The sequence below is a fragment of the Dama dama genome, chromosome 32 (genome assembly GCF_033118175.1).
Source record: "Dama dama isolate Ldn47 chromosome 32, ASM3311817v1, whole genome shotgun sequence".
Classification (NCBI taxonomy): Eukaryota; Metazoa; Chordata; class Mammalia; order Artiodactyla; family Cervidae; genus Dama; species Dama dama.
This window is the reverse complement of record NC_083712.1, coordinates 42,889,694-43,144,246: the sequence shown is the minus strand read 5'-3', so window position 1 is coordinate 43,144,246 and position 254,553 is coordinate 42,889,694. Positions and strand designations below refer to the sequence as shown.

The window sequence follows — 254,553 nt, the reverse complement described above, 5'->3', positions numbered from 1 at the left end:
TGGGCACTCTGGTGTCTGGCTTCTTTCACTCAGCAAAATCATTCTGAGGTTCACCCACGGTCAGCATGTATCAGAGCTGGCTCCTATTTGTAGCTGAGTGTGTTCCACTGTAGGCATGCACACCAGCTTGCTAGCTCGCTCATCTGTTGCGGGCCATGTGGTGTGTCTCCAGTTTTTCTCAATGACGAATGAAGCAATGTGACTCTGCTTTGGCACGGTTTTTTTTTGTTTTGTTTTGTTTTTTAAATTAATTTATTAGGCTGCGCTAGGTCTGAATTGCAGCATGTGGGATCTAGTTCCCTGATCAGGGATCGAACCCAGACCCCTTGCAATGCGAGTGCGGAGTCTTAGCCACGGACCACTAGGGAAGTCTCTGGGATGTTTTATATACTTGGATTTGTGTGCTGTTTGGTTGGAAAAAGCATTTGGCTTCTAAAAAAAAAAAAGAAAGAAAGAAAGAGTAGAGAGAGGGAAGGAGAAAGGAAGAGAGAGGGGAGGGAAAGGTGGGGAGGGAAAGAAGGATCCCACAGGTGAAACAGAGAAAGCTTCGTCTTTGAATCCACAGACAGAGCTGGGCTTGGAAGCTGGCTTTATTCTAGCTGCATCAGCCCGAGTGAGTGACTGTGACTTTTAGTCGAAGGGAGCTGTCCGCTGTATAATTTGTAAAACGAGGACACCGCCCCGCAGCGTTACTGAGGGGCTCCACTCCAGGGAGCACACAGCTGGTGCTTCTGCCGGAAGAAGGAGAAGGCCGCTGGCTGGAAGAGCCCTCTGGCCTGCTCAGCTCCGCAGACCAGATGTGCGTGTGCAATTCCCATCCAGCGTCCCTTTGAGGGCTGCCTGTGCCTTTAGATGAATTTAGCCCAAGTGACTTTTTTCTGCTTGCAACCAGAGTCCGCAGACTTTTGGTCATTCCTAATCAAGCGCTAAATAACTCTTTTTAAATTGATTAACTATTCGCAGCCCTCGAGTATACTGAGTTAGCTTTATCCTTGTAGGGGATGTTAGATAAAATGAAGAGCATTTGAATGCTGCTTGCTTAGTAAGGGAAAGTTCCCACCAGCTAACTGCTAGGAAGTTTCTAGAAAAACAGTCTCATCAGACGCTGGGGCCAAGTTAGTGAACTTCGCTCAGCTCTGGGAAAGGCCAGCAGCTTTGTCTAAGCTTGTGCGGCAGGATCTAAAGAGCTGTGCTGTCAACTCTATGGGAATCAGAGAAAACACGGTGCTGAAACACGCAGGCACTTGACAAATAACCACCTGGGAGGACGGAGATTAGAAAGGTCACGTCAGGTCTGATGGGGATGGAGACCCAGGCTGAGTGAGAAGATGGGACGTGCAGTGATGCCGCCTCTGGTTCTTGCAAATCCCGCTGAGGGGATGGTTTCTTCATCTGTAATGAAGGGCTTACACGGGGCAGCTTCCAGCCCTGACATCCTATAATCTTGGGATACTGATTAATCCATGGACGTGAGGTGCTGGGAACCTGGCGACTCCATCAAGTTTCTGACGCTCACCAAGCCCCGGATGAGGTTAACTCTTACGAAAGTGCGAGCTGCTGAGGCTGGGGCGGGTGTGGGGCTGGGGAGTAAGTAGTTCAGTTTTTGATCTGCTGTGACCCAGGTAACTGTCAGCATTGCCATCTGCATTCTTGAAGGAACCTGGGACGGTCACAGCCTGAGGGAGGGTCAGGGGTCATGGGCAAGTCAGTTTCAACAGGTATTTGTTGAGCTCTGAGGGGTGCAAATGTTCTTCCATTCAATCGACAAGCATTTATTTAGCATCTATTATGTGCCCAGCTCCCCACTCTGCAGGGTGGGAGGGTCTAAAAGGAGACATAGTCTCCCATCAAATTCAGCAGAACAGGGAGCTGTGGGCCAGTGGGAAGATCTGTGGATTTGGGGTTCACCTCTGAGATCCCAGTGTTTCATCTGTCAAATGGAGAGTTCATTGGAAAGACCGATATCTTCAAGTACGTAAAAGGCTTCATAAAAGCCTAAATGACAAAGTATATAACAGGCTTCATAAACACACGGAGCCTGCTCTACACAAAGTCAGGTCCGTGTCGTCAATGACGTCATCAGGCCAGCCAAGAGCAGTGAGCCTGCCCCCCTCCGCCCCCAGATTGTTCCACCCCGGGGAAAGGTCGCCAAGAGAGCAGCCAGGTGAACACAGAAGGAGGAATATTTTGATTTAGGACCCGAGTGAGTTTTATTCCTAAACCAGGAGCTGGGGCTTTCTGACCCTTCCCATCTTTTAAAAAAATTTTATTTATTTTTAATGGAAGGATAATCACTTTACACTAGCGTGTTGGTTTCTGCCATACACCCACACGAATCAGCCATAGGCATACATATGTCCGCTCCCTCTTGACCCTCCCTCCCACGTCCCACCCCATCCCACCCCCTAGGTTGTCACAGAGCCCCGGTTTGAGCTCCCCGAGTTGTATAGCAAATCCCCACTGGCTATCTATTTTACAGATGGTGGTGTATGTGTTTCCATACTACTCTCTCCATTCGTCCCACCCTCTCCTTTCCACCTCTGGGTCCACGAGTCTGCTCTCTCGGTCTGCGTCTCCATGACCTTTCTCGTCTTTCAGCTGCTTCATACCCCGGGTACTCATGCCCCGGGCCACCGAGCGCTGTGCCCTTCACCTGGAGGGAGCGGGGACAATGAGCTGTCTGCATCGGGCTTAGGACCTCGTCACTGGAACACCACGCATCGCGAACACAGGATGTGACTTTTCAGCTAGTGCGGAGGGAGGGAGAGTGGTGTGTGGGGAGGTGCCCTCCCCCTGTCCCGGGCCAGTGTCAGGGCCAGGCCGGGGGACAGGAAATGACCGGCCACTTCCCAGGGTGCCGGAGAGGGCAGAGCAGGCAGGGGGGTGGGCAAGGCTCGAGCCATCCTGGAAAGGAGGCTGCCCTCATTCTCCAGACTGTACTGGAGAGACGCAGAGCCTCCCTGGAGACTCAGCCATAGAGGTGAGGACGTGTTTGCAAATGGACCGTGGGCTGGAAGGCTTGCAGCAGGGAAGCAGGGGTCCTGGCAGGGCGCGCGCTCCTCTGGGGAGTCCTGTGTGTGCAGACGTCCCAAAGAGATCTCTGAGTCCATCTCAACAGGCACTTGAGGAAGAGCCAGTCCTTCGTCCCCTTGCCCTTGTGATTTTGATGTGGAAGATCACAAGCCACCCCAGAAGCAGGCTCTGTTGCCTTTGGGCCCCTCCCAGAACCCTGACTCTAGTGCAACTAAAGCAACACACTCCCTCTGTGCTCTTTTTTTAAAAAAAACTTTTTATTTTATATCGAAGTACAGTTGATTAACAGTGTTGTGATTCCCTGGTGGCTCAGTTGGTGAAGAATCTGCCTGCAATGTGGGAGACCTGGGTTTGATCCCTAGGTTGGGAAGATGCCCTGGAGGAGGGCCTGGCAACCCACTCCAGTATTCTTGCCTGGAGAATCCCCATGGACAGAGGAGCCTGGTGGGCTAGAGTCCTTGGGGTCACAATGACTCGGATACCACTGGGCGACTAAGTGCAGCATGTAGCTGATGAACAGTGTGGTGATGGTTTAAGGTGTACGGGAAATTGATTCAGTTATGCATTTATATGTATCTGTTCTTTGTCAAATTCTTTTCCTATTTAGGTTGTTGCTTAATATTGAGCAGAGTTCCCTGTGTTAACAGTAGGTCCTTGCAGGTTATCCGTCCAGGATCTCAGAAAAAGAAGAGAGGTGCAGAGTGTAAGAAATGTTTAGCAAAGCCCTAGAAGAACTAAGCAACAAGCAGAGATGAGCCACGCAGTAACTGAAATGGAAAATGCACTAGAAGGAATCAATAGCAGGGTAACGGAAGCAGCAGGATAGATGAGTGACCTAGAAGACAGAAGGGTGGAACTCACCGCCACGGAACAGAATAAAGAAAAAAGGAATGAAGTGAAATGAAGGCAGTCTTTTAATGGGTCTCATGGGGCAGGGCACACCAGCTGTGTCTCCTCTGCTCCTTGTCCCTTTACTGGTAGAAGTTTGAGGTTTGGAGATTTTTTTTTTTTTTTAAAGAGAGATGTATTCAAATTAAGAGCAGCACTATTTACAACAGCTGAGACACGGAAGTAGATGAATGGATAAAAAAGAGGTGGTACATATATACATACGTATATACAGATGAATGGATAAAGAAGAAGAGGTAGGTATATACAATGGAATATTACTCAGCTGTAAAAAGGAATGAAACAATGCTATTCTCAGGAACATGGATGAACCTAGAGATTTATCATACAAAGTGAAGTTAAGTCAAAGACAAATATGATATCCCATATGTGGAATCTAAAATATGACACAAAGGAACTTAATTACAAAACGGAAACAGACTCACAGACATAGAAAGCAAACATGGCTACTAAAGGGGAAATGAGAGGGGAAGGATAAATTAAGAGTTTGGGATTAAAAGATTTTATATACAATTAAAACTATTATATGTAAAATAAACAGCAAGGATTTACTGTATAGCACAGGGAACTATGGAATATCTTGTAAAAAATCATAGTGGAAAAGACTCTGATAAAGAATATATACGTATGAATCACTTTGCTCTACACCTGAAACTAATGCAACATTGTAAATCTTCAATAAAAAGATACAATAAAATGAATAAGTTAGTTAAGTGAAGTCGCTCAGTCCTGTCCAACTCTTTGACATCCCATGGACTGTAGCCTACCAGGCTCCTCAGTCCATGGAATTTTCCAGGCAAGAATATTGGAGTGGGTTGCCATTTCCTTTTCCAGGGGATCTTCCCAACCCAGGGGATCGAACCTGCATTGCAGACAGATGCCTTACCGTCTGAACCACCAGGGAAGCCCCTTATAAAATGAATAAATGAATAAAAATAAGGGCTGCCAATGGAGCCTCCTCTTTTCCCAGCTCTTCTAGGAACTACCTTTGAAAAAAGACTCAGAATGGATTTACTTATTGAGTACTTACAGCGTGTGAAATGCCATGCCAAGCATCATTAGAAGGTTACAGAAATGAAGATGATTTTGGTGATGCTTGTAATCTGGTAAAGGAGACAGACTTAGACATTAATCAGCCCCATTAGGCAGACAGCAGTCATACTACCATGGAGGAGACAAAGAGACTTCTTCCTCCCGGGAGGATGAAGCAGGTTGGAGTGGATGGTGGGGCCATGGGTGTTGGCGGCAGGGGCTTCCACCTGGAGCCAAGCTCAGAGGAGGGGAACTGTAAGAAACTGAATATGTGGGTGTGGTTGGGGTCATCCTTGAGCGGAGGTTGTGGTGGAAGGGGAGAGAGGTAGTTTTGGGTCGCAGGCTGACTGTTTGGACTTGGTTCTCTGTGAAAGAAGGAGCAGGGAATGTTTTCTAAAATGGGAACAAGGCTGTCGGAATGGAGTGGGCCCGGAGCAGGGAGGCCCGTTGGGGGTCACCGCGAGTCCAGGAGGGAGGGGAGGTGACTCTGATCCCGGGGGAGCGTGTCCTCCGGGTCCTGGTTGCTCCACATCCCTCTAAGTGGGGCCTCTGGGAGCCGAGCGTGTCCACGTGGAGACACGGAGGCTCTGTCCATGCCGACGGGACCACTGGGCTCGGCGCATCCAAAGACACACGGGTGGTCACATGACACACGGTCTTCTGGGTTTGTGCTGCTTACTACCTGGGGTCTGCAGTCACGCCCCTTTCTTCTGGATGCTTCAGTTAAGGGGGAGAGCAGGACCAGAGAATAAGCCAGACCCAAGGGTTGATGGTGGGGGTGCCTTCCCTGATGGCTCCATCGGTAAAGAATCCGCCTGCGATGCAGGAGACCCAGGTTCAGTCCCTGGGTCGGGAGGATCCCTGGGAGAAGGAAATGGCAACTCACTTCAGTATTTTTGCCTGGGAAATCCCATGGACAGAGGAGCCTGGCTGGCTACAGTCCATGGGGTTGCAAAGAGTCGGACGTGACTTAGTGACTAAACCAACCAACACTCCAGAAGCCCACCTGAGCAGTGGTGCAGCCTGGGCGTTTTAGATTTGATGAATGTCCGTTCTGTGCTGAGCTGGATATGCTCCACCTTCCCCCTCCCATGCCCTGTTAAGTGCCCAAGATGGGAGGGTGACTCTTGTTCCCCGCTCTAGAGTTGGGCTTGACCTGCTTCTAAGGAATCGGACCTCAGACCCCTGCCCACAGGCTGTACCAAGTCTCTTCACTCATGTCCTCTGGGCACGATAAATTCTAGTCAGTGTACCATCTGCTTCCTGCCAGGACCCTGGCACAGGTGCTATCCATCCTCTCTACGTGCTGCTCATCCTCAGGACCGCCCTGGGAGGCATTAGTTCCATTTGGCAGATCAAGAAAGTGAGGCTCAGGAAGGCTACTGGACCACACCTGTTCGAGGGGCAATTGTGGAGGCTTCAGGTTGGGAGGCGTGATCATCCTGGTGACCTTGGCCACCACAGGGAGGCCGGCTTCCTTGGACCCACAGCCAAGCCTGCGTGAGCGAAAAATAAACTCCTACGTGTCAGCCAGGAGATGGGCTAGCACACGACTCGTCCTGAGCACCAGGCTTCTCTACGGTCACTTAGCCAGTAAATGGCAGGACCAGGTTACAAACAGGATATGGACAGGATGCAGGAATTAATTAGGAGGAAGAAAGCCCCACGCAGCGCTCGGTCGAGTGAAACCAGAGCCCCGGGGAATTTTCTGTTGCTCACTTTTCCCACAGCTGTTCTACCCTTACTAACGCCACCATCCATAACGTTAGGACCTTCTTACACTTCTCGAGGGCTTCTTGTTTGCCAAAAAATGCGCTAAAGCCTTTGCCTTATCTGGACCTCTGCTGAGATGTGCACTGTTATTATCCACGCTTTTCATTTGGGGCAGCTGAACTCAGAGATGTTAAGCAATTTTCCAAGTTCACATGGGTGGTAAGCATCAACCCTGAGGTTTTCACTCCGGCCATGTGACGTTACTTTCTACTGCCTCCCAAGACCACGGCCAATATCAACAAGGAAAGGTGGTGTGAAAATGCAAACACACAGAAACACCGAACCGCTTGTGATGGAAGGGAGCGGATCCAGTGAACCCTGGATGTTGGAAACATCCCCCCAAGCTCCGGCCACGGCATCCGAGCATGTGCTCTCACCAGCCAAGACGAAGTTTTCCGTCAATGGCTTTGAGCCGCTCTGAAAAACCCCATTCCTGCTCCTACACTTGACTTGGTTTCTGTTTTGCAAGCCCAGTGGGGGAACTAGCTTGTTGAAGCTTGCTCACCACAGCGGCCTCCTCAGTCCCAGCAACCACAATATCTTCATTGTGGTGGGACAATCACATACCAGCCGATGTAAGTGTGTTGGGCAAACCATTCTTCTGGGAGACAATTAAACCTGGCTAAGAGTGGGCCCGACCTGGTTGGTGTCCAGCATCCAAGGGCCCATCCCTCACAGGAGTGACATTAACCACAGCGCCCACCCCAGCTCACCCTCATCCTCTGCGGTACCATTTTCCCTCTAGGATCCTCTTTACATCTGAATCAGTCTTCCATTTGGTGCATATGATTACACGCATGCTAGCAAGAAATTTACATTAGGGAAGCAAGGATGTATAATTGTTTAATGAGATTGTTTAAGATTAAGCTCCCTGAATAGAATGCAACCTTTTTTAGGCATTCCCCTGTCCCCGCGTCTGAGTTTGTGGCATCATCCAAGATATAAACGACATTCATATCTCCAGGGACATTCGCTTCAAGGCTTTTTTTTTTTTTTTTTTTTTTTTAGCAGTGTGTTGGGGGGAACTGGCTTGGTACTATTTCTTTTCCTACCAAAAGTTCCCCTCCCTCCCAGGGAAAAAGATTTTGAATATGGGAGGAAGCTTCCTTTTTTAACATATGGTATGGTGGAGTGCATGTGCATGTGCGCGTGCGTGTGTGTGCGTGCGTGTGCACGTGTGTGTGTGTGTGTGTGTGTTCAGTTGTGTCTGACTCTTTTGCAACCCCATGGACTGTAGCCCGCCAGGCTCCTCTGTCCATGGGATTCTCCAGACAAGAGTACTGGAATGGGTTGCCATTTCCTTCTCCAGGGGAATCTTCCTGACCCAGGGATTGAACCCACATCTCCTGTGTTGGCAGGCAGATCCTTTACCCCTGAGCCACCTGGCAATCCCACAGCTGACGTACAACACTGTTTAAAGTATACAGCAAAATGATCTGATTTATATGTGCTGCATGTTGATTACCAAGTACGTTTATTTAACATCCATTTTCTCATATAGTTGCCAAAAAATTTTTTTCTTTCTTCTGATGAGAATTCTTAGGATTTACTCTCTTAGCAGCTTTCAAGTAAACCACACAGCCATCATGTTAACCATTGCATCCAAGTACTTATTCATCTTTTAACTTGAATTTTGTACATTTTGGTCACCTTCATCCAGTTCTACCTCCCTCCACAGCCTGCCCCTAGTGACCACAAATGTGACCTCTTTTTCTGAGTTTTGGCTTTTGTTTTTATTTTAGATTCCACATATAAGGGAGATCATAATGTTATTTGTCTCTCTGTCTGACATTTCACTGGGAATGATGCCTTCGAGGTCCATCTATGTCATCACAAATGGCAGTATTTCCTTCTTTTTGGTGGCTGAACGATATTCCACTGTTTAATTACCACATTTTGTTTACCAGTGCATCTGTCAAGAGACATCTTGTTTCCATATCTTGACTATTACAAATAATCTTGCCAGTGACTTTACTTTTGAGAAAGCAAGGGAAATTCTTGGCAGTCAAAATGAAGAGAGCCCAGGAAAGCACAGGTTCAGGCATCTTCTATGCATAGACCCCAGGAAGGTATTTACGGCCTCGGTTTCTGAGAGCTGTGGATATGAGTGGCCCCATGGAGTAAAGAACCTGATGCTGGGAAAGATTGAAGGCGGGAGGAGAAGGGGATGACAGAGGATGAGATGATTGGATGGCATCACCGACTCGATGGACATGAGTTTGAGTAAACTCTGGGAGTTGGTGATGGACAGGGAGGCTTGGCGTGCTGCAGTCCATGGGGTCGCAAAGAGTTGGACATGACTGAGTGACTGAACTGAACTGAACGGATGGAGTAAAGAGACAAGACCTTGGGCCCGTGCAGGTTGGGAAGTTGGAAATAAGACTCCTCACATATATATGCCACCCTCAGCATAAAGATGGACCTGAACGGCTCTGTACCAGCAAAGACACGACAAAGAAACTCATCTGCTTTGACCCTGACTCTAGATAAGGGGGGAAAGTCCTCTGAAAGAGTATAGCCACGGCCTTCCCTCAGTGGGTTTAAGGAATGAATGTGAGCCATCTGGGCTGTCCAGAAACTCCAGGACTGGGAACTTTAACTTCCAGAGGTCTTGGGTTGAGGGCCCCTGGAAGAATGAAAGGTAAAACCTTTTTGGAGGTTTGCACACTCAGCCAAAGCTGCGTGTGATTCTGCAAATTCAGCTCGGTAAGTAGGACACAAGTTCATAGCCCCAGTCACAAAACGCAGAAGGAGAAAGCCTCAGAGCCGGAGAGAGCAGGACCAGCAATGAGAGGGCAGACCCCCAGATACTGGCAAGTCCCCGGGAGAACTGAAAGTGGGCATTTCACAGCATTTAAAGAAGCAAAGGGCTTCCTGGGGGCTCAGTGGTAAAGAACTCTCCTGCCAAGCAGGAGACGCAGGTTCAATCCCTGGGTTGGGAAGATCCCCTGGAGAAGGGCATGGCAACCCACTCCAGTATTCTTACCTGGGAAATCCCATGGACAGAGGAGCCTGGTGGGCTAGAGTCCACGGGGTCACAGAAAAGTTAAACATGACCTAGCAACTAAACAGCAGCAACAATAACATAGAAGTAAAAGAGGGAATCAAAAAAAGAAGCAAGAAATAAAATACTACCACACAGACCAGACAGATGTGAAAAAAAGACCAGCACTTTAAAAACAAAATAAAACCATGATAGTAACAGAAATTAAAACTCAATGGATAGGTTAAAAGGTAGTTCAGTCAAAGCTGGAAGAATTGGAAGATTCTTAGATAAAAGATTATTTAATCTTTTCTTGGCCCTGGATAATTCAGTCTTCTATTTTTTTAATTGAAGTATAGTTGAATTGCAATGTTGTGTTAAGCACTGCTGTGTAGCAAAGTGACTCAGTTATAAATATATATACAGTCTTCTGTCCTTGTGTATGTATAAGCATCCAACCTGATCTGACTCCTCTTGAGGCTGGAGTCCTAGAGAGATCCGATGTCATGTGGGACAGAGGACATCCAGTCTTTACACCAGGGTCAAAAGAACAACTCCCAACCTAGTGTTTCCACTGACCACACTGTGGCCTGTAGGTCACAGCCAAAGAAGGAAAGAAGGCACGGACTTTTCAATTAAAGTTTTCTTTTGTAAAGCTACTACGAATTAAGGTTTTCAGAAGCCAGTCACACAATTTTCTACTTAGGAGATAATATTTTCTCCCTAACTGTGCAAAGTCATTTTGGTGTATCTTTGGGGATTTAACCTTATTAACAAATGAACAGCTGAAATTTGATGTATGTGCAACTGTTTAATGCTGAAATCTGCTCAAGGGTATGAGTGCGTTTGTGTAAAAAACTTAAGACTTTATTGTGCTTCAATAAGATGCTTCATTTTGTTGCAAACACAAGAGACAGAAAGAGTTGTGAACAGAGGAATACCCAGAGATCTCCAGAATGCAACACAGAAAGACAAAGAAATGAAAAGCATGTGAGAGAAAGAAGGAAAGACAATAAAGGACAGAATGTGTGTGTGTTCAGTTGCTCCGTCATGTCTGACTGTTTGTGACCCCATGGACTGTAGCCCACCAGGCTCCTCTGTCTATGGGATTCTCCAGGCAAGAATACTAGAGTGGGTTGCCATTTCCTGCTCCAGAAAGGACAGAATGATAAGGTTTAAATCTCAGCGAACTGGAATTCCATAAAAAGAAGAAGAAAAATCAGACATCAAAAGGCAAGAAATTTTCCTGAGTTGATGAAAGATGGTGAGTCTTGTTTAAGACGTGAAGCAGAGGGATTCCACGGTGATGGTGATCCCCCAAACTGTATGTTAAAACATTTACACAAGCATATCTGGATTCATTGTTGGTGCCATTTTCTTGTTTCTCTCTGATGTGGACGTGAGGCTGGGTTCTCTCGACATCAGAAAAGGGAAGAAGTTAGTGACAGAGGTAACAGGACAGAGAGGTGACTCTATGGATGTCAGGTCCCCGGGAAAGATGCTATGAAAGGTCTCAGAGGGGGTACCAAGCCAAAGGTATGTTCATCTGGGTTGACAGATGAGGTAACAGGTGGGGTTCAGTGAGAGGGAGGAACTCCAGGACTATAATTTAGTAAGAGTTTTCTGAAACCCCGTGCTAGAGTGGATTAAGTAGTTATGGCCTCGTGGCAAGTTCATGGGAACGAGCCAGAGGGAAAATTAACTTGTATTTGACATGAAACACATACTCTCTGGGTATTCATCAGAGTAAATTATACGCACTGGAGAAGTTTAAAAGCACTTCCTTCCCCCCGCCCCCCTTAATGAATATGTACTGTTGGATCACACTGGACTGCCCTCCTGGTTTTAGTAAACAGTCAACAACTTCTGATGCCTATAATCTAGTGTTTAGCTGCCTCTACTTATGATTAAATGGAAGGGGGATACACATTACCATAATCCCCAGGAATTGCACAATATTCCCACCGACGCTTGGTTCCCTGCTCCTCAGCACAATGCGGGATTCCAGCCAGGCTGGCTGGCGAGGCCGTGGGAGAGCCGCGGTGGGAAGTAGGCTTGACCTTGGGGGAGCCAAGGAGTCGTGTGAGCCGTCAGGCTGCCCAGCGGGAATGGAAGTGGCCAGCTGCCTGGAAAGGTGTGGGCGTGCTGGGCGGAGACGCTGAGGCGGGCATCGTTCCTCTTACGCGGCCCTGAAAACACAGGATGGAGTCTGCCCACAGCACCTGGGATGATGCGCTAAGCCCCCAGCTCACCGGGGCATGCTGGGGACCCACGGCCGCTAAAGGGGGGTGGCTCGGGCTGGAGGCACTGCGGGGAGAAGCCTGGCCTTGGCTTCCTCCTTTCCTCCCGAGTCCACCTTCACATTTCCTCCAGCCCTTCAGGCAGCAACAACACATAAAACCCTAAGGCAAGGCCTATATTTGCACAATGAAAAGAGCCAGAAGGTACCAAGAGGGCTTTTTAATGTCTGTGTGTGTTGGGGGGTAGGGAGCACTGCCATATACTCTGCTTACCCTCACAGCACACCTGGGAGACAGGTAGAGTGGGTGCAATTGTCCACATTTCAGAAAAAGGCCCTGGAGAGGTGAGATCACCTACTGAAGGTCAGTGGCCAAGCAGGGGCCAGGTTCCAGGTCTCCTGACTCTTGGTCAGGGAGTCAGTCCGTCCAGACCTCGAAGCATCCTACTTAGCACAGGGGAGTTAATGAAGATCTGGAGGCAGGGATCTGACGTTAGCTTCTACCCCCTTGACTGTGCTTGGATAAGCCAGTATTCATAGGTGACTCCCTAATCCAAGTGATGATAGAAAAGAGTCATGTTAATGTCCCGATTTTGACTAGTTCGGTCCTAAAGCTCTAACCAGGTGGTTTCTGAAGGCATTTCCCATTCTGTGTGCACGGACTTGCAGAGTGGGTAGTGGTCCTCAAAATGCCATCCATTCTGCTGATGCAAGAGTATCTGACAGCGCCAGGTGACCAGTATCATCACAAAGGTAGGCGCATCATTTTATGACCCTGAAACCCTCCAGGTGTTTTGGTCCCAAGTCTGAACTAAAGAGACACGAGTTTGGGAAAGTCAGAGCAAGATGGAGAGACCCAGGGCAGCAGGCGGTACCACAGACCCTTTTCCCATCACCTGGTTCTTACTTCTCCGTGTCCACGTGCACTACTGGCTTCTGCTTCTGCTAGAAGTTTGGAGAGGAGACAAAAAGGCCAGCCTCTCACCCTGGGACTGTGGGGCGTCTAGGACAGCACTGTGTCACCTTCCTACCCGAGTCAGGTTTGAAGGGAAGGTGCCCTCCACCTCCCGCTGGCCCAAGCATCCTTTCCATCTATCCCTACCCCATCTGAAATGCCTGCTAGCAGAGGTACTAATGTAGGCTCAGATTGCAGGGGGTGAGGGAGTGGGTAGAGAGAAAGAACCGTTGAGAATAAACTTAATAGGGGGAGTTATTGTAATTTGCTAATTATCTTCTTAGAAGGTAGAAAGTAATCAAACAAGTTTTTAATGAATTTCTGCCATAGACTCAGTGCCATGGTGGGCACTGACGGGCCACAGAAACCCCTGGAAGGGGCTGAGGTCCAGTTAGAGTGTGACTATTACAGTTCCCTTCAGTGGATAACCCCAAACCACATGCAGCAGCTTCCCTGGTGGCTCAGACGGTTAAGAGTCTGCCTGCAATGCAGGAGACCTAGGTTCAATCCCTGGGTCGGGAAGATTCCCCTGGAGAAGGAAATGGCAACCCACTTCGGTATTCTTGCTTGGAGAATTCCATGGACAGAGGAGCCTGGCAGGCTACAGTCCATGGGGTCTCAAAGAGTCGGGACATGACTGAGCAATTAACACTTCAAACCACATGCAACAAAGCACTAGGATGTGCAGTGGAGATCGAAGCTGACTTCCCAGTACCCTGGGATGTCTTCATGGAAATGTTTCTGAGACACTGAAGTGTCACGTCTTCCGCTAGACTGGAGGGCAGGGACCAACAGGGCAATGGGCAGGTCACTGGGAGTTGGTGGGATGCTCTGCATTTGTCCAGAGTCAGTCTTGCCTGCCTCCATCTGACTTAGTTAGGGCTGGAAGGGGGCAGTCTGGATGAATCTGCCTGGGTGAATCCTGAAGAGGCAAGGACCCTGAACTTTTTGCCCTAAACACATACACACACACACACACACACAGACATGCATACCCACCTTCAGACTCTTTGGAAGTCCAGTGATGGTGACCTTTCCTCGTCTGCTTGCCTGTCTTGTATGATGCATGGATGCACTGGACCTGACTCACGGGCCTCTTGGTAAATGAGAACTGAAGCTAGGTGGGGCTTCACCACCTCAGTGCTGACCTTGGGGCCAGGCCATCTTTGCCGTGGGGTCTGCAGGATGCTTAGCATCATCCCTGGCCTCTGCCTGCTCCCCGCTCCTAGCACCACCCTCCCCCTCCCTCCCAACCCCCCTCCCTTCACCCCCCTCCCCCCCACCCCCAATCAGGACAATCATCTGTGTCCCCAGCCTTGCGGGATGTCTGCCCTCTCCAGAGAATGGGACCCCACCCTAGGGGGCCACAGTAGGGTGTCCACAGCACGTGGCTGTCCCTTCTCATCATTCATTGCCTTGAATCCCTGGACAAAGCCACTTGATCTCATCAGGTGGTATTTCTTGAAACCTGAAGGGAACTTAGAGTTGATCAAAATCTAGGCTCTCCTTTAGAGACAAAGGCCCAGCAGGGAGCTTCATCTTCAGGGTGCTGGACCTCTATGAACCCTTCAGCATGTTCACTGTGTGGTCATTTAGATCTCTGGCCAATAGCCTGGCCAGCCAGCCCTCCCAAGGCTGAAGTTTACCACGTGGTAAGAAGTAGTACTCAGGTGACTTCCCTGGCAGTCCAGTGGTTAAGACTCTGGGCTTCCAGTGCAGAGGACATGGGTTCAATCCCTAGTGGGGGAAGTAAGATCTCATATGCCACCTCCCCCCCAAATACAATTTTGTTAAAGTAGAGCTTGGAGCCCACCTTCCCTGAGGGTATCCAACAGGCCCTTGTTGGGAGTGGGTTATCAGATTGGGCATTCTGTGTTGGACATAGACCCAGAAAACTAAACTCAGATCATTTATTCCAAGTAAGAGGGGAGGAAAAGCTAGCAGTTAGGATGCAGCTAGGCAGGAATGGTTCTGGCCGAGGGGAAGCGTGGAAACCCTGGTGGCCAGGACTCTGTGGGTGTGTGGAGTGCCCACTCCTGGCCTCTGTGGGACGTGTTTGTCGAGTGGAGCCGCGGGGCAGGGAGCAGGCTGAACAGCCTTCGGTGCTGTCCTGATGGCCTTGAATTTACTCCTGTAGGCGACGAGGAGGACAGGGTCCAGGAGAGCCAGTTCAAGGCAGGAGGATTAGCTGGGATGGCTCTGCAGTGGGGGCAGGGGCACATGGAGAGGCTCAGGAAACACACTTGAGGGTCTCAGCAAGGGGCAAGGACAACGCTCAGTGTCCAGGGGGCCTTCCAGATGTGGGGGGGCACATCCAGGTTGGAGAATGGGGTTGGAACCCGTGCATCGGGAGGAGGCAGCAGGTACCTGTCACTGGGATTGGGTGGCATTGCTGGGGGAGCATGGGTCAGAGAAGGGGGTGTGGTGGGGCTCCACGTTTACACACCAGTGAATCAAAAGGAAACCTCTCTCCAGAAACCACCTTCTTGGGCAGTCCAGCCATTGCACTGGAAGTCCTCAACCCCTTCCAGTCCATGATGGGTTCCTTTGTGAAACAGGAACAGTGGGCGGAGTTGCCCAGGCAACTTATAAACTTTTTTTCTCAACTGCCCAAACCGTTCACAGACTTTTATTTCCCACCACCAGAGACTCTCCGAAAGGCACCAGAATGCTGGCTGGCATGCTGGCCCGGGTTCCAGGATCCTTCTAATGAACTGTGAACCTAACATTTGTGGACAGCATTGTGCAACTTCTAAGGTCTGTGGTCTGAGGGTTTCATCCACAGCTTAATCGTCTGTGTAGACCCTTAAGATCTAGATTATAGCTTTCAGAGGTTGTTGGCGGTTTATTGAAAGTCAAAGGAGAGTTCCCTTTTGCCATGGATTTGCAGTTCTGTGTATTTGCATTGGGGAAGGAGGTTTGCTTTGAATCGCCCCCTCTGCATGTAATTTCCTCTGATGAGTACCTATAGTGTCTGTGTTTCACATGAAACATGACTTGATATTTCCCCCTGGCTGTTTCCCATGAACTTGACCCTCTTGTTACATGGAGACAGTAGTCCTGACTGGAGCCCTTCTCCGAGTCTTCTCGGCTCATCAGCCATTTCAGTCCTTTTGGCAGTAACCGCACCTCAGTCGCTCAGCTCTTTAATCCTGAATCAGATTCCTATCCCTTGGGGGAAAAGATGGTTAAACAATGAGCTTTTTCTAAAACCTTTGTGCTTTGTTTCATATTCCTATTTTCTTTTTTTTTGGGGATTTCAAGAAAAATTTATTTTATTGAAGTATTAACAATTAACAATAAAGTTAATAAATATTAAGATTAACAATGATGTGTTAATTTCTCCTGTACAGCAAAGTGAATCAGTTATACATATACATACATCATTTATCATCTTCTTTTCCATTATGGTGTATTGCAGAATACTGAAGATAGTTCCCTGTGCTATATAGTAAGAACTTGTTGTTTATCCATCCTGTATAGAATATTAATAGTTTGCAGCCACTAATCTCAAACTTCCAGTCTGTCCCTCCCCCACCCCTGATTGATTCCCTTGGTAACCACAAGTCTATCGTCTAGTCTGTCTGTGTTTCATAGATAAATTTTCTTGTGTCATTTTTTTAGATTCCACATACAAGTGTCTTTCTCCTTCTGACTTCCTGAGTGTGATAAATCCCTAGGTCCATCCATGTTGCTGCAAATGGCACTATTTCATTCTTTATGGCTGAGTAGAATTCTGTTGCAAAGATATATATTTAAAGAGTTGGACACGACTGAAGTGACTTAGCATGCGTGCACCACATCTTTATCCATTCATCTGTTGACGGATATTAGGTTCTTTCCATGTCTTGGCTGTTGTGAATAGTGCTGCTATGAACATTGGGGTGCACGTATCTTTTAAAATAGTTTTGTCTTGATATATACCCAAGAGTGGGATTGCTGACTCATATGCTAACTCTGTTTTTAGCTTTTTGAGGAACCTCTGTACTGTTCTCCATAGTGGTTGCACCAGTTTACATTCCTATGAACAGTGTGGAGCTGGTGGTTTAGTCACTAAGTCCTGTCTGACTCCTGTGACCCCATGGACTGCAGCCCACCAGGCTCTGCCGTCCCTGGGATTCTCCAGGCAAGAACACTGGAGTGGGTTGCCATGTCCTTCTCCAATGCATGAAAGTGAAAAGTGAAAGTGAAGTCGCTCAGTTATGTCTGACTCATAGCAACCCCATGGACTGCAGCCCACCAGGCCCCTCCGTCCATGGGATTTTCCAGGCAAGAGGACTGGAGCGGGGTGCCATTGCCTTCTCCGTGTTTTAGTGTAATATAGCTTTGATTTGCATTTCTTTGATAATTAGCGATATTGAGCACTGCTTCATGTGCCTATTGGCAGATTATGTCTTTTTTCAAGAAACATCTATTTAGATCTTCTGCCTATTTTTTGATTGGGTTATTTGTAAAAAATGTTCTATATAATTAATTATACAAGCCTGGAGGAAGGCTTGGAAAGATACACATCAGATTGTTAACTTTTATTACCTTGATGGGGATGCTGCGGGACTCTAGGGAAAAAGACTGGATTTTTTTTTGAAAAGCTCTTTCGTCCATGAGGCGTGTGGGACCTTAGTTCCTCGACCAGGAATTGAACCTGCAGCCTCTGAATCGACAGTGCAGAGTCTTAACCACTGGACTGCCAAGGAAGTCTCAAGACTGGATATTTTTAAAAGGAAGTTGTCTATAGTTAAAATTTAGCACATGCACACAGTTAAAAAGAAGCAAGAATGATCAGTAAGATTTTACTGGCATATCTGTCAGGTGGAGTGGGATTTCAGGTGAAAAGTAGAAAAACATATATATATATGTATATATGTATATTCACAATGGCCACCTATAGTACTCGTATTGGTGCCTTTTAGTATAATTTTTTGCTTCCTTCCTTAAGCTTTACATTATCTCTCTTATTGATGAAAAATTAGAGCTGAAGGCAGGACTCAGAGATTAGAAGGTGCCTTCGGGTGGTCGGGGAGTGGCAGTGGTCCCAGGCCCTGCTGGCCTCAGGCGGTACTCACTGGAGAAGGATGTAGTCACAGGATTATGACAACACAGAGATTTTCTGTTTAAGAATGAAACCTCCTTCTCTGTGCGTACTGGACAGGCATGCCTGTGTTGAGGGGGAGGGTATACCAGCGGGTGTTTCTCAAAGGTCAGCTTAGTAGGGTTCTGAAAACCTGGGTCTGTGTTTTATGAAATCCTTCCCAGTTTCCTACAGCAAAATACATCCTTGTGAGACTATCAGAGTGCTAAGCGCTACCGTTCACGATAATGTGGGAAAGGGTCTCAGCTAGGAGACTGAGGTTCTAACTTTGTTGTCGCTTAGTCGCTCAGTCGTGTCTGACTCTTGGCGACCCCATGGACTGTAACCCACCAGGCTCCTCTGTCCATGGGGTTCTGCAGGCGAGAATACTGGAGTGGGTTGCCATTCCCTTCTCCAGGGGACCTTGATCCAGGGATTGAATCTGTGTCTCCTGTATTGGCAGGCAGATTCTTGACCACTGAGCTACCATGGAAGCCCCTGGCAAGGAGACTGAGGTTCTAATTTTAGTTCTCTACCCATTAGCCCAGTAGGATCCTTGTAAATCATTCCTGGCCTTTGAGGTTCAATTTTCCAATCTATATAAACGGTTGAAGATTAGTGCTTCTCACACTGCAGGGTTTAGACATATCTTGCAAGCTCTGAGTTCTCTGTGAGAATTGTTTTTTAAAAGTCAAACTTGCAAAAAAGTCACAAGAGTAAGATAAGAACACACCCTTCATTTCCACTCACTGATTAATAGCCTTTGCTCTTCTATTAATTGTTTCACGTTGATGAAATTCACGTAAGGTTTTCCCTGGATCCTTCTGCTGCTCCTTCTAACCAAGGGCTGCCAGCCCTGAGCCTAGGTGTCTGTTCATGTTTATCTTTTCTTTGGGGACAGGCAGGACTGCTCTCATTTCCGGGGGGGTACCCAGAAAAGGACTGAAGAGGTCTCTACAACATCCACATCAAGTAAGGGCCAAATGATAACATGGGGCCTGCTGTAAGTGATGGTTGTCTGGTAATTTTCACCGAAAGAAGCGGGCCTGTCAGACCAAGGAAAGCCTTCTCCCTAGAGTTATTAGCATATTCACATCACCAGTAGCAATTTATTTCAAGCAAAACAACATTGTCTGGCAAACTAATGTTGTAAGTTAAATTGCATGGGCTTGGAAGTAATATTTTAATTGAATTGGTAAATCTGTTTTATTATAGTTCTTCAAGAGCTACAAGCATAAGGAATTTATCTCTAAAATAATGCTGGTGCAGACTACCAGAAAAACTAAACTGGGGACACAAAAGAATATGTTCCCAGGGCATATTACACATTAGTCTTGTTTGTAAACAGTGAGCTAGAAGGTTCGAGTTTAGAAGCTGTTCCTCCAGGGGTGCCTTGGGAAGAGGAGAGGGGGGAGAATAAGGCAGCTGAAGTAAGTGGGCTCCTTTATCCCATTTCGGTACATTGGAATTCTGGGTAAGATCTAGAAAAAAGGAGTTTGGGTACCACCGATCTAGATTATTCCTAAACATCCTTTGAGCTTTAGCAACCAAAACCCATTTATTTTCCTGACAAAGAAAATTATTGTCATTGTTTGGACTCCTGTTCATGTCTCACTGTCTTGAGTGTGTGTATGTGAAGTTTTATGGTGTGCATGTGTTACTCAGGGCTCTCCAGAGAAACAGAGCCAGAATGGAACATCCATTTTCCTGGGGACTTCCCTGATGGTCCAGGGGTTAAGAATCTGCCTTGCAATGCAGAGGACATAGGTTCTGTCCCTGGTCAGAGAACTAAGAGCCCGCATGCCGTGGAGCAGCTAAGCCTGCATGCCACAACTAGAGAGTCTATGCACCACCTCAAAAATCCCACCAGCCACAATTCACACCCAATGCAGCCAAATAAACAAAAAATAAAGCTAAAAAAAAAGTGAATTATTCACTCTGAATGTTGTATCTGGGTCTTAATCATTGCACTTAAAAAAAGATAAAAGAAAGACATTGCTTGCCACATCAGTAAACAAAGCATGTCGCAGCCATCAAGCCATTACATTACAGCCAGCCCAACGGTGAGCCCTAGGCAATCAGGATGGGAAAAAGTGCTGCAGCCACCCCAACAGTGCATCCCGAGGCCACTCAGGATGAGAAACCATGGGATGCTGGCCCCAGATAGCTTAGGCGCATACCAAGGAGGGATTTCAATGATCCCAGAATCTGCATCTTCCCATACATAGAAAAGCACCAAATTTATTAACTTGACATCTCTGGTTTTCTTTAATTAACAATGATCTTTTGATGTTCTGACTGTTTGATTTTTTGTTGCAAAATCCCCCATGTATCCTGGTATCCAACCCCACCCCCCACCCCCACCCCAGCCTCTTTGGAACAGTCTCTCAGCATTATCTGAGATGCTGTGTCCCAGGCATGAAGTCCTCAGAATGTCCGCTGAATAAAAGATAATTCTCAACTTTTAGATTATGCATTTTTTCAGTCAACATACACACAGGAGAGAGCATGGGGGAGATTTATTTTGAGGAATTAGCCCACATGATTATGAAGGGACATGTCCAGAATCTGCAGGGTAGACCAGCAGGCTAGAAACCCAAGAAGAGCTGATGTTGCAGTTCAAGTCTGATAGTTGTTTGTGGGCAAAATTCCCTCCTGCTTAAGTGAAGTCAGTTTTGTTCTGTCAACTGATTGGGTGAGGCCCACCCAAATTACATAGGCAAATTCATCATTGGGAGTGAGGTAATGAAGTCTCCAACTATTATTGTAAAACTCATTTGCCCCTTCCATTCTGCCTGTTTTTGCTTAATATATCTTGATCGTCTGCAATTAGTTTTGAAAATGTTTGTAATTGCTGTATCTTCTTGCTCTATTGAAACTTTCATTAATATATAATGTCTTTCTTTGTCTCCTGTAAACATTTATGATTCAATGTCTATTTTGTCTGATGTTACTATGGTCATTCCTGCTCTCTTTTGGTTACTATTTTCATGGAATATCTTTTTCCATCCTTCCCCTTTCAGCCTGTTTGTGTTTTGGGGTTTCATTTGTAGAATGACATATAGTTGGGCCTGTGTTTTTACCCATTCTACCCATCTCTGTCTTTTTCTGCTCACACTCAGGCATTTGCATAGATGGAATAAAAGGGGTATGCCACGAACCTGTACTATGACTTTCCAGGCCTCCTCAAAGAGCCCTGGTTCTAACTTGACCTGATTCCCACCTTCCTGCGTTGTTCATCTGCTGCTCGAGTGATTCCTTAGTGCCTTCCTGGGAATGCCTTCCCTCTCTGGGTAAGACCGTCTCTCTGCTCCCTCCAGAGGAGGGGCTATCACAACTTTCTCTTGGAGGATGGACAAGCTTTCTGATTTAAGTGTGAGCTGAAGATGGCATGCCCCCTTATGTTCCTTATGTACTTACCTTTGAACCGGTCAGAGTTCAACCCACGATAGTCTCATTCTATGATTAAAGGTCTTTATTCTGCTCCTCAGGGACTCTGTATAGTCTGTGCCCTCCAGTATCATCTCTTAACAAAGCAGTCTCGCACCCAAATAAGTCTCCACACAACACATTTCACAGCCCCTGTGTAAACTCAACACAGTTAAAAAAGATTTTTTTTTCAATCAGAAAAGCAAAGCATGCTCATTGGAAGAAATGTGAGACATAAACAAAAGGAGAGAAGAAAGCATCACTATTAATTTCACCACTGTTAACAGTTGAAATATTGTATCAAGTTTAAAAATTCAGAAAAATATGGAGTAACTAAGTCACTCCCTAAAATAGCACATATTAATAATTTGTCATAAAAAGATTACAGAGACCTTTCATTGGGGCTTCCCTGGTGGCTCAGACGGTAAAGAATCTGCCTGCAATACAGGGTTAGACCTGGGTTCAATCCCCGGGTCGGGAAGATCTCCTGGAGAAGGGAACAGCAACCCACTCTAGTGTTTATTGCCTGGAGAATCCTGTGGACAGAGGAGCCTGAAGGGCCACAGTTCACGGGGTCACAAACAGTAGGACATGACTGAGGGACTGATTTTCTTTTTTCATTTTATGAAAGAAATAGAAGATGGCAAATAAACCTGAAGTGACTTTTTGTCCTTCCCAGGTGGTGGTCCCTGCCCTCCCCAGAGGTAACTGCTCTGATGGGAGAAGGGGTGAGGGAACAGAAGGAGCACGGTAAACACAGGAGTTGTGCTCAGACATCCAGCCGGGAGGCCGAGCTTCGGGCTGCCTCTCCGCAGCGGGCTCAGCCAGCACTGCTCCAGACGGCGCCTGGGGAATCCGATTCGAGGTGCCTGTGTGAAGGCCAGGCCTTGAGTCGAAGCCTGGGGCCCCATTTCCCTTCTAACAGTGCTGTGTTTGTTTCCCAGGGCTTGGGATACAAGCCATTCGGGGAACAAAGGGGAGATTTGGGCTGGGGCTCGGCCCAGCAGGGAGCACACGAGCTGGCTGTGTTCCTGGGACAGGGGCAGCTCGCATCCAGGACTCCATGGGGTGGTTGCCATGGGCACGAACAGCCCCACATCAGAACTCCAGGGCACAGACGCCCTTCCCCAGATAGGAAGTGGCCCTCGGATCAGAGCGTGGCCACCTCTGGGTGAGGTTCACACGTGCTCCCCCATCCCCGGCTCACAGGACACTCCTCCCGGACCCCATTATCTGCAGGCCTGCTCCCTGCCAGGAGGCGCACCTTGTCTCTCCCAGGGGCGTTGGAGGGGAGAGGCGTTGCTTGGAAACTGGGTAGCGCCTGCATCTCCTAGGAGGAAACAGGCTGTGAGGGACCACGGGGCCACCACATTCTTCTACTGGGCAGCCTTGTCCAGCTCCAATTTGTGACGCTTCCGTTTATGAAACAGGGCAGATTAGCCTCAGCACTCGGCCTCCGCGGAGCGTGGTGGTGAGTGGTCAGCACTGCCTCTGCCAAATGCCAGGTGTTTTGGGAAAAAAACAAGTCCATTGCAGCTGGAAGCTGGAAGTTATCAGCTCCTGGCGAAGATGTCAAAAGGCCGCATTTCTTACTATGGAGTTATCATCTAATTGGCTTCCCTGGTCACTCAGTCAGTAAAGAATCTGCTTGCAATGTGGGAGACGAGGATTCGATCCCTGGGTCTGGAAGATCCCCTGGAGAAGGGAATGGTGACCGACTCCAGTATTCTTGCCTGGAGAATTCCATGGACAGAGGAGCCTGGCTGGCTACAGTCCATGGGGGTCACAAAGAGTCAGACACGACTGAGTGACTAACAAGTTCCCTCTGCTAGACTGTCATCTCACTCAAGGAAATCAGAGAGTGGAGAGCTAACGGGAGTGGGCAGAGGCAAGGAAAAGTAATTCCCAGGAATATCCAGAGGGGTTTGGATATTTTCAGCTAAAAGAAAAGGTAAATTCTCATTCAAACGGCTTAAGCCGTAGAAAAAATAAGAGCTCCCTAGTGAGAACTCTATAGAGATTGGGCAGTGGCAGGGCTGGTTTATAAAACAATAATGTCATCAAGGGCCAAACTGCCTGTCTCTTTATGTTCTGTCATTGTCCACACTCTGATTTGTTCACTAGGCTGATTCTCCTCATGGGTCCCAAGTGGCTGCAGTGATTCCGGGCTTCGTATATCAACAACATCCAGGCAGAAAGAGAGAATCAACCCTGTCTTATATCCCATTTGAAGACTGAGGTGACCTTTCCAGGGTCTTCAGAAGATTTCTCAAGTCTCATGGGCTCACAAGCACATTGAAACCACTGATTTAGTGAGGGGAACGAGAGCACCATGTTGGGTTAGACAAAACTAAGGTGTCCCCTTGGGGTCAGAGAGGGCCCTACAACCCTACACAGCTGTGAAGGTCAAGGCCACTCAGAGGAGGGAAAAACAAAACCGGGGCTCTGCTAGAGTAAGGAAGATGGGGTGTGTACAGAGTTGGACTGTAGAAGCTAGAGGTGGAGCCAGAATGAGAATTGGTGTGAATAAATGAGAAAAGCGCAGGCAATTCAAATAGCATTGTGCTCATGACCAATTTTATTGGATTGGGAGGTATGTGATAAGTGGCATGCAGAGGCATAGGTGAGCACAGTAATTCTCAAACATTTGGTATTTAGTCATTAAAAATAATAGATAACACAGTGGCATGTGTTTGTGTTTTGGTTGTGCTGGGTCTTCGCTGCTTTTGCACCGGCTTTCTCTAGTTGCGGCGAGTGGGGGCACTGTTTCCATTGCGGTGCGCAGGCTTATTGCAGTGACTTCCCTTGTTGCGGAGCACGGGCTCTAGGTGCCTGGTTTTCAGGAGTTGCGGCTCACAGGCTCAGCAGTTGTGACCCCAGGGCTCTAGGGCACAGGGTCTTCATTAGTTGTGGCTCACAGGCTCCGTATTTGCAGCTTGTGGGCTTAGCTCCTCCTCGGCCTGTGGAATCTTCTGGGACCAGGGATTGAACCTGTGTCCCCTGCACTGGCAGGAGGATTCCCAGCCACTGCGCCACCAGAGAGGTCCCACAATGGCATTTCTTAAGCTGCATTTTAAACTATATTTTCCACAACAGAAGAAAATTTAGTTGTTCTACATTTTGCAAATCTCTTTCATGTCTTGAATTATTATAATAAAACACTGCTCTCATCTCTGCTTCTGTATTCAGTCTGCTGTGTTGGCTGAAGTATATGAAGAAGATCTAGCTTCACACAGATAAACAAGAAAGGGAGGAGAATTTTCCATTTTTTTCCAGATGATTATGGATATTCCCTTTTGATACTACACCAAATAATAGTATTGAAAGTTTACTTACAAAGTGGAATCAGGACCACACTAATGAAACCTTCATACCATTTTTTTTTTCTTCATACCATTTTAATGGTTACATTCAAATCCATGAGTCTGTGTGGCACTTTGGATGGATATTTTACTCATAAATATCTCTATAACTGGTAGTCTACCAGTCTCCTCTGTCCATGGGATTCTCCAGGCAAGAATACTGGAGTGGGTTGCCATTTCCTTCTCCAGGGGATCTTCCCGACCCAGGGATCAAACCTGGGTCTCCCACGTGGGAGGCAGATGCTTTAACCTCTGAGCCACCAGGGAAGCCCAACTCTATAACAACACACATTTTTTCATTTGGAAAATATTGGTTTACTGAGTTATGCAGATCTTCTAAGCGTTGACATAACTCATATGATACAAAAGAATTCACTGAAGTTGCCATCTATCCTATAAAATATTGGGAAGCTGTCAAACGTGATGGTGAATTCAGGTTTTACAGTATGCTGCTGCTGCGGCTAAGTCACTTCACTCGTGTCCGACTCTGTGAGACCCCATAGACAGCAGCCCACCAGGCTCCCCCGTCCCTGGGATTCTCCAGGCAAGAACGCTGGAGTGGGTTGCCATTTCCTTCTCCAATGCATGAAAGTGAAAAGTGAAAGGGAAGTCTCTCAGTCGTGTCCAACTCTTCGCGACCCCATGGACTGCAGCCTACCAGGCTCCTCCGTCCGTGGGATTCTCCAGGCAAGAGTATTGGAGTGGGGTGCCATTGCCTTCTCCGTTTTACAGTATGGTGAAGTGGTAAAGAATCTGTCTGCCAATGCAGGAGACATAAGAGATGCAGGTTCAATTCCTGGGTCAGGAAGATCCTCTGGAGGAGGAAATGGCTACCTATTCTGGTATTCTTGCTTGGAAAGTTCCATGGACAGAGGAGGACTATAGCTCATGGTGTCACAAGGAATCAGACATGACTGAGTGACGGAGCATAATTTTCTCCTGAAAGTTCAGTCTTAATCATAGCAAAAAAACAAAACAAAAAAAACAGTTGCTTTCCTTGGAATAAAGGGCTCACTCTGTTAATTTCCAACACAATGTCAGCCAAATACCCACGTCTGAATAATCATGATTTGTCTCTCTGCTGTTTTTTTTTAAGTGAAAGTGGTGGTGTTCCATGACAAAAGTAGCTTGTTTAACTCACGACTGAAACACCTGCCAGGAGTTTTGAGACAAACATCAAATTTCAGCCTGCAACGCAAATGCTTCCACTTCGTCAGGGAGAAACACCAGTACCGTCATGACGTGTACTCAAGGAGTTGAGATCTAATGAGACCAACAAATTTTACAGGTTTGTCAAGGACACTGCTAAGTGAAACGGATTCGTGTTTTCTTTTTTAACTTCACAGTGACGAATCCAAAGCCTGGGTCCACTTTAATGCCACTTCCTCGATTCATGCTAAAGTGCCACCCATTTGACTCACTTTGGCTTTTGTATCATCCATGCAAATGTCAACAGCCTTGTTCCAGGATAAACTGTGAGCCTCAAAAAAGTCATTCAACACGTTGTGTTTCTTGCCAAGCAAGGAGTTTGTTGTCAGAAACGGTCTTTGGATCTTCAGTGTTTGTTGTCGGGTGTTCCTGTGAAAGATCTCCGATGTTTATTAGTTGGGGCTGGTAGCGGATTAAAAAACAGCAAACTTAGCCACCTCGATAGATTTGTCCCTTGGTAAAGGAAAAGTGCAATTCTGCACATGAGTCCATTTGGCACCTCTGTGGCCTAAACTTTAATGCAACAAGTTAGTGTTACTGGGAAGCAGCACTGTGGTGATTTCCCTGAAGACTTCATCCAGCAAGCATTCAGCATTGTCAACTGTAAAGATAGCTCTTCAGCTATGTTGTGCATTTCTTCAGCCAACCTAATAAGATAACTTATGCTGTGAGTCATCCTGGAGGTTTCCTCATTCCTATCTGAAAATCTGTAACAAATAACTTTTTGGTTTTAAGGAGTTCATCACACCTATATTTAAAATATTAAATTCCTTTTTTGGCAAATGCTGAGTGACTGGTCTCCAAGTGATACCACAACTTAATTGGCATCACAATACTCTTTCTTTTAATTAATGAACATTAGCTTGTAGTGTGATTTTAGGTCCACAGCAAACTTGAGCAGAATTTACAGAGAATTCCCATATACCCACACCCACTCAACCTCCCCCACCATCTTGAACTATCTGACTCTTTGCAACCCCATGGACTGTAGTCTACCAGGCTTCTCTGTCCATGGGATTTTCCAGGCAAGAATACTGGAGTGGGTTGCCATTTCCTTCTCCAGATCTTCCTCTTCCTCTTCCTGACCCAGAGATTGAATTCAGGTCTCCCGCATTGTAGGCAGATGCTTTACTGTCTAAGGCACCAGGGAAGTCCTCACATCTTGAACTAAAGTGGTACATTCATTGCAACTGATGACTCATCATTATCACCCAAAGCCCATAGTTTGCATTAGGGTTTACTCTTGGTCCTGTACAATGTGTGGGTTTTGATAAATATAAATGACACGTGTCCACCACTGTAGTATCATACAGAATTGTTTCACTGTCCTAAAAAATGCTGTGTGCCCTGCTATTTCATCCCTCCTCTCCCCTTCATTCCTGGTAGCCTCTCTTCTTTTTACCAAGTCCATAGTTTTGCCCTTTCCAGAAAGTCATATAATTGGAATCATATAGCTTGAAGACTTTTCAGACTGATGTAGACTTTTCAGATTGGTTTCTTTCACTTAGTAATATGCATTTAGGTTTCTCCTGTGTCTTTTCTTCACCTGATAGCTCATTTCTTTTTAGCCCTGAATAACACTCTTTTGTCTGGATGTACCACAATTTATTAATCCATTCACCCACTGAGGGACATTTTGGATGCTTCCAAGTTTTGGCACTCATGAATAAACCTGCTATAAACATCCGTGTGAAGGTTTTCCTGTGGACATAAGTTTTCAGTTCATTAGGATAAATACCAACGGGTGCCACTTGGATTTTATGCTTAGAGTATGTTTAGTTTCATAAGAAACTGCCAAACTGTCTTCCAAAGTGAGTGTACCATTTTGCATTTCCACCAGCAACAAAGGAGAGTTCCTGTTGCTCGACATCTTTGCCAGCATTTTCTGTCCTTTTGGATTTTGGCCATGATAACAGGTTCATAGTGATATCTTGTTGTTTTAATTTGCAATTCCCTAGTAACATATGATGTTGAATATTTTCATATGCTTACTTGCCATCGGTATATCTTCTATAGTGAGGTGTTTGTTCAAGTCTTCTGCCCATTTTTAAATTGGTTGTTTGTTTTCTTATTGTTGAGTTTTAAAAGTTCTTTGTATATTTTGGAGAGCAGTCCTTTATCAGAGGTGTCATTTGCAAATATATCTTTCTGGCTTGTGTCTTGTCTCCTCATTCTCTTAACAGTGTCTTTCAGAAAACAGAAGTTTTTAACTTTGATGAAGTGCAGGTTATCAATTATTTCTGTCATAAATCAAATCTTTGATGTCGTCTCAAAAAAGTCATCACTATACCCAAAGTCATTAGGTTTTCTTCTATGACATTGTCTAGGAGTTTTTAATAGTTTTATATTATACATTCAGGACTATGCTCCATTTTGACTTAATTTTTGGAAGGGGTGTGAGGTCTGTATCTAGACTAATTTTGTTTTGCATGTGAGTGTCCAATTGTTCCAGCATCATTTGTCAAAGAGACTATATTTGCTTCATTGTAATGCTTTGCTTCTTTGTCAAAGACAGTTGACTATGTTTTTGTGAATCTTCTTCTGGGCTGTTTATTCTATGCCACTGATTTATTTGCTTTCTCTTTCACCAGTATCACACTGTCTTGAATACTGTAGCTTTATAGGGAATCTTGAAATAATGTAGTGTCAGTCTGACTTTGTTGTTCTTCTCAGCTGTCTCAACTCTTCTTCTCAGAAGAGTTGGCTCTTCTGGGTCTTTTGTCTCTCGATAAAAACTTTAGAATCAGCTTGTTTATATCCACAAAAAAACCTTGCTGGAACTTTGATTGGGGTTGCACTGAATCTGTAGATCAAATTAAGATGAACTAATATCTTGACAACATTGAGTTTTGCTATCCATAAACACAGAATACCTCTCTGGTTTTTTTAGTTCATTTTTTATATCATTCATCAAAGTTTTGTAGTTTTCCTCAAGTAGATCTTGTATATATTTTACTAGATTTATACCTAAAATTTCATTTTTTGAGTGCTGATGTAAATGGTAATGTTTTTTATTTCAAATTCCACTTGTTCATTGATGGTATGTAGGAAATCAATTGGCTTTTCTATAGTAACCTTGTATCCTGTAAACTTGCTATAATCACTTATTAGTTCCAACAGGTTTTTGTTGATTCTTTCATACTGTTTAGATAGATGATCAAGTCATCTGTGGATAAAGATACTTTAATTTCTTCCTTCTCAATTTGTATATGTTTTATTTCCTTTTCTTGTCTTATTGCCTAGTAAGTTACACATTCTTCTCAAATTCACATGAACCATTCAGCAAGATAAACCACATTCTGGGCCATAAAAATCAAACCATAACACATTTAAAACAACAAAAATCATACACGTGTACTCTCAGACCACAGTGGAATTAAGCTAGAAATAAATAACAGGAAGAAAATGGAAAATCCCCAAACTTTTGGACACTAAACAGCATACTTCTAAATAAAACATGAGCAAAGATGAAATATCAGGAGACATTTTAAATTTTTGAACAAAATACAAATAAAACATTAAGATTTTAATAATATACTGCAAAAATAGTGCTTAAAGGGAATATTGTAACATTGAACACATATATTAGAAAAGAAGGGATTTCTAAAACCAATCACTCAAGCTTCTCTTTTAGGAAACCAGAAAAAGAAGAGGAAATCCAAGGTAAGCAGCAGAAAAGAAATAATAAAAATTAGAGCAGAAATTGATGAAATTGAAAACAAGAAATCAATAGAGAAAATCGATAAAACCTAAAGTTGGTTCTTTGGAAAAATCAATAAATTTGAAAAGCTTCTTGCCAGGCTAACTGAGGAAAAAAGTGAGGACACAAATTACTGTATCCGAAAGGGAAGGGAGGGTATTACTAAAGATCTCATGGACATCAAAAAAATAATAATAAAGGAATACTATGAATATCCCTGGTGCTTCTCAGTTCCTCTCCTCATCTTTGGGGGGACAGGATGGGTGGAAGGCGCTGGAGTTGGGCCTTTGTCTTCCCCACGTGGAAAGTACGGGGATCTGGGGCCAGGTCGTTCCCTTCCCCGAGATTATTAGGCTCCAATAAATCCCTGACAGGTTAGGCTCTGGGTAAATAGTTTCTCCTAAGGGAAGCCCTTGTTAAGAAAAACAGAATTCTCTGAATTGTCACAATGGTTATTTTTCCCTTCCTCCTGGCAAAAGCACAGGGATTTTTTTTTTTTTCCTGATATTCACTATGAGCTCTTGGAGGTAAACCTCTCAAAATCATGGGGACCCCCATGCCTGGATCTTGGAGTTTTTAACTCTCAGACGGTCCCCTCTGAGTCTCCAGCAACTCATCATTTATAGTTCAGGTTTCCCTGCCCAGGCACTGGTTCCCCCAGAATTTCCTACTTAAAAGTTTCATATCTAGTAGGTCATGATCCTCTCCACCTGTCTGTCTCTTTAATTTTTTGGACAGCTGCTTGCTCTGTGACTTCACTGCTCTAACGGCAGATCTAAGTTGTTGATTTTTGTTTTGTTCAGCTGTGTACTTGTTGGGATGGAGTGACCATGCCTAAGCTCCTTACATGCGGGACCAGAAACCAGAAATCACCCACCATGATACTTTCAGGAATAGTTATAAATTATTAACATGTATACAGCCAAGGAGAAGATAACCTTCTCCATATTTTTATTTCTTATTCATGATTTCACCCTTTTTCTTTGAAAGTTCCTCCCTTCTGAGCCAGAGAAATGACTGTATACGTAGATGGTGAAGCTGTGGGTTGAGAAAGTAACCAATCACCTTTAAAAATAAGAATAGGGGGCTTCCCTGGTGGCTCAGTGGTAAAGATTTCGCCTATAATGCAGGAGCCATAGGAAACACAGTTTCGATTTTTGGGTCCGGAAGATCCCGTGGAGGAGGGCATGGCAACCCACTCCAGTATTATTGCCTGGAGAATCCATGGACAGAGGAGCCTGGAGGGCTACAGTTCATAGGGTTGCAAACAGTTGGATGGAAGTGACTTAGCATGCACCCATGCATGATTGCAATAGAGCCAATATTTTATAACAACTATAAATGGAATATAACCTTTAAAAATTATGAATCACTATATTGTACGCCTGTAACTTATGTAATACTGTACATCAATTATACTTGAATTTTTAAAAATCTCCAAAAAATGATTGTAAATCAAAACAACAAAGTATGCTTACTTCTTTCCCAGGTAGGCTGGAGGCAAACTTTAGGATGTCAAAATAGCTATTTACTGAACAATAATGAGGTTAAGCAGATTATAGCAAAAATAGTTGAAGGTAGTACAAGCTCAGCAAAAGTACTAGAACAAACTTAATGTCTGAAAATGCACATATTTGTATTGTAAGTACACTTTCTTGGAAAATTGTGGAAAACCTTCCTGAGCAAATGAGAGCCAAAGGCAGATAATGTTGCAATATTATTGTAAGAATAGTTTCAACCTTGAAAACTTCCTGAAAGGGTCTTGCCATCTCACAGGGGTCCCCAGATCCCATTCTGAGAAGTGTTGTTATCAGCCCGGAGGTCTGCAGATGGACAAACAAGGTCAAACACGGCTCCAGGTCTGAGCACCAGTTACGGAGGGATGCGGTTGACCAGTTGTCTTTTACCCTGGTGCGTACAGTGGAACCGATGACTATCCCAGAGGCTCCTTTGAAGTGTTGAGACACTTTAGGTTAAAGAAGAAAGGACAGTCTAGGTGAGAAGAGAGGACACCACTCCCACATCCAAAGTCTTCAAGTTTAGGGACTTCCCAGGTGGTCCAGTAATTAAGAATCCCAGGCTTCCAACACAGGGGGCACGGGTTCCATCCCTGGTCAGGGAACTAAGATCTTACATGCTTTTCAGAGTGGCCACAAAAAAAAAAAAAAAAAAAGTCTTCGAGTTTAATTTGTCACTTTAAATTTATTTATTTATTTAACATTGTGGCTGTGCTGGGTCTGCACTGCTACTCGGGATTTTTCTCTAGTCATAGCAAGAAGGGTTACTGTCTAATTGTGGTGTGTGGGCTTCTCACTGTGGAGGCTTCTCTTGTTAAGAGCACAGACTCTACGGTTTTTGGTTTTCGGGCTTCAGTACTTGCAGCTTCTGGGCTCTAGAGCCCAGGCTCAGTAACTGTGGGCCTAGTTGCTCCGGGGCATGTGGGATCTTCCCAGACCAGGGATTGAACCCGTGTCTCCTGCGCTGGCAGGCAGATTCTTTACCACTGAGCCACCAGGGAAGCCCCTAACTCATCACTTTTTAAATTCAGTTTCTTCACCTCAGCCTTCTTCATCTGTACAATGAAAGCTTTAGACGAGATACCTGATCTCAAAACATCCCTTGCTGTTGCAGTCATTTCTAGTGAAGTCATGTGCTGAAAGTACAGTAATTCTTCCTCTCCCAGTGCGGCAAAGTTGCATCAGTTCACAAGAGGGCACGAAAATATGGCCTTAGCAGTGTCTACAGACACATAATCGCCCACACCAGTGGGGTCCCCGGAACAGATGACAGCACTGCTGGCTTGGAGAGTCCATGAGATCAAACTCCAATTCTAACCAAAAATATCTCCACTCTTTGGCCTGCAGGAAAAAAGGCATAAACAAAAGCCTTGATTTGACCAAAATACCAGCAGAGAAGGACACCATCTGTGACCTTGCTAAGGACTTTTAGAAGTGAGTGGCTAAGAGAGAAATCTGCAAGATGGCTGGAATATTAATTTACTGTTCTAAAGGCTGCCTAGGAAACTTAACCAAGAAACAGCAAAGCAACGATTAACCGGCCTGCAATGCTTCAGGTGGGTCTCACCTAAAAGCCCAGTGGAAAACGAAAGGTATAAATCACAGCTTATTGGAAAATATGGAAGAGAAGACAGACATTTCACCTTTCAGGGTAAGAACAAGTGGCTGCATCTTCACATCTGTCCTCCAAGCTCATGTGACAAAAATGTCTCCCTGGTCCCCCCTGGCAGGAAATATACACAACAGGGAATTGGGAAGCCCATGGTTCAGCCTAACCAACGTGAGACATTTCAAAACCACCGCCATTGGATGACTTGCAATAAAAATTTTCTATCCTGTCTTTGTTAGTTAAATCAAAATATCATAAATAACCTTTAGAGCAGCCGTCCCCAAACTTTTTTGGCATCAGGGACCTCATTGAAGACAATTTTTCTATGGATGGGGGCAGGGGCAGGGGATAGTTTGGGGATGATTCAAGTGCATTCCATTTACCGTGCACTTTATTTCTGTTATTATTACATCAGCTCCACCTCAGACAATCAGGCATTAGATGCAGGAGGCTGGGGACTGCTACTTTATAGCTGTCACAGAAGGCCTGGTTAAATAAATCATAATCTATAAATTGAAATACTGTACAGTCATTAAAAAGATTGATAAAGCTCTTGCTTTACTGATATAACACAATCTCTGAAACACTGTGTCTGTTGAAAAAGGGAGTTGAAGCAAGAGGGCTTTACTAAATGTATCTTTGTTTACTTACATATGCATAAAATATCTCTGAAATGATATGCAAGAAAGTATTGATGTCCATTGATTCCAGCAGGGAGAAATAGTGGTTTAGGGACAGAGGTACCAAGAAAATATCTTTTCACACCCTTTTAACTGTGAATTGTATGAATTAACCTATTTTTAAGTTAATTAAATTTTCAAAAGTAGACAAAATCAAAAGGGTGCTTACAGAATATTCAATGTGTACCCAGCATTGTGCTAGGTATTATCAGGCCCACAGGGATATCTCAGAATGCTCAAACCTGGAGCATCTCTTGCCCTGAAGGATATAAGCATTCTCCTGGGGTTTAAACGTTAGTGTCTTCTGGGGACCACTTTTTTTTCTCACTCCTTGGTAATCCCATCCACTCTAGTAGATCTTTTTGTTGTTCAGTCAGTAAGTCATGCCCAACTCTGTGACCCCATGGACTGCAGCACACAAGCCTCCTCTGTCCTCCACCATCTCCCAGAGTTTGCTCAAACTCATGTCCATCAAGTCAGTGACGCTATCTATCCATCTTCCTCTACTGCCCCCTTCTCTTTTTGCCATTTATCTTTCCCAGCATCAGGGTCTTTTTCTGAGTCAGCTCTTCCCATCCGGTGGCCAAAGTATTGGAGCTTCAGCTTCAGGATCAGTCCTTCCGGTGAATATTCAGGGTTGATTTCCTCTAGGACTGACTGTTTGATCTCCTTGCTGTCCAAGGGACTCTTGTCTTCTCCAGCACCACAATTCAAAAGCGTTCATCCTTTGGTGCCCAGCCTTCTTTATTGTCCAACTCTCACATCTGTACATGACTATTGGGAAAACAATAGCTTTGACTATATGACCTTTGTCAGTAAAGTTATGTCTCTGCTTTTCAATCCACTGTCTAGGTTTGTCATAGCTTTTCTTCTAAGGAGCAAATGTCTTTTAATTTTGTGTCAGCAGTGATTTTAGAGCTCCTAAAATAAAATCTGTCACTGTTTCCACTTTTTCCCCTTCTATTTGCCAGGAAGTAATGAAACTGGATGCCATGATCTTAGTTTTTTGAATGCTGAGTTTCAAGCCATCTTTTTTCACTTTCCTCTTTCAACTTCATCAAGAGGCTCTTTAGTTCCTCTCCACTCTCTGCCATAAGGGTGGTGTCATCTGTATATCTGAGGTTACTGATATTTCTTCAAACAATTTTGATCCTATCTTGTGCTTTATCCAGCCTGGCATTTTGCATTATGCACTCTGTATATAAGTTAAATAAGCAGAGTGACAATATACAGCCTTGAGGTACTCCTTTCCCGATTTTGAACCAGTCTGTTGTTCCATGTCTGTTTCTAACTGTTGCCTCTTGATCTGCATACAGGTTTCTTAGGAGATAGGTAAGTTGGTCTGGCATTCCCATCTCTTTAAGAATTTTCCAGTTTGTTGTGAGCCACACAGTCAAAGGTTTTAGCATAGGCTATGAAGCAGAAATAGATGTTTTTCTGGAATTCCCTTACTTTCTCCTTGATCCAGCGAATGTTGGCAATTTGATATCTGATTCCTCTGCATCTTCAAAATCCACCTTATCAACTAGAAGCTTTTGGTTCATGTACTGCTGAAACCTAGCTTGAAGGATTTTGAGCATAATCTTGCTAACATGGGTGCTTTCCAGGTGTTGCTAGTGGTAAAGAATCCACCTGCAATGCAGGAGATCCGGGTTTGATCCCTGGGTTGGAAGGATACCCTAGAGAAAGAAATGGCAACCCGCTCCAGTATTCTTACCTGGAAAATCCCATGGACAGAGGAGCCTGGTGGGCTGTAGTCCATGGGTTTGCAAAGAGTCGGACACAACTGTGCACACACATGTAGCAACTTGCTAGCGTGTGAAATGAGTGTAACTGTACAGGAGTTTGAATGTTATTTGGTATTGCCCTTTGGGATTGGAATGAAAACTACTCTTTTCCAGTCTTGTGGCCACTGCTGAGTTTTCCAAATTTGCTGATGTATTATATGCAACACTGTAATGGCATCATTTTTTTAGGATTTTAAATAGCTCAGCTGGAATTCAGTCACTTCCACTAGCTTTGTTCACAATAATGCTTCCTAAGGCCCACTTGACCTCACACTCTAGCTCTATGTAATTGACCACACCATTGTGGTTATCTGGGTCATTAAGACCTTTTTCATATAGTTGTTCTGTATATTCTTGCTACCTCTTCTTAATCTCTTCTGCTTCTGTTAGGTCCTTACCATTTCTTCCCTTATTGTGCCCATCCTTACATGAAATGTTCCCTTGATATCTCTGTTTTTCTTGAAGAGATCTCTAGTCTTTCCCATTCTGTTGTTTTCCTCTATTTCTTTGCATTGATCACTTAAGAGGCACTTTTGTCTCTCCCGGCTATTCTCTGGAACTCCACGTTCAGTTGGGTATATCTTTTCCTTTCTCCTTTGCCTTTTGCTTCTCTTCTTTCCTCAGCTATTTGCAAAGCCTCTTCAGACAACCACTTTGCCTTCTTGAATTTCTTTTTCTTTGGGATAGTTTTGGTTACTGCCTCCTGTACAATGTTACAAACCTCCATCCCTAGTTCTCCCAGACCTCTGCCTACCAGATCTAATCCTTTGAATCTACTTATCACCTCCACTGTATAGTCATAAGGAATTTTATTTCAGTCATACTTGAATAGCCTAGTGGTTTTCCCTACTTTCTTCAAATTAAGCCCGAATTTTTCAACATAGAGCTCATGAGCTGAGCCACGGTTAGCTCCAGGTCTTATTTTTGCTGACTGTATAGAACTTCTCCATCTTTGGCTACAAAGAACATAATCAATCTGGTTTCGGTATTGATCATCTGGTGATGTCCATGTGTAGAGTCATCTCTTGTGTTGTTGGTAAAGGGTGTTTGCTATGACCAGTGTGTTCTTTTGACAAAACTTTGTTAGCCTTTGCCCTGCTTCATTTTGTACTCCAAGGCCACACTTGCCTTTTACTCCAGGTATCTCTTGACTTCCTACTTTTGTATTGCAATCCCATATGATGAAAAGGACATCTGATGCTGAAGAAACTGAAGTTGACCAATTCTATGAAGACCTAGTAGATTTAACTATCATCTCTATGCTAAATTGTTCCAAACACGTGTCTCTAAACTTGGGATCACCACTCAGCTTTAGCCACACTGTATATATTTGTAGTTCATTTCGACAGAGTGGTTTCCACAAATACTAACACTCCCCAAAGCAAATCAACCATCTTCTCCACTCTCAAAGATAGCCCCTGGAAGCCCCAAACCGGATCCTACTCCCAAATTTCCCATCTTAAATGATTTTTCATTCTGCGCTTTATTGTTATTAAAATGAGAGTTAATTTGTACAAGTCTTTCTTATCTTCTGCTTTGGCTTGAATGCTAAGAAAAGCTTTTCCTATTCCTAAATCAGATAAAAATGTGTCCATGGCGCTGTTGATTAGTCGCTAAGCCGTGTCCAACTCTTGCGACCCCATGGACTGTAGCTGCCCAGCTTCCTCGTAGGATTTTCCAGGCAAGAATACTGGAGTGGGTTGCCATTTCCTTCTACAGGGGATCTATCCAACCCAGGGATGGAACATGGGTCTCCTGCATTGCAGACAGATTCTTTACCCTCTGAGCCACCAGGGAAGCCCCCATGTTTTCTTCTATTTCTTTTGTGGTTGAATTACATCTTTTTTCTTTCTGAAATGTATTTTGGTCTGAAGTAGCGATCTAACATCCCAACACCACTGATTGAAAAAAATTCATCTCTTATTTGCTTGAATAAGTTTTCAGCTGATTCTCTGGGGTTTTCCGGGTAGTTAATGTAACTAGTGAAAAGTTTTCTCTCCTTTCCAACAATTATACCACTTGTATTAGTCAGAACATTTTGATTACCTACAATAGAAATCCAACTGAAACTGTCTTAGGCAAGAAGTGAAAGTACCAGAATGGACAGAAGTTGCTTCCATCTTGGCTGAATTCAGGGACACATATGATGTCTTTTTTGTCTCTCTGACCCCCAGCTCTGCTTCTTTCTCTGTGGATCTACTCTTCAGATGGATTTATTAGAGCATGGTGCTCAGTCATCCACGGACCCTCACTTAACAGACTTTTCTTTTCCTGGAGACATAGCTTCATGGAGTCTTACTAGGCTGCCTGACAATGTTATTTTTAGTTGCTCAAGTTGCTGAAACCCAATACAGAAGTTGGCATCTTGTGCCAGGTTCAGGTAGCTCTTTGAATAACTGTACCAGTTAGCTAGACAGCTGGAGTTGGACCGCACCTTCTTGTCTTGTTGTAAACGTCTTAGTCCCAAGTTACAGAGAGGGGAAATGGACTGGGGAGGTTTCCATGGCATCAGCGTCCACTGATGCTGTTCTTCAAGCCGGTCATCCAGAGCAGCTGCTGAGGGATGCCCGTCCACCTGACTCAGCCGTGGGGTCTGGAGGGAAGCGCCCAGCCCCTCCCAGGAGTCTGGGTTTTCTCCCAATTCAGGGTCCGCCCACCTCCACCCCCACCCCCACCTCCATGGCAAACACCAGAGTCCAACTCACAGGGCTTAACCCTCCGCACTAGAGGTGAGAGCAAAGTACAGAACTTAGCTGCTGCAATTTGGCTTGATTATGAGACTGATTTCAGTATTTTCAAATATTTGGCTTTGTCTATTTTGTTTCCAGCCAAGCCACCTTGGTCTGGAATTTGTCACTTTGCTGGGACATTTTACTCAAGGCGTTCACTCTGATTTGAGCCTTAACTTCAGGGGGCCTGAGGGCTGAGACCCAAGGGCCCCCTTAGCTGACTACACAGATGACCGGCTTTCTGGCCTGGGGTGGGGTGACCCTCAGGAGCCCCAACTCCACTTTTTCCCAGAGGGTCTTTTACTTACAGACCCACTCGCTGTACCAATTTCTACCCCACTAGAGCCTTCTGTATTTGAAAGCCTACAGTCCTCCTCAGAAGTTTGTTTTCAAAATCTGAGTCTGTTTTATAAATAAGTTCATTTGTATCATTTAAAAAAAACAAGATAGGTTCCACATATGAATTTTAAAAAGCTAAAATCATATAGGCCACAGTTCTGCAGTCACGATACAATAATTTTTAAAATTAAAATAGAAATTTCAATTGAAAACAGTCAAAAACCTTTTCAGTTCAGTTCAGTTCAGTCGCTCAGTCATGTCCGACTCTTTGCAAAAACCTTTTAAGACACTCCAATTACAGAGTAAGGCCAAAATGGTATTTAAGAAAATTCATCACTTGAAATGACTTCATTACTCATTAGGAAAATGTTAAAATAAATACATCAAGAATTCTCTTAAAGAAATTAGTAAATAGCAAAACTATGTATTTTTTTAAATCTAAGGAAAGCAGAAGAAATTGAGAAAGATAAGAGCCAAAATAATGAATTTTAAAATGCAAAATGGTACAATTAAATAAATTCAAGAGCCATTTCTCTGAAAACAACAAGCAACAATCAAATAGACACACCTCTAGTAAGTCCAGTTATGAAAAATAAACATATAACATTAAATATTAGAAACCGATGCAGAAGAGATTTAATAAGTATAAGAAAAAGCCTTCTACAAATTAATATATTTGAAAAGTTGGAGAAAATGAATGATTTTTAGATAAATGATCAATATCAATGCTAAAAGAAATAGCAGAACTGAACAGAACAGTAAAGTTTAAAAGAGTTGAACTTATAATTAAAAAAGACTGCCAGTGAAACATGTGTATATCACAGCCAGCCCATCAGCTGAGCCTCTTCAAACTCTCTAGGAGTAGACGGTACAAATATTACTTAAAATCACACACAGAGGAAGATTAAAGATCTCCCATCCATTGTACCATGTTAACATAACTTTATATCTAAACTTCACACAGATAGACAATTAAGTCCAGTGTAGATGTTTCATACCTGGAGACAGCTCTCTTTCTAGGCGCGTGTTGAAGGGAAGTAGGTGAATTGATAATTTAATCCACATGGGGTTGGTTCCCTCCTTCAGGGTGGGGGCTGAGTGCAATTGTGTTTGTACTAAGAATTGAGTGTTTTGTAAACTTTTTAGTTGAATATCCATTTCTATATAAAAAGGAAAGTAAAGATCTCAAAACAACACATAGCCTTATCGGTAAAGATATCCTGATATTTTGTTATTCTAGTTCATTTTTTCCAGAGACAAGCAACACACTAAAGTAATCTTCTACCATTAACAGGTGGCAGTTTACAACTTGAAAAACGCCTGAGAAGTAGGGGTCCCCTTAGGAGGTGCCATCCGTGGAGCAAGGAGCATGTGTGGGCATGCGTGTGTGTGTGTGTGCATGGGCGTGTGTGTGTGAGACAGAGAGAGAGAGAACACACTTGTTCTCTGGAGGCTGTCATGTCACAGATATGTTCTGAATACGCGCTAAACTCACGACCCTCTCTCAGATAATGTCCTTCTTGTTCTCGGGTGTGGGACCTGTTGCCTTGGTCGCGGCCAATTGGACCAGAGCTGGAGCCTGAAACCAGCTGGATTGCAGCTCCTCAGACACTCATCATGGTTCCTTCACTGTATAAGCTAGTCTGAGAGAGTCTCTATGTGGTGGGGAGGGATGAATTAGGAGTTTGGTATTAACATATATACACACAAACATGTATATAATACATAAGGATCCAGGGTGCAGGGATCTATATTCAATATTCTGTAATAATTGATGTGGGAAAAGAATCTGAGAAAGAATGGATATATGTATAAGTGGGCTTCCCAGGTAGCTCAGATGATAAAGAATCTGCCTACAATGCAGAAGACCCAGGTTCAGTCCCTGGGTCGGGAAGATCCCCTGGAGGAGGGCATGGTAACCCACTGCAGTACTCTTGCCTGGAGAATCCCATGGACAGAGGAGCCTGGCGGGCTGCAGTCCACAGGGTTGCAAAGAGTCGAACATGACTGAATAACTAACACACACACACACACACATATATAAGTAGATCACTTACCTATGCACCTGAAACTAACATAACATTGCAAATCAACTCTATTCCAGTGTAAAAAATTAAGTTAAAAAATAATTTGAGAGGGTTTCTAAACTTGCCACCAAAGCAGCTCTCGTTGAATAAACATAGGAAACATCTCTAAGGTACAAAGTTTGATGTAGGCTTTTAAAATTCATTATATTGTCTTATCAAATATATTATTTGAATTTTCCATTTCAAGGGTTGGCCCATGATGGTCCACAAATTATGTCCAGCCTCTGGCTTGTTTTTTAAAAACCAATAAACCAGGAACAATTTTTACGTTTTTAAATGGTTGTAAAAAATATATGGAATCTGTGACAGAGACAGCATGTGGCCCACAAGGCCTAAAATACTTAATATCTGGCCCTTTATAGAAAAAAGTTTGCCTCTCCACAGTCTCAGTCAGCTCAGGCTATAGCAAATTCCATAGCCTGGATGACTTCAACAGCATTTATTTCTCACAGTTCTGGAGGCAGGAGGTATAAGATAAGGGGTCCAGCAAGGTCAGGTGCTTGGCAAGGGCCCTCAGGGAGTGATCCCGTGTCCCCCTCTTTTACAGGGGATCAGTCGTCATGACCTCATCTAACCCTACTCTCTTCCCCAAAGCCCCATGTCAACTCCCATTCGCTGGCGCTTAGAGTTTTGACATGTGAATTCGGTGGGGCACATGTTCAGGCCGAAGCACACAATAATCTAAGCTTCCAGCCTGTGAAAGAGCAAATTAAAGCCCAAAGCAAGCAGGAAGAAGGGAATATTAAAGATAAGATGTAAAAATAAATAAAGAAATAAATAAAGATAAGACGTGAGTTCAATAAAACAAGAACAGTAGAGAAATCATCTGGTTCTTTGACAGATTGAAAAAAGCAAAAAGAATTTGCTACACTGGCCAAGAAAAAAAGGGGAGTCAGAAAATAGCATTACCACGACAGAACATACAGATATTAAAAGGATAACAAGGAAACACTATTAAAAATTCTGTGCTCATGTATATGACCATTTAGATAAAATCAGCCAATTCTTTGAAAGATAAAAACTCACTTAAGAAGAAAATAGATGACCTGAAGTAGTTCTGTATCTATTGAATTTGTAGTATAAAACTAAAGCTTTCTCATAAAGAAAGCTTCACACCCAAAGGGTTTCACTGGCAAATTCTACCAAATGCTTGAGGAAGAAACAACTCTACACACTCTCTTCCAGAAAACAGAAGAGGAAGGAATATTTCCCAACTTGCATTGTGAGGCCAGCATTACTCTAAGACAAAAAGTAGACAAAGATATTACAAGAAAACTACAGATGCAGATCTCTCAGGAACACATAAAACAAAAACTCCTAGCAAAATGTTAGCAAATTGAACCCAGAAATACATAAAAATAATAATACACCACAACCAAGTGGGGCTCATCCCAGGAATGCAAAGCTATTTTAATACTTGAAAATCAATCAGTGTAATTTACCATATTCAGTTGAGTTCAGTTGCTCAGTCATGTCCGACTCTTTGCGACCCCATGAACCGCAGCACGCCAGGCCTCCCTGTCCATCACCAACCCCCGGAGTCCACCCAAACCCATGTCCATTGAGTTGGTGATGCCATCCAGCCATCTCATCCTCTGTCTTCCCCTTCTCCTCCTGCCCTCAATCTTTCCCAGCATCAGGGTTTTTTCAAATGAGTCCTCTGCAATATTGCTCTTTACAGCTTCGAACCTTGCTTCTATCACCAGTCCCATCCACAACTGGGTGTTGTTTTTGCTTTGGCTCCATCCCTTCATTCTTTCTGGAGTTGTTAATAGGCTACAGAAGAAAATATTTGTTAATTCAAAATGTGCCTGATGATATCTTGGTATAAGCCTTTAAAATAAATTTTGTCTTAAACTTGATGAATACTTTTAATTTGACTATGTAGGATTTCTTCACCTAGGAATAAAATTTTAATTTGCCTTTGATAATTCCTTCTGTTTGATTTTTTCTGATGTTTTCTGTAGGAATACCAGCTATCCATGTGTTGGATGTCCTTGTCCTCTAAATGCACATCCTCTGTGTTTCTCTGCTATCTCCCCTAAATTCTAGGATACACTCTCAAGTCTGTGTTATCAATTAACTACTGCTCTATGACAAACCACCTCAAACAAGATGACTTAAAACAATAGCCATGTATTACTCACAGGTCAGCAGCGTGGCTCTGCCCGTCTGAACTGGGCTCAGCTAATAGCTCAGCTTGGCTTACTTCGCCTGTGGTCAGTGGGAGGGATGACAGCCGTGGGCTGTGAGGCTATCTAGAGCTGGGATGACTTGACTTTGCCCCCCGTGGTTACTCACCTTCCACAAGGCTCGCCTAGGCACGGGCTCAAGGCAGATGGAAGAGAAGGTGGGCAGCCACAGGGCTTGAGCACTTGTGAATTCTCTATATGAGTCATGTTTGTTGCTGTCTCTTTGTCAAGTCAGACAGCGGAGCCCAAAGTCAGAGTGGAAGACACTCCAGAGCTATAGAGGAAGGGCGTGCAGAGGGGGAGACGATCACTTAGGGCCATTAATGTGGTCAGTCCACCACGTGCTTCCGTCACATTCCCTATTCGATTCTCTACACGATTCTGGTCCATAGATTAGATTTGGCTGTTTTGTTTTTGGTTTCCTTGTTTTCCCTTTTTAGCTCATCAAAGACCCATTTCCTCTTCCTCTATTTGTACTTGACGACTTTTCTGTTTTATCGTGACCATGTCTCTTCCTATACTGCTCAGTTTTTGAAAGTTTCTTCTGGTTGTTGGAGTTCCCGACAAAGCCTTCAGCATGCTGCTGATTTAAACTTTGTTGCAATGCATTTCTATAAGCCTCATTTGATTTCTTTTCAGAGAATTATAAAACGTCATTTATCAGTGTTTAGACTATACGGCCTCCCTCTGTCCATTTGAGGGATGATGTATTACCATGTGTAAAATAGACAGCTAGTGGGAAGCTCGGCTCGGGGCTCTGTGATGACCCAGAGGGGCGGGATGGGGTGGGAGGGAGGCTCAAGAGAGAGGGGATATCTGTGTACACGTGGCTGATTCACATTGTACAGCAGAAACTAACAACATTGTTAAGCAACTGTACTCAAAAAGAAAAGAAAATCCCATCACACGAACCTAGAGATGACCATCTAAGTGAAGTAAGCCAGGCAAAGACAAATATCATATGATATCACTTATATGTGGAATCTAAAAAAAAGGATACAAATGAACTTATTTACAAAACAGAAATAGACTCACAGGTGTAGAAAACAAATTAATGGTTACCAAAAGTGAAAGGGGTCAGGAGGGACAAACTAGGAGTTTGGGATTAGCAGATACAAACTGCTACATATAACAATAGATAAACAAGGTCCTACTGCATGGCACAGGGAACTATATTAACTATCTTATGAGAAACCACAATGGAAAAGAATATTTTTTTTAAAAAAAGAATGTATGTATGTATATAACTGAATCACTTTGCTATACAGCCGACATTAACACAACATTGTAAATTAATTTAAAAGAAAGAGAGAAAGAATTCATGTATTGCTTTTCAGGAAGTGGGAAGGATATTCTGAATTGCAGGCGGTTTCAATGGCTACCATGACTATGGATGGAGAAAATTCATGGAGGATGGGAATGTTCTTCTCCTCCTGGTCACCAAGTGACCCTGCAGGAGAGCAGGACAGACAAAAACACTGCCTTCCACAGGCCACTTTAGACACATTGGATTTCTTCTCTCCCACACCTTTGTAGGCCTGAATTCGGCACTGGTATTTTCCTTAATGAATGCTTTTTATGTAGCTTATGTAAGACACACATCATTGTATTTCGTCTACCGTCTACCCACCCTACAAATTAAATATTATTATCTTTAATAGTTGACTAAATGGAGACCCATTTAGTTACGTTAGACCCATTTCATGAGGTTAAGTATTATATCCAGGTTCATATAGTTGCATCTCTTCCGATGATTCAAGCAGTAAAGAATTTACCTGCAATGCAAGAGACTCAAGAGACCTGGGTTCGATTCCTGGGTCAGGAAGATCCCCTGTAGAAAGAAATGGCAACCCACTCCAGTTTTCTTGCCTGGAAAATCCCACTGACAGAAAATCCCAGGAGCCTGGGGGGCTACAGTCTGTGGGGTCACAAAGAGTCAGACTCGACATCACACATACAATCTGGAATCACATAGCTAATGAGATACAGACCGATAGACCTAGAATTGCAGTCACCATCCATTCACATACCCCACCCCCAGTCTCCACTGTCGCAGGAAAACATATTGATGTGTAAGAATTCATCTCCCTTTCCCGCTCCTAAAGCCTGAGGCAGTGTGCTTTAGTAGGAAATGTATGGATTCAGGAGCCAGAGGAGCTGGGTTTGGGTTTTTGTCTCTGTTACCTTTGGTGAGATGGTGCCGTGTGTCAATCCCTAGACTTTCCTGACTCTCCAGGGAGCACGAGTGGTAAAGAACCTGCCTGCCAAGAGACGCAGATTTGATCCCTGGGTTGCAAAGATCCCCTGGAGGAGGAAATGGCAACCCACTCCAGTATTCTTGTGTGGGAAATCCCCTGAACAGAGGAGCCTGGTGGGCTACAGTCCATGGAGTCGCAGAGTCAGACAGGACTGCGTGACAGAGCACACACACAGCTAAGTGTCTCATCCATACAGAGAAGTACAATAAAGTCAGCTGTCTCCAACACCGGATACAGGAGGATCACGCAGGAACGTGTGTATTAAAAGTCTCTGCGATAATCACAGCACCAGCTCACACCTGGAGAGTCCTTTGTAATTTTCCAAGGGCAATCACGTTCTGAAATAATCCTTGTTTTACAGAAGAAAACCAAGGCTAGGAGCACTTGGGTATTGCACAGCTCACACTCTGCAGAATCGGAACTGAAGCCCAGCTTTTATTACTCCAAATTCTATTATTTTCCCACACTCTAATGCAGCTACCTCATTTGCAAGAAGATTCTTTATTTCTCCAGCGATTAACAGTAGCATTTCATCACAGAGCTTAGTTCATTTTAAATTCTATTCTTAATTTGGTTTTTATACTACTTTTTGGGAGCTCACCTATTGCACTGAGGAGATACTAATAAGTAAATAATGTCAATTATTCATTATTCATTTACTATTTTAATATAGTAAATCATACCATCATGGCCAAAAAGTACGAAGCAGTTCTTTAAAGGTGCTTATGTTAAAACCAGTGAGGAAATTGGGCCTGACATGTCATAATCCCTGGTGCCCATGAATACCATTGCTAGTAGGGTGATATTTTCAATAGACTTGAATATTCTTTTTTTAATACCATTTTGGTATTGAACAGTATTGAAAAGTGAAATGATATTTTCAGTACCGTTGTTGGGTGATACTTTCAATAGAGTTAAGAGCTTGCCTGCACCCCAAGTACTTACTTTTTAAAAAAACATTCCAGCAGGTAACTATGTTTACATGGCTCTTTGGTCTTGGAATATATCACTGTCAAAGTAGCATAAACCCTCCAGCCTGCTCTCTGCACAGTCCCATTGGAGAAGACCACACAGACCCAAGGGCCCATTTGTCTAGATGGTGTCAGTGCAGCCTTCTCATGGATTAATGAGGAAACCAGCCAGCAAGCCTAGGACACAGGGCACAAAAAGAAAAGACAGCAGACTGGGGCTGAGCAAAAGCAGAGAGAGAGGCAGAAGGAGAGAGCAAAGTCAGAAAACTAGAGGCAAAGAAGAAAAAGGACTTTGTGTATCCTTGGCATTGGCGTCTCCCTGAGATGGGTAGATGTGCAGAAGAAAGGGTGCTAATTCATATTCAGGCTGCAGAAGCCAAAAGGAACAGTTTCTAAGAGCAAAGGCAGTTAACTCACTGCCCACACACAAGAGAAGCTAACCAGCCCCTCCTGACTGTCTACTGGTTGGACTGGTGAGCGGCATGGACTCGGCGGGTCTCATGACTGCCGGAACCAGCTGGTAGCCAGGCTTGACTTCCCCACACGCCCTGGGGCCTAGGTTGCTTTGCCCACAACCGAGGCCACAGTGAGCCCAGGGACCAGCTGAACTGCTCAGCTCATTCCCCAAGAGGAATTACCTTCAGCTTCAGGGTTTATGATTCCACTGCACTTCTATGTGAAACAAATCCCACACGCATCTATATTAAAATCAGAGTCCAGTTTGGAAAATGGTAGCCGAAGGGGGTATGACCTCATTGTTGAAACCATAAAAATATGAAACATATTTTTAAAAAATCATCCATAATCCCATAAATTCAGAGTAATTAAAGAGTAATTGATGTGTAACTAGGCTCTATATTTTCATAACAGTCATATAAAAAGTAACTGTCTGAAACCACCTCACCTTCCAGACAGGATCAAAGGATAATGACTCTGTTCTTACCTCTCTGTGTAGTATTTTCTTCCCCCTAAGTAATGCCTTTAACTTAGGCTACAGAATTCTAAACAATATTTTGTACAATAACAACATCATAAGCAAGCTGCTGCATGGGAGAGAGAAACCTTTGAATGTTCAGTATGACAGGCTCATTCCAGATTCACTCCTGATCTCTAGCCAACCTGCTTTGGGTTCTTATGTAGTGATAGCTTGGGTCTGCGTACCCTTTTGCAGTCTGTTTTGTTCACTGTATGTCATTTTCTGGACCCATGCCCCTAACTCATTTTTCCTTTGACATTGCAGGAGCCAGATTTATAGCCAGAGCTCCTGAAATTTTATTTTATTTTAAATTTTGGCGTATAGTTGCTTTATAATATCGTATTAGTTTCTAACGTAGACTGACTCATTTTCTAAGCTGCCATTCCCCCCTCTGCTCAGTTTTTAAAAACTATTTATATATATATATATATTTTAATTTATTTTGGGCTGTGGGTAGCCTTTCCCTTCTCCAGGGGGTCTTCCCAACCCAGGGATCAAACCCAGGTCTTTCGCATTGCAGGCAGATTTATTACCAGCTGAGCCACAAGGGAAGCCCTATTTATATATATCTGGGGGCGGGGGCGGGGCTGTACTGGGTCTTCATTGATGTGTGGGCTTTGCTCTAGTTGCAGCGAGCGGGGGCTACTCTCTAGTTGTGCTCCACGAGCTTCTCGTTGCAGTGGCTTCTCTCGTGGATCCTGGGCTCTAGGGTGCGGGGCTTCAGTAGTCGGGGCACCTGGACCAGTAGCTGTGGCTCCCGGCTCTAGAGCACCGACCCCATAGTGGTGGCGCCCGAGTTTAGATGCTCTGTGGCACGTGGGGTCTTCCTGGCCCAGGGAGCAAACCCGTGTCCCTTTTGCCCTGGCAGGCTGATTTCTTTCCCACTGAGCCACTGGGGAAGCTCTACATATTTATTTTTTAACAGCTGCAGCTGGAGCTGGAATTCTTTTTTAAAACTTTTATTGGAGTGTTGTTGCTTTACATTGTGTTAGTTGCCACTGCACAGCAGGTGAGTCAGCTATATGTAAAACGGCAGCCCACTCCAGTATTCTTGCTTGGAGGATTCCATGGACAGACAAGCCTGGTGGGCTAAGTCCACGGTGTCACAAAGAGTCGGACACGACTAAGTGACTAACTTTCATCAGAATTAGAGAATACTTTACGAACTTGTGTGTCATCCTTGCCCCGGGGTCATGCTATTCTCTATATTGTTCCAATTTTAGTATATGTGCCGCTGAAGCAGGCACTCCCCAATTCTGATTTTAGCCCCACACACCATCAGTTTTGTTCCGGCCATGTCACTGGTCTGCTTAGAATTTTTGCTTGGTTCTTTTTTGTCTTTAGAATCAAAGCCATGGACTTCTCTGATGGTACAGTGAATAAGAATCCACCTGCCAATGCAGGAGATACCGGTTCGATCCCTGGTCCGGGATGATCCCACATGCCCCAGAGCAACTAAGTCCATGAGCCATAATTATTGCGCTTGTGCTCTAGAACCTGAGAGCCACAACTACTGAGCTTGTGCTCTAGGACCCATTAGCCGCAACTACGGAAGCCCGTCCGCCCTAGAGCCTGTGATCTGCAACGAGAGAAGCCACCCAGTGCAATGAAAAGCCCAGGCACTGCAAGGAAGGTAGCCCCCGCTCACCAAAACTAGAGAAAGGCTGTGCCCTGCAGTGAAGGCACAGTCAGATAAAAAAAGAATCAAAGTCAAACATACGAATGCCTTCTGACCTGACCTCTTCACTTTGTCCCCCAGCTCTGGACGCAGAAAATTAATCAGACTTGATAAGCACCGCTGAGTTCTCTCAAGGATGGATGCCCACGCCAGAGCCCACAGCCCCACAGCCCTGCCCACCTTTGGCACTACCCAGCTTGCTGATCTTGCTGGTCTAACTGGTTCTAAACTGTGCATGGACCAGTGATGCTTGATGCTTTTGATTTTCTCTTCTGATCATTGTTTGCTCAGAAGCTTTATCATCTTCACTGGGATTTTCATTTTCTTCCTGATTTGCCTTAGATCTTTGTCGTCAGTTTAAGATACTGCAAAGCTCGCCTCTTAGATCTATCAGGATTTAATCCATATTGTCCTTCACTGAAGAGATATTCCCAGGAGCATTGAATGTTAATTCCCATATCTTTTGCCGGATTGTGTTTGTGAGTTTTAACACTCATTCTTCAAGATTATTCTACCACAATCTCCTATGTGAAATTAGTCATCACCTCCTCTAAGATCTTGAAAGACTTTATAATTCCTTTGTTTTATCCTCTTTTAAGAATGTCTTTTGATGGTCTGTTTCACTGTCTGAAGTCTGACCTCCTCAAGCGTAAGGACTGGGAGTTATTCACCTCTGAATCCCCAGCACATTCTGACTCACGGTAGTTCCGTGTTGGTGGAATGAGTAGAGGACCTGTGTTAGTGGTCGTGCAGTTAACTGTGTGGAATTAAAGGAAGTCTTTTCCTCTCGGCTCTACAACGCCTTAACAGAGGACCTTCTGCTCCTGTGGTCTCTTTTGCCCACAGTTATTTGGAATTGGAGCATCAGAGGATGGTCCCATGAGACCCTGAAGTAGGGCAGCCCTTCGGCGCGCGTGTCAGCCGCTCATTAAGGAGAGGGAGGTGGTCTGCAGAGGAGAGAGCTAGAGTCCAGAGGGCCAGGGGAGGGAGATGAGGTTTTCCTTGGTTCTCGCCAGGTTTTCTGCTTCTGATGTCTCATGAAGCTTTGATCATAAGGTACCCCCCTATTCCTTTAACTTGAGACCTCGTCAGTAAATGTTCCAGAGATACCTAGTTACCTGTTTTCTACTCAGTAACAGAATAACTGCAACTTTTATGTTTTCATTAGCGGTCATAGTAACTTACACAGTATTATGGCTAAGGCAATGTTTTATTCTTTTACCAGACATACAAAAGTCAACTCACCTTCAACTTTGTCATCAGATCTGATCTCTTTTTAACTGATTTCTCTTTTTATTCTTCAGTTGGGTACCACGATGCTTACTGCAACTGAAGTCACAAGTCCTCATTACAACTTGATTAATCTTTCTGAATTAACAACATTAGAGGGCTTCCCTGGTGGCTCAGATAGTAAAGAATCTGCCTGCAATGCAGGACATCCAGGTTCGATCCCTGGGTGGGGAAGATCCCCTGGAGAAGGGAATGGTTACACTTTCCAGTATTCTTGCCTAGAGAATTCCATGGACTGAGGAGCCTGGCAGGCTACAGTCCATGGGGTCACAAAGAGTTGGTTATGACTGAGCGAATAACACTTCACACTTAACAACACTGATTATGTAAACTCCGTTACTGTCTAGGATGACACGAATTCACTTTATATTCACAGTTCTTGGCATCCAAAATTTCCCACATGAAAGTGGAAAACACAGATAGCAATGTGGGGTATTGGTGGAAGGACCCAATAGAAAGGCAGGCATCAAGAGCCCTCATTTATTTTATGCTTTTAGGACTTGAATAAAAGCTGAACCAGTCCTCTATGATTTTACCTTTGTCGTAGTGCATATAGTAACTGAATTGAGTGGTGCAGTTCTTTGTGTGGTACAGTTCGTGGGATCCTAGTTCCCTAATCAGGGATAGAATCTGGGTCCTCAGCAGTAAGAGCATGGAGTCCTAACCACTGGACCGCCAGGGAATACCTTAAAAAAAATTTTTTTTTTAATTGCAGTATATTGATTTACAATGTTATGTTAGTTTCTGGGTTGTGTTGTGTTCAGGTTCAGCAAAGTAATTTATATACATATACCCATGCATATATATATAGTGGCTCAGTGGTAAAGAATCCTTCTGCCAAAGCAGGAGACGAAGGATACAAGTTTGATCCCTGGGTTGGGAAGATCCCCTGGAGTAGGAAATGGCAAGCCGCTCTAGCACTCTTATCTGGAGAATCCCACGGACAGAGGAGCGTGGCAGGCTACAGTCCATGGGGTCACAAAAGAGTCAGACACAACTTAGCAACTAAACAATAACAATACATATATATGGGTATTCTTTTTCATATTCTTTTCCATTATAGGCTATTACAAGATATTGATTATAGTTCCCTCTTGTATACAGTAGGTCCTTCTGTCCATTTTGTGTATAGTAGTGTGTATCTGTTAATCCCCAAAGCCTAGTTTAGCTCTCCCCCTCTCCCCTTTGGTAACAAAAGATTGTTTTCTATGCCTGTGAATATGTTTCTGTTTTGTAAATATATTTATTTTTGCCATCTTTTTAGATTCCACAAATAAGCAATGCCACATGATATTTGTCTTTCTCCGTCTGACTTACTTCTCTTAGTATAATAATCTTTTTGTCCATCGATGTTGCTGCAATGGCATTAGTTCATTCTTTTTTATGGTTGAGTAATAGTCCATTGAATATATATCTATATCTATATGCCACATCTTCTTTGCTTATTCTTCTGTTGATGGACTCTTAGGTTGCTTTCATTTCTTGGCTATGGAACTGAGTGAATTTTTGTTTAAAGAAATTGTATTGTATAATACAATACAGACCCCCAAATCCACACAAAACAAATGGATAGCTTAGTTAATAATTATAAGGCAGATACGTCCTTGTTATTACAACTCAGGTCAGGAAATAGAAATTGCCCTCTACCCCATGTGGCCATCACAATCACAGCTCCCTTCACATTAAGCTTTAATTATACAAATGACAAAAGGACTGTAGGCAATTATGCAAATAATTTTGCAAAGAAGAATATTTACATTTATCTGATTAATTTTAGCACTTAAAACATTTTAAAAACCCTACTTGCAGTAAAAAATTTGTCAACATATTAGATTAATCACTACTATATATAGTTTATTGTGTGCTCTCTCTATAGATAGATAGACATGTATATAGCTTTAATGTATTATCCTAGACAGATGGACAAACATATATTTTGTTTTAATATCTTATCCTCACTACACCCCTTCCAGGAGTTTAGTTAACAAACAAGGAAGCCAAAGATCAAAGCTAAAGAAGTTTGCTCAAGGGTTAAAGCTACAATTGAAATCAAGGACATCTAACACCTCTTTCCAGGATCTCCTGCTATGATAATTCTAAATCCTTCTTATTTGTTGTTAAACAGGTTTACCATAATCTATAAATGTTCTGTTGCTGTATGTTATAGAAAGTAAGAAACTTCATTATTTTTAAAATTATATCATACAACCATTTCACTCTTGAGAATAGTCTTTTTCCTTGATTCATTCTAGCATTCTAGCTTTGTTTTTAGTATAAAATATATAGGCTGGCTCAAAGTGAGTATACAGCGATTCTTATGGAATACATACTGTCAGACGCTACTATTGGGAATTGCATTTAACCCTGGAAACAGTTCTTTGAGGTGGGAGTTATTACCTCTGTTTTAGAGATGAAGGTACAGAGTGTTATGGTAAGAAAAAGAGCTGGGATGGAAAACACGTCTGTCTTGGACCATAGCTCACACCACTAGCCCCTGGAATGCCCGCCCACCACACATACCTACTGACCTTGTGTTCACTCAGTCACTGAAGGCTGCAGGAGCCTTCTTTTTAAAAAACTGTAATATTCTTGAGTAACTGAACTGGAACTGTAGCAGAAGGAGGTAATAGATAGAAGCAGAAGAACAAACCCCACACCCTATATGTGCTCCTAACCCTGTGCCTCTTGGCTCTTTTCTGGATCTACATGTCAGGAAATTAGAAGATGATTACTTCTTGTCAGGAAAGCTATGGCAAACCAAGACAGTGTGTTAAAAAGCAAAGACATCACTTTGCTGACAAAGATCCGTCTAGTCAAGGCTATGGTCTTTTCAGTAGTCATGTATGGATGCGAAAGCTGGACCATAAAGAAGGCAGAGCACTGAAGAATTGATGCTTTTGAACTGTGGTGCTAGAGAAGACTCTTGAGAGACCTTGGACTGCAAGATCAGCCAGTCAATCTTGAAGGAAATCAACCCTGAATACTCATTGGAAAGACTGATACTGAAGCTGAAGCTGCAATACTTTGGCCACTTGATGCCAACAACAGACTCACTGGAAAAGACCCTGATGCTGGGAAAGATTGAAGGCAGGAGGAGAAGAGGGCGACAGAGGATGAGATCGTTGGATGGCATCACCAATTCAATGGACATGAACTTGGTCAAACTCGAGGAGATGGTGAGGGACAGGGAAGCCTGGCATGCTGCAGTCCATGGGTTCGCGAAGGGTCGGACATGACTTGGTGACTGAACAACAATAAAATAAGTGCTTTGAAGCAAAAGGAAGAATTCAGCCCATCCTTAACAGAAAGCCCTGGTGCCTGCAGTTTCTTTGACTTACCAAAAGGATACACAGGAGAAGAGGTATGGAAACCTTTGCATCATACTTATTAGTTACCGTGGATGTTTTTTAAATTATCAAAGAGTGTTATGACAGAGTGGCAATGAAATAATAATGTTTTCCATGTGAACTGGAGTTATTTTGAATTTAGTTTGTGCAGCAATTTACGTAAGCCTGTCTGTCACTGTGAAAGGCCTTGTCTTCTTTTGTTTTCAAAGTCATAACTTAAATGACAAACAAATATGTTAAGTGGCTTTTGTGAACTGGCTACGAGCTTTGCGTGCCCAGACTTGTCTGGTACAAAGTGTACAAAATAGTCGTGTGATTTATAAACCATGGGGTAATTGAATGAATACAAAGAAAAAAAAGAATCCTCTATATTTTAGTATTTGGGAATGAGATTGTAAGAATACTGTAAGGAAATTTTGCTGCTATATGCTTGACTTTCCTTTGATCTCCAAGAGACTTGAATAAGGCTGATAAATCAGGCAAGCTAATTTATTCCCCAGCAATAATATCTGCGCTATTTTCCACTGGAAACAATGCTTGAACCTCCAGACCATTCCGTTTCTATCATGAGGATCATTGAAGCACAGAATGGCAAGGCTCTCAAGAGATAACATAATTCTGGTTTTTAACATTGAGACTTTCCCTAGTTTCCCTGGGCCCATATTTCTATCTGGAAAAAAATGGAGATATTATTATTACTTGAAGGATGACACAGAAGACTGAAGGTTTTGGTTTCTCTTAAAAGGCTTTTTTGATGCAGATCATTTGTTTAAAGTCTTTATAGAATTTGTTGTAATAATTGCTTCTGCTTTATGTTTTGATCTTTTTGGCTGCAAGTTACATGGGATCTTAGTTCCCCAACCAGAGATCAAACCCACAACCCTTGCACTGAAAGGCGAAGTCTTAGCCACTGGACTGCCAGGGAAGTCTCCTGAAGGGTTTTGGGTGTCGTCAAAGTTTGATGACTTGATTCCTGTACATTATAAGTTTTCCTGAGCTAGCTGCCTTTCCTGGGACTGCAGAGAAAGCTGAAGAATACATGCTTTTGTGGCCTGGAAGCATTAAGGACTCCATGCATGTCTGATTTTGCTCTTCCAAACTCTTAAGTGTAGAAATCGGTTACACAGTAAAAGAATATTGAACAACATCACCAAGGATTATTCCATTGCCATCCAAGGGGTTCAGGTGGTACATCGTTTAGGATGTGAACATCCCTGGGATAAATGCAGTCTTATTTCCACTTAACAGATGAACAAATTGAGGCCTGGTGAGGTTAGTAAGCTACTGTGGCTGCTGCTACTGCTGCCGCGTCGCTTCAGTCGTGTCCGACTCTGTGTGACCCCACAGACGGCAGCCCACCAGGCTCCGCCGTCCCTGTGATTCTCCAGGCAAGAACACTGGAGTGGGTTGCCATTTCCTTCTCCAATGCAGGAAAGTGAAAAGTGAAAGGGAAGTCACTCAGTCATGTCCAACTCTTTAGTAAGCTACACTCATATTCAAATAGAAACCACACAGATTGAAACAGGCTGAAGCTTGGGTTTCAAATTCTGTGTTCTGTTAACTAAACCATTACCTAGTCCATTTTCTCTCTTGGTTGGCACTTTCAAAATTGTCCCAAAACATATAGCAGTCAAGACTTGTCTTTGATTGCATTAAATGTGACTTGATACAAACTAAATCAAATTCAAATTATATTTTAACTTCTTAGGAGAAAGATGAATTAGATCCTTCTGATTGGCCAAAAATCAGAAGTTTATAATAGAGTTCAAAAGGAAACGGTTTGTTTGGACCACGAAGTGACTTCCCTCTATTCAGAATTGTTTCAAGCTAAATTTAAAATTTACTCTCAAACAGTTTGAGAAAGCAAACGTCATGTTCGGCCAGAGCTATCAGCTAACAGAACACCAAGTGTCTGGTTAATATGTGCAGTTCAAATTTCTCCACAGCTATAATTAAGGACCACTGTTTCCAAAAATTTTACAACTCCTTTGAAGCATGCTTGACTTGCCAAGGTCTTTTTTTTTTTTTTAATAAACAAAGAAAGCGTATATTTTACAAGTATTAAGTTAGCATAACTAATGCTGTTATTAATTCTATTTCACCGTGGCAACAGGCCTCAGGCTAAGAAGACGCATTAGAAGTAGCCAAAAATATCCAGAACATTAAGTAAAGCTAGCATGCAACCAAATAAGCCAATTTTGAGTAAGTAACCACTTCTCCAGCTACTTTGACTTATTTACCACTGGTAGATGAATGAAAATCTGTCCTTGGAACTGAGGTTTTTAAAACCCAGTCCCCAGTCTTCTGCAGAAAATATCGCAAGACTTGAACATGAATAGAGAAAATTGACACTGATGGTCAAATGTCTCAAGAAAAGGAGGAATTCTTTTCTCTAAAAGATTTGGTAGCAAAGCCTTGACACCTCGACACAGCTGTCTGAAGTCGGTCTGCAATCAGCCAGGCCAGCGTCCCCTCCCGCGGCCCAGACTGTTGACACAGTTCGCTTGGTTTCTGTCAACGACAAATTGGCACTTGTCACGGGCCCTTGCCACCCACCTCTACAAGGAATAGATCACGTGCTGTGGCTGCTGCCCTTCGACAGCCCCTGAAAGGAGTTCAGGGTGGAGAGCTGGGATGAGGCGCTCAGTGCTCTAGGAACGCTGGTAGGGCCGGTCTTCAGGGAGATGTTTTCAGGAGCTGATTTTATGAGCCCAACTCTTGTGTCGCCTCATATCCAAAAAAGCACTAAAATCCTTTACGGTGACGACTGCTCCTTGTGACGAGCAGAAACCTTCTGGAAAAATATGTGCTTGATTGCATGTACTCTCGCTTTCCCAAAATCACATACCGACCTTCCCCCCTGCCTTTGGAGCAGTTTCTCAGAGCTGTGTGGGCTGCTGTCTCCTGGGGCTGCCTTTCCTCGTTTTGCCCCAAATAAAAGTAACGTGAAACTTTCATGTTGTGCATTTTTTTAAGTAGACATTTCCAATCAATAGTGCTGTGTTGATTGAGGTTTTGCTGATATATGACAGTAATGTCATTAGATATTTAAAATTTTTATTTTATACGGGAGTAAAGTGGATTTACAGTGCTGTGTTCATTTCAGGTGTACGGCAAAATGATTCAGGTATACATATACATAAACATATACCCATTCTTTTTCAGATTCTTTCCCCATATAGGTTTTCCCACACAGGGTTCCCTGTGCTAACAGCAGGTCCTTTTTGATGACCTACTTTTACATATAATAGTATATATATGTTAGTATCAAACTCCTAATATATCCCTCTCCCCTAACCTTTCCCTTTGGTAATCTAACCATAAGTTTCTCAGTTTGTGAGTTTGCTTTTGTTTTGTAAATAAGTCCGTTTATATCATTTTTTTTTAAAGATTCCACATAATAAGTGACATCATGTATTTGTCTTTCGCTGTCTGACATATTTCGCTTAGTATGATAAACTCTAGATCCACTATATTTTGCTTAAGAATTATAAATTGCAGAAGATGGTGACAAGTTAATTCAAATTGTGATGCTGTTGTAATCTGCTAAATCTGAATGTAACCACAGAGAAATTAATTTGTAAAAGAAATCACCTGCACCATGACTACACTTTCAAGATAAAGATGGAATTGGTCCACTCAGGACTGTCTGAAACCAGCTGGCGAATCTGTAGTTTCCCTGCAACCCCGTCAGCCCCAAGCCATCTTCTTTCCCTTTGGAATTCAAAGAGCTTTGCATTTGCTGGCCTTTTCTATTAGGTGTAAATGAGTTTGTTGTTATTGTCTAGTCATATCTGACTCTTTGCGACTCCATGGACTGCAGCTCACCAGGCTCCTCTGTCCATGAGATTTCCCAGGCAGGAATACTGGAGTGGGTTGTCATTTTCCTCTCCAGGGGATCTTCATGACTCAGGGATTGAACTCAAGTCTCCTGCATTGCAGGTGAATTCTTTACCACTGAGCCACTAGGGAAGTCCTAAAATGAATGTAAGAAATCTCAAACCAGTGAAAATATGAATTCGGAAAGGCAAATGTGTAACAACACACACACAAAAGCTAACATTTTGGGATTGCTTGCTTTTTTTGATTTTCTAGGCCACCAGATTTATTGGTATGATGAACTAAAATTTAATTACTAATTTTTTGAAGAATAATTTTATATATATATATATATGTATATACACACACACATACATATATATATACACACATATGTATGTATGTATATGGGGTTCCCAGGTGGTGCTAGTGGTAAAGAACCTGCCTACCAAGGCAAGAGATGTAAGAGACACAGGTTTGATCCCTGGGTTGGAAGATCCCCTGGAGAAGGGCATGGCTACCTACTCCAGTATTCTTGCTTGGAAAATCCCCTGGACAGAGGAGCCTGGCAGGCTACAGTCCACGGGGTCGCAAAAGACTTGGACACAACTGAGCACACTTGCACACATTCAGGATTGGGAGAGTCAATCCCACTGTTCACTTTTCTTCATTTGTAAAATGGTAACAAAGGCGCATCTCTATCCCTACATCACTGAGATGCCCTGTTTTCATATGAAACTGTAGAATCACTCTCTTTATTTAGGAATCTAATGCATCTTATCATTTTGGTGGAGGAAGAGGTGATATTCTGATTGCTAGTGTTGGAACTAAGATGGTGAAAGTGAAAGTTTCTCAGTGTCCATCTCTTTTCGACCCCATGGACTATACAGTCCATGGGGCTCTCCAGGCCAGAATACTGGAGTGGGTAGCCTCTCCCTTCTTCAGGGGATCTCTCAACCCAGGTCTCCCACATTTCAGGTGGATTCTTTACCAACTGAGCTATCAGGGAAGCCCATGAAGATGATAAAAGAGGGCAGAATTGGATACAGGAGCCAAATAAATAGGTATTTAGTTAACTGCTTTCATGATATGATTTCAGAGGCCATAAACATACTTTTATCCCTAAGAATTAAACCTCTCTGTAATGTCTGAAAACTTCACTTCTTTCCAACTGGAGGCGCTCTGTTAAAAATGTAGAACAGACACCCCGTAAGAAGTTAACACTTTGACGGTGATCAGTTATTTATATTTTTGTGGAAGTGTGTTTTAGATTCTTTCCTGGAATAGACTTTGATAGGAAGCAGAAGGATTTTGGACACTGTGGGGAGAAATAGAGAAGAAATAAACATAACGTTGTCCAGACACCTGCTTTTCCGTTTGCCAATGATTCAGTTCAGTCTCTCAGTCGTGTCCGATTCTTTGCGACCCCATGGACTGCAGCACACCAGGCTTCCTTGTCCATCAGCAACTCCCGGAGCTTGCTCAAACTCAGGTCCATCGAGTCGGTGATGCCATCCAACCAGCTCATCCTCTGTCATCCCCTTCTCCTGCTGCCTTCAATCTTTCCCAGCAACAGAGTCTTTTCCAGTGAGTCAGTTCTTAGCATCAGGTGGCCAAATTATTGGAGAGTCAGCTTCAGTGATGATTGATATGGTACAAAAAATAGAATCTGGTTGACCAAGAAGTTGATTTACAAATGTTTTTCTATAACAAAGTAATTCCAAGCTTATATAAAAATGAAAACAGTACAAAGTGTTCTACATACTTGTCATTCCCTCTTGATAAGAGCCCCTACTTGCTCTGTCAATATCTTTCCCCAACTGATTATTCATTATGCCTAGAATTTGCTTAGATTTGAGTTTCCAGGTGATAGTACTTCTCTCTTTTTTTTTTTTTTCCCCAAAGAATTTTCTTTAGTATTTCTTGGTCGGCAGGTCGGCTGCTGCTAAAGCCTTTTGATTATCATTTACTTGAAAGTATTTTATTTATCCAAACATCTTTGTCATGACTACTTTGAAGTTCCTGTCTGCTAATTCAACATCCAGGTCATCTTGGAGTCAGTATGCTTTGACTATTTTTTCTCTTGACTATAGACCATATTGTCCCATTTCTTCTCCTGACTGTGGATCACATTTTCCTGCTCTTCTCATTCCTGTACTTCGTCATTATATGTTGGGCATTTTGGATGACATGGTATTAGAGACTCTAGGTTCTGTTAATTTCCTCTGAGAAGTGCTGGGGTTGTTCAAGCAGATAATTAAATTTGGCCAGATTCAAATTGTACCTGGCCAATGGTAAGCACCAGCTGAATGCCATCCTTAGTTCTTTCAGCTGTTTGATTTCTGCCAGGTTCCTTGGGGTCTCTCATGTAGATTCGGGGATCATCCAAGGACTTGGCAGAATTTATATGCAGATTTCAGGGTTCCTCCTTTTGGGGTTCACTTTTTTTCTGTGATTCACTTTTTTCTGTGATATTCTTCCTCACTTTTCAGTTTAGAAGTTCTGAACTCTATCCTGTTTGTCAAATCAGTTTCACTGTAGCTTTCTGCTTGAGTTCTAGTTATTCTCAACTGAGGACTAAGAAATACCTTCAGGCAAAAAACCCATATAGACACAAATCTCAACCACTGCGGTCCCTTCTTTCAAGGGTTATCTTCTTCCTTGTTTCTCTGTTTATGGCTTCTTTCAAATTGTTTTCATGTTTTGTTCTGAACTCATTATCTGTAAGAGAGTCTGACACAATTATTCCTCCATTACCAGAAGCAGAATTATTTTAAAAATACAAAAAATAAACATCAATTTTATAAGTTGATGTCAGTTCATTATTTCAGCAACTATCTACCAAGCATTTACTCTGGACTAGTTACTATTTATTAGAAAGCATTCCAGATATAAGATTTATATTAGCACATGCTGTGTGCTTAGTCGCTTAGTCGTGTCCAACTCTTTGCAACCCCACGGACAGCAGCCCGCCAGGCTCCTCTGTCCATGGGGATTCTCCAGGCAAGAATACTGGAGTAGGTTGCCATGCTCTCCTCCAGGAGATCTTCCCAACCCAGGGATCGAACCCAGGTCTCCCGAATTGCAGGTGGATTCTTTACCGCCTGAGCCACCCAGGAAGCCCATATTGGCATGTAGTCAACTTAAATGTGCCTGGTTTTTTAAATCTCAAAATAAAATGTTATTCAGAGACATAATCCCTCCCCCCCAAATAAATAAAATACCTTTACTTGTTATATCATAAATATTTCATGTGGGACTTTTTTTTTCAGATTTCTGAGGTCAAAGGGATTTGCAGTTGAGTTTAACAACATCAACATTAGTTGCAGTTAAAAATTCTCAGCTTTCTTCAGCTAGTTTGAAATCTGTCAAAATATTTCTTTCATGAAAATCCCCAGGATGGAGCCACTCTTTCGTAATAATGAGACCTCTGTTGCTTCTTGATTTGGAAGAGAAGAAAGCAGCTTTGGAATAAGAAACATCAAAAATAAAAGACACGAATAGCACAGTGGTCCTTCAGTATCACAGTTGGGACAGAGAAGCACCCAGTAACCCCAGACGGTTACTTGCTTCTGCTTTGACTTACCATCTTCCTCCCTTGGGTGTGGCTACTGCACAAACAGCTTTAGCTTTTTACTGTATGTAAATAAAAGTCAGCAGACTCCAGTGTTAAAGGTTGCTTGTTTATTTGAGGGTGAGAGGTCCAGGGTAGGAGAAAGATAACCTGTTGCTGGAAGCTTCCATGTAGGGCTCACCTCAGTTCTTGGGTTAATTCCTCATCCTCACTCTTAAATCCTTAATCAAGACTTAACGTCACCCATACAGACTGGAAAGAGGCTGAAGAGGGGCAAAAAGACAGGTGGGAGATGCTTCTTGCTTTGTAGTTTTGTCTGGCTCTGACTTTATTAGAAAATCGCGTGGGAAACATTAAGACTAAGCTCCAGTCACTCTTCTGTGAGTCTCGCTATTATGCACAAGGTTGGATATAAGTCAAATGTCCTTTTTATTTCCAGCTTTCCAGAATCCATATGTCAATCCCAAACTCTTAATTTATCCTTCCTCGTGACATTTCTCCTTTGGCTACCGTTTGCTTTCAAAATCTTTTTTTTTCGTTTTGTACATAAGTTCATTTGTATAATTTTTTTTAGATTCCACATATAAGTGATATCATGTTATTTTATATATGGTACTGCTACTGCTAAGTCACTTCAGTCATGTCCGACTCTGTGCGACCCCATCCCTGGGATTCTCCAGGCAAGAACACTGGAGTGGGTTGCCATTTCCTTCTCCAATGCATAAAAGTGAAAAGTGAAAGTGAAGTCGCTCAGTCATGAGCGAGACCCCACGGACTGCAGCCCACCAGGCTCCTCCATCCATGGGATTTTCCAGGCAAGAGTACTGGAATACATATATACATACGTACATTATATATAGTAGTGTCTAACTAAGATACACTTATTTTTAATAGCTGAAGTTACTTTCATTACTATTTTCTATCTTACTTTTACTGAATACTTGAAATATATTTCCAACATTACAGCCATCTTACCATAAACTCTGCATCTTCCTTTCTGGTGAATCCTCAAGAACTCTACCGGAAATGGTGTAAGGCTGAGAGCAAACATTTGTGCCCGTGGAGCAGCAGGCTGGCCCAGCTGTGCAGCCAGGGGAGCTGCCCCATCGCGCTAACCTCGCATCTTTCACGCAGTGAAGTGTTAGTGACCCGTTTATTAGTCATGTCACTTTTCTTCCAAAGAAAACAGCTCCGACGTGGACCCTTGATGGATTCCCGGGGGCGAGGGGGTGCAGAAGCAGGACAGTCAGCTGGTGTGGCTTTGAAGTGTGCCCGCAGGGCTTCCCCCTTTCCCCCACTCAGCTGTGGAAGCAGAGAAGAAACTTCAAAGCAGCCTCGCTGTGGACCCTGCTGGTAGGGGGTGTGACTCCCATCATCAGGCTTTAGAGAAAAACGAGGAGGAATCTTGCTCTCTCACTCGCCAGAGCCCAGTGTTCACCGTCTAGTGGGTGCAGATAAAAAGCCATCTGATCTGTCTACAGCACAGCTCAGTCGCTCAGTCGTGTCCTTTGCGACCCCATGGACCGCAGCACGCCAGGCTTCTCTGTCTATCACCAACTCCTGCAGCTTCCTCAAACTCACGTCCATCGAGTTGGTGATGCCATTACCATCTCATCCTCTGTCGTCCCCTTCTCCTGCTCTCGGTCTTTCCCACCATCAGGGTTTTTTCTAATGAGTCAGTTCTTCACATCAGGTGGCCAGAGTATTGGAGCTTCAGCTTGAGCATCAGTCCTTCTAATGAATATTCAGGACTGATTTCCTTTAGGATTGACTAGTTTGATCTCCTTGCAGTCCAAGGGACTCTCAGGAGTCCTCTCCAACACTACAGTTCAAAAGCACCAGTTCTTCGGTGCTCAGCTTTCTTTATGGTTCAACTCTGACACCCATACATGACCACTGGAAAAACCATAGCCTTGAATAGATGTACCTTTGTCAGCAAAGTAATCTCTCTGCTTTTTAATATGCTGTCTAGATTGATCATAGCTTTTCCTCCAAGAAGCAAACGTCTTTTGATTTCATGGCTAGTGGATACAAATAAAAAACCATCACCATCAATTTTGTTGTGATTTATATTTATTTAGGTACACAGTTTATTCAAATCAGCTGAGATAGCCAGTTTTCATAATTGATCCAGGTTTGTGCCTCACATCAGTGACAGCATGTGAACCACTCCCACTCCTGATTACGTAAGAGCAAAGTTTAAGAGACTGTTCTCGTCCTGCTCTGCTCACCCCAGGCCATAATTACCACTGTTTACAATCCTTCAGTCAATGTATTCATTCTGGGTACAGGTGGGGAATTCAAAGTCATCTGTGGGTTAAGAAAGAATTATTCCATTTGGTCAACAATCCACCTTGTAAAATATATACATTTTTGAATGACATACATTTTAAAGCAAGTGCAATTTCCCTGAAATGATTTCATTTGGCCTAAACTTTTTCATTTAAAACTAATATTCTTGGGACTTCCCTGGTGGTGCAGTAGTTAAGATTTTGTCTTCCAATCCAAGGGGTGCAGGTTTGATCCCTGTTTAGGGAGCTAAGAGCTCACATGTCTCCTGGCCAAAAAACCAAAACAGAAAAAACAGAAACAGTATTATAACAAATCCAACAAAGACTTTTAAAATGGTTCACCTTAAAAAAAAAAAAAAACCAAAATAATGCAATAACTTAAAAAAAAAAAACTTAAAAAAAACCCCAACAAAATAAAATTTATATTCTTTACTTCATAATTGTAAAGGAAAAGGCAATAACATTTAAAATATTAACTCTTTTAAAATTGCATTTTGATTCAAAAACAAATTCTTTCTCTTTTTTAATATTTATTTGGCTGCTCTGGGTCTCAGTTGCAGCATTTGAGATTTTTAGCTGTGGCATGTGGGATCCAGTTGCCTGACGGGGACTGAATCCCGGGCTCCCTGCATTGGCCACATGGAATCTAAGCCACTGGACCACCCTGGAAGTCCTGAAAACAAATTCTTGAACAGTTACATGGACAGTTAAATGTACCTGCTATTGTCTCCAATCAGTTTTTATTTAAATATGAAAAACTGGGCAAAAACATTTCAGTGTTTTCAGCATGAAGTTTTCCACACAAAAATGGTGCAAGATATGAAGTCTATAGGGAAGCTTATTACGGTTAAAAAAAAAAAAAAAAAGCCCAAGAAGCTAGACAGTTAAACATTTATAGTCATAAGATCCCAAATCAAGTAGCTAGCACCAGTTAGAGGTGCCCATGTCTTCAGCAGCACGGCCCTGGCATGGCTGGAAAAAGACTCTTCTGGGGGAAGGAACTTGTGGGAACACCATGAAGGGGAATGAACTTCAGCCCCAGGAAATTTCCACAACTAGCAGGGGGGTGTGCATCAGGATTTCACGGTGCAGAAAAGACAGTTTCCTGTGTGACTCCCGAAGAAGCAAAGATGGCTAATTCAATCTCAGGTAACAACAGCCACAAGAATACAGGTTAGTTAGTCCCTTATCCATTATGACATTTATCCCATGGCACAATTGAAGAGGAAGTTCTTTCAATGATCTGATTTTTATTTTTTAATTTTGCGAAAAAGTTCAAAAGTGGCCTCCAGACTCTTGTGCTTTTGCTCCTGATTGCATCCTGAAGGACTTGCAGGTCTTCACAAGGTAAGATCGCCATCTCTGGTGACCGTCTACCTTCCCTGACTCTCTGTGTTCAGGCCCTTGGAGGCATTTTCAATTTGTGGAACAAATGATTTGGAGATGAAATTTTAAAAAGCGAAACCAAACACACCAGAAAATTGGGGGGAAAGTCACAAACAAAATGATTTTATGGAGACAGAAGTTAAAAAAAAAAACACCCGAAAATGCTGGCCATGATTCAGTAGCGGGAGGAGACTGCACTCTTGGACAACAAGCATTTATGCCGCTGATTTTCTGAGATTTCATTCCAGCGAGAGCTGCACGCTGTCAGCTTGGCTCTGCGGCTGCTGATAGTCATACTTCCTGGCTATTAGGAAACAAACAAAACAAAAAACAAGAAAAAAGGAGATACAATGAATAAAGTCGCAAAATCATTATGAGCTCACATCATTAAATTACAGCCAAGTCATGATTCTCAGTAAAGAACCAGCTTAGAATTAAACAACTTTTTTTCACTAGAGGAAATTTATGATACTTTGTGATCCTCTAATTTCTCATCAGTGCTGATATCCATTTTCAAATGTTTATTATTATTGTTGTTTCGTACATTGGCTTATTCAGAACATTAAAATACAGAGTGTGTGCATGCTCAGCCATTTCAGTCATGTCTGACTCTTTGTGACCCCAGGGACTGTAGCCCCCCAGGCTCCCCTGTCCATGGGATTCTCCAGGCAAGAATACTAGAGTGGGTTGCCATGCCCTCCTCCAGGGAATCTTCCTGATCCAGGGGTGAAACCTGCGTCTCCCACGTCTCCTGCATTGGCAGGCTGGTTCTTTACCACTAGCACCATCTGGGAAGCCCAAAATATAGGGTAAACACTAATTAAGCTACTAAACTCAAAGTAACATTTTGTAATGTCCTTCTTTCTTATCCTCCATCTCCACCTCAAGATAAATGAAATAATGATTTTGCCCACATCATAAAGAATTTGACTATATATTAAATGACAAGCCTAAGACATTTACTGAACATTGTCATTAATATAAACAAGAAGAAAAAACAGACTTGCAATTCTGTACCGTTTTTGTTTTTCTGAGAAATAATTATTGAAGATCTTAACCTTCTTAACTTAGCCAAAGTCCTGTGAATGGTTTAGCTTTTGAAGCTTTTTAGTCTCTTCATTAAGTTTTTACCAGCCAAGAAAGAAATACTATTTGTTTATATACTCAGGGTGGATCCAGACTTTTGTGGCCTAAAGCTTATACAATTTGGGGGGAGGGGGGTCCTTTTTTAAGGAATCTGCCTGCAATGCAGGAGACCCCGGTTCGATTCCTGGGTCGGGAAGATCCCCTGGAGAAGGGATAGGCTACCCACTCCAGTATTCTTGGGCTTCCCTGGTGGCTCAGCTGGTAAAGAATCTGCCTGCAATGCAGAAGATCTGGGTTCAATCCCTGGGTTGGGAAGATCCCCTGGGGAAGGGAATAGCTACCCACTCCAGTATTCTGGCCTGGAGAATTCCACAGACTGTATAGTCCATGTGATCACAAAGAGTCAGACACGACTGAGCAGCTTTCACTTTCACTCTTTAAGGAAGAGAATTTTGTTTGCTTCTTTCTTGAACCTAGAGACTAAATCAGGATTAGATATGTCATCAACACTAAGAACGATGCGATGTGAGGGGACTCATTAAATGTGCAAACACTCACTATTTATAAGAACAACAGCTTCCAAAGATGTCCACATCCTAATCTCCATAATCAGTGAATATGTTACCTTCTAGGGCAGAAGGGACTTTAAAGATTTGATGAAGGACGTCGAGATGGGGGGATTACATAATCACCTGGATTATTTGGCCCAACCTGATCCCAGGGGCCCTGAAAATCAGAGAACCTCTACTGGCTGAGTTCAGAGACAGAGGGAGCTTATAAAAATGCAAGAATGATCAGAAAGACACGATGCCACTGGCTTTGAAGACGGGTGAATGAGGCCACAAACCAAGCAATGCGGTAGCTTCTAGAAGCTAGAAAAGGCAAAGAAACACACTCTCCTTCACAGCCTCCAGAAAGAAACAGAACTCTGCTGACACCGTGATTTTAGCCTAGTGAAACTGCTGTGGGACTTTTAACCTATAATTGTAAGATTTGTGCTGTGTCAGCCACTGAATTTGTGGTAATAGAGCAGCAGCAGAAAACTAACACACCTTACAAATACAGGCATTTGGACAAATTTCATTTTTATGCCATTCTCATTATAGAAGAAAAAGAACAGTACACTGGGTTTAAAATTGTATATGCTATGCTAGTAAATATTTTTGGGGGGGGGATGCAAGCTAACTTCTGGGGGTTTCTTGTTTGTTTTTGTATTTTGGCTGCGCTGCGCGACATTGCAGGATCTTAGATTTCCCCACCAGGGATCGAACTCTGGCTTCCGTAGTGAAAGCACTGAATCCTAACTGCTAGGCCACCAGGGCACTCCCACTAACCTCTGTTTTGAGTAGGCATCAAGGAAAGCCTAATGCTTTAATTTTCCATATAGGGCTTCTCGCTCTCTGTGTTTTTGTTTTTAATACTTAGGTTTTCTTGGGGATTTTTTATTTTTGAGGTAAAATACAAAAACGTTACAATTTGCCATTTGCACCCTTTTTCGGTGGCTCAGGGGCAGAAGCTCCTTTCACCCTGCTGCGCTGCCACCAGCCGCACCCATCTGCCCGCCGCCCCACGCTACCCTCTCCCCTCCGCACAGAGGAATTCCCCGCTCCCTGCTCCTCCAGCTCCTGGTGAGGACTCCACGCTCCGTCTCTGGGAATTTGCTTCACAGAAGTGAAATCGCATACGATTTATTTTGTGACTGGCTTCCTTCGCTTCCTGATAAGAGTAATTATGAAGCATCATGTCTTCGAGGTTCATGCCTGCTGTAGCACCCGTCAGAATTCCCTTCCCTTTAAAGGCTGGATGACACCCTGTGCATGTACAGACCACAGGCCGTGGACCCACCCAGGAGTCAAGGACACTTGGGGTATTTCCATCTTCTGGCTGCTATGAATAACACTGCTCTGTGAAATTCAGTTTTACTTCTTATTCTGAATTAGTAACACACAAATATGATACAAAATGCAAAAGGGACCCCAAGAGGAAACACTGAAAGTGTATCTTCCTCCCACCTGATCAGCCCTGCAGCCCCTTTCCACAGAGGAACTGCTGTCTACAGTTCTCAGTGTGAAATTTATGCTGAAGAATTTTTGGAAGTTCTACTCGTGTTATAAAAATTACATATATATATGTGTGTGTGTATTTTTCTACTTTTCACCTGAAATTCCAGTCTCCTGAGAGGTATAATAGTAATATCTTGCTGATCATTCTTTCTTGCTTCTTTTTATGCCCATGAGCACGCACACATTCACATTTAAGATTTTACTGCAGACATCTTTCTTTTAAAAATACTGTCTTTTCTCCTTGAGTTCCACAGCATCCCCATCAAGGTAACGAATGCTAATAATCTCACATGTATCTTTCCAAACTTTCCTCCAGGCTTGCATAATTATACAGAGCATTTTTACAAACAATCCTATCAAAAAATGGGCAGAAGACTTAAACAGACATTTCTCCAGAGAAGACATAACATATGGCCAACAAGCACATGAAAGGATGCTCAACGTCACTAATTATTAAAGAAAGGCAAATCCAAACTACAAGGAGGTACCACCTCACATTGATCAGAATGGCCAGCATCAAAGTCTGTAAGTAATAATGTGGAGAAAACAGAACCCTCCTACACTCTTGGTGGGGATGTAAACTGGTACAACCTTTGTGGAGAACAGGATGGACGCTCCTCAAAAAACTAAAGATATCCAATCCCGCAACCCCACTCCTGGACATATATCCAGAGAAAACCAGAGAGATGAAAAGGTACATGTACCCTAATGTTCATAGGTGCATGATTTATAACAGCCAGGCCAAGTTCACTATTTATAATAGCCAAGACAACAGAAGCAATCTAAACGTCCCTGTAAGTGAAGTCACAGAAAGAAATATCATCAATATTGCTTATATGTGACATCTTAAAAAAACAAAAAAGATATAAATGAACTTTTTTTACAAAACAGAAATAGACCCACAGACATAAAGGACTGGTGGAGGGATGAATTGGGAGGTTAAGATTAACATATGCACATGACTAAACATAAAAGATGACCAACAAGGACTTACTAAATAGCACGAGGAACTATACTCAATATTTTGTGGTGCTCTATAGGGGAAAAAGTCTGAAAAAGAATATATATATATATATAAAAACGTATAGCTGAATCACTGGGCTATATACGTGTAAACACAGGTATAACACAACATCGTAACTCAACTACACGTCGATAAGAAAAATGATATAGAACATTTTTACTCAACTACATGTTGCGGTCATTCAGTGTTAAAGGAGTGGCACCCTAGCACATATACAACTGCATCCTGCCCTTCCTCATTTAATGACACACCATGGAAGCCACACCTCGTTTTTTCAATGGTGGCATCAGAGGTTGTGGCTTGGATGTACAATTCACCCTGGCTCTGTGCCCTTTAACCTTTGCTTCTTCTCCACCACCTACACACCCAGTGTTCGGTGTCACAGGACATGTTAATAACCTCCGGCCTGGAAGCTGCTCCTATACACCCATAATGTGGCTGCGGTACGCCGTCATCTAATTGAAACTGAAGTGACTGCAAACTCTGTGAACACAAAATTCAAACCCAAACTAAAAGCAGCTTCAACTCAAAACCTCCCCTTAGCTGGATCCTCAAAGTGCTCGTGGCCACCTCAACGCCACTGCACATGAGGCAAGTCAGAGGAGGACCAGACAGCAGTCTCATCGGCTAGCAAAACATCTAACTTTTGCTGAAGTTTCAAAAATGTGATCACATGAACAGCTTGCTAGGGCTCCTTTCAGGGGGAGGGCTCCACGTGGGAGAAGGGTCCTGAATCACTCACTTCATGCAAACTGGGTACTATGCTTCTATTATCAGCTATTTAAAAAAAAATTTTTTTTTTTCACTGAAGTATGGTTGATTTAAAATGTTGTGCTAGTTCCCGGAGTATAGCGAAGTGATTCACATATACATATACATATACATATTCTTTCCCACTAAGGTTTGTTACAGGATATTGAATATAGTTCCTTGTGCCACTATCATTTTTTTCTGATAACCTTTGAAAACTAGACTCAAATAAAAAATGTATGTATTAAACATGCTTATGTATGTAATAAGGCTTCCTAGGTGGTGCAGTGAAAAACAATCTGCCTGCCAAGCAGGAGACGAAGGTTCGATCCCTAGGTTGGAAAGATTCCCTTGGAGAAGAAATGGCAACCCACTGCAGTATTCTTGTCCAGGAAACCTCATGGACAGAGGAGCCTGGTGGGCTACACTCCATGGGGTTGCAGAGAGTCAGACATGACTGAGCGACTGAACAACATGTATGTAATTAGGCACAGGGTATACTTACAAATGGAGTACATTTCTAGTTGCTGTCTTAAACGAATTTTGCTTATTGTGTCATAAAAGTTGGGCTCTGACAGAGTTTCTGCTGGAGGTGGCAAGCTGAATATCCTCATAATTTTCCTTTTATTCCTAAAACACAAAAACGATGCGGAAGAGAGATTTGTATTCACAGCTATAGGACTGTAACACTCGCACGATCGCAGTAACCAGAAGCTGCATTAAAAGGACATAAGTGGCCATGAGACCATCTTCGGTTTTGTCCCTTGGCTCAAGTATTCTCTCTTTCACTAAAGTAAGAAGTTGTACATGTATAGTCACAGAGTTACAAAAAAGGAAAAGTAGTGACTAAATACACCCACTTCATACAACGTGTCTCCCCTCACCTCCACAAAAAATGCCCTATTGTTTACAAGAATGCACAGACAAAAAAAAGTATGATTTTTTTCCTCCGTCATGTCATGCAAATAAAGCTCATTTACTGGGGGTAGTGAGTAAAGAGAAAGTGAGCAGACCTGAATTCTGGGAAACAATGAATAAAACAATTTCTTAAATAGAGTAGCATGGCCTTAGTGGGGTCATCTAGTTAAAGTGAACAGCAGCCTGTCTGTGCTTTTAAAACAGTGGGGTGGGGAGGAGGTGGCAGCTCTTTTTAGGGGACCGCTGTCACCTGCCAGCAGCCCTGGGGCGACCCCTGGGGGCTTGTCTCTCCCCGCCCCCAGCCTGGAGTCCAGGAGGCCAGCGGCTCAGGGTTCATGGGGCTGTGAGGGCGAGCCTGCGTGTCCCACGGGCAGTGTGAATCTGAACTATTTCCCAGGCCAGGCAGCAGTTACTCCTGGATGACTAACTACCCTGAACTGTCTGATGCCTCTGACCTTGGTACATGACGTCACAAAGCATGTGGCTGTGAGCAGAAGCAACTCAATCCAACTACTGCTGTTCTTCCTCTTCAAAGCAACACCTCCCTCCCGTTTTGTCCACTGTACTTAAAGGAGCCAGGGGGTGTGGAAAAGGACAGTTAAACTGCGCGACAGTGTCTGGAATGACAGCAGGAAGTATTTGTGAAGGATTTACACTAATGCGCCACTTCAGGGACACAAAGGTTAAATAAAAGTCCGTGTTCTGGGGGGACTGAGTGTTTGCGGGATGGACAGATAAGAAATCAGACCATACAACATCATTCACTAAGTTCTGGGACACACTCATGCATAAGGAACAGAAGGGAAAGCTTGAAACGTGCGAGGACAGAAGAGCTGAACATGTAGGAGTGAGTGTTTCAGGGACATGGGCCAAAAATATGTGCTCGTCTGAGGGCGACAGTGAACTGGCTGAGTGATAACTCTGAGCTGTATCAGAAGTGATAGAACGGGAGTACAGAGCAGCTGGCCTGGGAGCCCAGAGCTGCACTCACAGCCCGTCTTTTGGAGCAGCTGGGTTTTCCGAGCCAAGACCTGGGGTCTGGTACTTGAGGACAGGGCCGAGGAGAGAGAGCTTTCATAGTAGGAACCAAAATGCTGGTGAAATCGTTTTTGTGCATTGAATTTAGATCAAACCAACCAACCTGCAAAACTTGTAAATGCTCAGGATCTTATCATCAACCCAGAGAACCTCAAGCCTTTACCTCTTGGCATACATGAAGAGCCCGAAGCTGACAAGGATCACCACCAGGTACACGTTGGTAGCTTCATTCCAGGCCTCGTGGACGCTGTAGTCCATGGCCCCATCATCCCCCATCACTCCGTAGCCCCCAGGCATGGGCCTGGAAGACAGTAAAGAGGGCGGGTGATGGTGAAGGCGGGACAAAGGCGGGCAAACAGAGGGCCTGGGCCTGCTTGCCTCTGTGTGGCCCAGGAGCCAAAAATGGTGTTACATTTCCAACGGAGACATTCTAAATGGTTGAGAGTACTACCAGTATCTTCCGTTTTTACCTCACAGCCCTCAGAGCCTCAAATATTTACAATCTTATAAAACAGAAAACAGACTCACAGACTTAGAAAACAAATTTATAGTTATCAAAGGGGGAAGGGGAAGGGGGGTGGGGAGGGATAAATTAGGAGTTTGGGATTGAGACATATGCACCGCTACATAGTAAATAATCAACAAAGATCTACTGTGTAGCACTGGGAACGCTAATCAACACTGTAATAAACTATACTGGAAAACAATCTGAAAAACAATGGCTACATGTACAGGTATGATTGAGTCACTTGTGCTGTATATTTGACACTGACACTATATTGTAAACCACCACTCATACCCCAGGATATTAATTAATAAAATAAAAAATTAAGTTAAAAAAAGGCAAGAAAAAGTTGACCAACCCTGATCTAGATCACTAAGGCACGGAACGCATTTCCCCTTATTTCTGACTTTGAAACATCACAGCTCCTACATAAAAGTTCAAACTTGAAGATTAAAAAAAAATATTTCTAAAAGGATACGGGTTGAAATATCACTGCACATTTTCCAACCTGTAACTGTTACCCAGGCAGATGCACCTGAATACTAAGACACAGGCCCACACAACTGGCCTGGATGCTAAGAGAACAGAACAGTGTTGGACTGCTGACATTGGCTTTGAGGAGATGCGCTGGCCAGGAGCACGCTCTTCTGCAGGCCCCTGACGCACCTGGAAAACGAACATGTCTGCAGCTTTATCTGTGCAGCCTTGGCCTCCTGGCCAAATGTGGTTGAAAGAAGCTATAAAAAGTCACTTTTTGCTATTTACACAGCTGTGACTTCTATTCAAGGAAGTGCATTCTTTGGACATTCCCACAGAAAATAAGAGTGATAACAGCAAGTGTATCAAGTAGCGAGGGAAAGAGTTCTAGTTTCTCACTTGCCGTTGGGAAGTTCACTGAATTGTTCCTTAAAGAGAAAGTTCTTCCCTTGTGTTAAATCTCAACTAAGTCAGTATAAATGATTTAATATGTGGAAGAAATTCAGAAGTGTTGTTTTAGACACTCTATCAGGAGAATAACTGAACAAATGACAGGTGATAACTTACTGTAGTTTCTAATGATAGTCATTTTCTAATACCAAGAAAAAGGGTATGTGGAATGTCTAAGAAATCATTTTACAATTTTTTCTAGACATCCTAAAATAGTGAAAGCATTGCATAAATTCCTCCACTGAAATATCTGTCCTATGAGCCTCCAAAATGTTTTTTAATGTAGATTTGTCTCAGTTAATAAGTGCACATTAAGGGCAGTCTGTTTTCTTAGTTTGTCTCTGCCTAAAACGAAATTTCCCCAGGGTCTGCTCCCAGGTCAGGTGGCTTATTGGCCCCTTTCTTACACCTGCAATCTCTAGCAGAGGTTTGGGGACAGACTGGATTCATTTATAATAAAGTGAGTATCACTGAATGGCCATTTAACTTAAATTCTAGACACTGAGGGCAAGAGTAAAGTCTCTGAAACATCTATGTGTGTCTGATGAAAATAAAGATTGGTCTTAGGAAAATTAGTCAGAGATGAATAAAAACAATTTAAATGATAAAATTTAACAGTTGCAAGATGTAAAGACTACTAAATCATTAAACATACACAGTTGCTAGCTACTAAAGACAGGCGATGGATTTTTTTTTTTTTTTTAAAGAGAGTGGGAGGTGCAGAGGGATTTGACGTTATTCAGTTTCGATTCTTATGCCTTAAAACTGAACTCCAGAGTTTCTCTGAATGTAACATCATTCATGGTAAGTAATCAACCTACCTTAAAAGGGGAAACTTTTGGAAGATCAGAGACTACAACTGTCTTTATGGGTAAGGAATCTAGAATTTTTTTCTAGATTTTCGTTGGTGCCAAAATGTAAAATAACAATGACTGTTTTCAGCTGTTAAGAGACGACTTTAGGGCTTCCCTGGTGGCAATGGTAAAGAATCTGCCGGCCAAAGCAGGAGACGGGGGTTTGATTCCTGGTCCAGGAGGATCCCACATACCTAGGAGAAACTAAACCCTTGAGCTGGCGCTTTAGAGCCCAGTAACCACAACTGCTGAACCCATTTGCTGCAGTTACTGAGGCCCTTGCGCTCCAGAGAAGCTCCCCCCCCCGCCCCCCAGTGAGAGGCCGGTGCACTGCAACTAGAGTGCCCCGGCCCCCGCCCCTGCTCGCCACAACTAAAGAGACTGCACAACAATGAAGACCCAGTACAGCCAAAAATAAATAAAATTATTTTAAAAAGAGAGAGATGACTTTAGATGTCTGATTTGAGATGCTGTGGAAGGCTTGGCATTACCATGCCGTCCCTGAGTGGGGTAGGTTTCAGGACTGGGAGTTAATAAGAAATGAGAGAAGGAACGAGGAACATAGATATCTATGGCTACTGAGACATTTTGTAGGTGCCCTTTATCTGACACAACTGTGAAAGGGTCTCCTACCTGTGTTCTAACACCTGACTGTTCTGAGCCAGGTTAATTTCTTGCTTCAGCATTTCACAGAATTCTGTTCTTGCACCCCTCAGTAAATGGTGTGTTCCTACAGAGCTGTCTTCCTCCTGCTACAAATATGCCAGTCTCTCCTTATATTTGGAGAAGGATTCTAAAATACTGCTGACCACAAATGGTGAAATTTTACCAAGAGTTATACAACTTGATTGGTATGCAATGACAGTATGCAGTAACACTACTGTTCTGGGGACACGCACGAGTTATTTTTGTAGTGCAGTTGTGAAAGATTTGCACCAGGGGTAGGCCTGTCCTGCCCATTCCTCCCTCACAACCAATGAATGACATGACTCTGTAAGCCTGTCCAAAGTCACCGGACAGACGATGGCTCCCATGTGGCCTGAACTATGACCAGCCCCCTCCCAGCTCACCACAGGGTAACCAAGTGTACACACACAACCTCCCTCTTGAGGATAAAATGCCCGGGGGGTATGACAATGGTTCCTTCCTGGCAAGTTAATGGATATTTCAGCAAGCTCACCGTGCGCTTGGATTGTCATGCAGGGCTTTTCTGAGAAAACAGAACCTTTCCCACATATTCTTCCTGTAAATTAATGCTTGAACTATTTCAGCAAGGAGTCGCTGAAATAAGTAACCAGAACATAAGTGCCCAACATAAGTATCCAGAGATAAAGTTGGCAAAACAAGAAGTAGGGACAGATCTCAGTTTGACAAACTTTTACGTAGAGAACTAAAACTCTTCTTGGGATCAAGTGACTATCATAAACTAAATATATATATATATATATATATATATATATTTCTTTTTTTTTTTTTTTTTCTTTCCTGTTTGGGGTTCCTGATACTACCTCTGGGGGTGGTGGTTTGGTCGCTAAGTTGTGTCTGCCCCTTGCGACCCCATGGACTGTAGCCCACCAGGCTCCTCTGTCCGTGGATTTCTCCAGACAAGAAGACTGGAGTGGGTTGCCATGCCCTCCTCCAGGGGATCTTCAATTTTGAAGATCCCTTGTCATCACGTCTTAAATGTTACCAATTTCGCCTCTCACTTAAGAGCTTTGTTATTTTGAAACGAATCCAGATGAGAATCACAACAGTTCCACGAGTTCCTCACACAACACAATCCACCGCCACCATTGACTGGATTTTTTCTCTCCATCCTCCGAAGGGCTCAAGGTTTGGGGCTCCGGGAGCGGAAAGGGACAGTCACAGGCCTCCAACCGGCGGGCCGCTGAAGCATCGCATGGGCATCTGAGGGCGCCCGTGCCGGGCAGCCCACAGACTCGGTGAGTCCTCACCATCCGCGTGCTGGGCGCACTCGAGCTCCCACTTGGCAGGAGCCCCGGGGGTGACGGCGGCGGTGAGGGTGAGGGTTACACAACTCGCCCGGAGCCACCCCCAAGCGGGCGAGTCACGCACTTGCGCGCTCCCGACCCAACCCAGACGCGTGAGGCGCGCTCTTCCCGGAAAGCAAGAGTGGGCGGGCGGGCGGTGAAGCCCCGTCCCGGGGCGGGCAGCGCGCGGCCCCACCCCGCCAGCCCCGGCCTCCCCACCCGCGTCTCTGGGGCGCGGAGCCGGCGGCTCGCTCTGGCCCGGGCGCGGGCAGCGGGCCTGGGGGCGGCGCGGCGGGGCGGGGCGCGCGGCGGGGCGGGGCCGCGCGGGGCGCGGGGCGCGGGGCCACTCACGCGGCTCGCTCCGCCGGCGGCGCGCGGCCGGGCTGCTCCGCGGGGGCTCTGTGCGCCGCGCCGGCGGCCGGACGCGCGGACCCGGTTCCCGCGCGTACCGGACGGCGTCTGCTTCGTCACTTCCTGCCTGCCCGGCGGCTTCCGGAGGGAACGAGGAGCCAGGTCTTTCCCCCTCACCCACCCCGCCCCGCCCCGCTCCCCTGCCAGGGCGCGACCCGGGGAGACGCGGCGACCGCCCCGGGACCGCCCGCGGGCGCGTGAGTGCGGCCCGGCTCCCCTCCCCGACCCCGCGGCGCCGGCCCCTCCCCGCGGCCCCCGGGGCTCGGTGGCCCGCGTCCGGCCGCCCCGGCCTGGAGTCCACCTGCGTCCGGCCGCGACGCGCCCGAGCGCGCGGGCGAAGGGACGGGGGTCTCCCGGGCGCCGCGGCGCTGGCCCGGCGTGCGAGGAGGGCGTGTGCCTTGGCCGCCCCCGCCCCGGGTAGAGATTCAGCTTGGAAACGCGAAGATTTCCCCCCCCCCCCCCCCGTTCGTGATGTGGGCGTAGGGTTACTTTTCGTATTGACTTAGGAAGGCACGTGCTCTCCAAGCTGGCTTTTGCGCTGTCCCTGACATCGTCAGCGATTCCCTGTCATCGTAAATGATGCGTGGCCGAAGCGACTGAAATGTTTTAAAAGCCGGATGCGTTCAGGATGATGTCGTCTTGTCAGTTTAAGTGGCTTTGGGGTGTAATTTTGTGTGTGTGTGTAAGGACTTGCAAAAAAAAAATTCCGGCAAGAGACATGTAATAAATTTATGTAGGATTTCAGCGTCAGTATTGAAGTAATCAGATTTCAGTGGTTGGCGCAGCCTCGCAAGTAAATGGCCCCTTATCCACGAGGTTGAGGTCTTAACTGTTCCTTTTGAACGAGTTCTGTAGGATCAGCTGACTGCTGATTATAATTCGCACTAGACGACGTAGGGGCTGTGTCCTTAGTTGATAAGCAGAGATTAGAGCTAACATTTAACATTCTGCCCCGTAGCAAGTTTTCTCTGCTGCTTTTTGGATTATTCTGTTCAAATTAAACACCTCTGTCTAGATGAGTAGCATTGCTTGGTGCATAACATAAAAACATTATTTCTGGTAGTAACACGTATTAGCTTATATACATTATGTATACGTAATCATGCTTTACAACGGCTTAGTATGATTACAAAGTTGGAAAATTAGAAACAGTAATACTGGGCAAAGTTGAGTAGTGGTTGTTTGCCAGACTTGTTTCAAATCATCTACACGCTTTACCTCATTTAATCTTTGGGATAACTTTTTGCATAAACAGAGGTTACTCTGAAGTACTTGAGTACACGAGTTTGATTTGAATGTGTCCAAATGGTGAATATGTACATTAATTGCTTCTGTTTCTGTTTTTCGTAAAACAAGGGTGTTGGCAATATAAAATGACTCAGAGTAAATGTGTTTTTCAAGTTGGAAGGTGGCTTTTCAATTGCATGGAATTGCAGTTAGTCCCTTTATTGGAGTATTCAGTAGTTTCCAAAGCCCTGTGTCTCTTTTTTTTTTTTTTTTATCAAAGTTCCCATTACATGTCATTGTCACTCAATCAAGAGGCCGTGCTTGGACGTTCAGAAAAAGTAAATGTTGGGAAAGCCTTAATTGCTCCTGGTGAAAGGTCTCTTCTTACCCTGTTTAGTCTCTTAGTGACATTCCTAATTAAGAGGTTAACAAATGACATACAGGAAGGGTGATTTTCCAATACCAAACCAAGGGAATAAAAAGCAGTGGGTTGACTGTTACTTTGTTGATGAGTCTAACATTCATGGGTACATGAAGGTTAGGAATGTTATGTAATCTATGTTGTAGGGGTTCTAACCTCATTTTTTAGTTTGCCTTTGAATGTCTTAAACATATTTGAATCCAGTACTTTGTGCATTAAGAAATTTTTGACTGGATTTAATTGAGTAGTTTGGACATCCTTAAGTTTATTCTGGGTCTTCCCTGGCAGTCTAGTGGTTAAGACTGTACTTCCAGTGCAGGGGGCGTGGTTTCCATCACTGGGCAGGCAAGTTGTGCAGGGCAACCAAAAAAAAAAAAAAGAAGATTATTCTGTTTCCAGGGGCGATGGTGGGATCCAGCAGTGTGCATCCTATGAGAGTCGAAGCGGTTGAAAGGCCTGCAGAGGAGGAGGGAAGTGCTCAGAAACGTGTCTTATTTGTGATGAGAGCGTGTTGGACTTAACCCATCTTTGTATAGTGGTCCGCCATCAGTAAGGGATTTGAGAACGCTTTTGCCAGTCGATATGTATAAGAGGTTCCTTTACCCAAAGGCATTCTCTTCCGGGAGGAGATGAGTGGAGGTTTGTCATCAGTGGAAGGATGTAGAAGACAAAGATGCAAGTGTTAATCCTTCCGCCCATGGTGACTAACTGATTCCTGCCACCACATGCATCTTCAGGCACTTCCCTGGAGATGTTTGATGTCTGTGGGCAGGCGCTAGTAGAGGAGGGAAGGAAGGAAGAGGGTGGGAGGAGCCAGAGCCCGGGGCTTTATGAACGGGCTTTCGTTTGGACCTCCACGGCCTCTGAAAACCTTTCCAACAATACTGACTGTGTGTGTCTGTAAACCTCTTATATGTTATTTGTGTTCAGAAATAATAGAGAATGTCTCTTTAACGTGCTTCATAAACAGTGGAGCATACTGAGAGTACAGAACAGGAAAAGTTGTTAACTTCTGTGGGTTTGCCATTGTTGGAAGCCGGAGCAACCGTAATGCCAGCCTTGGCTCCTGTCTGTGAGGTGCTGAAGCGGTGTTGTGTTTCATCCGAGAGGAGAACACCCCTTCCTCCTTACTTCAGAACTCAGCTGTCACGTGGAGTGAGTGCCCTTTTAGGTCCTGCGGCGCTGGGGCCTTTTCTAGGTCCCTCATGGCCGTATCTCGGCCTGCGGAAGGTGAGCAGTGAATGTTTGTGGGATGAACAGGTATGCCAGAATCCGCTCTCTGTGCCCGCCTCTTGTGGAGGTTCCACTCGCCTCCAGGGGCAGGGCGGGCCACTGCAGGCTCGCCCTCTCCACGGCCCCAGCTCACAAGGAACCCTTGGCATTCAACCTTTTATGGCTTTATATTGTTGTAGGAGTGTTTTGTGTTTTGTTTCCCCACCCAAAATACAGGCTGTCTGAGGGTAGGGAATACATGTTTGTACAGGCCTGTGTGTGAGAACTTCCTTGTTCATCTGGTATAACAATCTATACCAAGTAGGTTCATTTTTACCTCTTGAGTGACTAGTAGGTGCCATGGGGGAATGTCAGAAAAACTCAAGATGTGGTCCCAGGCCTCAAGTGGGTAAACATTGAGCAAACATTGTGTACACATGTGGAACAGTATGAGAATTTGGAGTTACATAAAGCAAATAACAATAGCTACTATCGATGGAATGCCTAGAACGTGCTTTTGCATCTAAATTTATTTGACTCTCACAACAACCCTGTTGTCCCGTTATAGCCCCATTTTTTACATGGAGAAACTGAGGCACAGAGAGATTCAGCCACATACGAGAGATCACAATACGAGCAATAAGCCAGGGAGACGGGATGCGAACCGCAGGCAGCCTGGCTCTGGAATCAGGGTGGATTCTCCCCGGAGCTTTACTTTATCAAAGATAGAAGAGAGAGCTAGAACTTGACCCTAGTTTCTCAGCTGCACAAACTCTTTTACAATTTCAGAGTAGCACTCACAGTGGCAGTGACCCTCAGGTACAGAGGCTATGCCGGATTTTCCAGGCAGGAGAGGTTGGTAATGAAATGGTTGAGGGGACTCTATTTTGATGTGACTGGAAGCACCAAGAAGAGAAACCGGACTTTGCATTTCAAAGCTGAGTGAGCAGTAGAGCTCTTGCTTGGTTACTCCTGTTGAATTCTAGGACGGTGATTCACAAGGACAGAGGGCCGTGACTGTTTAGGATACTAATTCAGTGTCTACTCATGTGAAATAAAACAGTACTGAATGAACTCGTTACTACCTTTCTTTTTAAAAACACTTTTAACCCCCTAGTGAATGTAACTTACCAGGATGGGAGTGTCACGGAAGGCTTCCGGTGCCCATCTGTCCGGTTGCCTGGTCCTTACGTGAAATCTTGACTCACTTCTTCAGCTTGTCTTGGACAACCGAGCACACTTTTGGGGCCCGGAGGCCTCTTCCAACCAAGTTGTATTTCTCTGGTGGATTAAAAAAAAAAAGTAAAGCAGCACTGTTGGTTTGGTAACAGACCTGGAGTAAGGTCACTCGGAAGCCACATGGACTTGGATGAGGGCCCGCAAACAGAACGCAGCAAGATGAAGGAAAATGGTTTTCTTCGAAAGCCCAATTGTATGTCCCTTTAGTTGGGAGACGACAGTGTTATTTTGGGGGTGTTGGGCGCCAACAGAGTCCGCTGAACCCACATGACCCCGCCGATAGGGAGTACTACCATTGGCCCTGGAATCCGAGGAAGAGGTGCCCTGGAGCAGGCCCGGGCCTGGTTAGCAGCTCTGCAGGTACGTGTTCTGGGGGACACATCACTTCTGCTGGGGGGTCAGGGGGACAGCCTTGTAGTTTCAGTAAGAAATGACACAGTGCTGCTCTCCTTTTAACATCAGCTCATATTCTGGGATGGCCCCTCAGCAAAGGAGCTGATGGCTGTGAATATTGCCCACAGTTGTGTTCTATTTAATTATCCAAGGCTACAGTTGGGGCTAAAAGAATCTACATGGAAGTGTTTTTATCCAACTGGCACGTTAGCCTCAATCTTAGTTTCAGCTTCCTCTCTGAACAGGGATTTTTAGAGAAAGAGACAGTGATTCATTAGTCCTAAACCTGTCAAGCTGGGGTGATGGTGTCCCTCCTGCCCAGTTTTATGACTCTGAGGTTGGTAGAGTGGCACCCTGACCAGTATGGCGGTGGTTTAAGCACGAGTGTAGACAGAACGACCCAGGGCTGCTTATACAGTGACAGTGACAGATGCCTCCTCTTAATCCAGAGATTAGAGCTCCCTAGAGCCACAGCTGGGGGCGGGGTGGGCAGCTGTATTGAAATCCTCCTCAGGTGATCCTGGTACCCATCTCCACCTGTTGGAAGAACCAGCCCTGTGTTTTATAGATGGGAGAATCAGGGCAAAGTCAAATGGCTTGCCTACAGCTGGCTCACTGGTTTCAAGATTTTATCACCAGATAGTGTGCAATTTCAGAGTTTTATGGCTGGAAGAAATTTTCCAGGGCATCAATTCTGTAACTCACTTTATGGCTCCATATAAATGACACTTGTTCATACCATTTCCAAGTCAGATATGAACACAGAGAAATAGTGTTTTCTCAAAGCCTGTCTTCTGTTCTGGCCAAGGTAAAGATCAAAATGTCAGTCACCAAAATTTCTTTGTAATTTTAATGGATACTTTTTGTTAATTTCAGGAACAGCAAGTTATTTGCAGTATTTTTTATTATGTAACCTGTGATGCCCTGTAACATTTTTTTTTGAAACTATAGAATATTAAAAACTGAAGTGAAAGATTAAAGTTTTATATGCGTTACTTATTCAGTCTTAGAATTTTCACTACTTTATTAGAGTTTCTTTTGGAAATCTGGTTGATTTTTAACTTTTTGTTTGTTTGTTTGTTTGTTTTCTTTTCTTTTTAGGGTGTCTTACCTTGGAAACAGCACAGTTTGGCTTCCACGTCTTCTCTGAGCTTAGAGAGTCCTCTTTTCACCATGTCGTCAGTAGGGACAGAAAACCAGGTTTGTTCCTTCAAGATGTGTCCCAGTGCCTTGGAACAGCAGCATTCCCAGAAGTAATCATGTCAGATGCCTGTGAAAAGACCATAGGGCCAAGTGATCCGATATAATATTCATGGAAGAATGGTTTAAAAAAAACTGAAGAAAAGGCAAATTTCAAGAAGCAACCCAATGCGGTTTAGCACTTTTGAGCAGCTGAAAGAAGATAGTTCTGCAATTACAAAGTGGCATGACTCGTGTGTCTTACATTGTCTTTGTTAACCCATTGCTTTAGTGTGTAATACTGAGTAATTTTTTCCTCTACTGCTAAAGCTGGTAATCTGCTTACAATCAGAGTTTGCTTCTGTGTGGCTAGAAAAGTAGTAGATACAATAGGGGAAACGGGAGCTTGTAATAGGATGCTGGCCCCAGACATTGACTTTCACTGAAGAATTCCTCAAAGTGCCGGATGTCGAGGAATTGCTTCTTCTCAGTGATTGTTCAAAACTCTGTGACTCCAGGTTCATTTCCTTTATCTTCCTTCGGCCTGTGTATGTGCCTGCTTTTTTCTTGGCATGGATTTTTGGAAAAATCCGATGACTGTATTTTTTCAGCTTAAAAATAAGAATTATATGAATCATAGCTTCACGCAGACTTTCCTAGGATCAAGAGTAGAGTAATTGTCATTCTTTTTCCTTTCTTTTTTTTTTTTTACTGTTTTTATGTTCTTATTCGGTGTTTTGTTTTCTTCCTCTGTTTTCTAGAGGGAAATGAAGCATGATCACGACATTCTGTTTTTAGTTATGTAGGAGCCCAGAAGTAGAATTTACAGGAAATTTACATCTTTTCCCCATTATTGTTCTAACCTTGTTTTAAGCTTCCATCAGACTTGTTTGTAGCAATATTGATGTAAAGGCCACGTTCTTACTCTGCCCTTTCTTTTTTACTGCCATAGTAAGAAGCAGGGATTTCTCCACACACTTGATAAGCCCAAAAAGAGAAAAAGTGAGAGAGAGGAAGCTTTTGTGATCAACAAATGAAGCAGTTGATCATTAAGGTCATTAATGTGTGTGTACATGTGGTCAGTGTGAAAGTCAGTCTGTGGGTTAGAGCTAAGATGGTTAACAGACATGAATGAGTAAATTGGACTGTTTTCAGCTCTTCTAACTCTTGCTAAGTCAGTTGACCTCATCAATACCTTTTCTCCCCTGGAGATTGTGGAAACCATTGTTCTTAATCAAGTTTTACCCAACAGAGAAACAGAAACAAAACAGATTTTAAAATTTAATAAAGTGAAATTCCTGAAACCATTTGTCTTTTTTTTTTTTTAGTATTTCCTTTCACAGAGGCTTCTTTTACCTCATTCTTTTTTTTTTTTTTTTTTTTGCCTTTCTGCCCTGCCTAGTTATCACCTGGTCTCACTTTAGTGTTTATTTCTCATCTGTCCAGAATTTCTTGTTTGGTGTCTTTCCTTCCTGCCTTTTTCTATGACTCAGCCTCCCGTCAAGAATGCTCTCTGTTCTCTTTCCCCTCGGTTTCCTTGGGCGTACCCCTTCCCAGCCAGCCCCTGCGGTCTTTTCTTGTTATCACTTGTCGGCCCCGGTTTCCCGCCTAGCCCCGCTCGTTTCTGTCGCTCCCCCTTGGTGATGACTTCTGTACCACCTTGCCTCTTCTGTCTGTAGCGCTCCCTGGCCTGTCATGGGCTTCATCCAGCTCTGATTCCTGCTCAGCACACTGCATTTATTGTTGTTTTCTTCCTACGCCTTTTGTGTATTTGCTCCATGAGCCTTTTTCTATTTTCCTCATCCCTGGGTGGCAGGCATTACTAGATGAATTTGTTGGCTGTATTTGCATGGAACCCACGTCCTTGCTGTGTATTTCCTGGGTAGCCAGGATGAATCAGTTATTATTAACTTTTCTTGGAACATTGAGCTTCCTGTGTTTTCTGCTTCTAAGAATTAGATGGGTATTCTAGAAGACTAAACTTACTCCAAAGAGAGGGTAATCATACAATGCTGGCATTTTTAACTCTTTATTCAAGAGTTCTTATCTTTTCAGTTCACTGCCTTGCCTTGAAAGAGTAAAGACAGACATTCAAAGCAGGTTTGGGGTTAGGGGTGGGTGGAAAATGGGAAGAGAAAGGTAAATACCACAAAAGGACACATAGTTTCTAGAAGGGGAAGGAAAACTAAAACCACAAACAGCAGACACTTAAGATTTATTAGGTAAAAGGTCCCCTAAAAGGATAAAAAGTATCAGTAATTCTGTCACTGAATGTTAATACAAGGTCATCATTTTTTTTTTATACTTTCAAGTTCTAAGACTTGAATAACAAAACAAACAATCTTGTAAATATTTTATTTTGAGAGACTTGATGTCTCCTTAAGTATTAACCTGTGTCATTTTTTAACAGTCTCAAAGTGTCATTAGTAACCAACCCTGTTAGCTTCTTGCCTTGAAAAGCATATAAATTGTATACTCTTGCCCTTTTGGACTCTGGAGTCCTGATGAAAAGGTAGCTTTTTAGCAAAATGTTACCCTGTTGATGATTTACCTTGTCATATTTTTTCCTTCATTCTTGCATGTGTTATGAGTGTGGTGCTGTGTGAATAAACTACTGAAAGTAGACTAATGTGAGTACAGACGCAGCTTTATTAAACGTAGAAAGGAAAACCCTGTAAACCACAATAGTGTTAGTTGCACAGTCATCTCTGACTCTGTGACCCCCTGAACTGTAGCCCAGCAGGCTCCTCTCTCCATGGAATTCTCCAGGCAAGAATACTGAAGTGAGTAGCCTTTCCCTTCTCTAGGGGAACCTCCCCGACCCAGGGATTGAAGCTGGGTCTCCTGCATTGCAGGCAGATTCTTGACTGTCCGAGCCACCAGTGAAGGCCATACAATGTAGTATCTAAATACTGCTTTTAAGAACCACCCGGTGAATGGAAGCTGATCATACTGGATCTTCTTTCTGCCGGAGCTTGCCCTGATTCTGATGGTGGTTGTCAGGTATCTTGGAGCTGATTCTGTCACGTTCACCACTTGTGAGCAGATAGTAAAATCAACATCAGAACCACTGTTAGGTACTAACAGGAAATGCGTGCAGGTGTGCTGAGTGCAGCACTGTGGTCTGAGGTTCCAGAGATGGGCAGAGGGTGGGCTCTTCTCTCCAGAAGCTCATCACTGAGTAGGGAATTGTTGATGAGTGAACGATCACAGTGCAGTGGGGCAAATGCAAGAGTGTATTTACATAAGCAGCAGCTGTCACAGGAACAGATTAATTGAGAGAGTCAGAAAGTATAAGTCAGAAACCTCAGAATGTCAGATACAATGTGTAGATAATGGGTGTGTGTATGTTGTGATGATGAAGTCGTGGGTGGTCCCTCCCTTATTACCTGTGTGAGTTGGACAGCTTCCTTAAAGCACTCAGACACAGCGTCTCCACTTAAAATAGTGAAAATCGTCTAGTAATCTTGCATGGGTTAAGTGAGGTAATATGTGCAAGGGGCCATATGGTTTCCTTATGGGCTTCCCAGGTGGCTCTAGTGGACGGTCCCTTCTTCAATTATTGTTTAAAATTTGGAGAACGCGACACCCGGGAGAGAACGTGGCAGATGAATGTACTCTTACACCGTAGACAATGTTGCTGCCCGAAACAGGTGGAATTCCCGTTTCACATATGCTTTTATAGTTTTTAGGAAAACTTACCTTACTAAAAACCTTATAGTCAATCTCTCTCTTTTTTTTTAAAACCAGAAGTTTATTTCCCTTAGTCTACCTGCCAGATGTAGTTCTCAATGACAATTATTTCTTCCCGTAAGTCACATCCATTCTCAAATTTAAAATTTGCTCACTTAAGCATATGTGATAAAAATATGCCATTAGCTTTTAAAGTGTTTAGCTAGAGTGACATCACTGGGATGGGTTCTCGTAACAACTGCTTTCAGAAAAGTTGGAGGAAGACTTACTGGATACAGGTGCTTTGGAATGTGTTATAAAATCAGTCTTTGTGTAGTTATAATCTCAATGCCTGAATTTTATGTGAACCTGAATTTAGTTCCTGGATTGTATCTACGTTTTTGTTCTTTCAAAAGGTGTTTATATTAACTTCTTTCACCAGAACCAGACTGCACAATCTGCATTTTCTAGTGTAGTAGAAAAAAATTGACGGGCTTCCCTGGTGGCTCAGTGGTAAAGAATCCACCTGCCAATGCAGGAAACATGGGTTCGATCTCTGGATTGGGATGATCCCCTGGAGAAGGAAATAGCAACCTACTGCAGTTTGCTTGCCTGGGAAATTTGATGGACAGAAGACCCTGGCAGGCTACAGTGCATAGGGTAGCAAAAGAGTTGGACACGACTTAGCGCCTAAACAATGACAACAAGAAAAAATTGGCACAATGATTTAATATTATTTTGCTTATGGTTGGATTCATTTCTTCCTAAATTAGCAGGTCTTAAAATATGGGTCTGTCTTAGACCATATGATATATCAGGCTGGGTTAAGTTTTACCTGGAGACAAATGATTCTTCTGATCTGGGTTGTTTAGCTTTGTTACAAAAGTCCACTAATATCATGATTAGATTTGTCTATTCTCTTGTGATTTTGTGTACTATAAGGCTTATATTTGGGATAATTTTTAAACACCAGTATTGAGACAGAACTACCAGCCCTGAATTTTGATCAAAATATGTGTCTTGTCTAAAGCATCTTCAGTAAAGTTCATTGTTTGCAGTCCAGGGATTTGAATCAGTTTGGTTTGTGTTTTATGGCTGGTGTTAATTTGTATTGACATTCCATTCACAGGTAGGGAAAGTGTATTTCCATAGCAAGGGAGGCACTTGGTACATTACTGTTCCAAAGTTTAGTTTTAAGCTGGCTATGATTGGACAAGTGGCTTTCACTTAGTATTCTCAGCAGCAGTCCTGTGGGCACGTTAATGTGTTTAATCGCCCTAATGAATGTCTAGTTAGCAGAGGCTCTGGGACCTCGCAGCAGATGGCATGAGATGGGCTGAGCTGCTGATCTTGTCTCTGGGTGCTTCCTGTTAGAGTCTTTGAGACGTGAAATTTTTTTCTGATGGTGTTTGATTTTTTCTTGAATTTTTTTAATATTATTATTATTGATAACAATAACAATTGCCCTTATGGAACCTCAGTAGGGTCAGGCTCTTGACATATGAACTCTTTGCTACCACTCAGATAATTTCTAACAAAATTTGAGGTGATAAAATATATTTATGTGGTATATAAATACGTGTTTATATTGATAAATAGGCAAATAAATGTTAGGTCAGTTCTGCAGATCCAGAGGCTTGTTGTGTTACATTTTCCCCATTGTTAGAATGAGGGCAGAGGAGGGGATTGAACCGCCCAAGGTCACACCGACAGTAAATGGTGAAACTAGGGTTACACTCCAGGTCTGATTAAATTCCATGCTTTCCGTCACTTTTTAAATGTTTGCCCTTTTAAAATGTACTGCCTTTCGAAATGTTTCCTCTTGAAAAAGTTAAAGTTCAGCTGTTTTATAAGTGCATATTATTTTGAACTAAGATGGACTCTATATAAATTCTATGTTAGACACCTAATTTTTCCCCCAAATAAAATAACAGTGTTCTTGACTATGGAAATTAATGAGGCTCAATATTAAATGTAACCAGTGCTCAGTGGAGAGACAAAACCAACTACTCTAGAAAAGTACAGAAGAGACGGTGAAAATCGCTAGGTCGGTGATTTGATGTATGGTTGGTCTTTTGCCATATAGACTTTTTGGCATATAGATATATATGTGTATTTTTTAAGCAAAACTAGTTTTATAACATGTGCTATCTAGTGACTCATCTTTCATATATTACATATTGGCCACCATTCTGAAGCATCATGAGTTGATATATCTTCATTAAAATTTTCCTTTTTCCGTTTTTAAAACTAATCTTTTTATTTTAGGAGAGTTTGGGGTTTATAGAATACTGCAGAGCTAGGACTGAGAGCTCCCTGTTTCCCCTGTCGGTAACATCTCACCTTGGTGTGGTGTTTGTCAGAACTAATGAGCCAGTATTGATAGGTCGTCATTAGCCAAAGTCCCCGCTTCCTCAGACTCCCTTGGTTTTTATCTCTTGTCTTTTTCTGTTCCAGGACCCCAACCAAGACGCCAGGCTTCAGTCCTCACGTCTCCTCAGGCTCTTCTTGCCTGGGACAGTCTCTTAGACTTCTCTTGGTTTTTATGACTTGGACAGTCTGGGGGTGGGGGGCGTACGGTCAGATATTGTTGAGCGCCCCTCAACTGGGATCTGTCTGACGTTTTTCTCCTGGTTCAACTGGGGTTGTGTGTGTGGGGGAGAGAGACCGCTGGGGCAGAGTGTGGTTTTCATGGCATTGTTTCAGGGCGACCTCCTGTCTGCGTGACTGTAACCTTGGGGTCCTGGCGCTTGTGGGTGCTTGTCAAGTTCTCCCGCGAAGTTCCTCTTTGTGCCTTTTCCACCAGTGCTCTTGGGAAGAAGGCAGCCCCCACGCCAGGAGTGGGCGTCCTGCTCCACCTCCTTGGGGCGGGGCGGGGGATCTCCCCACTGTGTTTGGCACCTTCCGCAGACGGCGTTTGCTGTCCCAGTTATTCATTTATCCAGTCTTTGATTTATACCCATGCAGACTGATGGATAATCATACTGGTGTTATAATCAGATACAGTACAATCATATTGCTCTGACGGCTCCAGCTGTGGCCAATCAGAACAGCTCTCATTGGTTCCTGTCTCCCTTTGCTATACCCTGTTTTTGTAAGTTTTTTTTTTTTTTTTTTAATATGGACCATTTTTAAAGTCTTTACTGAATTTGTTAGAATGTTGTTATCTGTTGTATGTTTTGTTTTCTGGTCATAAGGCATGTAGGGTCTTAGCTCCCTGACCAGAGAGCAAACCCCAGCCCCCTGCATTGAAAGGTGAAGTCTTAACCAGGGGAAGTCCTCATACCCTGCCATTGTGGGTTAATATCTTCCTTTTTTCACACAGCTGCTCGGTATTCCACCGTAGGAGTATATGATAATATGTCTGATCCCTCTTTGGTATTCCATTGTACGAGTATCCCATAATGTATTTAATCCCTTTTTGATAATTTAGGTATCAGGTTTCTCGCCATTGTAAACAATGCTGTGATGAGCAGTCTTCAAAAAGTGCACTTATGAAAATGTTGCTTGGTCATCCTGGGGCAGTTGCTGTGTTAAAGGGACTGCCAGTGTTGTTTTCAGTGTCCCTGACTTTCTCTTAAGGCTCTCTTAAGCAGCTTTCTGAGGAGTGAGCATTTTCACCAGACCTACGAAAACAGTGGTGTGTTTATCTCTGTTGTCGCCTCCCTTTTTGCTTTTTTTTTTTTTCATGGGATCAGGGCTGGTGGTGCAGGTGGCACCAGAGGTCCTGAAAGCTGCTTTGAGAATTAATCTCCACGTCTCTGTCGCCCCGGCCTTATCTGTCAGCTTGTGACCAATCTTGTTTAAAATTTCCATCCACTCCCCCCACCCCCACCACTGTATTATTTGCATTGAATTTATGGATGGAGTGATGAAGGGCAGAAAGTTTCCTCTTACTTTTTCTAAGCCAGACTGAAGCCAAGCCTAACTGCATTACTATCTTTAAAACTGTTTTATTGCAGACAGATACTCACCTGCTCATCCTTGTGGTCATCCTATGCAGATTCCTGTCTTCCGCTAACCTCATTCAGACCATCTTGCCTGTCTTTTGACAAGATTGCAGACTTTCCCTTTTCTTTTGTGAATAGGCTTTGTTATAATCAGCTTTGTTTTCCTCTGTTTGTGGTATTTCTGAATTTTGGCTCACTTTTATCTCCTATTTTCATTCATCGAGCACCTTTTAAAGGGGTGTCACCCTTCTCATTTCTAAGCAGAAGTTTAAAGGTAAATAAGAAATAACCACAGTTTCGCATTCTTCTCTGGTCAAGTGCATCCAGTTATCTAGGGCTAATGTGTATCATGGGTTTTTAATTCTCAGAAGACACACTTTCAACCCAGTGTGCTGTGAATGTGGGCCTTTTTAAGATTTACATCTGTAGCATTTCACCTACTCTACCTATTTTAAACTACCTTTTAAACCCTTCTTGATGCAGAAATGGCTCTTCTTTTCTCCTTAAAATCCTCTTTGCTTTGAGATGGTCTTTTCTTAACTTTGATATCATTGCTCCGTGCCAGCTGTGTGCCCTTGGTTGCATTTCTTACCTTCTCTTTCTGTTTCCTCATCTGAAAGTGCGGTTCTTTAGCGGCAGCCACCTCACTGGACCGAGTGTTGACTGAACGAGATCCGCTGTAATGCCTGGGGTGCGATATTGCAGATATCCTCTGTAAGTATTCCCGCCATCTTTTCCCCTCCAGCTATCTGGCATACCTCCCTTTACTTGTCCATGAATGTAAAACTGTTAGTTGCTCAACTGTGACCAACTCTTTGTGACCCCAGGTCTTACAGACCCTGGCGGGACTGTAGCCCTCCAGGCTCCTCTTTCCTTCGGATTCTCCAGGCAAGAATACTGGATTGGGTAGCCATTCCCTTCTCCAGGGGATTTTCCTGACCCAAGGATCGAACATGGGTCTCCTGCACTGCAGGCAGATTCTTCTTTACCATCTGAGCCACCTGCGTTCCATTAGATTAAGAAAAATGGTTTATCATAAGTAAGTTTTATGTTTCCTTCAAACTCATTTTAAACTTTTTGTCTTGAAATGGTTACGGATTCACAGAAAGTTGTAAAAATACAGAGAGGTCCTGTGTATCCTTCACCCAGTTTCCCACAAAGGCAGCTAGTACGGGAGCAAAGATGGAAGACAGACCTTGGTGCAACCCACAGAGCTTACTCTGTTGTCTCCAGTTTTACACACACGCATTTGTGTGTGTATGTAGTTCTGTGTAGCTCCATCATGTGTGAAACTGAAATTCGCTCAGTCATGTCTGACTCTTTGCAACCCCATGGACTATATAGTCCATGGAATTCTCCAGGCCAGAATACTGGAGTGGGTAGCCTTTCCCTTCTCCAGGAGGTCTTCCCAACCCAGGGATTGAACTCAGGTCTCCCGCATTGCAGGCGGATTCTTTACCAATTGAGCCAGCAGGGAAGCCCAAGAATACTGGGTGGGTAGCCTGTCCCTTCTCCGTCAGATCCATCACGTGTAGATTCACGTAACCTACCACCACAATCAGGACATGGAACTGACGCATCAACCCAAGGCTTTCTGCCTGCTACTCCGTCATAACCCTCCCTCTGCCCACCAACCCTGGGTAACCACTAATCTGTTCTCCGGCTTTATAATTCTGTCATTTTGAGAATATTATATAAACGGAATTGTGCAGCATCTGACCTTTTGAGATTAGCTTTTTAAACTCCTCATGATGCCCCTGCGATGCCTTCTCGCTGTTGTGTATATCAGTAGTTCCATTTTACTGCCTAGTACTGGTCCGTGGTATGGGTGCATCACAGTTGAACCATTTGTCCTTTGGAAGCACATTTGGGTGGTTTGCTGTTCATTGCTATTACAAATAAAGCTGTTACGAGGATCCATGTGCAGGTGTTTTGTGTGGACCCGAGTTTTCATTTCACAAATGCCTAGGAATGCAGTTCCTTGATCAGAACTTTTTGGATGGGCTATTGAAAGCTTCTTTGAAAATACATGCTAATACATCCACACTTACATAGAAAGGCAAGTAAAGTAACATATATTGTCATTGTCCTTTGTTTTAAATTATCTGCTTGAATTGTGGCATGCGTCCAAAGTATAGAATCTTGTCTTCTTTGTACTGTAATGTAATGGGTACTAAATAAGTATTTCATTTGGCTAATGAATCCCCTTTCATATTTTATTAGCATGTTTTCTCGGGTATATTATTGTTCTCAGATACTAAATTTGAGTGGGACAGATATTTCATATAATGATTTTTCTGGTTTTCAATTTTCTGTGATGTGGTAGAGATTAATTTTTAAAAATACCTCTAGATTAGCACAAAAAATCAGCAAGTCCATCATTGACTAATGTCTGGCAACATTTCAGATAATCGGTAGGTCAGTGCTAATGCTTTTTGCTTTCCAACATCATGTTTGGGGGTCCTAAAATGTTTCATAAAATCATTGCCTCCAAAGTTTATAATAAATGATGAGTCATTATTCAGATGAAGCTACAAATACTCTTTTGACGTGTGAAGGGCTTCTATTGATGATAGCCATGGATTTAAACAACTTTATTAACACATTTGCACCAACCTAATAATTGGCATCAGAAGTCCACATAAGGATGATATGAATTTATAAACAGTGGACAGGATCAACTGATTTGATCAGTTTTGGCTTTCCCACATACGACTATCTTCTAGCCTTAATATAACCGATAAAATGTTCTTTGTCAAAAAAAAAAAAAAGGAAGAAAGGAAAGAGAGTGAAATGTAGAAAGCAGTGATTCTTAACTCTGTTCGAATTATCTCGTTAGCTTTAAGAATGAAACAAGTACCTACAACCAGGCCAATTAAATTAGAATCATTGAAAGTGCTGCCCAGGCACTGGTATTTTTAAAAAACTTCTATGTAATTCTGATGTTTAGCCAAGGTTGAGAACCCCTGAACCAACAGACAACAGTGTCTCTGCTCTTGTGTCTTCGCTTTAGAATGGGCTAGTGTTTGTGCTTCATGCACGCATCTCCCACATACTGGGCTCACGGATTCTGCATTCCTTTTATTCATGGCTCTGCCGAGATGGATATTTTCCTAAGGGGGAAAAAATCACACCTGTGGACTGTGGACACATTTAATCTACAAAACACAGCTTTCATAAGTATAACAGAAGAATGCCTGTGACAGTGAATCAAGTACCCAACAGTGAAAAACTCAGAATCACTGAAAAGTCAAAAGGAAGTTAGATTTGGTCCAAGGCATCCCATGGGTGGGAACCTTTTGGGGACATCAGAAAAGGTTTAGAAAACGTGCCTGAAGTGTTGGGGTGAGAGAGCTGAGTCTATTTATAGATCCTGTTGTCAACTTTATTTAGTTTCTTTTCTTTTTAAAATGTATTGCTTTGCAAAATCAGTATTTGCTTGTAACACGTGAATGTACACAAGGATGAACAACAACAAAATTCATTCCTCCCCATCCGTGTTCACGGATGTGAATTCTTCTACACCTTTTCCTATATTCAAAAAAGTATGTTTAATGACAATAAGATTTGTTAGGTTTTTTTTTTTTTTTTTTTTGCTTTTCAAATAGGATCATACTCAATACATTATTCTAAAGCTTTCTCTTCCTCCATAATAGATCATGGCTATTTCTCCAGATCAATAGATCAGATCTAACTCTTTGTTTTCAAAAAATGAATAACAGTTTCAACATATATAATTCATTCAGCCATTTCCCTGAGGATGGATATTCAAGATGGCCCCTCCTTTTTTCCACTATAAATAGTGTTGCAACACGTATCTTTGTATGCATAACTTTTGTATCTAAAGTATTCTTATAACCTGTGGTTTGGTTTTCCTCAGATTTCTTAGTTTCTCTATATCTTCTCTGGTAGAATTAGTGAATTAAGGTCCGTTGAGTTCCAATTAATTGGCTTCTTCAGGGTGTTGTTGGGCATTAGGTAGAGAATCAGTTATTTTAGAAATGGCTCTGAATGGATCCTAATGACCATAGATATTTTTCATAGCTTCTAGAATTTCTAAGTTTACCTCAACAGGCCAATGGATGGGCTTCATGGAGGTCCTGGAACCACCTGATCTTGATTGCAAAGCTGTGTACATGTGACATCACTTTGCCGACAGTGGTCCGTCTAGTCAAAGCTATGGCTTTTCCAGTAGTCGAGTACGGATGTGAGAGTTGGACCATAAAGAAGCCGAGCGCCAAAGAACTGATGCTTTCGAACTGTGGTGCTGGAGAAGACTCTTGAGAGTCCCTTGGACAGCAAGGAGATCAAACCAGTCAATCCTAAAGGAAATCAACCCTGAATATTCACTGAAAGGACTGATGCTGAAGCTGAAACTCCAATACTTTGGTCTCCTGATGCGAAGAGGCGACATGCTGGGAAAGATTTAAGACAGGAGGAGAAGGGGACAACAGAGGACAGATAAGATGGTTGGATGGCATCACCGACTAGATGGACATGAGTTTGAGCAAGCTCCAGGAGATAGCAAAGGACAGGGAAACCTGGCATGCTGCAGTCCATGGGGTCACAAAGAGTCGGACCCAACTGAGTGGCTGAATAACAAATCCTTGTGATGGCTTTCATCAGATTTTCAGCAGAGCTGTTGCCTCAAAAAAGGCTGAAAATGGATAAAATCAGATGGTAGTTCTGAGCCTTGAGATTCTATAAAGGGATCTTTGGGACCACAGGGAACTTTTGAGTTCCCGTTGATAGCATGTTTAAATCACAGTGTCCTCTTTCTGTAAAGACTGGATTGAGAGAAGTTTATCTAACTTTCCAGATGACATCCACCTAGGAGAGATGACTAATGCCATACAGAGCAGACTCTCGAATCAGAATCATCTGGATAGCTTGTGGCAGCATTCTAAATAAAATCAGCAAGAGGAAGCATCTGCAGGAGTCGAGAATTGGCTCACATACACCCAAGAAGATCAGCTAGGGTTTATTTGACCACAGGCTTCTGCAAGCTTCCCTGTGATTCAGCTGCTAAAAACAGGCGTTGGACCAACACCTGGGGGCTGTGTTGACGCCTGTGACCAATGCTTCGGTGAGACACCAGCAGAGCAGGGAGACGAGTGATGGGCTGAGAAGTGGAGTCACTGAGGATCCCCCGGGGGAGGAGTTTGTTTTTGGAGCAGGGGGAGAGGGTGTGAGAGAGCAGCGCGGATCAAGGACCGGCAGGACCGGAAAGGGGTTTGCAGAGCTTGTGCTGTGGATCTCAGGTGCTCGGTAAATATTTGATGAATGGAAATTACAAGGCAAAGGATTTTGACTCTATCTGAGCTCTAGCGAGGGCTTCCCTGGTGGCTCAGCCAGTTAAGAATCCACCTGGAATGCGGGAGACTTGAGTTCAATGCTTGGATCAGGAAGATTCCCCTGGAGGAGGGCATGGCAACCCACTCCAGTATTCTTGCCTGGAGAATCCCATGGACAGAGGAGCCTGGTGGGCTACAGCCCATGGGGTTTCAAAGAGTTGGACACGACTGAGCGACTGAGCACGGTACGCAGCACACACACCTAGTGAGAGGCCTCCGGTGATGGGGTGGGGCCCTGGAAGGTCATGACTGCAAGCCGAGTGACGGGTGACCAGGACCGGGGCTTTGGAAGGAATCCTGCTCTGAGGGAGAGCTTGTGCTCTAGGACTTCAATACCCTTTTCACTGGATCATCGTATTTCTTCTCTCGGGTACCTGAATTCTAGAACAGGAGAAAATTCTAGGATAATGTTGCAGGCTCTTTTAAAGTACTTTTTTGATGCTTTTAACTCAAAGGCTACGTGACTGCCAGTACAGGTATTTTTAAAGGTGCCGGAATGTTGAACTGTAACAGGTTTTTATCTGAAACGTGCAGTGCATAAATTATTCCACTGTTAAACCTGAAGTAACTAGTCTAGACTTGCAGTGTGTGGTTTAAGAGTTTATTTTTGTTTCTTTAGAGAGGAGAAAAGCCACATTCTTTTCATGCTACAAAAAGAGTAAAAAAGGAAATTTCACCACTTCCTGGCTTCGTTGTGGCCTCCGGGAACACAGGACACTTATCTCCATTGGGCTAATTGTTCTGAATCCTGACTCAGATGATAATAGCTCTGCACGGAATTTGTGTCATGTCTGTTGTCTACACAGGCCTGCACCTGAGTCTGCACACTGCCCTGCGAAAGTGTAGCTCTGATACTTCACCTGGTTGAGACGCAGGTATCTCTTATTGTCGCTCAAATAATTGAAATAATATCAGAATCCTTTAGATGGTGGAAATAAATACTGTCAAGTTTTTTTTTTATATAAAGTTTTGGAAGAGAAAAAAGAAGCCTGTATCTCACACTAGTGGTTTTAGAACAGGGTAGGAGCTGCTGCCACCTAGGACCATGGTCTGCACTCCTCTTTCTGGCGCCAGTGGTGTTGGGTCGGGGGCGGGCTGAGCCGCTGGCTGGCTCGGCAGCCGTGCTCTCCCGAGTCTTGTCCGCTCGTCTGTAGAGACGGGGGAGGGTGGCACTTAGACCTGCAGAGAGGCGCTCAGCATGCGCTGGGGCTCTGCCCGCGTTTAGGGGACTCCCCAGACATTCTACGGCTGTGTCTCCCACTGTCCCCTCCTTGAGCTCCTTCCTTTTTTCTACCCCCCACCCCCCCATTCAGCAGATAATGTCATTGCTATGTCTTGTACCGTCTTGAACATGGCATATCTAAAGGTAATGTTTGTGTTCCCTCCCCTGCCCCTTCTTCCTGCCCTACTTAACCTACTTCTGCCCCATGCTCCTGTCTCTCCTTTTGTAATGAATGGAGACCACTCACCAGGCATGCTGGGGGCTCTGGAGTCTTCCTATCTGGGATTGAATCCCCACTCCACCGCTTCACGCTGCCTGACCTTGGACAGGCTCCTTAATACGTCTCAATCTCAATTTCTTCAGTGATGAATAAGATGGCAGTTCATCTTCTAGGACTGGGAAGACTCACTGAGATGAATACACGTTACCGCTTAGTGACGTTCCTGACATTTAAGTAAGTTGATCACTTACGACTCTCAAGCTGGACATGGTGGCGTCAGCCTGAATCCCTCTGCCTTCCCTTCACCTGGGAGTCATCAATGCTGTTGATTCTACCTCAAGTGTCTCTCCTCTTTCTAGTCAATGCTTTTAGGGTCAGGATTTCCTCACTTGAATCCACTACTCAAAAGAGGTTCATAACCCCTCGAAGTTATTTGTACATTTTTTGACATATGTGCATTTTTCCTTAGGAAAAGGCTTTTAGCTTTTCTTTTTTTTAAGGCTTTTAACTTGTATCACTCACTTTCACGTAGGTCGGTGACCCAGAAAAGGTTAGTACTAACTACTGGCATAGACTCTCCTCTCTTTGTCCGTATTCAGGAACCTGTAAATGGACATTCCTACCCTGGTCTCTGTGCCTCTGACCTACTCTTTTATTTTTTAATTTTAGAATGTTATTTATTTATATTTTCATTTTTACTTTTTGGACTCACCCCATGGCCTGTGGGATCTAGTTCCCTGACCAGGAATTGAACCCAGGCGCTCTGTGCTGGAAGTGCGGCGTCTTAACCAGTGGACCACCAGGGAAGTCTCCCTGGTCTGCTCTGCACTCGATTGCTCAGTTCACTTTTTCCTTTTTTTTTTTTATTGTTCTTGCATCCTCATCCTGCTTGTTTGGTTGTGTTGACTCCCTGTTGCCTGTAGTGACTGTTCTTATCCCAACCACATGCTAGGATCACATGAGAAGACTTTTAAAAACACCAACGCCCAGTCCCCATCCTCGACCAATTAATTGATACTAGTAAATACCAGACATCAATTCTGTCTTAAAGTTTCCCAGGAGATTTTGATGTGTAGCCAGAGTTGAGAGCCTCAGGGTGGCGGGTCGGTGCGCTGATCAGAGTTCACATTGCCTGCAGGGACCTCAGTCATTGCCTTTTCCAGCCTAATCTTCTGCCTCTTCCCCCCCCCGTTCACATCCTGTCACTCACACTCCAGGCACATAGTTCTTGCTGTTCTCAGAACAGACTCTGAGCTTTTGCCTGTCCTGATCGCTCTGCTGTTTCTCTGCCTGGTCCTTTCCATCACAGACCCTCCCCTTGATGCCAGAGACAGCCGCAAGCCTCCTTGTGCAAACTCCTGTTAGTTACATAGGCCTTACGCTGTATTAGTTATCTCTGTGTCTGCCTGCCATACCGCACTGAACTCCTAGAAGGTAAGATCCTTATTTATTTCATCCTTCTTCGGCTTGGCACCAGCTTAAGAAGCTCCCTGAGAGTCTGACAAATAAGTAAATGAAACAGGAAAACAGCAGCCCACTCTGGGGATCAGGAAATTTATGGGGTTAGGGAGTGTACGTAAATATAGCCTAGCAGATGGGGTGAGGAAGGCTTGGCAGAAGTTTTATCCTCTAATATTGCTTTGAATTTACTACAACACTGCCTCTATTTGATGCTTTCGGGTTTTTTTTTTTGGCTGGGAAGCATGTGGCATCCCAGTTCCCAGACCAGGAATCAAACCTGCATCCCGCTCGTGGAAGGTGAAGTCTCAGGGGAAGGCCAGGGAAGTCCCCTGTACTGTTGCGTTTTCATACTTTTGTAAAAAAGATCCATGTATATGTGTTTCTCACGTGGGACTGGGAAAGTCGAGACCAGCTTTGAGAATAGCCCCAAACGCTGTTGAGTGCAAAGTCACGTCATATTTGTCTCCTGAGATGGTCCAGAGATTTCTGAATGAGAGATGGGAGTCAGCCGCTTCGATGATGGCAGCTGTTTATTTTGCCCAGTGGATGGTCCCGACTTAGTTACTGATTTAAAGATATCCTTATATGGACAGTCCTCCAGACATTATACGCTTCTAATTTTGATCTCACCTCTGGCCTCTGTGTTTTAGCTGCTGCCTTCGCTTGGCTGTCTTTAATACTTTTTTCCTCAGTGTGTCTCAGAATTGTCCAACACATTCTAAAGAATCATAACTTAAATTTGATTGATTCCCCCTTTTCTTCAGTGGCCAGAATTAGTTAAATTTTGAAAGAGATTACTTTTGGTAAATAATCTCAGAGAGACTCTTTTGGATATTGTGCGGGGGGATGTTTGAGGTTTTATCCGAATTATTTTACTGAACACTGGCCCACCACCCCACTCTTAGGAGAAGAGATGGCTTGTTTAACACTTATACAAAGAACAGTAAGTACTAGTCTGATGTCATGATTTGCATGTATTTCTGATATGCCATGTATGAACAACTAGCATACTCTTTGTCTAACTGGCTGTTTATTATCCTGTAATCCTGTATCATATCTTAGAGTTGAATAATGAGAACAAGGATTTTCTTATTCAAAATCGAAGTGTTGGCTGGAATTTATTAATATGCTTCTCTTTTATGCATCCATCATCTTATTTAAAAAGAGGGTTTTTTTTTTTTACTTTTTAAAATTAAAGTATAGTTGTACGATGTTTTATAAGTAACAGGTCTACAGCATAGCGATTCACAACTTTTAAAGGCTTTGTTCCCTTTATACTTATTATAAAATATTGGCTGTGTTCCCCATGTTAAGCCTTAAAGAATCTGGATTTATCAGGAACTCCTCCGTTCAGTGTCATTTACATGAAAAGATCTTAAGTAGTGAAACTGAAAAGATTAATTTTTAGTTATTTTCTAGGAGGCTATTTTAAAAAACAGATCTGACTCAAAGAATTGGGTGAAGTTCCCTCTCCTGGCAATTGGAGAGACAGGAATAGAATGTCAAGAAAAAGAACAGACCAAGTCTTACAATGTGAGCATTGAGGTCTAAAATGGGTAATTGTCTCCTGTTTCACAGTCTGCAGTAACCACAGATACCCCAGTCCTGCTCGTCCTCCCTTCCTTGTGTGAACCAGGGTCTCTCTGTAAAGAAGCTGGTCTCTGTGTTCCAGAGAACAGCCTCTTGGATTATTCTAATTACTGGGCTGTTACAGTTCTGAGAGCTGAGTTGTTAGTCCTTCTTTGCTTATTGCTGATATTTTGAAAAATGAGCCTTCATGGGAGCATTTGTTGAAATGAAATATACAGTGCTTGAGACTGAATCACGTACATCTATCTCAGGAGGCAGCCTCTGCTCCCCCTGTAGAAGCAGGTCCCTGCTGGATTCTTGCGGCCAAGTGAAGTGAGAATCTCTTACAAATATTTCAGCTGCTGTAATTTGAGGTTGATTTTGAACCACTTATTGCCAAAGTGACCACTTCTAGTGTGTCTGGTTGGGAACGGACTGCATCCGTTTACAACAAAAATATTAAAAATTAGAAAGTAAATTCTTGATTTCCCAATTCTCTTGGTAAACTGGTACCAAGTGTTGTGTTTCCCCACACACTTCGGCATTTTAGCGGCTTGGTGGCTTGAGAATAGAATATAGGAACCCTGAGAACTTACTTGAAATTATTATTAGTAAAACATTGTGGATTTGGACTGCTGTTAATGAGGGTCCTTTTAGCTTTACCTTGCAAATTTCCTCTAAAAACTTAGGAGTCCCAAAGTAGGATAGATCTCTACTATGTACAGGTGGTTCAAACACAATTTCCCATTCCTTATTATTTTATGTAGGTAAAATATATATTTTTAAGAATCTGCTAAGTACCGTTCTGAGTGTTATATGTGCATTAACTCATTTTTACAACAGTCTGTTAATTTGCCTGTGGTGGCTCAGTCAGCAGGTAGTGAAGTTGGGATTCAAATGAACCCAGAAGGGTAACTCTTACTAAGGAACTTGCTTGCAACCCTCTTTTCCTCAGAAAGTCTTAAATTTCAAGTTAGAAAGTAGGGTAACCCTTACTCTAAAAAAAGTTGTAGATGCTTCTGAAACAGATTTATTTGCTTGTGGATTGAAATAGAAATGAATATTAACTGACAATGTACCAAAAGATTTTGGAAGTTAGTAGCTTGTTGCCCGATTCTTAACAGTTTTGCCATAATTGGATGGAGTAAGCTGAGAAGGTGCCTGTGTCATTAAGGCGTTCAAGGTAACTTGTTAATTCAAACTCTCTTCACCAGTGCGGTTTGATTTGTGGCAGGTCAAGTTTTTACCTATACATTATCTGTGAAAAAGAGGTCTCTAAGCAGATAGTATAAGATGCGGGAAATGCTTACTTACTTCAATGTAGCAGAATATTTTCAAGTACTCTTAGTATGATCTGTCAACTATCTTTAGTTTCCCATTTTCATCTTAAAAATGGGAAATTCAGCTTCATATTTAGTAGATTCATGTAATAAAACTTTAGTTAAAATTTTTTCAGTTTGGATATATAACTACTTGAAGCCAAATTAGACTGGAATTAAGATTTTGTTAACCCACATTTTGAGTCACGTGGCTTAAAATCTTGTTTTTCAGGGCTTTTGTTTCCCCCCCTGAAATCTTAGATTGCAGTATATTTAAGGTTTCTTGTTTTGCATTAGCTTGAATGCTAATAAATTATAGAGGTTCAGATTGTACTTAATAAGCCTATGCTTGTTTTTCCATTGAAAGTGTTTTTATTACATGAGACATTAGCGCAGCTTTGTTTGAATCTGACAGCCATGCTATGTCTGTCTAGCAGTTTAGTAAGCCTGGCGTCTCCCAGGTAGAGTTGTTGCCTCAAGAGAAAGGGGAAGGCCAGTCTCCAATCTTTTAACTGAGTGGAGGCTAATATTGGGGCATATATGACCCTGTGTTCTAGTGCAGTGTCTGTGAACTTCAAAGGGAAGAAAAAAAAAAAAAATATATATATATATATGAATCTAGCATCTAGTACATACCAGGTTCTGTCCTTGATGATACAGCTATATCTATATTTCTATATTCATGCACATCTGTCTCCCTATCTTGCTATGTATGCATAAATGTGTGAGTTTGTTTATTTAACAAGGAGAAGGAAATGGCCACCCACTCCAGTACCCTTGCCTGGAAAATCCCATGGATGGAGGAGCCTGGTGGGCTATAGTCTGTGGGGTCATAAAGAGTCGGACATGACTCAGTGACTTCACTTATATATTAAGCAACAGGCACTGTTCTGCATTCTTTACAAATATAAACCCATCTAATCTTCATAGTCACCCTATGGAGTTTGTATGTTGTTATACCCATTTTAAAGATGATGAAACTGAGGCACAGAGAGAATTAATTGCCCAGAGTCAACAACTAGAAACTGGAAGAAGCCTGGGCAGTCTTGCTCTGGACTCCATACTCTCGAATTGAACACTTTGCAGCATTGATTTGGAGAAAGGAAGCAAGTTTATCAATGGTCTAAACAGCTGCTAAGTGACAGAGCTGAAATCTATTTCCCAGACATACATGGTACAGACATGCATCACAGCATTCCTTTTTCTCTGACTTTGCACGTTGTTGGTTCTGTATAATGTTCTTTCCACTTTGTTGAAAGCTTATCAGCAGGCAAATTCACATGTTATTTTCTCCAAGGTGCCTTTCTTGACTAACCCCACCAGAACATTCCTGTTGGAATGGATTTTTACCCTTTGGGATGCTTACTGATTACCCTCTTACATGGTAGAAAGTTTATATATATGCCGTCATGTCTTCTATCAGATTATAAGCCTCTTGAAGGCAGCACTGTCATTAACACCATGTTCTGCTACAATCTTGGGCATCCTGCCGTTTGTTCAAATCTTGTTAATGCTTGGGAGTTTTGGAATGGCAGGAAGCAGTTGTTTAGCAAGTGTCTGTTAAATGGATGACTCTTAAGAATGCATGGTGAGGATAAATTTTCCGCATGGACTTCTAGGATACTTAAAAAGATCAACTGTCTAAAATAAGTATTCAAACAGCAGCAGTAATAATGCTGCCTTTATTTTTATAGTCCTGATATAATTGTTACAAATTATGCAGAATTAGCTGTTTATCAAAGTCTTAAGAAAGAAGTGTCTTGAAGAACTGGCTGCTATGTGTATATCTTTTTAGCTTATAGAAGCGCAGAAGAAAAAGTGGTTTATTCTTTGAATCAGTCTTCTCTGCTCACGTGTGCGTAAATGGTACTCTTACCCATTTCTGAAGTATTAAGACGGACTGAACAGCCATGAACGTGGCTTGCTGCAGTCCATGGGGTCGCAAGGAGTCAGACAGGACTGAGCGACTGAACTGAACAGCCGTGAACTATACCCATGTAATCAGTCTGAAGGCCAGGATAGAGAATCATCTTCTTAAAAAAATTTATTTATTTAGTTATTTTTGGCTGCACTGGGTCTTCGTGGCTGCACACGGGCTTCCTCTAGTTGCGATGCGTGGCCTTCTCATTGTTGCTGAGTGTGAGCTTCAGGAGTTGCGGCTCCCACGCTCTAGGGCATCAGCAGGCTCAGCAGTTGCGGTGTGAGGACTCAGCTGCAGCTCGGCGTGTGGGATCTTCCCAGACCAGGGATCAAACCCGGGTCTCCTAAATTGGCAGGTAGATTTTTTTTTTTTTTTTTCCCACAGAGTCACCAGGGAAGCCCGAGAAATCATTCCTTTAGCAGAGAGTTGTAGTATTGAAGGCCACATAGATTAGTTTGGCCAAAAAGCTTGCTCGGGTTTCCCTATAAAAGGATACAGAAAAACCTGAACAATCTTTTTAACTAACCCAATATTTGTTTCTAATTATAGAACGAAACAAATAAAGCTTAAACTTAACCATTTTAGCAGTTTCACATGCAGACTGTATCACTGTTTCATTTTAGTTTGGTTAACCTGCTGGTGGATATGACAAAATAATTGTAGTAATCAGAATTGTGGGGTTTTTTTTTAAAGAGAATTGTGCGTTTTTAAGAGTAAGATAGACACAGATTAGTCTGAGAGGGTTTCATTTGAAAGTAAAGGGATGGACTGTTAGAGACCGTTTGAAGATTGTCTATCTGTGATCTTTTGCTGTGTAACAGGCCTCCTAATTCTAGCAGCTGGGAAAAGGAAGCCTGAAGTCTCACGGTTCTGTGGGTCACCTGGGTGACTCTTCTGCTTGGATGGAACTAGCCAGTTGGTCTCTGAAGTCAGCGGGCAGCCTGGCTAGGGCCGCCTGGCCTGGGGTCGCCTCTGAGCCTGTGGGGGCCATCGTCGGGCTGGCTGGGATGGGGCTTCAGTGCAGATGGCAAGTCTGTGCCCCACGTGGTCTTACCCTCAGAAGGCTAGGCGGGCGTCCAGTGGTGGCCTCGCTGCCCTGAAGTGCAGCTGGAGCGGGGCCGGCTCCCCCACCCCAGGCCTGCACTCAAGCCTCTGGGTTATGTTTGCTGTTGCCCTGCAGACCAAGCCCAGAGTCAGTGTGGGCAGGGACTCTCCTGGGGTGTGGGTCCAGGGTAGTGGGAGCTGATAGGGGGTTATTACCGCCCCATCGCCCGGACACAGAACTTGTACGAACGGTCGGTCAGTGTCCCTAGGCTCTGAGCCAGCCCTCGGCTCCCAGCACATGCTGCTGGAGTGGAGGAGACCTGAGCCGGCTGCCCAGGCCACGGTCTTCAGAGCCGAGTTTACAGGCCCTGGCTTCCCTGCAGTGCGTCGCGATTATTTGGAGCCCCTTTCAACCTTTTATTCTTTGAAGCTTTGAACTATCAAAGCAGGACGCCTCTCACCCTCCCTCGTAATGTCCCAGGTGGGGGCTGTTGGGCCTAAAGGTGGCAGTTTACTGGGAGCGCGTGCTTGGCGGGTGCCTGGTGACTGAAGTCCTTAGGGCCCCTCGATGTGTCATCGCCGCCCCTGTTTTACGGGGCGGGTGGGGAGGTGGACTTACACAGGTCAGCTGAATTGCCCAAGGTCAGAGTGGTGCCCAAGGTCAAGTGCATGGGTTAGGAGCTGCCTTTTGAACTCAGATCTTTCTGACTTTCTCCCCAGTGGACTGGTGAGGGTTTTTTGGTTTTTTGGTTTTTTTTTTTTGAGCACGAAGCCATTGATGGCCTTCATGCCATCCTCTGAAAAACTGGTGACCATGAAATGTGAATTTTCCCCTTTTCTGCTTCTTTCCCACCCGTTCCCTTCACTGGTTGGACTAAATCACCAGGTTTAACTTGAAGATGATGAATACCTCAGAGAGGAAACTTTCCTGCTGGTTCCAGATGTCCTTTTTAAAAGTATGTTAGAATAATTAGTCTATCTGTGACTCTTGGAGATTTCAAAATAAAATGCAGAATCCTGAGACAGCCTAAGACATATATTTAAAATTTTAGGGGAGAGGGATAAATCAGGACTTTGGGAGTATCATGTACATACCATATAAATATATACATATATATACAAAATAGATAACAGAGACCTACTGTATATTAGCACAGAGAACTATGCCCGATATCTTCTAATAGCCTATGTGGGAAGAGAATCTGAAAAAGAATATGTTATAACTGAATCACATTGCTGAACACCTGAAATGAACACACACTGTAAATCAACTATACTTGAATAAAAAAATTAATTTACATTCATGAAAAGTAACCGTCATTTAAAGATGAAACCGTGCCCCCCGTCTTGTGCGCTCCCCTAGGACGCGGTACATAGCTGCGTCTTCACGTTCACAAGAACCGCGTGTATGCCGGGTGGGGGGTGGCGGTCTGTCCGTCTTACTCAGACGTGCGCTCCTGGATGACGCAGAGACCTTGTCTTTCCTCTCTTCTGTGTCCTCAACACTAGGTCCCAGGGTGGGAAGGTTCCAGGGTTTGTTACACGATTCTGTACCTGGACTCCGTGCCCAGGGACAGACTCTGTTCTGCTTTTCACCTCTCCTCCATTTCATCCATCTGTCCTCTTTTTAGCCCTTTCTTTCTCTTCAAAGTCCTTTTCCTCCCATCTCAGTTTGTCTGAGTTCCTCAGCTTTCCCTTTCTCCTACCCTCTCATTGGCAGTTTGTATAGTCATTACCTGTTTTCTTTTTTATGTTTTATATTGGAGTATGGGCTTCCCAGGTAGCTCAGATGGTAAAGCGTCTGCCTACAATCTGGGAGACCTGGGTTCAATCCCTGGGTCGGGAAGATCCCCTGGAGAAGGAAATGGCAACCCACCCTAGTGTTCATGCCTGGAAAATCCGATGGACCAAGGAGCCTGGTAGGCTACTGTCCATGGGGTCGCAAAGAGTTGGACACAACTGAGTGACTTCACTTCACTTCATAATTGATTTACAGTGCTGTGTGTTAGTTTCAGGTGTGCTATCTTTATGACATGTTGAAATGATGGTATCTTGGATATATGGAGTTCAATAAAAAAAATTATTAAAATTAATTTCACCTGTTTATTTTTACTTTTTTAATGTGACTGGAAATTTTTGAATTACAGAAGTAGCTGCTCCAGAGGGTCCTTATCCAGGTCAGTCCATTAATGTGAGTTTTTGTTTTGATTTCTTGGGTCTGCTGGACTGGAGACCCACAGATCACCTCCCCTCACTGGAACAGCTCTGCCTCCCCGCCCCCACCCGCCCCACAGTGTGTGACCTCGAACAGGAAGGCTTTCCCTTGCTTTTAAATGATGCACAGAGATTTTTCTCTCCCATCATAGGTATGCCCAGGACAGAATACAGTTGACTCCTACATTCTTCTCGCTAATGAAAGGGAAGCAGCAGGGTGACTCATGGACACTGGAAGATAGACTATTTACTTTGGAATGTTTCAGTTCTTGGATCTTGGGACAGGTGTGGCCACTGTTGAAAGAAACAGTGTAGTCACACTCAGCATATTTGACATGTGAAGAACTGGAGCACTGCCTAGCGTCCCCTGCCTTCAGCGTCAGGGACGTGGGATCCACTGCCTTGTTTCTCTGTGATGCCAGATTCGATGCATAGGTGCTTATGGTATATTGGCTTTTTTGTTTGTTGAGGGAAGAAGTACTGTTTGGCTTAGAAACTCTTTGACTGCACTATGATGTAGTAAGTTAAGGATCACTGTATCGAAAATAGCCTTACAATGTCCTCCTTTGGTGTTGAGAATTCCAGAGTATGTTCGCTGTGGATCACAGAGAATTGATCGTATTCATCCAAGGTCAGACATCTTTGATAAGTACCAACTTCTTTCCTCTGGGCTTGGGGTGGGGTGCCCACTGCAGGGACTCGGGTTGGGGTGGTTGATGAGCGCAGTCAGCTACCATCTCATGAGGGCTGAGCAGCTCCTGGCTGCTGCTGCCTAAAGCTGAACTCGGGGGGTGGAAACACCCAGACTGGCAGCCCACAGTTTTTGTAAACAGCCAGGATGGGGATTGTGCTCATGCCAGTGAACACCAAGCTGTTCGCCACCTTGAGTGGCGTGTCACGCGTGCCGGAGCTGTTAGGACAGGGTCAAGTCTTCTGGTTCCACGTCATATGCCTGTACCACAGTTGACCTGGGATTTGGGGAGCTGAGCAGAATAAATCTCCTGAAATCTAAAATGACATATGACATTTTAAAATTAGAAAAACAAACAGCTCCGACAAGATTTGCAGGATTATAGCTAAATAGTTAATATGGAAGACATGCCATGGAGTGGTTAGGAGGCGGGCTGGAATAATCCCATGTTGATTTAGCGAAAAGCGTGGAACAAGCCGTTGAATTTCCCTGTTTGCTCAAATGTTTAAAAAACAAAATGGAAGAATGACATCTCCCAGAGATGTTCGGAGATTTGATTGACATTCATGCCTTGATATCTCTCATGAAGTACCCAATAAGAGCAACATATATTATAAGAACTAAAATATCCACAACAAACTAGTGTGAACCATCTTGAGTAGATATTAAGCAGTTTGGTGTCCTTGACCCAGCTTGTACTTACTAAGGCAGTTTGTATTTTTCAAAGAAAGTTCCGTGTCACCTCTAATTTTCTTTTGAATATCAGCTGTGTACATGGGGTCTTTGACTGTCAGCCTGAGCTTCAACAGGACTTATAGATGGTCTGTCACCAACTGTCAAAGGACGGTTGACCAGTTCTAGCCAGCCAGGCAATTAAATGCACTTCAAAACGCTTCTTGCCAAGGGTGATGCCTTTTGCGGATATTTGCGATGTTTATTCTCAGTTGCAGTCTATTAGTAAACCTGCATCCTCATAGCAACTCCTGGGGAGGTGCAGAAGACAAAGCCAGAGAGCAAATAAAGGAAATTAGTTCATTATGTAGCGAGAAAAAAAGCTTTCGTTTAAGGTCCTTTGTTGATAGACTTATTGGTCTTTGACGCCTGTTCAGTTTCCTACAGTATCAGATCTGGGCTTGCCTGGTGGCTCAATGGTAAAGAATCCGCCTGCTAACGCAGGAGATGCAGGTTCCATCTCTGGATGGGGAAGATCCCCTGGAGAAGGAAATGGCAACCCACTCCAGTATTCTTGCCTGGAGAATGCCATGGACAGAGGAGCCTGGCGGGCTGCAGCCCACGGGGGTCACAAAAGAGTCAAACACAACTTAAGCAGACCAAACAACAGGACGAGGTCTGATCGTGCTGTGTAAATAATCTGACTGAATGTCCCTTGACTTTTTTTTTTTTTCCTTGTGAAGAGCACACAGCACTGCCACCTTGTTGCCAAAGTTTTGTCTGATCTGAAAGAGCTGAAAAATCCAGAGAGTGCCTGTGCTGAAAAAGAGCTCGCCCTCCCCGTGGGCCGGCACTTGTGAAAACAGCGAGGAAGGAGATAGCACCCGGGGACCGCATTCAGTAATTAGCATAATCACGATGCTCTGTATTGTTCGCAGGGCACGCCCCTTGGCCGGAGCTCCCATTAAGAGGACACCGATGTTGTCCCAGTGAATAAATCCGGTGCGTCTGATGCAGATCAGCGAGTTCCTGCGGGCTGCGCCGGTGCGGTTAATTTTAGCCGGGGGTTTGTTCTATGAGTTGTAAAACTGTTTACCCGAGAAGTTAGTAAGCTGAAATGTGACTTCTCGGCCAGTGTGAGAGAAGCCTATTTTAGACTCAGACCGTGTTGGCGATCCGGAGAGCGGTCTCTGAAGGATTGCAGTCCCCATTTCCTTTGAAAGTTCTTGTAAGTACCGGCTGAATCTTTCAGATTTCTCCTTGTTCTTTTCGCCCTAGGTTCTCCCTCATGTTGCTATCCATTGTCATTTTTTTTTTTTTTTTTTAATCTCTTGGGAAAACGGAGAACTCTGGGCTGAGTGCTTTAGAGGCTTCTAAGAATGGTGGCCAGAGGTCTTTCCTTAAACGTATTTCACTGCAGGAAACCTGCCTCACTTGATTTTCCCAAGAGAAAGTATTTGATTCTTACTATTTTTATCTTTGCAAAAGCAATCTGCGCATTGTTGCATACTTTATCTGTTGAAATATTTGACTGATGGAATGGTGTGTCATTAGCTTTATTTTCAGTGGTGACCTAACTCTTAGAGGGGGAAATTGTTGAAATTGGACTCCTGTTATACCTACTGTGAGCTACAGGTTTATCTACAGATGTAATGGGAGTGTCAAATGTTATTTTGTGAAATGTGTAGATAGTTTTTGTTAAAGGAGAATTTGGTGCCTAAAAATAGACCCATGTCTAAAGAGAAGCCCTTTAAAAAATAAAATAAATTTAAGAGGAGGAAGCCTTTGGAAAAGTAATTGAAATTATCCTCTAGAAGATTGAGTTAGGGATCAGAATTAACCAAAGGTCAGGAAATTCCCTAATCTCAACTGCTCTTAACAAGTCATTGCCAACTTAAGTTTGGACTGAGGAAAACTAAAGATTTTAATGTAGAATCATTTTAATTACGTATGAATCACCTGGCTTGGTTCAAAGTGTGTTTTAATTCACAAGACGCTGACTTTATGCCAAACAACTTGCTTATAACACAGAGCCTGGCAGGAATTACTTTATCAATTAACATGTATATTCCCTCCCTCGCTCTGGGAATGTGGATTTTAATGAAACAGTTCTAATGCTCCCAGGCATCAGGGTTCCATCCTCTGGTCCCAGAGGAAGGCATCCCCTCAGATGCCTTTTTCCATTTGGAAAGCTTTATTTAAAGACTTCTTTGTTACTATGTATTGTCTGATTTTAAATCCCAACAACCCAAGGTGCCAACAATGAAAGGAAATGTTTCAGGGTACATTTAGTAGGAAAAGAATGTAAGAAGGGAAAATAGAACTGAGTTCTTGGTCTATTTTTGGAAGGAAACTTTTTTAAAAAAGCTGAAGTCTTTTTATTGAGCAGAAGAGAAACTTGCCATCCAGATTCATTGTAATTATAACAGAAAAGTCTGTAATGTCATCTTCAGCAGTTGAAGGGACTTCGTTCCAGGATTTCCTTTGGAATATATACTTTTATCCAAAGAAAGTAACTGTTCTTATTCTTTCTTTTAACTGTTAATGAAGTACCATCAGAATCTCAGTGGAGTGTTTTTAGAGGTATACTGTGATTGGGTGTTAGATTCTCCTCAAGCTATTATTCAGCCACTCAACTGTAGTTCAGTCCTGCAAAAAAAAAAAAGCCATGTAAGATTTGTCCATTTAAAAAAATTTAACAGAAGGATGTTTCCCAAGGTGTTTTTACTACGAGGAAGCATATGTTCTTTTAGGAGGAGTTGCTAAAATGCTCGTAAACACTTTCCGAGTGTTTGTTTTCGTGATTTATGTGCCGTGAGAGAGTGATCCAGGAGAGGAGGTGATGTCAGTGTTGGTGTGGGAATGTCGGGAGGGTTTGCTGAAGCAGAGACCCTCCTCCCGCGGCTCACCAGTGCCCGGGGAAAGGAAGGGGTCTCCCAGGAAGGGACGGGGGTCTCAGTGCCCTCCCGGGAAGAGACTCTGGACTGCTTGTGACCTTGACTGTGACCTTGGCCGTGACAAATCGCAGTGAGCTCAACTCACAGTCCCCAGAAGGATGTCCAGATGCTGAGAAACATGGGCAGCTCTGTGGCCTGGGGAAGGAACCTGGAGCCCGTGGCTCCGACCGTGTGTCACCGTGTGTCAGACACGCCTGCGCTGCCCACTACCCCCCTGCACTTGACTCTGCACGTGTGTCCTCCAGCCCTGCTTAAGCTGCTCTCCCTGGCTGCCTGCCCTCCTGTCCTCAGCCTCCCCCTCTTAAAATAGTCCTGGCCCCGCAGGCTCTGACAACTCCTGATCACAGGAGATTGCTTTTCCTGGGATTTCATTCCTAGAGAAGAGCCTTCTGCTCTGAAGCTTTGAGGGGTTTTTGGGAATGCAGAGAGGCACCTTCTCTCTGGGTCCCCTTTATCCTCTGTCGGCGTGGCCAGAAGGGAGCTGAAATGATCTAACAGGTTGCCCTTTGGTTGGGAGCCTAATGCAGGTGCTCAGTGATCACACTTCTAGAATGTTCCTTTCAGAAGGAAACCTTGCAGGAACAGGGCTTGATCCACTAAGTTTTCCACTGTTTCATCTGGCATGAAAGGAGCAGAGAGCAGAGGGTGTCTTCCGCACTGCAGGTCTCGGGCACAAGGGTATGGTAATAGGATCTGGGCCCCGACAGGAATGCCAAGAGCTCCTGGACGTGCTGAGAGGCTGTTGTTATTTAGCATGTATGAAGCACCCCCGGAGCCATACAATGCACAAAGAAGGCATAGTTCCTATACTCCAGGAGCCCACGTGCTCATGTTAGGCGGGATGCGGAGCACGGGCTCGACTTAACACTGAGTGAACTGGCAGAGCCAGGAAGAGAAGAAGAAAAGGAGAACATGTGAGGCGGGGGCGGGGGGGGGGGGGGCCCGTGGGCTGCTTTCGGTCCATCTGGGCTCTGGCCTCATAGGGGTCGGGCAGCCAGCAGTGCCGCCGGGCCCTGCTCCCCTGTCTCTCCCTGCAGCTGGGGAAGCGATGCAGGTGAGAGGCCCCCAGGGCCTGGTGCACGGCCCAGGGTCCCTGGGATGAGTCCCACACAGGGAAGGGGGTCAGGAGTTTCACCTGCACCTGGAAAGCACCTATTTTTCATCTGTAGGGGAGGCAGCTTGATACCATGCACATGCTCAGTCGCTCAGTCTTGTCCAACTCTTTGCAACCCCATAGACTGTAGCCTGCCAGGCTCCTCTGTCCATGGGATTTTTCAGGCTTCTGGAGTGGGTTGCCATTTTCTCCTCCAGGGGATCTTCCCAACCCAGGGATCGAACCTGCATCTCCTGCGTTTCCTGCATTGGCAGGTGGATTCCTTGCCACTGAGCCACCTGGAAGCCCCTGTCAGCTCCATTATTACCGCCAGAAACATCCAGCGCACCATCTAGCCTATGCATGAACCACCTACATGTTCAAATGTATTATAAATGTAAGAAGCATCTTTCTCCATACAGTGATATTTGGGTAGAAATCTGATATTTGGGTTCCAGACTTTCTCTCCCTCTTAAACCAATACACAATTGAACAGATTACTTTGCCCAGTTGGGGATGTTGGGTCAACTGTTACATTAGTTAGAGAAGGGCTCTGAGCTTCTTGGAAGAAAGGCGTTTCCGAAGGTCAGCCCGGCGTTACTGCAGCCCATAAAGGAGTCAGAATGGTGTGAATCAGAGGGCACTCATAAGGCAGGCGCGGGTGCTAGAGGTTAATACCCAGGAGATGTGGTATGAGTCATTTGCCCCTTGTGTTCAACCTCATCCCATCTCTGACTAAGGCTCCAGGCCTAGTTCACAGCCCCACAGCTAAAAGGGCTTCAGGGAGAGCTAGACAGAGAACCTCAGAAATGATTAAAGGGTTGAAAAACCATGCCTATAAAAGATGTTAGGAACTTCTATTATTTAGCCAGGAGGGGGTAAAAAATGACCAGGGGGGCTCTTGAATCGTTGTTCCGGCGTCTGTATTCCAGGGCCAGGGGACAGAGGCCAACTGGTGTCCAGTTCTCTTGAGAATGTAAGGGTTTGGTCCAGTGACGATTAGGGTAGAACCGTGGTTCTCGTGGTGCAGCCAGCTTTAGCCCCACCTGGGAGCTAGTGAAAAATGTACATTCTCAGGCTCCACCCAAGACCTGTTGATTCAGAAACTATGGGGGTGGGGAGGGCCTAGCAATCTGTGTTTTAACTCACTCCCCAGGTGAGCCGGATGAAGTTGGAGGGCCCCTGGTCAAGGTGCAGAGAGAGAAGAGTGTTATAAAATGGGGGATTGGGGTACGGGAAGAGAGAAGCTGTTTTCCTGAAGCCGTTGAAACCTGGGTCTTTGCAGGGTTTTAGTATTCCGTCTGAAGTCAGGAGTTAAATGACCTGTCGGAGTCCCTGCCGGCCTTCCTTCCTCTCTGCATTTCCTGTCACTTCGAGAAGACTAATAATGAACCAGGAGGATTTTGCAATTACTTTTGTGAGCTCAGTAGTTAGGACACTGCCCATGTCAGAGGAGGCGCAAACGAGAGGCCGATGCAGTCATGCTGTGTGGTCAGGTGTCGCCGTCTCTGCTCTGTACAGTGCGTCATTAAACAGACTGTCTCCTCTCCTCGGGGCTTTTCAGCAGCCACGGGTGGGCAAGTTTGAGCAGCGGTGAAAATGGGGGCCCCTTGGTGTTAGCCCGTGGCCCCTCCATGTCACAGGCTGCTGTGACAGTCCCCACATAAGGGGGGACTCGTCCCCCTTTCAGAGGCAGGGAGGCCGGGGGGGAGTGTGACCCTACCCCACTCCCCCATCTGTGTCCCTTGCGCTGCGGGAACACTGACCCTCATGCCTGCACGGGGATTTCCATCTGACTCCTGGAGACTGGAGACAGGGGCACCTCGATGTATTGTGTTAGTGGGTCTCCCCGGAGCCAGGGCAGGGGGGCCCGTTTACCCTGTTGTTTTACATCTGCAGCAAACAGCCAGCCAGGCACAGAGTAGGCGCTTCACGCAGATAAACAGTGAATCATTCCATCATAGTGTCCAAGGCCACAGGTGCCCTGCCGCCATCCATGTGATGAATGACCTGGAGTCTGGCGGCTCGCCATTCGGGCCTCCCAGTCCAGATGCTCCCTCCTAAGCGTCCCTCCCTGCCCTCCATCTTGCATGTAATACAGATGCATCTTAATTTCGTGGTCTTTGCCCTTTTGTACATTCTTCCTGTGTGATTTGCTGGAAGGAGTGGTCTGGGGTGGAAAGCAGAAACTCCGGAGAGTGTGGTCTCTCTGTCCGTTACACCCTGTATGGCGTTTGGGACAATCAGCGCTCTCTGTGATCCGAGTGAAGGAAGGGTTCCCTGAGGATGTGTTCTGACAGTGCTGCCTAGAAAGTGTCACGGTGGGGGTCTGCTGCTGTTCCCAGAGAGGCCATGTCCGGCCTAGGCCCGGCCCGGAGGCCCTCGGAGCTCGGCCCTGAGAACTGGATTGGGGGCATCCTCGGCGTTTGTTCTCTGTTACACGTTTGCAGAGGATTCAGCATTCCTTCAGGCGAGGGGAGTGTGGCACGGACTCCAGTGTGCCCTGTCCCGGGAGGCAGAGGGTGGAGGGGGCAGGTGCATTGTGCGAGGTGTCACCGAGTCCTCAGACCTCATTACGTTGGAGCAAGCTGACTTCTCAGACGTGAGGGCGTGTGCGCCATCCTGTCCTACGTCTGTGTCACACATACAGTATGTGAGGCCTGGTCCATGTTCTGGTTTCACCCCGGGAACACAGGTTTATCTCAGCAATGCAGAAGCAGAGACGGCCGACTTTGAACACCCTGGATCAGCCCCTGAATTGAACATACTGTCTTTTAAACTCCTGAACTCTCAGTAACTATATATCCAAGAGAGGAAATGCCCAGTGGCTAGTTGATTTGGTTCTTCAGGATAGCAGGCAAAGGCTATTTTCATCTCTATACAAAGAAAAGTGATGGAATAGTCTTTCTTTGGGTATTTCATCCTGGCAACAATAATTTTGTTTCTAAAGTAAGTCATATCTAGCCCACAGATGTGTCATTAAAAGTGAGAATGGTTAGGTCATTTGGGATTAGCTTTATCTCATGGCAGTTGCCGAGTCAAAAAAAATGTAACTACTTTGAAAGGAGAGAAAAGAAAAACTCCTTAGTTTGTTATTAGAAAGAATTACTGACCTAATAATTCAATCGAAGATCCCCAGAAACAACCTAATAAGGTACTTGGACCGTAGCCCGCCAGGCTCCTCTGTCCACGGGATTCTCCAGGCAAGAACACTGGAGTGGGTTGCCATTCTCTTCCCCAAGGGATCTTTCTGAACCAGGAATCAAACCCGGGTCTCCCACATCACAGGCAGATTCTTTACCATCTGAACCACCAGGGAAGCCAAATAATTTATGGTCCTGCCCCATAATGCAGCACGCTGCAGCCGTTTGAAATGATGGTGTTGGATGTATATGGAGTAAAACTAGCAGGTTACAAAAAAAACAAACGTATCAGCTCATTTCTTGAATGGAAGATATTTTTAAATGGGTATTCATAGCTTTAATTCCTTTTTTAAAAGGAAGGCATTTATATGCACATAAAAAAGAACGCAGTGCTCCAAATATAACGTCAGTTAGCTGTAGGGATGAGCTCATGTTTTCCCCTGGCTTTCTGGTTACCTGTATTTTAGGCTTTTTTCTTCAGCGAGCATATATTACTTGTGAAATAATGAAAACCTTTCTTTTCAAAACAGAACTGTTGTAATTCATTTTTATTTTGACTTTTTTATTTGATTCATCAGTGGCCTCTCAGTGGCTTACGTAATTAATACCTCCCCCTGTGGATAAAGCGAGTACACCCAAGTGTACACAGAAACAGTGGTCATTTTGCAGGAGTGGGCTAGGAGCTTTGTTCCTTGTTTTACTTTCTCCTTTTCTGTATGTCAGAGAAGGCAATGGCACCCCACTCCAGTGTTCTTGCCTGGAGAACCCCAGGGACGGGGGAGCCTGGTGGGCTGCCGTCTATGGGGTCGCACAGAGTCGGACACGACTGAAGCGACTTAGCAGCAGCAGCAGTTTCTGTATGTACCAAAATTACATTTATACGCATGCATGTTGGGCTTCCCAGGTGGCGCTAGTGGTAAAGAACCTGCTTACCAATGCAGGGAGACGTGGGTTCCATCCCCGGGTTGGGAAGATCTCCTGGAGAAGGAAATGGCAACCCACTCCAGTATTCTTGCCTGGGGCGTCCCATGGACAGCGGAGCCTGGCGGGCTGCGGTCCGTGGGGTCGCAGAGAGTCAGGCCCCACTGAGCACACATGTTCCAGGCGGAGGTGAAAGGCATCCGGCAAGGGTCTGCCGTGAGACCTCGGTGCTCCAGAGGGTCTCTGAACTCTCCCGTGAATCTCTGTTTGGCCAGGTTCAGTGTTATGTGGAGAGGGAAGGCAGGGAGCTGGCAAATAAAACATATTTTTAAAAGTCATTAACTTAGTACACCTAGTGTGAAGATTATCCACTTAGGCCCAGAATAGTGGAGGGTGGAACCATGGCCATGGGCTTTGGGTCATGTTTAGGCAGCACTTATCCGTGTGGCCTCTGCGTGCACCTCGGCAGCGTTAACCAAGGTGATGACGGCATAAGAGAGCATCTGTTGCTAGTTTGCTTCTGCCAGATGTTCCCGGCGTGTCCTTAGGGCCTTAATTGGAAGGGTATTTGGGGGAATTGTTTTGGTACTGGTGGTACTTGACAAGAAATTCTTGAGTCGTAACAGGAGGCCTCCCTTTCTACCCACTTTGTGTGGTGACATGAAAGAATAAATACTTTTGATGGCTGTGGCAAAGGTCTCCCTTTGAAGTCTGTTCAAACACTAAGCCTTGACCAGAATGAATGGATCCATCACCAGGTTCACTTGGGGACAGAGGTCTGGGTTGAGATTGAGTTGAATCCACTTTTAACAAGACTGATAACCTTAAACTTAAAGCAAAAGTGCCTTGGGAAGCCAGATGAATCACTCTATGGCCTAATCTTTGGTTCAGAGCCTTTGTTACTCATCAGGAGTCTCTCAGAGTCCTGGGAGGCCAGAGAGCTGGTTTTTCAGGTTTCCTTCTTACCGTTTTCATCCTTACAAGGAGCGTCTTTCTCCTCATCCTCTCCTTCCTTTCTTCATCATCTTCGCCTCTTTCTCCAGCAATGGTATGGTTGGAATAACCTCGTAATCCTTCTCCACACTCTCGCCTTCCCCAGGAAGAAAAGACACATCCCACGTGGGTTTATCATCTTTTCCTCTGGGCAGGGGGGTGGAAAGGAGCAGTGGGTGAACCATTTAACCCAAATAGATAGGTCAGTGGATGGAGCTCTGTTCCCAGTGAGGGTATGTTGATGGCGGCCACATCAGCGTATCCTCGCTGCCAAGAGGGTCCAAGTTCCGTTGAGTCACAGAGCCCTTCTTCATTCAGTGGGAGCACAGACTCGTATCTAGATGAGTAAGTCGGCAGTTACAGTTTGATTGACAGCAGGCTTTGCCAGTTGATTGGCACGAAGGAAGAGAGCACCTTTTTAGAAGAGGGAAAGCAGAAAAAGTATTTCCTGAGGCTCTAAGCTCCATGAAAAAAGGCAGGAAGCTGATGGCTGTCCAGGGAAAGGGTCACTGAATCTTGGTTTAAAAACTTGGACCGAGTTCATTTTCTCCCTTTTTGTTTTTTTTTTGTTTGTTCATCTGTTTTTGTTTTGTTTTGTTTCTGTCTTTTCTCTGAAGACTGAAATCGGAAGTGAGAAGGTATGGTTGTATTCAGCGTAGCAAGGTGGCTAGGAATGGTAAATGAACTCATCAACGAGTATGAAGGTTTTTAAAAGAAAGAGGGATTGCTTTCAACCTGACCTGAAATTGAAGCGGTGCGGGAGCAGGGATGGAGGCCGCTGGGATGTCCCGTCCCTTTGCGCCTCAGCCTGCCGAGCGGAGTCAAGACTCCCTGGCACCTGGCAGGCAGCGCGCCCACCTCACACCTCCTCTGTCAGGCCTGATTTTTGCCATCTCTACTTCTGTGGACATTTTTTCTGATATTCCCCCTATCTTTTAAGTCATAATGTCTTCAGGCTCTGTGAGCCTTGTCAGTAACAATTAAGGGAATCCAGAATTTTGACTCGAAGAAAAATGACTTGATGTCTAATCCAGAAGAGACTTCTTTGGCCAGGTAGAAAAGCTTGACATTATCACGCATTAGTTGTCGTGCATTATCATGCGAACTATTAAGTACTAGAAGGATCTGGTTTTTAGTTTGTATATGTGTTCTGAGATGAAATGATTCCAGTAGGCGATCGTATAATAAGAAAGATTTGGTGTTTGTCTCCTTTTAAGAACTCAAGTGATCAGTTGGATCTGACTCCAGGTGTAGAAGTTATCTTTTCTTAAAAGGCAAATCCAGTCGCTTAAAAATTTACATACAGCAAAATTCACTTTTTCTGGTGTACAGCTGAGTGAGGTTTTACACATGCTCAGGGTTTTATGGCCACCAGCACAGCCAGGATACAGAAAGGTCCCAGCTCCCCAGCGATTACCCTTGCGCTGCCCCTTTGCTTTCAGACGCTCCCTCCATCCCTTGCTCTCTGAGCTGTGGAAGTAGTCTCTAAGCCCCAGACGTCGTGGTAGAGACTGGAAATCTCACTAGCTAAGGGAGCTTAAGCACAACCTCTGACCAGTAAGTAGCTTATGCTGTCCCATGGGTGATTCCTAGCAAGCCAGACTAAAATGCAAAAATACGCGGGGATGTCTGAGCGGGCACAGCAACAGCCGTACGCTGTAGGCAACGGAGATGTCACCGAATTCGTTCAGCCAAGTAAACAGCCAAATAACAACAGACCTCCTGGGGGGTGGGAGTACCAGTAACCAGAGTTGCTACAATATAAGTTGTCCTTTATAAAATGTCCATTTTTCAAGAAAAAATTATGAGACATGTTAGAGGAACTGAAAGGTGTGATACATACACAGGGGAAATTAGCAGACAGGAGAGACTGCTTTTGAGGGGCCCATTTATTGAACTTAGCAGACAAAGACTTCAGAGCAGCTATTGTTATATTATCTTAGTTCAAAATCTAAAATAAACTATTCTGAAAGAATTCAAGGAAAATTGGTGGCAGTGACTCATCAAATAGAGACTATCCTTAAAAGAGATAGAAAGGATAAAAAAAAAAAAAAAGGAACCAAATGTAGTTATGACACCAAAAGCAAAAGTAAGGATAGATAAATTGGACTACAGCAAAATTAAAAGTTTCTGTATATCAAAGGACACAAGCAATAGAATGAAAAGCCAACCTACAGAATGGGGAAAAATATTTGTAAATCATGTATCTGATAAGGGGTTAGTATCCACAAGGCAAATATATGAAGAACTCCTACAACTTAAACAACAGAAAAATAAACTGATTCAAAACTGGGCAAAGGACTTAAATAGACATTTCTCCATACAGATGACCAGCAAGCACATAAAAAGATGCACCAACAGTAATCACTAGAAAAATGAAAATCAAACCCACAATGAGAAAATCAAACCCACCTCATTAGGATGACTTCTCCTGAAAAACAATAACATAGAAAATAACATGTGGAGAAACTGGGACCTTTGTGCACTGTTGGTGGGAATGTAAAGTGATCTAGCTGCTGTACAAAATAGTATGGTGGTTCCTGAAAAAATTAACAGATTTATCATCTGACCCAGCAGTTCTGCTTCTGGTTATATACCCAGAAGAACTGAAAGTAGCAACTCCAAGGGATATTTGTACACCGTTTTAATAGTATTATTCACAATAGCCAAAAAGTAGAAGCAACTCAGAAGTCCATCAGCAGATGAATGGATAAGTAAGATATGGTCCATACATACAATGGACTATTATTCAGCCTAAAAATAAAAGGGAATTCTGACATGTTGCAACAAGGATGAACTTTGAAGACATTATGCTAGGTGAAAGAAGACACTCACAAAAAGACAAATAGTGTATGATTTTACTCGTGTGATGCACTTAGAACAGTCAGATCCATAGAGACAGAAGGTAGAACTGTGGTGGCGAGGAAGACTGGAAAATTACTATCTAATGGGTACAGGGTTTCAGTTTTGTAAGATGAAAAGTTCTGTAGGTAAATGGTTGTGATTTTACACAGTGACGTGAATGTACTTCATGTCCCTGAACCGTACACTGGAAAATAGTTAAATGGTAAATTCTATGCTTATTTTCATCACAATTAAAACATTTTTTTTAAATGGAAATTTTGGAGTTGAAAAAGTACAGTAATCAAAATGAAAAACTCATCGAGGGGCTCCACAGTAGATTTGCATTTTCGGAAGAAAGAAGGAGCAAATTTGAAGACAGAGTGATAGAAGTTACGTAGTCTGAAGAACTGAAAGAAAAAAAAGGAATGAGGGGAAATGAACAGAATCTCAGAAAAATATGAAGTGCCCCAGCAGGAATATCAGAAGAAGAAGAGAGAGAAAGGGCAGAAAAAATCTGTCAAAGAAGTCATGGCTGACAACTCCCCAAAGCTGATGAGAGACCCTCATCTGCACACTCCAAGTGCTTAACAAATGCCAATTAGGATGAACACAAAGAGATCCACACCCAGACATGTTACAGTGAAAATGTTGAAAGATGAAGAGAAAATGGGAACGCAGAGAGGCAGACGTGACTCATGGCGTCTGAGGGAAGCCCAGGGATGCTCACAGCAGTGGAGGCCAGCCGGCAGTGAGGGGACCAGCGAAAGTGCTAAGAGAATCCTGTATCCTGGAGAGCTGTCTTTCTAAATAGGAGCATTTCCAAGAAAGTAAGAGCTGGGAGAATGCCGTGCTGGCAGGTCCACGAGAAATACTTAAATATTTGAGTTTCGTTCAATAGGCTGAGAGGAAGTGACACAAGACAGCAATTGGAATACATGCGGGAGCTCCAGTAAAGGTGATGAAGTAGGTGATGATAAAAGACAATATATCTGTCTTTCTATTGTCTTAACTGATTTCAAACATCACAGAAGAGCAGCTTGTATCTGGTGGCTTTCTGGTTATTATAAGAAAGCTCCTTATGTTCACATAGAAGCACCTTCCTAGCTCTAAGTTTTCTAAAAGAAACAGACGAAGGGAGCTAGTGACTTGCCCTAGAAAGTTTCTATCTTAATCATACATGAGGAATGAAGCAACAGGAGAACTCTCAGAATTGGGAAATAATTTTCAAAGAAATCTTATAAACTGTCTTTTTTTTTAAGCTTCTGTCTCCATGGTTTTTTGAAGGTGATATCAAGAAAATGCTTATGGTTTCTTAATTTAGTTGTGTTGTTTAGTCACTAAGTTGTGTCTGACTCTTTGGATTATAGCCTGCCAGACTCCTCTGTCCATCGAATTTCCCAGGCAAGACTACTGGAGTGGCTAGTCATTTCATTATCCAGCGGATCTTCCCAACCCAGGAGTTGAACCCATGTGTCCTGCTTTGGTGGGTGGATTCTTTACCGCTGAGCCACCAGGAAAGCCCCTCTAAATTTAGTAACAAGACTTTAATTTCATAGTCTCAGAGGTATGAAGAACTGCTAAATTTTCACCTGACTTACCAACCAAATTTATGGACTCACTGCCTTGTTTAGGCTGCTTTACATTACTATTTTGCACTTACTGGTGGAATTGAATCAAGTTTGAGGCCTTCTGATGAGGTATTTCAGAGACTTGAATGGACTTTGCTCCCTCACAGGGAGAAAAAGTCCAACTAAGTCATTTTAATATTTATTTATTTGTCCTCTCTTGCTTCTGCATAAGAACTATTGCTTAAGAACCTTTGGGATTAAAATAAGAAATACAGGGCTATAAACTGAGCATGGATAATAGTGAAGATAATAATCTTCCTCTATCAACTCTTCCATTTATATTAATGTTCCAGTAATAGAAATAATATGGAGTGGTAGCAGGAATCAATGTTTTTATATGTATCATTCACATTTTTATTGAACTTCCATTATACTCGGAACAAAACTGGCAAATAAATATGTAAGTACCAAGATGTCTATTTATATACATAGTTCCATTTTGAACCGTGGCTGAAAGGAAAGTATTTCCCTAATATAGCTCCTGGGACTTGGCCAAGCAGCCCAACACTTCAGGGCACAGAATAGGAACAAGTGATCCTTAGGTTTGCCAGTTGATAGAAAGGATATTAAGTGATTTGCTCCTGAAAGCAAATCTGTTTTTGGTTACAAGTGAAGAAAAACAGGTTACCTAGACTATTTGGAGGGAATCTGTGTCTATGGTACATACAGAAAGGGAAAGATGTTCAGAGACCATTTCTGTCTGGGAGTGGGCATAGATATATAAGGCTCAGCTGTTCTTGTCCTTGGGTTTCAAGCAACATTGCACCTAAAACACTATGGCAAGGTGGCCACAACCTGTTTTTTAAATCTCCACTGCAGGTAATTCCACATTTCCAGTGGGAGCTCATTTCACTGTGAGGCAACCCATTGAGTTACAAAGTTTTCTCCTCCTGTCTGAGTGTAGCTTTTCTTATTAATGATGAAAGACTGCTGTATCTCCAGTTAGATGAAGAGGGGCTGATAATGCATTTTCCCTCCCATGGACGGAGGAGCCTGGTAGGCTGCAGTCCGTGGGGTCACTAGGAGTTGGACTTGACTGAGCGACTTGACTTTCACTTTTCACTTTCATGCACTGGAGAAGGAAATGGCAACCCACTCCAGTGTTCTTGCCTGGAGAATCACAGGGATGGGGGAGCCTGGTGGGCTGCCGTCTATGGGGTCGCACAGAGTCGGACAAGACTGAAGTGACTTAGCAGCAGCAGCAGCCTTTTCATGACAAATAGATGAGGAAACAATGGAAACAGTGACAGACTTAATTTTCTTGGACTCCAAAATCACTGCAGATGGTAACTGCAGCCATGAAATTAAAAGACACTTGCTCCTTGGAAGAAAAGCTATGACCAACCTAGAAAGCATGGTAAAAAGTAGAGACATTACTTTGCCAACAAAGGTCCATCTGGTCAAAGCTATGGTTTTTCCAGTAGTCATGTATGGATGTGAGAGTTGGACCATAAAGAAAGCTGAGCACCGAAGAGTTGATGCTTTTGAACTGTGGTGTTGGAGAAGACTCTTGAGAGTCCCTTGGACTGCAAGGAGATCCAACCAGTCCATCCTAAAGGAGATCAGTCCTGGGTGTTCACTGGAAGGACTGATGCTGAAACTGAAACTGCAATCCTTTGGCCACCTGATGCGAAGAACAGAGTCATTTGAAAAGACCCTGATGCTTGGAAAGATTGAAGGCAGGAGAAGGGGGCGACAGAGGATGAGATGGTTGGATGGTATCACCAACTCGATGGACATGAGTTTGAGCAGGCTTGGGGAGTTGGTGATTCATAGGGAAACCTGGCGTGCTGCAGCCCATGGGGTCTCAATGAGTCAGACACGACTGAGCAGCTGAACTGAACTGAAATGAGCCTTTACATGGACTCACTGAATTATCCATTTAAAGTGGAAACAACAGATAAAAGCTTTCTTACTTTAACCCATCATTCAGTCAGTCAAATCCCATTTGAACACCACAAGGCACTCGCACTTACACCTCCTGAGGCGATCTTTCAGTTTTTAAGAAATATTTTTCAAGTAAGTCATGTAGGACCTCCTAGATCTTTCCTTCTTTAGGCCAGATCATCTCAACTCCTTTAACTCTATCTCATTTGAATGAATTTTGCTTTTATTTATCCTTTAGAAAAAACATATTCTTATTTACTAGATTTAGCCAGTGCCTTCCCAGAGCGCAAAAGGCTGTGTGGAAAACATCTAAATAGCACAAATGCTTTATGAGCCCAGAAGAAATTTAAATGTCAGAATGACAGGAATGCAGAGGGAGACTGACTGTACCAGTAATGAGGGCTGAGCCCACAGGCTCTGCAGTGGAAACTAGCTGGGAGACAAGAAGTAGGTTCACGTTCCACAAACTCATGAAGGCCGCTGACTGCACGGCTCGAGAGAGGGTCAGAGGTTTCCCCCCGCTCTCCCCACAGGACAATCCTGTGGTTCATGGTTCCAGGCTAAACTGCCTCTTCCCAGTCCTGTGGTCTCTGGATGATGTGCAGGACTCAAGACGTCATCGGACCTTGAGAACGTTCCAGGATGCAGGCTCTGCAGCATTCCTGGTTATCCGCTGTCTTTATCACCCTCTCGTCTTTCCCCATCGACTCTGCCCTCCCGTTCCCTGCGGAGGCCAGGACTTCAAGGCATCCCAGCTCCAGGGCAGGAGCCAGTGTCACTGAGAAGGTCTGATGGATGCCTCCCCAGGGCATCAACTTCCGCTGCTTTCCTCGGGGCACCTCGTGTGGAGTGAGTGGGTCATCACAACCTGCACGTCCAGTGAGGACAGTCACATCTTCAAAAGGACCAAAATCAGACTTCTAAAGTCCCTGGGTGTTCATTGGAAGGATTGATGTTGAAGCCGAAACTCTAATACTTTGGCCACCTGGTGCGAAGAGCTGACTCATTTGAAAAGACCCTGATGCTGGGAAAGATTGAGAGCAGGAGGAGAAGGGGGCGACAGAGGATGAGATGGTTGGATGGCATCACCGACTCAATGGACATGGGTTGGGTAAACTCCAGGAGTTGGTGATGGACAGGGAGGCCTGGGGTGCTGCGGTTCGTGGGGTCGCAAAGAGTCGGACACAACTGAGTGACTGAACTGAACTGAACTGAAAGTCCCTTCAGACTGAAATGTTCTCTACGTCTGTGAACCAAGATAGGCTAAAAGAGTTAATCATACAGGTTATTTCTTGTAGACATTACCCTCAAATACTGTGAAGTACTTGGACTGTCAGGACAGTTTCTTATTCTTATTCAGTCCTGGCGGCCAGAACCCCCAGAGACTCATCAGAAAGGTGAGGGAAGAAACCAGAGAGGGAGCAGGTGTGACCAAGGAGGGACCTTCAGACTCCCGTACACGGGAGGCCCCAAACCACACAGAGACCCGTGCCCCCAGGGCTCAGACAGGAGCGGAGAGACAGCCTTGAGAGTGAGAAAGAGAAATCAAGAGAACAGAACTGTTCAGTGCAGCTCAAGCTGTGGGTTGTAAGGAAGAAAGAAATCTCTGAGAGGCCGAGAACAGGCAGATTCATATGAATCATCTTGATTCATAAGAAATTTCATTTTCATGTGAAATTCATTTTGTTTACTAGGAAAAACTAAGCTTATTTTGGTGTTACATTCCTAACTTAGGGGGGAAAAATGTACTTTTCTTTGTAGTGTTTTGTAGGCATTTTTTTCAATAATACAAGTAGTAACTGCTCCTGGTAGAAAATTTTAGTAATATGAACAAGTATAAAGAACACCCGGAGAGAGTCACTCTAAACTTGGGCCTGTTTCTTTCGTCCCATGACTGCTGCATTCTTCAACACAGCTGCAAGATGGCCTCAGCCGTTTTGTGAACTCCTTTTTCACTCAGCATTATCACTATGTTCCATTGTCATGTAAAGCTCTCACATTACACCATTTCAGTGACTACATAAAGCTTCATCTTTAGAAGTCACCCATGTTTCCTCAGCCATTCTCCTGTCTGGCTGAGGAGAGTTAGGTGGTTTCCTCTTTTCTCACGATGATAATAGATGACACCAGAATAAACATCTTTGTACGTGAGTGTTTATTCACATTTCATATTATTGGTTTTTTTTAGCTGTTGAGAGTCACGTCATAAAGAACACCCGTTCCCCGCCTGCCTCCTCCTCGTTCACGGTAGAGGACCTGGCTGGCCCTGCCTCTGGCCCAGCCTGGCAAGTGTACGAGCAGCATTCTGCATACGAAAATAAACACCGTCACTCGGAACTGTGTAAATCACTTCTGACTGTACTCACGGGGGATGACATTACAGGACTGACTTTAGAATTTGCTGTTGAAGTTGCAAACAAGGTGACACTTTTATTGTCTCGTCCGCTCGCTTACTGTAACTGACCTCCCGGAAACTGGTACACGAGGTGTCCATGAATTAAACGTCACGCATCTCCAGCCCGTGGCCCTCCACAGACGTGATTTTCAGCCAAAACGGCTTGTGTTTGCCCTGACCTCAAATGTTCATGAAATGCCCTGACCTCTGGCTCCCGTGGAAGTGATGGAGACTTGTCTCCACGGGAAGACCCGTGCTGTTTTCTCTGTAGAAGCGCTCGATGCCCATCCTGAAGGGCGGTCAGTGGGCAATCCCAGCGGTGGGCCGCCTTCTCTCATCTCTGACCTCAGAAAAGCTGTGTCCAAGTCCCTCTCTGGAGGACTTCCCTGTGATACAGCCCCTCCTCTGGTCTTGTTAGCTGTTTGCTTCTCGGTGCCCCTGTTGGGAACAGGGGCGACGCCTTGCCCCTGACCCTGATCGCACTGGCTGGTCACACTGTGTCTGGCTGGAATGTTCCTTCTTTCCTCGCTGCTCTTTCTTTCTTTTTTTTTTAACTGTTTAGCTTTTATACTTCATCCCAGCTGGACAGTGTGGCAGGAAGGGAAAACACCAAATCTGACTTGTATTGTTTCCCCCTCACCAAGCTCTGTTGAGGTATAATTGATAAAGTGGTAAGATTATCATTTAAATATTACAATATGAAGTGTACCCTGTGATAATTTTATATGTTTTTATACATATATATTGCAAAAGAATTCTTCCCATCTAGTTAATTAATGCATCCATCACCGCACTGCGTTTATATATTCCAGTGTTATTTTCTAAGCAGCTTTACCGAAGCATAATTTACATACAGGCAAGCCCACCAGTTGTCAGGGTACAGTTGCATAAGTTTTGACACATATGCATAGTAATAGCAACTACTCTGGAGAGGACAGAGTCTCCTGTACAGACGTGTGTTTCCATTTCTCTCGGGTCAGTGCTCCTCAGAACGGGACTGCTGGCTTGCTTTAGGGTATGAGAAACCCCAGAGTTCTTTTCCAAAATGGCTTTCCCATTTTGTGCAGACTTTTTTTCCGAGCACTTTTGTGAGTTCTTTTCTCTCTAACCCCTTCACCTCCGTCCACCCCTCCACGTAGTTGCTGAGCCTTACGGTGTGTGTCAGTCTTTCGGCAAAGACAAGGCCAGAGTTTGTGCAGCAGGAAGAAGAAGAGCAGCCCTCGAGGGAGGCAGGGCCGTGTGAGTGAGGAAGACCCTTCCCGAAGGGTTTTGGACCCTTACGCTCTTATTCTCCCTGTGACTGCCTCGATAACCAATAACTTCAAGTTGCTTAAAGCCAACCACAACTCGCAAACACTTTGAAAGAAATGGATTTGACCCTGACAATATTCCAAAAAGTCCACGTGTTATTACTACCCCCCCACCCTTTACCGATGATGAAACAAGACTTATCTGTGGTCACATCGCGGGTTAGTCGCAGGGCCAGGCTCAGGCCTCAGGTTTCCTGCCCATTGCCCAGGGCTTTCTCTGCCGGTGACGACAGGTTCCCCACGTGTGGACTCCCCGTGCTGAGCTGGGACCTCGCACACCTCTTCACCGACGGTGCATGGACATGAGTTGCCCAGGGCAGCTGTAGACTGGGGTGGACCGGGGTGACCTGTCCTGGGCTCGTCCCCTTCTCCAGGTGGGAGAAACAGGTGCTCCTCTTTAATAGTAGAGAGAAAAGGAGGGGGCAAGGACACTCAGGGCTGGGCCGATGTCCTGGCCTCTTCTGTTCCACTTTGCATCATTCACTTTGCATGTCTTAGGTCGCTGTTATCAGGCTGTGTGTCCATGCTCCATCCCCTGCATCCTCCACCTCCGTCCCCCTGTTCCAGGTGGTCCCTAACCTTCTGATGTCATTTCTTCCCCTTCTCTCTCCCTCCTCCCTCCTCATCCCCTCTGCCCCTCGCCTCTCCCCGCCTCCATCAGGATAGCACCCGTCTGCCTGTCTCCAGGTGTCTCTGCTCCCAGTGCTGGATGGCTTATCTGGGAACAGGCCCTTTAAAAGGGAGTTGAGACCTGTTTCAGACCCTTCCTAGTAATACTTCAGTTTTTCATCATTTATGTGAAAACATGAAGTTCAGTATTTTCTATCTTAAATATACTGTTACTTTTTGAACTATTTTTTACCTTTTAGAAAGAAAGTGAAGTTGCTCAGTCCTATCCGACTCTTTGCAACCCCATGGACTGTAGCCTATCAGGCTCCTCCGTCCATGGAATTTTCCAGGCAAGAGTACCGGAGTGGGTTGCCATTTCTTTCTCCAGGGAATCTTCCCGACCCAGGGATCGAACCTGGGTCTCCCGCTTTGCAGGCAAACGCTTTACTATCTGAGCCACCAGGGAAGCCCTTTTACATTTTAAGCGTGTAAAGTCAACAAGCTACTCAAGAAGAATGTTAACAGAGACTCTTTATGACAAGGTCTGCATCCTGAATGGTGAAAAAAATGTTTGTGCTTGCTGCACCGTTTTCTGCAAGATTCCAAAAGTGAAATCTTCCATTCTGTTGAAATATCACCAGGGAAGAAAAAATCGTCATCTTTACATCTTATCCGTCAGGCTCACCAGCAGGTAGCAGGGTTACAGGATTTTACATCCTGCCCCTGAAGGAATACATCTCCCCCGACGTTTTGACCTATAAGTGTCAGAACTCCCGATGCAGTGTGGGCTGCCAGGAGAGCAGGCTTTTCATTTTCAGAGAGTTGTGTGTGTGAGGTACCTGGGGCCTCAGGAAAGGAGTTGGGAAATTACTTCAGAACCCCAGGTTTTCTGCGTGGGGACCTGGCTCCTTCCTGTCGCCTGTTGGCAGGAAGGCCTGGCCTGGGTGCAGCCATGAGCCTTCGGAAAAGGTCCTCACGGGCCGGAATGACACAGGGGATCCTGTCCTGGTATCTGCTTCTGAATTCTGAGCCGGAGGATGGAGGCAACTGTTAGTTATGACTCAGCTCATGTCAGTAAATAAGATTAAGCCTCATCAGGACCATGCCCTACTGAGGCTGTTTCCTAGCAGACCCAGGAAATAAGACCTTTTATAGATTTATTGAATTCCTTTGGCATCACAGGGGCAGGAGGAGGACTTGGGTGAAACATGATGCTAGCTCAGCTAGCGTCCTTCAAGATCAGGGGTGTTTTTAAAAAAAAAAACTGAGTTTGAGATTGGCAGGTGAACTGATAGAAATAGGTGTGTACTTGGGGGGAAAAGCCGGAAGTCATCTTTGGGATTCTTTTCTGCCTGAGTCTGGGTCCCCGAACAGCCCACAGCCCACCGCTGTGGATCTGCTTGTCTGGGGAGGGTAGGTGCCGACTGGGGAGATGGTTAGACCCCAGGCCGGTGGAGGGTGGGGGGCGCTGGAGCAGGCCTTTGCTGGGAGGGTCAAGGGTCTCCTGGGTGTCACCGTTGGCAGCATTTCAGAGCAGGACCCCCCTGATCCAGGCTTCTCTACGCACCAAAATTTATTAAACGCCACAACTCAGCAACATTCCTGTTCTTAAGCAGTGTACAAACCTGACTAGAAATATTCTGAGAATGTTTGTTTTCACGCTTCTGTAAACATTCCAATTCCCAGGGTGGGGAGGAGGGTGTTGGGGAGAGTTGAGTCAACGCTGACAGAGAAAGAGAGCCTGGAAGCCTCCACGCAGGAGCCCTGGGGGCGCGGCTCAGAGCCGAAGGCCCAGGCACCAGGCCGCGCCAGGGTGAGCTGAGTCGCCAGCTCACCAGGGAAAGGCAGGCTCTTGTGAACATGACCCGTCTGGGACACAGACCTTACGAAACCCTCAGTACTTCTTGCAGGAGTTCGAACTCTCGAGGGCTCTGCTCCTACAATGCAAGAGGTCGGGGGCATCTTAAAACCGACGAGCATCTTGTAACCCTAGGTCTGTGAGTCCGGCCATTTAGGGGTTTTCACACTCGGCCAAGGAGAGGGAAGAGGAAAGCTTGGTTCCAGCCCACCTCCTATCATGTCCTGACACTTCTCAGAAAAGCCCTTGGAGGAGAGGTAGGAAGAACAAGGCGTTTGCTGGAGGTCTTCTGATCGGCGTCACCCCAGACTGAGCATCACCGCTGAGGAAGAGAGAAGGCGTTTTCATTGTTGCTCCTACACTCAGAGCCTCTGTCTGCAGGAGACCCGTGAATGCACATGTGTTTCCATCCAATGCCGCCAGTGTCACGGCTAGGCGTCCCCGTCCCAATATCGAGTAAATATTTACCTGTAGTCTTTATTCCGATTTCAGTTTTTATATTTAAATCTTTCACTTGGGGTGAGGTAGGAATTCTCACTTTTTCCTTCCTTCTAGATAGTTAGCAGCTGACACGTTGGCCCAGCGTCACTTATTGACTTACTGAATAGGGTGAATTTCCGCCCTGATGTGATCAATCCCCCCCCACCCCCCACTTCAAAATTCTACTTTCAGACACGAGCCTTCTGGTCAGGCCTCGGCCACTCTGAATTTGGCCACGTTCTTGACAAGCTACCGCTTCCATGGTGGTTTTCCGGCCCACCAAGGGCTGTTTCAGCAGTGCGACCCTCTTTTTCAATGCATCCTGTTGTGTAGTTATTTAAGCACTTCGTTTTGCCCGTGTTGGACAAAAATCAATGAAGAAAATCAAAGTGTTGGTACTTGCAATAGGAAGTAGGCTGGGTAAATATCACGCAAGATGGAAATGATTTGGTCTCTTAAAAGGGGCAGGCCTTTCTCCTCAGCCAGGTGCTTTGGAACTTCGGGGGTTGAGTGTGAAGGAGAAAACACAGACGTAATTGTGGAGATCAGCTGTCTAAGGTCACGGGAGTGGCAGAGAGAACCCCTGCTCTGAAAGAGTGCTGGGGTACCACAAAGACTATGAAACCCTCATGAAGCAAACTGGTCCGAGGGCCCCGCCTCACCCCGGGTGTATGTCGGTGTCCAGCCGTGAGCTGTGCCCAGACCCTGCCCTGACACCTACCAACCAAACCAAGCACAGCGCAGATGGGAGAACACTCCACCCGGTGACTCCTCAGCCCAGCTCCTGTCTCCATCCCCATGATGAGCCAGCACTGCGTCCTGGCGGCATCAGCCACCAGAGCCCCTCTTTCTGTCCCTTCTCTGCCCCTTGTCAGCACCCTGTCCCCAGCTCAGGACACCCCATCTGCACCTGCGCCGTGCAGGGGCCTCGGAGGCAGTCTCCCCACGTCTGCTCCTGCCTCTACCTTGGCCCGCCTCTGCACTGTGGCCAGGGGCCTCCAGGAAGGAGAGCCTGAGCACGCCAGCACCCCTCTAACAGAACCCCCCAGTGTTAGCAGGTGGCCACCGGCAGTGTGGTCCAGCCCAGCCTCCGTCTCCCCCCTCATGCCACTCGTTCCCAACTGGGAACCGCCTGGAGTGACCTGCCCCCCCCGTCCCAGGTTGACCCCCCCATCCTTAGGTGGAAGGGGACCCCCTCCTGCTCGCACAGACCAGGTGCCCCATCTCTGTGCTCGTGAGGCTATGTGTATGATGCGGGCCTCCCCCTTCAGCACCTGTCACACCTGATAGTCTGACGTGTGTCTGTTGATGAGCATCCCTCTCCCATCCTGGACCACATCCCGTGTCACTCAGCATCTTCCCGGTGACGGGCCCACCAGGGCGCTCAGTAAACAGCATCCGGTACTGTCCTTGTTGGCCTCTGGGCCCCCTGACCTGACCGACAAGGCTTCCTCTAGAACTATTTGTATTTCAAGGTAGATAATATTGGCCCACACTGGTTTGACTTTGTATTTTCATTTATCAACTCAGCGTGGTCTTTCCCCACGTCTCCAGAGTCATGTGGGCTACAAAGCTTAGAAAGTGAGAAGGTGGTCTCGGCACACTTCCTGCTTTGTCCTGGGCCTGTCACACTGCCAACACGTGTGGCTGCTGCGTTTTGATTATTGTTCCTAAAAAGATGGTTCTATGTTGATTTGTTTTTATGTATTATTTTAATTTGGAAAGCATGTCGACAACAGTATAGAGTTTTGGGAGGAGAGAAAAGATTGATCTCTACTCCTGCTTGTCAGCTCAGCCATTGTTAACTTTTAGTGAATTACCTCTGGGTCTTTTATATACCTTTTAACATTGCCACAGTCATAGATAGGTACATAAATTTTGTGTCCTGCTTTTTTCCCTTAAATCACCTTAATGTTGACTGATCGTTATATTTTATATGATGTGGTATATGAGGCTAACTCAGTTCAATGAGCATTTATAGGGATCATTCTCAATGCTGAGAACCGCTCAAGTACACAGACGTGGTACTCTGTATAATAATAGAACACCACAACTCCGAAGCTTTTCATGACATTTTTCCTTCACAGATGTTTTAATTCTGTGACATCACCTCTTCATCCCAGGAAGAAGCCTGTGCAAGAGTTTTTTTCTTCTTTTATCTAAGAGCTTCTTTCTTCACTTACTCAGCAGCTTGCTTAGGGCTTATCCCGTGCCAGATGCTAGTCTGTGTGCTGGAGACACAGCTGGGAATCCCCGTGCGTGAAGCCAGATGGGAGGGAGTAAACGAATGAATGAGGTGGTCAGTAGAAAAGGCAAACAGTTGGGTGAGAGAGAGGGATAGTGGCATGGGTGGGGGGGCGGCACTGCTGTTAGACAAGGTCGGGCCTGCTCCGGTGGTGACGTCTGGGCAGAAAGGGACTTGGAGCGGGCGGTGAGCTGGCAGAGAGGCTGTTTCTGGCCTGGGGACCAGCAGGTACGAAGGCCCTGAGCTGAGGAAGCTGGCGGTTTTCATAGAAGAGGCAGGAGCAAGTGAGGGGAGGAGGTGGGCAGGAGCCGAGGTCAGTGAGCCCAGGCGGGCTTGGGGGATAAGATGAGATCTGGCAGGGGGTGATCTGGGGAGGAGGAGTTGCAAGGAAATCTGAGGGGAGGTCTGAGGAGATATGGGGGAGCCATGAGAATATATGGGGGGAGGCCCGGGGAGATATAGGGGAGCCCTGGGGACATCTGGGGGGAGCCCCAAGCAGATCTGGGGGGAGCCCCGGGGAGATCTGGGGGGATCCCCGAGCAGATCTGGGGGGAGCCCCAAGGAGATCTAGGGAGGAACCCTGGAGATTGGAGCTCCCCCCCAGATATTCTCAGGGCTCCACCATACCTCCTTGGAGCTCCCCCCAGATCTCCCTTGGGGCTCCCCCCCAGATTTCCTTGTGACTCCCGCCCCAGATCTCCCTTGTGCTCCCCGCAGATCTCCTTGGGGCTCCCCCCCAGATCTCCTTGGGGCTCTCCCCTGGATCTCCCCAGGGCTCTGCAGAGGAACCCTGAGGACATCTGGGGGTGCCCCTGGGGAGACCTGGGGGGGATCTCCCAGGCTGTGCTCAGGCCTCTGGCTATCCCCAGGTGAGGTGGGAGGCGGCGCATAGTGACTTGCTCTCCCCCGCACGCTGACAAGGTGGCTCTGCTCCAGCATCCCCATCCTGCTGGGAAGCGCCTTCAGCTTCTGTCTCCCCCATCACCCTCTAGAAGGGTCACTTCATGCTCAGACACAGGTTTGGTGAGCTTGGTATGAAGTATGTATGTGAGCAGGTGCACAAGGAGCCACACCCCACAGTGTCCCAGCTACGCTGGGGTAACCCTGCTCCAAGAAGTTAGGCGTGTTCCGTGTATCTGATGAGCTCTGTGACTCTGAATTTCTCATTTCTTTTTCTTTTGCTCCTCTGACGGAATTTTTTCTGTCTAAAATAAAGGCCACATATATTCTACAGATTGTGTAGAAATGTACCCTAGTAGGACTTCCTGTCAGTCTATAATCATAAAGCATGATCACCCTCTGAAGTTTTAGAATCAAGCCTTTTTTGGTGGTGGTGGTGGGGGTAGCAGTTAGCCTGCTTATAATCTTCCTTGCACTGCTTTATGGTCAGGTCGGCCACATGCCTGCGAAAGTGAGGGCCCATGAGTCGTCTCCAGACGCTTCTTCCTGAAAGAACAGACCATTGTCGCCCGTTCCTCGGGGTGACTAATCCCTTTTGTTGTTTTTTTTTTTTCTGACACAGGAGGAGCCCTCACAGCTTCCCCAGATCAGGAGGGAAAATATGGAATGTGTTTTACCGCTGACTGAACACAACCCAATGAACTGTCCTGACAGTAGTTTGAAAACCAGCAGTTAGCAGTTTGTGCAGTCCCAACATCACCCGGCACTTTCCAGAGCAGACTCACTGTTCACAGGACCTCTCAGCCTCACGCCCCGTAGGACCTCACGCTCGGCCAGTTTCAGAGATTTCCGCACAAGAAAAGCACCCGGCACCCCACGTCCACAATGGCGATGGACGAGTACCTGTGGATGGTCATCTTGGGTTTTATCATAGCTTTTATCTTGGCATTTTCTGTGGGTGCCAATGATGTTGCCAATTCGTTTGGTACTGCCGTGGGCTCGGGCGTGGTGACCTTGAGGCAGGCCTGTATCCTGGCTTCCATCTTCGAAACCACCGGCTCGGTGTTGCTGGGGGCCAAAGTCGGAGAGACCATCCGGAAGGGCATCATCGACGTGAACCTGTACAACAACACCGTGGAGACGCTGATGGCCGGGGAGGTCAGTGCCATGGTCGGTAAGTAGCCTCGTCTTCCCGCCCGTGGGAATGTGTCCACTGACCCACTTCTCCACCCGACTTCTGTCATACCCATAAATGAGACTTTTGCTTTAACTTTTCAAAAGCTGGTTTGATTAGTTGTTTTTTTTTTAAATAGGAGTATAGCTGATTTAGAGTATTGTGTTATTTTCAGGTGTATAACACAGTAATTCAGATATATGTGTATGTAATTAATATACATGTATATGTATATATGTATATGTATATTTTTCAGATTTGTTTCTCATTTATTATATCTTATTTGTGCTTTCTGTATATTATGATTTTGGTCAGTGTTCAGATGTCAAGCAATCACCTCTTTCTTGAATGTATTCAAATAGATTTTGGCTAAGTCAGTGCTTTTCAAAAAGTCCAGAAAAGAAGATATTTATAGCATAGCTCTTTGTCATTTTAAAGCTATTTGAAAGTTCTTAAAGAAAGAACTTAAAGTGAATGTGTTTCAGAGGTTTACTTAGGTTTATTTATAAACCTTGAAGATTTATTTCTGTTTTTTCATATATTTTTCATTAGTTCCAAGGCAATGTTTTATCATAAAACATGGATGCCAAGAAACAGTATTTATTAGCTTAACTTTTCTATTCTCAATTTAAGTTTTAGAGCAGTTACCAAATGAATCTTAAGTGCCTATGTTTCAAGAAACATTGGTCTTCTCTGTCATTTGTCATCCTTTTGTTGGTTTTTGTTTGGATTTTCTGATTCCGCCCCTGGGAGCTCCATCTGGTATGCTTGTTTTGTGTTCCGGCTTTTGTTTCAGGCATTTGTACGTCACCTGTTTGCAGTAGGACCTCTTATGGGTAGCGTCAGGGTGGATGAAAGAGGAGTGTGGAGGGCAGTGAGCTGCACTGGAAGAGGATCACTGACTGGATGTGTGGGTCCTTCTCTGCCCGCACTGATCTGAGACCTGTAGCAGCATGAGTGCTCCCTCACTGTAGCAGCATGGGTGCTCCCTCACCAAGCTGAGAGGTTCAGGCAGCAGGGCCTTAGATGCAGCCGACAAGACCCTCCTCCGCTTGCCTGTTGGTCCAGGTGATGCACAGCAGTGGCGGTTCTGCATGGGCAAGGGGTGGGGGGTGAGAGGGGTGTCCTGCCACCTTCTGTTTGCAGCAGGCCACGTGCTTTTGTGGGGAGAGCCATGCCTTGGGAGGCCGGATGCTGGTGGACCAAGAACACGGCTCTATCCCACAGGTCCCAAGATTGGTCACCACCAGCACTTCTGTAGCACTGAGGATGTGCAGGTCATTTGCCAGGTTTAGGATGGCCCATCATCTTTTTTGTGACAGCAGGTTAGTCTGAGAAGTAGTTGAGGTCTTTGATTAGAAGAAGACGGAGGTCCTGAGTAAGGAATTAAATACTACTAAGTGACTCAGCAGTGGCCACAGGACTGGAAAAGGTCAGTTTTCATTCCAATCACAAAGAAAGGCAATGCCAAAGAATGCTCAAACTACCGCACAGTTGCGCCCATCTCACACGCTAGCAAAGTAATGCTCAAAATTCTCCAAGCCAGGCTTCAGCAATACGTGAACCGTAAACTTCCAGATGTTCAAGCTGGATTTAGAAAAGGCAGAGGAACCAGAGATCAAATTGCCAACATCCGCTGGATCATTGAAAAAGCAAGAGAGTTCCAGAAAAACATCTATTTCTGCTTGAGAGTCTTGGACTTCAAAGAGATCCAACCAGTCCATCCTAAGGGAGATCAGTCCTGAGTGTTCATTAGACGACATGATGTTGAAGCTGAAACTCCAATACTTTGGCCATCTGGTACAAAGAACTGGGTCATTTGAAAAGACCCTGATGCTGGGAAGGATTGAAGGCAGGAGGAGAAGGGGACAACAGAGGATGAGATGGCTGGATGGCATCACTGACTCAATGGACGTGAGTTTGGGTAAACTCCAGGAGTTGGTGATGGACAAGGAGGCCTGGCGTGCTGCAGTCCATGGGGGCTGCAAAGAGTCGGACACGACTGAGCTACTGAACTGAAGCATGGTAGGTTGATCATAGGTGCTCAAAATTCCTCTTCCTCAGCTGCACATTTTGTGTTTGAAAGATGGAAGGCTCATGATTGATATAACTGATCATTATTTTTAAGAATTAAATATTTACTATCAGACTTTGGGCTTAGAGGAGGCCAAGGTGCAGCTTTTTTTGGTTGTCCTGAATCCAGGTTTGTCCGACATCAGCCTCCCCCACCTTGCTGCCTAAGTTTGATGACCCCAACGAGATCACAGTTGTGTACCTGATGTGCCCCGGTGGGGAAGTAGGTCCCTTGTCTGCCCTGGCCCCCAAGCTCAGCCCCCTGGGTCTGTCTCTAAAAAAGGATTGGTGATGACATGGCCAAGGCAACCGGTGATTGGAAGGGTGTGAGGATGACAATGAAAGTGAGCATGTAGCACAGACAAGCCCACGTTGAGGTGGCACCTTCTGCCTCTGCCCTGATCACCAGAGCCCTCAAACAGCTGCCAAGAGACGGAAAGAGGCAGAGAAACATAGCAGAGTGGAAACACCACTTTTGATGAGACTGTCAACGTTGCCCGACAGATGCAGCAGTGGTCTTGGCTGGAGAAGTCTCTGTAACAATTAAAGAGATCCTGGGGACCACCCAGTCTGTGGGCTGCAGTGTTGACAGCCGCCACCCCCACCACCTCATAGGTGACATCAACAGTGGTGTGATGGAGTACCCAGCTAGTTAAGAACGTCTAAGGAAACTAATTTAAGAGAGGGTTGTTTGACAAAGAAAAAATCATTTACCATAACAGTTATCATAATGATTGAATTTTATTCACCTTCATTGAATATATGCTTCTCATCATAGTCAGGTATAATTGACATTTCCCTTAGAAAAATAACAGTTACTTGTAAAAATCACCCTCAGTAATGGTGATCAATATGTAAGACAAATTCATATCAATCAGACCACACCACCTTACCTGCCTCCTGAGAAATCTGTATGCAGGTCAAAAAACAACAGTTAGAACCAGACATGGAAAAACAGACTGGTTCCAAATAGGAAAAGGAGTCCGTCAAGGCTGTATATTGTCACCTTGCTTATTTAATTTATATGCAGAGTATATCATGTGAAATACCAGGCTGGATAAAGCATAAGCTGGAATCAAGATTGCTGGGAGAAAGATCAATAACCTCAGATATGCAGATGACACCACCCTTATGGCAGAAAGTGAAGAACTAAAGAGCCTCTTGATGAAAGTAAAAGAGGAGAGTAAAAAAGTTGGCTTAAAACTGAACATTCAAAAAACTGAGATCATGGCATCTGGTCCCATCACTTCATGGCAAATAGATGAGGAAACAATGGGAACAGTGACAGACTTTTTTGGGGCTCCAAAATCACTGCAGATGGTGACTGCAGCCATGAAATTAAAAGACTCTTGCTCCTTGGAAGAAAAGCTATGACCAATCTAGACATCATATTAAAAAGCAGAGACATTACTTTGCCAACAAAGGTCCGTCTAGTCAAAGCTATGGTTTGTCCAGTAGTCATGTATAGATGTGAGAGATGGATCATAAAGAAAGCTGAGTGCCGAAGAATTGATGCTTTTGAACTGTGGTGTAGGAGAAGACTCTTAAGAGTCTCTTGGACTGCAAGGAGACCTAACCAGTCCATCCTAAAGGAAATCAGTCCTGAATATTCACTGGAAGGACTGATGTTAAAGCTGAAACTCCAATGCTTTAGCCACTTGATGTGAAGAGCTGACTCATTTGAAAAGACCCTGATGCTGGGAAAGATTGAAGACAGGAGGAGAAGGGGATGACAGAGGATGAGATGGCTGGATGGCATCACCGACTCGATGGACATGAGTTTGAGTAAACTCTGGGAGCTGGTGATGGACAGGGAGACCTGGCATGCTGCAGTCCATGGGGTCGCAAAGAGTTGGAGCTACTCAACTGAATCATATCAAGCAGAAATTAAAGTTTTGTCAGTCAGGGTGATGCGGACAAGATATGTTGAAAGTAAAGGAGAAATAAAAACATTGTTCAAGTTCAGTCTTTTTAGATTTTTGTTGGCATATAGTTGATTTACAATATTGTGTTAGTTTCGGGTGTATACTAAAGTGAGTCAGTTATACATATATCCTCTCTTTATAGATTTGTTCCCCATATAGGTCGCTACAGAGTATTGAGTAGAGCCATGTGTGGTCTAGAGTGATGACGTTCAGCCTTAACAGCAGTTTCTTCTCGTGTTGGATGGGCCCTGTGGGGGGTGGTGGTACTTGTCCAGGAGGTTTGTCGGTGAGGCTGCCCCGGGGCCCCAGGTGGGCAGAAGGTCTACGAGCTGAGCTCTTTGTCACCACTGACTTGCTGTGTGGACAGCTTAACTTGTCCAGCTTTGGGGTTTTCCCAACCCTGACCTAGTCTCTCACACTCAAAAAATGAAGGATACTTACCTCCACTAGAATTTAGGTTAACCAAAGCAGTTTGTGGTTTTGCTTGAATAACTTGATTTTGTTTGTTTTGGTTTCTTTCTTTCTTTTTTTTTTTTTTTTTTTTTTTGATGTGTGGTTAGATGAATTTCAAAGCCTATTTTGTTGGGAGTTGGTGAGATGAGAGTTACCTAGACATTTAAAATTGGTTTCCTTGAACATGAGAATTCTGGGTAGTTTTGAGATGGTGATATAATTATGTTTGGCTGAAATCAAGATGATTCTGTTCAAATGCCTGAATTCTCCCAGTCTTCCTCTCTTAAAGCCAACATCCCTTTCTTTTCCCCTTTCCTCCCCGGTCTTTTTTACTCCATTTTTTCCCTCTTTTTTCCTTGATAAACTTTGCCCCAAGCCCATGGGTCTCTGTGTTTTCCCATAGCACGATGGTAGCATTGAGTTGATTGGGTGGAAGACGTTGTTCATGCCAGCTGGGCTTCCTGAGCACGGCCTCTCTGGGAACTCTAGCTCAGCCCTAAAGCAGTAGTCAATCCACTTAGTATGCAACCGGCCATGGGCCCCAAAATCCACTGAGAATTCAGAATTCTCCATCTTTTCACAGCAATATGGACAGCAGCGTGACCGAGCCGTCCCCCGAACCACGCTGGGAAGTGCTGGGTCCCCTCTGCCGCCCTGTAACCCACACCTGCTCTGCCATTCTTTCCTTGCCTGGGAACCCGTAGCCCCAGAGATGCCGTCTTAACCCCCAGTCTCCCCAGGTTTTGTCCTGCACCCTATGTTGCTCAGTCGTGTCCAGCTCTCTGCAACCCCATGGACTGCAGCACAGCAGGCCTCCCTGTCCTTCACTGTCTCCCAGGGTTTGCTCAGATTCATGTCCATTAAGTGGGTGAAGCCATCCAACCATCTCATCCTCTGCCACCCTCTTCTCCTTGCACCCCAATCCCACACTTAATCCCTTCCTTCGTGGCGGGTCACCTTTATCTTTAGGTTAGACTATCTCTTTTTCCCACGGTTTTTCTTTTTTCAAATATTTATGTGTTTGTTTGGCTGCACAGGTCTTAGTTGTGGCAGAGAGAGCTTTAGTTGCAGCATGCGAGCTCTTACTTGTGACATGTGGGACCTGGTTCCCTGACCCGGGATGGAACCTGGGCCCCCTGCATTGGGAGCTTGGAGTCTTAGCCACTGGACCTCTATGGGAGTCCTTCCCACTGTTTTTCTTAATGTTAATATACTGCCATTCACCTTCAGGATTCCCCAAGGTCGAAGAGGCCTCTCACCCACGCTCGCCTCACAAGACCCCTGCTCACAAGGCTTCTGTCTTCCCCTCCATCCTCTGGTCATTTCTCCCCTCTTTCTCTCAGGCAACCCCATCCCCCCACCTCTCCTTTCAAACCTTCTTATTGTAAAGTCAGCCCAGGGAGAGGAGAGTGGCTTTCAAGACAGAAAACTGCACGGTCTGAGTTCATGTAGGTCAATTTTTCTCATTCTCATAACATCACTGGGTTACTTTAATTTTTGTAAGACTATCAATCATAAAGGTTGCTTTTTCAGCTCTGGTTCTGTGCTGTGTAACACACTCCCAACTCTGGCTTTATTTTTAAAACAATCCGTCCCCCTAGGAGCCCAGGGCTTAGGTGTCCCGGCTCACAGAACTGTCCGCGGGGGAGCGTGGGCGCCGCCATCCAGCCTGTCACCAGATTGGCAGCCCCAGGCTGGCCCTTCTGCTCCCAGCACACGTTTCAGGGATAGACTCGGGGTCACGGCCCGCTTCGGCTCAAAGGTCGTGGCGCCCGGCGCTCCCGGGGCAGCTGGCAGCCTTGCTGCACAAACTGAGACCTCTCATGAGCCTCCGTAGCACAGATATTTTTGGAGAAAATGCCAGGGGTCTGTTTGAAGGCTCTGCTGCTGCCAAGCAACCAGATTTCCAGAATTAACGCTTGGGATTAATGACGTGCCCTGTTTATCAGCCCGGCCCTTTGTTCCCCTGCGGTCCTTCATGAGCTTTTCAACAACTGTTTCTGAAAGCGATCTCTCCCCAGCCGGTGCTTTTAATACTCCCTGCAAAACCTGATCTGCTTATGAAAATATCTGGAGTGAACTCTCGCCTAGCAAAACACGAAGCCTGAAAGAGGGTGGTGAAGCTGAGGTGAAAGGACACAAAGCCAAAACGCAGGGATCCTCTTGACTCCTGAGAGTTTGCAGGCTTGGAGGGAGCAGGCCGAAAAGGCCTGGCGGCTGGGCAGGGGCTGGGGGTAGGTGCCCAGTCTGGGGTTTGGTATCACAGTTGCTTCTCATGGGAGAGGCAAAAATATGAGAAGCAACATGGGATTACGTTCTTTCTTTTTTTTTTTTAATTGAAGTGTATTTGACATGACATTGGTAATACCGGTTTTAGGTGTACGACAGTTGTGATTTTGGGGGGCTGCCCTGGGTCTTTGTTGCCGCTCGGACTTTTCTCTAGTTGCAATGGGTGGGGGCTCAGTGGTTGTGGCTGGCAGGCGTCTCTTTGCAGTGGCTTCTCTTGTTGCGGAGCATAGGCTCCAGAGCGCTGGCTCAGTAGTTGTGATTCACGGGCCTAGTTTCCCCTGGATCCACGGGATCTTCCCAGACCAAGGTCAAACCTGCGTCCCCTGTGTTGGCAGGCAGATTCTTAACCACTGAACCACCAGGGCTTCCCCAGTGGCTCAGACAGTAAGGAATCCACCTGCAATGCGGGAGACCTGGGTTCAATCCCTGGATTGGGAAGCTACCCTGGAGGAGGGCATGGCAACCCACTCTAGTATTCTTGCCTGGAGAATCCCCACGGACAGAGGAGCCTGGCGGGTTACCATCCACGGGGTTGCAAAGAGGCGGACATGACTGAGCGACTAAGCACACACATGGGACCACCAGGGAAGTCCTAACACCGTGATCTGACATTTGTGTTTTACCCTCTTGTACCGATGAGTATACATAAGCCTGTATCCAGTCTCCTTATGATGCAACCAGAAGATGTTAGCTACAGCAAAATCTTCTCTGAGACACAGCCTTTCTTGTTTCTTCATGTTCATTGGTTCTCAGTGTCCTGCTTGTTCCTGACCACGCTTCACATCAGAACTCACTCATCACCTGCATCCCTGCTTAAACATGACAGAGGCCACTTGCAGGCTTTTCTTTTCATTCTATCAAAGACTTTTGCTTGAATAGATCATCATTATCCCGTCCGTGTTGAAGAGTGCTCCTTTGCCTAAAGTTATTTGAGTGGTTTCTGTCGGGACTTTGTTAAGAAACAACCCAGAGACAATTAACCCCAGGTAGGGGTAAGGAAGGAGTGTAATTTGGGTTTTCTTCCTTCTGTGGCGATCTGAGACACTGCACCGTGTACCTGACTTTCTTCCGTCTTTGTTTTTTATCTTCAACCCACAGGCTCAGCTGTCTGGCAGCTCATCGCATCCTTCCTGAGGCTCCCAATCTCGGGGACTCACTGCATCGTCGGGGCCACCATCGGGTTCTCCCTCGTCGCAATTGGTACCCAAGGTGTGCAGTGGATGGAGCTGGTCAAGATTGGTAATTGGCATTTTCTTTTACGTATAAGAAGGAAAGTTTACATTTTCTAGAGTAAGTGTTATTAAAAGTTACCATGATGTTTTTTCCTTTAAATGTTCATGTATGCTGATAATACGTTTTCCCTTAAAATTTCTGGTAGCAGAGATGGTGAACTGTCACGCAGTTGTTTTTTTTTTAACTCCAGACGCTCTTATCAAATGCCGCATTGTCATTCAGCTTTGAAAACCAGTGTCTTATCTGCTGTTCACAGGGAGTTAAGAAATTTACCTGGTTGAAATCAGTCTGTAGGCAGAGAAAAACTTGGGGCCCTTGTCCAGGAGTCAGAGTCCCTGGTGATGGGCAAGTGTGGAAGTGAGGTGCTTACCCCCACTGCATCCAGGAGTCCCCCCGCAGTCTACCTGATGCTCCTTCTGCATTGTGGGCTGCCCAGTGGGGACTGTTTAGAGAGGCCTGACAGCTTGCTTCCTGCCTCTGACTTCTTCAGCTAGAGGAAAATCCATCGAACCCCATAAGTACCCACATGCTCATTGCAAAAAACACAGATCTCTCACCCACCTCCATTGTTTTACGAATCATAGTGGCCTCAGGACCCCCAGCCTGAACGGACCCCTGACCTGCCAGGCAGAACACAAATGGCCAGAGAACTCACCTGATCCCAGGAAACTCAGATGAACTCCCCAGAAACTCACCTGAGATCCTGGGAATCTCACCCGAGATCCCCAGCTCCTGAAACAGTGGTTTGATTCCGGCTGCACTTTAGAATTACCTGGGAGAGCAATAAAGATATCAGTGCCCAGACCCCATTCCAAACCTTTGAAATCAGAGTTCTGCAGCTGGAGCCAGAGCGTTAACTGGTTTTTGAAAACTCCCTGCAGATGTTTCTAGTGCGTGGCCAGAGGCTGCGGGGTGACAGTGTCAGGCTGGCCTTGGAATATGAAAGGGATGGGGCTGCCCTTTCAGTGACCCCCGCAGCTGACACAGGAAGGGGCTCGGTGGGAATCAGAGGAACCGTCTTCAGAGGCCAGAGCTGGGGTGGCCGCGTGCTTGGTGGGCTGGAGGAGTTCGTGCTTGTCTGGGTGGGGTTTGTGTCTGAGGGTGGTGACCCCCGTGTGGAGGTCAGTGGGTTTGTTGAGTTCTGAGTTAAGGTGAATAATTCTAGGAATGTTTGTTAATGTAAGTGCTGTATGTTAGTTAACCGCTTTTTATGTAAATAGGACCTGAATTATGTAGAATTTTAACATTCATTAGATTTTCTTTTAATTATTCAGTTGCTTCTTGGTTTATATCTCCACTGTTGTCTGGTTTCATGTCTGGCGTGCTGTTTGTACTGATCAGAATGTTCATCTTAAAAAAGGTAAGCGAGTTTATTATCTTTCTTAGTTAAGTTTTAGATCTAAGTTTGGTTCTGCTCAATAAAAATTGATAGTGAGAGGGCTCAGGGGGATAATTACTAAGGCACAGTCCCCGAGGTTGGAATCAGACATTATGATAAAGCAGGCGGCAGACTCGGGTGGAGTGCCCAGGGGCCCCCTGGACCTGCGCTGGGAGCAGCGCGGGTGTCCTGCCCTATGGCTTAGTTCGTTGGTCAGCATTCCCGGGCCCTATGCTCACACCTCAAAAAGGAAAGACAATTATTTTGTGATCGGTAAACAGAACAGAGTGAGATAGTGTTACGATTTTGAAACTGACCAGCACTAAAAACAACTGGAGAATTTTTTTACCCAGATGGAAGTTATTTTCTATTTTCTAATGGAGAAGGGAAGCGTGAGACACTGTTTTTTTTTTTTTTTTTCCCCTGTCCTTGAGGACAAGATGAAGGAACTACACCTATGGGGGTGCATTTTGTTTTAATCAAAAATAAGATGAGATGAAAATGAAAACTTACTGACATTCTAGGGGAATGTCAGGGGTGGTTGTAGCGCTTTATAAGCCCTGCCGCTTGCCCTTGGTCACTCGGCACATGCCAAGCCCATCAGACGTGGCTGTCTTGAGCTGTGTCCTTACACGGCTCTTCTTCGAGTCAGGCTGAGGTCTCTTGGGTAATCTCACACTGACCATCCCTTCTCCGGGGCTCCCGCTGTGCTCAGACCTGTTAGCATCTTGGCAGGTGCCTGGTAGCCTCCCACTTTTATTTCTGCTGCCCCGGGCATCCCTGCCAGGCGGGCTCCTGTCCCTCCTCTGCCCCCAGGTGTCCCTTCCTAGGAAGCCATGCCTCCCGCCCCAGCTTCCACCGGGCTCCTCCCTCTGTGTTCCCACAAGCTCCCTGCCTTCTCATCACTGCACTCTCGCATCGTCGTGCGGGGATTTATTGCCTGCTTGGCTCCCTGTTCACTCTCTGTGAGATCTGCTGAGCGTGGAAACCATGACTCCCTGTTCACATGTGTAGGCAGCGCCCAGCTCAGCCCAGCCCTTCCGAGCCGCCGGCTGAGTGTCTATTGAGAGCGAACAAAGGCTGCTTGGATGGGTGACAGGTGATGGGTGGATGGAAGGAAGGAAAGAAAGGAGGGAGGGAGGGAGACAGGAGGAGGAAAGGAGACGGGGCTCAGTGAGACAGTTATCAGCGTGTGGTAAGAATAGGTTCTCTGGGGAATTCCCTGTGGTCCCTACTTCCAATGCAGGGGTTGAGGGTTTGATCCCTGGTCGGTTAACTGGGTTCCTGCATGCCTTGTGGCGAGGCAAAAAAAAAAAAAAAAAGAGTAGGTTATTTAAGAAAACATAAGGTGATTCAGTTACAGCACACAAACAGAAGACTTTACACCTTCACAAGTTATCAGTTGGGAGTCTATCTTTAGCAGCTGTTGTCCCCAGAAAAGAACAGTTTGGGAGCAGAGGTGGTAGGCATGTGAGCATGTGGGCGTTCTGTTCTTGGTTCAGCCCAGGTTCCTGTCTTGGGTCCATGGCAGATCAGGGGACAGAATGCTCCTCCCAGGCCCCTGCCCACCCCTTCTTACCTGCCCTTCACCTGCCTGCCTCTGACCCTGGCCGGGACTCCCATGCAGCTGCGTCACTTCCCACCCCGGCTCTCAGCGCTCCTTACATCTCACTTCCATTCGCTCCAGCCTCCTGACGAGTGCTGGGGGCCACTAGAGACATTCTAGGCGGGCTCTTGATGCGCTTATGTTCTGCAAACGGGCTTAATTTCTACATGTTTGCATTTGACAGTAGGAACCTTTGAGATAGTTTCTCCTGATCCTGACTTCCGTAGCTCACATCAAGAGGAGGGCATGGCAGCCCGCCCCAGTATTCTAACCTGGAGAATCCCATGGACACAGGAGCCTGGTGGGCTACTCCAGAAGGTCACAAAGAGTCGGGCATGACCTAATTGGCTTAGCATGCACACAGATTACTGATCCTGACTTCTGTAGCTCTCATCAATGTTGAGACCTAAAAAAAAAAAAAAAGAGATGTTTAGACTTGATTTTCCTTGTAATATGAGTAGGTAATAGAGTTATATCAATGTATAAGAGTGTTTTACACAGTCATTAGAAATTAACCCCTTTTTGAATTATTTAAGCAACACCTACGTGCGAGTGCTGTATTGAGTTCCCAGTTCACATTTTTGCTTCAGAATCCTCTGTGGATCCAAACCCTCAAACTCTACATTTTTCCTCTCTAAACGCTAAATTTCTAATATTCTCCCAGGTGATATTTTGCCTTAAACACATGCAGTACTGTTCTTGTTGAAACGTTAGATTTAGGAAATGTTGTACCAGAAGCCTAAGGTTGTTAAAACGTATGTTTTCTTAGAGAGCCCACAGTTCTTTTTAGTGTGACAGTTGAAGGTAAAATGCTCTACCTTGTAAAAAGATTTGGAAACTCGTAGCACGTGGTTCTGTATTTACTTTATGTATTTCAACACAGCAAACGTGTGTCACAGAGTCACATAAAATCTAGTAGTAACGCCGTGGTGTTGAAGTCACTTGACTTTCTCAGGGCGTCCTCGGAGGGTCAGGCCTGAAAATGTTTGTTGGAAATGGATTTTAGGGGGCCAGCATGCACATAATTAGAATAACAAGCGCCCTGGGTTCTGAAGGGCAGGCCGGCTCGGGGCTTGGGTCCCGGGAGCTGCCTCACAAGCAGCCCTTCCCTGTCCCCAAGTGTCCCACCAGCCTACGTGGTCCTTGGGCTTTGATGTGTCTGCTGGTCACCGTGGCGGCCCTTTGAGACAGCACTCATGTGGGAGGGACGGCCCCGGCCAGCGCTGGGTCTGGGGGTGCACACAACCCCAGGTCAGGCTTTCCCTGAGCAGCCTTGCATGTCATCTTGCCTGAGCCGCCTGCAGACACCCCCTGGAATCCTGACCTGACCCGTTACCTCCTTACCCCGCAGGAGGACCCCGTCCCCAATGGCCTCCGGGCGCTTCCCGTGTTCTACGCCGCCACCATCGCCATCAACGTCTTCTCCATCATGTACACCGGAGCCCCAGGTAAGAGCCCTCGGCAGGCAGGCGTGTGAGAGCCCAGCCTGGGTGGTGGACTTGGGCCTGGCGCTGTTGCTGGCCGCCAGCCAGAAGCACTACCCGGGTCATTACGGAGCAGAGCAAAGAGTAGGAGGTGCAGTTACTTGTTTTACATGTTCAAGAGAGGTGTGAAATAGAAAAGCCTGAGACTTGGGTTAAAAAAACAAAGACAATTAAATTCCCCTTCCTGGTGCTGAGTCACAGGACATGATATGCCAGCCCAAACCTCTCTGAGCTAGGGGTCTGGGGGGCAGGGGGAGAGGGGCGCATGTGTAAACAGTAGGTCCTCACCCCCGGACGGACAGGGTTGGGGGACTGTCAAACACCCACCCCCACCCCCCAGAACTCATCAGACCAGTAAGTCCAGTCACTGGAACTGTGCTTTCTTTTTTTTCCCCCACATACTGAAACCAGTGATACTTTTCTTTTCAGAATTATTCCTTTTCTTCCAGTTCTGATGGCTTGTGTTCTTTTTTCCCAAGGGCTTGGGGTGGGGCCTGGTTAAAAGTCCCTTTCTTTAACATTTTCAGTAGGTAAAACACTTTCACGCAGTATTGGTATTTGCACACATCTCCATGTTGATGAGCTCGTAGGGGCCTCACTGAGCATCTCCATTCGAGTCTCTGCGGAGAGGATGGTGCAGAGGGGTGCCCATTTCTCTCTGAGATGGGCCTCCTATGGCCGGATCCTGACACACCTATCATCCTGGGGGCGTCCGGTCAGCAGAGATGCTCCCGGCCGTGTTTTCCTTCTCGCTAACGTCCATCGCTGCTAAGTCACGTCAGTCATGTCCGACTCTGTGCGACCCCATTGATGGCAGCCTACCAGGCTCCTGTCCCTGGGATTCTCCAGGCAAGAATACTGGAGTGGGTTGTCATTTCCTTCTCCAGGGGATCTTCCCGATCCAGGGATCAAACCCGGGTCTCCCGCACTGCAGGCAGACTCTTTACTATCTACATTCTGGTTATATGTTTGTGTACTTCAGTCTTTCTGAAAGATTCTTTTTAATTTTATTCCTTTTTTTTTTTTTCTTATTTTTGGCTGCGCTGGGTCTTCATTGCCGCACGTGGGCTTTCTCTGGTTGCGGCGAGCCAGGGCTTCCCTCTTGTGCGGTGCCTGGGTTTGTCACCGTGCTGGCCTCTCTTGTTGTGGAGAACGGGCTCTGGGCACACAGGCTTCAGTCATTGTGGTGCTTAGCTGCCCCGAGGCATGTGGGATCTTCCCAGACCAGACCCATCACACCCTGCGTTACAGGCGGATTCTCTACCATGGAGCTACCAGGGGTGTGCCCCACCCCGCCGTGATTCACAGCCCTGCGTAACCTTCTCCTTGGGCGTGTTCACTGCATTCAGAACATGGCTCTTACGGCTTTGAAGAGTTGAGGTCGGGGCTTTCAGATTTCAGGGGTGGGGGTGGGGGGAGCGCTGAAGCATCCCAGCTGCTTTAAGGCACATGAAAAGTGCAAGGTAAGCGTCACGGCGAGCTGGAGAGAGGTGAGACCCTCGCCTCAGACGACAGCAGCCTGATGCCCCTGCAGGCTTGATCATTCAGAGTATGAAGTATGTTTGTCAAAGGCTGTTTTCATGATCCAGTTTTAAAAGGCCCCAAAAGCAGAGGCAGAGGCAGAGAAAAAGCAGTTCTACAGCGTGAAGGCCACCCGACCCCAAGTCTGTGCTTCTCACGAACCTTTTGCGTGGTGCCGGGCGGGCCCTGGAGCATCAAGTGGGAGGTCACCTGGAGCAGAGAGGTGTCCGCCTGAGCACTTGTTCTTGGTTTTACTCGGCTCCCAGAGCGCAGGTGAGCTGAGCAGAAAGACGAGCGGCCGTTGACGACCAGACACCTCTTGCACTAGTGATACAAGAGATTAAACAAATGAAGACTAGGGGGCCTTTGTCAGACAGAGCCCTAGAAATGGGAACTGGGGGAAATGAGGTCATTTCTTTCTAAATTCTGCACTTTTTTTTTCTAGCCTCTAATTCTCTCGCTCCCTGGTTCTTGAGCTGAATGTCAGAAGACCATAAATGTATGATTTTTATTAAAAGTTGACTTTTTCTAGACTTACCTTATTTCTTCCATCACTTCTTTTTCTCATCTTTTAAAAAAATATTTTAATTTTAATTTTTTATCTTTTGGCCATTGCTTAGTTCCCTGCCCAGGGATCAAACTTGCATCCCTTACATTGGACGTGTGTAGTCTTAACTGCTGGACCACCAGGGAAGTCCCTCTTTTTCTCATCTTTTGCTGCAGTTTTATTGCAAATTTTCTAGAAGAATCAGATTACTAAGAGATTAACTTATGCTAGAGAAATAAAACTACAAAATGAAAGAGGCAACCAAGGATAATATAAATACTTCATAGAGAAGTTTTGAAGAATAATAATAAATAAATGGTTTTATTGAGCTGAGTTTTAAATGAATTAACTCTTCTAGGAAATCGGTAAGATTGCCAACATCTCCCGACAGGGGGGAAACAGGCACAGTGAAGCTGGCTGAGTGCCAAGGCCATATAACTAGTAAGGTACAGGGCAGACTTGAAAGTGGGCAGCCTGGTTCCAAGCCCCTGTTAGGGTATTCCATTGACACATGATGGGGCATGGGTCAGACACTCAGCATCTAGTCCCTAGTCCCCAGTGTCACTGTAAATGACCATCAGAATACATCAGCCTCATACATCCTTTCCTTTCTCTTCACTCTCTTTAAAGATAGCTTCCAGGGAGCTCCCTGGCTGTCCAGCGGTTATGACTTGGTGCTTTTACTGCCAGGGCCTGGGTTCAATCCCTGGCTGGGATCCCACGAGCCATGAAGCTCAGCCAAAAAAAATAAAATATATTTTTAATTTAATTTAATTCTAATATATTTGGAAATGATGTGGTTTTGTATCTATTTAGTATCCAGCTAGTGTGAAGAGGGTGGCCGCCGCTTTGGGAATGTCGGGAAGTCGGTTCGAGAGCCTTGGTGATGGATACTCGCCTGGGAACACAGACGCGCTCCCCGTGCTGGTGGGGCCCGTCACCCTCTCCCCGAGCCTCTGGCCCTCCTAAAGGAGAGAGGGGTGGGCAGGGACGGCTGTGAGAGGGAGGCCACGTGACGGGAGGTGACCAGGGCAGGGCATTGAGCTCGGTGGCTGCTCACGATAGCGCTTTCTATGCTCGGGGGTCGGGGGGGTTCCCTTCACTACCATCGGTCATAAGTGCCGCCTCTCTTCAGCCTTATGTCTCCAGCGTGTCCTGAGTCAGCGCGTCTCTGTCTCCCCACACACGCTGCCGTGGGAGCTTTTCCTTAGCTGAAGTTTGGGGGTGCGGAGCTTTGCATAGGGAAGGAAGGAGGTCAGGACTGACAGTCCAGCCAGAGTCAGAAAAGGACTCTGTCAGAAAAGGACTTTGCTGAGGTCTTGGCTCTGGGGAGTGTTCCTAGAATATCCAGTAGGTGAGTCCAAATCCTATTTTTATTTAAACACTGAAGGTTAACTTAGCCCTTGAAACTAAGACATTAATTTCATCCTGTCTCCCCATGCCGACTTCTCTGCCGTCCACCTGGGTCGTCTGTGGCCCTGGTGTCCTATCTGGGGACAGGTGAGCCAGGAAGAACCACCTCCACATGACTCAGTCCTCTGACTCTCTCACAACGTGCCGGCCTTTCTGCCGATTTTGAGATTTAATCTCCCTAGTCCTTTTCTTCCTTAAAACATTTCCATTCAATGTAAGGGGCCTTAGAGATAAGAGGAAAGAATGAAATGTTCTAATAAAGAGTGGAGGCATCAACCTAACCCTGTTGCAGCTTTCAGAGACTCATAAGTGGCTCTTTTCTGCGTGGAGTTGAATCCGGTGGGTCCCCATGAGCTGAGTCACGAAGCTCTGGTTTGACTTCCTCCCCTCCTCCTCCCTAAATTATTTTGAAGTTGTTTATATCTCAGGCTTAGTTTGATTTGTTTTACTTTGCGTTTGACGTGACTTTTCTCAGAATTCATCCTTATACTTCAGAGACTGAGTTTGCACTCTTCAAAAATTGTGTTTGCCTTTTTGTCCTTAAAAAAATAATTCACAAGAAGCAAAAATAACTTGAGGCAATAAAGTGGGTTGGGTTGGATAAATCACTTGGGTTGGGTTGGATACAAGCCTGAAGTTCATTTTTGATGAAGGGCTTCAGCTGGACGGGACCTGGGTTTTGTTCTGCCTTTCTAGAACGAATGCTGAGTGAGGTTCATGGCACATGACTTTGTGGAGGCAGAGCAGATTAGCTAATGACGCTCCCCAAGTCCAAGTGTGGTCCCTGCACCAGGAGCATTGGCATCACGTGGTCACTTGTCAAAAATGCAGATTCTTAGGTTTAGACCCCCTGAACCAGAAACACAGCCCAGCAGTCAGGGCTTGCAGGACGGAGCGCTCGGGGTGACCTGGTGCTTGTGCGTTTGGAGGGTCCCTGCTCTAACCACCTCTTTACCTATTGTTGTTCTTCAGTTGCTAAGTTGTGTCTGACTCCTCAGAACCCCATGGACGGCAGCATGCCAGGCTTCCCTGCCCTCCACTATCTCCTGGAGTCTGCTCAGACTCGTGTCCATTGAGTCGGTGATGCTATCCCACCATCTCATCCTCTTCTGCCCTCTTCTCCTCTTGCCCTCAATCTTTCCCAGCATCAGGGTCTTTCCTAGTGAGTCGGCTCTTTGCATCAGGTGACCAAAGTTGGAGCTTCAGCTTCAGCATCAGTCCTTCCAGTGAATATTCAGGGGTGATCTCCTTTAGGATGGACTGGTTAGATCTCCTTGCAGTCTAAGGGACTCTCGAGACTCTTCTGCAACACCACAGTTCTTCAGAGGTCAGCCGCCTTTATGGTCCAAGTCTCACATCCATAAAGGACTACTGGAAAAACCATAGCTTTGACTATACAGACCACTTTATCTAATAACCCTAACCCTAATCCAAACCCTAGTAATATGATCCTGTCACCATATATGCTGCTATCTTATCACAGTCCTTATGTAAAGACATGCTCTTCAAAAGCCCTAACTCCTCACCAGCAGATGAATTCTCAGACTCCACCAGGCCTGGTGTCTGGTTTCCCCAGAGTGGTCTGTGCCTGAGATGGGGCTGCCTCCTCCTCCTCCTCCCCTCCTCCCCCTTCTCCATCTTCTCTTCCTTTCCCCCTCCTCCCTCTCTCCCTCCATCTCCTCCTCCACTTCCTCCCCCAATGGTAGCCCTTCTGGTCCAGCCCCAGGGAACCCAGAGCATCAGGCACTCCTTGAGTCCCCGCTGACTCAGGAGAAGGAGCTTGCTTCCCAGAGATCCTCTGTATTCTCTGTTTGGTTTTTACATTCCAGGCTGTAGGGGCTCGGCCGTTGGAGCTGGGGTGGTTCCCAGCCTTGGGTGGGGAAGGCCTGGGCTGAGAAGAGTCTCCAATTTCACTCAGAGCAAGATTCAGAACAAAGTGATTTGAACTCACTTCCTTCTCAGAACTGTTGTAAGTAAACCCTGGTTTGAGAAAGCTAGTGCCATATGCAGAGGGAAGAAAATCCCAGTTATAGGACAGATTAGGAAATCGTGTTTCTTAGTTTCAAAGCGGTGCTTCATCTTCTTAAAGTTGCCCCAGGATTCCTCTTATATAGGGAGCTCCTCCAATGCTTTGAACATGTTGATCTAAAACAGAACAAAAACTAGTTGGCTCCATTTATCAGGGAAGGGAGGACTAGCAAAAAGTGATTCTTCAAATGAGGTTGATTTGTGTGTGTGTGTGTGTGTGTGTGTGTGTGTGTGTGTGTGTGTTACTGTGGGAAAATGTCCACAGTATACTGTTAGGTGAGAAATGCAGGCCCAGAACAATATATACAGTATAGTTTACATCTATTAAATTTAAGGCAAAGTAAAAGAAATCCACACAAACACTCTGCACTAGATGTTTGTTTATCTCTTGAAAATGCCTGGGAAGATACATACCAAATATTTATCAGTGTTTCTCTGGGAAATGGGTTCAAGAGGGGAGGACAGGAGGCATTTTCATATTTGTATACCCTACAATTTTGTATGGCTGATTTTTTTTAAATTTTTATATTATATTGGAGTATAGTTGATTTACTGTACTGTGTTAGTTTTAGGTGAACAGCAAAGTGGTTCAGTTATACATGAATCTGTTTTTCTTCAGATTCTTTTCCCGTATTGGTTATTACAGAATATTGAGCAGAGGTCCCTGTGATATACAGTAGGTAGGGCCTTGTTGATTATCTGTGACTGATCATTTTATAATCTTGTATTATTTATAAAATTAAACCAGAGAAAGCAAGAAGAGAGGGTACAGGAGAGGTGGGTGACAGGTGTAAGGGAACTAATATGGGCTAGAGCCTTATGGGTTTTATAGAAGCTTCACTTTCCCGCAGTAACTCACACACACACACGCACGTGGACCTCATTTGTAGAATCACTTTCTCTAGTGCTCTCTCCGCTAATAAATGGAGTCACTAGTTTCGGTTCTGTTGTAGACCAACATGTTCGAAGCGTTAGATTGTAACAGTGATTGTTGCATGTGAAAAACAAGGGCTGTAGCAGAATCAGGACTCCGGAAGACCATGAGTGTGTCTAACAGTTCTCTTTGCTTCCTCCCCAAGTCCGTTGGACATCCTGATCTTCAGGGGGTTGGGGAGAGAATTGCAAGGATGCCTGAGGTTTGAGCTGAATCACTATTCATCATATCTTTGCTGTTCAGAAAATGAAAGAGCCGGACATGAAAGGCCATTGAGGGCTGGAGCCAGGCCCGGGCTTCCGAGCACCCAGTGTGGGCTCCTGGCAGCTGCTCTTGGCCGAGGGATGGAGCAGTTCAAGCCCAAGCCGTGTCCTACTTTGCCTTTCCCCGGGTGAGGGTGCGGGCCGAGCCTCAGCGCCCTCTTGAGCATCTTATCCGAGGATAATTTGAGCTCCTAGCAGGAAGGCCATTCAGTACCAAGTATTTTTGTCAAAAATTTTGTTGTAAAAGTGTCTACATTGAATTTTCAGAAGGAAGAAAGTTTTCCCCTGAAGGTACATTGATTCAAGGGCTTTTCTTTGCTGGATTTTTGCATTTCATTGATTTTTTTAATCCATGAAACTTGATTCTATATATTTAGTACAATTTAGAGCTGGGTCCCATAACTGTTAGTCAGCATGTCTTACATGAGGCTGTAAAAGTAAGTCCTGCTGCTCTTTTTTTTTTTAAATTGTGGAATATAGTTGATTTACAGTGTTACATTTGTTTCAGGTCTACAGCAAAGTTTATCAGTATTATATACATATACTTAACACATATAATACATAGTATGTATAATATATAAATACACAACTATATAAGTACATAATTTATAATATACAAATCATATGATATAAATTATATTATTTATATATAAAGTATAATTATATAATTACAATTAAGCATATAATATTATATATTTTTAATGTATAATATCATGTATTATATATCACATGTATTCTTTTTCAGGTTCTTTTCCCTTTGAGATTTAACCTTACGGGTTATCACATAATGTTGAGTATAATTTCCCGTGCTGTATAATAGGTCCTTGTTGTTCATCTATTTTATATACAGTAATGTGTATCTGTTGCATTTCCCAGGTGGCTCTAGTGGTGAAGAATCGCCTGCCAATGCAAAAGACATAAGAGATGCAGCTTTGATCCCTGGATCAGGATGATCCCCTGGAGAAGGGAATGGCAACCCACTCCAGTATTCTCGCCTGGGGAATCCCAGGGACAGAGGAGCCTGGCGGGCTACAGTCCCTGGGGTCGCAAAGAGCCGAGATCCAGTGAAGCGACTGAGTACGCACAATGTGTATCTGTTACTCCCAACCTCCTAGTTTATCCCTCCCTCCTTTCCCCTTTATAAGCAGAAGTTTATTTTCTGTATCCGTGGGTCTGTTTCTGTTTTATATATAAGTTCATGCTGGTGTGCCCTTGATGCTCTGTTAATTTACTAAATTGCTGGAATAGTTCGATAAGATCCAATCCCCATTCTGTTCCTCTCACTCTTACTCACCATTGACTGCTCACCCATCTTCCTGGTTCTTTTGCTCTTCCGCCATCTTCCCCCACCCCTGGCTTTTTTCCCCCGTGTCTCCGGCCCCTTTCACCCTCTGATCTTCCATCCAGTCCTGTGACTCAGAGGGGGGCTCCGGAGCTTCCTGGCCACTTTGCGGGCCAAACCGATGGTGAAGGCGGTTGTGCTGGTAATGGTTCAGGAGCACGTGACCTTGGGGCTCATCGTCCCCACGAAGCATTGTGAGCCTTGGGTGTAGCCGGCCTCAGCCTGTCCCTTTCGGGTGTGGGTCCTGATGCCCCCCGGAACCCGTGTGACCTCAGCACAGAGATGGGCCTGGGAGGAGCACGTTGAGCGGCCCGGCTCTGCCCTGCTGTGGGCTCTGCTCAGAGGGGATGGAGGAGAAGGGGCCTGGGAGCAACAGTGTCCACTCGTTCAGACACTCACCTCTCCAGCTCCCCCAGTACCCATAGCTTGCCTGTCTTAGATCAGGTTAAGGCAGTGAGGCCAAAGTAGCCCAAGTGTCAACTTTATCATCAGCTCAACCAGAAGCTGCAAAGCAGACGGTGAGAACTCTTCAAAAGCCAGGTAGTTTTAAGCCGTAGTTGGTTTGATGTTGGTAATTAGCAGTTACCATTCAGTTCCGCAAGAAACCAGATTGGAGCGGTCCTTCCCCACGTGTCTGGACACTGACATGCAGACACAAGAGAAGCGGGGAGCCCCGGCCACAGGCACGGCTGGGTGAGGTCAGCCTGAGTGGTTTTATAAGCAGCTCTGAGCCAGGGCTGGGGCGGGGCTGCCGGCCGCCTGGGCGCAGCCCCTCCTGGGGCCTCGCTGGCTGGTGTGACTGGGCGCTGGAGGGTGGAGCTGCCTGGCTGCTGAGTGTCTGCTCCCACCAGTGACTCCTCCACGGTGCCAAGGCTGAGTGATTCTGGTTTCTTGCTTTTCATGCTTGTCTATGCTAATTTAGAGTATTAACTACCCATTCTCCCTCTTACCATTACCAAAATGTCTAATAATACCTTACCTGAGTAATTTTGAATTGGTTTATGTATATAGAATGGTTTGTGTCCAACTCTTTTCGACCCCATGGACTGTAACCCGCCAGGCTCCTCTGTCCATGGGATTCTCTAGGCAAGAATACTGGAGTGGTTGCCATTCCCTTCTCCAGGGGATCTTCCTGACCCAGGGATCAAACTCAGGTCTCCTGCATTGCAGGCGGATTCTTTACTGTCTGAGCCACCCTTACCTTTTATAGAATGGTTAACAGTAAGCAGTTATACTCCAATGAAAAAAATAATGGAAAAAAAAGAAAGTCAGTTATGTATTAAGAAAAGAACAGTTAATAATAACAAAGCCTGCAGCATTAAAGATTTAAAGAGCAGAGTTTTAAATAGTTCACTACTTCTTTCAAACTTTTAAAAAAAGTTTAACAGTTTACAAAAGTGTGTGCTTATTATAAATTTTCAAAGTTAGCAGTATGAAAGCACAAAATAAGTGCTATAGGAGCCTTTGGCAAACAAGCAGGCAGATAAATAAATAGACCTGATTTTGCTTCCCAAATGACTGTGAGTTTATGCTTTTCAAGTTATTGAGGTTTTTTTTTTTATTTATTTATTTTTATTAGTTGGAGGCTAATTACTTCACAACATTTCAGTGGGTTTTGTCATACATTGACATGAATCGGCCATAGATTTACACGTATTCCCCATCCCGATCCCCCCTCCCACCTCCCTCTCCACCCGATTCCTCTGGGTCCTCCCAGTGCACCAGGCCCGAGCACTTGTCTCATGCATCCCACCTGGGCTGGTGATCTGTTTCACCATAGATAGTATACATGCTGTTCTTTTGAAATATCCCACCCTCACATTCTCCTACAGAGTTCAAAAGTCTGTTCTGTATTTCTGTGTCTCTTTTTCTGTTTTGCATATAGGGTTATCGTTACCATCTTTCTAAATTCCATATATATGTGTTAGTATGCTGTAATGTTCTTTATCTTTCTGGCTTACTTCACTCTGGATAAGGGGCTCCAGTTTCATCCATCTCATTAGGACTGGTTCAAATGAATTCTTTTTAACGGCTGAGTAATATTCCATGGTTTTTTTTTTTTACACAGTTTTTTTTTTCTTTGCCTTCTCTTGTTTTTGTCACTATCCATGGGCTTGTGACTAAGAACCCTTCTCTCCTTTTATTTAGAAAGAATGTGGTATAATGTTGAGGGCCTTGGGCGTGGGAGCGAGATGCCGGGGTGGCTGGCCTTGTGCTTAAGATGGACAGTGTGTAGCACAGGGAGAGACCCCTCCTGTTTCCCATCCCTCCACAGGAGTGACCGCTGGTTCTTCCCAGCACTTCTCCGATCTGTTCAGGAGTGTACGCTTGGCTGGGGGGCAACAGTGGTGTTTCTCTTCTAAACATAAGTTGGATGGTGCTGCACACACCGTGATCTCGCTGGCCTTTCTCAAGTAACTAGACAAGAGCATCTCTTCTTATCAATACATTTATCTTGACCTTATTTCATGCCATGCCCCACGCTGACTTCACACGTCCATGATGATGCATGTATCAGTTGTCTTGCAAACTCTTACTGTTGCAGGTAATGCTCTAGTGAGCACTCTGGTGCCTGCCTCCTTGTGCTTGTGCAAGGGTGCACCTGTGAGTGTCCGAATCACGCCTGTGTCACCAGGGGAGCTGGGCTTGGAGCCCTGCAGGGCAGGGAGGCCGGATGCCTCTCTACCTTCCACCTTTTTATTGACTGAGGGCATGGCAACTGTGTGCTGGACCGGAGAGCAATGAAAAGCTTTTCTGTGTTGTAATTCCCTGAGTTGGCCCTTGAAAGAAGAATTGAGCTTGAAAGTCAGTGTCCTTTGAAAACACTTTTCTATCTAAGCGGACTTTTTTTTTAAACATTAAAAGGGTTTATTTATGCATATGGAAACCTTCACAGAAAAGAAATGAGTACTCAGAAGAGAAGCAGTTAGACTTTGGGACTTATGTACCATTTTGACAAAGGGTGATAAATTCTGGAAAGAGACTAGGAAGCACATGGAGGAAACTAACAGAATAGAAGAGTTAGTGTAGCAAGGTCTGTTTGTGCAGACCCATCTTGGTGGTGGTGTCTGGTCTCCAGTGATGGGAGTCACTGTCCTCTTTTTGGAACAAGGAAGGCACGTTTCTCCCGAGAAATTTATGCCCTGCTGTCCGGCAGTTACAAAGTGGGGCAGCAGACTCTTCCTGCATCTGCTGTTTCTCAATTTAAGCTGACTTTAAAAAAGGTTTGTGTGTGTGGTCCAAGCGTCATGTCCATTTAAAGCCGGGCTGCTGACTATTGAGAAACCAGAGAGGCGGCCGTCAGCCTTGCTGTGGCCGCTGCAGCCCTGGACTTCGGGCTGCCCTGGGGGAGGCGGGGGCGGGCATCAGGAGGGAAGGCAGACCCCTTCCTACCCCTGTTTGTCCACTCAGGAATTTAGGTATGGAGATAATACTGTAAATGGGTTTATTACCAACTTAATATGTCGTTTGTGCCAAGCTGGTCACTTTTTAATGATTAGCTTACTCCCTGAGTTAACAACATAGTCACAAGGTAAATGGTATATCTCGATTATTTTTTTACAATTTTGTAATTTATTTATTTGGCTGCACTGGGTCTTCGTTGCGGGCTTTCTCTGGTTGTAGAGAGGGGGACTACTCGTTGTCGTGGTCCGTGGGCTTCTCACTGCAGCGGCTTCTCTTGCTGCGGAGCTCTGGCACCCTAGAGCAACAGGGCCCTAGGGTGCACGGGCTCAGTTGCTGTGGAGCCCGGGCTTAGCTGCTCCGAGGCATGTGGAGCCTTCCTGGACCAGGGATCGAACCCGTGTGCCCTATACTGAGAGGTGGATTCTTATCCACCACACCACCCGGGAAGTCCCAGCCGTGTGTCTTAAACACAAGACTTTGTTCCCCAGAAAAAGTCTAGCACGGTGTTATGGCTGAGAGTTTTATTAAATAAGCACAGAATCCAGATGATGCACTTCAGGACTGGGGAATGGCAGGAGTGGGGATGTCACACCTGACCTTGGAGACGTGTCCAATGACAGCCGCGTCCCCTCTGTCCGCAGTGATGGGCCTGGTCCTCCCCATGTGGGCGATCGCCCTCATCTCCTTCGGGGTCGCGCTGCTGTTCGCCCTCTTCGTGTGGCTCTTCGTGTGTCCGTGGATGCGGAGGAAGATAACAGGTACGTGCTTTTCTGTTCTTCTGATTTGCAAAAAGGCTCTGACTCCTGAGCCTGCAGGCATCACGCACCGTGATCCTGAGTAACAGAGGGAACACAACCACGGTCAGGCCAGTCCTTGTCTCAGGGCTCCTGCCTGCTTTCTGGTGCAGACTTTTCCTGGATCACTTGGGATCCTGGTAAGAATGAGGTCCTAGGTGCCGTGGGTAATGGCGGGTAGCAAATCAGCAGCGTAGCACTGCCCTCCCTCGAGAATGGCGAAAGGTACAAAGACGAGATTCCGAGTGTGATAACTGGAATTCCCACGCGTCTCTGGGGAAATAAAAACTGGTACAAACAATGGGAAAAGTGAGTTTAGCAGTTTCCTATAAAGTTAAGCAAACATTTAACCATATGACTTAAGTAATTCCACCCCTAGGTGTTTTTCCAAGTGAAGAAGTAGAACTCGTACACAAATTAAGTCATACTAGCCAAGAAGTGGAAACAACCCACAGGCTCATTAACAAGTGAGTGGATAACCAAATTATTCATACAGTCGAGGACGAATTGGCAATGAAGAGGGTGAGCTGCAGGAGGAGCCACACACAGATGCGATCATCGTGTAGGATTCCAGAGGACAGCCACCCACAGCCACAGAAGCCACCGGCCGCTGGAGACCATTGCAGAGGGGGCTGGAGGGAACTTTGCTGGGACAGAAGGGAGCTTTAGGGACAGGACAGAGCTTTGCAGGCACGGGAGGGAACTTTGTAGGACTCTGTCTTAACTGGGGGGTAGTTTGTCACTACTCATTTGTCACAGGTCATCTACCGCACATTTTAAAAGGTACACATTTCATTGTACAGAAATTATACCTCCGTGAAAGCAGTTTTTTAAAAAAAGAAGACTCTGGCTTAGAAAATTGCAGGAGCTATTGTCCTGTCACTGGCAACATGATTAAATTCCAAGCCTTATGGCCACACGCTTTTACAGGGCTCTCAAAAGAAAAGAAGCATTTACTTTTGGCCTTAGAGTGTACCTCACAGTCATAGCTTGATACGGACATATCTGAATGTGAAAACCCACATTTCAAACAAAAACTGAACAACTGAGGAGGCATTACCATGCTTATGAATGGGAAGGCTCTACGGGAAAGATGTCAGTTCTCAAATCGATCTGTACATTTAATACACATTAAATAAGAATCCCAGCAGGATATTTTGTAGATTTAGACAAGTCACTTCTTTAAAAATATACATGGAGGACTTCCCTAGTGGTCCCCCCATTGTAGGGGACAGGACCCCAGGAGGATCCCTCATGCCGAGAGCAGCTGAGCCTGTGAGCCACAGTGAAGGGACGCCCCTCACTCAGCAACGAAGACCCAACACAGCCAAAAAGAAACAATTCATTAATTTAAAAAAATTTATAGGGAAAGGGACTGGAATGGCCAAAACAAATTTGGAAAAGAGTAAAGTTGAAGGACCCATGCCACAAAAAGCTACAGGAGAGTGTGGAACTGGCGAAGAGATAAACACCTAGATGAACAGAACAGGATAATGTCTGGAAACAGACCTGCAAATAATGGCCAATTGATTTTCAACAAAGTCAGTTGTTGAATGTTCAATGATACTGGAATAACTGGGCATCGAATGCCAAAAAGAGAACCTTGACCTAAAGCCTTATACCTTGCAAAAAAAAAAAAAAATGAACTCAAGATGCATCATAAGTATAAATAGAAAACTATGAAACTTTGGGAGCAAAAAGAGGAAAACTTTTGGGACCTTGGGTAGAGCAAAGTGTTTAGGTTTGATACCAAAAACACAGTTCATAAAAGAAGTTGGTAAATTGCACTTCATCAAAATTATAAACTGTTGCCCTGTAAGAAACAATAATAATAGAAAAGACAAGCTGCAGACTGGGAGAAAGTGTTTTGCAAATCCTCTAAAAAAGGACTTGTATTCAGAACGTATGAAGAAAGCTCAGAAAACAACCCAATTTAAAACAAAAAATTTAAATAGCTGTTTCACCAAAAAAAGATACATGAACGGCAAATGAGTCCATGAAAAGCTGCTCGACATCAGAAATACAGATTAAAATCACAACGAGGTATCCCCACACATCTATTTTAATGGCTTTAAAAAAAAAAAAAAAAAGGATAGTGCTAAATGCTGACAAGGATGAGACGTGGCTGGAATGTTCATTCATGCACTCCTAGTGGGAACGCAAAATGGTGTAGCCGCTCAGAAAAGGAGTTTGATGGTTTCTTATAAGGTTAATCACTTACCCACTCCTAGGTGTTTACCCTAGAGAAACGCACATTTAAATTCACACAGAAGCCTGGAGATGATTATTTATAGCAGCTGTATTTGCTATTACCAAAAACTAAAAGCCTGGATTATCCACAGAACAAACACACACGTATTCATGGAAATAAATACATCCACGTATTAGACTGCTACTCAGCAGTGAATACAGCTCAGCTCAGCTCAGGCTGCTGAGCCTGCACCAGCATGGATGAACCTCGGGCGCATTGATCGTGCCACATTGGAGGAGACAGCCTCAGAAGCACATGTCTTATGATTCCATTTACATGACATCTGGAAAAGACAAAACTGTAGGGATGGAGACCAGACAGGTGGTTGTCAAGGGCTAGGGCAGAGGGGCTGACTATAGGGGAGCTTTGGGGGCAGATGGAATCCTTCTCTAGCCTGATTATGGTGGGCGCTATAGGACTCTGGACTTTTTAAGATTTTGTTTTTAATGTGGACTATTTTTAAAGTCTATGGAGTTTGTCACAATACTGCTTCTGTTTTATATTTTGGTTTTTTGGCCACGAGGCACGTGGGATCTTGAGGGATCTCGGCTCCCTGACCAAGGATCGAACCTGTACACCCTGCATTGGAAGGTGAAGTCCCAACCACTGCAACACCAGCGAGATCCCTAGACATTTTTTAGAATCAGAATTCTACACACACACAGCCAGTTTACCACGTGCAAGTTTTTTAAAACTAATAATTAAAACACTACATTAGTACATACAACTTCAAACTAAGTAGTGATTTCACACTGTGACAGATCTGCTGCTTCCTCTCCTGTGTAGCCGCTCCCTGCTCTTGGCTGAGAAGAACACCCCCCTCAAACGTCCTGCTTGTCTGATTTAACCCCAGTGGGAGTGATAAACTTAAACTTGAATGCTCTGACATTTAAAGCTTTTTCTGAGTGTTGTAGTTGTTCAGTTGCTAAGTCGTGTCTGACTCTGTGACCCCGTGAACTGCAGCATGCCAAGGCTTCCCTGTCCTTCACTAATTCCCTGAGTTATGGACCATAAAATCTTTGCTCCCACCTTTAGGCTGTAATGTTACATACAGTGGGAAACTGACATTATTACCCATTCTGGCTTGCCAAGAGATTTTTTTTTGGCCAATGACATGTATTTTGACATTTCAATATATAGGTACCTTGTTCTCTTCATTTAAGTACAGACGACAGCTAAGGGCATGGACGGAGAGTAAACTGACTGTATTTGACTACCTGGGTGACCTTCAGCAAGTGACTTAATCTCTCTGGGCCTCAATTTGCTCATTTATAAAGTAGAGAAAATAGTAATACCTGTTTCATACATTAACACGTTTTCGGGGGACTTCCTGATTGCTCAGTGGTTAAGACGCCATGCTTCCACTGCAGAGGCCCAGGTTTGATCCTTGGTTGGGGAGCTAAGATCCTACAAACTGCACAGTGTGGCCAAAAACAGAACAAAAAACCAACAACAAGAAAAACACAGTTTAAAAATTTTTTTATTATAATCTTTACAGATATTAACTTTTCTCATCTACATTGTAAGCAGCTTGAGGTCAGAAATCTGTGTGTACCTTTGTTTGTTCCTTGTAGTAAACAAACAGTTAAAAAAAAAAATCTGTCTTTTAGATTTAGATAAATATGGAGATAGAGATAGAAAGATTGAGGGCAGGAAGAGAAGGGGATGACAGAGGATGAGATGGTTGGATGGCATCATCGACTCAACGGACATGAGTTTCAGCAAGCTCTGGGAGATGGTGAAAGACAGGGAAGCCTGGCGTGCTGTAGTCCATGGGGTCGCAAAGAGTCAGACATGACTGAGCAACTGAACAGCAGAGATAGAGGTGATCCATCTAGGTAAATATAGAAATGGGGGCGATGCAGGAGTGTATCTGGCAGAGGAACCGAGAAGACTGTGTCAGTTGGGTAGGTTAGAGCTTAGATGTTTGCTCAGGGAAGTGTGAGGCAGCAAGACCATGAATCCACATACCAGATCTGATTACCAAGAATGCACTCCAGCTTCAAAACCACTTTTTCAAAATCCCTGGTTTCTTTTGAAAGTAGAGGATTTTTTTAAAGTAAGCAGAATCTCTCTGTTCCTTTTGAGGAAAATGATTTACTTGTTTCCTAAGACTTGGTGACCTGAGGAAATCTGAGCACAGTCTCTTATTGAACAGAAGAAAAGCAAACAGACCCTAACAGTATCTACGAAGACAAAAAGGATAAACATTTCAGTGATTCTGAGGTCAGTTTAAGAAAACAGAAGGCTGGTCTAGATGGTTGTAGAATTTACAGAATGTTTACCTTGGGAATCAGATCTAATCCTGTCTTTTTTGTTGCTTTTGGATGAGATCATTCAGGGCTAAGTCTCCATCTTTCCCTCCGTAGCTGAATTTTCTAGCCTGTTTCCCAGACTGAATTGTCCACTTTATTTCCCCCTCCTTTTTTTTTGTTCCCAAAGTACAAAAGTATCATGATAAATATTTGTCAAAAACAAGAATTCTCTTCCAGAATTTTCAGTTATGACTCTTACTTTCTTCAGGCAAATTACAAAAAGAAGGTGCTTTATCGAGAGTCTCTGATGAAAGTCTCAATAAAATTCAGGAAGTGGAGTCCCCAGTGTTTAAAGAGCTGCCGGGTGCCAAGGTTCATGACGACAGCACCGTCCCCCTCACGGGCTCAGCTGCAGAGCCCTCAGGGACCTCAGAAAGCATGTCGGGGGGTCACCACCCCCGGGCCCCTTATGGTAAGTCCCTGGGGGCTGGGGTGGCACGGGGCAGAGGGCAGTTTTGGGGGAGCCAGTTGGCCTGCATGTGGCAATGAGGCTCCAGTGCACACAAGTGTCCCCAGAGAAAAGTCAGGGGCTGCAGGGCCCAGGGTTTGGTCGATCCCAGAGCGGGCTTGTTCCTGTCCTGTGACTTTCTTCCAGGAGCTAATTACCTGCAGTCTCCCAGTAGCACCTCTGGGCCCCTCACCGGTGTCTTTCACATGCAGTCAGCTAACTGCTGGAGATCTGACTATCACTTTAATCCAGCTTTTTATACAAACACCTTCCTCCTGGGAGATGCAGAGAGAAAGCGGACGTTGGAACCGGGGCGGTAGTCCCGCTGGAGAATCGCAGAAACCATCAGGGCCATCGCGGGGGTCCTCTGTCCCACAGTATTTGTGGACAGTGACGGGCCAGCTCCTGCCTCTGCCACGCCCGCCTCCCTGCAGGGGCGCTGGCACCGCGGTCCAGGCTGGATCTGCGACTTGGCCAAGAAAGAAAAGGAGCTCTGCCCACTGATCTGACAGACTGCCTTTGACTGTGTCCACCAGCCTTTTTTTAAAATTAAAGTATATAGTTTATTAAATAGCAGGTTAATTTCCTCTGTACAGCAAAGTGATTCATATATATGTGTGTACATGCATATATGTACATACTTTTTTAAAATATTCTTTTCCATTCTGGTTTATTACAGGATATTGAATATGGTTCCCTGTGCTGTACTGTAGGACCTTGTTTATCCCTCCTGTGTATAAAAGCTTACATCTGCTAACCCCAGCCTCCCACTCCATTCCCCTGCCCCCAAGCACCCTTCTGTTCTCTATGTCTGTAACTGTTTCTCTTTCATAGGTGGGTTCATTTGTGTCATATTTTTAAGGAGCACCTGGAGTGTGTATCTCACAGGGAAATGGGTTGAGTCCTTCTTGTATCAAGTTTTCTGTAAAATAAGCTCCTGATAGGCATCCTCCTTCTACCTGTTCCTGGAAAAGGAAAGAGTGCTTCCACGATTTGTGGCAGACACATTTTAGGAGAATGCAGCATCATTTTTTAACTGCCTTATTGTTAGTTTTACCGTTTTCTGTATGTTTCCAAGGTTCCCTTTTTATTTTTACCATACTTCATGGCCTGTACAGTCAAGTTAGAAAATGAAGCGTAGGGTGGAAAAATGCAAAACCCCTCACTGTCCAGCCTTCCTGAGCTGATGTGGCCCCACAGCATCCCAGGCCTGGACTCAGGCTGTCCCTTGTCCCCGCAGGCCGGGCTCAGTCTGTCCTTTGTCCCCACAGGCCGGGCGCTGTCCATGACGCACGGTACCACCAAGTCGCCCGTGTCCAACGGGACCTTCGGCTTCGACGGCACGGCGCGGACCGATGGTCACGTGTACCACACGGTGCACAAGGACTCCGGGCTCTACAAAGACCTGCTGCACCGCATCCGCGACGAGCGGCCGGCCGACGGGGCCCCGCGGCAGCTGCGGCGCAACAACAGCTACACGTGCTACACGGCGGCCATCTGCGGGCTGCCCGGCCTGGCCACGCGCCGCGGCGACACGCCCGCGCCCGAGGACAGCGAGAAGCTGGTGGCCGACGCCGTGGCCTACTCGCGCCGCCGGCTGCGCTACGACAGCTACTCCAGCTACTGCAACGCCGTGGCCGAGGCGGAGATCGAGGCCGAGGAGGGCGGCGTGGAGGTCCGGCTGGCGCCCCAGCTGGCCGAGCCCGAGCCGCCGCGCGACGACCCGGTGGACGAGGAGAAGGAGGAGAAGGACTCGGCCGAGGTGCACCTGCTCTTCCACTTCCTGCAGGTCCTCACCGCCTGCTTCGGCTCCTTTGCGCACGGCGGAAATGACGTGAGGTCAGGACCAGGGCGGGGCCTGGATGGGGGCGGGGCCTGGAGAGGGACGGGTTGGGACGGTGGGCGTGGTCTGGTGAGGGGGCGGGGTGAGGGGTGGGGCCTGGTGATGGGGGCGGGTTGGGGTGAGGGCGGGGCCAGGGTGGGAGATGGGCGGGGCCAGGGTGGGATGGGCGGGGCATGGCAGACACCTGGCCCACCCTGGAACCACATGGGTTGCAACCGCCCATGGTCTGCCAACACCAGGTTTTGTCCACAAGTGCAGCACCTGCATCTTCATGGCGCAGATCTTTGAGTGAACCAGATACAGGGAGAGTTGGCCTGGGGTCAGAAATCACAACAGGTGGAATCAGTAGAACTGGGCTTGGAACCCTGATTTCTGCCCAGGCTGTCCCCGCTTCCTACCCTGGCCTGAGTTCAGTGCCATTTGGCATCAGTGCCTTTTGGTTTCGAGGCAGAGAGAGAAGTACCCAGGTTTCCCCCAAGTTGTACAAGGGTCATGTGTGAGCAAGTAGCTCCTGTAGTGGACCAGACCGCGTCACAGGTCAGAAAAGTGAGGTGGGAGCCCCCCAGGGCTGCCATGTTGGATGTCCGCTCCAGTCAGGAGGGTCCCCGAGGGACACCTGCAGGGACTGAGGGCACAGCTGTGACGGCATCTATAGGAGAACCTTCCGGAAGAGGAAAAAGCACTGCTTTATGGGGTCTTCCAGAAAGAACCACTAGCAAGAGCATGGGGAACTCAGGTCAGCTGGGCATGGAGGACAGAATGTGTAGGAGTGTGTAGAGTCTCTCCCCTCCTCATACTGGCCCGACATCTGGATCATTCACTGCATTTTCTGAAGCCTCAGTGTCCCAATCTGTGAAATGGGGGTAAAACTAGTACAAAGGCAGGAGATTTCTATGAGGGTTATGGTGAGGTGCTTATATAATAAGGACAATCCTTTCCCATAATGAGTGTCCAGACACTTTCACTATTATCATAGTTATTATACAGCCTAATGTTTCTGTCCAAACGAGAGAAATGTGCCATCATTGTATTTTTTTGGCCCAGTTATATGACTCCATCTTACACCAGCTACAAATGTGCAGCTGTATTTCTGTTCTTTTTAAAAGATGTCTTCCAACCAGACAAAGAGGCCTGGACAGCTTACGTTCTGCTCAGTGTCACCTAGGCATTGCTGTCTTATTTTATTGGGGGCACCATGTTCTGTCCTTTCTTAACAATTTTTTACTCCCCTCCCCCACCAGCCCACTTCCTCCTCCTCATAACAAATTCTTTCTGGAAAGCCTGGTACCAGCAACAGGTTATGAATTGGGTCCCTTTCCTTTAGAACTAAGTTCCAGTTAAGGAGACAAGAGAGGCATACTCCAGGGGAAGTAACAGAACACCCCAAAACAGCATTTCAAGGCAGAGGAAGAGCCTAGGCGGTAGCTGCTGCAGGTGACCAGAGTGCAGGGCAGCTGTTTGCGGTTTGGAGGCTGATTTTCAGGCTTTTGAGCAGGGATGTAGTCTGATGAAAGCAAGGCTTTAGAAATAACAGTGCAGCAGTGAAGAGGGGGCTTCTGTTTATTCAACAAGTTATTCTGTTTATTCTGCTGCTAAGTTTGTACCAGGCTTCAGACCTGAGCCACTTGTAACTTACTGCAGCCCTCCTCAGAACAGTCCTTTGTAGTCCTAAGTGAAAGAAAGTGAAAGTGTTAGTCACTCAGTCATGTCTGAAGCTTTGTGACCCCATGGACTGGAGCCCACCAGGCTCCTCTGAGAGAATTCCCATCCAGAGAATTCTCCAGGCCAGAACACTGGAATGGGTAGCCATTTTCTTTTTCCTAGGGATCTTCCTAACCCAGGGATCAAACCTGGGATTCCCGCATTGCAGGCAGATTCTTCACTGTCTGAGCCACAGGGAAGCCTGCAGTTCTGAGTGATATCCCTCAGAAACCGGGAATCTGAAGCTCAGAAATGTGACTTTTGCCCAGGGCCACACAGTTAAAGAGAAGCCGACGTTGGGAAGCCAGCTCTTTGTGACTTGGTCTCCAGAGTGTGGAGGGTGGGCTGGGAACCACAGGGGTCATTCAAAGCCTGTAGGGAGCTTGGGAGTTATCACTACATCCTAACAGCAAGCGAAAACCAATAGGCTGAAAAGTCAACCACTCTTCTTGGAGCTCAAAGGGAGAGGAGAACACAGGACAAACCACTGTCCCCAAGGTCAGAGAGGCAGAGATGCAGGGCATCCTGGAGGAGGGACTCGGGAGTGGATGCTGTGGTGAGAACCATGGAATCCTAGACTGGAGTGGTGGGCCCTGGAGGCTCAGGGGGGCAAGTAGAGAGTTAAGGCTCTGGGGGACCCAGGGTAGGGGGACCCCACTATCCAGGAACCCTACCAGATCCTAACAGTGCGTACCAGGGAAGAGGAATCCCTCCTGCTCTGGCGGGAAGGAAAGGAGCCACTGGACAGAAAAGAGACCATGTGCTAATAAGCCAGGCTGCGTTCAGGAGAAACCAGGTCACCAGAGCCCAGCCTGCAGGGGATTACTGCAGGCTAACTGACCTGGAAGGGGACATACACCCCAGACTGCCCTGACCTTCCCCTAGGGCAAAGGAAACTCCCCAATTCCAGCCGCCCTGTCTCACATAAGGAGGGAGGAAATATTGAGAAACACTTGCCAAGTTCACAGCACAGAGGCACAGTCTCAGTGAGAGACCGAGACCTCATCAAAGGGGTCATCAAAGGACCCACAGAAGGTTTCTCCATCCCCAGACCCACCACATCACTAACAGCCTATTGACATCAGTTCCTTCTACCCAAGAAATCATGTCTGGATATCAAGAAAAATTTCCAAGGCACACCAAAAGGTGAAAAACACAACTGGAAGAGACAGAGCAAACAGCAGAACCGATATGGCAGAGATGTTAGAATTACCAGACCAGGAAATTTAAAACAACTATGATTCATATGCTGAGGTATCTAATTGACAAAATAGGCATCCATTAGATGGACAGGTGGAGAAGGAAATGGTGACCCACTCCAGTGTTCTTGCCTGGAGAATCCCAGGGACGGCAGAGCCTGGTGGGCTCGCACAGAGTCGGACACGACTGAAGGGACTCAGCAGCAGCAGCAGCAGATGGACAGGTAAGCAGAGAGATGAGAATCCTAAGAAAGAACCAAAAAGAAATACTGGAGATCAAAAACACTGTAATAGAAATGAAGAATGCAGAGGGGCTTCCCTGGTGGCTTAGTTGTTTAGAATCCACCTGCCAACGCAAGAGACATGGGTTTGATCCCTGGTCCAGGAAGATTTCACATGCCATGAAGCAACTGAGCCTGTTTGCCATAACTGTTGAGCCTGTGTTCTAGAGCCTGAGAGCTGCAACTACTGAGCCCATGCTCTAGACCCTGCGCTCCCGAAAAGAGAAGCCACCACAGTAAGAAGCTCGTGCATTGCAGCTGGAGAGTAGCCCCTGCTGGCCACAACTAGAGAAAAGCCTTCATAGCAACAAAGACCCAGCACAGCCAAAAATAAATAAATAAGTAAATAAAGTTATCTGTTAAAAAAAAAAATGATGATGCCTTTGATGGGTTTATTAGTAGACTGGACACAGCAAAGGAAAGAATCTCTTAGCTTGAGGGTATGTCCATATAATCTCAAAAAGCAAAGAGAACAAAGACTGAAGATATACAGGACAGAATATTGAAGGACACCGGGAACTACAAAAGGCATTGCATAATCAGAAGACCAGCAGGGGAAGACAGAAAGAAAGAAACACATGAAATAATTGACTGAGTCACAGCAGTGACAGAATTTCTGTAAGCTGATGTCAGACATCAAACTACAGATCCAGGAAGCTCAGCGAACACCAAGCAGGACAGATACTCAGAAAGTGCACATTGGCCTATCAGATTTAAACTTCAAAAAATCAAAGATACAGAGGTATCTATAGATATAGAGGAACACAGATAAAAATTATATCTGACTTCCCCTCGACCCTGCAATCACGAAGAGAGTGGAGTGAAATAGTTTAAGTGTGAAGGGGAAATCCCACGAACTCAGACTTGTGCACCCTGTGAAGTTCTTTAAAAGTGAAGTGAAGTCTTTGAGAGAAATAAAGACCTTCTCAGACAAAGAAAAAATGAGGGAATTTGTTAAAAGCTGACCTGCCTTGCGGGAAATGTTCAAAGGAATTCTTTAGATAGGAGGAAAATAATGTGTGTCAGAAACTCAGATCTACATAAAGTCAGGAAGAATATCAAAGAAAGGCTAAGTGAAGGTTAAAAAAAAAACACCTAATTTTTCTTCTTCTTAATTGATCTAACAGATAAGACTTTTTTCAGAACAATAAAACCAACAATGTAGTCAATTATATGTTTATGTATATGTTATATATATATGTACATATTTAGTTTAATATATAAAAACATCAAAACATTTTAAAAAATAGAAATGATACAGGGTCTGCTCTGAGGCCATAATTAAACTACATATGTGTGTGTGTGTATGCACACTTATGTATGCTTGTGTTAAGTGAATGAGTGATAGCAATGATACAAGGGATGGAAGGGTGGAATTAGGGTTATTTTTTAATTTTAAGTTACCTACACTTAACTTACATGGTTTGTATGGTAAAGAATCTGCCTGCATTGTGGGAGACCTGGGTTTGATCCCTGGGTCAGGAAGATCCCCTGGAGAAGAGAATGGCAACCTACTCCAGTATTCTTGCCTGGAGAATCCCATGGACAGAAGCGCCTGGGAGGCTATAGTCCATGGGGTGGCAAAGAGGCGGACACAACTGCGCGACTAACACTTGCACACTTTCACACTACCAGTAAAGGAGTATAATGTTATTGCAAAGGGGATTTGGATTCACCCTAGGTGTATATGGCAAGCTCTCGGGCAACCATTTTAGAAAGTTAGCAAAAAAAACCCAGTATAGCCAATATGCCAAGAAGGGAGAGAAAATGGGATCATATGGAATGCTCAGTTAAAACAACAGAAGGGGGAAAAAAAGGGCAGGTGACAGAAACAGGAGCAAAGAACAAGGACAGCAGACAGAAAGCACTGACAGCGTGGTGCGGACTAACCCCGCTGCGCCAGCAAGCACTTTGAATCTCAGTGATCCAGATGCACCAGTTAAAGGACAAGAGGTCATCAGAATGGGTCAGAAAACACAACTCAACTCGCTGTTGTCTACCAGAAGCCCACTTGAAATGTAAAAACACTTAGGTTAAAAGTAAATGGGATGAAAAAAAGTAAATGGAAGAAGGAAAGTATAGCATGCTAACACTAAAAGAAAGCGGGAGTAACTGTGTTGATTTCAGACAGAGGAGACGTGGACAGATCCAGCAGCAGAAATCAATACGGACGTATTTGAGCGAAACAGACCATCAATCAACTGCGTGTGAATCAGTAACAAAAGATAACTGGAAAATTCCCAAATAGAGGGAAATTAAACCACACACTTCTAAATAACATATGAAACAAAGAAATGCCAAGAGAAATGTTAAAATATGTTAAACTAAATGAAATAGAAAAACACATCAAAATTTGTGGGAAGCAGCAAAAACAATGCTTAGAAGAAAGTTTATAGCATTGAATTCATATACTAGGAAAGAAGAAAGATGTAAAATCAATCATCTTAAGTTTCCAGCCTAGGAAATGAAGAGCAAATTATTAATTAATCCAAAGTAAACAGAAGTAAAAAAATAGTAATTAGAGCTAAATAAATGAAATTAAAATCAGGAAATGAATGGAGAAAAATCAATGAAACTAAAAGCTGGATCTTTGAAAATATTAATGATATTTATAGGCTTCTAGCCAGGCTAAGGGAAAAGGAGAACAAAAATTGCTGATACCAGAAATGGAAAAGTAGACAACACTATAGATCTTATGGACAGTTAAAAAAAAGGTAATAATACTATAAAAGCAATACTATGAATAATTTTATGTTTGCCAATTTGATAAGCTAGATAAAATGGACCAATTCTTGAAAGACAGAACCTGCCCAAACTCACACAAGAAGAAATAGACTATCTGATAGGCTTGTATCTATTAAGGAAATTAAGTCAATAATTAACAGTCTTTCAAATCAGAAAGCACCAGGCCCAGATGGGTTTACTGGTGAATTCTACCAAGCTTCTAAGAAAGAAATTATACTTGTCTACAATTTCTTTAAGAGGACAGAGCAAAAGGAATACTTCCTCACTCATTCTGTTAGGCCAGCAGTAACCTAATACCACAACCAGACAAAGTCCTCATGAGAAAACTGTAGACCAACATTTCTCATGAAAGTGAAAAGTGAAAGTGAAGTCACTCAGTCATGTCCGACTCTTTGCAGCCCCGTGGACTGTAGACTACCGTGCCCCTCTGTCCATGGGATTCTCCAGGCAAGAGTACCGGAGTGTGTTGCCATTTCCTTCTCCAGAGAATCTTCCCAACCCAGGGATTGAACCTGGGTCTCCCGCATTGTAGGCAGTCTCTTTACCTTTTGAGCCACCGGGGGCTCCTAAGGATATGCTGGTATCTTAGGGCAACATAGGATACGCTAATGATGGATTCATGTCAATTTGTCTAAACCCATAGACCATACAACACCAAGAGTGAACCCTAATGTAAACTATGGACTTCGAATGATTCTGATGTGTCACTGTGGGTTCCTCAGTTGTAACTGATGTTCCATTCTGGTGGGGATGTTGTTGATGGGGAGACATAAAGTCTTAATTTAAAAAAAAAGCTGTGGAACCCTCCCCCCCCAAAAAAAAGACAGTGTGTGCTCGTCAAGAACCTGAGTGACAATCATGGGTCTTGGGGAGGGGTGAGCACCTGAGTGAATCCTAAACTCACATCCCAGTTCTGCTTCCTGCTAGTGACATGATTTTAGCATCAGTTTTCTCATCGCTAAAATAGGAGACCAATGCCTACTTGGCAGGGTTGGCCTGAGAAAGATAAATGGTTTGTGGTTCCTTTGTGGGGAGGCTGACATGGTTGCCCCACACTGGTAGTTGATGTTAATAGCTGTGCTGGCAGTGATGATGGAAATAGAGAACGAAAGGAAGGAAAGAAGAACTTGGTCTTTGTGTTCACTTCTTGTGATTTCTCAGTATTTTAAAAATAGCAGATCTCACCGCCATGAAGATGGCTACTGTAAAAACAAAGTGACAAGTGTGGGCGAGGATGTGAGAAATTGGAAATGTAAAATGGTGCGACCACTGTGGAAAACAGTCTGAAGGTTCCTCAAAAAATGGAGCAACTCCACCTCTGGGTATATACCCAAAAGGGTGGAAAACAGGGCCTCAGAGACATTTGCACACCCATATTCACAGCAGCAACTGTTCTCAATCACTAAGAGATAAAAGCAGCCCAAGTGTCCATCAACAGATGAATGGATAAACAAGATATGATGTGTGCGCACACACACACAATGGGATACTCTTCTTAAAAGGGAAGGGAGTTGTCATATGCTACACCACCGATGAATCTTGAAGGCATTCTAATAAGTGAAATAAGCTAGTCATGAAAAGACAAATACTGTATGCTTGCATTTATGTGAAAAACCTAGTAGAGTCAGTCAAATTCATGGAGACAGAGTAAAATGGTGGTTACTGGGGGAAGGGGGAAAGGCAAAGAGAATTCTTATTTAATGGGTATAGTGGTTCAGATTTCTGTGATTAAAAATTTTCTGGAGGCCCGTTTAACAACAGCGTGACTGTCCGTAACACTCCTGAACTGTGCCGTGGTGGTTGTTGCTCCGTCGCTAACGTGTCCTGCTTCTTGCCCACATGGACTGCAACACGCCAGGCTCCCCTGTCCTTCACTATTTCCCCGAGTTTGCTCAGATGCATGTCCATTGAGTCAGTGATGCTATCTAACCACCTCATCCTCTGCCACTCCCTTCTCCTTTTGCCTTCAATCTTTCCCAGCATCAGCATCTTTCCCAGTGACACTTAAAAATAGTCAACGGTAAATTTTTTGTTTCTTTTAGCCATAACCAAAAAAATGGCTAAGTCGTTATTATCACTTATAGATTACATAGGCAAATCACAAATGCGGCAAGATAGGCTGTTCTCAAGACTGAGAAGTCATTGAATGTTGTATACAGCATCATCTGTGTGTGGACATTTGTACAACTTACTTGTATGTTTTCTTTTCTCCTAGTAACGCCATCGGGCCCCTGGTGGCTCTGTGGCTCATTTATGAACAAGGTGCAGTCCTGCAAGAATCGGCAACTCCCGTCTGGCTGCTGTTTTATGGAGGGGTTGGAATTTGTACGGGCCTCTGGGTGTGGGGGAGACGAGTGATCCAGACCATGGGGAAGGACCTCACCCCCATCACACCATCCAGGTGAGTGGGGGGTCAGCCTCAGAGCCGGGTGTCGAAGTCCCCCTGCACAGCCTGTTCTGGGGGAGGGGGGGTGGTCCCCAGAGCAGGGCGTCTCCAAGCACCATCTCCCCCATCACCCTCATGCTCTGCTCGGCCCCCATCCACGGTGGCACTGAGATGGGGGAGAGGGATGGGAACGGAGGCAGATGCAGACGGAAGAGAAGACGCGATTCCACCTGCAGCCCCTGTTCCCATCCCACTGGGGTCCTCCCATCCTGAGGTCCAGAGAACGAGTGGTAAAGGCCGGGCTGTTGGGCTGCTGGGACTGCCTGTCCCAACACTCTCTGCTCACCGGCTCCACCTGCTGGCAGGAGGCCGCTGTCACCTGCGGCCCTCAGGGGTGATTGCCTACATCCTTCCTGGGCTGCCTGGGCTCAGCGGATGGGGTGGGGGCGTGCCCTGCCCTGGAGTGGGGTCTGGAGTCTCCCACCTGGCTTCCTGTGGTCCTCCTTTGCAGATATTTAGAGATATTAGAGGTCAAATAAATCCACAAGAGAATTATCCAAGTACAACTAAAATTCAGAACTACATATTTTAAGGGCTTCCCTCATGGCTCAGTCGGTTAAGAAACTGCCTGCAATGCCGGAGACCCAGGTTTGATCCCTGGGTCGGGAAGACCCCCTGGAGAAGAGAATGGCAACCCACTCCAGTATTCTTGCCTGGAGAATCCCATAGACGGAGGAGCCTGGTGGGCTACAGTCCATGGCGTCGCAAAGAGTCAGACTCGACTTAGCGACTCAACCACCACCACCACCTATTGTAAATGGTCTTTTCCCCTTGAATTTCATTTTAATGAAAGATTCTAGCATTGATTTGAAGAAAAACTAGTAATCTGAGCAAAAAGTCACTCCTTTATAATGATAAGCACACATTTTTGAAACAAGAGTGTGGTTCTTCCCTGCGTCCATTTAGAAACGACATGTGTACAGTTTTCCTTGCAGCAGGTATTCCTGGCCCAGCCCCTTCAGTTGAGGTTTCTGAAAACCCATCAGGGAGACCGGACTTGCGCCTTAGGGCTGAGCGCGGCCTCGCGGCCAGTGCCGTGTGATGCTGCCGCGATGTCTGGGTTCTAGTGCCGTGCGGCCCAGTCCACCGGGAGGTTCTGGGGAGCCCCTGGCGGTGCCCTCATGGCCTCCCATCTCCGCCCCCCCACAGCGGCTTCACCATCGAGCTGGCCTCGGCCTTCACCGTGGTCATCGCCTCCAACATCGGGCTGCCAGTCAGCACCACGCACTGCAAGGTAGGTGGGCTGGCCCGGTCACCAGGGCGAGGTGGGGGGTAGTCGAGGCGGCTCTGGGCGTGCACTCAGGGATGGCAGAGTCACCTTGGGTCTCGTGGGGGCATTTTCTTCTCAGCAGCCCCTCTGGGCTCTCCCCGCCCTCCTCCCCTGTGTCCTGGTTCTCTCACTGGGGGTTTTTGCATTGAGGTCCTGTGTCCATGAACCATGTTCGTAGGCCCGGGTGGGGTGGGGAGGGGTGTGTCACTCAGTGCCCCCCCCACCCCGAAGGGGCCCGGGAGCGGACAGGGGACAGACATAGGCACAAATCGCTCATGTAAGCATAAGACACAGCTGTTTCAGTTCTCTTCTCTTCTGCATGGTGGTCAGAGCGACCCTATTGCCTTTGAGTCAATTGCAGACGATATTAACCACTGTTAAGATCAGGCTCTAGAGCTCAGGCTGAGAGGGAATTTCTTGTCTAGTGCTGAGATGTTGGAGCCGCGAGGAGCCTTAAAGATGAAGAAAGAGGAAACAGGCTCTGGGAGTTGTCCAAGGGAGCCCCAGGGTGGACCGGGCTGGAACCCAAGTCTGCTAACCCAGGGTTGCCGAATACCTGGGGGAATTCTGAAATATGCCCAGGGGCCTCCTGTATACAAACATAGCCACCAACTTCAGCAAAACAGAGGCCTTTGCAGATTTTCCTAGGTTCAGTGACTCCTGTAATTCAAGAAAAACTCACCTGTTCTGCTCGGTGTGAGGTGCTGTCCTGGGCGCCGAGGGACCACGGTGACCGTGACAGACACGGCCTCCCCGCACCCAGTCTCAGAACTCCCACCCGTGCGTCTGCAAACAAGCACTGCTGAGTGTGAAAGGCTTACAAAAAAAGAGTGAAATAATACCGTTTGTAGCAACATGGATGGACCCAGAGGTTATCATATTAAGTGAATTAAGTCAGACAGAGAAAGACAACTATCATATGATATCACTTAGGCATTGAGTCTAATTAACAATGATACAGATGAACTTATTTAGAAGACAAAAACAGACTCACAGACATAGAAAACAAGCTTATGGTTACCAAAGGGGTAAGGGAAAAGGAGGGATAAATTAAGAGTTTGGGATTAACAGATACACACTACTATATATAAAACAGATAAACTCCAGGGGCCTACTGCACAGGGAACTATGCTTAATATGTTATAATAACCTATAGCGGACGAGAACCTGTATATATATACATATAAAATATATATAACTGAATCACTTTACACCTGAAACTAACATAACATTGTAAATCAACTATAATTAAAATAACTACAAATAGGTCACTAGCCTCTAGGTTTCAGCTATCTAATCTGGAAAATGAAAAGACAGCCTTAGATGACATGTAATACAAATGCTGTCTGATTCCCCTACTTCTCAGGAATTCTCTTGCTGTTAGTGCTTGGTGACGGACTTAATCTGGAAACATACTCAAAAAGTTGAAATGACAGCAAAGAATACCACCTTATATCAACAAAAGACCTCATCAATAGTGAAGCCATGGGACTCTGGACCCCTTGTGATCCAAATAACATAGCAACTAAAAATACAAGGCAAAAGCTGTGAGAACTCAGAAATTACTATGTCTAAGTCTGTGATAAATGAAGAAGATAGAAGTACTTAGGAATGTAAAGGATTTGAATAGATTTATAGTAGTATAATTGGGCTTCCCTGGTAATTCAGATGGTAAAGAATCTGCCTGTAATGCAGGAGACGGGTTAAATCCCTGAGTCAGGAAGACCCCCTGGAGAAGGGAATGGCTACCCACTTCAGTGTTCTTACCTGGAGAATCCCCATGGGCAGAGGAGCCTGGCAGGATACAGTCCATACGGTCGCAAAGAGTTGGACATGACTGAAGCTGTTTAGCATGTATACTTAGCAAGCACACATGACAAATAAATATGAAACAAAAAGTGGGGAAGGGGAGTGGAAAACCTGATCAGAACAGTAGGAAGAAATTAAGGAAGTTCTCCAAAAACAATTCTCACCTGAAAAGACAAAAGGAGGGGACTTCCCTGGTGGTTCAGTGGCTAAGACTCTGTGCTTCCAATGCAGGGGGCCCGGGTTCAAACCCTGGTCAGGGAACAAGATCCCATGTGCTGTAACTAAGACCTCATGCAGTCAAATAAATAAATAAATATATATTAAAAAAAAAAAGAAAAGACAAAAGGAGGAAAATGCTGCTTGACTCCAGATCTCGATGGAGTCGCTGGTTAATCTTTTCTATCTCAGAAGAGAGCATTCTCATATTAAATGAACTTGCCATAATATAAGAGAAAATAAAACACGAAGCCCTCCAATTTGTTCTATGAAACACATACTGAATAACCTAATACTGAAACCTGATTGAAAACATCACAAACAGTGAAAGCTGTATTTCCAGATGTATGTTGACTAAAAAAAAAAAAAGAAAACCTTTAAGTAAGATGCTAATAAATGACATCAACACTATTATAAAAGAACATTTCAACAGGACCACATCCATCTTCTGGGTTGTCAGAAAGTTGGCTCTGACCAGGACGGGTCTTATCTGCTGCCAATACCTATATGGGGCAGGCCCCTCACAGAGCTTGAGAAATGGGTGTTTACAGACGTCTTCAATATAATATGGTTCATCGATCCATTAGAAAACAATGTATGGTTGTCTGCTGAGATCCATTCCAAAAAGACATTTAATAAAATTCAGCATGGATTTCTAAGACATTCCTGGAATCCAGTAAAAATGACTGGGTTTGTGATAAAAAACACACACAAAAATTTAGAACTTTTGCCTGTCAGCAATTACAGTAAGAAAATGAGATTAAAAACAAAGAACTCCTCCATAGTTGCAACAAAAATAAAAGGTACTTCAGAAAAATCCTAATAAAGTGAGAGATGTACATGGCAAAAACACAAAGCTTTGCTCACAGGTCAAAGAAAACCTGAGTATGAGACATACTGTGTTGTTGGGTGGGAAACTAGGTTTTATAAAGATGTCAGTTCTCCTCAAACACAACACCAACCAAATTCTTACAACTTTACAAACTAAGGCTGCAGTTCATTTTGTGGGTTAAATTAGCAGGAATATAAAATGATCTACAGAGAAAAACAATGATGAGGGAACAGCCTGGCCAGATAGGAAGTCTATTACAAGGAAACAGGAGGCAAGAGGGTGGGGAGAGAGGCCTGATGGGCAGACTTTCAGGTTGGGATGACAAAAAAGTTCTGCAGATGCATGGTGACGATGGTTGGCATTAAATTGTACACTTAAAAATTATTAACATGACAGATTTTTGTGTTGTATATTTTACAATAATAAAAAATTAGATGAGTGAGTGAAGTCGCTCAGTCGTGTCCGACTCTTTGCGACCCCATGGACTGTAGCCCACCAGGCTCCTCCATCCATGGAATTTTCCAGGGAAGAGTACTGGAGTGGGTTGTCATTGCCTTCTCCATGGGATCTTCCTGACCCAGGGATCGAACCCAGGTCTCCCGCATTGCAGGCAGATGCTTTACTGTCTGAGCCACCAGATACTTGTATAAAAAAGTAGATAGGCCAGAGATAGAATCTAGTATCTATGAGCATGTAATTTGAGGAAGGAAAACTGACCAGTAAGTGATGTTGGATAACTGGCTTTCCCTAGAGAAGCAAATTTAGACCCACAGTTGTCAAAGTACGTGCTATTATCTAATGGCTTAAATATTTTTAAATTACTTTAAAATTTAGAATAAAATAGAATTTTTTAAAAATTTAAAATAAATGAGAGTTATGGGCTTCCCTGGCGGCTCAGTGGTAAAGAGTCCACCTGCCAATGCAGGAGACATGGGTTTGATCCCTGATCCAGGAAGGGTTTGATACCCTGATCTACAGGGTAACTAAGTCCGTGCACCCCAACTACTGAGCCTGTGCTCTGGAGCTGGGAGCCGCAACTACTGAGCCCCTGGGCCACAATTAGTGAAGCCCACGGGCCCTAGAGCCCATGCTTCGCCAGCAAGACGAGTGACCACGGTGAGAAGCTTGTGCATCACAGGTAGAAAGTAGGCTCCACTCGCTGCAACTAGAGAAGAGCCCGCACAGAAACACAGACCCAGCACGGCCAAAGATAAGTGTTTTTAAATAAAGGAATGAGAAGTAAATACCAAATATTCAAGCCAAAGATCAATCACAGAGGAAAAGTATAGCGTATTTTAGTGTATGACATTAGAAATTTAAAAGTGAAAGCAAAAGTACTGACTTGAGAAAATATTTGCATTAAATATCAGTTAATATTTATTTAAACACCACATAAACAAATAAGATCTTAAATGACCTGGATAACCACGATGTGTAGTCTCTCAGAGCCAGACATCCTGGAGTGAGAAGTCAAGTGGGCCTTAGGAAGCACTGCTGCCAGTGAAGCTAGTGGAGGTGATGGAATTCCAGCAGAGCTGTTTTCACATCCTGAAAGATGATGCTATTCAAGTGCTACACTGAATATGTCAGCAAATTTGGAAAACCCAGCAGTGGCCACAGGACTGGAAAAGGTCAATCCTCATCCCAGTTCCCAAGAAAGGCAGCCCTAAAGAATGTTCATGTTCAGACTGCCAGACAGTTGCACTCCTCTCTGTGCTAGTAAGGTATGCTCAAAATCCTCCAAGCTAGGCTTCAGCATTACGTGAACCAAGCAGTTCCAGATGTTCAAGCTGGGTTTAGAATAGGCAGAGGAACCAGATATCAAATTGCCAACATTTGCTGGATCATAGAGAAAACATTCCAGAAAAACATCTACCTCTGTCTCATGGACTACACTAAAGCCTTTGTGTGGATCATAACAAACTGGGAAAACACTTGGAGAGATGGGAATACCAGACCATCTCACCTGTCTCCTGAGAAACCTGTATGCGGGTCAAGAAGCAACAGTTAGAACCCTGTGTGGAACAACTGACTGGTTCAGGATTGAGAAAGGAGTACAGCAAGGCTGTTTATTGTCACCCTGTTTATTTAACTTATACACAGAGCACATCATGTGAAATTCCTGGCTGGATGAGTTACAAGCTGGAATCAAGATTGTCGGGAGAAATGTCAACAACCTCAGACATGCAGATGATGCCACTCTAATGGCAGACAGTGAAGAACCAAAGAGTCTCTTGAGGGTAAAGGAGCAGAGTGAAAAACCTGGCTTAAAACTCAATATTAAAAAAACTAAGATCATGACATCTGGTCCCATCACTTCATCGAAAATAGATGGGGAAACAATGGAAATAGTAAGAGACTTTATTTTGGGGGGCTCCAAAATCACTGTGGATGGTGACTGCAGCCATGAAATTAGAAGACCATTGCTTCTTGGCAGGAAAGCTATGACAAACCTAGACAGTGTGTTAAAAAGCAGAGACATTACTTTGCTGACAAAGGTCCATATAGTCAAGCTATGGTCTTTCTAGTAGTCATGTATGGATGTGAGAGTTGGACAATAAAGAAGGCAGAGCACTGAAGAATTAATCCTTTCAAACTGTGGTGCTGGAGAAGACTCTGAAGAGTCCCTTGGACTGCACGGAAGTAAAACCAGTCAGTCTTAAAGGAAGTCAACCCTCAATACTCTTTGGAATGACTGATGCTGATGCTGAAGCTTCTGTACTCTGGCCACCTGATGTGAAGAGCTGACTCACTGTAAAAACCTTGATGCTGGGAAAGATTGAGGCAGAAGGAGAAGGGGACAAAAGAGGATGAGATGGGTGGATGGCATCACCCATGCAGTGGACATGCACCTGGGCAAACTCTGGGAAATGGTGAGGGATGGTGAAGCCTGGCATGCTGCAGTCCCTGGGGTTCTTGAAGAGTCAGACACTGACTGAGCAACAACAAAACAAGAGACACATTCAGATTCCAATATGTAAAAAGGTAAAATACAGGAAGAGGCTTTATGTTCCCAGGTGTTATTTCAACTGTTTAATATAATTTATGTAAAATACTGTAGTTTTATGTGTACAACATAGTAATTCAATTTTTGTAGATGATACCCCATACAAAGTTATTATAAAATATTGATTATATTCCCTGTGCTGTATATTACATCCTTGTAACTCATTTTATACCTAGTGATTTGTACCTTTTAGCCCATTTCGCCTGTCTTCCTCCCTGCTGGTCACCACTAATTTGTTCTCTGATTCTGTGAGTCTCTTTTTTATTATACTTACCTTGTTAGGTTCCATGTATAAGTAAAAACATACAAAATTGGGGTCTCTTCTTTCACAAAGCATAATACCCTCCAGGTTCATCTTTCTTGTTGCAAATGGCAGCATTTCATTCTTTTTTATGGCTGAGTAGTATTCCTGTGTGTGTATACCACTCTTCTTTATCCATTTATGTATTGATAGACACTTAGGTTGCTTTCATATCTTTGTTACTGTATGTAAATAATGTTTGTGTGCACATATGTTTTCAAAGTGTCTTCATTTTCTTTCGATTAATACCCGTGAATTGGAATTGCCGGATCGGGTAGTACTGTGTATTTCCATTTTTTTGTGGGACCTCCACGCTGTTTTCCATAGCGGCCGCAGCAGTTTACACCTCCTCCAGCAGTGCACTGGACTTCCCTTTTCTCCACACCCTTGCCAGCATTTGTTATCTGTGGTCTTTTTGATGATAGCCATTCTGACAGGTGATGGCCCACTGTGGTTTTGATTTGTGTTTCCTGGATGATGAGTGATGTTGAGCAGCTTTTCATGTGCCTGATGGCCATCAGTATGCCTTTTGAGAAAAATGCCTATTTAGGTCTTCTGTCCATGTTTTAATCAGGTTGCTTCTTTTTTATATTGGGTTGTATAAACTGTGGCCCTCTTCTCCTCCTGCCCTCAATCTTTCCCTGCCATCAGGGTCTTTTCCAGTAGTAATCCTGACATTGTTTCTAATAGGGAAAAATTGGAGGCAAATTGGAAATGTTTAAATAAATTAAGGTACATCCACCTAAAGGGTGTATCATTTTTTATGATGGTCATGAAGGTGTGAGCACTATGAGAAAATGCTTATTTTCATAAAGAAAGGAAACAATAGTGTTCCCTGTTTACAAATATAGGTATGTTTATTAAAAATAATATAAAGGAATACACAAACGTGACAATAGTGGTGTTTTGGGATAACTCACTAACAGTGGCCATCTGATAACGTTGGCCACTTGATGTGAAGACTCACTGGAGAAGACCCTGATGCTGGGAAATATTGACAGCAAAAGGAGGAGAGGGCGGCAGAGGACGAGATGGTTAGATAGCGTCACTGACTCAGTGGACACGAATCTGAGCAAACTCCGAGAGAGAGTGAAGGATGGGGAAGCCTGGCGCGCTGCAGTCCATGGGGTTACAGAGAGTCAGACACAATTTAGCTACTGAACAACAATTAATGGTAATTGTCCACTCCTCCTATTACATAAACTTGCAGTAATATATTTTCTGATTTAAAAAAAAAGTGTTTTAAGAAAGAGAGTGTGGATAACCTTAAAATTTGAGTATGTTTTCTTATGTGTGAGGTAATCCAGCCTAGCTGAAGAGGGACTGTAACAAGGAGAGTCTCATCTCAGAAGCCAGTGTTAGTAGACTTGCTGCATTTGAGGACCAGTCGGACCCAGCGAGTCTTTGTGCAGCAGCAAAGTCTCGATTGTCTCCTGTGTGCTAGAAACTGGTTTTAGACAAAGGATTTACAGAGAACGGTCATTTAATGCTCCTTAGATGGGTTGTTAGTTGCTACCTGGAGGTGGTACAGAATTGCTAATCACAGCGTGGGCTGACGAAATGTCAGATTAACTTCCTTAAATATGCTCCTGGTTTTGCTGTTCCAATTTGCTTCCATAAACAAGTGTTGGATATTATTGTTTTCGGCTGACCTCAGAATACACCCCAGTTGCTCTTTGAAGCTCATTGGCCTCTGCTAACTCTGAAATAATTCTGGATCAGTGGAGACAAAACCTGTTTCATGGAGATGTTCAGGGGCCCCTCCCAGGGGCCAAGGCACCCTCGTGACATCTCTGAGCTTCATCAGAGCTTGACTGAGGTGTGAGATATTAGGCTTTATACTTTCTCATGATTTCGATTTTTAGATAAAGTTCTGTTTTTTCCTTTGTAAATTTCATAAAATGAACTGCGAGTGTACAGAGAAATATTGAATCCATGTTAACATATTGATTTTCAAGTATCTCTATTATTTGTGAAACATGATTGACATTTTAAAACCAATAATATTTATGTCCCACTTGATTAATTTTTTATCAGTAAAGTACAAGGACTGCAAAGCAGTTGGAGAAAATGTTTAAAATCAAGGGCCCTCAGTTCTCACCCTCAACCTGCCATGACTTAAAAATCTTCTCCTACCCGCTACGCCCTCTGGAAGTGTTTTATCTTCCACAAACTGAGCCACATGGATTAGACCTTTGCAAAGATCTCCAGCTCCAACATTTTATGATGTTTTTATTCTAGGAGAAGGGTACGTTACTGCCATTTCATTGTGTATTTACAGTAGGTTCACCACTGTAATCAACAGTCTCCTGCCTGGGGAATACTTAAAATAAGGGCCATCACAGCTGATTGCTAAAGTGGCAGGGAGAAGAGAAAACATTTGCTTGGCTAAGCTTCCATTCAAATAGAGCAGAATACATGTGGAAAACTGCCTCAGAACTGTTTTCTGGACAGAGTAATCCTAAAATAATTATAGTTAAAATCTAGGAAGTGTTTTTAAAAGCTTTTTATCAGATTTAGGGGACAGAACTGGTCGTCTTACACTGTTGGCTGAATGCAGGTTGCGTCTCGCCTGGGTCTGCTCTGAAATGCCTGTGCTCCCTCCTTCAGGTCGGCTCGGTGGTGGCGGTGGGCTGGATCCGCTCGCGGAAGGCCGTGGATTGGCGCCTCTTCCGCAACATCTTTGTGGCCTGGTTCGTGACAGTGCCCGTGGCCGGGCTGTTCAGTGCTGCTATCATGGCGCTCCTCATGTACGGGATCCTTCCATTCGTGTGATCGCTCCTTGGCGGCCGGCAAACGAGAGACGGCCCGGGGTGTGTGTGTGGGTGCTGTGGGCTCACACCCGCACGCACACGCCATGCCCACGCGCGGGCTGTCCCCCAGCCAGCGCCTCCACGCCCCTCTCAGATGTTCCAGACCACACTGTCCACCTAGGTGTAGAGTCATCGTCCAGAGCTAACTTAACTACTGTACATAATACTGTGCGTTCAACTGGTATTGTGGCGACATAACATGGTGCGGTTACTTATATATTAAATATATATTGTATACATAGAATAATAGCTAGTATTATTTCAGACATGCTCGAGATGGGAGTGGAGCTACCTGCCTAGATTTCAATATTCAACAAATCTTTGTACATACCGATTTCAGCGGCAGATTTTAAGAACCTTTTATAAGGAAAATGTAGATTGGAAGACGGTGTTTTTTCCCCCGTTTAATATACTGTAATGTAAGTGAGACGCAGGATGGAGGAGGCCCATTTGGGAAGGCGTACGTGTGTCCGTGTGCTGTTGACTCATACTGGAACAGGAGTTCACAAGTGCTTTCACTGAAGAATTTGTTCATATACTGTGTATTGATTATGTAATATATCATGAATTGCTTCTGTAAATACTTAAAACTGTAATTTTTTAATGGTGTGCTTCCCTTATACTTTTTTGATCAGAGAATTTTGGAAAGTACCAAAGAAGCAGCGGAATAGTTTGCCAGTATTATATTTTCATACTGTTTGTGTCCCCCCTTCCTTCTCACCAATCCCAACATCAACCCTGGGGTGTGGTGCGACCACCACCTGGAGCGGGGTGTATGGTGAGACACCAGCCCCCGCCACGGGCACACCCCTCTTCCGGTCCCCCCAACACACCCCCCACTGCTGCCCGTGCCAGATCCTGGCCCCTCGATGCTGTCAGCGCAGAGGATGCACGGACGTGATCGAGTACTACGTGTCAAGTCCAGTTTAAACTCCCGCCCCCCTCCTCCCCTGCAGCCTGAAGAATGGGACTCTGACCTCAGTCATGAGGCAAGTGCTTTGGCCTTCTAGAAATTCGGGAGTGGGGAGGGTTGACCTGTTAAGACAATACACTGGACTTGAGGACTTCATTGAGGCCTTCATGGAGCGGAGCATCCTGGTTGCTCTGCTGTGGTCCCCACTGGAGTCTTCTCTTTTTTTGATAGCGGGAGGAAGTATGACTAATGCAAGAGCCTGAAAACTGTGGAAATGCTGCTAAAACTTTTATATTGACAAACACTTTCTCGGTACTTCATTGTGATTTTTCATTAATCAACCATATTAAATTTATAATAAAAAATGCCCCTCAAAAGTTTGCCTCTGAAGTCTTTTTCTACATACCTTTTTCTTACTGCAGTTCCACAAAAATAAAAGCTATAGTTCGTTTGCTTCTGCTTTTCAAATACCTTTTTTTTCCCTCTTATTTTACTACTGTTACCTGTTTGTGCCCAAAATACACGAGAGGAAAGGATGGCCCACAACCCAGCCATGCATTCACACACAGTGAGCCTCCAGTGATGAGCCGCCTGCCAAGAGAGCTGGTTCCCGATGGGACCTGTCACACTCTGCTCAGACTTCTCATTTCATACTTTTTTTTTAAAAGGAATTTTTCTAAAATTGTTCTCTTTATGTTTGGTTACACTGGGTCTTTGTTGCTGCATGCAGGCTTTCTCTTAGTTGCGGCGGGCAACTAGATTGAACCTGTGTCCCCTGGGTTGGCAGTGGATTCCTAGCCACTGGACCACCAGGGAAGCCCCCGGGTTCACCCTTAAGTCAGCCAGACTCAGCAGCGCTGGGGCCGTGGCTCGCCCGTCTAGGGCTGAGGACCCAGCCAGAGCCCACGTCCTGTCTCCCTTCTTGGCTCCAGCAGCCAAGAACACAACAAGGACACAGCTCCCTGGAGCCTCGGGACCTTCAGAAGGAAACTTCCAGCCTCTGTGGCAGAAGTCATGCTCTCTGTCCCCTCCTGGGGCCAGGAAGGTAGGAGAGGAGGAGGGCTGGCCAGGTGGAAACTCTCCGCAAAGAGTCTTGCCTGCCCTGATTTTTAAATGGTACTTCAGGCCTTTCGTGGCCCTGCTTTTGATGAAACTGTAAAGGAAGTTCTGTTTCCTCCTAAACTTTACAAGAAAAATAATGGCACAACAGTGTCAGGCTGCAAGGTCCGTCCTGGCAGAAGGGCTGCTGTCTCAGTGCAGTGGCTGGAAAAGAGGGCTGACGGGATGTCGGTCTCACTACACCTGTCTCGTAGCCAGGATGGCAGAGGCCCCGGTGTGAAGCAAGACAAAGGTCACAACCACATGGGGCCCTGCAAGAGGACTGCTTCAGATGTAGACACACAGGTTGAAAGGATGGAGAAAGGTACTGTGTACAAATGGAAACAGAGAAAGCTGGGAAAGCAATACTCGTTATCAGTCAAAATAGAATTCAAAGACTAACAAAAAGACAAGGACATGACGTAATGATCAAGGGATTAATCCAAGATCAATTCAAAAAGATGTAACAACTGTATATGCACCCAACCTAGGAGCACCTCAACCCATAGTGCAAAGATCAACAGATATAAAGGGAGGAACTAACACTAACATAGTATCAGGAAGGGATTTGAGCACCTAACTTACATCAGTGGACAGACAGAAAATCAACCCAGAAACACTGGTTTTCAGGCCAGTCTGTGCATTGCTGTTTATACCTATATCTATATTTCTATCCCAAAGCGGCAGAATACACATTATTTTCAAGTGCACAAGTAACAGTCTCCAGGATAGATCACAAGCTAGGCCACAAATCAATTCTGAAAGTATATTTAAGACTGAAATCCTGTCATCCTCTTTTCCAGCCACTGCACTGAGACTAGCCAGTGACTAAACAGCGTGCAGAGACAAGCCTTGCCCACTGCCCCTTCCCCCTGCTGCCCCCGAGTTATCTAACTGGGATGGCCTCCCCTCCCCACAAGGGCAGAGGAGGGACCCTCCCAAGGGGACGGGATGCTGATAGTCTTTCCTTTGAGTTAATCAGCCTCTTCCTCTAAAAATGCACACACTTCTCAGACCAGGGACCCTCCTGTGTCCCTGACATCTTACTGTGCTAAGGCTTTGTCACCAGATGCTCTGCAGTGCAGACAGGGGCATGGACCTCTGCGGGGCTCCTGGGGATGCAGCCTCCCAGCCCGGCCTCCCGTCTCTCTTCAGGGCAGAGCCTGCACGCAGCACAGGCTGTAGACCATCAAGAGCCAGAGCAGGATGCATTTGCTAGTCATTTCCCAAGGCCAGCAATCCAGAGGTTAAACCAAACCCTGAATGTCGACTCCAGACTGTGAGTTGGGAGGTTACTGGGGAAGGGAGGGAGGAAGTCAAAAGGAACAAGACTGACGGACCTCCAAGGCAGGAGGCCTGGCCCCCACAGCCAGGCTGGCACCTCCCACTGGCAGACGACAGTGGTGCCCAGTGGTGTCAAGTGTAGCTGCAACCATGTCCGCCTTTCCAGAACCTTTTTAAATTGCAGCAGTAGAGTCACCTCACAGAGTGTTCAGTATTATAATTCAAAGAGTTGTCAGAAAGGTCAGGAGCTATCTGTGCCGCTTTGATGGCCAGAGGTGCCTGGGTACCTGCCAGGGGAGAACCTCAATCTGGATGCAGAAACCCAAACCAGGCCCATTTTCTCGGGCCCACACTCACTGAGTAAGCGAGTGCCCATCATGTTCCCGGTGCTGGCCTGGCCACCAGACACAAGCAGGCCTCGTGGAGCTCATCCTCGGGGGCGGTGGGGTGCACAAAACTGCCAACACGATGGTGTGACTGCCTCGCTGTGGGAGTGCGCCCAGAAGGCAGGAGCCGGGGGGCGGGGGGCGGCTTTCAGAAGAGGCAGAACGTTGGCAGAGACACCAAGAGCACAGTGACGGTGACGGCACTGGCTCCCTTGGGAGACTCTGTGATTCAGAGGCTGCAGAACAGCTGAGAAGCACATCTGACAGGCTGCTCCTGGCAAAGGTCTGTAGGTGGTCAGCCGCCCACCGAAGGCCCAACAAGCTGGCTGGAGAGTAAGGCTCCAGAGACGAGACTGAGGATGCCGGCAGGGTCGTGAATGAATCAATGTTAAAAAGGAAGATCAAATAACGGCGAGGCCACAGGAGTTACAAGGCTGTAACAGGGGCTGGGAGTGGGGAAGGAGACGAAGGGGACGCTGGTGAGTGGAGGGGAGGTGCTGAAGGGCGTTTTACAGGGCAGAGGGCTGGTGAGCATGTCAGCACACTGGGGAGGCTTCCTCTCCCAGGCGACTGCACGCCAGACACCTGCAGTCACTGTGAGGGGCCAGCACAGGGCCTGGCACAGAAGCTCAAACGTGCTCTCCTTTCTGCTAGACTGTCGTGACGAGGGCACTTAGATCACAGCCCTGCAGCCGTACAATCCAATGAAACTGCGGAATAAAGGCTGAACTCCACATCCTTCTGTTCATGTCTGGGTTACCGTGTCAACACAAAGACTGGCTCTTCGGCTCTATAAGGAGGGAAAAACACTAACCTGCAGCAACCTTCCCACCTACCTCGGGCCGTAAATACAACTCCCCTCGTCAGACAAGGTAATGAAGCAGCGCGTGAGGGGGCATCTCACCAGCAGTTTTCTGCGTCTCCTCAGGCCCCCAGCATTTCCATCCCCCACCCTCGCCACCGCCCAGCTGAAGAGAAGCCCACAGTGACACCCTCTAACCCCAGGAACCACCAGGAGGCTCAGCCAGCCCTGCTCAGCATCCCATTCATTCTCAGGTTGCACAGTTCTCCCAGAAAGACACAGGAGCCCACTACACAGAATGAACTCGTCGTTTACTCCCTCACCCCTTCTCCTTTTCTGTTATACTTCATCTCCTGTGAGGATAACTCAACCCATGAGACAGTGAGAAAATAAAATTGTATCGTGTGGCCGGTATCACAGATGATACCTGACATAAGAAGTGGTGGCTGGAATCTGGATTCTCGTAGAGAACCTTTGGTGGGGGCAGGGAAATATCTTGCAGCACTGACGTTTTCCAAAAGCAGCTGTGTCCAGTTGTTCTTAAGATGACTGATTTGGACAGTGAGGAATCTGAACAGGCCAATCAGAGAATTACAAGTATCAGTGAACCCATGAAAACAGCTCCATCTCACTGGCCGTCAGGGAAGCACTGTTAAGACATTTTTCCTCTAAAAGTGGTAAAAAATCTTTAAGTCCGTCAACATTCAGCCTTTTTGCAGATGCAGGGAACAGGCACCCCGCACCACCACTGGCAGAAACACAGGCTGGTGCCGAGTTTCTGAAGGGTGACTGTGCTGCCCATCACACCTGCCCACCACCTCTGACTCAGCACCTGCCTGCCCGACACTGGTCCTGGGGACCTGCGCTAAAGCAGCTGCCCCCACCGTGCGCGTGGCCGAGCGGTTTCACAAAGACACAGATTAAAGACCGCCCTTCCACTGACCTACCGCACGCCGCCGAATGGGACCGTGGGGACACACACCGCCTTCACCACCACAGAAGGCTCTCCTGGGCAGTGCGCCCCGGGGACACTTGCGGCGTGGACAGAGAGACGTGGACAGAGGTACTCAGTGCAGCACCATCTGTACGGCAAGCTGAATCCAGCAAAGAGGGGAGCAGATAAACGCCACACTGATTCAGAAGTGTGAAAATTACGAGGCATGTCCATACAGATAGAAAAGCTGCTTTGTTCACTTGAAAAGTATGCTGCAAGACAAGATAAGCATTTTAACATTTCATAAAGATACTTACACAGTCACTAAAGACATTGAAAAGTATCTACAAGGACGTATGTCAAACTGCTAATGACAGTGGAAGAGGGACTGGAGAGAGGAAAGGCAGGTTTCACTTTTATTTACAACCTCACTGACTGAATCTGCTGCAACCAGCACATATTGTTAAAAAAAATCTTTTTTCCCAGGAGTTCTACTTTTAGAAAGACAATTTACCAGCAAGCCCTGAAGATATCACAGTCTCCTCACTTCTCTTCTGAACCGCTATTTCCATCCTCTGGGCATCATTTTTCTACACCAAAAGCCTTGTCCCGAGACCCAGGGAGCCTCGGGTATGCCCCCTGCTTCAGCCTCTCCCCAGCAGCATTTCCCCGCTGCCCCCTTTACACCCACTGACACTCTCGCTCCTCCCCAGCAACTTTACAGAACTAACACGACAGACTCTCTCACTGCAGTCGGCAGCGAGGAGCCCTGTAGACCTGCTCCCGCCCAGCAGGATGAGACTCGGCCTGAACCACAGCGGCAGCAGGGAGGTCAACAGAAGAGGCAGCGACAGGCAGGAGCAGAGACCCGTTCAGACACAGAGCCCGCCCACAAGAGCGCTCCTCACAGCAGAGTCGGTCACACGAGCACCCGGCACTGGCAAGTCCAGGCAGTTTATGTTCCAAATGTGATGGGTTTATTTTATTTTACTCTGATGCAAAACCAAAGATGCTACTACCGTACAGAGACCAATATATTACAAGGTCATGAAAAAGTGGTGTGGGACATGCAGGACGTGATGGACAACTGGAGGGTCGGGTCGTCTCCTTTGAACATGACACTACACCGTCGCTGAGGAACACATTGAAAAAAACACTGCGGAACTGAACTGAAATGTGGCACAAACGTGACAACTTCCGGGCATGCCTTCAAGCACCTCCCTTAGGATGGACTCGGTACCTAAGCTTCAGTGTGGGGAGGAGTACAATTCTTTGGAAGAATAAAAAGTTCACACTTTTGAAATTTCACAGAAGAATTTTAAGGCCAAAACATAGTGGGTTCATTTCTCTTCACCTCCAGGGACAAAGCTGATGCTTTATTCAAAACCACATTAAGCTTCTAGTTCAAATCCCAGACCGACCTTGTGCCCTCCTGCATTGAAGTTCTTCCCATCGATCAGAGCCGACAGCGTCAGCTTCACTCCTGAAAAGAAGAAGATCACGATTACTTGTAACAAGCATCACAATCAGATCCTGTGTTTCCTAGAAACCACGGGTGGAGTCAGCAGCCTCGGTTCAGCCGGCAGAGAGATTAGAGCTATTACTAACACAACACTAGGGATCCATAACCACCTCATCTGTAAAGCAGTCAAGACACACTCTACTTGGAGTTCAGACTTAAGAATGACGAGTGATCAACCAAACTCACAAGCCAGAGGGACGAAGTTATAATTAGAAATACACACACATATTTTTAAACAAAAGTACTGAATCTGTTTTACTTCGAACCACCAAATGTTACACAGTTGTCTGAATTTCCCTAAAGTGACTACAGACAGGTTGTCTGTAATTTTCATTATTCCTCACTCACCTTCTCCAAGCCCACTGTTATTCATTCCCTTACTCACCTGGTCGAAGGGTCTGAGTGTAACCCAGTCCAATCAGGCTGGCATTGTTTACTTTAGCCTAAGACAAGATGAAACAGAAACAGAAATCAGTTTCATAACATGCAAGGCCAACACAACCACTTCATGCATCAGATTTCCAAAGCTGAAACACCTTAGGACCAATCCAGAATTACTGAAACCGAAAGCTAAATCAATAAAAGATAAATCTTTTAAGAAGTCAGTAGGACTAGTAGGGACAGAGGGGACCTTGAGCATACAGCTTAAAGGCCTCGAGCAAAATGTTAAAACACCGTGTGGCCCAACACCCCTCCCTGAGCACCAGATTCTTCTGAGATCAGTTTTCTGACCTCTGACAGTGGCAAGAGAATGACCTCCGGTGACAGAGCGACCGGGGTCAAGCCCTGACACTGCCTCTTACTGAGTGACCCTGGGCAGTCACCTGACCTAAGTCTCAGCTCCCTCGTCTGTAAAATGGGGGGAGAGGGTAGTATTATTCACCAAACAAGAGTAGTTGTGAGGATTACATGAGATGATACATACAAAGTCTTAGCACAGAACCTGAAATTTAAGAGCTCAATTAGCATTATTAACAAGAATTACTAATGGCAACTGGGCTTCCCTCATAGCTCAGTTGGTAAAGAATCCACCTGCAATGCAGGAGACCCCCAGTCGATTCCTGAGTCAGGAAGATCCACTGGAAAAGGGATAGGTTACCCACTCCAGTATTCTTGAGCTTCCCTTGTGGCTCAGCTGATAAAGAATCCACCTGAAATACGGGAGACCTGGTTCAATCCCTGGGTTAGGAAGATGCCCCGAGTAAGGGAAAGGCTGCCCACTCCAGTATCCTGGCCTGGAGAAGTCTATGGACTGTATAGTCCTTGGGGTTGCAAAGAATCGGACACAACTGAGACTTTCACTAATGCCAACAGGAAAGTAATTGAAACCCAGGAATCTGTAGATAAGAAAATTTTGAGGCCAAAGAGATAAAATGACTTGAGAAGGTCAGACAACAAATATGGGAAGAACCAGGATTGAAACCCATGTTTCCTGACTTCAGGGAGAGGCTCCTCTCGCTACACAGTGACCAGCACTGTGTAATAAAGAACATGCAAAGCACAACCGTATCACAACATCCATCTGTAACTCGGATGAAACCCTAAGAGCAGACCCCATCTGACAGCACGTCCTTACAGAGAGAGAAGTTCTACAGTCCAGCTTGTACTTAGCAGCGATGCCGAAGCGGGTGTTGTTACTGCCGGCTGTCCACGCGAGGTTTATCGACGTTTCAATCTTCTCATTCACCTTCTGGTAGATTGACCCTCCAAATTCAGTGCCATCATTCCTGTTTTCACGGCACAAGAAAAACTCATTAAGTATCTAGTTTGTTACAATATGGAAAAAACTCCAAGTCTATCTAAATCAGGGTCTTGTTTTATAACTAGAGATTTCAGTAAACTTCTAGCATAAATGACTGTCAAATAAAAGTTATATAGTTTATAACCACCTAATTAAAGCACAGTAACATCTGATTCATTTACTTGGCTCCCCCACATAATATAAATTTCTTAAACAGCATTTGACTAGGCACAATGGCAGATACCAAGTAGATATAATCTGGATGTCTCTCAGTTGTTCATAGAACTTAGAAACTTCAAAATAAGAGTTCCACAAAGATTCTGTGAAAAAACATATACAGTAGTACAAGCCAATTCTGGATTTCATTCAAAACACAATCTGAGCATAAGAAAGCGCCTTCCATGCAATGGCTACCGGGCATGACCCAAGGTGTTGTCTCAGAGCATCTCAGAGGTCAGCCTGAGCTGATGGCTCTCCTGATAATACTGTTTCACCAACTTCAATGCCTCTGTCTACACCAGTCATTGTAAGTGGATTAGAGTGTCTAGTGGACGGCAATCTGCAACACTTCAAAAACACAGAGCTAATCCTTCTCTTTGTGGGACAATGGTAGTGCCCAGCAGGCCAAGACATGAAATAACAGTTAAAGTTCAAATTCATGTAACCAACAGGCTGCGGCCTACAGACTTGAACCCAGGCCTGCTCTGGGGACCCTGCTACTTCTGAATACAACACAGGTACCTGGGGTCACACCAAGTACCTGAACACCTCCACAGAATTACACTGGCGCTGCTCCAGGACTCTGATCCATCAGGGGGTTATTCCTGATCCAAACAGACCTGCTTCCGGAAACTGCCAAGATGAGCAGGGAACCAGAGGAAGCAGCAACACCTCTCCAAAGGACCCCTCCCACCAAAGGGAATCCTTGCCCTCGCTCTCTCCGTCCCAGGCTCGCAGGCCAGCAGCGAGCACCAGCGCCAAGGGCAGCAAGGCCCACGGTGCCTGCTGACCTCCAGGACAGCACAGCAAGGCTGGTGTCCACCACGGCATCATCACGAGCAAGCACCACCCCCTTCCAGCCTGCGCAACATGCTAACGGCCACCCTCCTTCTGGGCGGCCGCACTGGCACTAAAGGAGGAACTCTGAACTTGGAACACTCACACATGAGTGTGCAGCTGGAAGTCTGCGGCCTTGTAACCCAGGGCGAAATTATTCTGTGACAGTTTGGATTTGGCTGTGTCAAAACTCATCTGATAGCCAGCAAGCCAACCTTCAAAGGCCAACACAGCCCAGCCATAGATGGTTGGTCCTGAAAAATCTATATCAACATTACTGCCAAGACTGAAACAATCCCGTTTATATGAGGCCTTCAATTTCCCACTCTTCTTTCTGTAAAACAAACAAAAACAACAGAATGAAAACAACATGAGCTTTTACTGCCTTCTAGGAATCTTGAGAGTAAGATCCCTTTTCTCCCCCAATGTAAATATTATTTTGGTAGAAGGCACAAACAGACTAACAATGTTTCAAATGACTTAGCTCTAAAATGTAATTTTGCTAGGATTTGAAGTAAATGTACTATTTTTTTTACCTATTCTCTACTGTAAATTCAGATGATAGGGTATTTCATGATTAATTTCACAAAAGCATACGAAAAGTATAAAAAGGTGCAAGATTTTCAGTACCAAATGAATAACCTGAATGCATATGTATACAGACATACAAGAAACCAAATTTCTTTAAATGTTTCCAAATGGTACAAAAGGTAACACCCGACACAATTTTAGAATATTAACCTGTCACAAAGAGAAATGTACTTTATTTTTTGGTAAGCATGTTTATTTTCCTCAGGTCAGTGTTGTCTCCCTGGATAATGTGGGACAGAAGTGTACATTTCTGAAGGACGATTTTGTGAAAACACAAAACGAGCCCTTAACAGTCCAGGGCGATCCCAATCAGGCCTCTTATGAGAACACTCGTCCCGAAGACAATGCAGGCGTGCGGCAGGAGGGGCACGCCTGCTTCACGACTCAGGAGGAACTCACCCCATCGAGCGCCTCGCCTTCAGAGACAGGCAGGTGGGAGACAACAAAATCCCCACTTTACAGATGAAAACACTGAGTCAGAGAAGCTGGGGGATTTACAAAGGCTAAGAAATCAAGTAAGCAGAACTGCTCTTTACACTGTTCTGCTGCCAGGAGATGACACACTTTTCTAAAGATGTTAACTTCCCAGCAAGACCTCACATCCAAGAATCCTCAGGATAGCTTAAAAACATCTAGTCTCAGACCCTTCTCGCTCCTACGTTTTTCCCACAGTGTGCCTCTTTGAATTAGATTTACAAGTCCTTGTTCATCTGCCCACATTTCAAATGAAAACCGCCCCCTGCCTCCGGCCGTCTTCCTGCCCATCTCCTGCACACACACAGGTCTCTGCTTGCCTCCCCTTCGGAGCTCCTCCTGCAGCCCCCTCCTCTAGACCTCTCCATCCCTTCAAGAAACAAGACCATTTCAGAAAACGGGGTTGGGATAATTACCCTGTGTTCGGTACAAATATGGTATCAAGAGTCAGTTTCAACCCTTCAGCCAACTGAAAAATAAAGATTTAAATTTAACAATTAGCATTTTTCAATTCTTTTCTTGACTTGAGAAACCAATTCTAAAGTTTTCTCTGACTTCTTCGCTAACAAGGAAGTCATTAAAGAAAGCCAAATATTAGATTATCTCATGAACTGCCTCTTCTTCCTTTTCCCTGCCCCCACCCGACTCCCCTCACCCCAGGCTTCATCACGATTCTCACCAAAAAGCAGGCTTAAGACATACAGGTCAGATCCAGTTATAATAGCCAATAATGTAAATTAAGAGTACAAAACAACAAAATCCCAGTGCGACAAAATAACTGTGATGCTCTTTTGAAATTGTTATGGTAATTGGACAGTTAGCAAACCAACCTAAGTAGCTTATTCAGCTATACAGATGCATTATCTATATATGAAAATGTGCATACAGACATACCTCAAAAACTAGTGCCCTGAATGTAGCAGGCACTTGACAAGCATCTGATGAAAGAGTTTCTCTTTGAAAACATTAAAAAATTTTTAGAAACATTTTTCTGTGGAGTCAATTTTGCAATGATTACAAAAACAAAATTAAATCACTACAAATAGCTTGGTCTGCTCAAGAGAGGCCCAACTGTGTAACAGTAAGTAGAACTGGTCAGAACAAAAGATGTCATAATTATGTACTCACCAACAAAATATTACTTTCTAGAAACATAAAACATACCAAAGAAGGCCATGTGCAGAAAAAAAAATACGGCAACTAGACAGTGTGCAAGGCTTCGCTCAGAGTATATTTGGACAAAATATATACTGTAGACAAAAGTAATATTGTGGACAAACTGATGACAAAGTTTGTTTATCATCTTATCCCCAAGATTAAGTTTACCCTACAAATAACTTCCAACGCTCTCTTACCTTATTCTCCCAAGAGATTTCTGTCCCAAGAGTATTGTCTGTGTTCCACTTCTGGGTGAAGGTCAGCCCATAGTTACAGATCTTGTATTTGGTCTCTAGGTTGCCTGATGCTTTCCCTGTATCAGTGTAAGCATGACCAGAAGTAGAAAATTCCTGGTAAGAAAAAATAATTAAAATCAGCTCACCAAATAGAAAATATTCATTCCAGAAAACAGTATTCAATGCAGCAGAAACCAATACAACTGACTTTCTACCACAACTCTACTCTGTAGCAACTTACTTCCTGCTCTCCTTTTTCCTTCTAATCTCTAGATATTGTAACCAGTCTTGCAAACTTCCCATTACTCCACCTCTCTTACTGGTATTTCTGTTCCATACACCCTCTTACTAAATGGGAATCCCAAACTCTTTTAAAAGAGAAATATCTTTACTGAAAATGCCTTTCCTAAAAAGACAAAAATATCGAATCTTAAACATTTACTTCATGACATGAAAAAAACTTAGTTCTCTATGACCTTTTGAACTATTAGTTACTTTTAACATCTTTAAAAAATCCCCAAACACTGGAAGCTTTAGATTCCCTCCTTTTAATAGGGCCATAACTTTATTGTATTAAAAACTTTTTTAAAATTTTCATTGTGGTGAAATACACGACATAAATTAACCATTTTTATGTGTACAGTTACACTGGCATTAAGTACATTCACACTGTTAAAAAAAAATTTATTGCTTTTGCCCACAAAACTATCTTTAAGATTTTCAGCATACACAATTTCAATATTTGACTGTATCTATCCATTTTTCACAACAAAATGGAATGTTGTAACTTATCCCTCTTCCTCCCTCTCCCCTGTCAAATAGTTACTATGAATGGCTCAAAATAAATCCTCCTCCCTAGTTAGATGTCCCTCAGTCATATGACAGTAAGCAGTTAGGAATACATCTTGTTCTAGGGGGAAGCAAACAGTCAGCACCTGTCACTGACAGTCTAGGAACTGTCAAGGAAGACCCATTTCTGATTGGCCCCGTTTTTAAAGACCGTCTCTGAAATATTGCCAACAGTCATGAAACGCCAGCAACTCTGCCGCAGTAGTTTTACCACCTGCAATATGAATCCTTCCTCCACCAAATGCCCTGCCCCCTAACTCGCGTTCTATAGGCTGATGACACAACTGGGAAACTGTGATCTGTTAATCTCCACGGCACAGCAAGTTTTCAAAGAGACTATCAAACTGCACACTAAGGGCAAGGCCTTGGCAAAACATGACAAAATGCTAGTCATGTTTTAACAACTCACATCACTGTCTTTTAGTAGATCCAGCTACCGAGTGTTTTATTTTTCACATTTACCTTTTATAAACTTGCAAGTAGAGCAAATATAAACCTTAATTTTGGTGCAAAAAATTAAGGTAGAAGCGTATTTAGTCTGTATTTCTTTCTTATCATCACTATTTCTTCATCTGAAGCTCTGTCAAAAATCTAAAATACCAGAGCTCCAAATCTCAAACACAAGGTTATAATTTTCCTAAGTTGAGTTCCAGGTTCACAATTACTTCAATTTTTGTTTAATTTCATAATTAGCTCAAACAGTGCAAAATATATTTATAACATGCACATAACATCTACAGTTCTGCTGTGATGCTAGTATGCAACAAAACAATCATGGAAATGTTACTGTTATAAATGGCATATCATAAAAATACCAAGATACGATCTAGGCAATCTGGAGCAAGGGATGAAATTTTTCCTAAATCACTACTAAAGAACAAAAACAGCCATAAAAACAAAGCACACAAATACACTGTTTTTCTTACCATCTGAATGAATATTCACACACAACAGCAGCATGAAAGGGAGACAAAATTTTAGTTGTTGGTTTTCTCAACACAAAACTACCTTGAGCAAATCTGAAATACTAATTAAAATGTGTGATTTTTCTGTTTTAATAGACTACATAATAAAATCCCATCTTAGGAAGGTAGTTGCATAAATATTTATTTACTACTAGAAAATCCAGGGAAAGAATAGTGACAAACCAGGATTAGATGAAGTATCAGACAAAGCATCATAAATACTCCACATACTTCTTGCCCTTCTAATTAAATCATATATCCAGAAATAAAATTTGCACTGGTTTGAAGAGACAAATACCAAAGAAAAAAAAATGCAGCCAATATGGAAAAATCAGAGAATAAGGTGAATGTAAACTTGATCTATCTGCTGAAACTTATAAAAGCTCTGGTTAGTGATATATGGTGATATATCCTTTATTTCTTAACTTCCAGGAAAAGACTTTATGAACATTAATAAAAGTTGACTAAGCTTCTGCATGTATTTCTACATTTGTTTCAACTAATCATGATGGGACAGAGACTAAAGTTAGTTTGTTTTTGTAAAAGGGCAACAAAGTTTGCATGAACCCAATAAAAAGGAAGCAAAGATTTTAGTGTCCACATACATATTCACAAAAGTATAAAAATACGGCATAAAAAATATATATATACACACACACATACATACGTATACACATGTATTCTATATCTTCTGAGAGGAAGACTCAGAATACTTTTATAATGACAAACAAAGATCTCCCCCCAAATTCAGCTTGATTGTCCTTGGGCTCAACTGGCTCAGTGGCTCTGAAATCTGAGAGGAGGACAAGGCTCTAGGGAAGACAGCGTTGCGCCAAAGGTATGCTGTTTCAAGTGACTTGACTAAACAATGATTTTCAAACAGGTTCCTTTAATTATGGTACATCTATTAACAGTATATTAAGTACTTACCACTCCACTACATGACTTGGTTCTCAGATCTATTTTGACCATGCCAAATCCTAGAGACACACACACACAAAAAATAAGTGATGTACAAAATGTGACATCCACTCCAGTCTTAACAATTTAGAAATTATTAAAATAGTCCCTAGTACATTTCATATGGAAAATATTCAGTATTCCTGTTAGGTGAGAGTTCCACAAGAAACTGAATTATAACAAAATTCTAACAAAAATTGAATTGTAACCAAAAATTACAACAAAATGCTAACAAAAATTAAGCGTAATTTTTAAAGCCAAAATAACAAAGACATATTTTTAAGATGTAAGTTAAAAAACCTATGGATGAAAGAAAAATGCATTATTTTAAGAACCAAAATTATCAGAAATTATATATATATATACAAGCTTAAAATACATAATTAACATTATTAATTAATAAAAAATCAAATGTGTACAGCACAAAAACTTAAAAATTTCAAGACTACATTTTTAAAACCAAAACTAAATGTCTATTTGGTTTCAAACACTGTATGTTCCTCCAAAGAAGTCAAAAGCTGGGGTTTCATGCTCATGAAAATACTGCCATTATTTGGAGGAAGAAAAACACACTCCCTGCTTTAACTGTCCCCAGAGCTAACCAAAGGAGGCACATACATTACAGATTTATACTATTTCACCCCACAGATAATATTAAATATGCAAATATTATGTGTTTATGTACACAATGGCTTTTAATGCTTGTGGCACTCCACCTCTAAAAAAAGAAGTCTAGTAACCTGCTAATAGTTATCCCCTTAAATCTTGTGAAATAGATTAATGTTGACTTAACCTCATTTTACTGAGCACAGTATCGCCCATATCTTAGGCATTCAGTATGAATGCTTACCCCACACTGGCAGTTTACAATAGCATACTAACCATATCCTTTGTTGAAGACATCTTTGGCAGCCTTTCCTAGGTCACAGTAAGTCGGTGTGTTACACATATCTTATAAAGAAAAATAAGGACAGGGAATAAATAATAGTTAGTACTTATTCACTGTTCAAGTGTTTAGTCCTGTAAGAAGAGGTATACAATGTTTCTTGCTTTGCATCATTAATGTTTACCTCCTAAGGCAAGCAAAGTTCAGAGAAAGCACACTGCTCCTTTAAAAAGAGCTTTCCAGAAATCTGAAGAATGAAAGGGTGTTTTTCATGAGATTCACAGAGGTCATCTTTCTGATTGCATTTCAAAGAGAAATTTCTTGAAGGCTGAAGCAGATGTTCTGTTAAACTAGACTTTCACTTTTTAAAAGGATGCAAAAGTGTACATTAGTAAAACATGTCTTGGGCAGTCGTAAAGCCAGAGAGCTGTGTAAGATGACAAAGTAAATACTCTGAGGATCTGTAAAGCAGATGCAGTCAAACATCTTCAGAGCTAACATTTTTGCCACTCTGAAATTCAGTTAAGAGTTACACTAATTGCAGTGTATTCATCCAGAATATGCCCTCTCTCTCAAAACTCTTCTTAAAATACAGTGCTATAATCTAACCTATTAACCAGACAGAGGATAGATCCTACCTGCAGTAATCTGCTTACCAAAAATCAGTATACACTCTAAAAGTTACAGTCTTCAAACACCCTAGGTGCTTCACTTCATCTTGCCTGAGGATTCAGTCAGCTTCTCTACTGCCAAGATGACCCTCATCCTCATCAAAATTCTCAGGCCGACCAACAATGCTGAATGTACCATTCTTTGCCCTTTCTGCACAACAGGAAACCTCTTCCAGCAGCATCCTCAAAAGTCATGCTGGAGCACCTCAGGCAACCCCATTAGCCCCACTGTGCATGCTAAGTTGCCAGGCTCCTCTGTCCATGGGATTCTCTAGGCAAGAATACTGGAGAGGGTTGCCATTTCCTCCTCCAGGGGATCTTCCCCACCCAGGGACTGAACTGGCCTCTCCTGTGTTTCCTGCCTTGGCAGGTGGATCCTTGACCACTGAGCCACCTGGGAAGCCCCTGTTAACCCCATTACTACCCCCCAGTAAAATCCAGAGCACCAGCGAGCCCTTGCAATTACGATGCCTCAACCACCTACACGTTCAAACCTATTCACTTCTATTTAGCAGAGCTCTTAGTCTGGCCTCTTGCTAATAAGTAAGCTTCTGCCTATCCCACCACACCTGACCACCACACACACACACTTCATGGTGCATTTCTTCACTGTGAATTCATTTAAAATGTGTTCCTTAACCTAAACCTGTCAGATATGACAGACATTAGAATATGTTAAGAGAACAGAGTATAATAATATATATAAAGTTAAGTGGAAAGAATAAAGATGAAGAAGATAAGTGTACTGAGTCATACCATAATAAAACTTCGTTCTGGGCCACAAGGTTTCAAAGTTCTTTTCCAGAGCAATTAATCTACAACACAAGTCCTCTGTGTCCCAACCATCAATTTTTTACACGTTGCCAACTGCAATGTGATATTACTCTTTATGATCACAAACGACTGTGGTACCTGTTGAAATTCTGCCTGAAGCCCATAATTCGGGAGGTTAAGTATAAAAACCAGGCACTACGTACTCAAATATTAGAAACGTTAAGGTTTTACAGTTTGCTTTAAAAAAAAAACAAAAACGAAAGATACACTTCAGTGTTTAGAAACCTCCATCCAGGGACCCATTACAGTCTTCTAGCATTTTGCTTCTTTTACAAAAGCACTTGCTAGACACTGCAAAAGTCGCGTCGGGGGGAGGGGTCGTCTGATCTCAACTGTGCCCAGTTCAAGCTTTCTTTTCCAGGCCCACGATCCCGACGGGAAATGCACTGCTGGTATGAGCAAGCAAAAACTCGAGAAGCCACAGACACGTCACGTTCCAACACATTGCCGCGGCTCTGCCGATGCACTCGTCCGTGGACGTGCACGGCGCCCCCGGGCTGCCGGAGCCGCAGGCGGGGGCTGGGAGCGAGGGGTGCCGGGGTCGGGGGATGGAGGGGCGGTGGCTACAACAGCATCACCGTGGGGAGAGCCGGCTCGCCTCGCCTCCGTCAGCTGTACGTTCAGCACCCTCCCCTCGGGGGCAGGGAGTAGAGGGGCCCCCTGATGCTGGATGCCGAGGCCGGAGAGGAAGCCGGGACTCGGGAGTTCGCGGACCCGCCTTCCCTCGAAGCCAGCCTCCTGGTGCCGGCCGGGCCGGGGCGCAGGTGGCGGCGCGGCCCGCCCGTCCCCGGAGGGGCCGGTTCCCGCTGCCCCCGCCCGCGGGCCCGCGCCCCGTTCGGCGGCCCTGCCTCCGTTAGCCGCCTCCCGCGGGTCCCTGCCGGACGGCCGCCCGCCCGCCCGGCCCCCGCCCGGCCGCCGGCCCGCGGCCCCGGCTCGCCTCACCTCCGACCGGAGGGCCCGTCCGCTCCGCTAGGAGGGGCCTGTCCGCTCCGCCAGGGCACCGCTGAAGGTCTTCTTCGGACCAACGCCGTCCGCGCCTGCGCGGCCCCACGCCCGCGGCGCCTGCGCGCCCCGAGCCCCGAACCCCGCGCCGCGGCTGCGCCGGAGAGTCGCTCCGGGGGCGCGCGCCGCGGGCCCGAGGAGGTCCAACACCTCCAACTGTCCGAGTGCGCGCGCGCGCCACGGGGGCCGGCGCCCGGGGGCGGGCGGGGTGGACGTGAGCGCGCAGGCGCGGCGCCCGCGCCTTTATCCCCCGAGGGGCCGGCTCTCGCGAGAAGGCGCGGACCACTAGCGACCCTTGCCCGTGGAGGGGTCGCCCCCGCCGCGTCCTTCTCAGTCGGATGCCTGACAGACCTGTGAGGTGATTCCATCTCAGAGTGACTGAAGTTCAAGAATGTGGCCTTTGGGTCACCTCATCTTAACGATGAGGAACATAGGTCCCCAGGGGGTAAGTGGCGTGACTTACCCCGGCGTCATCACACCGGAGGTGTAATTCAAAGGAAGAGAGGAGGTGGATGAGGGACAGCTCACCTTTAGAGAAGATTTCCAACTCATAAATGTACAAGAAATTACAGAAACAGAAAACCCCCGCTTTGGAGCCACCAAGAACTGCGTCAGGCAGAATTCATCAATAGATGCTGGACGCTTGAGGATATTCGTCCAGTTGCAAAGTATCATCCCATGGATGACTTAGTGAAGAGAAAACGGTACCTTCACATCAAACGCATCACCTAAACCGAGTGATGGAACTGCGCAGCGCCAGGGATGGTACAGACTGACGTCTTGTGTGAGAATGACTCGCCCAAGAAGTGCTTTCTCTCCGTTTCGGAGGAAACAGACAAATCCAGTTGAAGGACAGTTCTGCAAAACAACCACCTGGTCTCTCCTAAAAACGTGAACTTCATGAACTGTTAAGACTAGTCAAGTGTTCTAGATTAAAGGAGACAAAAGAAAGATATGACCCTGAGAGCCATGCAATCCTAAATTGCACCCAGGATCAAAAAACAAAAAGCAGCTATTGAGGGTCATTATTGGGACAATTGAGAAAATTTGAATGTCGATTGTATTAGTATTGCAGCAATGTTAAATTTCCTGAGGGTAATGGTTATACCTTGATTATGCAGAAATGGGGACTTCCCTGGTGGCTCCGTGGTAAAGAATCCTTGTGCAATGCAGAAGATACAGAGATGTAGGTTCAATCCCTGGGTCAGGAAGATCGCCTGGAGGAGGGCACAGCAACCCACTTGCCTGGAGAACCCCATCGACAGAGGATCCTGATGAGCGACAGTCCATGGGGTTGCAAAGAGTCCGATGCGACAGAGCTCGCATGCTAACATGCATGCATGGATAAGTGGCCTGTTTTTTAGGAGATATATAAAGTAATTCATAAGTCACATAGCGTGTGTCTGCAACAAACGCTCAAATGGTCAGGAAAATACATTCACAATGTTAACAATTGGTGTATCTAGGTGGAGGATCTATGGATCTTCATTGCATTATTCTTGAATCTTTCCTGTAAGTCTAAAATTATTTTTAAAGATAAAAAGTTGAAAATAAAAAAACCCCACAAAGTCTTTGATTCTCGGAACATGATACCAGGTTGCTTCTTGAAACCAGAGGCAAAGATGATTTCCCTGCTATGTTTAAGTATTTCAGGCTAAGAAAAGATAAGTAAGACACTTGCTCCCAAAGGACTCATAATGTGAGACTTGGAAAATGAGGCAGAAAATGATCAATGTCATTGGCAAAGCAATATAAGTTAGTAGGCTAAATAAAATGAGCTTTGGCGTCAAAAGAGGCTGGGTTGGCACCTCAGATCTGCCAACCCTGTGATTGTTGGTGAGCAACTCTATGTCTCTGTTTCCACATCTGTGAGGCAGAACCAAATAAGGTCTACTTCAGAGGATTGTAGTTGATACAGTAAAGACGGTGAGGTATCCAGAGTACACAGTGATCCACCTGGCACATGGATAATGTTCATTAGTTAATAACACAGATGAAAATTAATATGCTATAGGCGATTAAAAGTCACGCGAGCAAACTTAGATTTATTCACATCCAGATGAATATTAGAACCACAACTTCAGCCTGCACTTTGGCACAGACCTGGCCTTTGTTGGGCACAGACCTGTCCTTTGTCGGGCCCAACAGATTATCAAAGTCTATAAAAACCACTTCTAACGGAAAGTTGGCAACATTCCTTCCATGGGCTTCTTCATCCAAAGTCTTTCCTTCTGAAGGGACCTGATAACACCAGTCCCAGGTCACACACAGAGGACCTCCCCTCTCTCCCAACATGCAGGAAGGCAGTAAAAGAAATTGTTCCAGAAAACAACAGCTGCAGAGGGAATCATTCCTTTGTTTCCCATCGCTCTGACCCTGCTGGCTTAGCAGGATCCACAGTTGCTCTCAACATTCACATCAAGCCTCTGGCCTCAGCCACCTCCAGACTACAGCTAGTTCTCACACCCTGCCCACCCACACTGGGTTCTGAATCTTGGGAGGCATAGAAAGGACTTTCTCAGTCCAAATTCTAATCACCTGGCATTCTTTTCCTATAAAATGTCTAGAACCAGATTTTTAGGGCAGGGAAGGTGCTTTAGATGCCTTCTTCTGTGAGACATTTGCTGAGTGCTTACTACGTACTGGGCACCATGCTCAGAACTGATGGGCGAGCACAAACCCGGAAGCATCTGTGCTGTGTGTGTCCAGAGGCCCTGGTGAGCAGGTTTCCAACCCAGGTCACCTGCTCTAGTCAAGATAACCCGCCCTGTCTGCCTTTGTTACCTTTGTGAGAGAAAATCTTAAAGGGTTAGTATAGTTTTACTCCCCACCCCCCAAAAAGAACAAAAAACAGAGAACAGAAAGCCTACAGTGAAGATTTGGTATCTCAATTGCCCTAAGTGTAAGGAAAATTAAGATTCTGAAGCCAGCAATGTTATTTAATTCTGTTTCTTTAAAGAAAAGGGGCACACTTGTTTTCAGTTCAGTTCAGTCGCTCAGTCATGTCCAACTTTTTGTGACCCCATGGACTGCAGCATGCCAGGCTTCCCTGTCCATCGCCAACGCCCAGAGCTTGCTCAAACTCATGTCCATTGCGTCGATGATGCCATCCAACCATCTCATCCTCTGTCATCCCCTTCTCCTCCCGTCTTCAATCTTTCTCAGCATCAAGGTATTTTCCAATGAGTCAGTTCTTCGCATCCTTGGCATCTTTGAAGAGATACTAGCCCTGTCTGCGAGCCTCATCTAGGGGGCAGCAGATCTCAGGGCCCCGGAGGTGTAAGCCCCTCATTGTGCCAGGGATGTGTCAGGTGAACGAGGGGAAGGGCTTCCAGGGCTGAGAGACAGAGATCCAAGACTATGTTGTTATATGTTTAGGGTGTATGTCGTACTCTTAAACTCCAGGTCTGATAACTTGCCTCAAGGCAATAGACTTGTGCAAAGGTTCATCTTGAGTAGCTTGAATTAATTACAGCAGCAGGAAATTAAAAACCAATTGATGCTTTTGAACTGTGGTGTTGGAGAAGACTTAAGAGTCCCTTGGACTTCAAGGAGATCCAACCAGTCCATCCTAAAAGAAATCAGTCCTGAATATTCATTGGAAGGACTGATGCTGAAGCTGAAGCTCCAATACTTATGGCCACCTGATATGAAGAACTGACTCTTTGGAAAAGACCCTGATGCTGGGAAAGACTGAAGGCAGGAGGAGAAGGGGACAACGGAGGATGAGATGGTTGGATGGCATCACCGACTCAATGGCCATGAGTTTGAGAAAGCTCCAGGAGATGGTGATGGACAGGGAAGCCTGGCATGCTGTAGTCCATGGGGTCGCAAAGAGTTGGACATGACTGAGCGACTGAACTGAACTGAATCGAATGACCGACATTTAGAGGATTCATTAAATTGTAATACACCCATATTTTGGGATATGGTTCAACCATGTGTTCTGATAATATCTGATAATCTTAGGGAAAGGCCCAGTTTAAAAAAGTGGAGTTAGGGGAACAAAAGTTTAAGTACAGTGTAACTCCGTGTGTGTGTGTGTATGTGTATGTATGCATGTGTTACAATTTTACTTAAAGAAAAAGCAAGGTCTCCTTCACTGCAGGCAGTTTCTCTACCATCTGAGCCACCAGGGAATCCCCAGAGACATGGACATTGGTAATGGCTTAACTCTGGACTGGTGATAGGTTGATAATACATACATTATATATTAACTAAATAGATGCTGTATATTTGTGTGTGTGTGTGTGTACGTGCATAGAAGAAATGTTGGGAAAATGTTTCCAAAATCTGACAGTGACTCTCTCTGCTGGGTCAGAGTATACGTGATTTTTATTTTCTTCACACTTTTCTGTATTTTCCAAAATTTCTAAAATTTGGAAATGTGTTTGTGTTATAATTAGAAAAGTTAAACTGACTTTCATAAGGTGGGGAAGTACCTAGGTTCATAAGAAGGGGAGTGCTGTGCCCTGGGGAATTTCCACCCAAAACTGGGAACTGCAGCTGGGATCAGTCCCTGGAATTCACGTTGGGCCTTCTGGGCACGCACGTCACTCTTGGCCACAAGAGGGCACAAGGAAATGAGGTAAAGAAATGTTGACCCTGCAGGTGAGTGCTGCAGGTGGGAGTCAGGGTGATGAGCCCAGCCCTCCCCTTGCCCCCAGAGCCTCATCCAAGCTCTCCATACAATTGTGAATACAGTTATGGGGCTTCCCTACCCCAGTTAGAGTCCAAGTTGAATGTCAAAAGGGCAGGGAATATTTACAAATTGTTTTTATGAGGAAACCAATTTTGTCAACATTCCACTTATGGATTAGGGTACAGCCTGGCTCACACAACCTGGAAATTAGCTCATCTTAACCGCTTGCTAGTAAAGCACTATGATCACTTTACACAAAGGATAAGTTAAGATAAAGGAGGGTGACATAGTCCTACGTAACCTGAAAACAGGAAGAAGCAGTGTCCCTTTGATGAATATATAGCTGTGTTTCAGGGAACTTGATGTTTTGGAGAATGGTCTTCGGTTAGTGAACTGTGGAGTGTGGTATGCAGGAAGTAATAAACTTTGGAACCAGAACTCTTGTGTTAAATCCAAGGTCTGCAACTCACTAGCTGTGCGACCTTGGGCAAGTTACCTGACTTCTCTGAGCCTCGGTGTCTTCCTCTTTAAAATGGAGATTCCCCAGAAATAAACCATCTGGATGAGGCCCGTCCAAGGGGCCCCACCTCATGGCTTTCTGTGGTCAAAGTTCTGAGGAGGCTTGGACCACACCCAGGGTTCACCCCAGGCAGGAGACAGATCACACCCAGCAAGTCACATACAACACAACTCCCAGGACGATAGAGAAGCCAGATGCAGACTCACCCTGAAGGGGTGCAGAGGGACCCTGGGACGGGGTTCTATTACTTGGGACCCCTGGAGAACACCCAGGGAGGGTCAAGGCGCACAGCCTCTCCCCTCCAGGGGGGACTCTTGTGCAGAGCTCAGGACAGCTTTATTGAGATGTAATTAACATGAAACACTATGTAAGTTTCAGGGGTACAGTGTGATGGTTTGACACATACAGGTTAGGGAAGGAGTCCTTTTACCCCCACATAATTATCATTTCATTACTATGGTGAGAGCACCGATGCTCTGCTTTCACAGAACTTTCCAGTTCACGGCACAGAACTGTTAACTGTAGTCACCACCGCTGTTCATTTTTTAAAAATTTGCATCTTTAGAACTGGGACTCCAGGCAGGTCTGGGGTCTCCTAATATTGTGGGATTCACCCGCTACCTTTGAGAAAAACAATCAGCTTCCAGTTAGGGTGCAGACCCCATCTTGTCTACAGGCCGGTTGGATTCCCCTTTGCATGCTCCTTCCCTGAAACAGGCAGTGGGGTGTGTGGACCGCTGCTCAGGTCCACTCTCTCTCCTGCAAAGTCACACACGGTGGGTGCGGGGCTTGGTTCCACGCCCTCCCTCCACAACCCTCTGGCCTCCTGCTTACAGACGCCACAGAAAGACCCTGCGCTGGTCACACACCCCCAGCCCCACCGTGCACGGTGGAGGCCGCTCCTTGGCCTGGAGGGCTGGTCACCAGGCTATGGTGCCACCAGGCCCTGACGGCACAAGGGGAGAAGAGGAGGAGTAAGCGGGTGAGTTACAGGGGTGCGGGATGTGACTGAGAGGGTGAAGAGCGAGGAGGAGAAAGACTCAAATGACGAAACCATGAGGGATAAGGGTGTAGAAGAAGGCAAGCCGAAAAGAAGAATGGAAGTCGGTCTCCACTGCGTTCCTTAGGTTTCTGTCCTCCTCCCCACAGTGTATTTACTGTTAAATTACAGCCAGTACAGTGAATAAAGGACTTCCCAGCTGGTTCAGCAGCAAACAATCTGTCTGCCTAGCAGAACACTTCGGTTTGATCCCTGGGTCGGGAAGATGCCCTGGAGAAGGAAGTGGCAACCCACTCCAGTATTCTTGCCTGGAGAATCCCATGGACAGAGGAGCCCGGCGGGCCACAGTCCACGGGGTTGCAAAGAGTTGAAAACTACTTAGCGAACTAAACAGCAACAGTGAGAATAAAGCAAAGTGGACTGTACGAAAAGGCCTCGCTAGAACAAAGAGGCTGCAAGGACCTTGTGATCCACTCTAGAATATAAGTGTAATTCAGTTGAAGAGGAGACCACCCGAGTCTCCCACACGGATGAGTGCCGGCGGCTGGGACCCTCAGCGGCGTCAGCCAGAGGCCATCAGTTACCTGAGTCAGCTGAGTGCCAAGGCCTCGTCCCAGCTCCCCGACTCCTGCCCTGACCGAAGACGAGCGATGCTGTTTCCCGCTGCTGTGTATTGAGACCAGGCAGCTTTTTAAACATCTTTCCTTGCCTTTTCACAGGAGCATGTGCTCTCACTACCCCCACGCCCGTGTCTTGTGTAGCACGAGTGTGTCTGGGGTTACAGGATGCAGAGGAGGAAGAGCGATGCTGTGGTCTGAACGCTCGTGTGCCCAGATTCATGTGTTGCTATCCTAACTCCCAGGGTGATGGTGTTGGATGTGGGAACCTCCAGAGGCGCTTGGTCTGGAGGTGGGGCCCTCGTGAACGGGATCAGCCCCCGCGTGCAAGAGCCCCCGCAGAGCTCCTTGCCCCCGCCTCCACGTGTGTGGAGAAGGTGACACGGAACCTGAGCACATGGGGACTCTGACCTCAGACCTCAGCTTGAATGCAAGCACCTGGTCCGTGGGATTTTCATTACAGAGAAGTATGGTGTGTGCCCAGGAATGGGGTAGGGCAGACAAGGCAGTTAGGATTCACGCATCACACTCAGCATCATCGGATTTTTCTTCAGCCCAAAGAAGGCAGAGCACAAGCTCGATTAAGCAAGCTAGGGGCCCCTGGTGCTGTTCTCAGCTACACGTCTGCTGTGGGGCCAGGAGGGCTGAGGCTGTCGCTGCAGGAAAGGGAGGTCCCACACCGTGTGACTGCACAACTAGAAGGGGGGCCACGCACATAGACACCGGTCTGGGTCCAAGTGGTGCCCCCGGGGCATGCAACATCGCAGTCACCTCCCCCATTCTACCTGCAAATTCCCAGAAACCTGGCCTGGAGGAGCCCTCCAGGCCACAAGGAGCTGAGGCTGAAAGGTCCCGTGACCCAGCCAAGGCCCCAAGATTGGTGATGGGCTAGACCCCATCTTCCTGGCTGCATCCAGGCCATTTCCAGAAGTAGAACCACCTGAAGGGGCAAGACATCTGGTAAGCCCGGTCCCTCGGCGGTCCCCTCCTGACCTCAATGTGTACACGGCTTCAGTGATTACACAGATCTGCGATTTTGTCTCCCCTCATCAACCTGCCCCTCTCATCTTTCACTTATTGAACATTTCCTGTGAGATTCTGCCAAAGACCTGCTCGTTTCGGTCCCTTTGATTTTCTTTTAAGAGAAGCAAAAGGTATGGAAATCAAACTGGTTTTGACACAGGAGCCATAACAAATAAAACTTTGCCTTCGAAGTGAATGTAAATCACGGTGCTGTCTTTGACGCGAACCGCAACAACTGTCACCGGAGGACGCAGGTGTCAGCTCTTATACACCAGCCCGCACCCCCGCTTCCCGGGCTGGGAATCACACATAGGGGTGGCATCTCCCTCCTTGCTGAACCGGGGTGGGGGGTGGAATTTCTTCTCGAGAATTTTCATTTCCTCTGAGCTCAGTCGATGCTCCCTGATCCTGCCGTTCCTTTGAGCCAGGAACGCCCTGAGGCATGAGGAGGACCAGCTCGGGTTGTCTGTTGGCCCCACAGTCCTTGCCAGGGGCATCCAGGGGCAGGAAAGCACGTGAGGGCGTCCTCATGTGAGGGGCCAGGCTCCCAGCATGGGGAGTGGGTTCTGCAGTGCTCTGCGTCTGCGTTTGGGGACTCAGGGGCCCTGAGCTACTGTTGTTGTTCAGCTGCTCAGGTGTGTCTGACTCTTTGCGACCCCATGGACTGCAGCACACCAGGCTCCTCTGTCCTTCACCATCTCCTGGAGTTTACCCAAACTCATGTCCATCGAGTCAGTGATGCCATCCAACCATCTCATCCTTTGTCGTCCCCTTCTCCTCCTGCCTTCAATCTTTCCCAGCATCAGGGGCTTTTCCAATGAGTTGGCTCTTGCCATCTGGAGGCCAAAGTAATGGAGCTTCAGCATCAGTCCTTCCAAGGAATATTCAGGACTGATCTCCTTTAGGATGGACTGGTTGGATCTCCTTGCAGTCCAAGGAACTCCAACACCACAGTTCAAAAGCATCAATTCCTTTTCAGCAGAAACACTTCTGAAGCCTTCCTCTCCCCTCTGCTCCTCCCTGGCATCCACTTCCCACTGCTCCATCATCTCTAAGCCACCAGGACTGAGATCAGCCTAAGGGCGGTGAGATCAGCCTGAGGGCGGTGAGCGCAGCCACTGGACATCCTGGCTGAGGAACCCAGCTTGTTAGCCACAAGCAGCCTCGGCAGATCTGGAAATACCCCAGGTCATCTTCCAGGGAGACTCTAGTACTTATGTCCTCAAAGTCGCTCTGGATTTTGGGAGAACTAGAAATAACAGACAATTTGTGGGGGGGGGGGGTGTAATATTTCTTTGGCTCATAGGATTACATTGAAGGCAGAGGAGAAGAGGGTGACAGAGGATGTGATGGTTGGATGGCATCACCGTTTCAATGGACTTGAACTTGGGCAAGCTCTGGGAGATGGTGATAGACAGGAGGCCTGGCGTGCTGCAGTCCATGGGGTCGCAAAGAGTCGGACACGACTGAACTAGTGAACAACCACCACTGGATTATACAGACTTCCGCTGAGCGCCTCCATGGAAGGCCCACGTGTTGTGCTAAGTCCTGAGGTTTACATGAGGATGGAAGGGTCTGGCCTGGGATAGAGTGTATGAGCGCCAGGCCCTCTACACAAAGTCAAACCCTGAACCTTCAGAATACAGGCTTTCTGGGGAGTCATGCCCACTTTACAGTTGCAGAGATGCAGCCCAGAAAGGTGGAGTATCTTGTTCAAAGTCACAAAGTCATGGTAATCCATTTATTTATGCAGTCTAACATCACAGAAAACAATGTATGGAGCGTCTATTGTGTGCCAGGCCCTCAAAGCATGAGGATACAAAGATGATACCTTTGTCTCTCGTTGTAGAGACAAACCAGTGTCCAATCACGCTAGAGCTTTATAAACACTACGGTGGGCAGAGAGATGCCTCCGGGAGTCAGGGGCTACAGGGAAGGCCTGTATGGTGCTCCAATCAGGTCCAGCTGACTCTGAAGCTCTCAGTCTTGCACGGCTGAGAGAAAGTCGGACAGGGACAGAGAGGAGAAGCCTGCTTTTCAGTCCTGTTGCCCGTTTGCAGCCTCCTGCGTCTGGTGTGTCTGAATCCTCACGTCCTCTCGTCTGTGGGAGCGTCACTCCTGGAGGACACAGGGGCTAATCTTCTGTCTCCACATTAGATACCCAGCAAAGGCCTGACTTCCGTCTACAGGGCGTAACCATCCGTGCACGTGCTTAATTGCTCAGTTGTGTCTGACTCTTTGTGACCCCATGGACTGTAGCCCCCCAGGCTCCCCTGACCGTGAGACTCTCCAGGCAAGATTACTGGAGTGGGTTGCCATGCCCTTTTCCAGGGGATCTTCCCCACCCAGGGATGGAACCCACTTCTCTTAGGTCTCCTGCGTTGGCAGATGGCTTTTTTACCCCTAGCAACACCTGGGAAGCCATAACCGTCCACCTGTGCACAGCATTAGAAATGTCAGGGTGAAAAAAAAAAAAAAAAATGTCAGGGTGACCTGAACTCCTCTGTTTCACTCACTGCCCAGCCCTCTCGTCAGACGATGGAGATCCAAGTGCAGAACCCCATTCTTGGCGGTCCTCATTGTCAGCGAGTCACTCCCTCACACCGGCCTTCCTCTTCCTCCTCCTCCACCTCCTCTTCATTGGCCCCGCACTCACTTTCACCCCACTGTAACCCCGGCTCCACACCGCCACCAGCACTGCACTCCTATAAAGTCTTTTAAATTAGGTCCTATTGTTTTCAAGTTCAGATATCCCCAGTGACTTTCCCCTGCATATGAAATAACGTCCGGTTCCCTTTGCCTGTTGTCAGTTCTTCACAGTCTAGCCTTTTCTGGGCTCTCCACCATCTGCCCCAGTCACACAGACTCCCTAGAATGGAAATGTGTCTCCCTGCCCCTGTACACACTTCACCATCTGAGCCTGAGGCAAGATCATCCCCTGCTCCTTAACCTAGGGAACTCCTCCTCAACCCACAAAACCCAGCTTAAATAATCCCTCCTCCAGAAGGTCTAATCATGACCTCCTCTGTGATCCTCCAGCCCCACATTTCTGCCTTTATGTTATCGCTTGTCATAATATATATAAATTATCTCTACATATATGTCTTCTGGACACTAATTCCTCAGGGACAAGGACCATTTTTATCCTTTATTCCCAACACCTAGTCAGAGGGGCTGCTATGTACTCAGTGCTAAGTGCTAAGTACTCAGTGAACGTTTGTGCCAGAGGCCTCCGCTGCCCTAATATTCTCTCTTCAGTTAGGCAACAGGAAGCAGAGAAACCCAGCAAGGAACAAACCCTGGGGCTTTCTCCTTTATCTTTGGTCATAATTGTCCAACTTCAAAATAAATTCTGTAACACACCTAGTCACCAGGCATATCCTACTATCAAAGGGTGTTTGATGTTGGTTTACGTGAAAAAAGTAGAACGTGCAGAAGAAATAGCTCCTCACACCACACGATGGAGGCAGACATCCCAACACCACGAAGAGAGCCAAGTAACGGAGCCTCAGGTCGCCTGCCCCAGCCGCCAGGGCACTGGGAGCCTCTGAGGCTGAGAATGGTCCCCTGGCACAGGATATCCAGGTTCATCTCGACAACTGAGGCCAGCTGGTTCTGGAAGAAAACCCAGTGATACTAAGAATGACATTGATGGCATAGAAAAAAAGCGTCGTTAGATTTTTTTTTTTTTTTTGGATCGTTAGATTTTTAAAGGGCCCCTTACATCCCAGGTACTGGGATGAATTTACCCTGAGAACAAAGCCAGCAGGGAAGGGATTTTTAGATCCCGATTCTCAGACTCTTCTACCCTTAAAGTACTTAGGCAGTGACAATGTGTTGGTCACTCAGTCATGTCCAACTCTTTGCGACCCCACAGACTATAGCCCACCAGGCTACTCGGTCCATGAAATCCTCCAGGCAAGAACACCGGAGTAGATAACCGTTCCCTTCTCCAGGGGATCTTCCTGACCCAGGGGTTGAACCCAGGTCTCCTGCACTGCAGGCGGATTCTTCACTGTCTGAGCCACCAGGGAGATAAGTTCATGTCTAAATTATTTGACTTAGGTAACAGGCTGACTGGGAAAAAAAAAAAATCAGACAAATGGGGATGAAGCAGAAGTTATAAAAATTTAAATTAGGAAAATTGAAAATGCATGAAATTCCCTCTGAAATCTGCTATATTGGAGACCATTCTGCTTCAGTCAATTCACCATCATACAACGCAAGTTAAATCCATTGCTCAATAAAACGCACCCAAACTTCCTATTAAGTTGTGTAAATCTGTATATACAATTGCCTCTCTGGGGTTCTCTCTACCATTAAAAGGACAATTTTTATAAATCTCATTATTTTCCTAATTAAATAATCCTAACTTCTAACAGTTCCATTTTCATCTTAAAGAGAATTATTTTCCAATTGACATTTAGCCTGAACAGGTGCTGTTCCATTCACAGCTCTTAAGCTGTTGGGCTCTTTACATCTGTATGCCAGAGCTAATCAGAGGCATCGTCCCTTGTTTCTACCTGGGCATAGTCTTCACTACCTGAGCATAGTTTAAAATGTCTCAGTATGTTTGTAACTCATTAGTTTTTGGCATCCCACATAGCACATTGGCTAATAGGAGCCATTCTTTCTTGGGAGCACAATTAGCTATGAAAACAGATCTTAGAGCGGACTCCCTCCTCCCCCCCCAGGATTATGGAAGGTAGGAAATGCAGGTGATTATCAGAGTTTGCCTTTGATACAGACATCCTGCTCCTCTGCTGGCCCTTTGAACTGACTTTGATAGGCAGTAATTAAGAGGGATTCAACCCCTGGAGGAGCAGCGGCTGCAGCCCTGTCTCCACTCCCCCCTCCATTGAGTCCTTGTTTTGAACCACTGATCAAACAGATTTGCAGGGATTTGTTCTAGCCTGTGTGGGGTAAGAAGGAAGGAAATGGAGAAGGAGGGAGCAGGGAGAAAGGAGGGGACGCGTCTATAAATAGTTCAAGAGGGAACCCGCTGATCAGACCTCACTTCTCAGACCTCGCTTATCGCATTTCACACACCTTCCTCCCTTCTCTTTCAGAAAAAGCAGTTTCTGCGACTTGCTGAGTTTCCATCTTGGCCAAAGCTCCACTGCGGGTGCAGAGCTGCCCAGCTTCGAGGAGGACACGGGGAGGGCTGAGAAGGTCGAGGATGGTGGTGGTGGTCCTGCTGGGGCTCGGCTGGCTGTGCACCCCCCTGGGAGCCCTAGTTCTGGATTTCAACAACATCAAGAGCTCTGCTGATGCACAAGGGGCCCAGAAGGTAACAGCCTGCAAGGGAGGAGGGCTGGGTGCTGGGTTTGTGTGAAGCATCACTCAGATCGGGGCCTGAAATGGTTCATCTAGACTAGCTGGGGAGCTGGAAAGGCCGTGAGCTGGATTGAAGGCCTCCTGGGAGAATCCAGTCACCTTAGCATTAACTCACCCAAGCCAAGTGGCTTTCAGGGCTCTGCGCTCTCAATTCGCCTACGAATCAGAGAGGAAGAGAAGAGCGAGAAGGCAGTGCCACGTGCCAGGCCTCTGATACATAATACCTCGCTTCCTTAGGGCTTGAGATAGCTGTCACACCTCCTAATGTGAAAATGCAACTCAGAGATGCTGAGGGATTTAACTCAGGCCACACAGTCAGGGAATACGGGAGTTATTAGTTCAGTGCTAGGTGCCAAGGAGCATGGGCTTGTCACCCTCTCACTTCACAGAACTGTTTCATAGGAAATTTTCATATCTATTTGAAAAAGTATCAGTTGTAGATGAGAAAAGTCGGTCTTTGGAATCTGTTGCTCTGCAAATGAGGCATCCCTGAGAATCAAGTGACTTGGGTGAGGTCCCCCGAGGGCTGCGTGGCGAACGGTGACTGGTGGAGTCAAAAGGTCAGATAGAGATAGAGCTGCCACAAGCACCAGCTTCCATCTCATTCGACTGTAGCACAGTGTCCAGGGCTTCTAGCCACACAGCAAGAATCTCGTAATCAGGGACTTCCCTGGGGGTCCAGTGGCTGGGACTCTGCACTCCCAATGCAGGGGGCCTGGGTTTGATCCCTGATCAGGAACTAGATCCCACTGCTGCAACTAAGTCCTGGTGCAGCCAGATAAATTAAAAAAAAATTTTTTTTAATCTCATAACCATCTCTAAGACACATGGGAAAACATTTTCTTCCATTTTCACAAAGAGCATAAAAATTAAATTCTGGGTTTACAAGTAGGACAATTTCTCAAACACGAATAACCTCTGCAGCACATGGGTCTCTTTGTTGATGATTCGCTCTCCCCTTTGTGGGAGAAAACCAACTCTAGTGGAAAAAAATGAAGATGCTCCTAGAGGCTTCAAGGGCCTCAGCATTCGGCTTCCTCCACCTCCTGCCTGCAGTAAAAAGTCTGCTTACATCTCGCTGGATTCTCTAGCCCTGTGAACAAATGTCCCTTCACAGGGTTCACAGTGCGTGTCTGACAAGGACTGCAGTACTAGGAAATTCTGCCTCAAACCTCAGGATGAGAAACCGTTCTGTGCCACCTGTCGTGGACCACGGAGGCGGTGCCAGCGTGCTGCCATGTGCTGCCCCGGGACGCTCTGTGTGAACGGTGAGTCAGCCCGGAGCTTGCCAGGACCGCCGTGCTCCGACGAGGCGGAGACAGCACCTGGGTCTCTTAGACCATGATGGCCCATGACAGGCACTCTCTAAAGGCTCCCTGGCGTCATTCTTGAAGCTGCCTTTTCTCAATGCAGCAAAATAGTTCCTTTCCTGGCAACAACTCTTGCCAGCAACTTGCAGATGATTTTAAAGGAAGGGTACAAGTTGGAATTACTGTTGCCGCTTTGATTCAATTACTTAACCCCCTTCTTTGCCTTATGTGAGATATAAATATTTAGTGCACATGTCCCAGAAGCCTAGACAGTTATACAGAAACCGAAGGCAGAGGGCCTGCCCAACTCTCTGACAGCCTGAGGATGAGCCTGCCCATGGTTCCCATCCTCTCACCCCACCCGCTTGTCTCTCAGATGTCTGCACTGCAGGGGAAGAGGCAGCCCCGGGACTGGAGAGGGGGATGCATGACCAAGACGACGCAGACACACAAGCAACAACCGAGCACCCAATTCAGGAAAACAAACCCAAGAGGAAGCCAAATGTTAAAAAGTCACAAGGCAGTAAGGGTGAGAGCAGCATTCTAAATGAATCTGCCTGCGTGTGTGTGTGTGTGTAGGCTCAGTGGTAAATTAGTGTGTGTGTGTGTGTGTGTGTAGGCTCAGTGGTAAATTAGTGTGTGTGTGTGTGTGTGTGTAGGCTCAGTGGTAAATTATTGTGTGTGTGTGTGTGTGTGTGTGTGTGTGTAGGCTCAGTGGTAAAGAATCTGCCTGCCAATGCAGGCAAGGTGGGTTTCATCCCTGGGTCAGGAAGATCCCTTGGAGTAGGAGATGCCAACCCACTCTAGTATTCTTGCCTGGGAAATCCCATGGACAGAGGAGCCTGGCGGGCTACAGTCCATGGGGTCACAAAGAGTATAAGACATGACTCAGCGACTTAACAACTACATAAACACGTTTTTTAAAAAAGAAAAACATTTCTCCTCTTGGGCTCCTCAGGATAGGCTGAGACTGGCTTATTCCTCTCCACCCCAGAAACACCCAGGAAGCATGTTCTGCTTCTAATTTTTCCATAAATGGCTGCAGAGACCATGTGGGGAGGAGCATAGGTAGTTGACAGGCCTGGAGGATGGGAATACCTATAATCATGGGCTGATGAGCAAGAAAACTTTCAATTGTTTAAATTTTCTATGCACATGTTTTTACAGCCTATAATTTAACAAATAGAAATCTTCCCTTACTAAATGCTTAGAATACAAAATAAGGGCTTCCCTAGTAGCTCAGACGGTAAAGCATCCGACTGCAATGCAGGAGACCCGGGTTCGTTCCCTGGGTTGGGAAGATCCCCTGGAGAAGGAAATGGCAACCCACTCCAGTATACTTGCCTGGAGAATCCCATGGATGGAGGAGCCTGGCGGACTACAGCCCATGGGGTCACAGAGAGTCGGACGTGACTGACCAACTAACACACACATACCCCAATTGAAAAACATATGTACATACAAATATAAGCCAATAAACGTGTTTTTCAAAAAAATACAAAATAAGAGATGAACACAGATGCAATAACTTTTCATTCTCAAACAAAACACAAACTTCACTAAGATGCTTTTTACACAACTGTAATCTTAAAATCCAATCTTTGAGAGAAAGCAGCTGTAATGTTTGAAGGTGAACTGGCTGCTCTTGTTGGTGTCTAGGTTAACTGGTCCCTATGTAAGCAGTGGTCTCTTACCAGGTCAGTACACATCCCATTTAATAAAACACTGATGAGTGATACTTACTTTATGTCTCAAGACAGGAAATCCCATCTTTCTCTGATAGATGTTTTAACTTGGTTGTTGTTCAGTCACCAAGTCATGTCTGACTCTTTGCAACCCCATGGACTGCAGCACGCCAGGCTTCCCTGTCCCTCACCATCTCCCGGAGTTTGCCCAAGTTCATGTCCATTGAATCAGTGATGCCATCCAACCATCTCACCTTCTGCCGCCCTCTTCTCCTCCTGCTCTCAACTTTCTCAGGCAGTATCTTCTGCCAGAGCTGAGATGTCCGTTTCACGGTTGCATTCAGCCTTGGAGGCGGGCATGCTGCTCCAGCCTTACTCTGCTGGCTTATCCTCCCTGCCATGCCTCACGCTAGTCACACCCCCACAAGCCACCTGCTTATCACTAACGCCTGTGTCAATCTTGTTACAGGACAAGAGGGAGAAAGCTGTCTCAGAACTTTCGACTGCGGGCCTGGACTTTGCTGTGCTCGTCATTTTTGGACCAAAATCTGTAAACCGGTGCTACTGGAGGGACAGGTCTGCTCTAGGAGGGGTCGCAAAGACCCTGCGCAGGCTCCGGAGATCTTCCAGCGCTGTGACTGTGGGCCCGGGCTAGCGTGTCGCAGTCAGGCGGCTCGAAACTGGCAACACGCACGGTTGCGACTGTGCCAGAAAGTCTAACGGCTGCAGGTCTGGCCCAGCAGAAGTCTCAGGCATGCACTTGCGCATCTTCCCATCTACACATCTTAAAATGCAGTCTCGTAGCGAGTGAAACAGACCAAGCTGGAGAAGCTGTCTTGTGATGAATGGAAACTAGTTTGGCTTTTTGTCTGTTTCTGCAAAGTGAACGTGATTCTAGAACAAATTTAAGTTCATCTAGTGATTCAGTTAGTTCAAATAAATCTTTTAAGTAATTTCTGGTGAAGTTCTGATACCTCACGGGAGTTGGACGGGGAGGCGGAGTGACAGTGTATATGTTGTTAAATTAGCTTACCAGGGAAAATGATCACATATTTTCCTTAAAACCCCTATTGTTTATAATCCTTCATTTTTTGGAAGGGAAATGCCTTCTTGCTACAGAAACAAAACCTTGGTTAATAAAGATATGATTCAAAAGATAATAGCTTATGTTGGTATAACCCATTGCGAGTTCCAAAGCATTTTTCCATTATTTTGCTTTCAATAGCCTTACTGTTTATGAACTTTTCATATTTTTGTATTCCTATAATTTCTGTATTTCAAAGCTTGAGCTTTCAAGGAGTGTCTGACCATCTGTACTCAAAAGTTACACTGGAGGAAAACGGGAAAAAAGGGAAATCTTTGTCTATTTGAAGTTTAAATGGTCATATTTGATACAAATGGGTGAATATTGGAAAAGACCCTGATGCTGGGAAAGATTGAGGGCAGGAGAAGGGAATGACAGAAGACGAGATGGTTGGATGGCATCACCGACTCAATGGACATGAGTTTGTGCAAGCTCCGGGAGATGGTCATGGACAGGGAGGACTGGCATGCTGCAGTCCACGGGGTCACAAAAAGTCGGACACGACTGAGTGACTGAACTGGACAACTTAATTAGGGAAGTTCTTTCCGATGGATTATAATCAGTTGCTACAGATTTAATTTAAGAGATAAACCACACACCTATTCTTTAGTTTATAAGTATTTATAACAAAATCAAATATGGGTCAAGCCAAGAAAAAAGTTTAATTTATGAAGTTCTCTATTCTCTAAAAAAGCCTGAACCCTCTTCCAGAGGCTGGCCCCTGGGTACACCTTAACTGACTAATTTATAACCAGTAAACAGGAGGAAAGGTAATGAGGTAATGTGGTTTATAGCATAAGGGCAGGAAATGAGAAAATAAAAATCCCCATTTAAGATCTGTTATCATCTCGTCTCTTAATTCTGTCTACTGACCCTTAGTAAAGTGTGGTCATGAACAGAATATATAAATTTAAACGTTTGCTAATGAAGTTAAGAACTAGATCACAGCTGATAATCATACAAGAGGTTTTATTGACTATAGTGCAGGCTACGCCATGAAGAAGAAACAGTTATTTAAAAACACCACAGAGCCTCACATAGCAAAGCTTAAGAAATAAATTAAGACCCCGATCGGGCTGTGCCAAGGAGGGTGGGCCTCACTCGCTTCGGTCCTTGGGCTCACGGTATTTCCACTGGATGTAGTCAAAGATGTCCTTCTCACTGTCCACGGGCAGGGGCTCCCCAGCAACGCCTGAAGGAGGGACAAGAGCCTTCCTCATTAGCCGGTTCTGGAGCTCAGTTACAGAGGGGTCAGGGCTGAGAGCGGAATAGGACTTGCTTTCAGAGGGAAAAGAAAACAGTCCACAAGCGACATAAAAAGACCTCCCTCAAGAGCTCCTGTTCCCACCCTTTGAAGTGACCCTACTCCATGACTCTCCTCTCAGCTGGATCTCCCCTGTACCAGGGAAAGATTCCAGTGAGTTCTCTGCAGCTCAGCACACGGGCCCTGGACCAACATTGCGGCACTGCCCGGCAGCTCACTAGCAGTGCGGCGGTTCTGCCAAGCCCACCGAGGTGAGCCCTGCACTTAGTGAGGGCCCCACGTGGTCCGTACACATGCCGACACGTGAGAAGCACAGCCCTGCTTTACGGCTTTAGGACAAAAAGACGAAATCTTCATTCTCCCAGTAGATAACAGTAAACAGTGAAGTAGCTCAGTCGTGTCCAACTCTTTGCGACCCCGTGGACTGTAGCCTACCAGGCTCGTCCCTCCATGGGATTCTCCAGGCCAGAGTACTGGAGCGGGTTGCCATTTCCTTCTCCGGGGGATCTTTCTGACCCAGAGATCAAACCCAGGTCTCCTGCATTGCAGGCAGACGCTTTAACCACTGAGCAACCAGGGAAGCCCCCAGATAACAGTAAACCACATAATAAATATATTGTGAAATGTTAACAAGATCTATAAAATAGTTTAAGCAATTCTTAGCCTTTAAACTTTAAAGGTTTGGAGTCAAAGCTACCAAGTTTGGCCTGACAGTGAAAGGAGTAACACCTGAGTTTGTCAGAAATCTTGGAGATACATTTAAGAAAACAAAAATCCTTTAGATCAATAAGAGTTTCTTTTTTTACTGACCATGGAAGTAGAAAGAATTTAATCCATTCTAACACAGAAAATAACTAAATCTTGTCATCATGAGCTGAAGGCCTGGGAACACCCATGGAGGAAAGCTTTCTTTGTTGCCTGAGGGACTAACAATACTAAAGAAACTACAATTAACTGCCATGGTTACTTACAGGCTCTTTAGAAAAACCAAAGTTGCCAAACCAAAATATCCAGATGACTGGGATTATCTCCGATGCAGACACAAATACTCACCAGTGACGCCCAAGGGACGAATTGTGTATTCATTGATTGTGAAGCCTTTTTCTAGGGCATGAGCTCTCATATTCTTATTGAAAATATCACTCCCAGTGAAATAGAGGACACCGCAGTAATACTGATCCTTGGGTATCAACCTAAACAAAATAAACAATCAAGCAATCCTTTACTATGCATTTCAAACTTAGCAAAAACAGGACTCATAATATTATAAGTAAGGACTCATAATACAAGCCTGCGCAGTCCAATAACCTGAAGAGGAGACCATCACCAGGACCATTTAAATGCAGTTAGTTCAGGCTTCAGTAAACTACGCTAGGCAAGGGGTGTGGACAAACCCAAAGGTGGTCTCAGGACCACCTTCCCCAGCGGGATCCACCTCATGCTGTGGAAGGCACCCTATCGAGAGGCAAATCCAGAGACAATAAAGCAGATTATGTGGAAGTGTTATTCTTTACATACTTTCAGGCCAAACACTGTCTATTGCAGGGACATATGGCACTTCAGGGGCTTCCCAGGGGGGCGCTAGTGGCAAAGAATCCCCCTGCCAATGCAGGCGATCTAAGAGACAAGGGTCAGGAAGATCCCCTGAGAAATGGCAACCCACTCCAGTATTCTTGCCTGGAGAATCCCATGGACAGAGGAGCCTGGTGGGCTACAGTCCACAGGGCCACAAAGAGTTGGACATGACTGAAATGACTCAGCAGCAGCATGGGACTACAGAATGAAAAGGGATCCTGGATATTTATGCAAATTCCAAGATATAGAGAGGGAGGGGGGGAAAGGAGAAAAGAAAGAAGTTAATAGGTCAGCAACAAATTTTGAGCAATACCTGATATCAATTCTCCTGTGTGGATATTCCTTTTCATTGTGTTTACTGGGAAGCTGGCAAACACCCTAAAATGGATATTTAAAATAATGTTTGAAGATGTTTTTTTTTAAACTTAAGGCTTAATTCCAATCAAATACTGTTAAGTGTGAAGTTACTTTTGCTTTAAATGGAGGTGGTTTTAGAACTGTGAAGATCTGTAACTTAACTTTTCTATGCTCTATATGTTATCACCCTCTTTGTACTGTAATACTTCATGATTACTAAAGAATCACAGGAAACAGCAGATGATGGATGGTTCATCTGGCTTTTTTGTGACTCTAAACAAGAAAATAATCAAGGAAAGCATGGAAGACAGAGACCAGAACAAACAGAAAAAAGCAACTTGGAAGAAACAATGATTATTCAGGGAGACGAAAACACACACAAAAGCTATCAGTAATATTCTCAGATTACAGATACTTTATCGATGATACAAGGACAGAATTCTACAGAAAACTCTAGGAAAAGACTTAAATCAAAATTAAAAATATGATAGAAGAATTTGAAGTTGAAGATATCTTCCAGAAATTAGAGAAGACAGAGTACAATTAAGAAGAAAATTAAAAGATAGAAGACCGTTTTATTCCTTCTCTATAGGGGCGTTTTCATTATACTTATGCAGTTTTTAAACAACAATTATCAAGATCTGTTTTGTTATCTTTTCCTTTTCTAGAAAAATGTGGAAAGTTTATGGGCTGGGCAACAACCCATATGTAAAATATGTAAAAAAGAAAAACATCGCCATTTTTCAAATTTAAAGCTTCAAACGCCACATTCCGAGAAAAATACACAAGTTATAGGCTTCCGGTTCTGAAGGGCAATCAAGCTGGTACACACGTCACTAAAAGTCGTACGTTTCACTCAGCAACACATAAAAATCAAAATCTAAAATGGTTATTTTCTCTAGCAACTCCTCTGGCTGAGAGATTAATGAATCCTGTTTATCTTCAAATATGAAACCTACCTTCTAAGGCACTAACAAGTTCCAACTCAACCTTCAGAAGGAATTACCATGAGGCATTACCTTGCGGATATGGAGGTTTGAGCGCCATAGGCAGTGATCCTGCTATTTGTCACATCAGTAACAGGATTTCATCTAATGGCTTTGTTCCTTTCCTCAAGGCTAAATTTTATTTCCTGCACTTTTTCTGAAGTGATGGTGTTAAAGAATTTCTCTGTATTACTGTAAATTCTTTATGAGAGTGAGTGGATTAGTTTTGTTTGGCATTTTGATGAGGTAGTTTCGCTGACTGTCTGAAATAAAGTCTTTTCCATTCCTCTAGTGTGGCCAAGCTTTCTTCTGTTGTCCCCTGAATCCTCACTGTGATCACAGAAAATCATCTTCTGAGGCCAAACCTGCACAAAAATGCTAAAATCTGAGTGGTACTCATCTATATAAAAAGGTATCTAAATGCAGAGGAAATTGGTTTTTCTTCCAAATGTTATTTTATTCACAGGAAGAATAGTTGAATTAACTAAAGACCATGAGTCCACAAGAAGATCTGGAATAACCCTGACTTTCCTAAGGTTTGATTACTACTAGTTTAAAAGAATTCATGTTTTAAAAATAACTTTAAAAACACAGAGAGGGTTGTATCTTTCAAACTATTTAGTCAGTGATTATAGCAACAAGATATTCTGAAATCAACTGGATCGATATAGAGTGGAGTTTATTCTACTTCATAAGGTGAATTCATTTTGCAGCCAATTTCCTTTCAGAAACCCAGAGATCTTAAAACTTCTTTGGTGATCTTCACTAATGTTCTGTGCCCAGAGTCACTGCCCTGACTCCTGCCTGCCTGTCTCTCCCCCCAGAGATCTGCTGGGCTAACTCCCTCACCTCTAGCCTCTCCCCAGCTGTCATCTCAGTAAGGCCATCCTATTTAATAGCTTTTCTTGAACTCCCTAGATGGTACTGGTGGTAAAGAACCCCGCTGCCAACGCAGGAGATGTAAGAGACCTGGGTTTGATTCCTGGGTCGGGAAGATCCCCTGGAGGAGGGCAGGGCAACCCACTCCAGTATTCTTGCCTGAAGAATCCCGTGGAGAGAGGGGCCTGGTGGGCTACAGTCCATGGGGTTGCAAAGAGCCCAACATGACAGAAGTGACTGAGAACACACTTAGTATCTTAACCTACCATGCAACTTACCTACTTAATATATTCACTACTTAATATATTAAGTACTACCTACTTAATATATTCACATTGTCGACAAGCAGTCCCTTCCACGCCCCTCAAATGAAAGTACCACTTAAATTCACTGATCTATCCCATGCTCCTGGGGCAGAGCATAGAACACTGCAATGCTAAACACCGTATTTGGTGAATTGACTGAATACAGCCTTTCATCTGACCGATACCCCTTCTCCCCACTTTGTTCTTTGACAGCACCACCCTCTCTCTGTCCATCCCTTCTGTTCCCCAATTTAATACCTTCTAGACTACTGCCTTTCTCTCACCGATCTATTTCCAAACAGAAACACACTCTTTTTATATTATTATTATATATTACCCTAGTATAACACTCTGTACAACTCTTTAAAAGATTCAGTATCTTCAAAAGATATTTGTACAGACCCTTCAAAGTTTCCACGTGTAGGACCTAAGTCTAACCCACATGAGAGTCCTTTGACAGAGGGCAAGGACATCATTTTATAGGTAAGAAAATGAAAGCCGCACAGGAGGAGAGCAACTCGCCAGCACTGCACGAGGCACTGCAGTGGAGCCCAGACCCGCCCACCGCGACGCGACACGCCCACAGCCACCCCCATCCCTGCCACCAGACCAGGTCACTTCTTACTGCCTCCAAAACAAAACGAGCTGAAAGCTGACCTGCAGTGCTTCTCATCCTGACAAACATGAACGGCAAATGTCAAGACAGCAGGCTCACACGTGGCCTTTTCTAAGCTTCAGTAAATACATGAAGCACATGTATGGTGCTCAAACTTTATACACAAACCCACTTAGATGGATGCTTTTGCCACAACAAAAAGGCCTTAGTCTCTTGATCTTACAGTCATTAAAGTCTTCTGTACTTCAAAAGCAAACAAAAAAACTGCTTTCTTATTTCTTAACCTGTTTTCTTCTGGGAATCGGTTTAGGAGGATTCCCTTTCAAGCAAGATCTGTACATGCGTTGCCAGGTATATGCGAGGACAGGAAGGCGAGAGAGAGCCAAGATTCCCACGGCTCCAGCCCGTACCCCAGGATGGGGCGTGGCCTGCCTCTCACACGGCGCAGGTTCTGTGAAGGCTGAGCTGGCTGACTGCAGCATCACGGGGGTTTGGCTGCCCACGACCTTCCTAGCAAAGGATGCTCTTCTTTGAGAAGCTACTAGGAATTCCACTACCGTCAGCAACTCTCAGCATTCATGCACGTGGCTGCCCACCTCCCTTTGCGGGTTACACCCAGCCCACCAGCTTGTAATCTGTCCTCGTACCCTTGCTAGCTGGATGACTACAGCTTCTGCTGGTCTTCCCTCCAGGTCTCTCTGAGCACAGCAGAATGCTGTTCAGACTGTAAAAAAAAAATGCTTCTGCTTTTTCAGTTGAATAAACACCTTCCTGGTGGCTAATTCTGAAAACAGCTGGTATAGTTCCCTAGGAGACAGCTCAGTGCCTTTCACAAACATGACTACTGCAGGAAGACAGTCAGGCCACAAGAGTTCCCAGAACATGCTCAGACATGCCAGGACACTTTCTTACTACTTAAAAACAAAACAAAACAAAAAAACCCCAAACTTGTCTCGCATGTATTATTTTTAGAATTTTACCTGACTGAATGTTCTTTAAATATAAGATCTGTGCACATTCATTTTGAGGGAATTAAAGACAAGCCACATTCCAAAGAATGTTCATAGGGCACATACAAACCCTATTTTTATTAATATCTTGGGTGGATGCACTTTTGGACACAGAGCTTAGAACCTGACAGACTCAGGAGAATCAATAAAAATTTAATTCCCTAAAACTGATTAGGATTTTTATTTTTACCTTTCCCAAAGTTCTTTTGAAAATATTGATAAAGTGTGGCCAACTTAGTCAATATACTCTCATAGCTTATTAAAATCACCATGCCGCACTTAACGACATTCTCGCACAGGTGATTAAATTACACAAGATGGACCATGTGTAAGCGTGTGGTTCCACGGCACAGAGCACATTCACACGGTGTGACCATCACCACCATTCATCTCTAGAACTTCATCACCGTCTGCAACTGATACCCTGTCCCCATGGAACACTCACTCCCGTCTCCCTGCCACCCTGCCCAGGCCCTGGCAACCACACTCTAGTTTCTAAATGACGTGGTGTTTCAATTTTCTGTCTCAACCATCTCCTTCTACTTCCAGCTAAGACTGTCAAATCTGCACGCTGAGTCTCTTGCTAATTTTAGCCTATCCACGCCCCAGAAGTATAGGCTCCTTCCCTTTGGTTGCACAGCTCACGAAAAGGGGAGCATGGAGAAGAGAGGGTCCACATGTTATATTTAAGGGAGCAACAGACAAAGGTGGCTTGTTACCTTAGCCCTAAGATTTCTACTTGCCTCCAGTTTCTACACAGGACCATTCATTAATCTGTTTTTGATCCATCGGCCATTTGTCCTGAATCCTTGAGCCTTAATTCCCCAGGAAGACCACAGGACATCACGGTCCCTAGCAGTGGGTTTCTCAGTGACACTCTGCAGGCGCTGCTCCCCTACCCACCATCTCACACTGCAAGGCTCTTCCCCTGGACTTTCCATCACTGACCCTGATTGCCTTCTTTCTTTCGAGCTGTCACAGATAATACTCTTCAGACAATTCTAATCTCACTTATTAATAGATTTTGAGTCAAAGAATATTTGCTATTTTAGGGAAAAAAATATAATATGTCAAAGTCATTATGGATATTTTAAAAAGAGCAGATTATGCCTAATTACCTATTCCATTCTCCTGATGAGGGTGAAAGAAAACAGTGAAAAAGCTGGCTTAAGAATCAATATTCCAAAAACTAAGATCATGGCATCTGGTCCCATCACTTCATGGCAAATAGATGAGGAAAAAGTGGAAACAGTGGCAGATACTATTTTCTTGGGCTCCAAAATCACTATGGATGGTAACTGCAGCCATGAAATTAAAAGACGTTTGCCCCTTGGAAGAAAAGCTATGACAAACCTAGACAGTACATTAAAAAGCAGAGACATTACTTTGCTGACAAAGGTCTGTATAGTTAAAGTTATGGTTTTTCCAGTAGCCATGTATGGATTTGAGAATTGGACCATAAAGAAGGCTGAGCACTGAAGAACTGATGCTTTCTAACTGTGGTGCTGGAGAAGACTCTTGAAAGCCCCTTGGACTGCAAGGAGATCCAACCAGTCAATCCTAAAGGAAATCAACCCCAAATACTCTTTGAAAGGACAGATGCTGAAGCTGAAGCTCCAACACTCTGGCCACCTGATGTGAAAAAAAAACACCCTGATGCTGGGAAAGATTGAAGGCAGGAGAAGAGGGTGACAGAGGATGAGATGGCTGAGTGGTATCAGTGACTCAATGGACATGATTTTGAGCAAAATACGGGAGATGGTGAAGGACAGGGAAGCCTGGTGTGCCGCAGACCACAGGGCTTCAAAGAGTCACAACTTAGTGACTGAACCACCACCGCCACCTATTCCGATGGCACAGGTTATTTACAAATGGGGCATGTTGAACAAACTCTTCACTAAAATATTCCCAGGTTAGAGAATATGTCCCCTCTAAGGACCAGGATGCCCTATTTACTGACGGACACTAAGCTACAGTGAGGTCACACTCAGAACAGTTACTTGTTTCTCAAAGGTGTTAACTCAAGCGAGTACTCACCATGAACTTTGTTTCACCCTTTGACAGAGTGTCTGTGATAAAACAGACCTTTTGTAACTGCTCCACAGCACGATGCAGCAGTTTGGGCTGCAGAATCATAATCAGGGATAAGAGAAAAAAGCAATTACTCTCTTAGAGCAAGAAATCATTTTTAACATGAGATTTCTGATGCTCTCTGCATAAATGCCTAGTTTTCCTATGCTCTGACTACTTTTTCTTCTAACAGAAAATTCACCTTATCAAATGAAACCACTGCTTTTCACGAATACCATGACACCTCCAAACAGATATTATTTGTCTTTACCTGTTTCATAAACAAAAAGTTACCTGCTTATCTTTAAAAGGTATATATTCCAAGATAAAAAACATTTGCCTTCATGGGTCTTCTAACAGAGGTAAAGTTTCTTAATACAATATTTCTGATAGCAAAATATTTCTATGTTAAAGCCTGAATATTATACTGGATATTTCTAAAGTATCTATGCTAGGCAATAAATAATTCTGGACTTATCTTACTAAATTTCATCTCTTTCAAATATTAAGCAGTTCTGTCAGTTCTCTGTGGAAAAACAATACGCATTCCTTTCAACAATTTACTTATTGCCTTTCACAGAATTCAATCAGTACAAAGTGATTCAACTGACTTTCAGAAAGATTAAAACAAAAACTCATTCTGAAAATATCCAACTATCTCTTAGAAAATGATATTCATTGCTGTGAGGACTGATCACCTTTGCCTATAAGTTCTGAGGTACCTGTTTGGCTGACTCAGAAGTAAAGCTTGGATGGGTGAGAAGGACATCCATGTCACCACTGGATTCTGCACCTATAACAGCAAAAAACAGGTACGGAGTTTCCCTTGTAAATGTATCAGTGAGGCAAATATTGAACTGAGGTGATGACACATAGAAGAGTCTTACTTCTTACTGCTTAACTTTCTATTTCACTGTGTTTCACACTCAGAATTAGTTAAAAGACTTCAACTTTCTCTCCAAGTATTCAGGTTTATTGATGTAAACACCAGAATCTCGGATGACAACAGTAACTGACATTAGATATGCATTGTATACAATTAGTTATAAGTTATTAAAAATGCAACTAAGAAACTACTCAATAATGATGATAAAAACAATAGTTAAATATAGCTTTAAAATACATCTATGAACACCAAATAAATATCTAAGACTCTCAAACAATATAACTCTGTATTAATCAGAAAATTCACTTCAATTCATACGAATGCATTCATTTAAAGAATATTGGTAACCATTACTACTATGATATCATAGATAAGAATGCTAGATGATCTGAGCAGCTGCCCAGAGAATTTCTGACAGCCTATTACCACTTCCTAACCAAAACTCTATAGAGATGGCCACGGATTTAGTCAGACATCTATTCCAAAGTTTATATAAAGTTTTTCAATTTCAACTTTGTAAGATAACAGGGGTAAACTAGGTTGGACCATATAGAAGGCTGAGCACCAAATAATTGATGCTTTTGAACCATGATGTTCAAAAAGACTCTTGAGAGTCCTTTGGACTGCAAGGAGATCAAACCAGTCAATCCTAAAGGAAATTAGTCCTCAATATTCATTGGAAGGACTGATGCTGAAGCTGAAGCTCCAATACTTTGGCCACCTGATGTGAAGAGCGGACTCATTAGAAAAGATCCTGATGCTGGTAAAGACTGAAGGCAGGAGGAGAAGGCGATGATAGAGGATGAGATAGTTGGATGGCATCACTGATTCAATGGACATGAGTTTGAGCAAGCTCTGGAAGCTGGTGAAGGACAGGGAAGCCTGGTGTGCTGCAGTCCATGGGGTCACAAAGAGTTAGACACAACTGATCAAAAATAACAATTTAAAATTTTAGGTTACCCTTCCAAAATTTTGGATTGAGTGGTTCTTACTTTGCTCATATTCACATAGTAAATCAAGATCTAAAGAACCTGGTTGTTTTGAGAACTGGTTTTAAACTGGTGTTCCTGAGACATTAAACTTTGATTCATTATAGAAAACTTTGAAAATTAAAGTAAAACAAGAAGCAAAAAACCTACCCACAGCTTCACTAGCATCTGGCCAGACAGCAACTACTAGTATTTAATATACCTAAAATTATGTTATGTGAGTGCTAAGTCACTTCAGTTGTGTCCGACTCCTTGTGACCCTATGGACTGACTGCAGCCTGCCCTCCTCTGTCCATGGGATTCTCCAGGTAAGAATATTGGAGTGGATTGCCCTGCCCTCCTCCAGGGGATCTTCCTGACTCAGGGATCAAACCCGTGTTTCTTATGTCTCTTGCATTGGCAGGCAGGTTCTCTATGATATTATAATAAAATTATTTTATAAATTTTATTAAAACTGGTCATCAAAAAAGCCCATGCTGGACTTCCCCAGTGGTCCAGTGGTTAAGAGTTCGCCTGCCAATGCAAGGGACATGGGTTTGATCCCGGTCTGGGAAGATCCCACAAGCCACGGGACAACTTAGCCCGCGTGCTACAACTACCGAGCCTGCATGCCTAGAGTCCATGCTCTGAGTGGCCCCCACTTGCCACAACTACAGAAAGCCACGTGCAGCAATGAAGGCTCAACGCAGCCCAAAAGCCAAAACAGCAAAAAACAAACCCATCCTATCAAAATCAGGATGAACTTCCTCTAATTTACTCATATATTCCCATTTATAAACAAATAAACTTAGCTAAAACTATGAGGTCTTAGCAAATCTATGAAGTTATGGAAATTACACCTTTTTAATGCATGTTTTTTGTATACATTAGCAATTTTAACATCAAGGCATGAATAACCTAAGATTAGGAAGTATGTTACCTCTTCTGAAACTGCCACAGACTGTAGCAATGTATTCAGAATCCACTTTTTTAACTTCACTTAGTACAATATCCTAATGGAAGAAAAATTAAGTTAGTATTCTAAAAATGGCTTTTCACCAAGTGACATTCTCAATTCTAATTAAAGAATATAATTCAGGGCACTCTTACTTGCATTTGTAACATTTCTTCACGTGGAATTCTTTTCTCAAAGTCCTCAAAATATCTATAAAGACAGAATAAGTAGACAAAAGATTTTTTGTAAAATTTAAATCTTAACATTAAACTGTTTACCTTATTGAGCATCTTTACACAAGCAGATGTTTAAAAAATCAAGACTAAAATTCATTAAAAAGAGCAAAATTGGGGGGGGGGGGCGGTATGAGGAAAGGTTTACTCCTTAACTTGGATCAATCCAATGTGACACTTAAGGTGTCACACTTAGTGATAATGCAGATATTCCATTCAAACTTATTTTAAATAAACTTCACATTTCAAGAGTAAATAAATATATTTAAGTTTAGTATGGATCTAAGTTAGACTGCTCCCTACTGGCAAATTCAGGGATTGCAATTTACTGCTTTTAAATCCTGAAAAACACTTGTATAAGTATTTTAAAATATGATCCTACAATATGGATGAACTGAGAAAACATTAAGTGAAAGTCAGTCACAAAAGACCAAATACTATATTATTTCATTTACATGAAATATCCAGAATAGCCAAATCTATAGACACAGAAAGTAGAATAGTGGTTGCCAGGGGCTAGGGGAAGGAAAGGCAGCTGGAGAGAAATGGGGAGTGACCACTAATGGGTTTGGGCTTTTCTGGGGATAATAAAAATGCTCTAAAATTGACTATAGTGATGGTTGTACAACTCTGGCAATATACTTCAAAAACTCATTGACTTATATACTTTTTAGTGGGTAAATTATATGGTATATGAAATGATATTTCAATAACGTTATTAAAACATTGTTGTTGTTCAGTCACTAAGTTGTGTCCGACTCTTTGAGACCCCATGGACCCCAGGCTCGTTTGTCCATGGGATTTTCCAGGCAAAAATAACTGAGTGAGTTGGCAACCCAACTGAGTGGGTTGCCAACTCCTTCTCCAGGAGATCTTTCTGGACCAGGGATCAAATCCGCTTCTTCTGCACTGGCAGGCAGATTCTTTACCACTGAGTTTTATCTTAGTATTAAGTAACATCCAAGAATGATAAACAAACTGTTCAAAACCAATTCTCACAACAAGCAAGTTCTTCAGAAGATGTCCATTTACTATATAAGTGCAAAGAGAGTGGGAACCACACCATCCTGATGTCTCACTGATTTGAAGTTTTGGAAGGTCAGGATAAATTTTCTAATACTGTGCTAAGGCATTATCAGGCGAGTTCAGAAAGTTATTAGGACTGAATGGCCAACAAGACAATACAAGATCAGAGGAGATACAAGCTTATGGGTAGATATAGCTAATGCACTATGTGCTGTAAATAGTTAGAAGGGGTGGGGGTGGGGGGTCTGTATTTCGCATGTGACAAAAGAAATTACCCATGCTGACAGATGACATATCTACTAGTTATTCCAGTTCTGTTATTTAGGTGTTTGGGTTTTTTTCCTATTCCTTTTTTAAAAAATTAAGCGTTTCACGGTCATGGCCCATCTTCTCAGGTAGACTAAAATTCTTGAGAGCTACACTGAACCTGTTTGTATCCTAACCTCACGCCAAGTGCAGTGCTTTCAACAATGTATGCAAGAAATAAACACCCTGACTGACTGACGCCCTCCATTCTGTGTATTCTAAGAGGAAGTTCTCAGCCAAAGTCAAGGGAATGAGGGAACCCCCCCAACACACACACAACACGTGTAAATACAGGGATACCCTCTACAGGAGTATGCAACAACCTTAACGTTTCTGAATAGTAAAATGATTTGTGTTTAGCCAAGTCTGAAAACTTATGCAGTACAGAAGAATGGCTATAATTGTTTTTACTTTTACACTTTAAGTGTCAAAAGAAAATTTGCTATCTTACTTTAGCCCAATTCGTTGATGATGGTTCAATTTATCTTCATTTTTTCTGAGATCTGTATAGAAGATAAATAAAGTTAAGGTGCTAATTTTTGGGGAAAAAACATTTTCCAATTTTGGGGAAAAAAATGCTAAATTCAGTGATCCTTTCTTCAAAGAACTACCTAGAGAAACACACTGTAATGACTTTGAAAAGACAATGAAAAAAACTTTCAGATACTAAGGACTTGATGAAGGTGACTTCAAGTCAATGTAGTAAAACCTAACAATTGATTTCATAATCATTTTTATTTACTGAGTCAAAATTTCAATTATAGTTAATATAAAACAGCATAGAAAACATATCAAGATCACATAAAATTTCACTGAGTACAGCAGACAGCAGCCTTGTAAGGACCTTCTATTGTTGTTCAGTAGCTAAGTTGGGTCCAACTCTTTTCGACTCCATGGACTATAGCCTGAAAGGCTCCTTTGTTCATGGGGTTTTTCTGGCAAGAATACTGGAGTGGGTTGCATTTCTTCCTCCAGGGAATCTTCCTGGACCAGGAATTGAACCCATGTCTCCTGCACTGGCAGGCGGCTTCTTTACCATTGAGCCACTAGTGGTGGCCATCACCCTTCTAAGGACTTATATTGCTTAATTTACGGTTAACAGCAGCTGCAGAAGTTCATTCACACTGTTCATTTGTTCATTCACTCTGTTCATTCACTCTTCCAGTGAATTAATATTCTTTGTGTACTGATTTGTGCAGCCACTGTGCTAAGAATTCTGTTGAAAGGAGAGGTCTTATTGTCATTTTTTAATCAGAAAAACTGTCACGTCTTAAACTGGATGGTCCCTTCATGGGCACAAGCACAGGCATGAGCTTGTTAAAGAAATGGCAGGATAAGTATGCTTCAGAAGCAATTCCTGTGGTCACCCCTGGGCTTTCCTGGGGGCTCAGTGGTAAAGAATCTGAGTGCCAATGCAGGAAACATGGGTTCAATCCCTGAGACAGGAAGACCCCCTGGAGAAGACAATGGTTACCCACTCCAGTATTCCTGCCTGGGAAACCCCGTGGACAGAGGAGCCCGGGGGCTACAATACATGAGGTTGCAAAGAGTGGGACACAGCTTACCAACTGAACAACAACAACAAAATGGTCACCTTATGCTCACAAATTCTCTCTGGATATACAAAATGGAGAAAGATAAGCACCTTTATGACACATTGAGCATGAAATATTTATCATAGTTTTGTGCACACAAAAAACAATTAAGTATATGACTGAAAATGCAATAGAAATATTGAGTTTGTTATATGTATATAGAGAGATCCAACAGCTATTACATTACGTATCTGTGAACAGTGAAATAATCAAAAACCATCACTGTAGATCCTCGGCACTCCCAAGGGATGCAACTGAATACCTAAGAGGAATAAACTCTTGGCCTCTTTAACCAATATTTCACTCAGATAAACGATATATGCCACACACAGAAAAGCACTAACCCTCCATGAGATGCAGGTATAGAACAAGTTCACTCTTAGCTATGAGAGTCACACAAATTCTTAATATTATGACTAATTAGTCATACCTTTTAAGAGTCAGTTATTGTTTTTAGGTACCAAGCACTTTGCTAAGTTTTTACAGATATTACTGCATTAAATCACATGAGATACTATGAAACTATTTTGTAGCTGAGAACCTGAAGCATCACAGTCATCTATTCTAAGAAATTGGTGGAAACTGGATGCAATCCCAGGTCAGTCTCCAAAATCTCTGTCCACCTAATAATTAGGGTTGCTTATAAATAGTTGAGCCCACATATATTAATGCCCAAATGCCACAGATGGGCTGTAATGAATCAATATAGTACATACCCTTGAAAGCATGAAGAGATAGATTATGTTTAAAAGATTGCTATATTAGGTTTAAGGAAAATGTTCTACAATTACTTGAGTTCTATTTTTATCACTTCTTTGAAAGCAAAAATTCCTTCAATAAGAACTGCAAGCCTCTTAACAGAATTTTTCTCAATATACATGACTTGGCTTTTAGGCTGAATGTACAGGATTTCAATGGTCTAAAATTTTATTAAAGGAACAAAAGCAATTTAAATCATCTAAAAATCTGCAAGTGAAGTTACTGTCTTTGAACCAAGACGCCACCTCTTGCTCTTCTTGATTTTCTTCTGAATTATAGACCAAAACACAGTTAAAATCAGAATATAAACTACACTTTACATCTATTCTCTATCATATAGTTAAAAAGAAAATCTTATCATTCATATCTCCCTGCAGTAGGAAATGACAACCTACTCCAGTATTCTTGCCTGGAAAATTCCATGGACAGAGGAACCTGGCAGGCTGCAGTTCATGAGGTTGCAGAGTCAGACAGGACTGAGGATTGAGCATGCACGTCATTCGTATCTACTAACTGAGAAAGGTTTCTTTTCAAGTTTCAGTTTCTGACAGCATCACCGGTCCTTCAGGACCATATCTGACCTGAAATTAGTGACCAACTGTACAGACTCACCTTCTAATGTCTTAATTCCTTCATCTACAAACTTCCTTGCAGCAGATGGACTACAAAGAAAGAAAAACATCATCTCAATGTCAAGTGAAACTCAGGATCCTTATAACAAATAACCAGCAATGTCGTCTCTTGTCAAACATAAAAGTTACTGGTGAGCTAAAAAAGACCCGCTAAACTATTGTGTGGTTACTTTGTGAAAGTCGCTCCATTGTGTCCGACTCTCAGCGACCCCATGGACTATATACAGTCTGTGGAATCCTCCTGGTCAGAATACTGGAGTGGGTAGCCGTTCCCTTCTCCAGGGGATCTTCCCAACCTAGGGATCAAATCCAGGTCTCCCGCATTGCAGTCGGATTTTTCACCAGCTGAGCCATGAGGGAAGCCCAAGAATACTGGAGTGGGTAGCCTATCCTTTCTCCAGGGGATCTTCCCAACCCAGGAATTGAACTGGAGTCTCCTGCACTGCAGGTGGATTCTTTACCAGCTGAGCTACCAGGGAAGCCCAAAACCCAAAGTGGTTACTTTGGCAATGTTCAAATCCTTGAAGCCTTAATCTAGGAAGACAGTCATGAACTTAGACATGAAAAAGATGTCCAAGCAGCTAGGTGTCATAATGCCTATGTACTTTACTCATAAACCAGACATACAGGCCCTTGAAAACTATTCATTTTTGCAAATGAGATTTAATAAGGGCTGATTACAGATACTCCAGGTGCTGAAACAACTGCAGGAATAAGACAAGTAGGGGCTCCGCTCTTACCTACTGACACTCCAGTGGGTGGAGAGAGACAATAAATAGATACATAAACAAAAAAATACCAGGCAGATGAATTGGAATAGGGTACTATGACAGAGTGGCTGGTCTTCTTTAGATTGGGTGATGAGGGAAGGCCTCTCAGATGATAAATAAACTGAGATTTCAATGATAAAGAGCCTTGGTACAGAAACTGTGTGGCACAGAAACTGATATTCATATCAGGAAGGCAAGACGGCACAGAAATAATATATCTGAATTGAAAGCCCGGAGACCTAGGTTCTGATTCTGACCCTGCCACAGCTCCCTCGGTTTCTGTACTCAGTTTTCTTGCCTGGAAAGAGAACAATGTAACAGATGCTCTGTAAAACAAATGTTAACATTTTATATTGATCATTGTTTTGGGGCCCCAAAGAGTTATGCTCCTTTCCCTATACTAGGTTTAGGAATTTGATATATTTAAAATAACTTTTACCAAAAATGTTGCCATTAAGAAACAATCACCATATACCTATGCTTCAATCTATCAAGACAACAGTTAAGTAAAGTGCTGTAGTCCTAACATTTTGGTGTTAATCTTTACTCTGTTGAGTATCAAATTTAAGATAAAGGTGCCTCCATTAAGAAATAACTGCTTGTTCCAAATTCATATGCACTGTGCTACAGGAAAAAAAAAAAAAGCATTTTAAATGTTTAAGATAAACATGACCAGAGAGGCAGAAGAGACAAAATTTGGAGGGAGTGATAATAAGCCCACAGAACAAGTGCGAACAGAGCTCAGAGGAAGGAAAGAGGATTTCTAGCTGGAGTCTCAAACTGGATTCATCAGGGAGCTGACAGGGGCCTTGAATGGCGCTCTTAAAGTCGAGGCAGCAACTGAAGAACCAGCTTCAAACATGTAAAGTGTGGAAGAGGGAAGTACGTGGACAAAGGCACAGAGGCAGAAAGGTACAGCTTTGAAAGGGAAACAGGAACTTCTTCAGTTCGGTTGACAAAAACTTAAACCAACCCTATGACTGTATCTGCTTAAAAAAGAATTCTTACCCAATGCCACTGACTCGAGTCAGGAAATTGATGGATGAACTCGTATCATCCTGCCGAATCTTAAAGGGGAAAAAAAAAATGTCTAACAATGACTTAGGAATGCTTTGAAGACTCAAACGATCTTATTAGAAATACACTAGTCTGCTAAGAGACTTATTAAGGGCCATTACATTTGCCTGGATAACCCACGCAGAAGTATTCATGTACAACCTCAGAGGTTACAAGTGAGTGAGAAAGCAGATGAAGATAGCTCATTTCTCATTCATCCAATGTTTTTTAAAGGTTTATTCATAAAAGACCAGAAGTAATACAATTACTATCATCAGAATAAAATAAAACCATAAAAAATGCTTGGGAGGATTTAAGGATAAAAACTCTAAAAGATAACAATCATTTAGTCTAAGTTTATAATCTCCCTTCTAACTGGTAATGAAAATAAAGAAATAATTCTACTACAGAGGCAAACAGTCTCTTAAATGTCACATAAAATAAGTGAACATTTTAGAGGAGAGATATTTAAAATTTAAAATACAGGACACTTAGAGAGCCATAAACTGCTCCTTCCTTAACCTACTGAGTCTCAAGGAGGGGGATGATTTCACCTACTCTGCAATGATGCTACACGATAGCTGTCATAATTATCAAATAAACAAATAAGCAAAAATTTTTACCTTTTCCAGTTTACGCAATTTTCCAGTAGCTAAAAACTCATCAATTTTTTCAGCAATTTTTGTTCCTACTCCAGGCTACATAGAAAATAAAAAATACAAAAGTCACATAAATATAATGCTTACCAAATCACTAGAAGATAAAGTAAAAAATGAGAAATGAAAAACCAATGACCACTACATGATCATTCTTCAAAGGACACAGGTAATTGAGCACCAGTAAAAAAAATATATATACTCTCCCAAAGACAAAATGCTTAAATGACTGCCAAAAGAAAAGCCCTAATGAGACAATTCTAAATGACTCTTGCTTTTTAAAAAATTAACTTTTGTTGTAGAAAAATTAGAAACTACAGAGCTGAATAAAGAAAAATATTAGCATCATTTGTTAATTTCATCACTCTGAAAATTAAAAATCTATAATCTTCCCACTTAACATCTGCTATATACTGACTTTTTCGCAGTCAGTATATACATATACATTCATATACATACACAGACATGCAAAGTTATCTGTATATGTATATAAACAAGTGTATATACATGTATGTATATATACCTTCCTTTTTCTTACAAAAATAGAAGCACACTGCTTTGTAAAGTGCTTTGACTTAAAAATACATCATGAACAAATTTATGTACCAATAAATAAATATAACTACAACCACTTTAATGACTTCATAGTCTATCACTGTATGAATGTATCATCATTTACTTAAAAATGCCCTGTAGGAGAACATTTGGATGGATGAATTTCTGATATTACAACAATGCTGTTGTGGACTTCCTCTGGAACAGAGGAAGCTTTCTCAAGCTTCTGCATACCCCAGCACCACCTGGGGAACGTGTTAAAACACAGCATGCCATGTCCCGCCCTAGAGTTTCTGATGCAGCAGACTGCATTTCTAACGAGTTCTATATTCTTAATTGACTTAATGTTTAAATAAGTGTCCAAAGACCACTGAATGCATAGTCAAGATCTGAAAATAGCAAATATAGGTAGGAGTGAATAAAAGAAGTAGAACAAAAAGGGGAAACTGCTTGCATTTCTCATCTCCTAAAGCAAAAGATACATACAGATCTGAAGCAATTTTGGCCTAAGCTACTTTCTAAATCTGACATTAAGGAACAAAAGGCAAAACTCTCATTCTGGAAATTTCAAGTTTCTAGATTACTGAGAAGCACTCACATGCGCCAGAGAGTAGGTCTGTGCTTTTTAAATTGACAGTGAAAATCCAGTCTTATGCAGAAGGAATTTTGGATATTTCTACATTTTTGTTAGAGATATACCATGGGCTCAGATTTGGGATGAGATGCATCAGAACTTGTCAAAATTTGCCTCTAACAAATGAGCAGGCTATCTGCAATTACCATAAAGAAAGAAATTCAGTGGTGATAAAAGGGAAGCAGAAGTGGTAAAACTGGGTCAGTTCACCAAGAGAGAAACTCAGAATTAAAGTCTAAGGTATTTAAAACTTGTTAGGCTAGTCTGTATGGGGAGGATTTACCGAAGTTGAGAACTGTTAATGGCACAAAGGATTTAAAACCCCTGAGCGTAACTTGTGAGTAATAAATGAAATTAATGTGGATCTGTCACTCAATCATAAGATGTGTAAGATTGATGGTAATGTTATAACTCTGAAAAGTGAAAATAAAAGAGCAGTTATAGTGCTCGCTTCGGCAGCACATATACTAAAATTGGAACGATACAGAGATTAGCATGGCCCCTGCGCAAGGATGACACGCAAATTCGTGAAGCGTTCCATTAAAAAAAAAAAAAAAAGAGCAGTTATAGGCTCTTATGAGAAAATTAAGGACAGTCAGATACTAACACCTAAATTCTAGAGGGCTTTTGTGAGACCTACACAGGTAGGTAAAGAATAAAATAAGGTGGCAACTTCTCAAAAAGTCATGCCAGTTTGACATTTTTAGCAACAAACGCGTCAGATACGGTCCTTAATCTTGAGGAACTTAGAAACTTTTATCAACAGGAAGACTTCCCTAAGATATTCTTAGCGATGTTAATGCAAATTAACAAGAGATGCAGGTGACGCTACTAGAAACTGTGACACTGCCAGCATACTGGGCTTCGTGGAAATTACAGAGAAGAGGGCTAAATGCCATACTATGCAAAGGGGCTTAATCATGAGCTTATTACTAGTAAGTAAGAGCTCCTTGGGAACAGTAACTCTAACTCACATAAATCCCTGTAGTGGGGATCAGAAGGAATAGCGAGTGAGCAGATATGCTAGTCCCAGTCTGTTACCACACTCTTCTTAAGGACTAACTCTCAAGCTGAAAATCAATGTGAAAATGAATACACATGTACATGGCAAAGTAAAGGAAAACTGTAATCACATATATTAAAAAAACTTTTTAACCCACCCCCTCCTCCAATAAACACACTTGGAGCTTGAAAAAGTATGCTTGAGATAGCATTAATATTATTCCAAGAAAGCAGTGAAATTTGCCTGCCTGGGTCAAGGGCAGTTTCAGAGGCAAATTTTTGTGGGGAACCACCAAACTGGTACACGGGTGAACTCTTCGACCAACTTGCTCACTAAACTTACCAGTTTCTTTGCTTCCGCTCCACTCTTTATTTTGTGTGGGTACTTTGCTATCACAGATGCTGCTTTTCTACAAGGGAAAAAAAAAGAAAAAAAGGAAAACCAATTAGAAATCCAGTGAGGTAGTTAATTTTTCTTATACATACAAGCAAATAAGCAGCTTAAACTTTCACCAAGATAACTAATTTCCCACATCTGTGTAAAACTTAAAAAACTCAATGAGCTGACAGATCACCCACATCTCTAACTTTTAGAAGTATTCTGAAGATCCTCACATTTGAGAATAACACAAATTTAATCGTATATGTAAAACTAGGGTGATTTAGGAAACCAGTAGTCTTTCCCTTTGGGGATTAAATGGAAAACATCATCGAGCCTTTTTTTAAAAGAGCTGTGCTGTTCTGTGTGTAGTTGCTCAGTCGTGTCTGACTCTATATGTACATATATACACTTATATGCCATGTGCTAAGTCACTCAGGCGTGTCCGACTCTTTGTGACCCCATGGACTGTAGTCCACCAGGCTCCTCTGTCCATGGGGATTCTCCAGGCAAGAATACTGGAGTGGGTTGCCATGCCCTCTTCCAGGGGATCTTCTCAACCCAGGAATTGAACCCAGGTCTCCCACATTGCAGGCAGATTCTTTACCGTCTGAGCCACCAGAAGTGAAGCGAAGTGAAAGTCGCTCAGTTGTGTCCAACTCTTTGCGACCCCATGGACTACACAGTCCATGGAATTCTCCAGGCCAGAAACCTGGAGTGGGTAGCCTTTCCCTTCTCCAGGAGATTTTCCCAACCCAGGGATCAAACCCAGGTCTCCTGCATAGCAGGTGGTTTCTTTACCAGCTGAGCCACCAAGGAAGCCCTTAAAATAGCTAGTTTTTAGAAAGTGTTCATAATAATCTTTCATAAAAAATGTGCAGCTAGTAATATTCAAACTACTACATACAAAACTGGCTCATGGATGGTTATTTTAAAATTCATGGCTTAAAACTGTATTTCCCTGTGTCCAGGTAGGTACCAGTTGTTTTTTCATCACTCTCGTTTCAGAGCACTGACTTGTGATCCTTGCCATCTCTACACATACCCCATTCAGTAACCTGGTGACAGACGGGGTCCACCCTGGGAGCCCACTGATGGTATCCTGTCTGTAATTTCAATGCTAAATGTAGCTGAGCACTGATGCCCGTACAGAGCAGCACTTCTAGGTCTGAAGCATAAACACTGGATAGTCCTTGGACCTTAGTTTTTCATTCTGTTCTAGCACATGTAACCTTTAGACCTGGATTTCTTCTGACTTCTCTATTAGCATATTACTGATAATGAGTCTGGAAAGGTAGGTTGAGTGCAATCTGTGGATGAAATTGTTTCAGCAAAGGCAAATAGTTCCACATAATTGGCACTATGACACAAAGCCTGAAAGGGAAGAAGGGTTAAATTGTGAAAGATCTTTTGTATGCCTGATGCTTTGGGGCTTTATTAAAGGGAAGAGAAAATATATAATTATTTAATGTGGGAGAATGACAAGATCAGATAACTATTTTCAAGAGAATACTTTGGCCACATCAAAAGAAACGTGTATGGGGAATTGGGGAGGTGGGGAGGAGCCTTCAGGGGTGTAAGGCATCACCTGCTTTTCCAGACTTATTTCCCACTCAGACTATATCCCATAAACAAACTGAATTACTGACTCCCTAGAAAATGAAATACCCCTCACGTCTCAATGCCGTGGCTCATTTTGTTCCCTTTCTCTAGAGAGTTCCTTCTCTCACTTATCTCCCACTTTGGGCCCCTTCAAGACCAAACACCTCCTCTCTGAACCTGCTAAGACTCAAACAGAATATAGGGTTGGATATCTCTCTAATTTTCAGATTATCAAATGTGTGGACTACAGTACAATTACTTTATCTAGAAATTCATAAGAGGTAAAGAAAGTGAGTGTAAACAGTTTTTAGTTATGTTGAGTGGGAAGGAAAGAAGGAAGATGAGTTTAGTTTTGAAAGGGTAGAGACAAACGTAGAAAACCTGGAGAAAACTTCTGTGAACACAGATTTGGAGTCATGGTCTGGTATTCAAAGCCAAGAACGGTAAGACTGCCAACTACAGAACTGAGAAAAAAGGGCTAAGGGCATTAAAAGGTAAAAAAGAACAGAAGGTTGTGCCATTATGGAAGTCACGGTGAACGTCACTGAGAGTTCAGTAAGATGAGATGTGGGTGAGAGGCTTTCAGAGAAACGACAGGAAGGCAATTACACTGCAATGAGATAAGGAATGGCTGGGGATGCAGAAAACCAGACAAGGAACACAGATTATTCAAGGTTAACTGTAAAGTGGAGAAAAGAGAAAGGTGCTAGCTCAAGGGCTGAGGAAAGTGAAAAAGACTGCTTTGTTGTTCTTAAGAGTTGAGGGACTCGACATGCTTCCAGGTTAAGGGTGCAGAAGTAGATGGATGGGGCATTAATGGCCGGGATAAGGGCCCTGGTGAAATGGACAAGGATGGGATCCAAAAAGTGACAGAATACCCACTGACCAATCAGATGGAAACATTCCCTTGATCCACATCCATTTCACAACACAGGCCTCACTGTCTTTCATTAGGGCTTGAAATCAAACTGCATTTTCAGTAATTCATATTTGTTGATGGGGAAAAGTACGTATTAGCCTATTTTCAATCAGAACAGGGAACCAATCAAAACAATCCTACAGAGCTCTGCCAATTCTCCCAGAAATATCGCAGGAAAGTGCCACCAGAATCAATACCCTCAGTTCTTGCTTTTTTTTTTTTTTTCCTCCTTATGCAGATGGTTCAAATGTCCACGGGGACCCTCATTCCCGTCAACTGCCACACATCCCAGAACGCATGCTACTAGAGAATGCTTGCACCGTCCCACCTGTAGGCATTGTATTTGTGGATAGCCTGGTTCACGTTCTTCTCAAAGTTTGCGAGTTCTGAAAAGGCAACAAGAGGTCCGGGTGAACAAGAGCCACGAGTAAACAAACAGGAACCGAGTTTCCTGGAAGGAGGCGTTAACAACCTCTTAAGGCACCAGTGATCCCCCGCGGGCACACCAGCTCAAGGCAGCCCAAGAGCGACTCGAGGGTCCCCCGCAGCGCTGACAACCGGCCACCGGCGGCGGAGCGAAGGCCGGCACCGAAGACCCCGCGCTGCGGGCGGCCGGCTCGTCCTGGGCTGTCAGGACGGCAGGGAAGGTAGGGAAGGCGGCGGGGAGGCAGCAAAGGAGAAAGACGGCGGCGCCCGCCGGACTAACCTGTGAGCATGTCGGTGATGCCCCCATTGAGGGTCTCCTGCGGCGCCTTCCGTTTGCTCATGGCGGCCCGCGCCAGAGGACCACGGAGAGCTCACCGCCCAGGACGGCCGCCTCTCCCAGCTCTGAGGAGACGCCGGGACTCGCCGAGGGGGCAGGACCAGCCCAGCGGCGGCGAAGCCAGCGCGACCGGCTGAACAATGGCCTCCTCTGACAGGGGGCGCGGTGCGCGGCGCTTGAGTGACGTCACGCTCTGGGGGCGGGGCCCAGGCGGTACTAGAGGCACCTTCCGAGCCTGGTGGGTGGGTGGGGCCGTGGTTAGGGGCGGGGTCAGGGGCGGGGCTTGCACGGCGAGCCAGCAAATGGAATCTGGAGTGCGCCGGACCAGGAGGAGAAAGCCCGAGCGGAGCTTCGGTGTGGAGGTGGGGATCTGGGTGCCTCGGGATTACAAGCCAGTGGGGTTTCTCTGGGAAGACCTGGATTTCTGACGTAAGGCGTTGGACCTGTCTTCCCGATACATTTCTCTGCAATCCTACCCCTAGGAGGGGAAGTCGGGTTTTGATTCTTAAGTCAAAACTTCAGATGATGGGGTTATGTAAGATGATGGGGTGGGGGTAGGATACACACCATCTGTGTACAATGATAATTAACCGAATGCGTCACATGCTTTACGTGTGAGTAGGGGCAACACCAGCGTAAGACTTACTGTCCGATGCTTGTGTGAGTCCGCAGTGCACCCCACGCCGCAGGAGCCTGGAACAAAACCCGCGGATCCCGGGAAAGGCTCCCGCACCAGACTTGTTAGCAGATATGCCAACCAGTGTCCAAGGATATTTTGTGTTTTATTCCCCTCCATTTGTGCTAGGTGGAGAAGGAAATGGCAACCCACTTCAATATTCTTGCCCGGAAAATCCCAGGCAAGGACAGAAGGACCTGATGGGCTACAGTCCATGGGGTCACAAAGAGTGGGACAGGACTGAGCAACTAACACACTTGTGCTAGGGGCCAAAGTGAAAAAACCACTAACAATTCCTTAACCTAGCTAATGAGCAATGCAACTGCCATTACAACATGACCTGTATCTGAGAAATTTACAAGTCTGCTTGAGACGTGAAAATGTGACATCAGCAATATTTTATTTACAAGAGTAACTCCTGAGGTTCATACTCAGCTGTCAATTCCAGGCAATTGTTCTCTGTATAAATTAAAAACTTAACAAAATGATACATCAACACTGTAGCAAAATCTGAGAAATGTATAAAAGGAGAATAGAAAATAATTAACATCAATGAGTATGTCACCATTCCAGCTTAACCACTATTAATGTTTTGTGACGTACACTTCCAGTCTTCTAACCCAGTCCTTTTAAGATCCTCATTATTTTTCAATAACGGAATAATTATTTAGATGTAATTAGTTTCTGTGATTAGGTCGTGCTTGTTTTTTGGTTTTTGTATTTTACAATATTCATGTACATCTTAAGTTATGCTTCTAGGACATTCATATTTCTTATATTTTCTTCATTTTTCTAATGGATAGCTGTTACTAACTTACTAGATTTTTTAAATATTACTAGTAACCCTTTTCTGCATTTGTAAAATTTTTAATAAATATTTGCATTATCCCCTTATCCTTGGTGGAGAAGACAATGGCAACCCACTCCAGTACTCTTGCCTGGAAAATCCCAAGGACAGAGGAGCCTGGTAGGCTACAGTCCATGGGGTCGCTAAGAGTCGGACACAACTGAGCAACTTCACTTTCACTTTTCACTTTCATGCCTTGGAGAAGGAACTGGCAACTCACTCCAGTGTTCTTGCCTGGAGAATCCCAGGAACGGGGGAGCCTGGTGGGCTGCCATCTGTGGGGTCGCACAGAGTCGGACACGACTGAAGTGACTTAGCAGCAACAGCAGCTTATCCTTGGCCTTTAAACTTAATTCTGAAGCTTCTCAACACCTTGAGTCCCTTGAGAACATTTAGATATTCTCTATTCTCCTTTTTCCTATGCAATCTCTATTCCAGATTTTATTCCTATTATTTTGTTCTGAAGGATGGTTATTTCTCATTAAAAAAAAAGTTTGTATTCCCCTCTAAATGATGAAAGTTAAAGTTTGGGAAATTGTGGGATCACTGTTTATATGTGTGTGTATATTATATATATATATATATATATATATTTTTTTTTTTTTTTAATCAGTTTCAGAAAACCCAAGGAAAATAATCAGTACTCTGGACCAACCTTATCTTCTTGGACCCACCAGTAACATTTGACCCACCGGTCACTGTCTTCCTGCTGTAGTTTGTCTTCACTGGCTTCTAAGTTAGTCCCGTCCATGCTGTGGGTCTCCCTTCTTCCTTGCTCTGCCTTACTAACTGCTCCTTTTCAGCTGTTTTGTGTGTCTGTGCTGGTTCCCGGCTTCTCCTCCACCCACCAACCTTCTTGGGAAAGTGCCTGCGGCCTTGATCCTCTAACTGGCTTTTCCACCTTGTCCGGTTTTAAATGCCAGGTCTCCCAGCCTGGCATTCTGTGATTACCTAGAAGGGTGGGATGGGGTGTGGGGGGAGGCTCAAAAGGGAGGGGATATGTATATACAATTATGACTAATTCGAGTTGATGTACGATAGAGACCACCACAGCACTGCAAAGCAATTATCCTCCAATTAAAAACTTAAAAAAATGACATGTCTCGTTTGAAGACTCCTTTTATATTTCTAGTCCTGATCTTCCTTGAACTCTAGTCTCATATATCAAACTGCATAGTGGACATCCTCCCTGTCCATCATCATAGACATTTGAGGATAAAACGTCCTCCAAATTCTTACTTCTTGCCCCCACTAACTGCTCCTTAACTCTTCCTTGTCTGAGTTAATGACATTTAATCTGCCCTGCCATCAGGCCAAAACCTGGGGAGCCATTCTTAACTGCCCTTTTCGTACCCCACATCCAATCTGTCAGCAAGTCTTGTCTGGTTTGTCCCCAGCCTATCTATTCTCAATTGGATTACCTCTCGCAGCCTCTATGCCACCACCACCCTAGTCCAACCTACTGTGATTTTGCTTCCTTGTTACTGCCTCCTAGTGGGAGGCAGTGGGCTCCCCACTTCTGCTCTTCTTCCCTACGGGCCATTCTCCAAATGGGACAAAAGTGATTTTTTAAAAACATGCATCAGCATATGTCATTCATTTGCTTAAATACCCTCTCATTGCATTAGAATAAAAGCACAGCCCTTTCATGGCCTAGATGAGGCCACCAATGAGAGAGATGTAGATGAAGAGGAAGGGACCCCGGATCCCTTCTATCCACATTACTGTACAGTATCCACTTTTCATTGCCCATCATAATTTGTTTTAAAAATGGAATGTTTCCAAAAAAAAAAAAAAGGAATGTTTCCATTTCTTTTAAGTTGAGAATCACAAGTGGAAATATGGTCAAGAATATGGTTCGGTTATGTGGAATCCAAACATCAAAGTGATGAACACAACCAAACTGGTACAAATGATTTTCGAGACTTGATTTGGCTATTTTGAGCATGTTGCCTGTCTCTCACGTGGTATAATATTGACTGTTCTCAATTAATGTCTTGATTTGACTGCTATAAACTTCAACTGGTCTACCTGACTGTGGAGCATCATCCAGTGAGAAATCTCCAGCACGAAACTTCACAAACCACTTTTAACACATTCGATCAGTCAGAGCACTTTCTCCATACGCTGCCCAAACTGTTTGTGTTTCCGGTGCGTTTTTACCTTTCTTGAAATAATAAAGCATCATATGCTGAAAATGTTCCCTTTTTCTTCCATCTTCAATATTTAAATGGCTACATAAAAATTCACCAATCGTGGTAAGTTTATTTTTAATGCGTGAGGATATGACAGCTGTCACAGTATGATGTATCAAAATTATTTTGAATGAAGTTAAATGGCAACCCACTCCAGTACTCTTGCCTGGAAAATCCCATGGACGGAGGAACCTGCTACAGGCTACTGTCCATGGGGTCACAAAGAGTCGGACATGACTGAGCGACTTCACTTTTTAAAGATAGCTAAGTGCTACTAGAGCCATCTTACAGAAAAAGACTGAATGAACCTTTTGGCCAACCCAATACCACTAAGGAAAAAAATGCCATCAACTAAATGGCACAATATCATAATGCTAATCCCCTATGACAATGGATGAGTCACACCGCCTCTTGTTGCTTTGAATTTTTTCAGCTCTTCAGAGGGACCCGGCAGTCTCTCTCACCTTCAATTGCATTGCCTGGCACATGTGACTGACGGTCCTTTGGCTTGTATTTCATTGACAAACGGTCTTGCCTTTTTTTGGCCATAGTCTGTTCTTACAACCGGTAAGAATTTGGTGGTTACTTTGAAAGAAAAGGTGGAATTATGGTCATAATGAGCACTGTTATTTTTTGAAGTATAGTTGGCTTACGATATTATATAGTTACAAGTGGACAACATAGTGATTCACAATTTTTTGTGTGTGTAAAAGATTAAATTTATTGGTCTTTTGGGGGAATTTGATGCATCATTGGTGTATTACAACTGAGCCATTAATCTTGTAGCCTCATCAACATTAACTGGTACGTTTTCATGACACTGCTGAGATATCAGTTGTTTCTGCAGAGGTTCAAGGGAAAGGCCTTTTGAGAAGTTTGCCAGTTCCTTCTGTATATCTATAAAAGCTTTATTCACTCTGTTAACTTTTTCATCATTCACAATGTTTATCTTCTTAAGATTAGTAGTAACTGGTTTTGCTTTATTTTTAACCTTCAAGCTTCTCTGGCTGGCTACGTGGAATACATTCCTAGACTTTTGCCCTCTGAGTTTGCTCTTGGCCATTGTCTCTCACCAGGCCTCCGACACCCTCGTGTAGCCACTCAGGTTCCAGGTGACGCCATATACCTGATTCACAATTTTTAAAGATTAAATTTTATCTAAGGGGATTACAGAGTAAATGGTTATATTCCCTGTACTGTACAATAGATTCTTGTAGCTTATTTTATACATAATAGTTTGTACCTTTTAACCCCCACCCCTATCATATCCCTCCCCTCTGGTAATCACTAGTTCAGTTCTCTGTATCTTTGAGTCTGTTTCTGTTTTGTTATATACATTTGTTCACTTTGTTGTTAGATTCCACATATAAACAAGAATACAGAGTATCTGTCTTTCTCTGACTTATTTCACTTAGTACGAGCATCTCTAGGCTTATCCATGTTGCTAAGCACTTCTTGCGTGTACTTAGAACATATTCCTAAATGTCCACATCACTCACAGGCTTTCCTTTTCCATCATTACCATCTCTGCCTCTTCTCCCCAAACTCCCCCCTCACCAACATCCATCCACAAAACTGGGCTTCCACCTCCAGGGATCTTTTGCTGTTAAACTTTTTAATTTTAAAATAACTACAGATCCATGGAAAGTTTCAAACAATTACAAGATTTGCAAGAAGTTGCAAATACACCATAGAAAGATCTCACACAAGCTGCACCTCTCAAAACCAGGGAACTGACACTGAGTGAATGTGTGTGTATAGCTCTATGGCACTGTATCACAGACGGATTTGTATAACCACTGGGGCTTCCCTGGTGGCTCAGAGGGTAAAGAATCTGCCCGCAGTGTGGGAGACCTGGGTTCAATCCCTGGATTCGGAAGATCCCCTGGAAGAGAGCATGGCACCCCACTCCAGTATTCATGGGTTTCCCTGGTGGCTCAGATGGTAAAGAGTCCATCTGCAATGTGGGAGACTCAGGTTCAATCCCTGGATCAGGAAGCCTCCCCGGAGGAGGGCATGGCACCCCACTCCAGTATTCTTGCCTGGAGAATCCCATGGACAGAGCAGTCAGCAGGCTACAGTCCATGGGGTCGCACAGAGTCAGACACAATTGAAGTGGTTAGGCATGCCTGCAAGCACACACCAGAATCAAGATACAGAATTCTACCACAACATAAGCATTTCCTTTGGATTACACTTAAATATCCACCCTCCAACATTCCTAATTCCAGGAAATCACTAATTTCCCTGTATTCTCCATTTCATAAGTCATTCTGAGAAAGATACTATAAATGGAACTACACAGTGTGTGACTGTTTGAGACCAGCTGTTTTTTGTCACTTGAAATAACGTCCTTGAGATTCATCCAAATTGTTGCCCGTACCAATAGTTCGTGCTTTTTTATTCCTGAGATCTCCAAGCTGTGATCTATCCTAGTTTAACTATTCACCTGTTGTAGGAAGTGTTGTTTCCAGTTGTTAGCCATTAAAAATAAAGCTGCAATGAACACCCTTCTGTGTGGACGTAAGATTTCATTTCTCTAGGATAAACGCCAAGAATATGAGTGATTGCTGAGTCATATGGTGTCCATTTAGTTTTTCCTAAGAAACTGCCAAACCATGTCAGAGGACGGGTTCACATGCCATGAGCAATGTATGAGTGACTCTGTTTCCTACGGGTTCACGTCGCATTGTCACTATTTTTTAAGTTAGCCATTTTGATAAGTGATAATATCTTATCATGAATCACTTTAATTTGCATTTCTCTAGTGACCAGTTTGGAGAAGGCAATGGCACCCCACTCCAGCACTCTCGCCTGGACAATCCCATGGACGGAGGAGCCTGGTAGACTGCAGTCCATGGGGTCGCTAAGATTCGGACACAACTCAATGACTTCACTTTCACTTTTCGCTTTCATGCCCTGGAGAAGGAAATGGCAACCCACTCCAGTGTTCTTGCCTGGAGAATCCCAGGGACGGGGGAGCCTGGTGGGCTGCCGTCTATGGGGTCGCACAGAGTCGGACACGACTGAAGTGACTTAGCAGCAGCAGCAATAACCAGTTATGATGAACATCTATTTAAATAACTGCCATTCATGTGTGCGTATATATATTTGGTTTTTTGTGAAATGTCTCTCATGGCTTTTGTCCCTTTTCTAATGAGATTGTTAATTTAAAAAGATGACTTTGAGTATTCTTTATATATTCTAGAGGAATCTTTTGTGAACTATATGGGTTGCAAATATATTCTCCAAGTCTATAGCTTTTCATTCCCTTAAGTATCTTTCACAGAGGAAAAGTTCTCAATTTTGATGGAGTCTACTTTATTGATTTTTAAAATTTTATGGACCATAGTTTTGATATAATGCCTGAAAACTTCACCAAGCTCGACACCCTGAAAATTTTATGTATTTTTCTCATCAGGTTTATAGTTTCACATTTTATACTTAACTTTATGATCTTTTTCTTTTTTGCTAATGGAAATACAACTATTTGTTAAAAAAGACTATCTTTCAGGATTCCCTGGTGTTCCAGGGGTTAGGATTTGCCTCTCACTATCGTGGCCTGGGATTTAATCCCTGGTCAGGGAACTAAGATCCTGCAAGGTGTGTGGTATGGCTAAAACAAACAAATAAACAAACAGAAGACTGTCCTTTCTCCATTGAGTTACTCTTGCACCTTTGTAAGAGACACAGATGTACAGAACAGACTTTTGGACTCTGTGGGAGAAGGCGAGGGTGGGATGTTTCGAGAGAACAGCATGTATATTATCTATGGTGAAACAGACCACCGGCCCAGGTGGGATGCATGAGACAGGTGCTCGGGCCTGGTGCACTGGGAGGACCCAGGGGAATCGGGTGGAGAGGGAGGTGGGAGGGGGGATCGGGATGGGGAATACATGTAACTCCATGGCTGATTCATGTCAATGTATGACAAAACCCACTGCAATGTTGCGAAGTAATTAGCCTCCAACTAATAAAAATAACTGAAAAAAAAAAAATCAGCTGTGTCCAAAAAAAGAATAAAAATTAAACAATAAAAAATAAAAATCAGCTGTGTACTTGTGTGGGGCTATTTCTTGGCCCTCTATTCTACTCAATTGATCTATGATGTGTCCATTTATCTAACATCACAATCCTGACTATAATGTCTTGACAGTGGGTAGTGTCATTACTTCCAGTTCACTCTTCTCTTTCACAATTATTTTAGCTCCTAAACTAAAATCATTCTAATTTTAGAATGATCTTGCCTATACCTACAAAAAGTATTGTTTGGATTTTGATAGAAATTATTCAGCCTGATTATTAACATGGGAAGAACTGATACTTTAAATCACTAGGTCATCCAATCCATGAACATGCTATTTCTCAATCATATTTCATTTATTTAGTCCTTTGGATTACTTCATCCTCATTTTTACAGTTTTCAGCATACAAGTCCTACACATGTTTTGTTAGGTTTACACCTAGTTTTTTTTTTGGGGGGGGAGGTTCTTGGGATCTATTTTTATTATTATTTTTTTACAATGTTAAAGGTTACACTCCATTTATAGTTACTACAAAATGCGGGCTACATTCCCTGTGTGTACAATACAGCCCTGAGCCCGTCTTACACCGGTCGTGTGTACTCCTCTCCCCAATGCTGTCCCTCCTGGCTTCCCTGTCCCCACTGTAGCCACTAGTGAGTTCTCTGTGTCTGTGACCCTATTTCTTTTTCGTTACAGTCACAGGTGTGTTGTACTTTGTAGATTCCACATCTAAGTCACATCACGCTGTATTTTCCTCTGACTTATCTCACTTGGCATAATGTCTTCCGAGCCCATCCAGGTTGCTACCAGTGGCAAAATTCCATTCTTTTTTTACAGTATTCCATTGGATATATACCACATTTTCTCTACCCGTGTATCTGTTGATGGACATTTATGTTGTTTCCATATCTTGACCGTCACAAATAATGCTGCTATGAACACTGAGATGCATATGTACTTTTTGTAATTAGTGTTTTTTTTTTTTTTTCTTATATATACCCAGCAGTGGAATTGCTGGGTCATATGGTAGTACTATTTTCCGTTTTTCTGAAAAGCCTCCATACTTTTCCATAGTGGCTGTACCAATTCACGTTCCCACCAACAGTGTACTGGACTTCCCTCTCCTCCACACACTTGCCAACATTTGTCACTTGTGTTCTTTTTGATGACAGCCACTCTGACAGATGTGAGGTGATATCGCACCGTGGTTTTGGTTTGCATTTCTCTGATGATTAGCTGAGCATCTTTTCATGTGCCTGTTGGCTCTCTGCATTTCCTTTTTGGAAAAATTTCTCTTCAGGTCTTCTACCCATGTTTTAATCAGGTTGCTTTTTTAAAAAATATACATATCGAGGTATATGAGCTATTTGGATGTTGGATACCAGTACGTCTAAGTATTAATTTGGTTTGGGGTTAATTATAAATGCTAGTGTATTTTTAATTTTGGGTTTCATGTGCTCTTCTAGTATAGAATTTTGAATGTTTATCTTGTATCCTGTTACTCTTTAGTTTTAGGAGAGCTTTTGTAGATTCTTTGAAATTTCTACCTGGCAAATAGATTGGGGAACAATGGAAACAACAACAGACATTATTTTCTTGGGCTCCAGAATGACTGCAAATGGTGACTGCAGCCATGAAATTAAGACGCTTGCTCCTTGGAAGAAAAGTTACAACAAACCTAGACAGAGGATTGAAAAGCAGAGACATCACTTTGCCGACAAAGATCCATATAGTCAAAGCTATGGTTTTTCCAGCAGTCATGCAGGGATGTGAGAGTTGGACTATAAAAAAAGCTGAGTGCCAAAGAATTGATGCTTTTGAACTGCGGTGTTGGAGGAGACTCTTGAGAGTCCCTTGTCAGCAAGGAAATCAAACCAGTCCATCCTAAAGGAAATCAACCCTGAATATTTATTGGAAGGACTGATGCTGAAGCTAAAGCTCAGATACTTGGGTCACCTGATGTGAAGAGCTGACTCACTGGAAAAGACCCTGACACTGGGAAAGATTGAGGACAGGAGTACCAGTACGTGACAGAGGATGAGACGGCTGGATGGCCTCACAGACTCAATGGACATGAGTTTGAGCAAGCTCTGGGAGACATTGAAGGGCAGGGAACCCTGGCGTGCTGCAGTCCATGGGGTTGCAAAGAGTTGGATACAACTGAGCGATTGAAAAACAACATAAACCATCATGCCATCTGCAAATAAGGACAGTTTTATCTCACTTCCAATCCCTATGTCTTTTATTTCTTTCTCTTGCCTTATTGTGCTAACACCTCTAGTACTATGTTAAATAACAGAAGTAAGAGAGGATATCCCTGCTTTATTTGAATTGGAAGGGGAAAGCAATCAGTCTTTCACCATTAAGTACAGTGGTAGTTGTTGGTTTTTTGTACATGCTACTCATTCAGTTGACGTTTCCTGCTAGTTCTATTTTTCTGAGACTTTTATCTTGAATGGGTATTGAATACTGTCCTGAGATTTTCTGCATCAATTGATATGATTATCTGATATTTCTTCTTTAGCCTCTTACTGTGTGATTACATTGATGGATTTCCAAATATTGAACCAGCTTCACATCCACCAAAAAAACCCACACTTGGTCACGGGTTATAACACTGCTGATTTTTCATTACTATTCTGTTAAGGATTTTTGCATCTTTATGTGTTTTCATTTTCTGTACTGTTTTTGTCTACTTTGGTACCATGTTAATGCCTTCAAAAAATGAATTGGGAGGTAGGTATACTTCCTCCGAATTCTATTTTCTGGAAGAGATAGTGCAGAATAAGTGTTCATTTTTTCATTGGTAGAACTTTCCAATGTAACCATTTGGGCCAGAGCTCTTTTTCAGGGGTTTTTAAATTATAAATTCAATTCATTTCATAGCTATAATGCTATTCATATTATTTCAAATTTGTTGAGTTGTGTAGGTTGTATTTTTCAAGTAATTGATTCATTTATTCTAAGTTATATTTATATGCATAGTTGTTCATAGTATTCCTGTACTATTCTTTTGATATTTGCAACATCAGTAATTTCATTGTGTTTTATTCCTGATATTGATCACTTGTGTCTTCCCTCTTTGAACTTATCAAAAGAAT

The 254,553-nt window shown here is 44.6% G+C and overlaps 6 protein-coding genes, 3 non-coding genes and 1 pseudogene across 16 annotated transcripts; 5 read left to right on the top strand and 5 right to left on the bottom strand.

Moving 5' to 3' along the window:
• Positions 1-47,980: 47,980 nt before the first annotated feature.
• On the bottom strand, positions 47,981-48,084 carry LOC133050693 (U6 spliceosomal RNA). Its single transcript, XR_009691673.1, has one exon. It is a non-coding gene; the product is annotated as a U6 spliceosomal RNA (small nuclear RNA).
• Positions 48,085-62,600: 14,516 nt separating this feature from the next.
• Positions 62,601-75,800, bottom strand: SMIM19 (small integral membrane protein 19). Of its 3 annotated transcripts, none has more exons than XM_061134648.1 (4): positions 75,730-75,800; positions 71,265-71,402; positions 69,651-69,775; positions 62,601-64,526 (listed from the first exon to the last, which is right to left on the bottom strand). In XM_061134648.1, the coding sequence occupies exons 2-4, from the start codon at positions 71,396-71,398 to the stop codon at positions 64,462-64,464; spliced, it is 324 nt and encodes a 107-aa protein (XP_060990631.1). In that variant the 5' UTR covers positions 71,399-71,402; positions 75,730-75,800; the 3' UTR covers positions 62,601-64,461. The 3 variants fall into 3 exon arrangements, with proteins under 3 accessions (XP_060990631.1, XP_060990633.1, XP_060990632.1); XM_061134650.1 differs by lacking the exon at positions 75,730-75,800 and adding an exon at positions 75,622-75,626; XM_061134649.1 differs by lacking the exon at positions 75,730-75,800 and adding an exon at positions 73,355-73,663.
• SLC20A2 (solute carrier family 20 member 2) lies at positions 75,756-184,661 on the top strand. Of its 5 annotated transcripts, XM_061134643.1 has the most exons (12): positions 76,331-80,248; positions 81,383-81,481; positions 132,655-133,206; positions 141,045-141,185; positions 142,454-142,539; positions 145,515-145,611; positions 157,742-157,858; positions 162,669-162,872; positions 164,180-164,747; positions 172,893-173,078; positions 174,273-174,357; positions 183,169-184,661. In XM_061134643.1, exons 3-12 carry the CDS (start codon positions 132,918-132,920, stop codon positions 183,331-183,333), a joined length of 1,938 nt encoding a protein of 645 aa, XP_060990626.1. In that variant the 5' UTR covers positions 76,331-80,248; positions 81,383-81,481; positions 132,655-132,917; the 3' UTR covers positions 183,334-184,661. The 5 variants fall into 5 exon arrangements, with proteins under 5 accessions (XP_060990628.1, XP_060990626.1, XP_060990627.1 ...); XM_061134645.1 differs by lacking the exons at positions 76,331-80,248; positions 81,383-81,481 and adding an exon at positions 75,756-75,891; XM_061134644.1 differs by having other exon boundaries at positions 76,331-81,481.
• Positions 134,301-136,274, top strand: LOC133050362 (large ribosomal subunit protein uL11-like; annotated as a pseudogene).
• TRNAG-UCC (transfer RNA glycine (anticodon UCC)) lies at positions 176,391-176,463 on the top strand. The gene has a single exon. It is a non-coding gene; the product is annotated as a tRNA-Gly (tRNA).
• A 5,081-nt stretch (positions 184,662-189,742) lies between the features above and the next one.
• VDAC3 (voltage dependent anion channel 3) lies at positions 189,743-201,830 on the bottom strand. 2 transcript variants are annotated; one of them, XM_061134435.1, is made up of 9 exons: positions 201,674-201,830; positions 199,223-199,291; positions 198,311-198,360; positions 195,528-195,680; positions 194,589-194,641; positions 193,214-193,441; positions 191,887-192,037; positions 190,696-190,753; positions 189,743-190,271 (listed from the first exon to the last, which is right to left on the bottom strand). In XM_061134435.1, the coding sequence occupies exons 2-9, from the start codon at positions 199,287-199,289 to the stop codon at positions 190,180-190,182; spliced, it is 852 nt and encodes a 283-aa protein (XP_060990418.1). In that variant the 5' UTR covers positions 199,290-199,291; positions 201,674-201,830; the 3' UTR covers positions 189,743-190,179. The 2 variants fall into 2 exon arrangements, with proteins under 2 accessions (XP_060990418.1, XP_060990419.1); XM_061134436.1 differs by having other exon boundaries at positions 190,193-190,271; positions 190,692-190,753.
• Positions 201,831-214,714: 12,884 nt separating this feature from the next.
• Positions 214,715-218,656, top strand: DKK4 (dickkopf WNT signaling pathway inhibitor 4). The gene is given in 4 exon segments (XM_061134793.1): positions 214,715-214,825; positions 215,990-216,140; positions 216,559-216,711; positions 218,337-218,656. Coding segments are annotated over 4 exon segments (735 nt in total).
• A 1,247-nt stretch (positions 218,657-219,903) lies between these two features.
• Positions 219,904-243,872, bottom strand: POLB (DNA polymerase beta). Its single transcript, XM_061134479.1, has 14 exons — positions 243,653-243,872; positions 243,275-243,332; positions 240,390-240,456; positions 237,823-237,897; positions 237,152-237,210; positions 235,354-235,403; positions 232,839-232,890; positions 230,978-231,032; positions 230,808-230,880; positions 228,736-228,806; positions 227,981-228,067; positions 222,104-222,168; positions 221,269-221,408; positions 219,904-220,143 (listed from the first exon to the last, which is right to left on the bottom strand). Exons 1-14 carry the CDS (start codon positions 243,711-243,713, stop codon positions 220,049-220,051), a joined length of 1,008 nt encoding a protein of 335 aa, XP_060990462.1. The 5' UTR covers positions 243,714-243,872; the 3' UTR covers positions 219,904-220,048.
• On the top strand, positions 239,488-239,591 carry LOC133050685 (U6 spliceosomal RNA). Its single transcript, XR_009691666.1, has one exon. It is a non-coding gene; the product is annotated as a U6 spliceosomal RNA (small nuclear RNA).
• A 4,270-nt stretch (positions 243,873-248,142) lies between the features above and the next one.
• On the bottom strand, positions 248,143-248,578 carry LOC133050603 (ribosomal biogenesis factor-like). The gene has a single exon (XM_061134872.1). The coding sequence runs from the start codon at positions 248,488-248,490 to the stop codon at positions 248,188-248,190; it is 303 nt and encodes a 100-aa protein (XP_060990855.1). The 5' UTR covers positions 248,491-248,578; the 3' UTR covers positions 248,143-248,187.
• Positions 248,579-254,553: the final 5,975 nt, after the last annotated feature.

Excerpts from the sequence above, each read along its gene's own strand:
- SMIM19 (XM_061134648.1), bottom strand. The coding sequence starts at position 71,398 with ATGCCTGGGGGCTACGGAGTGATGGGGGATGATGGGGCCATGGACTAC. Across the intron at positions 69,776-71,264 it reads CTCTTCATGTATGCCAAGAG|GAATAAAAGGAAAATTATGA; the intron begins GTAAAGGCTTGA and ends TTTGTGTTTTAG. Across the intron at positions 64,527-69,650 it reads ACTAGAAATGTACTCCATTT|CCAGGAAGTATGACTATCAG; the intron begins GTAAGTATACCC and ends GTTTCCTAATAG.
- SLC20A2 (XM_061134645.1), top strand. The coding sequence starts at position 132,918 with ATGGCGATGGACGAGTACCTGTGGATGGTCATCTTGGGTTTTATCATA. Across the intron at positions 162,873-164,179 it reads CCACCCCCGGGCCCCTTATG|GCCGGGCGCTGTCCATGACG; the intron begins GTAAGTCCCTGG and ends TTGTCCCCACAG. Across the intron at positions 164,748-172,892 it reads CACGGCGGAAATGACGTGAG|TAACGCCATCGGGCCCCTGG; the intron begins GTCAGGACCAGG and ends CTTTTCTCCTAG.
- VDAC3 (XM_061134435.1), bottom strand. The coding sequence starts at position 199,289 with ATGTGTAACACACCGACTTACTGTGACCTAGGAAAGGCTGCCAAAGAT. Across the intron at positions 198,361-199,222 it reads TGTCTTCAACAAAGGATATG|GATTTGGCATGGTCAAAATA; the intron begins GTTAGTATGCTA and ends GTGTGTCTCTAG. Across the intron at positions 193,442-194,588 it reads ATATTTGTACCGAACACAGG|AAAGAAGAGTGGGAAATTGA; the intron begins GTAATTATCCCA and ends TTTGTTTTACAG.
- LOC133050603 (XM_061134872.1), bottom strand. The coding sequence starts at position 248,490 with ATGGCCAAGAGCAAACTCAGAGGGCAAAAGTCTAGGAATGTATTCCAC.
- POLB (XM_061134479.1), bottom strand. The coding sequence starts at position 243,713 with ATGAGCAAACGGAAGGCGCCGCAGGAGACCCTCAATGGGGGCATCACC. Across the intron at positions 222,169-227,980 it reads AGGGTGAAACAAAGTTCATG|GGTGTTTGCCAGCTTCCCAG; the intron begins GTGAGTACTCGC and ends TATCCATTTTAG. Across the intron at positions 221,409-222,103 it reads CACAGGAGAATTGATATCAG|GTTGATACCCAAGGATCAGT; the intron begins GTATTGCTCAAA and ends TATTTTGTTTAG.